The sequence below is a fragment of the Ranitomeya variabilis genome, chromosome 4 (assembly GCF_051348905.1).
Source record: "Ranitomeya variabilis isolate aRanVar5 chromosome 4, aRanVar5.hap1, whole genome shotgun sequence".
Lineage (NCBI taxonomy): Eukaryota > Metazoa > Chordata > Amphibia > Anura > Dendrobatidae > Ranitomeya > Ranitomeya variabilis.
In genome coordinates, this window is record NC_135235.1 from 280183413 (window position 1) to 280471770 (window position 288358).

General features: G+C 44.8%; 1 long non-coding RNA gene across 1 annotated transcript; it reads right to left on the reverse strand.

Moving 5' to 3' along the window:
• Window positions 1-8502: 8502 nt before the first annotated feature.
• Window positions 8503-148405, reverse strand: LOC143768824 (uncharacterized). Its single transcript, XR_013214052.1, has 4 exons — window positions 148359-148405; window positions 73712-73895; window positions 71942-72044; window positions 8503-8723 (listed from the first exon to the last, which is right to left on the reverse strand). It is a non-coding gene; the product is annotated as an uncharacterized LOC143768824 (long non-coding RNA).
• Window positions 148406-288358: the final 139953 nt, after the last annotated feature.

Here is a 288358-nt window from a genome sequence, read left to right on the forward strand (position 1 = left end):
GGGGAGAGATTCAGCTCTATGCTGAGTAAACGGCAGAGCTCTCTCCAAAACCGAGACGCAAACTGGGGACCCCGGTCGCTGACAACTTTTTCAGGCATTCCATGTAAGCGGAAAATATGCTTAATGAACAACGCCGCCAAGGCCCGTGCAGAAGGTAACCGTGGTAGCGGCACCAAATGCACCATTTTCGAGAAATGATCGGTGATGACCCAAATGATGGTACAACCGCGAGACTTGGGCAAACCCACCACAAAGTCCATCCCGACCATCTCCCAGGGCCTGTCTGCCACCGGCATGGGGTAAAGCAACCCAGCAGGCCGTTGCCGTGAAGACCGATTCTGGGCGCAGGAGACACACGCCTGAATATAGTCCCCGACTTCACGGGCCATATGCAGCCACCAGTACGTCCTCACCAAAAGCTCAGATGTCCTCTTGGTTCCAAAATGTCCACCCACTCTGGACAAGTGAGCCCAAGAGAGAACCTCTGGTCGCAAATTCGTTGGTACGAAAGTCTTGCCCGGGGGCACGGACTCTAGCGAAACCGGGGCCACAGTTCTCAGGCTCTCAGAGGGGACAATAAGCCGAGGCTCCTCATCCTCCTCCTCAGATGACACTACGGAGCGGGAGAGAGCGTCGGCACGAATGTTCTTCTCCCCAGAGAGAAAATGGAGAGTAAAATGGAACCGGGAGAAGAACAGGGACCATCTGGCCTGGCGAGAATTCAGCCGCTGGGCCGTCTGTATGTACACGAAGTTTTTGTGGTCGGTGAATACTTGGAAGAAAAAGCGAGCTCCCTCCAAGAGGTGTCTCCACTCAGAAAAAGCTAACTTCATTGCTAGTAACTCCCTGTCCCCGATGGAATAATTCCTCTCCGCTGGTGCGAAGGTCTTGGAGAAGAAGAAGCAAGGATGCTTCCGACCTTGAGCATCCTTTTGGAAAAGGACTGCTCCAGCACCAACGGATGAGGCATCCACCTCCATTATAAATGGCTTATCTACATCGGGGCGATGTAGAATAGGAGCGCTAGCGAAGTGTGACTTAATCAAAAGGAATGCCTGGGAGACATCCTCCGACCACAACATGGGATTTGCTCCCTTCTTGGTGAGGGCAACCAAGGGAGCTACCAAAGTTGAAAAGTGTGGAATGAACTGGCGATAGTAATTGATGAACCCCATAAAGCGCTGCACCGCTTTAAGAGAATGGGGTTCCTGCCAGTCCATCACAGCCTGTAGTTTGGCAGGATCCATAGCCAAACCCTGGGCAGAGATGATATAACCAAGGAATGGCAAGGACTCCTGCTCAAACACACACTTCTCCAACTTGGCGTAGAGGGAGTTTGCCCGTAAGAGGTCGAAGACTTTGCGAACATCTCTCCGGTGGGAGTCAATATCTGGAGAGAAGATGAGAATATCATCCAGATAGACTACGACCGAGGTGGTGAGCATCTCCCGGAAGATGTCATTCACAAAGTCTTGGAAAACTGCTGGGGCATTACAGAGCCCGAAGGGCATCACCAGATATTCATAGTGCCCATCCCTGGTGTTAAAAGCCGTCTTCCACTCGTCCCCCTCACGGATGCGAATCAGTTTATAAGCACCCCGCAAATCTAATTTAGTAAATACCCTTGCTCCCCGTAGCCTATCAAAGAGCTCAGATATCAGGGGTAGTGGGTACTTGTTTTTAACGGTGATGGCGTTAAGACCCCTGTAGTCAATGCATGGACGTAATTCTCCACTCTTCTCCTGCACGAAGAAGAACCCAGCCCCTGCAGGTGACACTGACTTCCTAATAAAACCTCTTGCCAGATTCTCTTGGATATACTGAGACATTGCCTCCATCTCCGGGAGATATAACGGATAGACTCGACCCCGGGGAGGCTCAGCACCAGGCAAGAGATCGATAGGACAGTCATAGGGGCGGTGAGGCGGAAGGGTCTCCGCAGCCCTTTTGGAGAACACATCCGCATAAGGCCAATAGTGCTTGGGGAGAGAGGAAAGATCTGCGGGTACCTCAGTTGTAGCAACCTGAACGCACTCCCTCTGACATCTACCCTCACAGGATTTACTCCATCCCAAAATTTTCCCAGAGGACCACTCTATATGAGGAGAATGAAAACGAAGCCAGGGTATCCCCAACAGGACCTCATCAACTCCCTCAGGAAGGGCCAAAAGAGAAATAATCTCCTGATATGATGGAGATACAGAAAGAGTGAAAGGGATGGTTTGGTGTGTGATCTGTGAAGGTAGTGTCGACCCATTTACCACTCGAATGGTTATTGGCTTGGCGAGCATCACCAGGGGTATTGCGTGTCGCTGAGCGAAAGCGGATGACATAAAATTACCCTCCGCCCCAGAGTCCACGCAAAGGTCTACCATAAGAATGGATGGGCCTATGGTAATTGTCCCCTTGAAGGACAATTTTGAGGTAAACGTCGCTGTGTCTAATGTACCTCCTCCAACTGCCACTAGACGCTGACGTTTCCCCGACCGCTGCGGACACTTGGAGGCAAGATGTCCGGACTGCTGGCAAACATGACAGACATTAAGGGCACGAGCGGCCTGGGACTTAGACCCCGCTCGCGACCCCTCTATGGCCTCATGTGACTCGGGCGCCTGGACCGGAGATTCCAAAGGTCTGGCGAAGGTGGGAGCCAGCCAAAACCTCTGCTTACACTGGGCTCGCTCCAACCCCCGCTCGTGAAAACGAAGGTCTATGCGAGTTGATATAGATATGAGCTCCTCCAGTGTAGCGGGAATCTCCCTAGTGGCCAAAGCGTCCTTCACATGGTCAGCCAGCCCCCTCCAAAATACTGGGATGGGGGTTTTATCTGACCACTCCAACTCAGACGCTAAAGTCTGGAAGAGAATGGCAAATTGGCTGACCATGGTCGAACCCTGAGTCAATGCCAGCAGTTGGAGCGCCGTATCATGGGTGACTTGAGGTCCTACGAAGACCTGCTTCAGAGTGCCCAGAAACCGAGGAACACTCTGCACCACATGATCGTTGCGCTCCCACAGCGGCGTAGCCCACTCCAAAGCTCTGTCCGACAGGAGAGAAATTACAAATCCCACCTTTGCCCGCTCTGTGGGAAAACGTGCAGCCAGGAGCTCGAGATGTATACCGCACTGGCTCACGAATCCCCTACAGGACTTACTGTCCCCAGAGAATTTTTCAGGCAAAGGAAGGTGGGATAAGATCGGAACAGAGGTGGCAGTGGGTAAAGCTGCTGCAGCCACGCTAGCAGCAGTTGCGGTAACATCCACCGCCGAGGTTGCACGCTCGAGAGACACCAACCGGCCCTCCAGCAGCTGGATGTACCCCTGCAATCGCTGTTCATCCGCCATTACTTAGCCAGATCCTGGCGCTAGTATACTGTTAGGGTTTGCGGAACGCAACGAATATATTTATTGATGTGATTGGTGCGTTCGCAACCCGGGATCCACCATGCAGGAAATATCCTGCCGCCAAGTAAATGGTGGCTCTATATGGCGGTATTAACCAGCTCTGTTAGCTTCACAGAGCGGCTGAGAAAGCAAAGCTCTGTGCCCTGTTAACTCTCACAGAGACACAGGCTAACTACCCAGAAGAGAGCAGTCAGTGGTCATGCATGCACACAACACTCCTCGCCGGAGGTGCCAGCATTCTAGGGGCTTATTTCAGCCGGGTCCCTGAATACTCTCATACACAATCTCCTCGCCGGAGGTGCCAGCATTCTAGGGGCTTATTTCAGCCGGGTCCCTGAACACAATCACGCATATGACCACAGTGGCGCAAAGCATGTAACTTTAGAAGATACTAGCGCATGGCCGTGCGGACATGCGAGCCTTAAATAGCTGCAGCACGTACAGGACCTTAAAGAAGAGGACCAATGAGAGATTGCCACTGAGTCTGCGTACCTACAGGACCTTCCTAGAAAGACCAATAGACTTGGCTGCAGAACCTGAACATGTGACCCTTGATCTCCACTGAGAGATCTTACCCTGGGCATGCTCAGTGTGTGCAAAGCAGGACTTAGTCCCAGAAAAGCCTGTTCGCCGTAGATCAGTGCAGGGTACAATAGCAGAGCCTGGAGAGGCAGCAAAAACCCTTTGCACTGAATCAGACTCAGTGAGACGCTGGGACCGGATCGAGATTCCCCCTGTGCAGCAGAGGAAACTCGACTCCTATCAGTCTTATATATTATGATTTTGCTTATATAGCGTCATCATATTCAGCAGCACTTTATAGACATCATCATCACTGTCCCCATTGGGGCTCACAATCTACATTCCCTATCAGTATGTCTTTGGAGTGTGGTAGAAAAGCGGAGAACTGGAGGATCCCACGCAAATATGAGGAGAACAGGGTCTAGTAGCATTAAATGGACTTACAACTTCAGGGCTTTATATTTTTAGTGATTATATCATCTTTTTTCTTTTACTTCTTTTTTTTTTTTCAAACATTTCATCTATCATTAAATTCTTTAGTGGTGTATTAGGGAGTAAAGGGAGTAAGGAAATTCCATAGCATGAACAGTTCTCGAAGTGAGAGGAGGAGGTGATGAGTGAGGTTGAGAGGAAAAAGTGATTAACATTTAGACGTGTTCATAGGATAAGTAGAAAAATTTGACAAACTTCTGTGTCTTTACGAGCCCTTGAAAAAAGAGACACATTTCATTTATTTTCTGTAGTGTGTGATAAGGTTGGAAACTGGTTTGGATTGAGTAACGTTACAAGGCAGCATGCTTGTCAAGGCAAAATGGGAGTAGCAATTTTCAACAATTGAAATGCCAAGTTATAGAACACCGCCAATGAACGCTGTGGCAACTGTACCAACAATTGTGGTTCAACAGTTGGTACTGGTGCTTTCAGAAGGCAAAATAGCACAGGAGAAGGCATGGTAAGAATCTGAAGCCTCAAGTTCAGTGATGTCTATCATTAGGGTCTCAATCGTTACGGTACAAAATTTAATCAATAAATTAGATCCACTACTTTCATCATGATCAGGCATGACTTTATCATAGAGGCAGACCATTAGGATGTAAACTGGACTCTTAAAAAAAGAGGGTGCCAAGCTCTGGTTGGTCCTATACACTATGTTGTAAGGCGGCAAGAACCTGTGTTGGACTCCCACAAAAGTCCTTTATTGTTGTTTTTTTTGCACAGGTTGGAAGAGAATTGGGTCATGAAAAGTTTCTGGAATAGGGTCAGAACAACCAACAAGTGGCCCTTCTATCCTAGTTGTGAAAACTCTTTCCAATAATGAGGGTCACAATTTTGATCTTTGCATTGGTACTACTCATCTGTTGTGTATGCTGGCAAGTAAAGAAAAGGAAGGAAAATGGGATAAAATAAAGTAAAAATTTAGGAAAACATTTGCAATATTTATCATGCAACTGATACTAGTATCAAAATAATTGTGTAGGACCAACACATATACATTTTTCACTATGCAGGTGATGTGCTTGCACTTTTTGATGCAATAACCGTAACATACATGTTCAAAAAAAATTACATTCTACTAGCACATCGGTAACAATGCTACCATCAAACAAGAGAATTGCCCAGTAGATATTTTCTGCAAGGCCATTTCAGCCTACAGGTGATCTGGGGTTTATGATTATTTTATGACGAGTGGAATTCTTGTCATCATATTCATCACACAATATGTAAAAGCCAAGACTGGCCAGAATTTAGGACAATCGCGAGACAATGAATGATTTTCATCAGTTTTTGTGTCCACACTAAGAACACTAATTAAAACACTGGAGAATATTTGCTCTCTATAGAGAAATATCTTGCTGCGGACAGACTGAGGCAGCTACATACTAGATGCTCTGTAGATTGTTCTATTACCGGTCACACTACTTTAATAAAATATTTACGATGAACGTTCGAGCCATGAGCTGGGAATGTATACAGTTCCAACAATGATGGATGACTCTATGGCCTTCTTCCAGATTTACTAGTAAAGATTTAACTTACTTTAAGATGTATGTAGAATTTATGGCATAACCTTTTCAGCCACCCCTTGTCAGTGTAGGGCAGCAGTTTATTCTGTATAGATTTATGGCCGTAGTCTATGGGGCCACAGGGTCAAGGTGAGGCTTCATACACAAAGTACATTTACCATACGGTTTGTAATTCCTTAAGTACCGGAGCTCTTGCAGTCCTGTCACTACTCATCTCAATTATATGAGACTTCTGACATGTATACATTGTGACGGATGATGAAACAGCTCAATCTAGTGGTAGAACTCCCCTGGAAGATGGAAGAAAAGGTTCTACCTGAGGATCAGAATATATTGCTGCAAGCTCTTCATATAGCAGAGGCAACTCTCTAGCTGTTGGGAAACTACAACTCTCACAGGTTGGATGCACTGGTTTATAGTAGTAAAACTACAGAAGATACTTTAAAAGGATGATTTTACTATAGAAATTAGTGGTGTGGCTGTATGGGTGGTAAAACAATAAGAAAAATGATACATGTCTTGCAGTAGTCTGATGTGCCATCATTGAGAAATTAAAGGCTTTGTACTAAGATGTGATAGGAGATAACATACTAGGACTTCCAACGATCTTGAACCCGGAGGTCTGAAGAGCTCTGTCTAAATGGATTGGAGGCTGGGTTCCAACCAATTTCAATGGGCATGCCAGAGATAGACACACGCTGTGCACTCCCACTGAAAATGATTGGAGTGGAGGTGCACATGCAAAGTGTCCGCACCATTCAGTCTGGGCTCTTATGAGCCCCATTCCCAACATTTGGATTGCCAGTGATCAGGGGTGAACGTATTATCAGTGCAAACTATACGGTTGCGCAGGGGCCCAAAAGGTAAAGAGGCCCAAGAGGTAAAAGGGCCCATTTGCATCTCCATAGCAGGTGGAGCTGATGAGCTATTTGGCTGCAAAGGGTCCTTATATTGTTCTTGCATAGAGTCCCTCTTCTGTCTGGTCCACCAGTACTAAGGATAGGTGTTAACTTCATATCGAGGTACCTTTAAGATTTGAAGCCACTCAAAGATCTTCCTCAAAATACATTTGGGGTATCTCAATGTACTCCTGGAGCATTGACATGCCCCAGATGTTCCTCTAGGCTGCTTCAAAGCTTGATTTCTCAGTATTAGCACATAAGATTCCTAAAGATATCATGTTTATGGGGGTCTGGACGGTCGTTCTACTACTAGTTTTATAAGAAAAACGTCCTGACAAGTTCCCTTTGATAGTTAGCTAACCCTATTAAAAGGGATGATCTAAAGAGAATCTTCTCTGTTAACTACTGCTAAGATCTACCCCTATAGTCTCCAAGGTCAGTGTTCAATGGTATTCATGGATGATCATAGATTTCAGTTGCGCTTAGATGGAGCCCGTGGGCAATATCCTAATGAATAGAACGGTTGCATATTACCTGCCGGTCATAGTGCACATACCTGACTGCAGCGCCAATAATTCCCTTTGGAGCTGCCAAGTGCTGTGCATAACTTTTTATGGCAACCCTAAAGAGAATGAATGGAGCAGCGGTCGGGCTTTTGTACAGCTGCTCTACTCTAACGGCAGGTGCAGACTGGAGGATCGGGTCGATTATGCAAATTACACTGTGATCAAAGTCTAATCAAAGATTGATCATAGTATGATCCCATTTTCTTGGATAAAGAGACGATGGAGAACAAGGTTTCTCCATCTTCTAGATTGTGTCACTGTTTGGAAATTGGACTGCACTCAGATGTCATCAAGTACTACAGTCCGATGGTTTCAACGCACTCGGTGACTTGCATGGTTGAGTGCAAATATCAGATCAGACTCTGACATGCTGTGATTTTTTTCCTTGGACCAACTTGGTACGAGGAAAAAAATGGACATGTGCATGGCCCCACAGAATAACATTGGTCCGAGTACAATCCAATGTTTTATTGGCTCATGTGCACTTGGCCTCACAGGGTTAAAGAGCTAATTGTTGATGTTGATTGGTGCAGGTCACAACAGTCAGACTCCCGCAATCTATAAGGTCTTGTGTATATGTGATAACTTTTCCTCACTGGACAACCCTTTTTAGCAGTTGATTCACAAGTATTTCATTTGTATTAGTTATATGTCCTATGTGTACAATTATAAGGAAACTAACAATATGATGTGATATTGTCATACATTGCTTTCATTGAATATAATACTAAATTCCTAAAAATGGCTAAATACAGCTAAAGTAATTACAAAACAAAATGCAATAGTCAAGAAATGAAAGACTCCAATTTTTATTGCATTTGCACAGCCCTGTTCCTGAAGTGGAATCCGCTTCAGATCAAATTGTGGAGAAGCCAAATAAAGCAAACAAAATTCATGAAATATGAAAGCACCTCACACGATCCACCACTGCATCCGTCCTTATGGAGGTCTCTGCTGGGACATCATCTAAAAAAAGCTCGTCAGACAGAAATGCTCTTAGACAGGAAATTGAAGAACATCACAGCTGTTAAAGAAAAAAATGAAGAGCTTTACACACTGCCCATTGTACAATAATTTCACTTCTTGGCCATAAGACAGAAACATCCACAATGAGATGCAGCTGCCTGGGACAAAAAAAAGTATTTTTAAGTTAAATGCACATCCAAATTGTTCCCTAAAGAGGACCCGATACTTTTACTAAATATGGAATGTACTGTATGTACCTGGTATAAATGCTGCTGTTTCTACTGAATCCAACAATGTTTCCCTTTTGTTCCTGTTCCTCTTCATAAGATATGGTCCCATCTTCACCAAGTAAGGCATTTTCACCAAGAAAAAAAAAAAAATTCAACTGAAAGGTAAACTTAATAAGTTCTTTAGAATTGTTATGGGGGTGCAGCGCCCCAGAGTCCTGGTCGTTGCAGTACTGTGGCTCCGCCACTATGGGGAGCTATGGTGCGTCTGATGGCACTGAAGGAGTTCATCTGATCAGGTATCACAGACACCAATACATTTCACAGCTGGGCCTCCGGGGGGAGCTAAGGGTGCTATTCATTAGGCCACTCCCCACCATAGTGGGTAAACTGGGGGTCAGGCAGGAAGTTAGATCAGAAAGCTGACTGGGTTGGAACCAGACAACACCTTGTGGCAGAGGGTGTTGTGGGGGAAGATACAGTAGGGTCTCTGTCAGGGGTGGGATCCTGACAGAGGCTTGGCATTGGAAAGAACGTAACGGGTTCGCGCCTGCTCCGGGAAGCGGCGGTGCCCAAGAAAGGACTAGAAGCGAGATAGATTGTGCTGAGTGAGAAACGAGATCAAGCAATAGGAGAATACCAGTAGGGGTCGTGCTGTAAGACCGGAGCAACACCCTACTGAGGCGCATTACCGGTGGCCGGAACGCCGAGGGAGTATCATAACATTCAGCTTCAAGCAATACTCTAAACAGCGGCAGGACAGTCAGTCTAAGGCGGGCTGTCTCACACAAATCACCTATGAAGTCTTGGGGGGCACCTTGTGGAGAGGGGCGACTCTAGGGTCCCGGAAGAGCTCCGAGCCTACCCGTCAAACGGGTGCCGTCCCAACCAGAACATCAGGGAGGGACGGAGGATTAGAAGAACATCATTTAATCGAGTTGTGAGGGAACTTAAGAAACAGACACAACGGTTGTGGGGACTTTCCGTAAGCACAGCAGGGAAGGACCGCAACACATAGCGCTAGAAGGAAGGCACCGATTTCCACCTGTGAAGAGAACTCTGGAGGTGCCATTGGACCAGCCGGACTTGCGCAGCCTGGTGAACCGTATTCTGGACTGTGGACTCAGAGATCTTCAGTAAAGAGGTAAAGAGACTGCAACCTGGTGTCCTCGTTATTTACTGCACCGCACCACCACTATCATCATCCACACCTATCATTCACTGTGCGCCCCACGGCAGGGTCACGGACCGGGGCCTAGCCGCCGTGACAACCCCAGAGCAGAGACTTCGGAGGCCCGGTACCGGGTACCCCTCGGCCCTGCGGCGGTGGGGGCGCTACAGGGGCACTCTTTGTGGAAGTTGTTAATGAGGCTCCATCTACTAGATCTCCTGGCCTTCAACTTTTAAACTCTGTACAGGGATCTGGACTTACACAGGGTCCCTTGGGTTGGGATCATGGAGTAGGCTGCTGGCCAGTGGAGCAAGGTGGCAGTGAGAACTGAGAATCGTCAGAAAATGGGAAAAGGTCAGAACAAGGTAACTACAGGCAAAGCAAGAATGTTGGCATAGAGAGTAACCACATTTAGTGCTTACAGCAGGGAGAAACAGAAACTAGCCTGGAATTAATGCTCAAGCTTCTATGATGGGCAGAGTCATAAGTCCCAGGAGTAAAACAAGGCGACTGTATTGTCAACTGGAGCAGACACAGAGGGTACAGACATTGGCACAGATATCACAACAATTCTGGACAAGCCCAGCACTGCAAGACTACAGTGGGGAAAATATACACTGCCGATTTTGCAAGTTTTCCCACCTACAAAGAATGGTGAGGTCTGTAATTTGTATCTTCATCTGTGAGAGACAGAATCTGTGGATTCTATAAGATCACATTGTATGATTGTGAAATAATTAAATTGCATTTTATTGCATGAAATAAGTATTTGATCACCTACCAACCAGCAAGGATTCTGGCTCTCACAGACCTGTTAGTTTTTCTTTCATAATAAGTAATCCAAAGTAAATAATATGGATGACTATGCCCTATGGTTCTCCCTAAAATTGTGGTCGCTAATCCAGGATGAAGCCCTGACTTTTTTTCATTTCAAACTGATCATAGATGGAAAATGTCAAGGTTGACAACTTTTAGCGCCCATTTATGTTTGCCTGATTAAATAAACGTAGATTGGCGACTTGGAAGGGAATCACCCTCCATCAGACTCCTGTGACTACGCAAATCACTTGACTATAAAATATAATGATTATCATAAGGACTGCGTCAGAACCTGGTGACACAATCTCACCATCTTTAAATGGAGTGCATGGATGCTGTTGTGTTTTGTCTACTTAAGAAATATTTTTTGTAAACACCCTATTTAAGTATCATGGGCAAAAAACAAAGTCCAACCCATCCTTTCTTCTAGAAACTCATCAAAGGGAAGACAAAACAGAGCAATACAAAAACTTAAAAGAGGGCCATTTAGAGACAAAACTTTAAAGAATGATCAAGATCATGTTTATAGTCATGATGAGCACAATTTTACTATTCATTTTGTTAATTTTCCAAAACGTCAGAGAGTAATATCTGGAGGCAAAAATCTAGCATATTACAGATAGTATGAGCTGATACCCCAAACATTGTTAGAAAGAAGAGTCAAAATTCTGCACCCCATGCTTCTTTATTGTTGGTCTGCATGTTTTATAGTTCAGAACCTTTGACACATCACACAGCTGAGTGGTCATTGACTTCAGATTATCTTCAAGGGTTTGTACGGCCTTTGGCTACAAGTTTGGGGGGGGAATATGAAGCTTTTCATGGTGCCCAATGTAATCATGCACAAAAGTACTGGATTCTCCAGAGCAAGAGACGCCCATGGTAGGTGCCTTCCACTCTTACGAACAGAGGGGATCCTAAAATGAGTATGTAGCGCCCCCACTACCGCAGGGCCGAGGGGTACCCGGTACCGGGCCTCTGAGTCTCTGTTCTGGGGTTGTCACGGTGGCTAGACCCGGTCCGTGACCCTGCTGAGGGGCGTACAATGATAGGTGTGCGTGATGGTAATGATGTTGTGGTGGTGCGGTGCGGGTTGCGGTAAATAACGAGGACACCAGATTGCAGTCTCTTTACCTCTTTACTGAAGGCTTCAGGATCCTCAATCCGGAATACTTTTAACCGGGCTGCGCAAGTCCGGCCGGTCCGATGGCACCTCCAGAGTTCCCTTTGCAGGTGGAAATCTGTGCCTACCTTCTAGCGCTTGTGTGTTGTAGTACTTCCCTGCTAAGCACCACGGGATAGTCCTCACAACTGTTGTGTCTGTTTCTCGTGTTCCCTCACAACTCGATTCTGATGTTCTTCCACGTCCCCCAGATCTTATGGTTAGGACGCACCCGTATGACGGGGAGGCTCGGAGCTCTTCCGGGACTCTAGCGTCGCCCCACTCCTGTTGTTACCCCCCTGTGTCTTCCTAGGTCAATTGGGTGAGACAGCCTGCCTATAACTGACTGTCCTGCCGTAGGTTTGAAGTTTGGCTTGGAGCTCTATACTTCCTCGGCGTTCCGGCCGCCGGTTATGCGCCTCAGTAGGATGTTGCCTCGTCTTACAGCACGACTCCTACTGGTATTCTCCTTGTTGCATTGATCTCGTTTCTCACTCAGCACAATAAACCTCGCTTCTTGTCCTTTCTTGGGGTACCGCCGCTATATCGTGCAGGCGCGGTCCCGTAACGTTCTCTCTGGTTGCTAGGCCTCTGTCAGGATCCCACCCCTGACAGGGACGCCTCTGAATCTTCCCCTACAACACCCTCTGCCACAAGGTGTTGCCTGGTTCCAACCCAGTCAGCTTTCTGAACTAACTTCCTGCCTAACCCCCAATTTTTTCCAGATTGTGAGGAGTGGCCTAATACATAGAACCCTTAGCTCCCCCTGGAGGCCAGGCTGTGAAATGTATTGGTGTCTGTGATACCTGGTCAGATGAACTCCTTTGGTGCCATCAGACGTACCATAGCCCCCCTTAGCGGCGGAGCCACAGTACTGCAACGACCAGGACTCTGGGGCGCTGCAAGTACTCCCCATAATAATTCACAATTAGCTAAAGGAGTATTTTAATGCAACCGTTCAACCTATCTCTAAAAAGTAACTATACATTTTGCATAAATATTCACATTCCCAGCTCATCTCTTATCTTCTCCCACTGCCGCCTCCTCTGCTCCTAACGCTCCGGTACTCTTCAATCTGACATGGCACCAATGTCATCATCACATGTATATCCACCAGTTTACAAAAAGACATGGGAGGCATAGTTTAGATTTACCACTACATTTTCCTTGAATCCCCACTGGAAATATTGGAGAGGACTGCAACACCGGAAGCGGAGGATGTGGCAGTGGGAGAAGAATAGAGGTTAGCAGAGAAATGGCGAAGCAAATGGCCTAGTTTTTTTTTATGAGTAGTGTGGAAAGACTCTTCAATAGTTTCTAAAATTAAAAGATTATAGTAAAGAAGGGCATGGCATAAACAGATGGGGCAGGCGCACAGTATCGACACTACAGTACTTGAGATTTCTCTTGGATTAAGATGCTAAGCCAGACAACTGACGGGATAAAAAATGTTATTCCAAGCTTGGTCTGGTGGGCTTTTTTTCCCATGCATGTTTAGCAGAGATTAACCTTTGTGAAGAAAGGATTGAAAAGGGATTTAGAAGGCCTACCTGAAAGCCAGAGCAACATATTAATTCATATATAGGTGAGAGAGGCCAATATGAGGGGAACTTGTCACAAATATCTAGAGTGTTTACACACAACGTAAAAAAAAAACATATTCCCAAGAACTAGGAAAGCCTGAAACTTTTCTACAATGTGTGAGGGATTTAATACAGCTTCTAGGTCATTCCAAGATGTTGGCTTAATTTCAGGCTGACCATGGATCTTCAGAACAATTCGTTAAAAATTGAGGTAGATGTGATTAAGACTGTTACGTCCGATTCTGAACCCTTTTCTGTAGCCTGTGCCTATGTCACTGGGTGGCGCCTGTTCCTGACCTTACTACCGGACTGTTTCATGTTTCTGTGGATGAATACCATGTTTTGGCATAGGTGGTTTTCCTTTATTGGATGCTGCCCTTCCCGTGGTTGTTCCTTCCCGGAGAAAGACCTGGCTATTCATTGCTTGCAATGAGAAACACGTGATGGTGTCTCCGCGGCTTTTCTACATACATTTGCATATTTCCCTTAAGGGATGGGGGCAGTGTTCTGGATCACTGTGTTGAGGAACACGTGATGGTGTCTCCGCGAGATCATTCATCCTTATGTTTATATGTTTCATGTTTCTGACTCTGACCTCCTGGTATTGATCTTGGCAATCCCTGGACCTCATCTTTGACTGTTGGTTCTGTTCAGCCTCAGCCCTCTCTTGTTTTGACTCGGCTAAGATGACCCTCCTCTGTTAGCTCGCTCTACCGGCCAGCATCCACTACATGGAGGTAACCATAGGGCCTTTCAGATCCATGGATAGGGGTTAAAAGGTAAAGGCCAGGGTTGCCTTGGGACCTATTAAGAGGAGAGGGTTGTGCAAAATCAGTCCCTAGAAGCTCTATAAAGAGCTGCTATGCTTCTATATAGCAGCGTTACAAAGAATTTTTCTTGTCTATTAGTTTACATCGTTAACAATTTTACATTCATGTGCATCACTTAAAAATAAAAATGTTTTCATGCCGTACCAGGCTAAAAGGAGCAAACATGGAGCATGTCCCCTGTGGCACTTACAACCTACTCTCATAGATGGCTAATTAGTGTTGCATGCAGCCAAGAAAAAGTAGAGAGGTAGCCATACATGTGTCTGGTTTACCTGTCTCCATGTTCGCCAACAATTTGAGGGGGGAATGATGCCTTTATATTCCTGCAATGAAAGTCTGGTGGATCTTTGTCACAGACATCAGTGGAAACCCCACCAAGATCCAGAGGCTACACCAAGCCTAATCCAGCCCTGCATGGATTTTAAAGCCCTTATGAGACAAATGCCCATAATTTGTGCAAAAAGATGCGCATAATGGGTAATATACAAATACAGGGATTACATTTTGGGATCTGAACACTGATATAAAAGGGCAATTGGGCGGAGTATAGTCAGTATAGCCCAGCCTCCCAGTTGCATTTAGCCAATTGGCATCCCCAAAAATTAATTGTAGCAATTTTGAGTGGATCAGAGTAGTCGCTGCTCCCAAATATGATTTTCACCTTGGTGCCAATTCTGCTAATATAAAGCCACCTCCAGTTGTAGCGCCCCCACTGCCGCAGGGCCGAGGGGTACCCGGTACCGGGCCTCTGAGTCTCTGCTCTGGGGTTGTCACGGTGGCTAGGCCCGATCCGTGACCCTGCCGAGGGGCGTACAGTGATAGATATGATGGATGATGGTAGTGGTGGTGAGGCTGTGGTGGTGCGGTGCAGTAAATAACAAGGACACCAGGTTGCAGTCTCTTTACCTCTTTACTGAAGATTTCTGGGTCCTCAGTCCGGAATCCGGATAACCAGGCTGCGCAAGTCCGGCCGGCCCAACGGCACTTCCAGAGTTCTCTTAGCAGGTGGAAATCTGTGCCTTCCTGCTAGCGCTAGGTGTTGTGGTCCTTCCCTGCTGTGCTTACAGAAAGTCCCCACAACTGTTGTGTCTGTTTCTTAAGTTCCCTCACAACTCGATTAGATGATGTTCTGCTAATCCTCCGTCCCTCCCTGGTGTTCTGGTTGGGACGGCACCCGTTTGACGGGTAGGCTCGGAGCTCTTCCGGGACCCTGGAGTCGCCCCTCTCCACAAGTTGCCCCCCAAGACTGCATAGGTGATTAAAGTTAGACAGCCCGCCTTAGACTGACTGTCCTGCTGCTGTTTGGAGTATTGCTTGAAGCTAAATGTTATGATACTCCCTCGGCGTTCCGGCCACCGGTAGTGCGCCTCAGTAGGATGTTGCTTCGGTCTTACAGCACGACTCCTACTGGTATTTCTCCTTTTGCTTGATCTCGTTTCTCACTCAGCACAATCTATCTCGCTTCTAATCCTTCCTTGGGCACCGCCGCTATCCTGAGCAGGCACGGTCCCGTTACGTTCGTTCAAGTTGCCAAGCCTCTGTCAGGATCCCACCCCTGACAGAGACCCTACTGTATCTTCCCCCACAACACCCTCTGCCACAAGGTGTTGCCTGGTTCCAACCCAGTCAGCTTTCTCATCTAACTTCCTGCCTGACCCCCAGTTTACCCACTATGGTGGGGAGTGGCCTAGTGAATAGAACCCTTAGCTCCCCCCGGAGGCCCGGCTGTGAAATGTATTGGTGTCTGTGATACCTGATCAGATGAACTCCTTCAGTGCCATCAGACGCACCATAGCTCCCCATAGTGGCGGAGCCACAGTACTGCAACGACCAGGACTCTGGGGCGCTGCACATACTTCAGATCCAAGTCCTATACAGCACCCTTTATTTTAAACCTTTATTGGTATATCTCATATAGATCCTTATACTGTATATTCCTGTAACATGAAGGAGGTGGTGCATTAATATAACTCATCTAAGGGGTAATGTTTCTCCTTATGGAGAGTGTCATGGCTTACATGCAAGTGTAAGGAGACTTATAGGTAATGCAATGCTCTTGAAGGAAATTAAATATGTCTTCAGAGAGGATGAGGTCTAGAACTCTATAGCGCCACCTATTGAAAGCAGCAATCCTAAAAGTCAATATCAACTCTTTAAGGAGCCTTGACACATGACTTAGGATAAAAGCCAAACCAGAATCTCAATATGCAGACATGTGTTTTGAGACATTGCCCCTCCGCAGTACATATTTAAAGAGATTCTATCAGCAACATGCAGGTGGGAAGGTGTATTTAAATGATTTATCCCGTCGTGAAGCACCGAGCTACTCTATTTGGTTTGAAAAGTCATTTTATGATGACCGAGTCCCTTTAATTTACTAGATGAGAATTGCACGGCCTATAATCCTCCTTACTAGTGGCATGTCAGGCATGTCACTCTCCATAAGGAAAAACATTGCCCCTTAGACCCCAGTCAGAGGCTTTTCATACAGCGAAACCAGATCTCATGCTTTGCACTGAGGAGGGGCAACACCCCAAAACACGTGTCTGCATATTGGGTCGATATTGACTTTTAGGTTTGCTACTTCCAATAGTTGGCGCTATCAAGTCCTCTTCTTCTCTGAAGACACGGTTTTCATAATGCCACTCATCTCACAACAGCCGTGTAAGCTTGGTTATCCAGGCTAGAAACCTACAAAAGGTACATCTTCAAAAAAATAAAAAGGTATAACGTCACGTGTGATAAATCCTTATTATAGTTATTTTTCACTCATTGTATTTATGGAGTAAATGGTGAAGCATTTTATCAACCATATATAGATATAAAAACAATGTTATAATAATGGAAGCGTAGATACAAATGCAAAAAAATGGGACCTGCCTTGAAGGGGTTAAGTCCGGGTCACTCTGTATCTTTCCTAGAACATGACAAGGTATTTCAGTCCTCGGCACACTCGCTAAGAGCAGGCTGTGACAGGCTCTCCAAATGCTGCATGGCATCTCGAGTGCTGCCTCTTACTCGCGCTCTCAACCAGATTTGGATTCAAAGGATGAATTGGAAATTTTTCTTTTTGTGTTCCGCCTTGATTGCTCTTTTTTTTTTCATTACAAAGCAAATAGACAAGTCAGAACTATTTCGCTCAAACAACAGAAGGACCGACTTTTCGGTAAAGTTCAGAACCTATGGGAACAAGGAACCTATTCATGACAGTGTCTCCTAGTAAAGTTTTCTTTGCGGCATTGACTTTCCTACTTCCTAGGTTGAGGATTTTTGGGGTGGGTTTTGACACATATTAATCCTGTTAAACAGGATGGTGATCACATAACACAAATATGTTAAGCCCTCGGCATGGACATGTTTTCATGTTCCTTCTACAGTTCTGACCTGATTCTCTACTTTGTGTTTAGATAGCTTCAGAACTGTTATTGTCTGGCTACACAGATGTATTCACCGTTACCTTTTCCATTAATTCCTCTAAGGACTCCTGTTTCTCACAATGTAAAGTAAATACATTATCGCCACAGGCTACAAAAATCCTCAACAGGCTGCAATTCACATCACAACCACTGGGTTGCCACATATAGACACGTAAAATAAACATCTCCTGGCAGAGTAACCTTACAATTCACTTCACAACCACTGGGCAGCCACATATAGACACATATAGAATAAACATTTCATGACAGAATAACCTTGCAATTGACATCACAACCACTGGGTGGCTGTTATGACCTGGTGGTTAAGAGGCCACACTGATATGACCTGGTGGCTAAAACGCAACATGGAACGAGCTCTGAGAAGGTGGTATCTCTACTGACCGCAGTCCCTAATCCTAACAACAACACTAGTAATAGCCGTGGGATGTTCCTGACTCTCCCTAGACACCTCTTCACAGCCTAAGAACTAACTACCCCTAAAGAAGGAAATAGAAAGCTATCTTGCCTCAGAGAAAACCCCAAAAGGAAAGACAGCCCCCCACAAATATTGACTGTGAGTGAAGAGGGAAATGATGTACACAGAAATGAAATCAGATTTCAGCAAAGGAGACCAATACTAAACTTGATAGACAGAGAGAAAAGGATACTGTGCGGTCAGTATTAAAAACTACAAAATCCACGCAGAGTTTACAAAAATGAACTAGACACCGACTCACGGTGTGGAGGGGCAAATCTGCTTTCCCAGAGCTTCCAGCTAGCCAGAATATGACATAGTGACAAGCTGGACAAAAAGAGACATATCTGCAGAGCAATAGAGTCCAGGCAAATGGACAAACAAAAACTTAGCAAAAACTTATCTTTTGCTGACAAGGACAGGCCATATGAGAAATCCAAGGAGAGAACCAAATCCAACCAAGAACATTGACAGCTGGCATGAACTAAAGCCCAGAGCAGGTTTAAATAACAAACCCAAGCAAGGCGATTAGTGAAGGCAGCTGCCACAGCTACCTAAAGGAGCAGCAGTTCCACTCGAAACCACCAGAGGGAGCCCAAGGGCAGAACTCACAAAAATACCATTAGCAACCACAGGAGGGAGCTCCAGAACGGAATTCACAACAGGTGGCCACATATAGACACATACAGAATAAACATCTCCTGGCAGAGTAACCTTGCAATTCACATCACAACCACTGGGTGGCCACATATAGACACATATAGAATAAACATCTCCTGGCAGAGTAACCTTGCAATTCACATCACAACCACTGGGTGGCCACATATAGACACAAATAGAATAAACATCTCCTGACAAAGTATCACAAAATCGTTTTTTTTTTCAAAGCTATTCGGAACCTTCCACTTATCTTGGAATATGTTGAGAAAAGGTAAGGTCATACTGTATCTCTATATGACACCCTATTAAATGGAACGGGTTGGGACTCCAATCTTTCCCCAATTTGATAAAGAGTTCCATGTAACTTAGTAACACTCCAGAATTGGAGAATATACTTTTATCCCAATGAAAAGCTTTTTATTGAATCTGTACTCTACATGTACACTTAGGCCAGAGCCATGAGCTCTTGTCTCTTTAGCTGTGCACTTCTTAGGTATCTAAATAGTGATTGGTGGGGGTCTCAGGACCTTGACCCCACTGATTTGCAGGAAACTGAAGACACAAAAAACATAATAATGTTTAATGACAGTAATAAATCTCTATATTGTAGACATCTGTAATTTGCTTTTGTCAATGCTTTTCTCTCTAAGGGCTTAATCCACCTTTAGTAGGGCCACATTCACACATCTATGTGAGTGTTACCATCCAAGAGAAATGGGCACTTTTTATCAGCTATCCTCCTTGTTGCATACATTTTTCTCCATTGACTCTTAAAAGGAATCTGTCCACAGTTTTTTGCTATGTAATCTGACATCAGCATGATGTAGTGTCAAAGATCCTGATTCCAGCGATGTATCACTTAGCTTAGTGAGTGCAGCAGTTGTGATAGAATCACAGTTTTCTCTGCTGCACTCAGATGAATTCATCTATCAGAATCAGGTGTCAGAGTTAGGTATCAGAATCAGTTATCAGACTCAAGTATTAGAATCAGGTATCAGAGTATTTCTGATGTTTGACTTTGGTTTATGCTCATGTCCAGTATCAGGGTCAGGTATCAGAGTCAGGTATCAGAGTCAGGTATCAGAGTCTGGTATCAGAGTCAGGTATCAGAGTCAGGCATCAGAGTCAGGTATCAGAGTCTGGTATCAGAGTCAGGTATCAGACAGTATTTCTGATGTTTGACTTTGGTTTATGATCATGTCCAGTATCAGAATCTGGTATCAGAGTATTTCTGATGTTTGACTTTTGTTTATGATCATGTCCAGTATCAGAGTCAGGTATCAGAGTCAGGTATCAGAGTCTGGTATCAGAGTCTGGTATCAGAGTTTGGTATCAGAATCAGGTATCAGAATCAGGTATCAGACAGTATTTCTGATGTTTGACTTTGGTTTATGATCATGTCCAGTATCAGAATCGGGTATCAGAGTATTTCTGATGTTAGACTTTTATATATGATCATGTCCTAAAATGAACACTGTACGGGTGTCCTCTTATGTAGCATGGGAGCTCCTCTTAGGTAACAAAGCTCAGTTTCTATTGCTACGTCTGCACCCCCTATAGCTTCACTTGTGCGTCAGATGCCCCAAGGAATTCTTGGTGGCATTTGATTTTCTCCAGAGAGCTGATGACAATTCCTGACTGTGTCACACGGACTAATGGTAAATTGATGGTGCCACACAGCCACGAGCACTGATGGCTAATGAAGGAGCTGAGTGCTGCTCACGGCACTAATAAATCGTATACCCTTATAGCAGCAATTGCTTTCAGGATAAGCATTTTCTTCTTGGATGGTCAGATACACATGTAGACAGCTTCTTTGCATGCTGCTGTCATCACATCTACTCCTCTGCTACCTACAAATCACATTCCATAAATAAAGCCTTTAACAGATCACCCTGCTCACTTTCTATCTGACAGGATGAATGAAAACAGACTACTGATAATGACAGTCTTATGAGATGTATATCAAAGTAGCCAGGCTGGGATTTTACATGGGGTCAAGAAAGCCCAAATCTGTCACTAAAGACAATTTTTCAGACCCAAAATAAAGAAAGTGTTCAGATCCCTGTTTATTTCCAAGATATCAGGTGATTATTTGGGTGCAGTTCCTAATGTGGAAACATTGAACCCAACTAATCTCTTTGAGGCATTTTTTCTGATATCTGCAAATATACTGGACTGTCCAGTTTAGGGAATCCATTTTCATAAACTTCATTAAGGAATTCTAAGTTCATCCTCTGTTCAGGATCCACATCTGTTGGTCAGAGTGGTTGTAAAGAGTGTCTATTGATTTGGAGGACCTGTCATGCAAGGCATGGAAAACATGCACGTATTGATTTGAAAAGGCCCCTAGGTTCCCCAGGTTGCGTCCAAGGAGTAGCTTCTTACTGGTGGAGGGAGCTTAGGGAAAAATATCAGAGTCAGAAACAGTGAGACAATAACTAGGACAGAATTGGATATAAACACTGTAGGGGTTCACACTCTTTGGTAGCCGGTGAGGTCCACAGAGGTATGAGTTTCTGTGTCCAACAGGTTAAAGCAGTGTTTCTCAACTCCAGTCCACAGTACAGGCAACGCTTATCCTCAAGTACACTCTGTTCACCATTAATCTTTTCCTCTCCAACACTACAGAGCACACCTGAGGCAACCAAGCTACTTTATACAGGACCTGCAAGCATTGGACAGGAATATATGAGAGCGACTTTTCCCACTCAAGCTCTTTTGGTCGCTCCTTAATCCCGGACCTGAAATCTGGTCCACTAAAATTCCTCTCAGTAACTTATTGTTACCCGAGCACTCTTTTCCAAGGCCAGGAACCTCGGTGACACATACCTGTCATCCAGGACTATACCTCCTGCTTTTCTACAACACCCAGTTGACAATAGCTTGGTTAGAGTCCAGGAGTAGAAACATATAGGTCGCCAGAAACTATGATTGGCTGCTGAACTCATTCTGCTATTGGGGTATTGACTGGATTACTAAGTTTTCCAGTCAGATGGACACTAAACTTGGCAAGAAGCAAAGGTCTGGCTGGATGACCAGGCAATAGTACTTGCGTTATTCAGCCCTGACAATGCCACCGAGTTAGTGGAGCTCAACAGTGGCGATTGGAGGTGAAACTGGCAAGGTAAGTTTCTAAAATCATTACATAGTTTTGGAATATCTAATAGATATAGAATGATAAACCCCTTCATCTGAGACCCATTTCTGCCAACTTTCTTTTCTGGGTTAGTTTATGACTGAGTGCTTGTTCCATAAGTCTGGGATGTTACTCTGCAATTTCCCTTGACAAAAAATTAGTTTTATACAAAATTTAATTCTGAAAAATGTTAGCTTTCCTTCCGATCCAAAGATTCACTGTAGCGTAGTTTCATTCTTTGAATATTTAATTTAATTTGGCAAAATAAATTCTTGGCTCATAAAACATTAATGCCTGCCGGAATGAGTGCATCTGATATACATGGAAAAGGTCCGATCGCAAAATTGCAAAACCCTGGAAGCAGCGCCCTGTGCATTATTCCGCGTCCCTCATGGTTCCGCAGTGTTTACTGACAACTCTCCTGGAAGCTTTCATGTCTACAGTTCTGTTTCATCTGCTCATCACTTTGTAGCCAAAGCTGTGTCTTTTCTATTGAAGCAGACAAGAAAAACTGCAAGACCCAGCCATCTGGTGAGGACCCACCTGTACTTTCTTTTCCAGATGAAAGCGTAGTAATCACGTACAGCGCAGTAGTGGCAGCATTAAGTAACTTATCAGTAGCTGCCTACTGTTCTAGTAATTATTTGTCTTGTGTGCCTTTATAAACCGTTATATAATGGTAACAAATGATCGATTATAAATATTTCTAGAACAGAAGCCAATATACGTATATTCTGTTAGTGCATCGCCACCTACTGGCCGGTGAGAATGATGAAGTGAAGTGACCTGTTATAATTATGAGTTACTTGTAGAATGGAGCATAGGATTATACAGTGCCAGTGGCATGTAAAAGTTTGTGCACCCCTGGTCAAAATTACTGTTACTGTGAACAGTTAAGCAAGTTGAAGATGAAATGATCTCTAAAACAACTAAAGTTAAATATGACACATTTCCTTTGTATTTTAGGCACATTTGCTTTTATATATTTTCACCTTTTGCTTTTTAAAAATTACAAAAAAGGAAAATGGGCTGATGCAAAACTTTGGGCACCCTGCGCGATTAGTACCTAGCAGCACCGCCTTTTGCAAGTATCATAGCTAGTGTTGAGCATTCCGATACCGCAAGTATCGGGTATCGGCCGATACTTGCGGGTATCGGAATTCCGATACCGAGATCCGATACTTTTGTGGTATCGGGTATCGGTATCGAAACAACATTAATGTGTAAAAGAAAGAATTAAAATAAAAAATATTGCTATACTCACCTCTCCGACGCAGCCTGCACCTTACCGAGGGAACCGGCAGCGTTCTTTGCTTAAAATGCGCGCTTTTCCTTCCTTCCGTGACGTCACGGCTTCTGATTGGTCGCGCGCCGCCCATGTGGCCGCGACGCGACCAATCACAGCAAGCCGTGACGTAATTTTAGGTCCTTCAGTATTTTAAAATTACGTTCCGGCGTTGTGATTGGTCGCGTCGCGGTCACATGGGCGACGCAACCAATCACAAGCCGTGACGTCACGGGAGGCAGGAGACGCGCGCATTTTAAAATGCAGGCTGCGTCGGAGAGGTGAGTATAGGAATATTTTTTATTTTAATTCTTTATTTTACACATTAATATGGTTCCCAGGGCCTGAAGGAGAGTTTCCTCTCCTTCAGACCCTGGGAACCATCAGGAATACCGTCCGATACATGAGTCCCATTGACTTGTATTGGTATCGGGTATCGGTATCGGATTAGATCCGATACTTTGCCGGTATCGGCCGATACTTTCCGATACCGATACTTTCAAGTATCGGACAGTATCGCTCAACACTAATCATAGCTTGTAAATGCTTTTTGTAGCCAGTAAGAGTCTTTGAATTCTTGGAGAAAAATTGGGAAAAATCCAGCATAGTAAAAATAGAAGTCTTTATTGAAAATGATCCATAAAAGTTGCACCAATGTGCATGGGTAAGACAAAGAAATACGCCAATCTGATTGGCATATTTCTTTGTCTTACGCATGCACATTGGTGCCACATTTATGGATCATTTTCAATAAATACTTCTATTTTTAGTACGCTGGATTTTTCTCCATGATTCCTTTGACTGCAGCACTGTAGGTCTCTTGCGTGTTAATCTCTGTGAAGGTGAGCTGACTTTTTCTCTCTTTTTTTGCATCTTTGAATTCTTGTTTGAGAGATTTTCATCCATTCTTCCTTGTAAAATTCTCCCAGTTCTGTGGGATTCCTGGGTCATCTTGAATGCACTGCTATTTTGCGATCTAGCCACAGATTTTCAATGATGTTCTGATCAGGGGACTGTGAGGGCATATTTCTGATGCTGAATTTTTTGGTGAGAATGCAGGAGAGGCTTTCTTCTGATGACTCTTACATGATGACCGTATTTGTGCAGGTGTCTCTAAACAGTAGACCAATGTACTACATTTCCGGAATCTGATGTCTTTTTGGAGTCAAGCCGGGGTTCTGATTTGCCTCTTTTGAAATCTTATGAGCATCTCTCACTGATATTTTGCTTGGTCTTCCAGACATTATCTTGACCTCCACTGTTCCTATTAACTGGCATTTCTTAATTACATTTTAAACTGAGGAAAGGGCAACTTGAAAACGCTTTGCTATCTTCATATATCCTTTTCCTGCTTTGTGGGCCTCCAACATTTTCATTATCAGAGTGCTAGGCTGCTTCTTAGAAGAATAAAGAAAAACAATTTTATACACAAGGGAAATCAAAATGAACATGTGACATAAATTCCCCTTAAAATTCTTAAATATTTTATTAGAGTATATAATAAAAATACCACTTCCCAGTGTAAAACAGAAAAAAGGAAAAATGTTGCAAAAAAAGACTCAAAAAAACTCTACTACTAGGTGCACCTACCCTAGTAATATCCCTTCACTCTCCTGCTATCCCTGCCTGGCAGTGGAGGTTGGCACCCTGATAGAGTATTTGGCGCCCCCACTCCGCGGCGGCTGTGACCTGCTGACCCTATAATATATCTAGCCAGCTGCAGGTAAGAAAACAATAAGCAAATAAAAGTGATGAAGAAAGCAGGAGTGAAACAAATTAGGTGCACACTAGGAGAAAAAAGCTATCCATCCTTCATATCAAACAGCCCCACTCAGGACAAGAACACTAAGGATGTAAGGCCAAACTGGCTAATAAACATTAGGTACTAGTCCTCCGCACCATCCAACAAGCACATATAGGATGGTGTATACGAAGGTAGTGGGTAAATTGAAGGATAATTAAATATAGTTTAAATGACCTGGTTAGGTCCAAATGGAAAACTGTACATGCCCACGCTAGCTGACATATATTATTTAATACTACTCAAAGTAATTGCATGTAGAGATAAATACATAATATTACAGGGGCGCCTGCATTGAAGAACATCAGATAGGTGCCGCAGGCAGTATTAGCAGGTAGTCAGCATCTACGTTTAGACACAGTACAGTGGACCCATACACATAATTGATACACAAGACAACCAAGAAAGATAAAGATGTTGTCCCCAAAACAGGACACTTAGCTGTCAGTGGAACGCCCCGACGCGTTTCCCCGTCATACGGTTCCTCAGGGGGCAAAGAATGGATACAAGACAACCGGAGGTCAATGATGCAGGTGCCCTGATAACGGGACAGACCTGATTGAATCCCTAGAGAGGGGACTTATATAGTGAAAAACAACTCCCACTTACAAATCACCATAGGTGTTAAAAGTCCCTCCTCTCCCCAAGTTTCCGTAAGGCACTAAGTGTGGTACCGCCCACAGATGTGGCCACATGGTGTGTGCCAAATGATAGTCTTTTTTTGCAACATTTTTCCTTTTTTCTGTTTTACACTGGGAAGTGGTATTTTTATTATATACTCTAATAAAATATTTAAGAATTTTAAGGGGAATTTATGTCACATGCTTCTTAGAAGAACCCTTGGCTGCTGTTTTTTGCCACAAGGTTAGAGGAGGCTGGGTTTTTATAAAGCTGGGAAATGTGCATCACCTGTCCTTTCCTAACAATAATAGTGAACAAGTCATAACCCTAATAGGCTAACTAAGGTTTGAAATGTTGGTCAAAGTTATCTGAGTACACAAATTGCAAAGAAGCCCAAACTTTTGCATAGGCCCATTTTCCTTTTTGTAATTTTTAAAATGTAAAATATACATATATACATATATATATATACATATTGCCTAAAATAAAAAGGAAATGTGTCATCTTTAACTTTAGCTCTTTTACAGATCATTTCATCTTCAAGTTGCTTAACTGTTCACAATTACTGTAATTTTGACCAGGGGTTCCCAAAGTTTTACATGCCACTGTAAGATCTCCAGACTGTCTTCTATCATATACATGATTACTCTCAAGGAATAAATTAATGTTAACTCTACATCACTTTGACTTATTAGTTTGTGGAAGAAAGTGGAAACTAATTGGTTGGAACATGTTTATGTGTAGAATTTAAAGGAGTTGTCCATTATTTTATATAAATAGAAAAAAATAAGCCTGTGTTATCCCCTGCTGGTCTACTGGTTTCCTACTCTGGGGTGGAGCTTTAGGTGATTGGAAGCCACATTTTATCTGAGCCAGGAAATATAGAGGTCGAGTCATTTTATGGCAGAAAAGCAGTGTCAGGGTATGTGCACACGTCCGGATTTCTTCAGGAATTTTTGCGTTTTTTTTGCGGAATTCCCCGATATTGCCTTGCGCAGGCATGTACTCCGGAGGACAAAGAATGAACTTCAATCCAATATTGCAGCCAGCATGCAGCCAGCGGGTAAGGAAAGGGTGAATCAAACACCCGAAAACCCCGCCCATATGACCCAAAACTGGTCCCGCCAAATTCAGGTGACAGGTTCCCTTTAATCTTTCTTTTGGCTCAGACAAAACATGAACACTGCAGCCAATCACTGTTTATCTGCAGTGGTCACCTGATGAGCACCACTGCAAGAGGAAGCCAGAATGTCAGCAGTACAAATGAGTCGAGGGGATCAAATAGATGTGTTTTTTCTCTTTTTTTAAAACAACCATTTAACCCCTTCATGACCTTGGGATTTTCCGTTTTTCAGTGTTCGTTTTTCACTCCCCTCCTTCCCAGAGCCATAACTTTTTTATTTTTCCATCAATATGGCCATGTGAGGGCTTATTTTTTGCAGGACTAGTAGTACTTTTGAACTACATCATTGGTTTTACCATGTCGTGTACTAGAAAATGGGAAAAAAATTCCAAGTGCGGTGAAATTGCAAAAAAAGTGCAATTCCACACTTGGTTTTTGATTGGCTTTTTTACTAGGTTCACTAAATGCTAAAACTGACCTGCCATTATGATTCTCCAGGTCATTAAGAGTTCATAGACACCAAACATGCCTAGGTTCTCTTTTATCTAAGTGGTGAAAAAAAAATCCAAACTTTGCTAAAAAAAAAAAAAAATTGCGCCATTTTTCAATACCCGTAGCATCTCCATTTTTCATGATCTGGGGTCGGCTAGGGCTTATTTTTTGCGTGCTGAGCTGGCGTTTTTAATGATAGCATTTTGGTGCAGATACAATCTTTTGATCGCCCGTTATTGCATTTTAATGCAATGTTGTGGCGACCAAAAAAACGTAATTCTGGCGTTTCGAATTTTTTTCTCCCTACGTTCTTTAGCAATCAGGTTTATCCTTTTTTTTATTGATAGATCAGGCGATTCTGAACGCGGTGATACCAAATATGTGTAGGTTTGGGTTTTTTATATTGATTTATTTTGAATGGGGCGAAAGGGGGGTGATTTAAACTTTTATTTTTTTTATTTTTTCACTTTTTTAACTTTTTTTTTAGTTTTGCCATGCTTCAATAGCCTCCATGGGAGGCTAGAAGCTGGCACAACTCGATTGGTTCTGCTACATAGCAGCGATCATCAGATCGCTGCTATGCAGCCGAAATGCAGGTCTCAAGGACCTCTATGGTTACCATTCTGACGCATCGCGGACCCCCGATCATGTGAAGGGGGTCGGTGATGCGCTCATTCCTGGCCGGAAGCGCCGGTTGAATGCCGCTGTCAGCGTTTGACAGCGGCATTTAACTAGTTAATAGCGGCGGGTGAATCGTGATTTCACCCGCTGCTATTGCGGGCACATGTCAGCTGTTCAAAGCAGCTGACATGTCCCGGCTTTGATGCGGGCTCACCGCCGGAGCCCTGAATCAATGCGCGGTATCTAACCTCGGATGTACTATCCCGTCCGAGGTCAGAAAGAGGTTAAAGTAATATAGTGGACATCCCTCTTAAATGTATCTTGATACAAACTGTTCTCTTTAACTACCCATGTTCAGGTTGAGGATTACTCTATGCCTGGACTTCCTAAGCCTTATAATATGATCCTTCTAAAAAATGAATGAACCGTCTGATATTTGTGGTTTTCCCACAGAAACTGAATTGGTTTTTAATCTAGAACACATGTTAAACCACAATATGCTCCAAAGTAGCAGAAGTTGTGGTAGGAAGGACATATTTGTCTCTGAACACTGAAATCTTAGCTATTTTGGAATTCAGAGTTTCAGCCTAATTTAGACAGGTGTATGGTATGTGTGCTGTAAGCTGGCCATACACCTTAGCTATCAGTCAATAGGATGTTGGACAGCAGTTGTGCCTACGTAGGACTCCTCATGCCAACATACTTTTCAATACTAGGTACCTTTCCTTCATAAGAATTGTAAGTGCCTTTTATAGACTAAGTCCTATTTCATGCCTCCATTTCTACACCCAAGTGTATGTCTGGACACGGTGGCTCTTTCTGAAAATGAATCATCCCACTGGCACACACAGGAAAGGCTTCAGGGTGGATTCTGTGACTTCCAGGAGATCTGCCAAGTCTTCCATGAGTCTTGGCCATCTCCTCACCTTCCTTGGACCTACCAGACTTTCCATTGTCAGACAACTCTAGGGTTGACTTATCTCCTTAACAAACAAAAGGATCAGGCTTTGAAATTAAACATTTTTGATCCTTGTCTTTCCTGCCAGTTGAGGAGGCCTTACACATTACATGGTTGTCCGGACGAACCAAAATTGTCGAGTTTGGTTTGGCATAATGTCTAATGTGTATGCCAGCTGAATACTCATTTGGCTGACATTTATTCATCTAAACTCGCTCATAGACATTCACACTCAGCTGAGCATATAGGGACCTTCTCAGGCAGCTGCTTATCTCCAACCAATGGATCAGTATGTCTGATCCGTCTTTTCACTGCGGTCTGATGTCTGGGAAGATTGAAGCCTGTCTATACATATTACACAGATGGACGTTTTTGCTGATACTGGAAGGTTTCACCAATCTACATCTACTGTATATGGACACTTTAGTTCAGATATAAGATCCAAACCTTCATGATTCTACTAACCAAACTCATAGTGCTCTTCTCTTGAATACACTGGACTCAAACTATATTCTGTGATTAGCTCTATTAGCCAAATGTCATAATTATTTTTTCTTTCTTCCATTCTGTCTAGTAGGAGAGCAGACCTTACATAAGGAAGCATAGTCCAATTACAGATCTGCTTTAATGCAAAAGAGGTCAGATAATTGATAGAAAACATGGACCCAAAGTGGAGATAAAATCACCTTGTGCAATTAAAGATTTAGTTATCTTCTCTAAAGTACAGCCAGACCACACAGATTGATGACATGTAAGGGGCAGGTCTATATCTAGCTAGTTTTCAGTCCAGTGACATAAAGGCTGGAGATGGTGTCCTCTAATATGAGAACTTTCATGGTTGTCCTCGCCATTGTCCCTAAACTTTTCCAAAATCAAGACCATGCAGCTCTCCCAAGAAGAGATGAGAGAAAAGATCCAAGTCTGATAAGGATCCTGAAAATATCTTATTTCTTTTGTGCTTTGTGAAGTGTGAGAGATGGCTGTGATTGAAAGCCGAGATTATATACTGTGGACTGATCCATGCTTTGATGTGAGACCTGGAAGGTAGAGCTAATTCCTTCACACCTGACTACATTGCCTGTCATGTCTGCTCACTACTAGCTTCTTTCACATCATCAAAGGGATCTCTGCACTGATTCCTATAGGAAACCAGCAACCATAAAAAAAAATCTTCTTATAGGAAGCAGTGATGGATGAAAATAATGCCAATGAGTGACACAGAATGGCCATGGCCATTGTCGGGGAGTAGATGGGATGAAGGACAAATATTTTGGATAGCTGGGAAAGAGGAAGAACTTAGCTGGCTTAGGAGGACAGGTGAGACATTTGGCAATGAAAGATGTGTTATAGGTCTATGCTAAATGAGTATTTGTATCATTTTTGTGTGGTTTGGGGTTTAAAGGCACAAAACTGAGCTTTCAGAAAAGTTTTTCATGGAGAATAAACTAGCAGTTAAACAACCATGACAGGAAAGCAGACAGGTCTACTTTAAAAAATATCTGAACAAAATTTTTAACTACCCATGTATTTTTTCTTTCATGCTTCAACACCAACTTGTCTACTCCATCATAAACATATTATAAATAATCTCAATTTAAAAAGCACAAATTCAAATGGGTTGACCACAACTTATAAATTGATGACCATCTTCTGGAAAGATCATCTATATCAGATTGGTAGGAGTCCAACTACCAGCAGTGGTTTGCAGCTCTAGTGGAAACCGGATGCACACAAAACATCACAATTTTTGACAAATACATCAAGTTTATTTAAAGACTCAATATATACGGTGTTGACCCTTGTTTTTCAAGACATCTGAAATTCGCCCCAACATCTGGATATTAGGTTCTGGGCCAAATCCTGGTCCATGCCCAGGAAACTCCCGAGATCTCAATCCAATTGGGAACCTGTGGTCAATCCTTAAAAAGCGAGAGGACAAGCAAAAACACAGAAGTTGTTATAAACTGCAAGTAGTGATTAAAAATGGGTTGCCGTCAGTCAGGATTTGGCCCAGAAGCTGATCTTGAAACACTGAAGCAGCAAAGTTTGTGAAAATCAAAATTTGTATAATTCTGAAAACTTTTGTCCATGACTATTTATAGTCACAAGATCTATATACTTGGCAGTCAGTGGGTGGGAAACAAGGTCCTTTGATATTTTTGGATCTGTTGTCACATTTATGTTGTCTGATTGGTTGGCTTTGTTGGGTATAATGTTTTATGCAATTATACTATAATAATAATAATAATAATAATAATAATAATAATAATATTAATTCTACTATTCATTTTTTACCACTTTGAGTGTAAATAACTGGTACCCACCCATTTGATTTTTACATTTGTTATGATAAATGTTGTATTATGCTCATAATAGACCGTGTAGTATGACCACACTGCTGTTTGGGTTTTCAATGGGTGTCTTTAAAGGGCCACTGTCACCCCCCTCCAGCCGTTATAAACTAAAAGAGCCACCTTGTGCAGCAGTAATGCTGCATTCTAACAAGGTGGCTCTTTTAGTTTTTGGTTCAAGTATTCCCAAAATAAAGCATTTTGAAACTTATCCAAAATACCTGTCTTTAGCCAGGGAGGCGGGTCCTCACTCCCCAGCTTGAACCGCTACTCTGCCGTCACTCAAATCTTCAGGGGCTTTCAGCGCCACCCCCTCCGTGCTTTTTTCTCTTCAAAACCGGCGCCTGCACTGTGTTTAAGCTCTGGCCGTGTGACGTCCCAGCCAGGCTTGCAGACTGCGCCTGTGCGGGCATTGTGGCCACCCACCTTGGGAATCCCAGCCTCGCAGTGTGTTATGCATTATGCACAGTGCGGGGCAAGGATTCCTGGGCATGCGCACTGCGAGTGTCAGCCTGTCACCCAGGTCCCCCGCCTTACAGCGTCTGTATACTGTACTGTACTGTATACTGTACTGTATACTGTATGAGGAGGCACGATCAGCTGAATACAGTATACAGACGCTGTAAGGCGGGGGACCTGGGTGACAGGCTGACACTCGCAGTGCGCATGCCCAGGAATCCTAGCCCCGCACTGTGCATAATGCATAACACACTGCGAGGCTGGGATTCCCAAGGTGGGTGGCCGCAATGCCCGTACAGGCGCAGTCTGCAAGCCTGGCTGGGACGTCACACGGCCAGAGCTTAAACACAGCACAGGCGCCGGTTTTGAAGAGAAAAAAGCGCGGAGGGAGTGGCGCCGAAAGCCCCTGAAGATTTGAGTGACGGCAGAGTAGCGGTTCAAGCTGGGGAGTGAGGACCCGCCTCCCTGGCTAAAGACAGGTATTTTGGATAAGTTTCAAAATGCTTTATTTTGGGAATACTTGAACCAAAAACTAAAAGAGCCACCTTGTTAGAATGCAGCATTACTGCTGCACAAGGTGGCTATTTTAGTTTATAACGGCTGGAGGGGGGTGACAGTGGCCCTTTAAAATATATTTTAAAAGTTGTTTATTAGCACAAACATTAGACAAAGCTTTTTTTTATTTTTATGAGTCTTCAGTTCTAGTGCTTGATAAATTAGTAATATCTTGTATGGTCCAAAGAGTAATTTATAGGTTACTACAATTTTACGGAGGTCACTTTTCTTTATACACTTGTCTGTTAGGTCCTTTTTTAGCTGTCTGGCCATTTGGACATAATTAGCAAAGAGAATTTGCGTGTATCCAGTCGAGAGATGAATGTCTCTATTGTGCTAAAAATAATTAGTAATAATAAGCTTACAATTGGGTTTTCGGAAGAAGAATCAGTATTCCTGCCTGCTTCATCCTAGTTTGCTACCAAACACATATTACTTGTCTATGGAAATGCTCCCTTACAATTGTTGAATCCTACGAAGATGAAAGAAAATAGATTGTTTTGTCTGCAGCTCAGATGAGACAATGGAAATGGAGCGCATATTCCCGGTCTAAATATGTCGGGCACTAGAGCCAAACTGTCTACTGCCAAAATATATAGTTATATAATGCTATACACCATATAGTCTGATCACATATGCTGCCATATAGTGTCTTATTGTCTTAAATGAAGATGTTAATTATGTAATTAATTTCACTTTATTGATACGTGCAGTATACTTGTTAATATAGAAGATATGTAATCATCTCACTGCATATTTTTATTCATATAGAAGATTGATTGCTTTTTGATGGTGCAAATTAATAACTATTTGCAAAATTAAAAAAATTACCTGTTTACTTAAAGGCACTTTTATTATTATTATTATTATTATTATTATTCATTTTTATAGCGCCATTTATTCCATGGCGCTTTACATGTGAAGTACGGGGCAAATATAGACAAACACATTAAACATGAGCAAAAACAAGGCACACGGGTACATAAGGAGGGAGGACCCTGCCCGCGAGGGCTCACAGTCTGCAGGGGATGGGTGATGATACACTAGGAGAGGGTAGAGCTGGCTGTGCGGCGGTTCAGTAGGTTCAGGATCACTGCAGGCTGTAGGCTTGTCGGAAGAGGTGAGTCTTCAGGCTCTTTTTGAAAGTTTCTATGGTAGGCGAGAGTCTGATGTGCTGGGGTAGAGAGTTCCAGAGTATGGGGGAAGCATGGGAGAAGTCTTGGATGCGGTTGTGGGAAGAAGAGATGAGGGGGGAGCAGAGAAGGAGGTCTTGAGAGGATCGGAGGTTGCGTGTTGGTAGGTACCGGGAGATCATGTCACAGATGTATGGAGGAGATAGGTTGTGGATGGCTTTGTAGGTCATTGTGAGGGTTTTGAACTGGAGTCTCTGGGCGATAGGAAGCCAGTGAAGGGCTTGGCATAGGGGAGAGGCTGGGGAATAGCGGGGAGACAGGTAGATTAGTCGAGCAGCAGAGTGTAGGATGGATTGGAGTGGTGCCAGAGTGCTAGAGGGGAGTCCAGAGAGTAGGAGGTTGCAGTAGTCGAGGCGGGAGATGATAAGGGCATGCACTAGTGTTTTTGCGGTGTCGCGGTCAAGGAATGCGCGGATCCGGGAAATGTTTTTGAGTTTGAGGCGGCAGGAGGAGGCAAGGGCTTGGATATGTGGCTTGAAAGAGAGGGCAGAGTCGAAGATCACCCCGAGGCACCGGGCGTGTGGGACTGGGGAAAGTGAGCAGCCATTGACATTGATGGATAGGTCGGGTGGAGGGGTAGAGTGAGATGGGGGAAAGATCATGAATTCTGTTTTGTCCATGTTCAGTTGTAGAAAGCGAGCAGAAAAGAAGGCTGAAATAGCAGACAGACAGTGCGGGATTTTGGTAAGTAAGGAGGTGAGGTCAGGTCCGGATAGGTAGATCTGCGTGTCGTCGGCATAGAGATGGTACTGCATACCGTGGGATTCTATGAGCTGTCCCAGACCGAAGGTGTAGATGGAGAAGAGAAGGGGTCCTAGAACAGAGCCTTGAGGAACACCGACTGACAAGGGGCGAGGTGAGGAGGTGGTGTGGCGGAGGGAGACACTGAATGTCCGATCTGTCAGATATGATGAGATCCAGGAAAGGGCCAAGTCTGTGATGCCAAGAGATGAGAGGATTTGTAGCAGAAGGGAGTGGTCCACAGTGTCAAAGGCAGAAGACAGGTCCAGGAGAAGGAGGACAGAGTAGTGTTGCTTGCTCCTGGCAGTTAGTAGGTCATTGGTGACTTTAGTTAGGGCAGTTTCAGTTGAGTGATGGGAACGGAAGCCAGATTGTAATCGATCAAAGAGGGAGCAGGAGGAGAGGTGAGAGGACAATTCAAGATGGACGTGTTGCTCCAGCAATTTAGAGGCATAAGGAAGAAGAGATATCGGGCGATAGCTAGACACAGAGGATGGGTCAAGGGAGGGCTTTTTGAGGATGGGTGTGATCTTGGCATGTTTGAAGGATGAGGGGAAGACACCTGTTGTGAGTGAGAGGTTGAAGAGGTGCGTTAGGGTTGGGATGACGACCGTGGAAAGGTTAGGGATGAGGTGGGATGGGAGCGGGTCTAGCGTGCAGGTGGTGAGGTGTGATCTTGACAGGAGGGTGGAGAGCTGATCTTCTGTCATGGTGGAGAAGCTGGTTTTGGAGGAGCAGGGGTGAGCAGCTAAGAGGGGCAGTGGGCGCTGTGGGCCAAAGCTTTCTCTGATCGTATCGATCTTCTGTTTAAAGAAAGAGGCAAAGTCTTCAGCAGAAATGAGAGGGGAGGGAGGGGGTGCTGGGGGACGGAGTAGAGAATTGAAAGTGTTGAAAAGCTGTTTAGGGTTGTGAGACAGGGAGGATATGTTCTCCGGTGATAAGGCATCATTTATATCAGTGAGATCAAATTTGTGAAAATAGCTATGTGGATTGGATGTATTAACCACAGTCAGAAGCCTCTCACCTAGCCAAATCTGATCTCTTGCTTTGCACTGAGGAGGAGCAGCACCCTGAAACACGTGTCTGCAAATTGAGATTCTGGTTTGACTTTTACCATGTGGCAGGGATCGTTAAAGGGTCAATAGTGACTTGTAGGATTGCTACTTACAATAGGTGGCAATAAAGTTCAAGTCCTCTTCCTGTCTGAAGAGAAAATTTGCATATTTAATTTCCCAAAGGAGTACTGCACGGCCTATAAGCCTACTTAAAGACTGCTAAAGTCGAAATGCGTCAACACCAGAACACTGTCCTCTTTGTGACCTGATTTACTGAAAATGTACTAAAGCTGCCAAGATTTTACCGGACACATCAGTTTTTGTTGTTATATTGGATTTATAAGCCTACTTACCTTGGCATGTCAGATATGACAATCTCCATAAGGAGAAACGTTACCCCTTAATCCCCAGTTAGAGGCCTCTCATACAGCCCAATCTGATCTCTTGCTTTGCACTGAGGAGGGGAAACACCCTAAAACACGTGTCTGGAAACTGAGATTCAGGTTTGGCCTTTATCCAAAGTCATATTGCAAAGCTTAAAGGGTCAATATTGACTTTCAGGATTGCTACTTCCAATAGGTGGCACTAGAGATGTAGTCCTCTCTCTCTCTGAAGAGACAGTTTGCACAGTATATGTCTGGGCTCACTAAAAATCCATTTAGATGAGTTAATAGAACACTTATTAGCTTGTGCAAACATTCCATTAATCATGTAATGCTCATTCGTTGGGTGATTGTATCTCTCATGCCAGTATACAGATCCCTTTATGGCAAATCGAGTTTTCTTTTTGTTTGCCCTCTCATTTTTCTTCTTCCAAGAGTCATAACTGATTTATTTTTCTGTGTCGGCAGACAAATGAGGGCTTGTTTTTTGGGGGGAACATTTGCAGTTTTGAATGACACCATTCATTTTACCAAACAATATACTTAGAAACAGGAAGAAAAAAAAGAAATGAAATGGTGAAAAAAATACAATTCCGCTATTGCTTTTTGAGTCTTGTTTTTATAGCATTTATTGCATAGTAAAACGACCTGTCAGTGTGATTCTCTGGGTACGTCCGATTGCCAAAATTGCACCTATTTTATTTTTATTTAGGTGATGGGAAAAAAATTGTTTGTGATGCCCCGTGTTGTTTTTTTATTTTTCTGTTGATGGAGATGTGTGAGGGCTTGTTTTAGCATGGTGAGCTGAATTTTTCATTAGTACCATTTTGGGGTATATAACACGGTGTCATAGCTGTTTGTTGTATTTTTAGGGAGGTGAGGTGCTAGAAAAACCTCAAATTTTGCATTTTAAATTTTTACATTGCTTACTATACTGTATAATTAAATTTTATTTAAATGTTTTACATTATTGCTTAGTCTTCTTAGGGGATTTGAACCTGCAATTGTTTGATCACTTGTACTATTCATTGCAATGCAACAATATTGCAGTTCAACCATAACTCCCAAGCAGCATGCCCACTGTCTTGGGGTCATATTCGACACCGAACTTTCCTTTACTCCCTATATCCGATCACTCACTCGCTCTTGTCACCTGCATCTTAAAAACATCTCCAGAATCGACCTTTTCTCACCTTTGAAACTGCTAAGACTCTTACTGTCGCTCTTATTCATTCTCGTCTGGACTACTGCAACTCTCTTCTAATCGGTCTCCCTCTTGCCAAACTTTCTCCTCTCCAATCCATCTTGAATACGGCAGCCAGGGTTATATTTCTGCCCAGCCACTTCACCAATGCCTCCATCTTGTGCCAGTCATTACACTGGCTACCCATTCGCTACAGGGTCCAGTATAAACTCATCTCTCTCACCCACAAAGCTCTCCACAATTCTGCACCGCCTTATATCTCCTCTCTCATCTCTGTCTATCGCCCTAGACACGTGCCCTCCGTTCTACAAATGACCTAAGACTAGCATCCCCCGTAATCCGAACCTCATACCTCCGTCTCCAAGACTTCTCTCGCGCTGCGCCAGCTCTCTGGAATGCACTTCCCCAGACGATCAGACTGATACCTAGCCCCAACCTATTCAAGCGCGCTTTAAAAGCCCATCTCTTCAAACAAGCCTACCACATCAACTACTCAGTAAACTAACTTTGCCCTGTTCCCGCCTTCCAAATATTATTCTGAATCTGCACCCTACTATTCATCTGTCTCCACACCCTCCATGCACACGATAACTGCACTTGATACTTGACCATTGCACTTAAACACACGGCTGATGACCGGATCATGCAGCTTTATATGAAAATCCCTATTTATTATAATTGCCAGACCTGAAATAACAAGCACTTTTCACCTATTGTCCCCCCATTTTCTTGTAGATTGTAAGTAGGGTTGAGCGACTTTCATTTTTTTAAGGTCGAGTCAGGTTTTGTGAAACCCGACTTTGTCCAGAGTCGAGTCGAGTGCAGTCGGCCGATTATCGCTAAAAGTCGGGGATCGACCGAAACACGAAACCCAATGCAAGTCAATGGGGAAGCATAGTCGGCAGTGAGTGGAGGCCAGGAAAACACCTACAGTGCCCATTTTAATGCCAAAAACATCCACTCTTGTTTCTGAAGCTTGTCAATCTTAATTAACTTTATAATAATAGTTGGGCATTGGAACTTGGGGGTCATTTTGCAAAAGTTGTGGAGGGTAGGGCTGGTTCAAGCTTTTAGTGGGCCCAGGAAACGTGGACTGCGTCACGGCGGTGGAGCAGTGAGAGGTAAGTATGTCAAGTTTGCAAGTGCTGTGATCCTAAGCAAGCAGGGAGGCCCCCTCGTTGGCATTGGCACTGGCACAGGGCCCCTCAAAGTACAGCGGTGTGTTTGCATGGCGGGGGCGCCTCCCACCAGCAGCGACACTTTTGCGTACTCTGAGGGGCCCTGTGCCAGTGACGTCGCCAACGAGTATGGCCCCCCCACCTGATGAAGGAACCTGCACTTTCATCTGCACCTTCCTCTTTGTCCCTGTGTAAGGTGGTATAACATGCGGGAAGGGGAACCTTACTTTCAGCAGGGTCAGATTCTGGCTGTGTAGAGTGCAAGGGGAATGTAGTGGTCTAGGTCAATGTACCAGCAGACTCATCTAGCAGTGGCTGGGGAATGGGCAGGATGAGGAGGAAACAGATATAGGGCCAAAGAATAAAGTAGGCTAAATGCAGTTCAAAATTGGTAACAAGACTAAACAGGCGGCATTGCTTTGTTGAGTGGAGTAGCAAACCCAGGAGCAGCAGACACTGTTTTAAGGGCCCAAACACACTAATAGGCCAAATGCAGTTTAATATTTGCTACTGTAGGCCAAAAGCCAGAAGGTAGAAGCTCAGCTTTATTCAGTTGAGGACAACACCAGGCAGGGGCAGACACCGTTAGTAGGCCGGAACCACCAATCTTTTAAAACACAGCACTTAAAGAGAGCCAGAAGGTGGAAGCTCAGCTTTGTTCAGTTGAGGACAACACCAGGGAGGGGCAGACACCGTTAGTAGGTCGGAACCACCAATCTTTTAAAAAACAGCACTTAATGAGAGCCAGAAGGTAGAAGCTCAGCTTTATTCAGTTGAGGACAACACCAGGCAGGGGCAGACACCGTTAGTAGGCCGGAACCACCAATCTTTTAAAAAACAGCACTTAATGAGAGCCAGAAGGTAGAAGCTCAGCTTTATTCAGTTGAGGACAAACACCAGGGAACAGCAAACAGAGGTATTAGGCCCCATCCAGCAATTTAAAAAAAAAAAAAAAAAAAAAGCTTAATCAGAGCCAGAAGGTAGAAGCTCAGCTTTGTTCAGTTGAGGACAACACCAGGGAGGGGCAGACACCGTTAGTAGGCCGGAACCACCAATTTTTTTAAAAAACAGCACTTAATGAGAGCCAGAAGGTAGAAGCTCAGCTTTATTCAGTTGAGGACAACACCAGGCAGGGGCAGACACCGTTAGTAGGCCGGAACCAACAATCTTTTAAAAAACAGCACTTAATGAGAGCCAGAAGGTGGAAGCTCAGATTTATTCATTTGAGGACAACTTGAATTAGGGACTGCAGACAGACTTACCAGGCTGTCCCCTGTGTGGACCATGCATCCAATACATTAACCCATTGCGCCACAAAGGACACGTAACCTTCCGTGGCCATGCCTACCGCTCCATGTGTCTGTTGTCAGGTGTACCTTTGGACTCACAGATTGACAGAATGAAAGGACAATGTGGTCTTTAACATGCTGGTGGAGGGGTGGGATGGCTTTTCTCGCAAAAGAATTGTCAACTGGGTAGCTCATAGCGTGGTACAGCGTAGTCCATCATGGCTTTATTAATATTAAATAAAATAAAAAAATAGGCTCTATGCACTGTAAAATAGGTTCCAGGGGTACACGGGCAGCAGTGGTCAGGTCAGTGGAGGCCTAGTGGAAGGAGGGACCGCAGACAGGCTTCCAAGGCCTAACATAATAAAATGGGCTGGCTGTAGGCACTTTATAATTGGTTCCAGGGGTACACGGGCAGCAGTGGTCTGGTCATTGGAGGCCTAGTGGAAGGAGGGACCGCAGACAGGCTTCGAAGGCCTAACATAATAAAATGGGCTGGTTGTAGGCACTTTATAATTGGTTCTAGGGGTACACGGGCAGCAGTGGTCAGGTCAGTGGAGGCCTAGTGGAAGGAGGGACCGCAGACAGGCTTCCAAGGCCTAATGTCGCGCCCCGCTCCACCGCCGCAGGACCGAGGGGTACCCGGTACCGGGCCTCTGAGTCTCTGCTTCTGGGGTTGTCACGGCGGCTAGGCCCCGGTCCGTGACCCTGCCGCGGGGCGCACAGTAGAATGAAGGTGTGGGTGTTGGTAGTGATGATAGCGATGTAGCGGTGCAGTTGTGGGGTGCAGGTCGCAGTAAATAACAAGGACACCAGGTTGCAGTCTCTTTACCTCTTTACTGGAGATCTCTGAGTCCTCAGTCCAGAACACGGTTCACCAGGCTACGCAAGTCCAGCCGGTCCAATGGCACCTCCAGAGTCCTCCTCTCAGGTGGAAATCTGTGCCTTCCTTCTAGCGCTATGTGTTGTAGTCCTTCCCTGCTGTGCTCACGGAAAGTGACCCCACAACGGTTGTGTCTGTTCCTTAAGTTCCCTCACAACTCGATTTGATGTTCCTCTGTAATCCACCCCTCCCTGTATTCAGGTTGGAATGGCACCCGTTTGTCAGGTAGGCCTGGAGTTCTTCCGGGACCCTAGAGACGCCCCTCTCCCGCAATTGCCCCCCAAGACTTCATAGGTGATATGTGGTAGACAGCCCGCCTGAGACCGACTGTCCTGCCGCTGTTTGGAGTATGGCTTGAAGCTGTATTCTAATCCACTCCCTCGGCGTTCCGGCCACCGGTATTGCGCCTCAGCAGGGTGCTGCCTCTTTCAACAAAACCCCTGCTGGTATTCTCCTTCTGCTTGATCTCGTTTCTCACTCAGCACAATCTGCCTCGCTTCTAGTCCTTTCTTGGGCACCGCCGCTAAGCTGAGCAGGCACGGTCCCGTTACGTTCTCTCAATGCCAAGCCTCTGCCAGGATCCCACCCCTGGCAGAGACCCTACAGTCTCTCCCTTCACAACACCCTCTGCCACAGGGTGTTGCTCTGTTCAATCCCGTCAGCGTTCTCCCTAACTTCCTGCCTGACCCCCAGTTTATCCACTATGGTGGGGAGTGGCCTAATGAATAGCACCCTTAGCTCCCCCCGGAGGCCCTGCTGTGAAACATATTGGTGTCTGTGATACCTGATTGGAGGAACTCCTTCAGTGCCATCGAACGTACCATGGCTCCCCTTAGTGGCAGAGCCACAGTACTGCAACGACCAGGACTCTGGGGCGCTGCACTCCCCCCTGGTTAAACACAGTACTCCGGGACTGGGAAGAAAAACAACAATACAGATTAGTAAACAGACATACAATTTTGTTGAGTGCAAAACAATAAGTATACTTGAACAGGCTTCCCTTTATGGGAGGTGAGGACACTTTTAACGTTACAAACATAGTCAACATTATAAATTACAGGCTATACATAACTCCTGTTACCCAACCGGGTATTCTACTTAGTGCAAATTCTGGAACAATAAATTAACATTGCCTTTAAGAAACATACACTCTTAGTTTACCAAAGGCCTTCCTATAATCACATTACAGGGTAGGGTAACTTCACATTCTCCTACTTTGAACCTGCAGGACCGCCTGTCCCTATGGCACCAGACCTACTGCCTCTCCTTTCTTTTACAGGACCGCCCCGTTCAGCCAGGGCCTACTGCCTTTCGCTACTATACATAGTATAGACATAACATTCCTTTCGTTTAAAGAACTCTGAGCCAGCTCTACTCGGCTCCTTTAAGGACTCACTCTCTAACCCCTACGGGTTCGCTTTCTGTCCTTAGTAACAAAGTAACTTTCTATGGGGACGCAGGGTTTACCTTCTATCCTCACCTTCATCATTACTTCTTTACTTTCAACTATGCAGATCTCTACTTCTACCCCTGCGGGCTCTCTGCATCTTTTCCTTTCACAAAACACTATTTTCAGATTTCACAATTCAAACAATTTAAACACATATAACTTTTCATGTAAAACAGTTACATTCTTTCTCAAAGCATCATCATATTACCGTTCTAAAACAGTATCGCTTTCAAGTTCAATTCCACGCATCCCCTTTAAGAGGGGACCAAGCCTTTCTGAGGTAGCTCGTCTTCTCAGCCTACCAGTCCACGCAAAGGCTCCGGAATGGCATCTTCGCAAAGTGTCTTTTAACTAAAACCAGTAGGAAAGGTATCTTCGCAAAGTGTCTTTTAACTAAAACCAGTAGGAGGCACCCTTAAGAAGGTGCAACTATTTACAAGGAAGTTCGAATCATGCACAGTCCATGATTACTGCAGTTTGTGTAAAACTTCTGGAAAACAACAATAGTGACCCCGGGTCAACAAAGGGGTCACCTTTTAAAGTTTACCCTGGACGGGTTTAGCAACAAACAATCAGGAACAGTTAAAGGAAAACTATTTACATTTTTCAGGTTTCCGAGGTTTATTCTTCTTCAGGTGGCTTTGGTTCCGGGACCCCGGCCACTGTAGCGCCAGTGTCCGCGGTTCGAACATGCAGATGAACTCGATTGGCCAACTCTGGGGCTGCCACTAGGCGTACCGTTGCGATGGTGACAAGTTCGGGTACTCCCGGGACCAGGTCTGGGGTAACTAGTGCCGCGGCTCCAGACATACACCGTCGAACATTCCGTGCATACCACCCGAGTGGGTTCAAGTGGCGGCTGTAGGTCACTGGATCCCCCTTTTGTAAGGGTTCTCCGCTTCGGCCACAACAGGGGGCCCTCACGTTACAATGCGCAACGAAAACATCAGTATCCAGTCCCGGCTCGTGTATGAGGCCCCACCCCCTTTTTACATGGTAGGCCAACACAGTGCCCCGCCTTACCGCGTCTCTGTCATCCCCTGTCGAGGGGGGTTGTCGTACTTTCGATGGGCCCATCGACTCAGTCCCTTTCCGTCCTTTCCACTGCAGAATCAAGCACTGTCTATATTGTTCCCATGTAAGCACCGCAAGAGTGGACCCGTTCTCCCGGGATCCATCTGCTCTAAACCAGGGGGTGTCCCACCGAAGAACTACTCCATCTAAGCTCACATCCACGGGCTCCCCCACTCCAGTCGACAGCGGTGGCACCATCCTCCCCAGGTCATCGGGGGATAGCACCATTAGCCCTGCCGAGATAAGTCGCTCCCTACTGAGACGGAGGTGGGTCATGGAATCGGGCTCGTGAAGGGGAGCAGGGACGTCGGCCATACCTGCGCCTAATGTGGTTCCATCGGTGTCGCTCCGGTCCATTAACAAGGGTGCTGGAGTCGGCCGCAGTCCGGACTGCGGCTCCTCCAATAGGATTCTCGGATTCGGCTCCGCTTGCTGTAGTTCCTCCTCCTCTAACTCCGAAGTCAGGATTGGTGGACGTAGCCCCGCTGTCGGGTCCGCAGGCTTCCGGTCCATCTCCGGTGAAGAAGGGCAGGCCGGAACTGCTCCTTCCTCGCTCAGGCACTCGCCGTTCATCGTCGCTGCCCGATAGTCGGTGGCAGTGCATGCACCTAACTCCGCCATTTCTCCGAGGTCGGGCTTCTCCGTCCCCAGCCCCTCGCTGTTGCATATCAAGGGGTGTTTCTCTTCCGTTTTGGGGCCGGTCATTCCTCTGCAACCAGAAGTGCAGGGGGCGGTAGCCATTTCTCGCGCCACACTGGGAGTCTCCGCCCATAACACGCCCTCCTTCCCCTTGGATGTAGCAATGGCGGCGCCTTTTGGCGGGAACTTTTGGCGGCTAATGGCGCAGCACAGTCTTACAATAAAGTACAGTCCAAGCACAGTAAATCACAGTCTCTAGGCACACATGACCTGATTCTTCAGGCTTAAGTAGATCCTGTTCGTGACGCCAAGTTCTGTCGCGCCCCGCTCCACCGCCGCAGGACCGAGGGGTACCCGGTACCGGGCCTCTGAGTCTCTGCTTCTGGGGTTGTCACGGCGGCTAGGCCCCGGTCCGTGACCCTGCCGCGGGGCGCACAGTAGAATGAAGGTGTGGGTGTTGGTAGTGATGATAGCGATGTAGCGGTGCAGTTGTGGGGTGCAGGTCGCAGTAAATAACAAGGACACCAGGTTGCAGTCTCTTTACCTCTTTACTGGAGATCTCTGAGTCCTCAGTCCAGAACACGGTTCACCAGGCTACGCAAGTCCAGCCGGTCCAATGGCACCTCCAGAGTCCTCCTCTCAGGTGGAAATCTGTGCCTTCCTTCTAGCGCTATGTGTTGTAGTCCTTCCCTGCTGTGCTCACGGAAAGTGACCCCACAACGGTTGTGTCTGTTCCTTAAGTTCCCTCACAACTCGATTTGATGTTCCTCTGTAATCCACCCCTCCCTGTATTCAGGTTGGAATGGCACCCGTTTGTCAGGTAGGCCTGGAGTTCTTCCGGGACCCTAGAGACGCCCCTCTCCCGCAATTGCCCCCCAAGACTTCATAGGTGATATGTGGTAGACAGCCCGCCTGAGACCGACTGTCCTGCCGCTGTTTGGAGTATGGCTTGAAGCTGTATTCTAATCCACTCCCTCGGCGTTCCGGCCACCGGTATTGCGCCTCAGCAGGGTGCTGCCTCTTTCAACAAAACCCCTGCTGGTATTCTCCTTCTGCTTGATCTCGTTTCTCACTCAGCACAATCTGCCTCGCTTCTAGTCCTTTCTTGGGCACCGCCGCTAAGCTGAGCAGGCACGGTCCCGTTACGTTCTCTCAATGCCAAGCCTCTGCCAGGATCCCACCCCTGGCAGAGACCCTACAGTCTCTCCCTTCACAACACCCTCTGCCACAGGGTGTTGCTCTGTTCAATCCCGTCAGCGTTCTCCCTAACTTCCTGCCTGACCCCCAGTTTATCCACTATGGTGGGGAGTGGCCTAATGAATAGCACCCTTAGCTCCCCCCGGAGGCCCTGCTGTGAAACATATTGGTGTCTGTGATACCTGATTGGAGGAACTCCTTCAGTGCCATCGAACGTACCATGGCTCCCCTTAGTGGCAGAGCCACAGTACTGCAACGACCAGGACTCTGGGGCGCTGCACTAACATAATAAAATGGGCTGGCTGTAGGCACTTTATAATTGGTTCCAGGGGTACACGGGCAGCAGTGGTCAGGTCAGTGGAGGCCTAGTGGAAGGAGGGACCGCAGACAGGCTTCCAAGGCCTAACATAACAAAATGGGCTGGCTGTAGGCACTTTATAATTGGTTCCAGGGGTACACGGGCAGCAGTGGTCTGGTCATTGGAGGCCTAGTGGAAGGAGGGACCGCAGACAGGCTTCCAAGGCCTAACATAATAAAATGGGCTGGCTGTAGGCACTTTATAATTGGTTCCAGGGGTACACGGGCAGCAGTGGTCTGGTCAACGGAGGCCGATTGTAATTAGTGTCTGCCAGTTAGTAGTCCAAAACAACAAATAAATGTGAATGTCTCGCATTAAAACAAAACAAAAACACTAAAGGGTGCAATCATTAGGTTCAGGGGTGGGATCCTCTGCGTTGTTTCAGACCTACTAATTTAGCGCAAAGTATTTACTGTGGTAAATAGAGGACACTGCCCCTGACTATGTTAAGTACCATCATACATGTCAACACAATGGTATTGTCAGTGGCAGGTATGGAAGGATGTCAGCGCATAGACTAAACATTGGTGGAAGTGTGAGAGATAACTGTGGAAGTGGTAGAGCAATGTTTGACCTGGGGGTGGGTGAACTCTCTTGTGGCCGGCGGTACAGGCCCAGGGCCCCTCATGTTACAACAGTGTGTCTGACGTTGGGTGCGCACCACCACCGCCAGAGACACTTTATTGTACTATGAGGGACCCAGTAGCAATGCCGTCGACCAAAAGCGAGCACACCCACCTCTTCAGACAAACAGCAGTCTCACGGGTGCTTGCGCCAAGTCGCGATACCACGGCCCCGTGTGGGGAGTTTGGCCATTTAGGGAGGTGTAAACATGTCGTATGCTGGACAATCAGCTGCAGCAAATTAGACATTAGAAAAGTAATTCACAGTAGTCCACAGGCAAGAGCTTTTCATAGGAAAGCTAGGTGTCGGCCGGGCAAGGTGGGGCAAAAGATTTCGAAATCCAGTTGTGGTTCATTTTAATGAATGTTAGATCATCAACATTTTGGGTAGCCAGACGAGTCCTTTTTTCGGTTAATATTGAACCTGAAGCACTGAATACTCTTTCTGATAGGACACTAGCTGCCGGGCAAGCAAGCTCCTGCAATGCATATTCTGCCAATTCTGGCCAGGTGTCTAATTTTGATGCCCAGTAATCAAATGGGAATGACGGTTGAGGGAGAACATCGATAAGGGATGAAAAATAGTTAGTAACCATACTGGACAAATGTTGTCTCCTGTCACTTTCAATTGATGCAGCAGTACCTGTCCTGTCTGCGGTCATAGCAAAATCAGTCCACAACCTGGTCAGAAAACCCCTCTGTCCAACGCCACTTCTGATGTGTGCACCCCTAACACTCCTAGTCTGCTGGCCCCTGGAGCTCGTGTGAGAACGATCACGTGCGCTGTGTGCTGGGAATGCCTGAAGCAAACGGTCAACAAGAGTTGATTGTTTGGTTGCTAATATTAGTTCCAAGTTCTCATGTGGCATAATATTTTGCAATTTGCCTTTATAGCGTGGATCAAGGAGGCAGGCCAACCAGTAATCGTCATCGTTCATCATTTTCGTAATGCGTGTGTCCCTTTTAGGATACGTAAGGCATAATCCGCCATGTGGGCCAAAGTTCCAGTTGACAAATCTCCGGTTGTGATTGGTTGAGGGGCAGTTTCAGGCAAATCTACGTCCCTTGTGTCCCTCAAAAAACCAGAACCCGGCCTTGCCACGCAACCAATTTCCAGTGCCCCCGGGAAAGCTTCCTCATTAAAAATAAACTCATCCCCATCATCCTCCTCGTCCTCCACCTCCTCTTCGCCCGCTACCTCGTCCTGTACACTGCCCTGACCAGACAATGGCTGACTGTCATCAAGGCTTTCCTCTTCCTCTGGTGCAGACGCCTGATCCTTTATGTGCGTCAAACTTTGCATCAGCAGACACATTAGGGGGATGCTCATGCTTATTATGGCGTTGTCTGCACTAACCAGCCGTGTGCATTCCTCAAAACACTGAAGGACTTGACACATGTCTTGTATCTTCGACCACTGCACACCAGACAACTCCATGTCTGCCATCCTACTGCCTGCCCGTGTATGTGTATCCTCCCACAAAAACATAACAGCCCGCCTCTGTTGGCACAGTCTCTGAAGCATGTGCAGTGTTGAGTTCCACCTTGTTGCAACGTCTATGATTAGGCGATGCTGGGGAAGGTTCAAAGACCGCTGATAGGTCTGCATACGGCTGGAGTGTACAGGCGAACGTCGGATATGTGAGCAAAGTCCACGCACTTTGAGGAGCAGGTCGGAGAACCCAGGATAAGTTTTCAATAAGCACTGCACCACCAGGTTTAAGGTGTGAGCCAGGCAAGGAATGTGTTTCAGTTGGGAAAGGGAGATGGCAGCCATGAAATTCCTTCCGTTATCACTCACTACCTTGCCTGCCTCAAGATCTACTGTGCCCAGCCACGACTGCGTTTCTTGTTGCAAGAACTCGGACAGAACTTCCGCGGTGTGTCTGTTGTCGCCCAAACACATCATAGCCAATACAGCCTGCTGACGCTTGCCAGTAGCTGGCCCATAATGGGACAACTGGTGTGCAACAGTGTCATCTGCCGATGGAGTGGTTGGCCGACTCCGGTCTGTGGAAGAGCTGTCGCTTCTGCAGGAGGACGAGGAGGAGGAGGGGGTGCGAACGCCTACAGCCAACTGTTTCCTAGACCGTGGGCTAGGCACAACTGTCCCGAAATTGATGTCCCCTGTGGACCCTGCATCCACCACATTCACCCAGTGTGCCGTGATGGACACATAACGTCCTTGGCCATGCCTACTGGTCCATGCATCTGTAGTCAGGTGCACCTTTGTACTCACAGATTGCCTGAGTGCATGGACGATGCGCTGTTTAACATGCTGGTGCAGGGCTGGGATGGCTTTTCTGGAAAAAAAGTGTCGACTGGGTAGCTCATATCGTGGTTCAGCGTACTCCATCAGGGCTTTGAAAGCTTCGCTTTCAACTAAACGGTAGGGCATCATCTCTAACGAGATTAGTCTAGCTATGTGGGCGTTAAAACCCTGTGTACGCGGATGCGAGGATAAGTACTTCCTTTTTCTAACCAGAGTCTCATGTAGGGTGAGCTGGACTGGAGAGCTGGAGATCGTGGAACTTTCGGGTGTGCCGGTGGACATGGCAGACTGAGAGACGGTTGGAGACGGTATTGTTTCCGCCGGTGCCCTAGATGCAATATTTCCTCCTACAAAACTGGTGATTCCCTGACCCTGACTGCTTTTGGCTGGCAAAGAAACCTGCACAGATACTGCCGGTGGTGTGGAAAATGGTGACCTTACAGTGACGGAAGGGATGTTGCGTTGCTGACTAGCTTCATTGGCCGAGGGTGCTACAACCTTAAGGGACGTTTGGTAGTTAGTCCAGGCTTGAAAATGCATGGTGGTTAAGTGTCTATGCATGCAACTAGTATTGAGACTTTTCAGATTCTGACCTCTGCTTAAGCTAGTTGAACATTTTTGACAGATTACTTTGCGCTGATCAATTGGATGTTGTTTAAAAAAATGCCAGACTGCACTCTTCCTAGCATCGGATCCCTTTTCAGGGATTGCAGACTGAGCTTTAACCGGATGGCCACGCTGTCCTCCAACAGGTTTTGGCTTTGACACGCGTTTTGGCCCAGATACGGGACCGGCAGATGGAACCTGTTGCGATGTTGATGCCTGCTGCGGCCCCTCCTCCACCTCCGCTTCTGAACTACTGCCGCCTGCACCCTGTTCCCCCAATGGCTGCCAATCGGGGTCAACAACTGGGTAATCTATTACCTCTTCTTCGAGCTCGTGTGCAACTTCGTCTGTGTCACCGTGTCGGTCGGTGGTATAGCGTTCGTGGCGGGGCAACATAGTCTCATCAGGGTCTGATTGTGGATCAGTACCCTGAGAGGGCAATGTTGTGGTCTGAGTCAAAGGAGCAACATAGTACTCTGGCTGTGGCTGTGCATCAGTGCACTCCATGTCAGAATCTACTTGTAATGGGCATGGCCTGTTAAGTGTTTCACTTTCTAAGCCAGGGACGGTATGTGTAAAGAGCTCCATGGAGTAACCCGTTGTGTCGCCTGCTGCATCCTTCTCTCTTGTTGTTGTTTTTGCTGAAGAGGACAAGGAAGCGACTTGTCCCTGACCGTGAACATCCACAAGCGACGCGCTGTTTTTACATTTACCAGTTTCAGAAGAGGAGGCAAAAGAGCTAGAGGCTGAGTCTGCAAGGTAAGCCAAAACTTGCTGTTGCTGCTCCGGCTTTAAAAGCGGTTTTCCTACTCCCAGAAAAGAGAGCGTTCGAGGCCTTGTGTAGCCAGATAACGAACCTGGCTCCACAGCTCCAGACTTAGGTGGAATATTTTTATCCCCACGACCACCTGATGCTCCACTACCACTACCATCATTACCAGCTGACAATGAACGCCCACGGCCACGACCTCTTGCACAAGACTTCCTCATTGTTTTAAAAACTTAACCAAAGTAACTTTATTTGTTGCTGTCAAACAACTTACACGGTGAGCTATAACTTCAGTATGATTTCAATATCCCTTTACAGGTTGGTGAGGCCACAAGGAAAATCAGGCCCAATGTTACACACTCTGTTTTCTGTGGCACCAAATCACAGAGATGCCACACACGCAGGACTGTCACTCAAGCACAAATGTCAATATTAATCTCCCACCTATTTTATTTTATTTATTTTTTTCAGGGAGACTTTAGAAACCAAATAAGATAAAATGATGTTTTCAGGGACAATTTAGAAACCAAATAATAATAAAAAAAAGGCTTTCTATGGCCCACTGAGTGAGAGATGGCACACACAGGAGTCAGGAGTGGCACACAAGCCCTGAGGCCAATATTTTTCTCCCAATGATTGATGTAGTGATTTTTTTTCAGGTAGATTTTAGAACCCAAATCAAGCAAAAAAATGAATAGGCTTTCTATGGCCCACTGAGTGAGAGATGGCACACACAGGAGTCAGGAGTGGCACACAAGCCCTGAGGCCAATATTTTTCTCCCACTGATTGATGTAGTGATTTTTTTTCAGGTAGATTTTAGAACCCAAATCAAGCAAAAAAATTAATAGGCTTTCTATGGCCCACAATTTGAGAGAGAGAGGTGGCACACCCAGGAGTCAAGACTGGCACACAAGCAGAAAGGGCAATATTAATCTCCCACTGTTTTAATTTTTTTTTTTTTTCAGGGAGACTTTAGAAACCAAATAAGATAAAATGATTTTTTCAGGGACAATTTAGAAACCAAATAATAATAAAAAAAAGGCTTTCTATGGCCCACTGAGTGAGAGATGGCACACACAGGAGTCAGGAGTGGCACACAAGCCCTGAGGCCAATATTTTTCTCCCAATGATTGATGTAGTGATTTTTTTTCAGGTAGATTTTAGAACCCAAATCAAGCAAAAAAATGAATAGGCTTTCTATGGCCCACTGAGTGAGAGATGGCACACACAGGAGTCAGGAGTGGCACACAAGCCCTGAGGCCAATATTTTTCTCCCACTGATTGATGTAGTGATTTTTTTTCAGGTAGATTTTAGAACCCAAATCAAGCAAAAAAATTAATAGGCTTTCTATGGCCCACAATTTGAGAGAGAGAGATGGCACACCCAGGAGTCAAGACTGGCACACAAGCAGAAAGGGCAATATTAATCTCCCACTGTTTTAATTTTTATTTTTTTTTTCAGGGAGACTTTAGAAACCAAATAAGATAAAATGATTTTTTCAGGGACAATTTAGAAACCAAATAATAAAAAAAAAGGCTTTCTATGGCCCACTGAGTGAGAGATGGCACACACAGGAGTCAGGAGTGGCACACAAGCCCTGAGGCCAATATTTTTCTCCCAATGATTGATGTAGTTATTTTTTTTCAGGTAGATTTTAGAACCCAAATCAAGCAAAAAAATTAATAGGCTTTCTATGGCCCACTGAGTGAGAGATGGCACACACAGGAGTCAGGAGTGGCACACAAGCCCTGAGGCCAATATTTTTCTCCGAATGATTGATGTAGTGATTTTTTTTCAGGTAGATTTTAGAACCCAAATCAAGCAAAAAAATTAATAGGCTTTCTATGGCCCACTGAGTGAGAGATGGCACACACAGGAGTCAGGAGTGGCACACAAGCCCTGAGGCCAATATTTTTATCCCACTGATTGATGTAGTGATTTTTTTTCAGGTAGATTTTAGAACCCAAATCAAGCAAAAAAATTAATTAGGCTTTCTATGGCCCACTGAGTGAGAGATGGCACACACAGGAGTCAGGAGTGGCACACAAGCCCTGAGGCCAATATTTTTCTCCCAATGATTGATGTAGTGATTTTTTTTCAGGTAGATTTTAGAACCCAAATCAAGCAAAAAAATTAATAGGCTTTCTATGGCCCACTGAGTGAGAGATGGCACACACAGGGATGGCACTCTAGCAGAAATGCCAATCTTAATCTCCCACAAAAAAAAAAAAAAAAACAGGGACTGTCCTACAATTACTATCTCCCTGCAGTAATCTCAGCCAGGTATGGCAGGCAGCAATAAGGAGTGGACTGATGCACAAATTAAATAAAAAGTGTGGACAAACAAAAAAGATAGCTGTGCAGAAAGGAAGGAACAAGAGGATTTGTGCTTTGAAAAAAGCAGTTGGTTTGCACAGTGGCATACACACAGCAATGCAGCTATCAGGGAGCCTTCTAGGGCAGTCCAATGAGCTACAGCGCTGAGGAAAAAAAAAAAAAAAATGTAGCTTCCACTGTCCCTGCACACCGAAGGTGGTGTTGGACAGTGGAAATCGCTACAGCACAAGCGGTTTGGTGGTTAATGGACCCTGCCTAACGCTATCCCTGCTTCTGACGAAGCGGCAGCAACCTCTCCCTAAGCTCAGATCAGCAGCAGTGAGATGGCGGTCGGCGGGAACGCCCCTTTATAGCCCCTGTGACGCCGCAGACAGCAAGCCAATCACTGCAATGCCCTTCTCTAAGATGGTGGGGACCAGGACCTATGTCATCACGCTGCCCACACTCTGCGTTCACCTTCATTGGCTGAGAAATGGCGCTTTTCGCGTCATTGAAACGCGACTTTGGCGCGAAAGTCGCGTACCGCATGGCCGACCCCGCACAGGGGTCGGATCGGGTTTCATGAAACCCGACTTTGCCAAAAGTCGGCGACTTTTGAAAATGAACGACCCGTTTCGCTCAACCCTAATTGTAAGCTTGCGAGCAGGGACCTCACTCCTAATGTCACTGTTTAAATTGTCTTAACTTGTATTGAATTTGTCTGTACATGTCCCCGCTTAATTGTAAAGTGCTGCGGAATATGTTGGCGCTATATAAATAAAAATTATTATTATTATTATTAGTATACAGAGAAAATCATGGTCTCCTAAGAGGTGCAGTCTATGGTAGGTCTTTATATCATTACATAAACCCTATCAAAACACCCCAAAACACGTGTCTGGAAACTGAGATTCAGGTTTGGCTTTTATCCAAAGTCATATTGCAAAGCTTAAAGGGTCAATATTGACTTTTAGGATTGCTACTTCCAATAGGTGGCACTAGAGCTGTAGTCCTCTCTCTCTCTCTGAAGAGACAGTTTGCACAGTATATGTCCAGGCTCACTAAAAATCTATTTAGATGAGTTAATAGAACACTTATTACCTTGTGCCAACATTCCATTAATCACGTAATGCTCATTCGTTGGGTGATTGTATCTCTCATGCCAGTATACAGATCCCTTTATGGCAAATCGATTTTTCTTTTTGTTTGCCCTCTCAGGAGTACCAAGATGGCAGTGACAGTGGCTTTCAGTAGATCCCAGGCTGTCACGGTAATCCACTGGTACCTCATGATCTCACTGTGGGGAGCAATAGGAGCTGGTGTGCTTTCCATTTAAATGCTGCGTCAAAGATAGCAGCATCTAAATCGTTAATAGCAGCATCTACATCGTTATTAGCAGCAACTAAATCATTCATAGTAGCATCTAAATTAACAGCAGTGATCAGAACTCAGCTATATAATGTAGCTGGCAACTACCAGGTGTAGAGACAGATTAGCTCCTGAGCCCCTTCCACACTTGCAGACCCCAGCACAGGATGTTCAGTTACATAATTTTGCACAAATGGGTTATTCTTGGCAGCACATCGTTGTGAGTAAACCAGATATATGCCGCTGATAAAAATGATATACCGTATGTTAGCAATTGTCCTGTGCGTAAAAAATTCTGGTCTTGGTTTGAATGTTTATTTTCTGCTGACAGACTTCCCTTAATGACCTTAATAGCTTAAAGTATATTAGTAATGGTAAGTGTCCATATATTTTACCTACATTTTAGGAAAACGCCTTCACTGCTTAGAGATGCAATACTTTCTTCCAAACCCTCTAAAATATATGATTACTCTAGGTCTGGCAAAGGGCCAAAATAACCCAACTGAGCTGTTTAAGTAAGAAATTACTGCCCATAAATCTCATTATATTGTAAATGGATTGTTTCCGGAGCTGATGTTAGTAAGGTAAAGGACCATTAACTTTATCCCTTAATATACACACTGAGTCATTCAGCTGGTAATGGAAGTTAATAGAGTAATGTACGTTTTGAGGACTTCTTCTAGACTTAACAAATAAGTCCCAAATATTTTTTTTCTTACACCCCAAATTTTTATTGCTAAATATTCCTCATTCATTGCTGCACACCCTTGTATATGATAACAGGATTTATAGCTATATTTTACATACCGTAAGTTCCTTTTATTTTGCTAGTTAATTGGCTAATAAAGACAATTGAAGAACAAGGTCATGAATGATTTTCTGGAAATGCAGCAAGTTAAAAAGTACCTGTCCTTTCACACAAAACCTGTAGAAAAACATGATCTTGCTGCTTTCAACTCCCACAAGATAAAACTGGTTTTGGTGTACGCGCCAGTCTAATATGTCCTGAAATTCTTGCGAATCTCATGCTATTTAAATTAACACCCATTCATTTTGAATGGGTAGTTTCTATTCATCAATATTCTACCAGCACAATAGCCTGTCCTGAACTAAATGTGAGCCTCTCTGTTAAACCGGCATGCAGACAGGAAATCAAGACAAGCACAGTGACAAAGACCTGACCTGACTTCCTGTAATCCTTCTTGTTGTATCTTCTGTTGGAGACGGATTACACTTGACAACAGGCAGGTGACATCAAGTTACACAGAAAAGGCACATTTAATGGTTACAATAAGAAATCCAAATTTTTAAATAAAGTTGTCATTATTCCTCCTATCTGTGTCTGGAGCAGGGAATTACATTACTGCCATTCAATCTAGGAATGGGGTGTGCTGAGCTGTCAGTATGGTGGTGAACAGCTCAGCAGTTATATCGGATGCTGGGGGTGCTGAGCAGTCAGTGTCTGGAGTGACAGTTTAACCCTCCAATCAGGACCAGCATGTGTCAGGGCTTCATCCATGTTTCTCTTGTCAAGAGTAATTGCCTGACTATTTAAGCAGCTCTCTGCCTTAGATTACTGCCAATTGTAGCTTTGTTCCAGAGGTGTGTGTTTACTCTGTGCTCATTGTCCGGTAATATGATCTTTGCTGCTGGATCTAGAATATGTCTTTACCATTAATTTGTCTAGCCCTTTTGTCATGATCCAATTCCTCTTGGAATACTGACCTTGTACCTTTACCTGACTACGCCTTTGTTTCACCCCTCTATCTATGACATGCTCTCTTGGCTTTTCACCTTGGACCTCAGACTACCCCATCTCACAGCTTGCCCATGAGTAGTGTTTAGCATCACAAAAGTGATCTGCAGATTCCCCTTTTGCCACAAATTTAAGATTAGTTGGACACTGCTTGACAAAAGATAATGGTCACAGCAGCCTCTTTTTTATATAAACCAATACAAAGTTTAATAATAACTGATAATACTTTTACCAACAAATAAAGGTAGCACTCTGTAGCACTATAGCATGCAAACATGAAATATAAGAAATTTGAATTGCATTACTGCTCTACAAAATTAGAATAAATGAGAATAATTATCGCATAAATTGATCAATTCACGTGTACCCGGCAGCCACGATAAGGTGATTCTCGTGGCTGGGAACTGCCTAAAGTGAATCCTCTCTTAGGCAGAATCCTACATTCATATGGGAAGGTAGGATCCTGCTGTAACTAAAAATGAGGCTAAGGGATGGCTTTGTCAGTCAGAGAGCCTATATATACAAATATCAAAAGACTAACTGTCACTTCCAAACATAAATCAGGTTCGATGAAGTGCTTACTAAGAGTATCCATCTCTTGGTTCTTGTAGTAACTTCAACTCCAGCAAATGGTGCTGGCGGCGCATGTGCAGCAGCATCTATCGTTTGCCGATAGATTCTACAAAGCATGCGCCACTGGTGCCATTATGCTAGAGCCAATTTTCTTTCTGCTTAAACAAAATGGCGCTGTCACAGGTTCCTTCTCCGGTATCACACAATCAACAGAGCAAGAGAATAGTGAACAATTCCCGAACCTTTATTTAGGCAAAACACGAAAGGTCCATATATATACGATCCATCACACTGAGGATACAATAGTCCAGAACACTAATGCAGTTCAGTAACAGGATAAAAGTCCAACAATCCAGCAGACAGAGGATAGCATAGTCCATATACTCTTCTTTCTCTCTGATATGCTCTTCACATCATGGTTCCACACAGAATCTGATCTCTGTCTCACCTCCTTGATATTTACAAGTCCCTCTCCTCATTCACAAGTTAGGGGGGTGGGTCACAGGGGCTCATTGTTTCAACAAGCTAGGTCAACATGTCATTAGCATATTAGCAAACAACATTATTCACTGACCCTGTGGAGAGATAACAATACAGAACTGTGGGGAGAATATCAGATGGCAAATAACTCATCCTACAAGAGAATGCAATGAAAAAAAGTAAAATATGAATATACACAAAAATGATACCCACATAGCATATCACACCATCACAACCTCTCCCCCCTCATAATAAGTGAGCATGCCATTAGGTCTACACAGACGTCTGGCCTGCTCACTTTAGTCCACTTTGCTCCACTGTTTATAGTTCCTTGTACAGTGGCAGGGGTTGCAATAATCATGAGCACTTGTCCATAAATTCCCAGGTCCTGGCTTTATGGTCATACCAGGCTTTTTGACTGGACTCGGCCGTTCACTGATGTTCAGTAGCCAAGGTAGCTAGCTGGGTGAGACAGCCTCTGAAGTCTAGAACGTAGGGAATGATGGGCGTTACGGTATCTGCGATATCTCCCTCCAATTGTTCTTTCAGAAGAAGGAGAGGCCCATGGACTTTCTGCTCCCACAAAATGACTTTGCAACTCCCCAATGTCAATTCCAAGGAGGATATCTGCAGGAAGTCCTCCCATAACGCCAATCCAACACAGTTTTTCTCCAAAACCAAAATCCAAACGTACCAAAGCTCGCTGTATATATTTGCGGACACCCCCCACCAGGACAATGGGAATTCCCGGGCCCTGGTGAATTGCCTCGGGTCGAACCACACGGGGGTCAGCGATAGTCAGTAATGCCCCTGTGTCTCTAAATCCTGACACTTTGTATCCATCAATTAAGACGTCCTGCAGGTGGCAATGCCATTGCTCTGTATTTCTGATGGACAAAGGCCGGAGTCCGTACACTCCAGGAGGGGTATCTATGGTGCCGAGGTCAGTGGTCCACTCTGGTGGGGGTGGTGGTAGCCCTTCCTGAGGCAGGATTGAGTGCACAAGATGCACTGACCGAGGTGGGGCTGCGTGGGGCTCCCTCTGAATCCTCGAGGGACAGCCAGACTGCAAATGTCCAGGTTGCCCACACCCGTAACATCTCCTCTCTGTGATACCCCCAGGTCGTGGTCGGAACTGTTGGGGCCCAGGATTGTGAGCTGTGATTGTCATCAGCCTGCGGCTGGGTGGAGGGGCAGATATAATTGGAGGGGGACGTGGCGTGGGAGCAGGCCGTGGTTCATTGTCCAGAAGCCTCCTCCATTGCGGTCGGATAGTAAGGGCTTCATTATCCAGGGCTGCAGCTCTATCCACGGTGCACGGCGTGCGCTCCCGAACCCATTAACGTTCCTCTGCGGGGCACTTGGCAAGAAATTGTTCTATAAGGAACATGTCATGGTTCTCAATGGCAAGAGAACGTAATAAAGCATACAAAAGGACTAGCTCTTGGAAGATGGGAACTCGAGCTGACCATGAGCTAAACCTACCGCACAACTAACAGTGGCCAGGTAGCGTGCCTACGTTTTATCCCTAGACGTCCAGCGCCAGCCGGAGAACTGACTGACCCTAGCAGAGGAAAATACAGACCTGGCTTACCTCTAGAGAAATTTTCCCCAAAAGGCAGACAGTAGCCCCCACATATATTGGCGGTGATTTTAGAGGAAATTGACATACGAAGTATGAAGATAGGTTTAGCAAATTTGAGGTCCGCTTACTAGATAGTAGGAAGACAGAAAAGGGAACTTCACGGTCAGCTGAAAACCCTTTCAAAATACCATCCTGAAATTACTTTAAGACTCTAATATCAACTCATGACACCAGAGTGGCAATTTCAGCTCAAAAGAGCTTCCAGCCTCAGAAATATTCAATCACAGAGAACTGGAACAAAAATGCAAAACAAACTTAGGACAACAAGTCCAACTTAGCTGATAGTTGTCTAGGAGCAGGAACATGCAACAGAAAGGCTTCTGGTAACATTGTTGGCCGGCATAGAAATGACTGAGGAGCAAGGCTAAATAGAAAACTCCCACATCCAGATGGAAAACAGGTGAACAGAGGAGATGAAGCACACAAGTGCAGTACCACCAGAAACCACCGGGGGAGCCCAGAAACCAAATTCACAACAGTACCCCCCCCCTCAAGGAGGGGGCACCGAACCCTCACCAGAACCACCAGGGCGATCAGGATGAGCCCTATGAAAGGCACGGACCAAATCGGAGGCATGAACATCAGAGGCTGTCACCCAAGAGTTATCCTCCTGACCGTAGCCCTTCCACTTGACCAGATACTGAAGTCTCCGTCTGGAAACACGGGAGTCCAAGATCTTCTCGACAACGTACTCCAACTCACCCTCAACCAACACCGGAGCAGGAGGCTCCACGGAAGGCACAACCGGTACCTCATACCTGCGCAACAATGACCGATGGAAGACATTATGAATAGAAAAAGATGCAGGGAGGTCCAAACGAAAGGACACAGGGTTAAGAATCTCCAATATCTTGTACGGGCCGATGAACCGAGGCTTAAACTTAGGAGAAGAAACCTTCATAGGGACAAAACGAGAAGATAACCACACCAAGTCCCCAACACAAAGACGAGGACCAACACGACGACGGCGGTTGGCAAAATGCTGAGTCTTCTCCTGGGACAACTTCAAATTGTCCACCACATGCCCCCAAATCTGATGCAACCTCTCCACCACAGCATCCACTCCAGGACAATCCGAAGACTCCACCTGACCGGAAGAGAAACGAGGATGAAACCCCGAATTACAGAAGAAAGGAGAGACCAAGGTGGCAGAACTAGCCCGATTATTGAGGGCAAACTCCGCCAAGGGCAAAAAGGCAACCCAATCATCCTGATCCGCAGACACAAAACACCTCAAATAAGTCTCCAAGGTCTGATTAGTTCGCTCGGTCTGGCCATTAGTCTGAGGATGGAAAGCAGACGAAAAAGACAAATCAATGCCCATCCTAGCACAGAACGCTCGCCAAAATCTAGACACGAATTGGGTTCCCCTGTCAGAAACAATATTCTCCGGAATACCATGCAAGCGCACCACATTTTGAAAAAACAGAGGAACCAGCTCGGATGAGGAAGGCAATTTGGGCAAGGGAACCAAATGGACCATCTTAGAGAAACGGTCACACACCACCCAGATGACAGACATCTTCTGAGAAACAGGGAGATCAGAAATAAAATCCATGGAGATGTGAGTCCAAGGCCTCTTCGGAATAGGCAAGGATAACAACAATCCACTAGCCCGAGAACAACAAGGCTTGGCCCGAGCACAAACATCACAAGACTGCACAAAACCTCGCACATCTCGCGACAGGGAAGGCCACCAGAAGGACCTAGCCACCAAATCCCTGGTACCAAAGATTCCAGGATGACCTGCTAACGCAGAAGAATGGACCTCCGAGATGACTCTACTGGTCCAATCATCAGGAACAAACATTCTACCAGGCGGGCAACGATCAGGTCTATTCGCCTGAAACTCCTGCAAGACCCGTCGCAAGTCTGGGGAAACAGCAGATAATATCACTCCATCCTTAAGGATACCTGTAGGTTCAGAATTACCAGGGGAATCAGGCTCAAAACTCCTAGAAAGGGCATCCGCCTTCACATTTTTAGAACCTGGTAGGTAAGAAACCACAAAATTAAACCGAGAGAAAAATAACGACCAGCGCGCCTGTCTAGGATTCAGGCGCCTGGCAGACTCAAGATAAATCAAATTCTTGTGGTCGGTCAATACCACCACCTGATGTCTAGCCCCCTCAAGCCAATGACGCCACTCCTCAAAAGCCCACTTCATAGCCAAGAGCTCCCGATTACCAATATCATAATTTCGCTCAGCGGGCGAAAATTTACGAGAAAAGAACGCACAAGGTCTCATCACGGAGCAGTCGGAACTTTTCTGCGACAAAACCGCCCCAGCTCCGATTTCTGAAGCGTCAACCTCAACCTGAAAAGGAAGAGTAACATCAGGCTGACGCAATACAGGGGCGGAAGAAAAGCGGCGCTTAAGCTCCCGAAAGGCCTCCACAGCAGCAGGGGACCAATCAGCAACATCAGCACCCTTCTTAGTCAAATCAGTCAACGGTTTAGCAACATCAGAAAAACCAGTTATAAATCGACGATAAAAATTAGCAAAGCCCAAAAACTTCTGAAGACTCTTAAGAGAAGAGGGTTGCGTCCAATCACAAATAGCCTGAACCTTGACAGGGTCCATCTCAATAGAAGAGGGGGAAAAAATGTACCCCAAAAACGAAATCTTTTGAACCCCAAAAACGCACTTAGAACCCTTTACACACAAGGAATTAGAGCGCAAAACCTGAAAAACCCTCCTGACCTGTTGGACATGAGAGTCCCAGTCATCCGAAAAAATCAAAATATCATCAAGATACACAATCAAAAATTTATCCAAATAATCACGGAAAATGTCATGCATAAAGGACTGAAAGACTGAAGGGGCATTTGAAAGACCAAAAGGCATTACTAAGTACTCAAAATGGCCCTCAGGCGTATTAAATGCGGTTTTCCACTCATCCCCCTGCTTAATTCGCACCAAATTATACGCCCCACGAAGATCAATCTTAGAGAACCACTTGGCCCCCTTTATTCGAGCAAACAAATCAGTAAGCAGTGGCAAAGGATACTGATATTTAACCGTGATTTTATTCAAAAGCCGATAATCAATACACGGCCTCAAAGAGCCATCTTTTTTAGCTACAAAGAAAAAACCGGCTCCTAAGGGAGATGACGAAGGACGAATATGTCCCTTTTCCAAGGACTCCTTAATATATTCCCGCATAGCAGCATGTTCAGGCACAGATAGATTAAATAAACGACCCTTTGGAAACTTACTGCCCGGAATCAGATCTATAGTACAATCGCAATCTCTGTGCAGAGGTAGTGAACCAAGTTTAGGCTCCTCAAAAACGTCACGATAATCAGATAAAAATTCCGGAATCTCAGAGGGAATAGATGACGAAATGGAAACCAAAGGTACGTCCCCATGAGTCCCCTGACATCCCCAGCTTAACACAGACATTGCTTTCCAGTCGAGGACTGGGTTATGAGATTGCAGCCATGGCAATCCAAGCACCAACACATCATGTAGATTATACAACACAAGGAAGCGAATAATCTCCTGGTGATCCGGATTAATACGCATAGTTACTTGTGTCCAGTATTGTGGTTTGTTACTAGCCAATGGCGTGGAGTCAATACCCTTCAGAGGTATAGGAACTTCCAGAGGCTCTAAATCAAACCCACAGCGTTTGGCAAAGGACCAATCCATAAGACTCAAAGCGGCGCCAGAGTCGACATAGGCGTCCGCGGTAATAGACGATAAAGAGCAAATCAGGGTCACAGATAGAATAAACTTAGACTGTAAAGTGCCAATTGAAACAGACTTATCAACCTTCTTAGTACGTTTAGAGCATGCTGATATAACATGAGTTGAATCACCACAATAGAAGCATAACCCATTTTTTCGCCTAAAATTCTGTCGTTCGCTTCTGGACAGAATTCTATCACATTGCATAATCTCTGGCGTCTTCTCAGTAGACACCGCCAAATGGTGCACAGGTTTGCGCTCCCGCAAATGCCGATCAATCTGAATAGCCATTGTCATGGACTCATTCAGACCTGTAGGCACAGGGAACCCCACCATAACATCTTTAATGGCATCAGAGAGACCCTCTCTGAATTCCGCCGCCAGGGCGCACTCATTCCACTGAGTAAGCACAGACCACTTACGAAATTTTTGGCAGTATATTTCAGCCTCATCTTGCCCTTGAGTCAGGGCCATTAAGGCTTTTTCAGCCTGAATTTCTAAATGAGGTTCCTCATAAAGCAACCCCAAAGCCAGGAAAAACGCATCCACATTGAGCAACGCAGGATCCCCTGGTGCCAAAGCAAATGCCCAATCCTGAGGGTCGCCCCGGAGCAAGGAAATTACAATCCTAACCTGCTGTGCAGGATCTCCAGCGGAGCGAGATCTCAGAGACAAAAATAATTTACAATTATGTTTGAAATTCTGGAAGCGAGATCTATCCCCAGAGAAAAATTCAGGTAAAGGAATTCTAGGTTCAGATGTAGGAGCATGAATAACGAAATCTTGTAAGCTTTGAACCTTCATAGCGAGATTATTCAAACCTGTAGCTAAACTCTGAGGATCCATATTAATCAGGTGAAATCAGAACCATTCAAGGATTAGAAGGAGAGAGAGACGAAGGCTGCAGTAAGCAGAGATGCTAGTGAATAAACTAATGAGCAAACTCAGGAAAAAAAAAAAAAAAATCTCTGCAGACTTCTTTTCTCTCCTTTCTTCTGCCAATTATTTTAACTCTTGGCCGGCCAAACTGTCATGGTTCTCAATGGCAAGAGAACGTAATAAAGCATACAAAAGGACTAGCTCTTGGAAGATGGGAACTCGAGCTGACCATGAGCTAAACCTACCGCACAACTAACAGTGGCCGGGTAGCGTGCCTACGTTTTATCCCTAGACGCCCAGCGCCAGCCGGAGAACTGACTGACCCTAGCAGAGGAAAATACAGACCTGGCTTACCTCTAGAGAAATTTTCCCCAAAAGGCAGACAGTAGCCCCCACATATATTGGCGGTGATTTTAGAGGAAATTGACATACGAAGTATGAAGATAGGTTTAGCAAATTTGAGGTCCGCTTACTAGATAGTAGGAAGACAGAAAAGGGAACTTCACGGTCAGCTGAAAACCCTTTCAAAATACCATCCTGAAATTACTTTAAGACTCTAATATCAACTCATGACACCAGAGTGGCAATTTCTGCTCACAAGAGCTTCCAGCCTCAGAAATATTCAATCACAGAGAACTGGAACAAAAATGCAAAACAAACTTAGGACAACAAGTCCAACTTAGCTGATAGTTGTCTAGGAGCAGGAACATGCAACAGAAAGGCTTCTGGTAACATTGTTGGCCGGCATAGAAATGACTGAGGAGCAAGGCTAAATAGAAAACTCCCACATCCAGATGGAAAACAGGTGAACAGAGGAGATGAAGCACACAAGTGCAGTACCACCAGAAACCACCGGGGGAGCCCAGAAACCAAATTCACAACAGGAACACCTGTATAACATCTTCCACAGTAAAGACGTTTTCTGCTTCCAGCCATCTCCGACATGCCTGGGACATCTTATGTGCATACATCCTAAACGATCCCCCCGTAGTGCATGGGAGGTCTCGGAACTTGGCTCTATATGACTCTGGGGTGATAGCATGGTAATCCAGGATAGTCTGTGCTTTACAATGTTATAATCCCGATTACGCTGTGAGTCATGTTGTGAATTAGACTTTTTGGCTCCCTCTTGTGGTCACTAGTGATATGACACTTTGATATTCCTTCCCTTGCTTGGTACCCACCTGGCCTCGTTAGTCCAGGGGTGTAGCTATTTGAACTTCCTGGATTTTCAGTCTGGTGCCTGGCATCGTTGTAATCAGATCCTTCTGTTTGCTCCTATCTGCTGGTCCTGGTTCTTTGCAAAATTAAGCTAAGTCTTGCTTTCTTGTTTTTGGTTATTTACTGTGCTCTTATTTTTGTCCAGCTTGTACTAAATGTGATTCCTTATATTGCTGGAAGCTCTAGGGGGCGGATGTTCTCCCCCCGTGCCGTTAGACGGTTCGGGGGTTCTTGAATATTCCGCGTGGAGTTTTTGTGAGGGTTTTTGCTGACCATATAAGTCATCTTCCTATATTCTGCTATTAGTTAGCGGGCCTCTCTTTGCTAAAACCTAGTTCATTTCTTGCGTTTGTCTTTTCTTCTTACCTCACCGTTATTATTTGTTGGGGGCTTGTATCCAACTTTTTGGGGTATTTCCTCTGGAGGCAAGAAAGGTCTTTCTTTTCCCTGCTAGGGTTAGTTAGTTCTCCGGCTGGCGCAAGACGTCTAGAATCAACGTAGGTACGTTCCCCGGCTGCTGTTATTTGTGTGCTAGGTTCAGGTATATGGTCAGCCCAGTTACCACTGCCCTATGAGCTGGGTTTTATGTTTGCAGACTTCGCTATTGTCTCCGAGACCCCCTGCCATTGGGGTCATAACAGAGTCAATGGTTCGGTAAGCCTCCGCCATTCTACCGTTCAGGAGTCCCACTAACAAACGCATCCAGCCAGAGTGGGGCACCTCCATCACAGCACACTGCTGCTCAAAGTCCTTAAAGAACCCCTCCACATCTCCGGAAGCCTCATCAAATGGCTTAAACTCTGTCCGGGTGATCTGTACAGGCTCCCGGATCGTTGGGTTTACATTCCACATTGCGTTACTCCCTCTTTCAAGCTCCATTGCTTCTTGTGTCCGCTGTGCCCGGCGGGCAGCCTCCTCCTTGTACTCCTGAGAGATGCCTGGGCCCAGAACCGCCATCTCTTCTTCGTACCACACCACCCACTGGCTTTTTGGGGTGGGGGTCTGTTGTGAACTCTATTTTTGGGCTCCCTCTAGTGGTCACAAGCGGTACTGTGTAGTGTTGTCTTTCTGCAGGTTGGCAGCATCAGCTGGTTCGTTATCCTTGGTTGGTTTCCTATTTAGCTCACCTGGATACTCAGTTCCTTGCCTGCTCTCAATGTATTCAGTGCTCTTCAGATTCCTTGTGACTACCTTGCTCCCAGTCTCTCCAAGACAAGCTAAGTTTTTGTTTGTTTATTTTTTGATTATCAGCATTCATCATGTTTCTTGTCCAGCTTGCTAAAATGTGATTTCCTCGCTTGCTGGTTGCTCTAGGGGACTGAGTTTCTCCCCCCACACCGTTAGTTGGTGCGGGGGTTCTTGAAATCTCAGTGTGGATATTTTTAGGGTTTTTTACTGACCGCACAGACCCCTTTTCTATTTTCTGCTATCTAGTATTAGTGGGCCTCATTTGCTGAATCTGCTTTCACCCCTGTGTATGTGCCTTCCTCTTACCTCACCGTTATTATTTGTTGGGGGCTTCTATATCTTTGGGGATTATTTCTCTGGAGGCAAGTGAGGTCTTTCTTTCTCTCTAGGGGTAGTTAGTTCCTCAGGCTGGCTCGAGACGTCTAGGATTTTAGACACGTTCACCGGCTACCTTTAGTGTGTTGGATAGGTTCAGATTTGCGGTCAGTCCAGTTTGCCACCTCTCTAGAGCTTGTCCTATGTTTTGTTACTTAGCTGGAGTATTTTGTGATCCTCAACCACTAAGGATCATAACAGGGGTCCTCGTCTCCAGTGCTCTTCCTTCAGAATATGGGGGAAGGTGGGCGGGCTGGCACCCACCAGTAGGTCAATTAAGGCCTCTTTAGTCAGTCCCTGGTAGTTCAGGCCCAAGTCTCTGGCTCTCTCCTGTAAACTGGATACAGTCCAATTTCTGTACTCACTCTGTGGGTGGTTCTCCATTAGGTTATGCTCTGTTGATCCCGCTGCTTACCACCAGTTGTCACAATTTCCTTCTCCGGTATCACACAATCAACAGAGCTTATGTATTTGACAAGTGGGCTGTTTGCTGCTATAGCTCTAGTGAGAATAGCAATAATCCACTACTTATTTCCCAAAGATAAAGCTGACACTTCTCCCCTTACTCGTAGCTACTACTTCTGTCCCATGACCCACCTTAGTCCACTCACACTTTTTTATACTGAATCCGTCCAAATCCTATTATGCCCAGTAGTGATGAGCGAGTGTGCTCGAGTGCTGATAGAACATTTCGGGGTGCTCAAATACTATGCTAGAGTTGCGGCGGCTGTTGTTCGTCAGCCACAACATATGCAAAGATTGCCTAACAAACAGGATATCCCTGCATGTGTTGTAGCTGTCAAACAGCTGCGAGAGATGCAGCCGTGGCGTCTCAGGCATATTTTTAGATTACGCCAAAAATACTCGATTAGGACACGAATGGGCTCGTATAGCACCTTATCTGAAGATGCTCGCTCATCACTAATGCACAAGTCTTCTGTATATTGCACCTCTTACCTCCTCCTTGAGCTGTTCGTAAGACACATAAGCAATGGAGGAGGAGTTGTCCTATGCTAGGCATGTTCTAAGTGTGAGGCTAGTCCTCCAGGAGCTGTAAAAAAAATAGGACTTTTTTGTTTAAAGGGAATTTGTCAGCAGGATTTCACACCAAACAATATGTATGCTCAGGTAGCTCTTTCAAAAACACATTCAGCAATACACTTACATGACCAGTCCGTTCCTCCATTACTGAGAAATCAGTGCTTGAATTGATATGAAAATGAGGAGGTAGAACTATTGTAGATCTAAAGCCTCTGTCACTTCAGCTCTATTCCCCTCCCAGCTTCGGGCAAAGCAGCTGTCAGTCAAGCAAGAGAGGGTGGTTCTGGGTGCAGAATAGAGCTAGAGTGACAGAGGCTTCAGATCTACTATAGCCATTTTCTTATCAATTCAAACTCTGATTTCTCAGTAACGGAGGATCACACTGGCCATGTAAAGATAAGGCTTTGAAAGCACTACAGGCACATATAAATAGTTTGGGGTGTCAAATCTTGCTGACAGATTTTATTAAAGATACCAGTTAGTTGTAGAATGTTTAAGTGCACATATGTGTCTTCCAATGTACAGACTGACAAGACTTTGTTGGGTAAAACTTTTTTACCTACTTCCTAAGAGTTGCCATTTTAGAAGGTTAGTCTTTAACTCTGTGCAATGCCATGTGGCTGTGATACAATAGTCTCATGGTACCCCTAATACTATATTGGGGTAGGTACACTAGGTGGTCCAGCTGATGCACTGCTAGCCATCCTGCAGCTGCAATGCAGATATCCAATCTACAGCAGTCAGATATCACGTAGCCATAGCATAACAGCATCCTAACCAGGATCCAGATGCACCAGCTGATCACGAATGGTATAATTGTAGTTTTCTATATGTTGTGTCGGGGTTATATTCGAAGATATACATTATATACTGTATACATTGAATAGTTGTTTCTATGTATTGCACAAGTCAAATATTCATTATTAGTTGTAACTTTGATGGACTCGTCTCGTACGGTCCTCGAATCTTATATTGACGTGAACCGTACTTCAGGGTATTGGAAAAGAAAAAAATCACCGCAAGACAGATGCTTCATTTCAATTTGGATCACAGTCGTGCTGCTATGAAATGGAAGAGAGAACACAGCAAATATAAATCACTGAGCTTAACTCAATCAATTATCCAATCTCCCTGATCTTACCAACATTGTGCAGCCGGCAGTAGATATTAAAATGGACTGCGGATTAGATTTCCATGGATGTAATAGCAATAGAAGTATGTTACACAGCGCTCCATATTGGCTTTGACAACAGGCAAATCCCAATATGTCAATTTGTTTCCAACTAGTATAAGCTTTCAAGCCAAGCGTCCATTACGAACGGCTTCCAAAGAAATCACATTTTTTAGAATTGTTTATTTTTGAAGATTTTGGAGGGTGAGGAGAGGGAGGGCCTTAACAACTAACCTCAAATAATGCATCAAAAAAAGACAAAGAAATACTGCCTAGAATTGTGGCGAAGCTTCAAAAAATAGTGAATGCATCAAAAAAAGAAAAGGATGTAGAAGCAGATGGCCATAAAATTACAAAATTTTATTAGAACATTTTAAAAAAATATAATACATGCAGTAAGCAATAAAAAGTGGGGATGAAACTATGCAAAAAACGCAAACCACCACGCAGGTTATAGATTGCACTATATGATTAATGTCAAAACATGAGAAAGGAATATAAATAACCAAAGAGTAATGAATGCATAAAAAATATTTCAGATGTTCACCAAAAAATGCATATGCCCTTAATTAAATTGTGCCCATGATGAGTAAAAAAGTATACACAATAAAGAGGCTTTTTAAATAATGAAATAGGGAAAAAGGGTGATCCTTTGTATTAGATATGTAAGACCCAGTGGTTCAAATTAATATATAATGACCTAAATAATTAAGTGTGCACACTTCCCCGCAAATGAAGCTACACGTGAAACGCGCGTCGGGTTGCCGCTGCCGCCCGCAGGTAATTACATAGTATGTTTCCCTTCTAATGCTATCCAAACTAACTTTTGTATGTACATTGTCCCATGCTTAGGCTGTTAATTAATTATTTAGGTCATTATATATTAACTAGACTGTGGCCCGATTCTAACGCATCGGGTATTCTAGAATATGCATGTCCCCGTAGTATATGGACAATGATGATTCCAGAATTCGCGGCAGACTGTGCCCGTCGCTGATTGGTCGAGGCAACCTTTATGACATCATCGTCGCCATGGCAACCATTATGACATCTACGTCGATACTGTGCCCGTCGCTGATTGGTCGAGGCCTGGCGGCAGACTGTGCCCATCGCTGATTGGTCGAGGCAACCTTTATGACATCATCGTCGCCATGCTGTGCCCGTCTCTGATTGGTCGAGGCCTGGCGGCCTCGACCAATCAGAGACGCGGGATTTCCAGGACAGACAGACAGACAGACAGACAGACAGAAAGACAGACAGACAGACAGACGGAAAAACCCTTAGACAATTATATATATAGATTTGAACCACTGGGTCTTACATATCTAATACAAAGGATCACCCTTTTTCCCTATTTCATTATTTAAAAAGCCTCTTTATTGTGTATACTTTTTTACTCATCATGGGCACAATTTAATTAAGGGCATATGCATTTTTTGGTGAACATCTGAAATATTTTTTATGCATTCATTACTCTTTGGTTATTTATATTCCTTTGTTACGTTTTGACATTAATCATATAGTGCAATCCATAACCTGCGTGGTGGTTTGCGTTTTTTGCATAGTTTCATCCCAACTTTTTATTGCTTACTGCATGTATTATTATGTAATATTTTTTAAAAAATGTTCTAATAAAATTTTGTAATTTTATGGCCATCTGCTTCTACGTCCTTAACCTCGAAATAAGTTGCATTGTGTATTTGGGCTCACAAATAGGAAGCCAACCCAAATGGTAGAATTCAGTTTTCCAGTGCCAAACCGCGAAAACGGACTTCTTACTGTACTGTGTTCCTGTTCAGGATCGGCAGCCTAATAAAGCTTGTTGAAAGGCTGGAGTGCAGCTAAGCAACAAGTTTTAAGGCTGTGGGCACTTCTGGCACCATCACAGCCATGCCAAGTAATAGCATGGTTGTGATTGGCCAGAGCACCATGTGACCCAGCCTGACAGTGTAAAATAAATAAATAATTTAAAAAAAATATTGTGCGGTCCCCCGTATTTTTAATAACCAGCCAAGGGAGAATAGACAGCTGTGAGCTGGTCTTATTATGCTGGGAAGGGGTCAATCTCCACGGACCATCCCAGCCAATTAATATCAACCCCCAGTTGTCTGCTTTACCTTTGCTGGTTACTAAAGTGGACCCTAAAAAAATTACGTGGGGTCCTCTCTAATTTTCATAACCAGGTAAGGCAAAGCAGACAGTTGCAGGCTGATATTAATAGGCTGGGATGGGTTATGGAGATTGGCCCTTTCCCAGCATAATAAGACCAGCTTACAGCTGTCTGGTTTCCCTTGGCTGGTTATCAACCCCTTCCCGCCGCGGCCCTTTTTCGTTTTTGCGTTTTCGTTTTTCGCTCCCCTCCTTCCCAGAGCCGTAACTTTTTTATTTTTCCGTCAATATGGTCATGTGGGGGCTTATTTTTTGCAGGACGAGTTGTACTTTTGAACGACACCAGTGGTTTTACCATGTCTTGTACTAGAAAATGGGGAAAAAATTCCATTTGTGGTGAAATTGCAAAAAAAGTGCAATCCCACACTTGTTTTTTGTTTGGCTTCTTTTTTTCTAGCTTCACTAAATGCTAAAACTGACCTGATTTTATTATTCTCCCGGTCATTACGAGTTCATAGACATCAAACATGTCTAGGTTATTTTTTATTTAAGTGGTGAAAAAAAATTAAAAAGTTTGCTAAAAAAAAAAATGCGCCATTTTCCGATAACCATAGCGTCTCCATTTTTTGTGATCTGGGGTCAGGTGAGGGCTTATTTTTTGTGTGCCAAGCTGACGTTTTTAATCAAACCACTTTTGTGCAGATAAGTTCTTTTGATCGCCCGTTATTGCATTTTAATGCAATGTTGAGGCGACCAAAAAAACGTAATTCTGGCGTTTCAAATTTTTTTCTCGCTACGTTGTTTAGCGATCAGGTTAATGCTTTTTTTTTATTGATAGATCGGGCGATTCTGAATGCGGCGATACCAAATTTGATTTAGATTAGATTTTTTTATTGTTTTATTTAGATGGGGCGAAAGGGGGGTGATTTAAACTTTTATATTTTTTTATTTTTTTCATATTTTTAAAAACATTTTTTTAACTCGTGCCATGCTTCAATAGCCTCCATGGGAGGCTAGAAGCTGGCACCACTGGAGCGGCTCTGCTACATAGCTGCGATCATCAGATCGCTGCTATGTAGCTGAAATGCAGGTGTGCTGTGAGCGCCGACCACAGGATGGCGCTCACAGCAGGCCGGCATCAGTAACCATAGAGGTCTCAAGGTTACTGTCCTGACACATCGCCGACCCCCGATCATGTGATGGGGGTCAGCGATGCGCTCATTTCCGGCTGCACGGCCGGAAGGGGTAGTTAAATGCAGCTGTCAGCGTTTGACAGCGGCATTTAACAGGTTAATAGCGGCGGGTGAATCGCGATTTCACCCGCCGCTATTGCGCGCACATGTCAGCTGTACAAAACAGCTGACATGTCGCGACTTTGATGTGGGCTCACCGCCGGAGCCCACATCAAAGGGGGAGACATGACATGCGCAGTACTAGTACGGCGCATGTCGTAAAGGGGTTAAAAATATGGGGGGGACTGCATGTCGTGTTTTTAAAATTATTTATTTATTTTACACTGTCAGGCTGGGTTACATGGTGCTCTGGCCAATCGCAGCCATGCCATTACTTAGCATGGCTGTGATGGGTCCAGAAGGGCCCACAGCCTTAAAACTTGCTGCTTGGCTGCACTCCAGCCTTTCAACAAGTACAGTAAGAATTCCGTTTTTGGGTTTGGCACTGGACATTGGCCCCTTCCCAACGTAATAAGACCAGCCCTCAAGTGCCCTAGAAATGGAACATCCATTAGATTCGCCAATTTTGGCACTTAGCTTTGGCTCTTCTCGATTGCCCTGGTGCAGTGGCAATTGGGGTAATGGGATTGTGAGGTTGAAGTCAACAGTGTAATGTCACACACAAGGCACTGCTCCACTCCTCCATTTGGACCTCCGCAAACAGGTTCAAGATTATTATTATATTTTTTAATATGTTATTTTAAGCAATTTCCCTATCCACATTGGTTTGCAGGGCAATTGTCCTGCTCTCACCCCCATTTTGCTTTTCTTTCCACCCCCCTAGCCCTTACTACACTCAGTTTACAGCCATTTTGCAGCACTAAAGTTCAGGTCAGCATTGACTTATATGGGATTTGGTCCATGGTCAAGTTCAGGTACCCGAACCAAACTTTGGACTAAAAGTCGGCCGAACCCGAACTTCCATGGGTCCGTTCATCCCTACTCACAATCATGATGCTGGATTTTGCTTTCCAGGGCAGAAGGGTCTGGTATTTGCTTGCTTCCATGTTCCTTTTCAAAACCCTTTGGCATATACCTCCTTACTTGTTTACTATGGGTACTTTTCCTCTGTACAGGAAAGGATTGCACAGGTTCTCCAGAAATGGGATGGACAAGTACTTAGTCCTTCTTTCTCTTCCACAGCCCTATATGGCTACGTTCTGACATTCCACACTGAAAAGCAGATTTTTTTTTTACAGAATTTTATTTGAAGTATGTGGCATAAAAGGGGATATCCTAGATTTTTACAAAGGCATGTAGTTACTAACAGAGGCAATTATCTGTCTGTTGTACCTGGCGCCGGTCATTGACCGCTCCTGCCAGAGATTCAGATGCTCACTGTCAACAGAGCAGCAGTTTCTCTTCCTGTTGACAGGGCGGGACTACTGGTATCATGCTGATTGACAGCTGGCTTCCCCCAATTAGGCAGCAGAGAGCAGGCTGTAAATCAGCGTGACACCAGTAATCCTGCCCTACCAATAGGAAGAGAAACTGCTGCTGTGTTGATGGCGAGTAGCTGAATCTCTGGCAGGAGCGGTCAATGACCGGCAGTGGGAACAACAGGCAGGTAGTTGCTTCTCTTAGCGACTACGTGCCTTTTTTTTTTTAAGGTCCCAGATATCCCCTTGAAATATCCACAGCATGTTGAAGATTGTAAAAGCTGCTTTGCTTTTACACCAAAACTTCCCTGACCTGACAATAACTTTAGATGACATGGACTTTCTTTCACCCAAATGTAACATATTACTAATGGTCGAGCATACCAAAAATAAGCAATCCTTAGAAAAAACTAAACACTTTGTGTCTTTAAAAAGTAATAATTTTAACCTCATAATGACCAAATACCTTAAATTTATGGCTTCAGGGCCTTGACATTACCCCATGCTACTGTGCCAACTTAAAGCTTCGGCTCTCTGGTATGGTCTTCAGTTTTCAGACACAGGAGACCCTGGGAGGAACACAAAAGCAGATTATTACTGCTTCTGACTTCTATTTCATTGCCTAGACAGCTTGAGCACTGGTTAGTGTATAGAAGCTTTGGCCAAGCCTATGATTTTGTAGGACCTGGCAAACACGTGATCGCTGGATCTCTACTAGCATAACAAAACTGTTGAGTCCTATCAGACCCAGATCAGCTCTCTTAGTAACCTATGTCACTGTAATGGGCTGTTTTCCCCTGTAACTGAGGCTAATATAGATGCCCCAGTTACAGTGGGAAAAAATTATCAATGCAGGAAAAATATGTTCCCCATGGTTCTTTTATGATCTATTGGTGTAGAACTTAGGTAAAACAAATATGTACACATATTTTTATTATTTTTAACAAGTCATAAAAAAATCAGATTCCTTGCATATAAATTATATTTTACTACCTACGTGTAACAAAAGGAAAAAGAACACAGTATCCAAACAATCATAATCACCTGGTGAATTCATTTCACAGGTTACTTGTTGTAAAATGTAAACAGTAAAATAATATATACCATAAATGAAAAAAACTAAACCAAATAACAGCAATGTCTGTGAAAAAAAAAAAAATTTAAAGCTGCTGAAAAAAGGGAGTAAAAATGAAAAAAAATAATAATAAACTAGCTGGACATGAAAGAATTAATCCAAAATAAAGTATGAAACTTTGGTGTTCTCTAGGGCTTAATAAAAAGACTTCTACAGCATAGGATTGATCTATGTTTATTGTTAGTGGTACCTCTAGACACTGGGTAGAGGGATCCTCTAGTGGCGGCAGGGTGCACTAGGGTCCCTAGGGTTAGCCATCGTGGAGCAGGGGCGCCATAACGCTCCCCCCTAGGGTGCCAACCCCCGCAGTTAGGTAGGTAGAGCTTAGGCAATATACCAGGGACATCTAGTTTACCCCAATGTTTTAAAAGGACTTTTTGAGCACTTTTTTTGATTTGTGTCTGTTTTTTGTCACTTTGGTGTGAACCAATTGTGGATTCTTTTAATTAATAAAGTGGTACTGGAATAGAGTATTTATATGAGTACTAGACTGTGGCCCGATTCTAAAGCATCGGGTATTCTAGAATATGCATGTCCCCGTAGTATGTGATTCGCGGCAGACTGTGCCCGTCGCTGATTGGTCGAGGCAACCTTTATGACATCATCGTCGCCATGGCAACCATTATGACATCTACGTCGATACTGTGCCCGTCGCTGATTGGTCGAGGCCTGGTGGCCTCGACCAATCAGAGACGCGGGATTTCCATTATGACATCATCGTCGCCATGCTGTGCCTGTCGCTGAATGGTCGAGGCCTGGTGGCCTCAACCAATCAGAGACGCGGGATTTCCAGGACAGACAGACAGACAGACAGAAAGACAGACAGACAGACGGAAAAACCCTTAGACAATTATATATATAGATGTCTTAATAAAAAGACCTCAGTTTGCAAAGTCAGATTTTTTGTTTTCTTTTAATAAGGGCTATATCTAAATACGTAACACAATTTATCAAGACATTTATGAAGATGTTACATTATAAATTCTATTTAAATGCAGCTGTGCAGCAAAGTATGGAACACAGTGTGAGTAATTTACAGATAATTTACTATTTATTGTAAATAATTTTGTTATCCAGCCATGGATGTAATCTGTACATTACCTTAGACATGTCTGCCCCCTGCTGGCCAGGTGCAACTGTTTGCTGTTTGCACCACCTACTGTAATTTGTTTCTGCAGCTGAAGGCTGGATATAAAAAATGGGCTCGGAGCCAGACATAAATTGGAAGCAGGCAGATTGACATATCCCGTGAACGTTTCTCCTGTGTGAGATTTTCAGTGGTTTCCTGTGGGAGATAAGCTGTGACTCATTGAGGTGACAAAACCACAAGCAAAGTAGAAGTGGCTAAATACAATGGTGTTCTAGAAAAATCTGCTAATCTGACTTGTTTCTTTCCCCAACACCAATTATCCCTGGATCTACACTTCCTTGCTCCTGGTAATCTCTGGTTATTTTACAGCAGATTCCTAAAATATCTCAAGTCCTAAAACTAATTTACTCATCTGCTGAGAATTAACAGAAGTGAGGAAATCTCCTTGATTGCTCCTTTTCCAGAATTTATTGCTGTTCTAGATATAAATATTTACACTCTGAGAAATCTCTGGAATTCAGTCTTACTAAGAATCAGTCATTCTGTTTTCACTGTTTGTCACATTCTGTGGTCATTCTTCAACATCTCCTCCTATGAAGGCATTTACACTTTTTTGGCAAGTTCTAAAAAATCTAGTTGGCCATTAGTTTTTTTTTTATACATCTTCAGTGCATTTTTTATCTTAAATGTCTGTATTGTAACATAGTTATTAAGGTTGAAGAAAGTCCATCTAGTTCAACCCATAGCCTAACCTAACATGCCCTAACATGTTGATCCAGAGGAAGGCAAAAAAAACCCATGTGGCAAAGAGTAAGCTCCACATTGGGGAAAAAAATTCCTTCCCAACTCCACATACGGCAGTCAGACTAGTTCCCTGGATCAACGCCCTATCAAGGAATCTAGTATATATACCCTATAACATTAGACTTTTCCAGAAAGGTATCCAGTCCCCTCTTAAATTTAAGAAATGAATCACTCATTACAACATCATACGGCAGAGAGTTCCATAGTCTCACTGCTCTTACAGTAAAGAACCCGCGTCTGGTATTATGCTTAAACCTTTTTTCCTCCAGACGTAGAGGATGCCCCCTTGTCCCTGTCACCGGTCTATGATTAAAAAGATCATCAGAAAGGTCTTTGTACTGTCCCCTCATATATTTATACATTAAAATAAGATCACCCCTTAGTCTTCGTTTTTCCAAACTAAATAGCCCCAAGTGTAATAATCTATCTTGGTATTGCAGACCCCCCAGTCCTCTAATAACCTTGGTCGCTCTTCTCTGCACCCGCTCCAGTTCGGCTACGTCTTTCTTATACACCGGAGACCAGAACTGTGCACAGTATTCTAAGTGTGGTCGAACTAGTGACTTGTATAGAGGTAAAATTATGTTCTCCTCATGTGCATCTATGCCTCTTTTAATGCATCCCATTATTTTATTTGCCTTTGTAGCAGCTGCCTGACACTGGCCACTGAATATGAGTTTGTCATCCACCCATACACCCAGGTCTTTTTCCTTGACGGTTTTGCCCAGAGTTTTAGAATTAAGCACATAGTTATACATCTTATTACTTCTACCCAAGTGCATGACCTTACATTTATCCCCATTAAAGCTCATTTGCCATTTATAAGCCCAAGCTTCTAGTTTACATAAATCATCCTGTAATATAAAATTGTCCTCCTCTGTATTGATTACCCTGCAGAGTTTAGTGTCATCTGCAAATATTGAAATTCTACTCTGAATGCCCCCTACAAGGTCATTAATAAATATGTTAAAAAGAAGAGGGCCCAATACTGACCCCTGTGGTACCCCACTACTAACCGCGACCCAGTCCGAGTGTGCTCCATTAATAACCACTCTTTGTTTCCTATCCCTGAGCCAGCTCTTAACCCACTTACACATATTTTCCCCTATCCCCATTATTCTCATTTTATGTATCAACCTTTTGTGTGGCACCGTATCAAAAGCTTTTGAAAAGTCCATATACACTACGTCCACTGGGTTCCCTTGGTCCAGTCCGAAACTTACCTCTTCATAGAAACTGATGAGATTAGTCTGACTTGAACGGTCCCTAGTAAACCCATGCTGATGTTGGGTCATGAGGTTATTCCTCTTCAGATACTCCAGTATAGCATCCCTTAGAAAGCCCTCCAGGATTTTACCCACAGTAGAGGTTAAGCTTACTGGCCTATAATTTCCGAGTTCAGTTTTTGTCCCCTTTTTGAATATTGGCACCACATTTGATATACGCCAGTCCTGTGGTACAGACCCTGTTATTATGGAGTCTTTAAAGATTAAAAATAATGGTCTATCAATGACTGTACTTAATTCCTGCAGTACTCGGGGGTGTATCCCATCCGGGCCCGGAGATTTGTCAATTTTAGTGATTTTTAGATGCCACCATACTTCCTGCTGGGTTAAGTAGGTGACACTTAATGGGGAGTTTTTGTTATCACTAGTCATATTGTCTGCTATGGAATTTTGTTTTGTAAATACTGATGAAAAAAAGTCATTTAGCATATTGGCTTTTTCCTCATCCTCATCCACCATTTAACCAGACTATTTTTAAGGGGGCCAACACTATCATTTTTTAGTTTCTTACTATTTATGTAGTTAAAGAATATTTTGGGATTATTTTTACTCTCTCTGGCAATGAGTCTCTCTGTCTCAATCTTTGCTGCCTTGATTTGCTTTTTACAGAATTTATTTAATTTTCTGTATTTATTTAATGCCTCCTCGCTACCTACTTCCTTTAATTCTCTAAATGCTTTCTTTTTGTCACTTATTGCGCCGCTTACAGCTCTATTTAGCCATATTGGTTTCCTCCTATTTCTAGTATGTTTATTCCTATACTTTATATACTGTGCACAGGTCCTATCCAGGATGCTAATAAACGTCTCCCATTTTCTTTGTGTATTTTTGTGTCTCAGGATATCGTCCCAGTTAATTGCACCAAGATCCTCTCTCATCCGTTGGAAATTTGCCTTCCTGAAGTTTAGTGTCCTTGTCACCCCTCTACTACCCATCTTTTTAAAGGATACATGAAAACTTATTATTTTGTGATCACTATTCCCCAAGTGACCCCCAACCCTTATATTTGATATGCGGTCTGGCCTGTTGGTTAATATTAGGTCTAGCAGTGCCCCCCTTCTTGTTGGGTCCTGAACCAGTTGTGAAAGGTAATTGTCTCTCATAGTTGTCAAAAACCGATTACCTTTACTGGAACTGCAGGTTTCTGTTCCCCAATCTATTTCAGGGTAGTTGAAGTCCCCCATAATAATGACTTCTCCTTGAGTCGCAGCTTCATCTATTTGCTTTACAAGGATATTCTCCATTGCTTCCATTATTTTTGGAGATTTATAACAAACCCCTATCAGTAATTTATTATTTTTCCCCCTCCCCTTATCTCCACCCACAGGGACTCTACATTTTCATTAGATTCATCTATATTATCACGCCGGATGGGTTTTAAGGACGATTTTACATACAGACACACCCCTCCCCCTCGCTTATCTGTACGGTCATTTCTGAAAAGGCTATAGCCCTGCAAGTTAACAGCCCAGTCATGGCTCTCATCCAGCCACATCTCAGATATCCCCACCATATCATAATTATGCTCCAACAACATTAATTATAATTCATTCATTTTGTTGGCGAGGCTTCTGGCATTAGTATACATGCACTTTATGTATCTCTCTGCACCTCTATTCTTTCTTAAATTATTAATTGTTCTAACCCCACCCCCCATGCCACCGCCACCCCCAACTTCCTTATTTGTGCCCAGGTCTCTAGCTGCACTATCTTCCCCTCCTATAAATTGAATACCCTCGCCCCAATCCTTAGTTTAAACACTCCTCCAACCTTCTAGCCATTTTCTCCCCCAGCAAAGCTGCACCTTCCCCATTGAGGTGCAGCCCGTCCCTAGCGTAGAGCCTGTAGCCAACTGAGAAGTCGGCCCAGTTCTGCAGGAACCCAAACCCCTTCTTTCTACACCAATTCTTGAGCCACTTATTAACCTCCCTAATCTCCCGTTGCCTCTCTGGCGTGGCACGTGGTACAGGCAGTATTTCGGAAAATACCACGTTGGAGGTCCTTGCTTTCAGCTTGCAGCCTGATTCCCTGAAATCATCTTTAAGGACCTTCCACCTACCTCTAACTTTGTCATTTGTGCCAATGTGAACCATGACCGCTGGGTCCTCACCAGCCCCTCCCAGTAATCTGTCCACCCGATCAGCGATGTGTCGGACTGGAGCGCCAGGTAGGCAGCACACCGTTCGACAATCCCTGTATTTGTGACAGATTGCCCTATCTGTTCCCCTAATAATTGAGTCCCTCACTACCAGCACCTGTCTGGCCTGCCCTGCTCTCCTATTTCCCTCCTTACTGGAGCAGTCACTCCTCCGGCTTTCAGAGGACATGCCCGGCTGCGGCAGTGCTACCCCTGTACTGGCACCCCCTCATCTGCCAACTTAGCAAACTTATTGGGGTGTGCCAGATCAGGACTAGCCTCCCTGGCACTCTTCCCTCTACCCGGCCTTCTAACTGTCACCCAGCTTGCTGCTTCACTGTCCTGCAGCTCCATCCTACTATCCCCCCCTCATCTATCCCATTGAGCATCTGCTCAGTGAGTAGAAGACTCCTCTCCATATTGTCTATGGATCTCAGTGTTGCCAGCTGCACATTTAGATCCAGAATCTGGGTTTCCAAATGCACAACGTGCTCACATCTCGCACAGCAGTATGCACCCTCGACCGGCTGATCAAGGACTGCATACATGTAGCAAGATTTGCACTGGATGGCATTAATTCCTAATGGGGATTGCACCAAACAGAAACGTAAAATAAAAATAAATACAAAGTATTAATAAAATACAGACAGCAATTCCTCCCTTGGAAACTCCCTGAATCCAAAGTCACTGAATCACAAGTCACACACTTACGCTCAGGTCACACTTACACTCAGGTCATACTCAGCTCGCTCACACTCGCTATGCTGAAGATTTAAAGATTTTTTTTTCTTCTTGTTAATAATGTGAGTTAATAATTTTTACAATTGGAATTCAGATTTTTTTGTGGCATTCAGCTCCTTCTTAAGAAGTCGAAAGTGGCCAGTTCTTCCTTTATTTTGTTCCTGCTGCTCATTAAACTATTATGCTTTTTTTTCTTTCCAAATCTGCCATATGGTTCCAGAGATATCCAATATTCATTTTTATGGTCTCTACCTAGGGGGCAGTGCTTAAGGGATCCTCTGGGGCGTGTCTTTAGGCTGCTTTGTATTATTACCATGAGAGCACCGCCTCTTTGTAAAGACCATTAAATAAAAAAAAGTCCATATCTCTGGAACTGTATGGCTGATTTAAAGAGCACACACAAAAAAAATATTCAGGAGAGCGGCGGGAATAAAATAAAGGGTAAAAGCTGGTAATTTTAGACCTGGTGGCAGATTCTCTTTAAGATTGCTTGTTTCCCTGCTCACTGCAGCTGCGGAATAATTGTTCTAAGAATTAGTCAATGATCTTGTTCCGATATAGAGTTTGTAACTCTTTATCTGCCTTTTACCGAGTTCCTATCTGCTGATAAAGAAAAAGCAAGCGTTGATGGGACTCAATAGTTGCCTGATTGTCAGATATTTTGGAGTTATTAGACATGGGAAAATATATAAAAATGTTTCCTAGTGAACGGCCAAGTTTGTTTTGCTTTAAAATAATTAGAAAATAATGCATTACATTGCAGCTGTGCTGGAAACTTATACTTTATAGGTTCCCTTTGTGCCGCACTGACTCACAAGGGCATGGACCTCTGAAGGTGCTGGTGGAGGTATTGTTTTGCAATGGTTGAAGAGCCATAAGTTAAGTGGCCATTGGTATTTACCACACATAGACAAAATGTTGGTGATCAGACAGAGGGTGTCTATAAGCTCCTCTCCGTTCACTTTTTAGGGAGAATACTTGCAGTACCATTTACAGCCACTGCACAATGTATGGCACTGTGCTTCTTCTGGAGCGCCATGGTCACTTTAATCATTAGATCCCCAATTATTATTATTACTATTATATATATATATATATATATATATATACACTCACCGGCCACTTTATTAGGTACACCATGCTAGTAACGGGTTGGACCCCCTTTTGCCTTCAGAACTGCCTCAATTCTTCGTGGCATAGATTCAACAAGGTGCTGGAAGCATTCCTCAGAGATTTTGGTCCATATTGACATGATGGCATCACACAGTTGCCGCAGATTTGTCGGCTGCACATCCCAAAGATGCTCCATACAAGGCAGGATGGATCCATGCTTTCATGTTGTTTACGCCAAATTCTGACCCTACCATCCGAATGTCGCAGCAGAAATCGAGACTCATCAGACCAAGCAACGTTTTTCCAATCTTCTACTGTCCAATTTCGATGAGCTTGTACAAATTGTAGCCTCAGTTTCCTGTTCTTAGCTGAAAGGAGTGGTACCCGGTGTGGTCTTCTGCTGCTGTAGCCCATCTGCCTCAAAGTTCGACGCACTGTGCGTTCAGAGATGCTCTTAGGCCTACCTTGGTTGTAACGGGTGGCGATTTGAGTCACTGTTGCCTTTCTATCAGCTCGAACCAGTCTGCCCATTCTCCTCTGACCTCTGGCATCAACAAGGCATTTCCGCCCACAGAACTGCCGCTCACTGGATTTTTTTTCTTTTTCGGACCATTCTCTGTAAACCCTAGAGATGGTTGTGCATGAAAATCCCAGTAGATCAGCAGTTTCTGAAATACTCAGACCAGCCCTTCTGGCACCAACAACCATGCCACGTTCAAAGGCACTCAAATCACCTTTCTTATCCATACTGATGCTCGGTTTGAACTGCAGGAGATTGTCTTGACCATGTCTACATGCCTAAATGCACTGAGTTGCCGCCATGTGATTGGCTGATTAGAAATTAAGTGTTAACAAGAAGTTGGACAGGTGTACCTAATAAAGTGGCCGGTGAGTGTATATATATATATATATATATATATATATATATATATAGCGCCATTAATTCCATAGTGCTGTGCATGAGAAAAGGGGTTACGTACAGGGTTATAGATATCGTTAATAGTAAACAAATTTACACTGACAGACTGGTGCAGAGGGGAGAGGATCCTGTCCTTGCGGACTTACATTCTACCCAATCTGATATTGATAGTTCATCCTAACGATAGCTCATTATTATTACTATTATTTATTATTATTGTAGTGCCATTTATTCCATCGCGCTTTACATGTGAAAAGGAGTATACATAATAAAACCAAGTATGATAATCTTAAACAATACAAGTCAATTGACTGGTACAGGTGGAGAGAAGACCCTGCCCAAGAGTGCTCAAAATCTACAATGGACAGGTGAGGATATCAATAGTAAATGGTCACTGTTGTTTCAATAAACTTATAAACTGAATAACAAAATTATAAATCGCTTTATAGAAAATGTTGTCAATCCCTTGTAAAACTACCCTGAATTTATGGCCACTGTGTATTTCCCTCATCTGTAACTTTTTGTCCACTGACAGTTGTTAGGTCAAATCCTTCTCAGAGGACTATAATCATAACTATCATGCTACTCTGTCTCAGATGGAGCTCTCTTCTCTCACTCCTGGATGCTGTCACTTTGATCTCCTCTCTGACGTTTACTGTGTTGCTGTTACCTTGATCTCTCCTCTCTCACTATGCATTCACCTCAATCACCAGTCTAGCTGTCACTGTGCTGATTTATTTTAGATAGATTTCTCCTAACTCACTATGCTGTCACCTCAATCCCCTAAGTGACTCTCACTATGCTGTTGTTACCTCCATCTTTCCTCTCACTATGCTGTCAACTATCTATCCTCTCTAGCTCTCACTGTGCTGATGTCTCTCAGATGTATTTCTCCTATCTCACTATGCAGTTATCTCATTCTCCGTTTTGGTTGTCACTGCGCTGCTGTTACCTTGATCTCTCCTCTCTCACTATGCCGATACCTCGATCACCTTTCTAGTTCTCACTGCGCTTTTGTCTTTCAGATTGATTTGTACTATCTCTTTGTGCTGTCATCTCAATCTCCACTATGGTTCTCAGGGTATGTGCACACGTCAGGATTTCTTGCAGAAATTTCCTGAAGAAAAACAGAATTTTTTTTTTTTTTTGCGTTTTTTTTCGCGTTTTTTTAGCATTTTGCAAGCGTAATTAGCTTGAAGAATGCTAAAGTTTTCCAAGCGATCTGTAGCATCGCTTGGAAAACTGACTGACAGGTTGGTCACACTTGTCAAACATACTGTTTGACAAGTGTGACCAACTTTTTACTATAGATGCTGCTTCTGCAGCATCAATAGTAAAAAGATATCATGTTAAAAATAATAAAAAAAATAAAAAAAATGGTTATACTCACCCTCTGCAGACAGCCGACCTCATCAGCGGCATCCGTTCCTATAGATGGTGTGGTTCAGGACCTTCGATGACGTCACGGTCACGTGAGCGGTCACGTGAGCGGTCACGCGACCAATCACAAGACAGCGACGTCATCGCAGGTCCTGAACCACACCATCTATAGGAACGGAAGAGAGAGCATGCACCGCTGAGAGGCGGGAACACTCCGGGGCCATCAGAGGGTGAGTATATGACTATTTTTTATTTTAATTCTTTTTTTTTTGACCAATTATATGGTGCCCAGTCCGTGGAGGAGAGTCTCCTCTCCTCCACCCTGGGTACCAACCGCACATGATCTGCTTACTTCCCGCATGGTTTGCACAGCCACATGCGGAAAGTAAGCAAATCAATGCATTCCTAGTTGTGCGGAATCCCCGCAATTCCGTAAATTTAATTAACATGTTGCTTTTTTTTCCGCGATGTGATTCTTTTGCGGAAAAAAATGCAGCATGTGCACAAAAAATGCGGAATACACTGAAAATAATGGGAGGCATATGTAAGCATTTTTTTTTGCGTTTTTATCACGTTTTTATAGCGAAAAAACGCGAAAAAAACGCGAAAAATACTGAACGTGTGCACATGGCCTTACTGTTACCTCGATCTCTATCTCACTTTGCTGTCTCCTCGATCTCTTCTGTGGCTCTCGCTGTGCTGCTTTGTGTTAATTCCAGCTAACAATTGTCACAACTCAATCATGAATACAGGAGTGGGTTTCTGTTTGGGGCTTGTATCCCATTGGTTCAGAGGCAGACACACACATAAGAGGGCCCCTGTGCAAGAACAATATATGGGGCCTTTCCAGTTCAATAATGTGTCTGTGACAGAAGCTGTTTGCTGCTTTTGAGGTGGAAGTGGGTCCCATAGGAGCTCTCTCCATAAAAATAACGCATGTGCTCCAAAACCAGTCAGGACATAAGTAATACAAGTGTTGTGCGCCTATGCATTTATTTCATATTTTGTGGCAATGACTGGTATATCCAGCCTTGGGAAAAAAAACTTTTAACCACTGAGCCACTGTGTTGTCTGTATTATGCTATGGCTTAAAGGGGTTGTTTGGTCTCAGGCTACAAGTCTGCAGATACTCTATGCGGCTGCAGACTTGTGAATCTTCACATCGTGTGCACTACACGCTGTAAGGATTCTCCGGTGCCAGCGCTGGAAGCACGTGACTTGCATATGATTTGCATGCATGCTGTCGAGTGCTGTCTAGATGCAAGTGTAATGAGCAAGGCCAGATACAGTTTAGTCGGAATGTGGCTGCAGATATGCATATCACATACATGCGGCAACATGACCGCTCGCTCCCAGCACTGGCACTGGAGAATCCTCCCAGTGCGCAGTGTGCACGATGTGAGGATTAACAAGTCTGCAGTCACATAGACTCACTGCAGACTTGTAGCCTAAAGCTGGACAATCCCTTCGATGGCCACAAAATGCATCAAGAAGCAGGGGAACTTGCAGTCAGGCTTCACTACCAAGTGAGCCAAGAACAGAGCGCCATTAGTGATCCGCAATACTAATTACATAAACAAGTAATCACATTTCCCATAGCTGTATGCATGTATATACATTTTTTATAATGTGCATGAATACTATGTATTTACAGCGCTATAGTATATGATGGTGCTATTGTGAGCACAGCTAATTCTCCTGTATCTGTAGTAAAGTGTTGGCTACTATGATAGCACTTTCCTGATGAAGATGAGTCGGGAATATTAATTCTTGATGCATCGTTATTATGCACCACTTTGCTAATCGCCGTTTGTGACAGTGACTGAGAGAAGCACTATGAGATCGTGAAGAAAACGAAAACTTGGATTACACAGCAAAATCCATGAAGTTTAATGAGTAGGAGCACGCTGCCAAGTTCTGGTCTGCTGCAGTGGGTCGTACTTGGCTCCGCAGGAGACGCTGCATGAGTTTGCCTTGGCGTGCTCCAGAGCAGCATTCAATTAAATTAAGTGCCTCCGTGAATTTTCCTGCTTCTGCTTGGATCGATCACATTTATTGCGCTGGCATTTTCCTGCTCCCCATCTTCTCCTGCCGTCTGCTTAAAGAACTTCATTTGCAAGATGGGTTGCAGATAAATGTTGATTGAATGGGATATATTAACTAATGCACTTTCTTAGTTGTGTCAAAATGGTTTGGTCTTAATTTATGATAATATGCATAGTATTAGTGGGAAATGGGACGTCAGATCCAGAAGAGATAAAATGCAGATCTCAAAATATGTTAAATATCTAAAGGCGCAGAAGTTACGGTATATAGAACATTTACACAAACTTTTTTTTTCTGTCTGTGTACACAATGGGTCACAAACAGACCAATTTTATCCTATGAACTGGTGCATGAGGGCAACTTTCCACATGGATCTTAGGTATGCATGGAAAAAATTGGTCAGGTAAAACAGTGAGTAAATGATGGCACAAAAAAGTGCACTAGGATGTGGTCAATCATAGCCCTCTCAATCAGAAAAAAGGCCCCAAAAAAACTGTTCCCCATCCCTCCGAGACAGGAGGCCACGGCAAGAGTTAGGGGCTAGTAGCCTCCCCTAGCCAAAGCCAAAACTAAAGGAGACCCAATCTCACTCCTAGCATCTGCCGGGGCTTCCACCCAAGCGAGAACTAGGAACCATTGATGGCTGGTTCCCCTCCCGAGAAAGGAGAGACAGAGGTCAGATGGGAGCAGAACCTGATGGCCACACAGTCTCCCCCACTAGACCTATCAAAAGGAAAATTGTAAGGGGACCAACTGCTCCACTCAAGATATGAAGGAGTCACGTAAAACAGAAGTGTGAGTAACACTGACCCAGTGAAGCATGGGGGTCTGAGGAGTAAAGTCTTTCCTTGTGGAGAGTGACTTGCCTGACTTGCTAGTGTAAGGAGGCTCATAGGATGTGCAATGCTCCTCTTGGAAATTAAATATGCAAATTGCCTCTTCAGAGAGGAAGAGGACTTTATAGATTGTAGCTTTTTGGTATCTCCAGGATGATTGGTTGGAGTTGTTGCCATTAGCCGAATTTTCATATAATAATTCTCAGAGCGCCTCCACTAAATTTACACCTTTCTTTGCCAATCTGGGTTATCATCCGTGTATTTTACCAAGGTCTCCAATTAATTCTCCAGTTCCAGCAGTGAAGGAAAGGCTGACTGCGATGAGACAAAATCTGGAGGTTCTGAAGGAATCCCTGACCACGGCTCAAGAACGTTATAAGAGATCGGCTGATAGATTCCGTAAACCTGCACCCATGTTCAAGGTAGGAGATTCCGTGTGGTTAGCAACTAAGAATCTGAAGTTAAATGTTCCTTCACAAAAACTTGGACAGAAATTCATTGGCCCTTTCAAGATCAACGGTATTGTGAGCTCTGTGGCCTGCCGGCTGAAGCTACCTAGGACAATGAAGGTACACCCAGTTTTTCATGTATCTTTACTAAAGCCTGTATCTCCTAATACCTTCCAGGGACGTGTTGTGCTACCTCCGCAGCCTGTGGTGATTGATGGGCAAGAACAATTCGTGGTGGAGGAAATTATTGATTCCAGGATTTGCAGGAATCGGCTCCAATATCTGATAAGATGGCAGGGATATCCCCCTTAGGAAGACTCTTGGGATCCTGTGGAAAATATCAATGCCCAACAGAAGATTTCTCGTTTTCATCAGAGATTCCCTGAGAAACCAGGTCCAGGATCGTCCTGAGGCCGCTTCTAAGGAGGGAGTAATGTCAGGACTCTGAACATTTTTTACCTTTTGTGCATTACTGCCCTTTTCCAACAGGGCGTCTTTGGTCTCATGTGCACTTGTCTTCCTGCTATAAAACTCCACCCCAGCCTTCAGTCAGTGCTAGATTATTCTGCTTTGCATCCAGCTCTTGATTACTCCCTGGCCTTGCACCTGCTCCTGTGAACCTGTGTTGGAGATCCTGCCACTCTGCTCTGAGTTCCTGCTGCATACACCAGTGTTCAGTAATCCTCCTTCATCTGCTACTCGTGATACTTCCATCTCCATTTGCTGGACATGTAAGCTGTTGCTGCTGCTGCAATAACCTGAGACTATTAACCAGGCCTCCCTGGTTGAGCTAAGATATGATTTGAACTGCCTAATAGCATATCTATCTGTGTCTGGACTAAGTCAAGGATCTATTCGTGTCAAGTTTCCTCAAGAATAACTGTGCTTCATAGACTTTCTGTTTGTTTGCATCTGCCTCTGAAGTTTTCTATTGACTGCTAAGCTGCGTTTATTATTTGCACCAAGTGTTGTGGACTTGAGTTTCTCTCTGCACCTGCTTGAATCACCGTGTGATAATATAAACTTTACCACTTATAAAACTGTGTCCTGTTGTCTTGTTCCATGCAAAGAGTCTCCTGAATTATCCCCTATAATTATTACAGTGGATCTGCAGCAGCCGCTATCTATATGCTCTAATCTCATCCTAACCAGGTGAGCAAATTTGGTGTATATTCTCCTCTGTGTAACGTGGATAAGACCCTATTGCGCTCTTTGTCTCCCCATTGTTTTTCAGTAGTCTCCATGGGAGACTAGAAGCTGCAATACTTTCATCGCTTCTGCTACATACAGAAAATGATCAGATCGCCTGTGTATAGAAGAAATGCTCATTTTCTATGAGCGCCGTCCACCGGGCGGCGCTCATAGCAATCTGGCAATGACAACCATAGAGGTGTGCTGCAGACCTCTGGTTGTCATGCCGTCCCATCGGTGACCAATGATAATGTGATGGGGTCACCAATTAGCAACGTGCTTCCGGTAAGCGCAAGTTAAATGCCACTGTCAGAAATTGACAGCGGCGTTTAACTAGTTAACAGCCGCGAGTGGATAGCGATTACACCCGTGACTTTTGCGGGTACATGTCAGCTGTATAGAGTGGGGGGGAGTCCAGCATGGGCATACTATTATGCCCAATGTCAGAAATATATATTGCATTCATCATATTATATGTGTCCTTACAATTGCTCATTTTGCCCCTTTACCCATTTAATTATTCTCTTTTCCATGAGGTCGATGACATAAATCTCTTTTCCCCATATGAGTAATCATTAGAACTACAAATTTACTCACTGTAAAGTCCCTGGCAGCCCAGCTCCACCCCTCTTCAACTTCTGACCCAACTGCTCCACTTTTTGCCCATTTGCCGTGATATAGAATTGTAGTTCTAATGATGACACATGCAGAAAAAATAGACTTCTTGTTTCTATATAGAGCTTAGAAGGATTCAGCTAGTGGGTTTTTAATTATGTGATAAGAAAAGACCTTGCACTCAACTTAAATGCTCTGGTGAGATTTAATGTAGTACCAAAAACGTTTCGGTCCAACAAACAGGACCTTCATCAGTTACTACAGAAAGTGAAAACAAACCATAATAATACATGAATACAAAATATTAAAGAAAAAACAAAAGTATATACATGAACTTGTCAAAATAGAATGTTTGAGAGCTAGTGTGATTCACAATATGGTCATGGTACAGACATGAGTGACAATACGCAGAGAGATACTGCCAGTATTAGGTACTGTTGTGAATAGTGGATGGGGATAGAGAGAATATGGCAACATACTGTACTGTGAGGAAAATAGAAGAGACAACCGTGTCTCTGGGCACACTAAACGCAGCATCTTAGGTTAATGTAGGACCAGGGACCTAATCCCACTAGGAAGAAATAAAACATCACATAAGTGTATGTGGAATGACCAACCGGTGCCCGTATGGTCCGGAGAAAAAAGACCGTACTAATGCTTTACCTGGTAAAAGGAGAGGAGGTACCTGCCGGGAAGCAGACGCGGAATCCTCCGCTCGTCTGCAGTGTGGGGAATAGTGCGCACTTTCATAAAGGAGGGGCATGCCCAGACGAAGCGTCCTGACGAATGAGAGTGCGTGCACTGTAGGGCGGAAGTGACGTCAGCGGGATAAGTCCGTGCGCGTCACTAGGTAACAGTGTGTGCCGCTGCTAAAACGGCCCGACTGGCGGACGTGACGTCAGTCAATATGCAGTGTCCGGGTAGGACATACAGCGGCAAGTATGTTCCGCTGTTAACAGGGTGCAGTACGGATGCATAACATGGGGATGAGCTGGTGAGAGGCGGGGCCAAATAGGGAGGAGAGTGGAATGCAGTTGTAGCGCCCCCCCTGCCGCAGGGCCGAGGTGTACCCGGTACCGGGCCTCTAAGTCTCTGTTCTGGGGTTGTCACGGTGGCTAGACCCGGTCCGTGACCCTGCTGAGGGGCGTACAATAAAGGTGGAGGGAATGGTGATGATGTTATGGTGGTGCGGTGCAGGTCGCAGTAAATAACGAGGACACCAAGTTGCAGTCTCTTTACCTCTTTACTGAAGACTTCAGGATCCTCAATCCGGAATACGGTTAACCAGGCTGCGCAAGCCTGGCCGGTCCGATGGCACCTCCAGAGTTCCCTTTGCAGGTGGAAATCTGTGCCTAGCGCTTGTGTGTTGTGGTCCTCCCCTGCTGTGCTCACGGGATAGTCCCCACAACTGTTGTGTCTGTTTCTCGTGTTCCCTCACAACTCGATTCTGATGTTCTTCCACGTCCCCCAGATCTTATGGTTAGGACGCACCCGTATGACGGGGAGGCTCGGAGCTCTTCCGGGACTCTAGCGTCGCCCCACTCCTGTTGTTACCCCCCTGTGTCTTCCTGGGTCAATTGGGTGAGACAGCCCGCCTATAACTGACTGTCCTGCCGTAGGTTTGAAGTTTGGCCTGGAGCTCTATACTTCCTCGGCGTTCCGGCCACCGGTTATGCGCCTCAATAGGATGTTGCCTCGTCTTACAGCACGACTCCTACTGGTATTCTCCTTGTTGTGTTGATCTCGTTTCTCACTCAGCACAATGATCCTCGCTTCTTGTCCTTTCTTGGGGTACCGCCGCTATATCGTGCAGGCGCAGTCCCGTAACGTTCTCTCTGTGTGCTAGGCCTCTGTCAGGATCCCACCCCTGACAGGGACCCCTCTGAATCTTCCCCTACAACACCCTCTGCCACAAGGTGTTGCCTGGTTCCAACCCAGTCAGCTTCTCCCTAACTTTCTGCCTAACCCTCAGTTTTACCAGATTATGAGGAGTGGCCTAATACATAGAACCCTTAGCTCCCCCTGGAGGCCAGAATGTGAAGTGTATTGGTGACTGTGATACCTGGTCAGAAGAACTCCTTCAGTGCCATCAGACGTACCATAGCCCCCCTTAGCGGCGGAGCATCAGTACTGCAACGACCAGGACTCTGGGGCGCTGCACAAATGTGTGAAGGAATTAATATATGATGAGCGATTAGTCCTAAGGGAAATCCGGATGTGTAGGACATAGCAGGTGGAGGTAAGCTATGTCCTGTGGAACGAAATTCTGAAGATGGGGTGAGTGGTGCACAGAACTTCAGTAGAGGCGGCTCTATAACAGAAAAAAACATACATTAATCGATGAAACAAGTACATCTGTACACCATAATAAAGGAAAACAAAACTGGAACAGCATTACATTTCTTGTATGGGATATTTGTGGTTAGATCATACCATATATACGCAGATAAGGTTTATTCTGTAATGGAAAAATCACGAAACCGCGGGCATGTTGAGCAATGACACTGATATTGGCTGAAAAGACAATATAAAAACATGACGGTAGTTGTGGAGGGGAAACGGGAAGGACTGAGGGTAAAACACATTAAATAGTGTCTATGCAGGAGGGGGGAAACTACCCTTGAGCCCTCTAGGTGTTCTAGGAATGGCCTATTGACTTGTTTTACAGAAAGGCTGCGAGGTCATAGTCCCTGTTTAGGCCTTTTGGGTGTAGGGTTTCGAGGCTATGGATCCAGAAAGCCTCCCGGCGCTTGAGACGGGCAATTCTGTTTCCACCTCGTCTCAAAGGGGGTATGTGCTCGATAACCTGAAACCTAAGTTGTGAAATGGTATGGCCCTTGGTGGTAAAATGAGAGGGGATGGGGAGCAACAAATTCTGACAGCGTATGGTAGATTTATGCTTTGAGATACGATCACGTATGGGCTGCGTGGTTTCCCCTACATACAATAAGCCGCACGGGCATTTAATCAGATATACTACCCACGATGTGTCGCAGGTGAAGAAATCTGGGATCTGGAATACTTTGCCCGAGTGTGGATGGCTGAAGGATGTGCCTTTAAGAACATTGTGGCATTGAGAACAATGGAGACAGGGGAAGGTGCCCGTACGTGGATTTTGCAGAAACCTTTGTCGTGGTACGGATTTATTAGTGCCAATGTCAGCTCTCACTAAAGAGTCCTTCAGATTGGGGGCCCTCCTAAAGCAGGGAAGAAAGGGTTCTCGAAATTCCGGGACTTCCGGATGAGCACTTGCCAGGAGGTGCCAATGCCTGCGTATAGACCTATGTAGGACATATGCGAAAGGGTGAAATGAGTGGATAAATGGAATACGGTTGGAGGATCTGTTTGGTCTGGGTGGGGAAGGTGCCGAAGCATTTTGGAGAATAGTGGTCGGGTAACCCCGTTGAGAAAATTTAGAGGCCATCTCTTGTAATCTGAGGGGACGAAGATCTGAATCTGACACGATTTTGGAGACCCTATGAAACTGAGATCTGGGTATTGACCATTTGTTAGCCGGGGGGTGGAAGCTGGAAAAGTGTAGCAGACTGTTACGGTCAGTGCTTTTGGTGTACAAATCAGTAGAGATGGATCCATCCAGCTTGAGTATGACCATTGTGTCCAAAAAGTTGATTTTTTGTGGGTCATGTGACATCGTAAATGTAATACCTGGCCAGGCAACATTCAGCCACTCAAAGAAGGATGCGAGAGCTTCCAACGTGCCCCCCCATATGCAGAAGATGTCATCTATGTAACGTCTCCATAGGAGAACGTTAGACTGGAAATATGGACTTTGGTAGATAGAGCTCTCCTCGAAGTCCGCCATGTAGCAGTTTGCATAGGGGGGCGCTACGTTGGAGCCCATCGCGGTGCCACGTATCTGGAGATAGAAGTCATCCTGGAACATAAAATGATTGAAGGTGAGAATGATGGTTAAGAGTTCAACGCATAGATTAACCTGATCGACTTGTAGGCCGGAGTGAGTTAACAGCTTATGAACAGAATTAATTCCCTCTATGTGTGGGATCGAAGTGTATAAGTCCTTGACATCCATCGTGACCAGTACTGCATTAGGTGGAATCTTATCCAGACCTTTCAAGACATTGAGGAAAGCCCCTGTGTCTAAAATATAGGATTTGGATGTCTGTATCAATGGAGTCAAGATCTTCTCCAGATACACTGCTAGGGGGGAAAGGATAGAATCCGTGGAGGCCACTATGGGCCTTCCTAGAGGTTTCTCCAGATTTTTGTGTATCTTCGGGATGGTATAGAAGACAGGGATAACTGGGTGGGAATTAGTGAGGAAATCACATGTTTTGGAATCCAAAACCCCTAATTGTGTATATCTCTGGAGGATGTCTGAGATTTTTTGGCGTATTGAGGCCGTGGGGTCCCTTGGTAACTTTTGGTAGATAGTTGTATCACCTAATTGTCGAGAAATCTCGTTAAGGTAGTCGGATCGATTCATAACTACCAGGGCACCCCCCTTGTCAGCCGGTTTTATTATTATATTGCTGTCTTCCTGTAGGCCCTTTAGAGTCTGACGCTCTGTGATTGAAAGGTTAGGGGGGTAGAACAGTTTCCCTCTGTTAATATCATCCCGTAGTGAGTGGAACGAGTTTTGGACGAACCCGATGAAAGTTTCCATTGCATGTGAGCCATGTGGAGGCCTGAAATGGCTTTTCTTATGTAAACCCAAACTACGGGATGAGAGGATGTTAGGTGAGGTGGCCGTGTGGGATAGACTAGGAGTGGTGTCAGGTATGTTAGAAAAGTATGTTTTCAATCTGAGCGTTCGAAAAAAGCGTTGAAGGTTCATTTCTAAGTCAAAGGTATGGCAGCGATAAGTAGGGCAGAAAGATAGTCCCTTCTGTAAAATGTTATATTCTGCCACCCCCAAGGTCCTGTCAGAAATATTGATTACCAGCGGAGTGGTACCTGAGATCTCGTGATCCTCATTTGGTCTAGAGTTCGTCCTGCGTCGGTACCACGAGATCTCAGGTACCACTCCGCTGGTAATCAATATTTCTGACAGGACCTTGGGGGTGGCAGAATATAACATTTTACAGAAGGGACTATCTTTCTGCCCTACTTATCGCTGCCATACCTTTGACTTAGAAATGGACCTTCAACGCTTTTTTCGAATGCTTAGATTGAAAACATTCTTTTCTAACATACCTGACACCACTCCTAGTCTACCCCACATGGCCACCTCACCTAACATCCTCTCATCCCGTAGTTTGGGTTTACATAAGAAAAGCCATTTCAGGCCTCCACATGGCTCACATGCAATGGAAACTTTCATCGGGTTCGTCCAAAACTCGTTCCACTCACTACGGGATGATATTAACAGAGGGAAACTGTTCTACCCCCTAACCTTTCAATCAGAGAGCGTCAGGCTCTAAAGGACCTACAGGAAGACAGCAATATAATAATAAAACCGGCTGACAAGGGGGGTGCCCTGGTAGTTATGAATCGATCCGACTACCTTAACGAGATTTCTCGACAATTAGGTGATACAACTATCTACCAAAAGTTACCAAGGGACCCCACGGCCTCAATACGCCAAAAAATCTCAGACATCCTCCAGAGATATACACAATTAGGGGTTTTGGATTCCAAAACATGTGATTTCCTCACTAATTCCCACCCAGTTATCCCTGTCTTCTATACCATCCCGAAGATACACAAAAATCTGGAGAAACCTCTAGGAAGGCCCATAGTGGCCTCCACGGATTCTATCCTTTCCCCCCTAGCAGTGTATCTGGAGAAGATCTTGACTCCATTGATACAGACATCCAAATCCTATATTTTAGACACAGGGGCTTTCCTCAATGTCTTGAAAGGTCTGGATAAGATTCCACCTAATGCAGTACTGGTCACGATGGATGTCAAGGACTTATACACTTCGATCCCACACATAGAGGGAATTAATTCTGTTCATAAGCTGTTAACTCACTCCGGCCTACAAGTCGATCAGGTTAATCTATGCGTTGAACTCTTAACCATCATTCTCACCTTCAATCATTTTATGTTCCAGGATGACTTCTATCTCCAGATACGTGGCACCGCGATGGGCTCCAACGTAGCGCCCCCTATGCAAACTGCTACATGGCAGACTTCGAGGAGAGCTCTATCTACCAAAGTCCATATTTCCAGTCTAACGTTCTCCTATGGAGACGTTACATAGATGACATCTTCTGCATATGGGGGGGGCACGTTGGAAGCCCTCGCATCCTTCTTTGAGTGGCTGAATGTTGCCTGGCCAGGTATTACATTTACGATGTCACATGACCCACAAAAAATCAACTTTTTGGACACAATGGTCATACTCAAGCTGGATGGATCCATCTCTACTGATTTGTACACCAAAAGCACTGACCGTAACAGTCTGCTACACTTTTCCAGCTTCCACCCCCCGCTACTAAATGGTCAATACCCAGATCTCAGTTTCATAGGGTCTCCAAAATCGTGTCAGATTCAGATCTTCGTCCCCTCAGATTACAAGAGATGGCCTCTAAATTTTCTCAACGGGGTTACCCGACCACTATTCTCCAAAATGCTTCGGCACCTTCCCCACCCAGACCAAACAGATCCTCCAACCGTATTCCATTTATCCACTCATTTCACCCTTTCGCATATGTCCTACATAGGTCTATACGCAGGCATTGGCACCTCCTGGCAAGTGCTCATCCGGAAGTCCCGGAATTTCGAGAACCCTTTCTTCCCTGCTTTAGGAGGGCCCCCAATCTGAAGGACTCTTTAGTGAGAGCTGACATTGGCACTAATAAATCCGTACCACGACAAAGGTTTCTGCAAAATCCACGTACGGGCACCTTCCCCTGTCTCCATTGTTCTCAATGCCACAATGTTCTTAAAGGCACATCCTTCAGCCATCCACACTCGGGCAAAGTATTCCAGATCCCAGATTTCTTCACCTGCGACACATCGTGGGTAGTATATCTGATTAAATGCCCTTGCTGTTGTGAATTCTGTTGTGGGTTCTGCTCTTGGGCTCCCTCCGGTGGTTATAAGTGGTAGTGCTGCTGTTTGTCCTTCACAGCAGTCATCAGGTGCGTCCACTTCGGATGGGGCTATTTAGTCTGGCTTCACCCTTTAGTGAGTGCCAGTTGTTCATTGTTTCTGGAGGATTCACATCCCTTCCTTGTCGCTCCTGCTTGCAGTTCATTTCTACAAGATAAGTTCTGCTTGTTTTTCTGCCCACATGTTGTGGGCCTCAATGTTCAGTGCTTTGCATGTTTTTTCTTGTCCAGCTTTATCTGTGCAAGGATTTATGCAGCCAAGCTGGAAACTCTGGAGAGGCAGATTTACCCTCCATATCTTTAGTTAGATGTGGAGTTTTTTTGTATTATCTGTGGTGGACATTTCATAGTATTTTAATACTGACCGCATAGTTCTCTGTCCTATCTTTTCTATCTAGCTAGATTGGCCTCCTTTGCTAGATTCTGTTTTCAGCCTGTGTATGTTTTTTCCTCTCCTCTCACGGTCAATATTTGTGGGGGGCTGCCTATCCTTTGGGAATTTTCTCTGAGGCAAGATAGTTTTCCCTTTTCTATCTATAGGGTTAATTAGTCCTCTGGCTGTGTCGAGGTGTCTAGGATCAGTAGGTACATCCCACGGCTACTTCTAGTTGCGGTGTTAAGTCCAGGGTCTGCGGTCAGTGCAGTTACCACATTCTCCAGAGTACGTCTCATGCCGCTCCTAGGCCACCAGATCATAACAGTACAACTGGCCGACAATGAGTTAACCGCATCTCAAAAGAAGGGAAAGAAAGTGCTGAGCCATTTTTTTCTGTACTCTGTTGTGGTTTTTTTTCCCTCTTCACCTCTGGGTGGCTCAGGAGTTAGGCGCTGACATGGATGTTCAGGGACTTGCTTCTCGTGTGGATCAACTTGCTGCTAGAGTACAGGGTATTTCTGATTATATCGTGCAGACTCCTGTTTTAGAGCCTAGAATTCCTACCCCCGATCTGTTTTTTGGGGACAGGTCCAAATTTTTGAGCTTTAAAAATAACTGTAAACTGTTTTTTGCTCTGAAACCCCGTTCCTCTTGTGATCCCATCCAGCAGGTAAAAATTGTCATATCTCTGTTGCGTGGCGACCCTCAGGATTGGGCATTTTCCCTGGAATCTGGGAATCCGGCCTTGCTTAATGTAGACACCTTTTTTCAGGCGCTTGGGTTATTGTATGATGAACCTAATTCTGTGGATCATGCTGAGAAAACCTTGTTGGCCCTGTGTCAGGGTCAAGAAGCGGCAGAATCATACTGCCAGAAATTTAGAAAATGGTCTGTGCTTACTAAGTGGAATGAGGATGCTTTGGCGGCAATTTTCAGAAAGGGTCTTTCTGAATCTGTTAAAGATGTTATGGTGGGGTTCCCCACGCCTGCAGGTCTGAGTGATTCTATGTCTCTGGCCATTCAAATTGATCGGCGCTTGCGTGAGCGCAGAGTTGTGCACACTATGGCGTTGTCTTCCGAGCGGAGTCCTGAGCCTATGCAGTGTGATAGGATTGTGTCTAGAGCAGAACGCCAAGGATTCAGACGTCAGAATAGGTTGTGCTTTTACTGCGGCGATTCTGCTCATGTTATTTCGGATTGCCCTAAGCGTGCCAAGAGAATCGCTAATTCCGTTACCATCAGTACTGTACAACCTAAATTTCTGTTATCTGTGACCCTGATCTGCTCATTATCGTCATTCTCTGTCATGGCATTTGTGGATTCAGGCGCCGCTTTAAATTTGATGGACTTAGAATTTGCCAGACGTTGTGGTTTTCCCTTGCAACCTTTGCGGAGTCCTATCCCTTTGAGGGGTATTGATGCTACACCATTGGCTAAAAATAAACCTCAGTTTTGGACACAGTTAACCATGTGCATGGCACCAGGCCATCAGGAAGATTGTCATTTCCTGGTGTTGCATAATTTGCATGATGCTATTGTGCTGGGGTTTCCATGGTTACAGGTACATAATCCGGTGTTGGATTGGAAATCTATGTCTGTGACTAGTTGGGGTTGTCAGGGGGTTCATGATGACGTTCCTCTGATGTCAATTTCCTCCTCCCCCTCTTCTGAAATTCCTGAGTTTCTGTCAGATTTCCAGGATGTTTTCAATGAGCCCAAGTCCAGTTCCCTTCCACCGCATAGGGACTGTGATTGTGCTAATTGACTTGATTCCAGGCTGAAAGTTCCCTAAGGGCCGACTTTTCAACCTGTCTGTGCCTGAACATGCCGCCATGCGGAGTTATGTTAAGGAATCTTTGGAGAAGCGGCATATTCGGCCATCTTCTTCTCCATTGGGAGCAGGGTTTTTTTTTGTTGCCAAGAAGGATGGCTCCTTGAGACCCTGTATTGATTATCGCCTCTTGAATAAGATCACGGTCAAATTCCAATACCCTTTGCCTTTGCTTTCTGATTTGTTTGCCAGGATTAAGGGGGCTAGTTGGTTTACTAAGATTGACCTTCGAGGGGCATATAATTTTGTTCGTATTAAGCAGGGTGACGAATGGAAAACTGCGTTTAATACGCCCAAGGGCCATTTTGAATATCTTGTGATGCCATTCGGACTCTCTAATGCCCCATCTGTGTTTCAGTCCTTCATGCATGATATTTTTCGGAATTATCTTGATAAATTCATGATTGTATATTTGGATGATATTTTGATTTTTTCAGATGATTGGGAGTCTCATGTGAAACAAGTCAGGATGGTATTTCAGGTCCTTCGTGATAATGCCTTGTTTGTGAAGGGGTCTAAGTGCCTCTTTGGAGTACAGAAGGTTTCTTTTTTGGGCTTCATTTTTTCTCCATCATCTATAGAAATGGATCCGGTTAAGGTTCAGGCCATTCATGATTGGATCCAGCCCACATCCATGAAGAGCCTTCAGAAATTTTTGGGCTTTGCTAATTTTTATCGCCGTTTCATTGCCAACTTCTCCAGTGTGGTTAAACCCCTGACCGATTTGACGAGGAAGGGCGCTGATGTAACGAATTGGTCCTCTGAGGCTGTTTCTGCCTTTCAGGAGCTTAAGCGCCAATTTACTTCTGCCCCTGTGTTGCTTCAGCCGGATGTTTCTCTTCCTTTTCAGGTTGAGGTTGACGCTTCTGAGATTGGGGCAGGGGCCGTTTTGTCTCAGAGGAATTCTGATGGTTCCTTGATGAAACCGTGTGCCTTCTTTTCTCGAAAGTTTTCGCCTGCGGAACGCAATTATGATGTCGGCAATCGTGAGTTGTTGGCTATGAAGTGGGCATTTGAGGAGTGGTGACATTGGCTTGAGGGGGCCAAGCACCGTATTGTGGTCTTGACCGATCATAAGAATCTGATTTACCTCGAGTCTGCCAAGCGGCTGAATCCTAGACAGGCCCGATGGTCCCTGTTTTTCTCCCGTTTTGATTTTGTTGTCTCGTATCTTCCGGGTTCTAAGAATGTTAAGGCTGATGCCCTCTCTAGGAGTTTTTTGCCTGACTCCCCTGGGATTCTTAAGCCGGTTGGTATTCTGAAGGAGGGGGTGATTCTTTCTGCCATCTCCCCTGATTTGCGATGGGTTCTTCAGGAGTTTCAGGCTGATAAACCTGATCGCTGTCCAGCGGGGAAACTGTTTGTTCCTGACAGATGGACTAGTAAAGTGATTTCTGAGGTTCACTGTTCTGTGTTGGCTGGCCATCCTGGGATTTTTGGTACCAGAGATTTGGTTAGTAGGTCCTTTTGGTGGCCTTCTTTGTCACGGGATGTGCGTTCTTTTGTGCAGTCCTGTGGGACTTGTGCGCGGGCCAAACCTTGCTGCTCCCGCGCCAGTGGGTTGCTTTTGCCTTTGCCGGTCCCTGAGAGGCCTTGGACGCATATTTCTATGGATTTTATTTCGGATCTTCCTGTTTCCCAGAGGATGTCTGTTATCTGGGTGGTCTGTGACCGGTTTTCTAAGATGGTTCATTTGGTACCTTTGCCTAAATTGCCTTCCTCTTCTGAGTTGGTTCCATTGTTTTTTCAGCATGTGGTTCATTTGCATGGCATTCCGGAGAATATTGTGTCCGATAGAGGTTCCCAGTTTGTTTCTAAGTTTTGGCGGTCCTTTTGTGCTAAGCTGGGCATTGATTTGTCTTTTTCTTCCGCATTTCATCCTCAGACAAACGGCCAAACCGAGCGAACTAACCAGACTTTGGAAACTTATTTGAGATGCTTTGTGTCTGCCGATCAGGATGATTGGGTGGCTTTCTTGCCATTGGCCGAGTTTGCCCTTAATAATCGGGCTAGTTCTGCTACCTTGGTTTCACCATTCTTTTGTAATTCTGGGTTTCATCCTCGTTTTTCTTCAGGGCAGGTTGAGTCTTCTGTTTGTCCTGGGGTGGACTCTGTGGTTGACAGGTTGCAGCAGATTTGGGCTCATGTTGTGGACAATTTGGTGTTGTCTCAGGAGGAGGCTCAGCGTTTTGCCAACCGTCGTCGGCGTGTGGGTTCCCGGTTTCGGGTTGGGGATTTGGTCTGGTTGTCTTCTCGCCATGTTCCTATGAAGGTTTCTTCCCCGAAGTTCAAGCCTCGGTTTATTGGTCCTTATAGGATTTCTGAGATTATCAATCCAGTGTCTTTTCGTTTGGCCCTTCCAGTCTCTTTTTCCATCCATAATGTTTTTCATAGATCTTTGTTGCGGAAATATGTGGTGCCCGTGGTTCCCTCTGTTGATCCTCCTGCCCCGGAGTTGATTGATGGGGAGTTGGAGTATGTTGTGGAGAAGATCTTGTATTCTTGTTTTTCAAGATGGAGGCTTCAGTATCTTGTCAAGTGGAAGGGTTATGGCCAGGAGGATAATTCTTGGGTTGTTGCCTCCGATGTTCATGCTGACGATTTGGTTCGTGCCTTCCATTTGGCTCGTCTGGATCGGCCTGGGGGCTCTGGTGAGGGTTCGGTGACCCCTCCTCAAGGGGGGGTACTGTTGTGAATTCTGTTGTGGGTTCTGCTCTTGGGCTCCCTCCGGTGGTTATAAGTGGTAGTGCTGCTGTTTGTCCTTCACAGCAGTCATCAGGTGCTTCCACTTCGGACGGGGCTATTTAGTCTGGCTTCACCCTTTAGTGAGTGCCAGTTGTTCATTGTTTCTGGAGGATTCACATCCCTTCCTGGTTGTTCCTGCTTGCAGTTCATTTCTACAAGATAAGTTCTGCTTGTTTTTCTGCCCACATGTTGTGGGCCTCAATGTTCAGTGCTTTGCATGTTTTTTCTTGTCCAGCTTTATCTGTGTAAGGATTTATGCAGCCAAGCTGGAAACTCTGGAGAGGCAGATTTACCCTCCATATCTTTAGTTAGATGTGGAGTTTTTTTGTATTATCTGTGGTGGACATTTCATAGTATTTTAATACTGACCGCATAGTTCTCTGTCCTATCTTTTCTATCTAGCTAGATTGGCCTCCTTTGCTAGATTCTGTTTTCAGCCTGTGTATGTTTTTTCCTCTCCTCTCACGGTCAATATTTGTGGGGGGCTGCCTATCCTTTGGGAATTTTCTCTGAGGCAAGATAGTTTTCCCTTTTCTATCTATAGGGTTAATTAGTCCTCCGGCTATGTCGAGGTGTCTAGGATCAGTAGGTACATCCCACGGCTACTTTTAGTTGCGGTGTTAAGTCCAGGGTCTGCGGTCAGTACAGTTACCACATTCTCCAGAGTACATCTCATGCCGCTCCTAGGCCACCAGATCATAACACCGTGCGGCTTATTGTATGTAGGGGAAACCACGCAGCCTATACGTGATCGTATCTCAAAGCATAAATCTGCCATACGCTGTCAGAATTTGTTGCTCCCCATCCCCTCTCATTTTACCACCAAGGGCCATACCATTTCACAACTTAGGTTTCAGGTTATCGAGCACATACCCCCTTTGAGACGAGGTGGAAACAGAATTGCCCGTCTCAAGCGCCGGGAGGCTTTCTGGATCCATAGCCTCGAAACCCTACACCCAAAAGGCCTAAACAGGGACTATGACCTCGCAGCCTTTCTGTAAAACAAGTCAATAGGCCATTCCTAGAACACCTAGAGGGCTCAAGGGTAGTTTCCCCCTCCTGCATAGACACTATTTAATGTGTTTTACCCTCAGTCCTTCCCGTTTCCCCTCCACAACTACCGTCATGTTTTTACATTGACTTTTCAGCCAATATCAGTGTCATTGCTCAACATGCCCGCGGTTTCATGATTTTTACATTACAGAATAAACCTTATCTGCGTATATATGGTATGATCTAACCACAAATATCCCATACAAGAAATGTAATGCTGTTCCAGTTTTGTTTTCCTTCATTATGGTGTACAGATGTACTTGTTTCATCGATAATGTATGTTTTTTTCTGTTATAGAGCCGCCTCTACTGAAGTTCTGTGCGCCACTCTTGCTGTCACCCCATCTTCAGAATTTCGTTCCACAGGACATAGCTTACCTCCACCTGCTATGTCCTACACATCCGGATTTCCCTTAGGACTAATCGCTCATCATATATTAATTCCTTCACACATTTGCATTCCACTCTCCTCCCTATTTGGCCCCGCCTCTCACCAGCTCATCCCCATGTTATGCATCCGTACTGCACCCTGTTAACAGCGGAACATACTTGCCGCTGTATGTCCTACCCGGACACCGCATATTGACTGACGTCACGTCCGCCAGTCGGGCCGTTTTAGCAGCGGCACACACTGTTACCTAGTGAAGCGCATGGACTTATCCCGCTGACGTCACTTCCGCTCTACAGTGCACGCACTCTCATTCGTCAGGACGCTTCGTCTGGGCACGCCCCTCCTTTATGAAAGTGCGCACTATTCCCCACACTGCAGACGAGCGTAGGATTCCGCGTCTGCTTCCCGGCACGTACCTCCTCTCCTTTTACCAGGTAAAGCATTAGTACGGTCTTTTTTCTCCGGACCATACGGGCACCGGTGGGTCATTCCACATACACTTATGTGATGTTTTATTTCGTCCTAGTGGGATTAGGTCCCTGGTCCTACATTAACCTAAGACGCTGCGTTTAGTGTGCCCAGAGACACGGTTGTCTCTTCTATGTTCCTCACAGTACAGTATGTTGCTATATTCTCTCTATCCCCATCCACTATTCACAACAGTACCTAATACTGGCAGTATCTCTCTGCGTATCGTCACTCATGTCTGTACCATGACCATATTGTGAATCACACTAGCTCTCAAACATTCTATTTTGACAAGTTCATGTATATACTTTTGTTTTTTCTTTATTATTTTGTATTCATGTATTATTATGGTTTGTTTTCACTTTCTGTAGTAACTGATGAAGGTCCTGTTTGTTGGACCGAAAGGTTTTTGGTACTACATAAAATCTCACCAGAGCATTTAAGTTGAGTGCAGGGTCTTTTCTTAATACATTACAAGGTGTGGGAACCTACCTTTGCACCATTAGCAGTTGTGCACACGTGTTTTACCGTTTAATTATGTGATGGCATAGGCCTAATGAAAAAGAGAAGAATTAGCTGGGTAAAAAGGCAAAATGAGCAATAGTAAGTACACAGTGCTGTATAATATGATGACTAAGAGGATAAAAGCTTTGATGGGAGAATGAGGAAGAGGAGTTATTTGTGTTCTGCAAGGTATGTTGGAACTTGTAGTTTCACACATGAACAATCGAGAATCTTTGCATGCTGGATACTAAAGCATTTAATGACATGATGGAGGAGGGAAATTTTTGAATGCAGGAATTTAGGCACTTTTTTCAGATCATTGGAAATCTGCAAGTAAAATACAACATACGGTGTATCAAATACTGTCTGCCTTGTTATATGCCACATCCCACCTGCTGCTGGAATATAAAATTTATCATCCGAGACAAAACAGAGAAAAATCCCTGCTGTTAATTGTTAAGCCGCACATCAAGCAGAAAACATAAACTTCTCCGATTCAAGCAGACGTCTTAAGCAACTGTTCGCACGTTAAATGACATCGCTTAGACGTGATAATGAAAGGATTAATCCTCCAACTTAAATTAAATGATAAGTGATTATTTTCTTTGTAGTATCAGCAAATTAATAGAAAAAAATAGCGCACGGGTTATTCATTGCCACAAAGAGCATAAAGTTGTGGCTACAATGATTGAAGCAGTAGAGTATGCGAGTGTAGGCTGGGTACAATCTACATCTGTGCACCTAGCCTACAGTCTGCATCTGCGCACCTAGCCTACAGTCTGTATCTGCGCACCTAGCTTACAGTCTGCTTCTGCGCACCTAGCTTACAGTCTGCTTCTGCGCACCTAGCTTACAGTCTGCATCTGCGCACCTAGCCTACAGTCTGTATCTGCGCACCTAGCTTACAGTCTGCTTCTGCGCACCTAGGCTAGTCTGCATCTGTGCACCTAGCCTACAGTCTATCTGCGCTCCTAGCCTACAGTCTGCATCTGTGCACGTAGCCTACAGTCTGCATCTGTGCACCTAGCCTACAGTCTGCATCTTCACAGCTAGCCTACAGTCTGCGTCTGTGCACCTAGCCTACAGTCTGCGTCTGTGCACCTAGCCTACAGTCTGCGTCTGTGCACCTAGCCTATAGTCTGCTTCTGCACACCTAGCCTACAGTCTGCATCTGCACACCTAGCCTACAGTCTGCGTCTGCGCACCTAGCCTACAGTCTGCATCTGTGCACCTAGCCTATAGTCTATATCTGTGCACCTATCCCACAGTCTGCCTCTGCGCACCTAGCCTACAGTCTGTGTCTGTGCACCTAGCCTACAGTCTGCATCTGTGCACCTATCTTACAGTCTGTGTCTGTGCGCCTAGCCTACAATCTGCATCTGCGCACTTAGCTTAGTCTGCATCTGCGCACCTAGCCTACTGTCTGCGTTTGCGCACCTAGCCTACAGTCTGTATCTGTGCACCAAGCCTACAGTCTGCATCTGTGCAACTAGCCTACAGTCTGCATCTGCGCACCTAGCCTACAGTCTGTGTCTGTGCATCTAGCCTATAGTCTGTATCTGCGCACCTAGCCTACAGTCTGCGTCTGTGCATCTGGCCTATAGTCTGCACCTGTGCACCTAGCCTACAGTCTGTATCTGCACACCTAGCTTACAGTCTGCATCTGCGCACCTAGCCTACAGTCTGCATCTGTGCACCTAGCCTACAGTCTGCATCTATGCACCTAGCCTACAGTCTGCATCTGCGCACCTAGGCTAGTCTGCATCTGTGCACCTAGCCTACAGTCTATCTGCGCTCCTAGCCTACAGTCTGCATCTGTGCACGTAGCCTACACTCTGCATCTGTGCACCTAGCCTACTGTCTGCATCTGCGCACCTAGCCTACTGTCGGCATCTGCGCACCTAGCCTAGTCTGCATCTGTGCACCTAGCCTACAGTCTGCATCTGCACACCTAGCCTACAGTCTGCATCTGTGCACCTAGCCTACAGTCTGCATCTGTGCACGTAGCCTACAGTCTGCATCTGTGCACCTAGCCTACTGTCTGCATCTGCGCACCTAGTCTACAGTCTGCGTCTGCGCACCTACCCTACAGTCTGCATCTGCGCACCTAGCCTACTGTCTGCATCTGCGCACCTAGCCTACAGTCTGTGTCTGCGCACCTACCCTACAGTCTGTGTCTGCGCACCTAGCCTACAGTCTGCATCTGCGCACCTAACTTGCAGTCTAGATAGAACTCTAGTGCCATCTATAGGAAGTAGCAATCCTAAAAGTCAATATCGACTCTTTAACAAGTCTTGTCACATGACTTAGGATAAAAGTCCAATTCAGAGTCTCAATTTGCAGACACTGTGTTTTGGGATGTTGCCCCTCGTCAGTGCAAAGTGTGAGATCTGGTTTAACTGGGTGAGAGGCATCTGAAAGGGACCTAAGAGGTAACGTTCCTCCTTCCTGAAAGCGACATATCAAGCCTGACATGCCGAAGTGAGTAGACTTGTAAGCCGCAATGCTCTTCTGGAAAATGTGCAAATTGTCTCTTCAGAGAGGAAAAGGACTAGAACTCTAGTGTCGATCATGCACATGATGTAAAAGTGAGTTACACTGAACTGGAGAATCCCTTTAAAAAATTGCAGGAGTTTAGGAATGATAATTGCAGAAATATGGCAGGAACCCAGTGAAACAAGGACGATCTATGAAAACCCAGGCTTAGGGGGCACTTATCAAGAATGAGAACATCTAGGAACAACTGTCAGCTGTCAATCACCTAATGAATGAGCAAAATGCTCGTATGTCGGGTGAAGTGATTTTTAAACTTTCTTAAACATCATCAATGCAAGCAGCGCATCTTTCTGTGTAAACAGGACATGAGCTGCCAAGAGCTTGATGCTCTGTAGGGACCAAAACATTAAATTACTGATGTTTCTGTGTGCATGGAAGTTCTAGAAAACCACCACTGGTTAAGGGGGTGTTGGGAGGTCCAAAAGGCAAACAACATAAGAATACTTTTCTTAGCAGTTACTTCATGCTGAACTTTTATCTTTAATCATCCTGATAAGATATTGAAACAGGATGCAATTATGAGTTCTGGGAAACTGGTGGAGGACACAGGAGTTGTTGTAATCTCTGGAAATTTTCTCACTAAAGGAAAAGCACTGACCTCATCCCTACTACGCGTCAGTGGGTCTGACCAAGGACGAACCTTCATTTAGTCTTCTTGTGATGCTTCTTATTGTCTTCAAAAAATGTAAAGTTTTATCATTGCTTTATGCTTCCATGCAGTTCTACAACAAAAGCAGACGCTAAGACAAGCAAATTCTTCTATATTTCATCCAAAAAAGGGTAAAGAATATCATGGGCGAAAAATCAGGATACGCCAACATGCACAAACATTTGTAGGACCTCAGTCAACACTTTCAAGACAAGATTTCTTACTACAAATTTTGGTTTTAACCGTATATTAAATATAGTTTACATACACATTTATCAATCTTATTGTGCTAAGCATGCTATCAAATTCCATCCGTTACACTGCAACATCCATAAGGGAGTGAACAGAAATGCACAAATTCTAAATTGTAATAAAATTGTATTTTATTAAATTCTTTAAAAATAGAAAAAATAGGGAATAACGAAAACAAAGTAACCTCAAGATGTGAGGGACACATAAGGCTACAAGCCCCTTTAAACACACAGATTCAGTAAGTATCAAAATCACTAAAAACAGCCCACATTGAATAGTTAAGGAGACAAGTCATTGCAACCCGGCAAAAATATCAAAAGGACACACTGCACCTAACTGATATCTACCATCATAGCCTGGTATAATCCTAGTTTCTTATGCTATGATATCTAGGTGTAACTAATCCTCATGTGTCACAGCAATCTCCGGCTCCTCAACATTAGATGTGATAATATTAGATGTGGTAATGTTCTCTGAGAAAGTGATAGATATACTCACAATGTGTGGGGCTGGTGCCGTGTCCCTCAACCCCGACGCGCGTTTCGTCCACTCTTCCTTAGGGTGTGTACATACATACTAATTATCTTTTTTTTTTGAGGAATCACCCTCCATTAAGACCACATTTTAATTCATAGTGTTTTAGTTTTTTTGAGTCAGTGGATATTTGTAAAAACACTCTGAGTAAGTTGTTTTTCCCCAAAAGCTTCTATATATGACTGATAAATCACCAGAACATTAATATATAAAAGGCTGAAATTCATGGTGTTTAAAAAGGCTGAAAAAGGGACCCATGCACCGTGCTGAGAATATTGCATCTGTTATAAGACAGGTTGCTTAATGCTGGCAAAATTGGGCATAAACGTGGACATGGACAAGTGGATAAATGTGGTCTCATGGTTGATAGAAAATGACTAAACTAAGAAACATAAAATTCTGAATTACCTATGGGTCATTACCAGGAGAGCTGCAGTATTAGGATGCATTTGCAGCTCACTGAATTGCACAGAGGTCACTTTAACCCTATGTTGAAGCTTGTAGGGCGATCAGCATTAATTAAATGCTGAGATTTTTTACAGAAGATTGCCACCTAGTGTTAACTTTTGGTACTGAATGGCGTGTCAGGCGCTAATACTTTATATCAGGGATGACTTCATGTTCAGTAGAGAAAGCTGTATTTTGGGAAAATAATAAAGCTGTATACTAGCCAACATTGTGGGAAAAATACAGGGACGATTGATACACATTAGCAAGGCATATGGCACTACAGTAAGTTCCTCTGGATTTGGCTTCATTCTGGACACATTCCCTGAACACATTAAACATGCAACTAGTGCTACCATATTAATAGTGTCATGCACAGATACATATTGCCATATGGTGCAAACTAAATAGAAACAAACCATGACCAGATACAGGATCTAGTGCTATACAGTTCCTAAAAGGGTTAGTTCCAGAATCACATTATTTTTTTTTACTAAACAAAGTATTACCAAAACTGTTGTTAATACACAGACTAAAGTAGCATTTACACTACAAGATAATTGTGAACTGGCATTGTTAAACATTCATTTCACAATTACCTTGCTATGTGACCAGGCTGACGATCACCCTTGTGAAGAGCGTTTTATTTTTGCGTTGGGTGAAATGATCTTTTGCATAGAGCAAAAAAATCATTGTTTTTGGCAGCGCATCTTCCTGTGTAAAAAGGACTGGCGCTGCCAAGAACTAATCTAGTATAGATTGCTCAGTCAGTGCACATTGTTTTCCCTTTATAAACAGCCATTAAAATGACCCCCGATCAGTAAAAGCTTACCGATTAGAGGTCGGTTCATGCAAACGGACCTTTAGGCTCACATTAGGATTCTTTCTTGTACTTTTCTGTCTTTTTACGTTTCTTTTTGCCCTCTGTGCCTCCAACTTCACAGAATGGATGGCCCATCTCTTATCTGCTAAAACTACATTTTCCATCAGCGCCCTGCTTCTCTTGAGTGCTGCAGTGCTCTTCCCTCTGCCTTTCTGTATGCTTACTGACTTTCTTGACCTTTTCAACTATATCTGCTGTACTCTATTAACAGGTCATGGACATAATGGTAATATGTGATGGAAAAATAAATAAATGCTGCATTAAGGAAATAAAAACCTTCCAAATAAATACATCTCATCAGCAGTAGAGACCTAGAAGACAAATTAAAAAATTCAGCACCAGCAATGAAAAAAATCATAAAATACTTTAAGGTGGGAGCAATGATGTCAATAGAAAGTCACTGATGGTGAGAAGAAATCTGTTACTGAAGACCGAAAAGGAGAGCAATGAAGTGGAGCCTACTAGTGGCCAAAAAAAACAAACAGCAGCACCACTTTGATTCTAACACTAGTACACATTATGATTGTTTTAATATCCTACTTTTCTCATATAATGCTTACACATGCTCATGGATGTTTGTAGATACAGAGCATTTTATGTGAAATATGCTATTTAGAGATGGGTGAACCCGAACAGTAAAGTTTGGCATCCGCACCGAACACCTACTGTTCGGGCACAGACCCCAAACACAGACTTCACCAGGAAGTCTGTGTTGCTGTTCGGATTTGGCACCCCGAACACCGTGTGAAACACTGATGGCTCTGATCGGCAGTAATATCATTACCACTGGTCAGAGAGCTGCGGTTCCCACACTGTAAGATGACAGCGTGAGCCCCCAACTGTGACCAGAGGTAAAAAGTTTACTTCCGATCATAGGTGTCAGCTGATAGGACCACTACACCAATCAACTTCTGCCTGCTGTCGCTGATAACAGTGAGAGCAGGCGGCGGCTGATGGGTGTATTCGTCAAACAGTCCCTGTGCTATAAATAAATAATTAAAAATAAAAAATGGCATGGGTTCCCCTGTATTTTTGATAACCAGCCAGGCAAAACTGACAGCTGTGGGCTGCAGCTCTCAGCTGTCAGCTTTAGCAAGGCTGGTTATCAAGAATGCAAGGGTCCCACACTAACTTCTATTAGATGCGCCAATTCTGGTGCTTTACATGGCTTTTCCCACTTGCCCTGTGGTGGTGGCAAGTGCAATTAATTTTTATGGGGTTAATATCACTTTTGTATTGTCAGGGGACATCAAGCCCATGGCTTAGTAACGGAGAGGCATCTATAAGACACCAGAAAAAAAAGACCTTTATTTGAAATAAAAAAAAACACTTTTACTTTCTAATGTAAAAATAACAAACACAGCCAGACTGGTTGTCAACAATGGAGGGATCCCATGTCATTTTTGAAAATAATTTATTTAAATAATTTCAGAGAACCACGTGGGGACCCCTTTATTCTTGATAACCTGCCTTGCTAAAGCTGACAGCTTAGGGTAGCAGCCCGCAGCTGTCAGTTTTGCCTGGCTTGTTATCAAAAATACAGGGGAACCCACGTAATATAAAAAAATATATATTTATTTACAGCACAGGCTAATGAATACTCCCATTAGCCACCACTTGTTCTCGCAGTTATCAGACGATAAACACTGGATGTTCGGGTGCCCCATTCATGTGAATTGGGTCTTTTTTTAACTGTTCAGCTGAACATGCTGGACCTGGACATCCAAAGGTTTGTCCATCAATAATGCTGTCCTCCTTTCCAGGCACTGTAATGACAATTAACAACAGGAGTGAGGCGTTCTCAACCTTGATCAAGAAGAAACACTTTCAGCATTCAGTCTCACCAGATTACACTTATAAATCCTGTTTTGACCCCTATGGTATTTGTTTTATTTTCCCTTTATGATGCTTCCTTCTCACTATTGGGTAGCTTCACATAGGGGAAAAATATAAATGCCCCCAGAGACAAATCCCTGCTAATACCCCCTTGTTTTAAGGGAAAATTAGCATATTAACTTCAAAAGGCGATCTCTCTATAATGCAGTGAAAACAAAAATAAGAAAAAAAAATTTAATCAGCCCCTCTGCTCTTTTTACCGAATGGCAGGGACAAGTGGAAGGTGGTTGAGGGCATCAATCTACATTTTGTTTTTTTGCTCCAAGGTTACAAGGTGGTAGTATGACAGATTAACAGACTAAAGTAGCATTTACACTACAAGATAATTGTGAACTGGCATTGTTAAACATTCATTTCACAATTACCTTGCTATGTAACCAGGCTGACGATCACCCTTGTGAAGAGCATTTTATTTTTGCGTTGGGTGAAATGATCTTTTGCATAGAGCAAAAAAATCATTGTTTTTGGCAGCGCATCTTCCTGTGTAAAAAGGACTGGCGCTGCCAAGAACTAATCTAGTATAGATTGCTCAGTCAGTGCACATTGTTTTCCCTTTATAAACAGCCATTAAAATGACCCCCGATCAGTAAAAGCTTACCGATTAGAGGTCGGTTCATGCAAACGGACCTTTAGGCTCACATTAGGATTCTTTCTTGTACTTTTCTGTCTTTTTACGTTTCTTTTTGCCCTCTGTGCCTCCAACTTCACAGAATGGATGGCCCATCTCTTATCTGCTAAAACTACATTTTCCATCAGCGCCCTGCTTCTCTTGAGTGCTGCAGTGCTCTTCCCTCTGCCTTTCTGTATGCTTACTGACTTTCTTGACCTTTTCAACTATATCTGCTGTACTCTATTAACAGGTCATGGACATAATGGTAATATGTGATGGAAAAATAAATAAATGCTGCATTAAGGAAATAAAAACCTTCCAAATAAATACATCTCATCAGCAGTAGAGACCTAGAAGACAAATTAAAAAATTCAGCACCAGCAATGAAAAAAATCATAAAATACTTTAAGGTGGGAGCAATGATGTCAATAGAAAGTCACTGATGGTGAGAAGAAATCTGTTACTGAAGACCGAAAAGGAGAGCAATGAAGTGGAGCCCACTAGTGGCCAAAAAAAACAAACAGCAGCACCACTTTGATTCTAACACTAGTACACATTATGATTGTTTTAATATCCTACTTTTCTCATATAATGCTTACACATGCTCATGGATGTTTGTAGATACAGAGCATTTTATGTGAAATATGCTATTTAGAGATGGGTGAACCCGAACAGTAAAGTTTGGCATCCGCACCGAACACCTACTGTTCGGGCACAGACCCCAAACACAGACTTCACCAGGAAGTCTGTGTTGCTGTTCGGATTTGGCACCCCGAACACCGTGTGAAACACTGATGGCTCTGATCGGCAGTAATATCATTACCACTGGTCAGAGAGCTGCGGTTCCCACACTGTAAGATGACAGCGTGAGCCCCCAACTGTGACCAGAGGTAAAAAGTTTACTTCCGATCATAGGTGTCAGCTGATAGGACCACTACACCAATCAACTTCTGCCTGCTGTCGCTGATAACAGTGAGAGCAGGCGGCGGCTGATGGGTGTATTCGTCAAACAGTCCCTGTGCTATAAATAAATAATTAAAAATAAAAAATGGCATGGGTTCCCCTGTATTTTTGATAACCAGCCAGGCAAAACTGACAGCTGTGGGCTGCAGCTCTCAGCTGTCAGCTTTAGCAAGGCTGGTTATCAAGAATGCAAGGGTCCCACACTAACTTCTATTAGATGCGCCAATTCTGGTGCTTTACATGGCTTTTCCCACTTGCCCTGTGGTGGTGGCAAGTGCAATTAATTTTTATGGGGTTAATATCACTTTTGTATTGTCAGGGGACATCAAGCCCATGGCTTAGTAACGGAGAGGCATCTATAAGACACCAGAAAAAAAAGACCTTTATTTGAAATAAAAAAAAACACTTTTACTTTCTAATGTAAAAATAACAAACACAGCCAGACTGGTTGTCAACAATGGAGGGATCCCATGTCATTTTTGAAAATAATTTATTTAAATAATTTCAGAGAACCACGTGGGGACCCCTTTATTCTTGATAACCTGCCTTGCTAAAGCTGACAGCTTAGGGTAGCAGCCCGCAGCTGTCAGTTTTGCCTGGCTTGTTATCAAAAATACAGGGGAACCCACGTAATATAAAAAAATATATATTTATTTACAGCACAGGCTAATGAATACTCCCATTAGCCACCACTTGTTCTCGCAGTTATCAGACGATAAACACTGGATGTTCGGGTGCCCCATTCATGTGAATTGGGTCTTTTTTTAACTGTTCAGCTGAACATGCTGGACCTGGACATCCAAAGGTTTGTCCATCAATAATGCTGTCCTCCTTTCCAGGCACTGTAATGACAATTAACAACAGGAGTGAGGCGTTCTCAACCTTGATCAAGAAGAAACACTTTCAGCATTCAGTCTCACCAGATTACACTTATAAATCCTGTTTTGACATTCCCTATGGTATTTGTTTTATTTTCCCTTTATGATGCTTCCTTCTCACTATTGGGTAGCTTCACATAGGGGAAAAATATAAATGCCCCCAGAGACAAATCCCTGCTAATACCCCCTTGTTTTAAGGGAAAATTAGCATATTAACTTCAAAAGGCGATCTCTCTATAATGCAGTGAAAACAAAAATAAGAAAAAAAAATTTAATCAGCCCCTCTGCTCTTTTTACCGAATGGCAGGGACAAGTGGAAGGTGGTTGAGGGCATCAATCTACATTTTGTTTTTTTGCTCCAAGGTTACAAGGTGGTAGTATGACAGATTTGGAAGGGTCTGGAAATAAAAATTGGAGACGCCGTTCCGAAGTTGGGAGAGTTGTCAACTACAATAAGTAGATGTGACATTAAATATAATGAGATGTTCCGTAAAGAATATTTTTATTTCATTGCCTACATATTATGTTTTCCCATGACTCCATTCACTGCCCTAAAATAGGAGAAAACCATAGTATTGCTCATTTTCATCTTGTCAGAAGTGAGCATTAAAAATACATACTAAGTTTGGTTCTGGTACTGTATACATGTAATGTGCTTGGTTTTGAATGTGTATTTATTATGTTTTCAGCATGGTTCTGCTAATGTATTTACGTTATGACGTTAGCTATGGTGAGGTCTTCATGTTATGAGTTCTGTTCTGGTGCTTTATTTATTTAATGAGTTTTTTTCTGGTGCTGTATTTATGTAATGAGCTTTGCATCATTCTATCAGCTTGTTTCTAGTGCACCATTATTGTCATCATGGTTTTGGTGCTGTGTTTATATAATTAGTTTGGTTTAAGTATTTTAAGTAATGAGCTTGGTTCTGGTGATGTGTATAATGAGCATAGTTCTGTTGCTGTATTTATATTACGTCTCTGATTCTGATGCTGTTTTTATGTGTTGAGGTTAGTTCTGATACTTTATTTATATTATGAACTTATTATAACCTATATACATTTCCAGAACCAAGCACATAAAATAAAAGCATGGCTACCTTTGAAGTGCTAATCTATGTAGGCAGAAAATGGGAAGAAAAAGGGACTTTAGTTATCATAGAGATTTCTCCATAAGTGCAATGTGGTGGTGTGAACATTGGCAGACCATGTGGTCGCTGTGGTACTCCTGGATCTAGATACAGTTGAGAAAAATGATGGAACAGGGAACTGTCAGCTTTCTGTTCCAACATTCACTCTGTGCATTTGAGTGCTGAATCTTACTGCAGATGGCTTTAGAACATAAGCTGCAGATTCCGGAGACATGAGTAGTTTTTTTTCATCAAAGAGTACTTGTATGGGGCTGTCATTCAGTGTGCAGATATATATTAATAATAATAATAATAATAATAATAATTTTTATTTTTATATAGTGCTAACATATTCCACAGCGCTTTACAGTTTTTGCACACATTATCATCACTGTCCCCGATGGGGCTCACAATCTAAATTCCCTATCAGTATGTCTTTGGAATATGGTGATGCTGTGTGGATCTGTGGAACCCCAGGAGTCCGGTTGCCACTGTGGCATTGCCTCCCTCACAGGGGGTGATGTCATGCCTGGAAGCAGGAAGGGATTCCTTTAGCAGGTACGCTGGCATACAAAACCTTTCCTGACTCCAGACCAGAAGGGGGAGCTCTAAACCCGGTTTCAGGGTAGCTTCACTTTAAGTTCTGGCCTAGAAGCGGGTTAGGGAGTGCAGTGTGAGACAGTGAAGAGAGAGGAAGTATGTGAGGAGAGCCTGGGAGTGGAGCTGCGACTGAGCTCACCCCAGGATTGAGCACAACAGAGCGGACTCCAGAGTCCATGGTTGTGTGGGAACTGCATGCCCCGCAGCCAAATCCAGAGGACAGGAGATTGCAGGTCTCCTGGCCACAACTGACACCTGAAGGCACAGCCACATATCAGAGCCCAGAGTGACACCTGGAAAAGGCTCAAGCTGCCTGCCATGCAGGTAGCGTTTCACTAAGTGGACAGACTGAGAGAGGGACTTGAAGAAGCACCAGGAACCCAGAGAGCAGTGCAGTAGGGAGGCTTCCAACCCACCTGGCTAGGGGAATTCTGAACTGCTTCCAGGCTGCCCGGATCTCATATAACACCTGTTACTTGTGCTCTGGACTGCACCTACAATTAAAGGTAAAGATACTACAGTCCCTGTGTCCTCCAATTATTCTTGCACCCCAACGTCCACAACCCCCCATAGACTGTTCTGGTAGCCCTGGGGCCCCGCTCCATCTGTGGGGAGTCAAACCATCTCAGCTGCAACAAAACCGGCCCCAGGGGTCCCCTTAAGCAGCGTTGGCCATCTCTAGCCAGACACCACAGGTTGCGTCACTAATAATCCCCTACAAACATTTCCCTCATCCCTTTTATTGCATGCCCAGGGCCACGACCCGGGACACTGCTGTCGTGACCACCCCTTTAAGAGCCGTCCGACCCAGTTCTGAGCACCCCACGGCCCTAGCGTGTGTTGCATTTCATATGTGTAGGGCTATAGGGGTCATTGTACTTTGTAGAGGACTGTGGGGCCATTATACTGTGTGAATGGCTGTGTGGGGGTGACCATACTGTGTGAAGCTATTATACTGTGTGAGGTACATCATTCTGTATGGAGGGCTGTGTGGAGGCTATTATACTGTGTGGAGAGCTGTGTGGAGGCAATTATGCTGTGTGCACCATTATACTGTGTGAAGGTCTATGTAGGGCCTTTATATACTATTTGGAAGGCTGTGTGGAGGCCATTATACCATGTGAAGGGCTGTGTAGGGGCCAATGTACTGTTGGGAGGTCATTGTACTTAGTGGATGGCTAAGTGGGCTATTATATTGTGTGGAGGGCTGTGGGGGGCATTATACTATGTGGAGGGCTGGTGGGAACAATTATACTATGTGGAGCGCTAAGTGTGGGCATTTATAGCGTGTGAAGGGCTTTTTGAGGCATTATTCTGTGTGGGGACTATTATACTGTGTGGCGGACGTGGTGGGGGCCATTATATTGTGTGGAGAGCTGTGTTGGTGTCATTACACTGTAGTTGGGGTCTGTGGGAGCTATCATACTGTGCTGGGGTCACTGTGGGCCTCAATATGTGAATGTGTGTAGGGGAACTGTGGGAACATCTGTCACGCAGGGTGAAGGATAAGTAAATGCACAACAATGGGGAAAGGGAGGAGGGAGCCCAAACGTGGGTAGTGGAGGGACGTGGGTAGTGGAGACCCCTAGGCAGATCTAAAATCACCCTGTCTGCCCTAACCATCCCTGTATAGATTCTGCACCTATCTCCGAGCAGGAACCTAATCCCTGCCTGACCCTAGCGATAGGCCCTGCTTAGGGAGGGGATGGGGTGCCACTAGTCAGTCCCCACTATAACTAAAGACAGAGAGGGTAGCCGAACGAGGGGAACACTTAGCTTGAGAAGACAACCGAGATGTCACACCAGCAATCCTCCCAAGAGTCCTCTGAGAAGGAACTGACTGTTAGCACTTTCAACTAGACAGACACAAGTAAGAGCTAACACCAGCAACATACTGCAGACATGGAATGAATATACCATATAAAATCATGTTGGGAAAATTGTGGTAAATTTCTGTGCTGCTGAATCACTAGAATTCCAGAATTATTAGTACATGTGGCTTTATTATTCTACGCCTTTCAGAGTTCAAAACCTGTGGTGTTTCCTGATGAAGGAGTCTTGAACTCTGAAACGCGTAGAATAATAAAGCCACATGTACTAATAATTCTGGAATTCTATTGATTCAGTAGCGCAGAAATTTACCACAATTTTCCCAATCTGTATCTAATGGCTGGTCCTTCCTGGACTCATGGATCTTCTGCAGCGAATCCTTTCAATGCTTCAACTCAGCTACATCTGGTGAGTGCAATCTTATGGATTAACCTTTTAACCTTCTCAGATAAGACACTATTTGCGCTCTTTCCTTCAACAGTTTTCATAGTATAAAATCATGTATAAGCCGAAATTTTCAGCACATTTTTTGTGCTGAAAACGCACCCTTCGGCTTATACATGAGTCATGGTCCAGAAAGTCAAAGGGGGAGGGGAGTGGCGGAGCAGCGACCGGAGCCGGCGGCTGTGACAGTTGCTGCAGCTCTTCCTGTGCTTAGCGGGCACGTGGTACCGCTCATTAAGGTAATGAATATACATGCGTCTCCACTCCCATAGGCGTGGCATGCACATTCATTACCTTAGTGAGTGGTACCACGTGACCATTCAGCACAGGAGAGGAAAGCTCCCGGCACTGGGACAACGGAGATGCCGGGACTTGCAGTGACCACACAAGGAGGGTGGGGAGGACGGGGGAAGCCCAGCCTTGCATACAAGGACGAGGGAGGACGGGATGAGCCCAGCCGTGCATACAAGGACGGGGGGTAGCCCAGCCATGCATACATGATGGGGGAGGACAGCGGAAGCCCAGCCATGCATACAAGGACCAGGGAGGATGTGGGGGAGCCCAGCCAGGCATACAAGGACAGGGGAGGACGGGGGGAGCCCAGCCATGCATACAAGGATGGGACGGGGAGGAGCCACACAGAGCAGGACAGGGATGAGGGGACAATGCATACCTGGCTTATACTCGAGTCAATATGCTTACCCAGTTATCCCAGGCAAAATTAGGTGCCCCGGCTTATACTCGGGTCGGCTTATACTCGAGTATATATGGTAAACCTTCAGCACAGGTATCTAATTAGCAGCAGAAGGTGGAGATAACAGGTGGGTCCTAAATGGAGAGAAAAATGGCACCGCAACAGAGATACAAAAATCAAGAAGGTGCTTGAGCTAATCGCAAAGACCTTCTACAGCTGGATGCAGGAGGAGTGTCAGTCACCCTTGACACTCCTGTGACAAGATCACGGTGTGGGTATTACTAAGGGGGACATCAGAGTGTGATGGGGATAGATTGGGGTATCATACTTTAAGGGGGGGTACTGTGGGTCATAAAACTGTGAGTATTGTAGACTATTGTGGAAGGTTTTACTGTGGGGGTATCATTCTTTGTTTGAGGGCATTTTTGTTGGCCTCATACTTCATGGGGCAATTAAAGGGGTATCGTAGTAGGTCAGAACAGTAAGGGGCGTCTTCAAGAGGGCAAAATTACTTTGTAAATACTGCAGTTCTTGTCCCCCTCTGTATTTAAAGGTATAATGAATACCAATGCTAGAATCAAAGTGATGCCGCTCTTAGTTTCTTGGCCACCAAGGGGCTCCTCATCTTTGCTCTCATTTTGGATCTCCAGGAACGGTCTTCTTCTCACTGTCATTGACCTCCTATTGGGATCACTGCTCCTGTCTCTAGTGCCTTAGAGTTCTCCATCTTTTGCCAATGTCCAGCCACCCTAGATTTCTTAAAGAACCCTTACCCCCATCTCCCACTGCCTGGGCAATAGGGTTCTGAGGTTGCTGTTGTGTACTAATGCAGCGCCCCAGAGTCCTGGTCGTTGCAGTAATATTGTTCTTCCACCAGGGGGAGCGATATTCCATCTGATGGCAATAAAGGAGATCTTCCTACCAGGTATCACAAACCATACACCACACTTCACACTCCAGACCACCAGGGGGAGCCTTGCTCCTATCTACTAGGGCACTCCTCACAATTAGGTAAAACTGGTGGGCTGGATAGAAAGTTAGGCAGAAGCTGACTGGGCTTTGCCCAGGTAACATCGAGTCAGAAGCTGGCTGAGCTTCGCTCAGTGCAGTCCCTGTCAGGCAGACAGTGGGGAAGGAGGAACATCAAAGCTGCAGACAGAGAGGTCCCTGACAGGCGTGGGATCCTGTCAGAAGCCTAGACAGAAAGCCACGGAGCTGTGCCTGCCCCACGTGCGGCAGCATCCTAAGAAAGGACACGAAGAGAATTGTATTGTAGCGGGTGAGAAACAAAGTCTTAGCACAAGGAGATAAAACCAGAAGGAGTTCTGCCCTGTAAAAGGTTGCCTCCTTCTGAGGTGCAGAAGCCGGTGGCTGGAACACCGAGGGAGCAACAGTCTCTAAGCCTTGCTCCAGAGACCGGCAGGACAGTTAATTCCACGTTGGCTGCCCGACCATATACCCAGGAGGCACGGTGGCAACTTGTGGGGGCCGGGGCGTCTCTAGGGTCACTGTAAAAAGCCTCAGGCCACCAGTCATACGGGTTTGTCCTATCCATACCATCTGGGGGACAGAGAGGAAGACACAACATCTAGAACATCTACAACAGTTGTGAGGATCTTACCGAGAAGCTCAGCAGGGAGGTACTACAACACACAGGCGCTAGAGGAAGGCTACTGATTTCCACCTGGATAAGGGGACTCTGGATTTGCCTTCAGACCGGCCGGCCTCTGCCTGCCCTGTGATCTGGTGCCCTGGACTGTGGAGACTGAAGCCTTCAGTAAAGGTAAAGAGACTGCAACCTTGTGTCCTCGTTATTCACTGCGCCTTACATCAACCACCATCACCATCTGCACTCTGGGAAGCCCTGGGGATAAACTTCACCTGTGGGAAGGTATACCATCTAGCTGCCATCACATCACCCCAGCAGAACCCTAAGCAGCGTCGGTCACCCTGACCGAATACCACAGGTGGGGTCACGAACACTAAACAAACTGTCCCTTTTATTGGACGTCCCTCAAAGGGCCACGGACCGGGTCGGGCCACCGTGACATCCCCTGAATTGAAGGACCCGATACCGAGTACCCCATTGCCCTTACGTGGGGTTGATCCACTAAGGTCTAGCCCTTCTTGGCATTAACCATCTGCCTGTTACCAGTGTTGACTGAGCTAATGCAGCCTTCACCTTTTGCATGTTTGCTACTAAAACAATTGACACGGTACAGTAAAGACAAACATCTGTACATCCTCACATCATTCATTCCTAATGAACTGGTTTTATAATTCCATGTGTTAATATCCAAGCCTCCTTGCGAGGGTTAAAGGTGAAGAACTTAGAATCCCTAATATTAGTTTTCTTTTTATTCAACCCAAAACTCCAGGAATGCCTCGTGTTTGCAAGATTCTAAACTGTAATTAGATTTTCATAAATTTTCTTTGATCGCCTCCATTGCTTACGCAAACTTCTGAGAAACACCAGTGTAAATTCAGTTTTATTATTACGGTATATTGATTCCTTTTCTTCTCCGGCAGTTACTGTATGGCCATAATGCTACTTAGTTTTGGAACTTTATCTTGTGTATTTTAAGGTCTTACCAGCAGCTGAGACTTTTTCATTATATTTTATCACTTATATTATACAAGCCATACAACAAAAATGCCACTTATGATGTCTCTTATGATTCTTCTCATTAATGCTTAAAGATTTCAGATGATGAATATTAATTTCTGCAAAAACTAAACCGATAATTAAATACAATGTAACCTTCCCTGCTAATCATCAACATACAGTATCCTCTACGCTTCTTAGATCATTATTACGGTTAGTAATTATTACAAGTATTTGTGAAGACAGAAATTTGCCAAAATTTTACAATTCTAGAATTTGGTGCATGAACTACAGTGTAAGTTCCTTATGGCACCTTATGCTTTTTAGTGAAAAAAAAACAAAAATTTACATATCAAATATACTTTTCTTTACTTTTTCCCCCCCAAAAAATAGAAATCCAAGTGCATTTTTACAATTCTCCACTTGAGGGGAGTACAACGCCATTCTGTTTGCCAAATGCCGAAAGTATAGCATAGAGCTCAAGTGCATGAATGGGCATCGGGCTATCCAGAAAATACACCCCAACTCTATAGCTGGCACTGGGGTAACTTTCTTAGTGAGCCACCTTACCTACTGTGTCCGTGTGCCGTCGCACAGCTTGTACATATATTGTGTCAATCCCTGAGTCTACTGATGATACAACACTATATGGAAATTACAGGGCATCAATCATCACTCAAGACAATTCTGTAAACTTTTTGCTTTTCATGTACTCTTGCGCAAGATTCTAGTTTGTAGTTGTTATTTTTTAACACCTTTTTGACTTGGAAGACTTTTGAAGATCTTATTAACCAAGCTAAGATAAGTTATGCTCTGTTTGGAGAGATGCATTCTTCTTTATCTATCAAAATTTGGAGCAAAAATCTAAGTGTAGAATAGAAAAATAGAGAAGAAATCTGCAGCAGAATGCAGCATGCTGCTCTGAAGGATACGTCCTCAATGTCTGCGAGCTGTCTGACCAGTGGGGAGAGACCCCTGAGAAGAGCACACGGAGCCGACCAAACACCCGGGGAACCTTTGACACTGGAAGAGCTTGACCCAACCATGTACTCATACTTTTTCTTCAGGGATTAGGGCTTCTGAAAGTCTCCATGGGTTTTACTTTCTTCACATGGCAGTGCAGGCATGACTGGAAAATTCTAACATAACTTGGGATAAATTCACAGCTGTATCAGATGTTCTGCATGGAATCTCAGTATTTATTTATTATGCATTGCTTATATAGCGCCATCATATTCCGCAGCGCTGTTCAGACTTCATCATCCACGTCTACATTGGGGCACACAATTTACTTTTATTTATTTTATTTGTTATTTTACTCACTTATATAGCGCCATTAATTCCACATCGCTTTACAAACATTATCATCACTGTCCCCATTGGGGCTCACAATCTAAATTCTGCATCAGTATGTCTTTGGAGTGTGGGAGGAAACTGAAGAACCCGGCGGAAACCCACTGAGAACATACAAACTCCTTGCAGATGTTGTCCTTGGAGAGATTTGAACCCAAGACCCCAGCGCTGCAAGGCTGCAGTTCTAACCACTGAGCCTCCATAGAGTGCTACCTACCCTTGAGCCAACATACAGTGCTAACCATTCATCCACCATGCTGCCATGTGTTTTCATTTCCTGGTGCCAATTTTTTTGAAATTCAAAATTTTCACCCATTTATCTAGTGCAAAAGCGTGAAGAGTAGTGTTGAGCATTCCGATACCGCAAGTATCGGGTATCGGCCGATATTTGCTGTATCGGAATTCCGATACCGAGATCCGATACTTTTGTGGTATCGGGTATCGGTATCGAAACAACATTAATGTGTAAAATAAAGAATTAAAATAAAAAATATTGCTATACTCACCTCTCCGACGCAGCCTGGACCTCACCGAGGGAACCGGCAGCGTTGTTTGCTTAAAATTCGCGCTTTAACTTCCTTACTTGAAGTCCCGGCTTGTGATTGGTCGTGCGCCGCCCATGTGACCGCGACGCGACCAATCACAGCAAGCCGTGACGTAATTTTAGGTCCTTCAGGATTTTAAAATTACGTTCCGGCGTTGTGATTGGTTGCGTCGCGGTCACATGGGCGACGCGACCAATCACAAGCCGTGACGTCACGGGAGGCAGGAGACGCGCGCATTTTAAAATGCGCGCGTCTCCTGCCTCCCGTGACGTCACGGCTTGTGATTGGTCGCGTCGCCTGCGCGCGTCTCCTGCCTCCCGTGACGTCACGGCTTGTGATTGGTCGCGTCGCCCATGTGACCGCGACGCAACCAATCACAACGCCGGAACGTAATTTTAAAATCCTGAAGGACCTAAAATTACGTCACGGCTTGCTGTGATTGGTCGCGTCGCGGTCACATGGGCGGCGCGCGACCAATCACAAGCCGGGACTTCAAGTAAGGAAGTTAAAGCGCGAATTTTAAGCAAACAACGCTGCCGGTTCCCTCGCTGAAGTCCAGGCTGCGTCGGAGAGGTGAGTATAGCAATATTTTTTATTTTAATTCTTTATTTTACACATTAATATGGTTCCCAGGGCCTGAAGGAGAGTTTCCTCTCCTTCAGACCCTGGGAACCATCAGGAATACCGTCCGATACATGAGTCCCATTGACTTGTATTGGTATCGGGTATCGGTATCGGATTAGATCCGATACTTTGCCGGTATCGGCCGATACTTTCTGATACCGATACTTTCAAGTATCGGACGGTATCGCTCAACACTAGTGAAGAGTCGTTGTTGGGCCACGTTCAGTATTTGGTCAGTATTTTACATCAGTATTTGTAAGCCAAAATCAGGAGTGGAACAATCAGAGGAAACATATAAAAGAAACACCTCACCACTTTTGTATTTTTCACTCACTCCTGATTTTGGCGTTATGAGTGCGCGAACGCGGCGTTGGAATGGTTTTCAGAAAGGGAAGGTTTCAGGATACACGACAGTTGTGCGCTATACCTCATAACAGCCACAAGGGGGCAGACATTTACCTGACTTTGAAAATGGAGAAGAAATCTACCCATAATGCACCATTCTGAAGCCATCATAAATCTCAAGTGATCAAATGATTGTAAAGAATGAGTGCAAGAACAAGTGTTGAAACGCTTATGTCCTCCCCCATACATTGGCCATAAAATCTTGTTGTGCGTTGTCTGGATTAGTCACAGCCCATCATGGAAGGAGTACACACACAGACCAAGGAATTCACAGATAACCAGCTCCTAAAAATACCCCATGGTTCTTATCTTATCAGCATCTCCACTATCTAACCACAAATAATGGTTTTCCTATTCCAGAATCCTGGCTGAAGATAAGGCGACATCTCTGTCTGGAGGTGCAGGCTGGCAGTAAACTGGCTATGCACAACCCATTTCTGGCAAGTAGCCGAAAAATAGCACCCAACCAACTCTCAGCAGAAATCAGATGTTATAATGGTCCTTTGTGCAGTACCTTGTCTGTATATACAGTATGGCTATGTTCACACAGAGTTTCTCATGTGGTTTCAAATCGGATTCCGGGCCAAAATCCACATAAAAAAAGCTTTAAACCTGTTTGCAACAAAGTTTCCATTTGAACTAATAAACGTGCCCATGTTGCTTTTTTCTTGAGTGTTTTAGAATGCCCGTTAAAAAAAAAAATCATGTCAATTCTTCGAAAGCTTTTTTCTGTGTGTACATCATGTCAAAAAATGTGTTTTATGGCATGGTCTTCCATGCTATTTTTTTTAAAGAATTTCGCAGCGAAAATGTGCAAAAACATGGATTTTAGCTTACACTCCAAAAAGGTACATTCACATAGTTTTTCACGTGTATTTTGAAGCGGATCCTCCTCAAAATTCACATCAACGAGTATATGAAGCGGTTTTTGATATGTATTTTAAAGCTGATCTACGTCAAAATACTCTATGTGGACATGCCCATATTATAAACCCTTCCAAAATCTACCTGAGAAAAAGCGTCAAAAACTACATTAACATAAGCATAAAAAATGTGTTCTTATATAGCCTCACCAAAAAACATATATATATATATATATATATATATATATATATATATATATATATATATATATATATATATATATATATATATGTATACACTCACCGGCCACTTTATTAGGTACACCTGTCCAACTTCTTGTTAACACTTAATTTCTAATCAGCCAATCACATGGCGGCAACTCAGTGCATTTAGGCATGTAGACATGGTCAAGACAATCTCCTGCAGTTCAAACCGAGCATCAGTATGGGGAAGAAAGGTGATTTGAGTGCCTTTGAACGTGGCATGGTTGTTGGTGCCAGAAGGGCTGGTCTGAGTATTTCAGAAACTGCTGATCTACTGGGATTTTCACGCACAACCATCTCTAGGGTTTACAGAGAATGGTCCGAAAAAGAAAAAAAATCCAGTGAGCGGCAGTTCTGTGGGCGGAAATGCCTTGTTGATGCCAGAGGTCAGAGGAGAATGGGCAGACTGGTTCGAGCTGATAGAAAGGCAACAGTGACTCAAATCGCCACCCGTTACAACCAAGGTAGGCCTAAGAGCATCTCTGAACGCACAGTGCGTCGAACTTTGAGGCAGATGGGCTACAGCAGCAGAAGACCACACCGGGTACCACTCCTTTCAGCTAAGAACAGGAAACTGAGGCTACAATTTGTACAAGCTCATCGAAATTGGACAGTAGAAGATTGGAAAAACGTTGCTTGGTCTGATGAGTCTCGATTTCTGCTGCGACATTCGGATGGTAGGGTCAGAATTTGGCGTAAACAACATGAAAGCATGGATCCATCCTGCCTTGTATGGAGCATCTTTGGGATGTGCAGCCGACAAATCTGCGGCAACTGTGTGATGCCATCATGTCAATATGGACCAAAATCTCTGAGGAATGCTTCCAGCACCTTGTTGAATCTATGCCACGAAGAATTGAGGCAGTTCTGAAGGCAAAAGGGGGTCCAACCCGTTACTAGCATGGTGTACCTAATAAAGTGGCCGGTGAGTGTATATATATATATATATATATATATATATATATATATATATATATTAGAAGCGGTTTTTAGGTGTAGATTTTAAGCCTGAAAAATACACGCCACGGTTGAGAAAAGTCAAACCATAATCTCTATTTGCAGACATGTACCCATACTGCCAAATAAGATTTTTTGTTTTGCACGGACAAGGGGCAAACACCCCGAAATACGTTTCTGCAAACAGAGATTCTGGTTTGGTTTTTAAACTAAGTCATGTGACAAGGCACCTTAAAGGGTCGATATTAACTGTTAGGATTGCTACTTCCAATAGGTGGTGCTAAAGTTCTAGTCTTCCTCTCTGAAGAGGCAATTTACATATTAGAGTTTGTGAAAAATGCTGCAAAAACTCTGAAAGAATTGTCATGCCGCATATTTAAAAAACTCAAGGAAAAAAAACAAGTGTGTGCATGAGATTTTTATACCACATTCACTTTGATGGAGCAGTAAAACGCAGTGTGTTTGCTGCGGTGAAAAAAAAAAACCTTTAAAAAACTTTGCAAAAATAACTATGTATGAGCATATTCTAAGTGTTCCTGTAGTATCTTCTGATGACTAATTGAAGAAATGCATAGAGACCATACACAATAGATAACTGTTAGCCGAACTATCGCTCATCGACAGTTATCTCCCGTGACTCCTTGATTGCAGAAACAAGTGTGAACTACAGTTGGGGAAGCTGGACTGAGCTTGGAAATAAATGCTGGTAGTTCAATGGACGTCAGCAGTAGCAGGATATAATGAGGTCTAAGGGATAATGTTTTTCCCTGTGGAGAGTAACATGCCTGAGATGCCATGGTAAGGAGACTTATAGGCCGTGCAATGCTCCTCTGGGAAAGTAAATAGTAAAAGTAAGTAAGGGTACCGTCTCACAGTGGCACTTTTGTCGCTACGACGGTACGATCCGTGACGTTCCAGCGATATCCATACGATATCGCTGTGTCTGACACGCATCAGCGATCAGGGACCCTGCTGAGAATCGTACGTCGTAGCAGATCGTATGGAACTTTATTTCGTCGCTGGATCTCCCGCTGTCATCGCTGGATCGGTGTGTGTGACACCGATCCAGCGATGCGTTCGCTTGTAACCAGGGTAAACATCGGGTTACTAAGCGCAGGGCCACGCTTAGTAACCCGATATTTACCCTGGTTACCATCGTAAATGTAAAAAAAACAAACCGTACATACTCACATTCCGTTGTCCGTCAGGTCCCTAGCCGTCTGCTTCCCGCACTGACTGACTGCCGGCCGGAAAGTAAAAGCAGAGCACAGCGGTGACGTCACTGGACACTGGAATGTGAGTATGTACGTTTTTTTTTTTTTTACATTTACGATGGTAACCAGGGTAAACATCGGGTTACTAAGCGCGGCCCTGCGCTTAGTAACCCGATGTTTACCCTGGTTACCCGGGGACTTCGGCATCGTTGGTCGCTGGAGAGCTGTCTGTGTGACAGCTCCCCAGCGACCACACAACGACTTACCAACGATCACGGCCAGGTCGTATCGCTGGTCGTGATCGTTGGTAAATCGTTTTGTGTAACGGTACCCTAAGGCTACTTTCACACTAGCGTTAACTGCAATCCATCACAATGCGTCGTTTTGCAGAAAAAACGCATCCTGCAAAAGTGCTTGCAGGATGCGTTTTTTCTCCATTGACTAACATTAGCGACACATTGCGACGGATTGCCACACGTCACAACCGTCGTGAGACAGTTGTGCCGTGTTGTGGCGGTCCGCCGGGAGCAAAAAACGTTACATGTAACGTTTTTTGATCCCGACGGTCCGCTTTTTCCGACCGCGCATGCGCGGCCGGAACTCCGCCCCCACCTCCCCGCACTTTCCCGCACCTCACAATGGGGCAGCGGATGCGCTGGAAAAATGCATCCGCTGCCCCCGTTGTGCGGCGGAGACAACGCTAGCGTCGGTGACCTCGGCCCGACGCACTGCGACGGGCCGAGCCCGACGCTAGTGTGAAAGTAGCCTAAAAAGTAAGTAAATTAAAGTAAAATCCAAAAACATGCATTTGCAAATTGAGATTCTGGTTTGGCTTTTATCTTAAGTCATGTGGCAAGGCTTCTTAAATGGTAGATATTGACTTTAAGGGGTTATGCTTCTCCCTGTGGAGCATGACATGTCTGAAATGCCAGGATAAGGAGACTTATAAGCTGTGCAATGCTCCTCTGGGAGATTAAGTAAAATCCCGAAACACGCATTTGCAAATTGAGATTCTGGTTTGGCTTTTATCTTAGGCTACTTTCACACTAGCGTCGGACGACGCACGACGAATTGCGTCGTTGCGACGTACCGACGCTAGCAGTGAATGCGCCGCACAATGGGGGCAGCGGATGCTGTTTTTCATGCGGGGAGGCGGGGGCGGAGTTCCGTCCGCGCATGCAGGGTCGGTAAAGACGGGAACGATGCACCAAAAAACGTTACAAGCAACGTTTTTTGGTGGTGACGGTCCGACGCAACACGACGCAACCGTCGCACGACGGTTGCGACGTGTGGCAATGAGTCGCACTGCGTCGCTAATGCAAGTCAATGGAGAAAAAACACATCCTGCAAGCACTTTTGCAGGATGCGTTTTTTCTACAAAACGACGCATAGCGACGTGCAGTGCACGACGCTAGTGTGAAAGTAGCCTTAAGTGACGTGGCAAGACTCGTTTAAAGGGTCGATATTGACTTTTAGGATTGCTACTTCCAGTAGGTGGCGCTAGAGTTCAAGCCCTCTTCCTCTCTGAAGAGACAATCTGGATATAATGAGGCACCTGACTGAAGTTGAGGTAAGCAGATGGGGAAGAAACTCTGGACACACACATGATAACCGAAAGGAATGCTTTCTCAATACTCAGACAGCACCTGGCTGCCTGAGCCGGCCTTTAAAGCCCTTGGGTCCTGATGTCAGAGCAAAATCACCCAGTGAGAACTAGAACATAGAGGGCCAGACAAAAGGAAGGAAGCAAAACCTGATGCCTGAGCCGGGACAGGTGAATCCCATGATTTTGCCAGGACTAGCTGTCCATTCAATGTGTATACTCACTGCTCTACTCTACCTTAATAGGTGTTGTTGGGGAAGAGAAGGATCGGGCAGTTTCAATTCAAATGTTCAGTCCTTTTGTTCTTCTAGAAGAGCAGCTTCGAACAGAGGTGTCTGGCAGCAACTTTCTTCACCTATTGAACAGACTTGAACGTTCAGCTGAGCTGACCCTTCATGCCTAAAAGGAAATTGGAAGGTATGTACGGACATCTTAATCCCACAAACCCATTTTACTAGTAGTCAATTTATTTTAGGCTTTGTTTACTGAATGCGCTTGGTTTTTCGTTCTTGTTTTCCACTTATTTAAATTACAAAAAAGAAAAAAAATTAACAAGCATATACCCTGTAGTAAATAAGAAAATAGTAATAGTACATGTAAATATCATATGGTACTTAGTTATTATTATTATTTATTTATATAGCACCATTAATTCCATGGTGCTGTACATGAGAAGGGGTTACATCAAAATACAAATATCACTTACAGTAACCAAAACTAACAATGACTGACTGGTACAGAGGGGCGAGGACCCTGCCCTTGCGGGCTTACATTCTACAGGATTATGGGGAAGGAGACAGTAGGTCGAGGGTTGCAGTAGCTCCAATGGTGTTGAGGTGGCTGTGTGGTCTTTACAGGCTGTAAGCGTCTTTGAAGAGATGGGTTTTCAGGTTTCTTTTGAAGGATCCAAAAGTAGTGGATAACCGGATGTGTTGGGGCACTGAATTCCAGAGGATGGGTGATATTCGGGAGAAGTCTTGGAGGCGATTGGGTGAGGAGCGAATAAGCGTGGAGGAGAGGAGGAGGTCTTGGGAGGACCGGAGATTACGTGAGGGAAGATATTGAGAAATTAGTGTGGAAATATACGGAGGAGAAAGCTTATGGATGGCTTTGTAGGTCAGTGTTAGTAGTTTAAACTGGATACGCTGAGAAATTGGGAGCCAGTGAAGGGATTTGCAAAGAGGGGAAGCAGGAGTGTAGCGAGGAGAGAGATTAATTAGTCGTGCAGCAGAGTTAAGGATGGACTGGAGGGGTGCGAGAGTGTTAGAAGGTAGGCCACAGAGGAGGATGTTGCAGTAGTCGAGGCGGGAGATGATTAGGGCATGCACGAGCATTTTGGTAGAGTGTGGGTTGAGGAAAGGACGGATTCTGGAAATACTTTTGAGCTGAAGGCGACAGGAGGTGGCGAGAGCTTGGATGTGCGGTTTGAAGGACAGGGCAGAGTCAAGGGTTACTCCGAGGCAGCGGATTTTGGGCACAGGGGAAAGTGTGATTTCATTTATTTTGATAGATAGATCAGGTAGGGAAGATATGCGAGATGGAGGAAAGATAATTAGTTCAGATTTGTCCACATTGAGCTTGAGGAAGCGAGAGGAGAAGAAGGAGGATATGGCTGATAGACACCCTGGGATTCTGGAGATCAGAGAGGTGACATCTGGGCCAGAGAGGTAGATCTGAGTGTCATCGGCATATAGATGGTACTGGAAGCCATAGGACCTTATGAGTTGTCCCAGGCCGAGTGTATAGATTGAGAAGAGTAAGGGTCCTAGGACAGGGCCTTGAGGGACACCAACAGAGAGGGGGCGAGATGAAGAGGTAGTATGGGAGTAGGAAACGCTAAATGTGCGGTTGGCAAGGTATGAGGAGATCCAAGATAGGGCAATGTCTTCAGCAGAAAGTTCAGCATGGACGTGCTGCTCAAGGAGTTTGGATGCAAATGGGAGCAATGATATGGGGCGATAGCTGGACATAGCGCTTGGGTCAAGGGATGGCTTTTTGAGGATAGGTGTGATTGTGGCATGTTTGAAGGCAGAGGGGAAGGTACCAGAAGTTAGTGAAAGGTTGAAGAGATGGGTTAGGGATGGGATTAGTGTGGTGGTGAGGTTGGGGAGGAGGTGGGATGGGATGGGGTCAAGTGCACAAGTGGTGAGGTGTGATTTGGAGAGAAGATGAGCAAGCCCCTCTTCAGAGATTTTGGAGAGTGAAGTTATGGGGTTTGGGCATTGGTCTCTCACAGAAAGGGGTTGTGGTGGTTGGACAACAAAGACTTGCCTTGTTTGGTCTATCTTATTTTTGAAGTGCGTGGCAAAGTCCTCGGCAACGATTAGGGAACTCGGAGGGGGCAGTGGTGGGCGGAGGAGGGAGTTAAAAGTGTTGAACAACTGTTTGGGGTTGTGGGATAAGGAAGATACAAGGGCTGTGAAGTAGGCCTGTTTTGCAGAGGTGAGAGCTGATTTGAATGCCAGTGTTGCTTGTTTGAGTGCACTGAAGTCATCTTGTGAGTGCGTTTTCTTCCAACGCCGTTCTGCAAATCTCGATACTTGCTGAAACTTTTTAGTGATGCTATTGTGCCAGGGTTGTCTATTGGTTCGTCGCGCTCTGCTATGCATGACAGGGGCAACCGTGTCAATAGCTGATGCAAGAGTGGCATTGTAGAAAGCAGTGGCAGTGTCTGTGTCGTGGAGTGAGGATATAGAGGACAGTGGTAGGATAGAGTCAGAGAGTGTGTGGGTGTCTAGGTGTGCGAGGTTCCTGCGTGGGTGTGCATGGTGCTGGACGTGGGTGACAGGTGAAGAGGACAGGGATGAGAAAGTGAGTAGATGGTGGTCAGATAGAGGGAGAGGGGAGGTAGTGAAGTTAGATAGGGAGCATAAACGGGTGAAGACCAGGTCTAATGTATGTCCGTCTGTGTGGGTGGCTGAGGAGGACCACTGAGTAAGTCCAAAGGATGAAGTAAGGGACAGGAGTTAGTTAACGCTATTTTGAAAAACAAAACATAAAATCCATCCCCACGCGACAAGGTGTACCCATTTGGGATGGTCCTATCTTGTCTCTAGTATTAAAACCTCACCTTGTGTCAGCCGACCTAAGTGTGAGTAAGGGCAGAACAGGACTAGGGCCCTGATTGCCCAGACACCTGTCCATGGGAAGCTATGAAGATGAGATGCCTAGCTCAGAAAGGGTGACCACGCTTTTGTTTGTACATAGTACAAGAAACTAAAGCAAAACCAAATAAATGAGCCGGAGCATGAGTTGTTCTACGTGCACCGTGTAAGAGCACAACCACACTATGGCCGTTTCACAGACAAAACCCAAGAAAAAAAAAAGTATATACCCTGTAGTAAGTAAATTAGTATGTAGTAATTATACATTTAACTAACATAGGGTAATTAGTTAATTGCTACTTTGATTTTAAAAAAAGCATAAAAGCCATCCCACCATGACAAGGTGACCCAATCGGGATGGTCCTATCCTGTCTCTGGTATTAAAACCTTATCTTGTGTCAGCCGACCTCAGTATTAATAAGTAAAGTTTTAGTGGCGCCCCAAACTATTTTCTGTAATTTCAATAATTTAGGTGTTACATTTTCCCTGAGGGAAGGGTCTGTTTTCTTTTTGGTCACTAGAACTACAGAAGAGATGTTTGGTTTAGATGTTCTTCTTCATAACTGAAGTTCTGTATTTGTGTTGTGTTTGTATGTTCAATGCTGTATTTATGTTAGAGACCTGATGGAGACTATCAGTGGTGAAGGAAGGAGGATGCACAATGTCTGGGGAGCAGCTGCAGAAGACAAAAAGGCTCCGATAATAAACTGCTGATAAAACAAAAATAGGGATGTTGGCATCTGGAGAGGTTTTCAGGCTACAGAAGGAAGCTGGGTCTTTCCATATGTTGGACAGTGTCCTGAGGAGTGGCTCTTATCACAGCACATGGTGGACATCTGGAGGTAAAGGAAACACCAAGGATTTGCTTTAAGAGGTTGAGGATCCCAGCAGGAGCAAGGAGCTGAGCTGATCAGAGCCAGAGAATCAGGTTCACAGTCCTGGCATGTCATCACTGATTGATAGCCTACTTGGGCACAAAGGATGGTGGCCCATGGAGTGATTCATCAAACAGTGAGATATCTCCTTTGTCTGTGCTCCTTCTTGGTCACAAGGGTGACTGATGGTAACTGAGATCAAATCTCATCGTTGATTGCACTGCTGTACAGGCTAATTATCCCTTCATGAAAATCTCATGTGACATGCAAAATAAAAGCATTTGTGGTATGAATCTGCCTTCGGTACAGAAACCCTGGTGCCGCCACCACAGCGAATGTATAGGAGCGGGTGAGGGATATGTCAATTGGCTATTAATTCAGCATTGCTAATTAGCATGCCTCTCTGCCTCCGTCCACAGTCGTTTAGAATTATAATATTATTAACAAGCTAAAATATACAGTACTGTGCAAAAGTTTTAGGCAGGTGCGGAAAAATTGCTGCCAAGCAAGAATGCTTTAAAAAATAGGTGTTAATAGTTTTGTTTTTATCAATTAACAAAATGCAAAGTGAATGAACAAAAGAGAAAGCGCGGCCCTGCGCTTAGTAACCCGATGTTTACCCTGGTTACAAGCGAACGCATCGCTGGATCGGTGTCACACACACCGATCCAGCGATGACAGCGGGAGATCCAGCGACGAAATAAAGTTCCAAACGATCTGCTACGACGTACGATTCTCAGCAGGGTCCCTGATCGCTGCTGCGTGTCAGACACAGCGATATCGTATGGATATCGCTGGAACGTCACGGATCGTACCGTCGTAGCGACCAAAGTGCCACTGTGAGACGGTACCCTTAGGCTAAATAGCAAAAACCTGGTGACCACGAGTTTGTAATCATATTGACTCTTTTACAGGTTATTCTAAAAAGTAAAAAACTCTAAAAATAAATAAGATAATTTAGGAAGTATGGTGGGGTCCTTTAAATTCTCTCTCTAATTAGGACCATTTTCGCATTTTAGTTTTAAAAATGCATTGAATATGGAGGCAGAACTCAGCCGGAAAAAACTAAATATGTATCATATATCTCTTCTGACGGAGTTTAAACAACAAGGTATGGAGCCATAGTACTAGCACCCAGTCAAGTGATCTAATCATGCCTCTAACTCCATTGTGTTGCACTTCAACAGGTCCTTACACTGTTCATCATGTAGAATAGTTCAAGAGGAGAAGTAGGAATAAAGATGGAAATGTGTAAAGGTATTTGTCCCGACCTTGAGAATATTCAGACAGTAGTCTGGGTAGTCAGAACGACCTCTCATAAAGAGCAAGAAAGAGAAGGAGAGTTGGAGGAAAATCATTTTTATATGGCTTTGAATGTTGTCAACGTGGGTCCTTAATTGGGTCCATTTGTTTAGGTGAGAAGCTCAATACTAAGAAAACCGGTGAACAATCAGCACTGTTACAATGGCATTTTCCACTTTTGGAATATCCCAAGCTTCTTTTGTCATACAAAGAACGAAAAAGTTTTTCTTATGAATGCTCTCTTACCCAGCCCCCTTTTTTGAACAGAAATGTTGAAGAGTTTCTTAGAGAGCTTTTCTTTAGACCACCGTGAGAGAATATCCTGATGGCTGTGAGAGTCCAGACAAATGGCATACTATCCCACACTAACTCTTTTAGAAGTTTACTGAGCAGCAGTAGAAACTTTTGGAAATTGCAATTACTCTAATTGAAATGAATGCCATGGTATATATCACAATGTATACAATATTTATTATATTTGGGTTGGGAATTAAACCAAAATTGATAAAATTGGATTTTTTTTTACCTGGAACATGGTGATGAATTAACTAGTTCTGGTTCATTCAAACTATTGAGCTGATTTAATAGTTGAAATGTTTCCTATTCAATGTTTTGAATGGAAAAAGAATCGTTCGCCTCTCTATTCATGATAACAGAGATAGTAATGTCACAGTCGCTATATTAGTGTGATTGACGTACAAATACCTAGCCAAAGAAAGACAATCCCAAGAATGACTGCAGGAGGATTTTAGCAGACAATTGAAATGGAATATGCATGTTCATTGATAATAAACATATGAAAATTACCCATTACCCCATCTTCTTTTGCTCTTAAAGGGGTTGTTGTGCCTTAGGCTACAAGCCTGCAGTTTACACTGTGTGCTGTGAAGTGTCCAGTGCGAGGACAGGGAATGGTGGACACGTGACCACAAGTATGTATCGATGTGGGCGCTACCTGGCTCATTGCAAGTTTATTGAGTGAGGCCAGATACAGTCTAGTCGGTATGACCACCGGCTCCTGGTGCTGACACCGGAGAATCCTCACAACGCACAGTGTGTGCAAAGTGAGGATTCAGAAGTCTGCAGTTACAGAGAGTCACTTCAAATTTGCAGCTTAAGACTGGATAACCCCTTTAAAGTGGTTGCCTCATAAAGACAACCAATTTTAATGTGCCTTAATAGGGCACATGGCTGCCCAGTGGCGTATCTAGGGGGGGCAGCCGGGGCATGTGCCCCGGGCACAGCCGGCAGGGGGGCGCAGTCGGGCCGCCTAAAGCGGCGGTCCGCAGTGTCTCCCCCGGTGGCTGCATTCTGCCACCCCCCGCACTGGGAGTCAGCTGTTCTCTGTGCCGACTGTCAAGCTGACAGCCGGCACAGAGAAGCTGCGGCGCGCCGGCTCCCAGTGTTCAATTGTACTTCATCTGAGATGCGAATACAATTTAAGCTCTGACTGCCGGGTCAGCGCTACGCCAGCAGCGTGATCAGGTCATGTGATCACGCTGCTGACGTCACTCACCCGCGCGGCAGAGCAGACTCCGAGGCAGAGCAGGAGATGCAGAGCGGTGGTAAGTGCTCCTGTGGAGCTGAAGACACCGAAGATGCAGGGGGGGATTTACTGTGAGTGGGAATGGGGGGGGATATATTGTGGGGGGATTTAATGTGAGTGGGGATGGGGGGGATATATTGTGAGGGGGATTTACTGTGAGTGGGGATGGGGGGGATATATTGTGGGGGGATTTACTGTGAGTGGGAATGGGGGGGATTTAATGTGAGTGGGAATGGGGGGGATATATTGTGGGGGGATTTAATGTGAGTGGGGATGGTGGGATATATTGTGGGGGGGATTTACTGTGAGTGGGAATGGGGGGGATATATTGGGGGGGATTTAATGTGAGTGGGGATGGGGGGATATATTGTGGGGGGGATTTAATGTGAGTGGGGATGGTGGGATATATTATTGGATGGCGGATATTTAATATGAGTGTAGATGGGGGGATTTATTGTGGGGGGGAGATTTAATGTGAGTGGGGATTTATTGTGGGGGGGGATTTATTGTGGGGGGAGATTTAATGTGAGTAGAGATGGGGGATTTATTGTGGGGGGAGATTTAATGTGAGTAGGGAGGGGGGATTTATTGTGTGTGGGGAGAATTGGAGTGGAGATGGGGGATTGAATGTGTGGGGGGAGATTTGTCATGGGGATGGGGGGATTTAATGTGTGGGGGAGATCTGAGGACACAAAATAAAGAGCAAAGGGGGAGATGGGGGGCACGTATGAGGAAACAGTATGGGGGATGGGTGCAGACAGTTTGGGGGCAAACGGGGGAATGTATGCAGACACTGTATGAGTAGCGATGTGAAAAACGTAAGTGGACAGAGTACGGGGAGTGAGGGTGTTGGGATGTGTGCATGCGTAGCATGGAGGGACAATGTAAGGGCACAGCCAGGAGGGGATAGTATACCAAGGAGGGGGAGTGTGATGAGATAGTACAGTATAAATACTGGGCCCTATATGGGGGACACAGTGTGAGAGGACAGTATGAAGAGGGGGCCGGTATGGAAAGGGGAGGTCAGTGTGAAGAGCGTGTAACAGAAGAGGGACAGTGTGGGGGTCATATTTTATGCAGACAATATAGTGAGGGGCAATTTTTCATTCAGGAACATTTTAATGACACTTGTATCTTTAAGGGCGTCATGTGGAGATTTTCTGCAAAAGAGCGGAGAAGATGGAGGTATGCAGAGACGGCTGTGGATGAGAAAACTCATCATGGGGTCTGGCAAGATGAAGAAAAGAAGGAGAACGGCTCCAGAGGCGACGTCATCTATAAGGTACCTGGATGTAAATGTTATTTGTGATACTAACTAACCCTCATGTTTATATTTATGTTAGGAGCATTAAAGGGGATTCCAGGTTTGTGATGAGTCTGCAGTAATTCTTTGTGACTGCAGACTTCTGAGTTCTCACAGTGCGCCCTGCACGCTGTCAGGATTCTCTCGTGCTGGTGATTTACATACATGCGGTCACATGCTGACTAGACATGTGTGGCCTCACTCAATGAAAATGAGCTGATAGAGGCCGGGCACGTCTGGTCGGAATGTGGTCAGAAGTATACAAATCGCATACTTGTGCTGACATGACCGTCCACTGGCAAGGGAGAATCCTAAAAGTGTGCAGTGCATGCGTTGTGTGAATTCAGAAGCTGCGATGTCAGGATTCAGCTCTGCAGGTTCCAGTAGTCGTCACATGGACACTTCACTCATATGCGACTTTCATACTTGTGGTCCTGTGACAACGAGCTTCTCTTCTGCTTCTCTCAATTTTTCACTGAACATTGAGAGCATTAGGGAGAGGAGCTCCTGGGTACATGACTAAGTGTGAAAATCACATACGTTCTGGGAAGGGGGGGGGGGGGGGGGCGCCAAACTGGATTCTTGCCCCGGGTGCCAGAAACCCTAGATACACCTCTGTGGCTGCCATGGTTGTGTTGGGGAAAGCCACAGCTTGGGATCCCACTCTTATTAGCTACAGCTTACAACAAGTGGTTCTTGTTTAGACCTGACACATCAATGTATTGCGTGGGTGACCCTCCACTTAAAATGAATCGGTCACCAGGTTTTTGCTACCCTACATGAGCGCAGCATGCTATAGGGGCTGTGGTAGATCGGCTTATTCTGCTGCTCACAGAGGTAGACTCAGGCACGTTTCTTCTGCTGGTTTGTTTAAAATATGGCATAAACCACTGCAGGCTCAACAAAATAAACACATCCTTTTTGGTATAACGGGAAAACAAAAGATAAAGTATGGCACGGTTCATATACCTGTGGGAACCCGGCTGCGTTGGACCAGGTTCAGTATGGTTTAACACAAAACACTTATCTGGAGCTGCCAGCTCCAGACACACTGAACACCAAACGACTCAGAAGGCTGACTATTTACCTTCTAAACCCCACCCAGGGGAGGAGATATGGTAAACGACCTCCGACCTGCTCTTCAGCTGTTAACTTAAAAGTCTAGCCCTTAAAATGGCTGATTAATCCCTCTCAGTACTTAGTGTGCTGAAGCAAAGTTCTAGGTTTCAAATCACTGAAGCTAACAGCCTCAGAGAAAAAATATCTCCCCTCAAGCACTTTGCCAGTGACTTTGTCACATATCCTCCCCCTCTGCCCAAAGCCGGGGTTTTGGCAACTTAAGTCACCAAACAGGAAAGTCTAGACAGGGCATCTGCTTTACTGCGTAGCTTCCCAATATTCTAGCAAAATATCGCTTACTGGTTGTCTGCTTCAGTTATGATAAAATCTTTGCTTGTTCTGCTGCAGATCTACCAGTTCTCTGAATTCTGAGCACTGTATAACGCCGCTCACACCACTGATTGGCAGCTTTCTGCCTATGCACAGTGTACATAGAAAGCTGTCAATCACTTGTGGGGGTGGGGTTATACAGAGTTCATGAATATGGAGGACTACCTGGTAGCGGGTTTACCAGTCCTCTAGTGATAATGTCCTGAAGGATTTTATTACAGGTACAGCAAGCAGCCCAGTAAGTGACACATCACTGGAATCATAGTCTCTACATTATGCTATTCTTAGGTGACAAAAACTAGTGACAGATTCCCTTTAACTGCCCTGCATATATGAATACTGTCGGTATCACATTTGTGATCTAAAAAAAATTGGTTTTGTCTTTCTAGAGAAATAGAAATTTGTTTCCATCACTTTAATTTTAAAGGGGTTGTCCACAAACTTTAAGTTTGATGGCCTAACCTTAGGATAGGTCATCAATGTCTAATCAGTGGGGCACCCCTGCCAATCAGCTGTGCCCAGTGTCAATGATGTCCGGAACTGCTCAGTTACGGAGCTGCCCCAGCACAGCTCTGTCGACTATATATTGTGCGGTGCAGCTCCGTAATTGAGCAGTTCTGGCTGCCGCCAATACCAGGAACAGCTGATCGGCAGAATCGCCGAGCGTTGCACCCCTACTGATCAGACATAAGACCTAAGGATAGGCCATCAAAGTTAAAGTCCTGGACAACCATTTTAAGGTAGCAATACAAACTAAGATACCGTGGTGTTATTTGTAAGTTGCACTAAATTATGAAAGTTGGATTCTTACGAGCTGGCGAGATCGATGCTTATTGAGTTGGTAAACCAACAGCCACATAAAACTAAAAAAAAAACCCTAACTGCTCAGCGGTTAGTGCTGGACAAAATCTGTAAGGAATTTTTATGTTCTCCCTGTGTTTACGTGGGTTTTCTCCAGGTTCTTCGGTTTCCTCCCACACTCCAAAGACATACTGATAGGGAATCTAGATTGTGAGCCCCAGTGGGGACATTGTCGATAATGTCTCTAAAGCGCTGTGGAATTAATGGCGTTATATAAAAGTGAGTAAAATAAAAATATATAAAATCTCATAGAAGAAAGTTGTGGCAGTGCTATTGTCAGACCGCTGCACGGTTAACACACCAGGTGCTTGAAACACCCACCTGGCAGTGGCAATGGAACTTTTAAAAAGTTTGCAGACATACATCTGTATGCTCTTACCAGGACCATCATGATCGCTGCTAGCTGACATCTGGTCATGCTCGTTTGCCTCTATTTTACATTGTGAATCAGTTTTGTTTATAGTTGAAATTTTATTTTGTAATGGCCGCCCACTTTTTTTGTCTTCCTGGACCTTCTCCACCGCCGGTAATCTCCTAAAATTCATGGAAATCGTTCGGTGTGACAGCTAGACTGTGTATGTTACAGGGAGAATGAATATAAGCAGGTGGTCATTATATCTCCTATAATTCCTCTTATAAATACATGAGAACCCTTCAGCACAGCATTGTGGAGGGGCTCACCCAGCTGCCCCCCTTTTCTCCTTCTCCGCCCCTTTAATGAGCAGCAGAACGACGCCTTGCAGCGGATGTGTTAACGATTTCTGCTTCAATGGAGAGAAAAATCCTTACAAAAGGAGGTGTACAAATATTGTGGGAAATCTATTGGACCCTTCACATTTCATGAAGACCCCGGCCATTCACAGTGACTGAATTCCATGGCACAATTTTCATTCACCGGTTTCAATAGGAAACTTTTAATGGAGAGGCACTTTTTCTTTTTTTTTCGAGAGCGCGGCAGGTCATTCAGTGTGAGAACTTTTTCTTCACAGGCAGAGAAGAACAGAGAGCACCGTGTCCTTTCCAAAGCTAAGAAAGAAAAGATACTGTTTCTAATGCTTTGACGCTTCAATGCGAGAGGAGCTTAAATCCATCAGAGGGGGAAAAGCCATGCTTTTCTCTCCACAAAGCATAAGAGGCAATGGAAAAAAAAAAATTCTGAGTAGCAAATGGAAATGACCAGCACTGATAAGACATAAGTCAATTTAAACTTCACTTATGAGTGTTTGCCCGAAAGCTAGAAAAGCGAACAGGTGCAAATTTTGTTACGATTTTTCTCTACGAAAGGAAGCTATTCGAGTGATAGTAGGGTCCTCGTGAAAATAATAGCTTCCCCATACACATACATGCTCAGTGTGTGATTTCAAAAGGGAGAGGGAAGTAAACTGCCCCCCAAAATCTCTATCTTCCGGTGAAACAAAAGGATCTGCCGTTGTAACTCAACGTACCCAAGCCTTTTTCCCAAACCATCCTTTGTCGGGGGAGTATTAAAAAACCCTCATATGCATGGAATGCATGATATTACGTACCACTGTGGAAATTAACCTTCCTCCAGAAGGAAAAAAATTAGGAAAAAGGCACCCTAGGTAGAAACGTTTGAATAGGTTATGGTTGTGCAAGAGTGACCACCTTGAATCTCCATCCATGACAAGTCCTTTTGCCCGTTGGTCAACCTGCTGGAAGACATATTAGTCCACACAGTCTTTGTTGGCAGGGATTCCTGAAATAGACTCTATCAAGACCTTGGTTCTGATGAGCTTGTGGATGTTTTAGGGTTTACATAAGTCAGAGTTAAGTCAATCTAGTTGGTTCTTCCTCACAAAATAGACAAAGTCATTGCAGAACTATGGAGTCATCCACTTGTTATGTTAGAAGTTGTCCCATATGTCCCAGCTGAGAAGCGAGACATAGACCAGCCCGCAGTGCCTCTCTTCATTTGCAGAGTCCAACGAACAGTCAGACACAAAAAAGGTCCCCAGGTGGGTAAGGATGCCCTTCTCACCTTTGCTTGGCTTCTTGTAGACATCTATTTTATGTTTTATGCAAGGAATAGTACAGATTAGCTACTGTAGATGAGATGTCTTTAACACAGATCTCGAGGGTACTTATTCTCATTGAAAGGTGGAAAACTTACAGGCAGGCATTGGAGAACCTTACTTACAGGCATGGGAAAGATAATGAAAATTACCTCTCTCTAGAAGGAAGAGAACTTTCTCTTAGCAGCCAAACCAGACACTCAACTGTAGACACTCAGTGTTTTTGGCCCAACGAGACTACGGGTAAGCGTACTGGATTAAATGACTTTGGTGTATGGAGACTTCCAGTCATTACTCTATTCAGTACTTGTACGTCTTTATACATCATCTAGATCTCTTTAATTAGAACAAATACCCCCATAACTATAGGACGCCGATACACATACACTAATACACCTACAAAAGGTAACATCGGCATAATATTGTCTGCGCCCATTGATTTTTATCGGGCCTTTCTTCTCTTCATCTCTGTGTAAATATTTTCGGTTCATACAGAAACAATCAACCTTTATTGAATGTACTTGCAGCGCCCCAGAGTCCTGGTCGTTGCAGTACTGTGGCTCCGCCACTATGGGGAGCCATGGTGCGTCCGATGGCACTGAAGGAGTTCATCTGATCAGGTATCACAGACACCAATACATTTCACAGCCGGGCCTCCGGGGGGAGCTAAGGGTTCTATTCATTAGGCCACTCCCCACCATAGTGGGTAAACTGGGGGTCAGGCAGGAAGTTAGATCAGAAAGCTGACTGGATTGGACGAAGCAACACTCAGTGGCAGAGGGTGTTGTGGAGGAAGAGACAGTAGGGTCTCTGTCAGGGGTGGGATCCTGACAGAGGCTTGGCATTGGAAAGAACGTAACGGGTCCGCGCCAGCTCCGGGAAGCGGCGGGATTCAAGAAAGGACTAGAAGCGATATAGATTGTGCTGAGTGAGAAACGAGATCAAGCAATAGGAGAATTCCAGTAGGGGTCGTGCTGTAAGACCGGAGCAACACCCTACTGAGGCGCATTACCGGTGGCCGGAACGCCGAGGGAGTATTATAACATTCAGCTTCAAGCAATACTCTAAACAGCGGCAGGACAGTCAGTTTAAGGCGGGCTGTCTAACACACATCACCTATGAAGTCTTGGGAGGCAATTGCGGGAGAGGGGCGTCTCTAGGGTCCCGGAAGAACTCCAGGCCTATCCGACAAACGGGTGCCGTTCCAACTGTAACATCAGGAAGGGACGGAAGATTAGAAGAACATCATTTAATCGAGTTGTGAGGGAACTTAAGAAACAGACACAATGGTTGTGGGGTACTTTCCGTAAGCACAGCAGGGAAGGACTACAACACATAGCGCTAAGAAGGAAGGCACCGATTTCCACCTGTGAAGTGAACTCTGGAGGTGCCATTGGACCGGCCGGACTTGCGCAGCCTGGTGAACCGTATTCTGGACTGAGGACTCAGAGATCTCCAGTAAAGAGGTAAAGAGACTGCAACCTGGTGTCCTCGTTATTTACCGCGACCTGCACCCCACAACTGCACCGTTACAACACGACTTATTTCACCGGACGTCCCCCACTGACAGACAGGGCCACGGACCGGGTCTAGCCACCGTGACAACCCCAGGACTGAGACCTAGAGGTCCGGCTCCGGGTACCCCTTGGCCCTGCGGCGATGTGGGGGCGCTCCAAACTTGGCGTCACGAACAGGATCTACTTAAGCCTGAAGAATCAGGTCATGTGTGCCTAGAGACTGTGATTTGTTGTGCTTGGACTGTACTTTATTAAGAGGACTGTGTGTTGTGCCATTTGCCGCCAAAATCCGCCGCCATTGTAGCGCTGAGGAGAGCGCAGGAAGAGAAGAGGGGCGTGAAGGGGGCGTAGGCAAGCTGGAGAGCGCGAACAGCAATGGCCGCCCAGTCTAAGTATTTCTGTGTCCTGAGGACGTGCCCGTCAACAGCCGAGGTCCGCCTCCTGATCTTGGTTGGAGGGTGGAGATCATGGGGACGGGGACGCCCACGAAAGAGACCGCGAAAAGAGGACATTGGAGGACAAATAAAGATGGCGACACCAGAAGTACCACGCGGAGCTGACCCGGCCCGGCCTGAGGCTGCACAACCCGGGACAGCCTCAGAAACGCCAACGCTGCAGGGTCTGACCCTCGCAGGGCCACCGATGGGTCGGGCCCCTTTGCCGCTGTCTGCGGAATGTGCGGCTGCAGCCGAGGCTCGACAGCTAGCCCGCCGGCTGAGGGCCGATGCCCGCGTACTTTCACGGCTAGGCCAGCCCACGGAGATCCATCTGGCCCCAGTGTCCCCTGTCGCTACCCACCCGACCGTGGCTGGAGGTACGTCACAGACGCCGGACTTAAAGATTCTACCCGATGCTGAACATCTGCGGCGGTTGATGGCCGCATGGAGGAGCCGACCCCAGCCTGCGGAACAGATTGGTTCGATTAGCGCTCCGGAAATCCCGCCCTCACACTGGGGTGTAGTAGTGGCCTTTAACCCTCAGTGTGGAAGAGGAGTGATCCAAGAGATCGGGGAACCGGTGCAAGTCCGCGTGGACCGGGAGGAGGTAGAACCTTGCCGCGGGAGGTTCGATCGCGACCTAGAACCAGGCGATGCGGTGACGTATACCCGATGGAGGAGGGCTACGGGGGAAGCTGGCTGGATGGCACGAGGCGTGCAGCGGTGCACTGCCTTCCAGGCTGCTGCTGAAGCACCGGAAAGAGGTGACCCCAAGGGGAAGACAGCGGAGCCCGGCCCCGCGGAACCGCAAGAAGCCCAACCTCACCGTGCCCCGGAGGGACGTGTACACCTGCCGACAAGAAGGATCTCCCGGCGAGGGATTTTATCACTGTTGGGACCGGAACGGCGTCCTGGCTCACCAGTGCGATCTGTTGGCCTGGTGAGACCGGACAGGAGACCACCTCCCGCTTCACAACAGTAAAGTATCACTGCTCTTTTATGAAAATGTAAATAGTTTTCCCGTTAACTGTTTGTGAACTGTTTGCTGCTAAACCCGTCCAGGGTTAACAATTTATGGATCCCTTAGTTGACCCGGGATCCTTATTGTTTGTTTTTCTACAGTTTTGCACGAGTTTTACAAACTGAGAAATCATGAACAGTGCATGATCCAAACTTTCTTGTAAATAGTTTGCACCTTATTAAAGGCGCTTCCTACTGGTTTTATTTAAAGACTCTTTGCGAAGATACCGTTCTGGAACCTTTGCTGAACAAAGACTGGTAGGCTGAGAAGACGAGCTACCTCAGAAAGACTTGATCCTCTTTTAAAGGGGATGTCCAACAGCGTACTTACGAGAGATACTGTTTTAAGAACAGTAATGCCATGGTAATGTTGGAATGAGAAAAGTTGTATGTGTTTTAACTGGTTAAATGTGAAGAAATATTGATAATGTTCTCTGAAAGAAAAAGTAGAAGGAAGAAATGAGAAAGGTTAATGTTGTGAAAAGAAGATAGTTGATAATGTTGATAAGAAAAGGGGGGGGGGGATAGAAGGTAAACCCTGCGTTCCCCATCGAAAGTTAGTAATGTGTTACTAAGGACAGAAAGTGAACCTGTAAGGGTTAGTGGGTGAGTCCTTATAGGAGCCAAGTAGAGCCGGCTCAGTGTTCTCGAACTGAAAGAAAAGTTATGTTCTATACTGTGTATAGTAGTTGAAAAGGCAGTAGGCCCTGGCTGAACGGGGCGGTCCTGTAACTGAAAGGAGAGGCAGTAGGTCTGGTGCCGATAGGACAGGCGGTCCTGCAGATTTAAAGAAGGAGAATGAAAAAAGTTGAAGTACCTTATAATGTGACTATAGGAAGGTCTTTAATGGACTAAGAGTGTATATCCTTAAAGGCAAAGTTAAATTATTGTTCAATAATGTTTGCACTTAGTAGAATACCCGGTTGGGTAACAGGAGTTATTTATAGCCTGTAATTTATAATGTTAACCATGTTTGTAACGTTCAAGTGTCCTCACCTCCCATAAAGGGAAGCCTGTTTAAATATGCTTATTGTTATTACACTCAACAAAAATTGTATGTCTTTTTGCTAACTTGTATTGTTGTTTTCTTCCCAGTCCCGGAGTACTGTGTTTAACCAGGGGGGAGTGCAGCGCCCCAGAGTCCTGGTCGTTGCAGTACTGTGGCTCCGCCACTATGGGGAGCCATGGTGCGTCCGATGGCACTGAAGGAGTTCATCTGATCAGGTATCACAGACACCAATACATTTCACAGCCGGGCCTCCGGGGGGAGCTAAGGGTTCTATTCATTAGGCCACTCCCCACCATAGTGGGTAAACTGGGGGTCAGGCAGGAAGTTAGATCAGAAAGCTGACTGGATTGGACGAAGCAACACTCAGTGGCAGAGGGTGTTGTGGAGGAAGAGACAGTAGGGTCTCTGTCAGGGGTGGGATCCTGACAGAGGCTTGGCATTGGAAAGAACGTAACGGGTCCGCGCCAGCTCCGGGAAGCGGTGGGATTCAAGAAAGGACTAGAAGCGAGATAGATTGTGCTGAGTGAGAAACGAGATCAAGCAATAGGAGAATTCCAGTAGGGGTCGTGCTGTAAGACCGGAGCAACACCCTACTGAGGCGCATTACCGGTGGCCGGAACGCCGAGGGAGTATTATAACATTCAGCTTCAAGCAATACTCTAAACAGCGGCAGGACAGTCAGTTTAAGGCGGGCTGTCTAACACACATCACCTATGAAGTCTTGGGAGGCAATTGCGGGAGAGGGGCGTCTCTAGGGTCCCGGAAGAACTCCAGGCCTATCCGACAAACGGGTGCCGTTCCAACTGTAACATCAGGAAGGGACGGAAGATTAGAAGAACATCATTTAATCGAGTTGTGAGGGAACTTAAGAAACAGACACAACGGTTGTGGGGTACTTTCCGTAAGCACAGCAGGGAAGGACTACAACACATAGCGCTAAGAAGGAAGGCACCGATTTCCACCTGTGAAGTGAACTCTGGAGGTGCCATTGGACCGGCCGGACTTGCGCAGCCTGGTGAACCGTATTCTGGACTGAGGACTCAGAGATCTCCAGTAAAGAGGTAAAGAGACTGCAACCTGGTGTCCTCGTTATTTACCGCGACCTGCACCCCACAACTGCACCGTTACAACACGACTTATTTCACCGGACGTCCCCCACTGACAGACAGGGCCACGGACCGGGTCTAGCCACCGTGACAACCCCAGGACTGAGACCTAGAGGCCCGGCTCCGGGTACCCCTTGGCCCTGCGGCGGTGTGGGGGCGCTCCATACTATTTTGGAGGGATTCTTAAAGTGGTTGACTGGGACTTTAAAATTTATGGCCTATCTTTAGGGTAGGTCATCAATGTCTGATCAGTGGGGGGTACGACACCCTGCTGTTCTTGGTGTCGGTGGCAGACGGAACTGCTCAGTTATGGAGCTGCACAGCTCCATTGACAGAACAGTGGCGACGGTCGGGTTATGCACATCCAGCTTTTATTGATTTGAATAGATGGTGGATGTGTAGTACTTGGCCACGGCCACTATACTATCAGTGAGGCTGTGCAGCTCCGCAACTGAGCAGCTTCGGCTGCGGCCGACAGCAGGAACAGCTGATCAGCGGGGGTGCTGGGGGTTACACCCCCACCGATCAGACATTGATGACCTATGCTAAGAATAGGAAATCAATGTTAAAGTCCTGAACAACACCTTTAACTAAAAACATGGCTTACAGATAATACATTATTATCATACTAAGGCAACAAATAAGCTTGAGCAAAGTGTCCATGGCTCCATAACACAGAGTCAGCTACCATACAAAATCCCTGTTTACAGGAGGAAAACAAGTACTGGTACTTTCCAAAATCATGCTTGACATTTGGAGTTTGGCGATAGCCAAGTGAGTGAAATCCAACTAATGGCAAATTTGCCAACTGTTTATGTTCCTGTGGAGCTTTGAAGACCCACAGTTAATATAACTGAGTGCAAGCAGTTCGGACAAGAATCATATTAACCTTCGATGCAGTCTCTACCATGACAAAGTAATTAAAGAAAAAGATCTTAAACCAGGTTCAGTAAAAAGTATGTATGAAGACAGCTACCACAAGGTGACATAGAGCGTAAAAAAAATCTTGATTTTTCCATTAAGTATAATTACGGTAATTTAAAGTACGGTACTCTTCAGTTTAGCAGACCACGACAATGAGACAATTCATTATTGAGGAAAGGAGTCTCAGGAGAGCACGTACCACAAAAGATGTCAACATCTTGAGAAATTTTCTTTTAGAAATAAGGGGTTAAAAACATCAGGAACACATCCGGATAATCCTGTGTAGCTCTTTAATAGAAAATACCTTCCTGGCTCCTGCCAGCACTCTCCCTGCTTTATTTTAATGGTAATCCCAAAAACCATGGCACAACCACAGGCTAAATGCAATAATCCCCGACAGGTATGTCTACTGCTGTCTACATCCAACAAAGTTTATACATAGCATATACCATAGTTTATCTACTGTATTCTCAATGTTGGATAGTGGCAGTAAAAGACTCTGAATTTTCTCTAAATAATTTTATTTTATTTTAGCAATATACTGTATTTTAAGAAACAAATTTATTATTCGGATATAGAAAAAAAACACAATTAAATTACGACCCCCAAAAAAGTATGTAGTAACAAGAAGATCAGATTCAATCAGATGTGACCAGAACATAGTGATTAGATTTACACTTATGGTGACATAATCCTAATTTTCTTGACCAGCTACAATGGTAGCATTTACCAACGCTCTTCCGGGAATTTCTAAATTAGGATATAAGCAAAAGGCGTCTGCAAAAGCTCCCCATAGACTGAACAATGTCAAAATAACATTGCTGTGCACATGTTCCATCTCATGTCAAGTCTTTTCGGAAACTTTTAAGAGAAGTGACATGCTCATTCTTTGGGCGTCTTTCACCAGGAAGCCACCCACTCGTTAAACTTGACAGTACTAAGTAAAAGATACCGCTGCAAGAACGACAGCAAAATTGCCGGCAAAGACTCTTCAGGACAACGATTGCTGTTTCCATGTTATTATTGTTATTATTATTATACATTTTTATAGCGCCATTTATTCCATGGCACTTTACATGTGAAAAGGGGGCAAATATAGACAAATACATTAAACATGAGCAAAAAACAAGGCACACAGGTACATAAGGAGAGAGGACCCTGCCCATGAGGGCTTACAGTCTGTAGCATATGGGTGAGGATACACTAGGAGAGGGTAGAGCTGGTTGTGCGGTGGTTCAGTAGGTTGAGGATCACTGCAGGCTGCAGGCTTGTCGGAAGAGGTGAGTCTTCAGGTTCTTTTTGAAGGTTTCTATGGTAGGCGAGAGTCTGATGTGTTGGGGTAGAGAGTTCCAGAGTATGGGGGAAACACGGGAGAAGTCTTGGATGCGGTTGTGGGAAGAAGAGATGAGAGGGGAGTAGAGAAGGAGATCTTGAGAAGATCGGAGGCTGCGTGTAGGTAAGTACCGGGAGACCATGTCACAGATGTATGGAGGAGACAGGTTGTGGATGGCTTTGTATATCATTGTAAGGGTTTTGAACTGGAGTCTCTGGGCGATAGGAAGCCAGTGAAGGGCTTGGCATAGGGAAGAGGCTGGGGAATAGCGGGGAGACAGGTAGATTAGTTGGGCAGCAGAGTGTAGGATGGATTGGAGTGGTGCCAGAGAGCTAGTGGGGAGGCCAGAGAGTAGGAGGTTGCAGTAGTCAAGGCGGGAGATGATAAGGGCATGCACTATTGTTTTTGTGGTGTCACGGTCAAGGAATGCGCGTATCCGTGAAATATTTTTGAGTTTGAGATGGCAGGAGGAGGCAAGTGGTTGGATATATGGGTTGAAAGAGAGGGCAGAGTCGAGGATCACCCCTAGGCACCGGGTGTGTGGGACTGGGGAAAGTGAGCAGCCATTGACATTGATGGATAGGTCTGGTGGAGGGATAGAGTGAGATGGGGGAAAGATGATGTATTCTGTTTTATCCATGTTCAGTTTTAGAAAGCGAACAGAAAAGAAGGCTAAAATTGCAGACAGACAGTGTGGGATTTTGGTAAGTAAAGAGGTGAGGTCAGGTCCAGATAGGTAGATCTGTGTGTCATCGGCGTAGAGATGGTACTGCATACCATGGGATGCTAGGAGCTGTCCCAGGCGAAGGTGTAGATGGAGAAGAGTAGGGGTCCTAGAACAGAGCCTTGAAGAACACCGACAAAGGGCAAAGTGAGAAGGTGGTGTGGGGGAGGGGACACTGAATGTTCAGTCTGTCAGATATGAAGAGATCCAGGATAGGGCCAAGTTTGTGATGCCAAGAGATGAGAGGATCTGTAGCAGAAGGGATGGTCCACAGTGTCAAAGGTAGAAGACAGGTCCAGGAGAAGGAGGACAGAAGAGTGTCACTTGCTGTTGGCAGTTAGTAGGTCGTTGGTGACTTTAGTTAGGGCAGTTTCAGTTGAGTGATGGGGTCGGAAGCCAGATTGTAACCGGTCAAAGAGGGAGCAGGAGAAGAGGTGGGAGGAAAGTTCAAGATGGACATGTTGTTCCAGTAATTTGGAGGTATAAGGGAGAAGAGATATTGGGCGATAGCTAGACACAGAGGATGGGTCGAGGGAGGGCATTTTGAGGATGGGTGTGATCTTGGCATGCTTGAAGTATAAGGGTAAGACACCTGTTGTGAGTGAGAGGTTGAAGAGGTGTGTTAGGGTTGGGATGAAGACCGTGGCAAGGTTAGGGATGAGGTGGGACGGGAGCGGGTTGAGTGTGCAGGTGGTGAGGTGTGATCTTGACAAGAGGGTGGAGAGCTGATCTTCTGCCATGGTGGAGAAGCTGGTTTTGGAGGAGCAGGGTTGAGCAGCTAAGAGGGGCATTGGGCGCTGTGGGCCAAAGCTTTTTTTGATCGTATCGATCTTCTGTTTAAAGAAAGAGGCAAAGTCTTCAGCAGAAATGAGAGGGGAGGGAGAGGTGCGTGGGGACGGAGTAGAGAATTGAAAGTGTTGAAAAGCTGTTTAGGGTTGTGAGTGGTGGCCAGAATACTGGGATCCCCAACCTTCACTTGAGTAGTTCTGTGTTCCCTATTCGATTGGAGTGGTTGTGCATGCATAAGCTGATGCCCCATTTCATGTCTATGGGAACTGTCTTTTCAGAGAGGATGAGGACTAGAACTCTAGCGCCACCTATTGGAAGTAGAAATCCTAAAAGTCAATATTGACCCTCTAGCCTTGCCTCATGACTTAAGGTACCGTCACACTAAGCGACGCTGCAGCGATAGCGACAGCAATGCCGATCGCTGCAGCGTCGCTGTTTGGTCGCTGGAGAGCTGTCACACAGACCGCTCTCCAGCGACCAGCGATGCCGAGGTCCCCGGGTAACCAGGGTAAACATCGGGTTGCTAAGCGCAGGGCCGCGCTTAGTAACCCGATGTTTACCCTGGTTACCAGCGTAAAAGTTAAAAAAACAAACAGTACATGCTCACCTGCGCGTCCCCCAGCCTCTGCATCCTGACGCTGACTGAGCTCCGGCCCTAACAGCAGAGCGGTGACGTCACCGCTGTTGCTTTCACTTTCAGTTTAGGGCCGGCGCTTTAGTGTCAGGAAGCAGAGGCTGGGGGACGCGCAGGTGAGTATGTACTGTTTGTTTTTTTAACTTTTACGCTGGTAACCAGGGTAAACATCGGGTTACTAAGCGCGGCCCTGCGCTTAGTAACCCGATGTTTACCCTGGTTACCAGTGTAAAATATCGCTGGTATCGTCGCTTTTGCTGTCAAACACGGCGATACACGGCGACCTAGCGACCAAATAATGTGCAGACCTTCTAGCAGCGACCAGCAATTTCACAGCGGGATCCAGATCGCTGCTGCGTGTCAAATTCAGCGATATCGCCATCCAGGTCGCTGCAACGTCACGGATTGCTGGCGATATCGCCTAGTGTGACGGTACCTTTAGGAGAAAAGACAATGTCTAGGGGACTATAGCTAAGTAGTCATCTAGTGCCATCCACCACTTGCAATGCAGTTGGACCATCACTGATCTAGCAGCTTTCACCTATCTCGCCAATAGACAATAGCTTGTCAAAATCAGAATACCCCTTTTAGAGTATCATTTTGTCCAATCCAAACAAAATGTTAACTTTTAAATTAATATGAATATGCTACTAGAAATTTGGAAAGACAGAAATCTTGGGGCTTGGTTCACTAACCTTGAACCATGGAACTCCTTTGGATTAAGAATCAGGGGTGGCTCCAGCTTATGTACCCATAGCCTAATATGAATATGACTTGGTGGTGGAAATCCTCCCTATCAATATAATATTCTGCTAATATAAATACAGGTTTGTAGGGGATTCTAGGGACATGACATGTACATGATGCAAATCTTGTCCGGACTTTCTGATTTCCACATCCATCTAATTTGTATGTGGACTTTCTGAATCTTCGTCATTAGTAGATATTGGGGGGAGAAGGATCGGAACTTGCTTTTCAACATGCCAGATCATTTTATTCTCAGGATCATCTGCCTGGAGTGAAGATATATAAGTGCTGATGATGATCAATAGTCAACAATAAAATTTGTCTACGATATGATCGGTCCATGTAAAAGTTACATCACATTTTCCGAGTATGTCTCAATATTCTCAAGCAAAAAAAAAAAATGCATAAAAGTGAAGGAATCCAATCAATCATGGCACTAACGCTGATCTCTACTTTATTTATAGGTTTGACATTTGGCTCCTAGGTGACTACTAATGGGCTCAGTTGGTTCATCTTGGCAGTAGCTACAATAGGATGAAGCATGTATGTATACTAAGGGGAAGATGTTCCCTTCTTCCTGGGGTCAGGACAGCCATTAGTCCTGCAATAATTTGACAGAAGGACAGCCTTATTCACTCTACAGATATACTTTTCTCTTGCTTTCTAGTTAACCATCTATGGGTGTTACAAAAGCTACGGTCCTGACCCTGCTGTTGAAATTTCTTTCTTTCCATTTTCCTCCTTTTAAAGCAAGGACAGAGCAGATCTTAAAGGAAGGAGTGTGCAGCCTCAGTAGTGGACAATGGAGGGCATGGATGACCCTTGGCCTTTGCTTGCAGCTTTCCTTTGTCAGAGAGAACCAGAGCACCTTATTGATATGTCGAGATGTCAATGATTAGAAGCACAAGAGGCATACTGGATGATTTCACCCCCCTTTGTCCACTATGCTGGTTCTGCTTGTTGCAACTTTACCAGTGTTTTCTATTGCCCTTTGGGATATGGAATAATAGGGCACATCTGTGAGCAGCATGACGAGATGGTCAACAATAAAAGTAAACTTGATAGGACTTACTTGCTGTGCCTTGACTTGTCCGAATCAGTAAAATCAGCAGAAATGGAGGTTGAAAATTAACAACATTTGCAGATGGCAATTATTGCTGATTTTGTATTAACATGCTGGCAGTTTCTTGCACAGACAATTGTACTTTCGATGTTTAGAGCTACTGATTGTCCACCCTGTTCTAAGTGTATCTGAAGAGAAGTGAAATGTTAGCATGCAGATGCCATTGTTGTGGTCTCCAGTAGACATAATGTTCTTGTTGCAGAGTCTTGTATTTGTGTTGCTCAATTTGTACAGCCTTAAAATGGTTTATCAAGATCACAAGTCTATTTTCGTCAGTCTCTTAGACTTTAAATCGAACAGCATGGCCGACACTTTTTTTCTAATGTGGGATTTGCGATCTCCATTAGCATGATTGGTAAAATGACATACACATTACATGAATGTTGGTTAAATCAGCAAATTATGGCCAACCATTTAATGTGTATGGGGTGTTAAGAAATACTCTTGTGACCCCTCTCTTTGAGAGGAAAGAAGAGTTGGACTATTGGATTTCAACATTTCCTTTTGCTCCCAAAGACACCCCCAAAGGAGTGACGAACGTGTTTGTGGCCAGCTTTACAGTAGCTTCAGTGATAGGGAGCACAAATGTCCCTAGGTTGTCCTGCACACGTTGAGCAGGGTTCATGGATTGGCGAGTAACTATAGTAGGTGCAGAGGTTGCAGTTATATTCTGGCCAAACTAGGTGGATGCACAAGGGCCATTTGGCTCATATGAATTCAATATTATTAAAGGCGCATGATAGGTAGAAGATCTGTTGGAGATTTTGTATTGGGGCCAATGAACTTCAAGTTCATGGATTAACTTTTTGTCTCTGTCAGATAAAGCCTGTTAAGCAGACTTACTTTAGACCTTTATGGTAATTGCATGACCAACCTTTCCAGTCTGTTATCCAAATTGATAGGTCAAAATGGAAGATGTGGATCTTTGAGGACCATATCCTAAAACATGTATAAGGAGTTTGGACTGGACTGTCGCGTTCCTACCCCTGAGACACCAATTGCATTGTAATGTTTATTATGTCTTGTGTCTTTATAGGTAGTATAAGATAGTGACTGTAGTTAGATAATGACATTAGGGTAAGATCGTGTTAATGTTCGGGACTAACCCTTAGTGGGAAGGGCTTAGTGTTAGTGAAATAGACCATTTCCTGTAGATAGTTAGATAGGGACAAGTTCAAGTTGAAGTAGGAAGTGTCTCTTAGCAGTGCTGCTGTTGTGGGTGAACTACTACAGAAAGGAGACCAAGTGACAAGTGAGTAGCGTGGTCTGGAACTGACCGAAGATGAGACAGAGTGGCCTTCCACCTTAAAGAGGTCCTTGGATAGGACAACATGTCATGAGAAACCCTAAGCTTGCTAAACACCAAGGTAATGGACCTAAACAGGAAAGAATTTGTGGGACTAGTGGTTGGTCCCGAGCAGTAGATCAAGGGAGCCAATATTGAAAGATATAGGACTCTAAGCAGGTAGAGAGACTTGCTGAACAGGACTGTGGCGACAATCTAGGTTGTGACGAAGTAGGGGGAAACAGTGTGCTTTACAGGCCCTGAAGTAGGCTACAGAGGAAGGATACTGTGTGTGTGTGAAAATGCCTTATACTGTGAAGGAAACATGCATAAGATGCTATCCCTCATACATAACCCTTACCAAGTCACCATTCAGTAAAGACTGTGTTTTAGAAAGGTAGTCTCCTTTATTGAACTCTGAAAACTATGGTCCTGGCCAGCCAACACCATCGGTTACAGGCGGCCTGCACAGCCGCAAGGCCCTCACAGCCCCAACACCCAGCATAAACCCACTCTTTCATGTGGTGTGCCATGGCGTAACAGGAGATGAGTGCCTCGCCTGTGGCTACCACCCCGCAACGTGCTACACATGCTCTAATGGTGCAAGCACAGTGTATGGAGAGCGAGGCCACGCGCACTGGCTGGGAGTATGTATAACTTATCTTGGGTCAGAAACTGGTGACTCCCCGCAGAGAACAGTGCAGGGATTCAAAAGTCTGCAGTTACGCAAAATGACCGCTGACTTATCGATTTGGACCGGACAACCCTATAAGGGGGTTGACTCATCTTGGGTAAATGTGAAAAACTGTGCAATTCACCTCTTATTAAAAATCCTCTCTCTTTTCAAGAACGGAGGGATATTTAAATTTTATAATTTACAGCTCGTAGTCTAGGTTACCAGCCACCTCTGCAATCTATCAGAGGTGGTTTATTTTCTAGGCAAGGATGCATGCCAGCTTCTTGCTTTTTACATAGCATGCATCTGCAGTTCCTCCTCCTAAGCTGCAGAAGCAAAGTTGCTTCTGCTTGTATGAATGTGAAGAATGGGAGATTTCAGAGCTTGGGCACTCCGCTGTCCGGACTGTCTCTCTTGAAGAGAACACTGCCTTCCTCTGGAAAATAAAAAACCAGGCTGCTGGTTGGGTGGGTGTGCACTACTGAAGATAGAAAGTTAAGACCTTTAGATGGGGTTGTCCAGGACTTTCACATTGATGGCCTATCCTTAAGAAAGGTCATCAATATCTGATCGTGGGGGTGTGATACTCTGCACCTCCACTGATCCGCTGTTCCCAGTGTCGGCAGTGGCTGGAACTGCTAAGTTGTGGAGCTGCACAGCTCCGTAGAATGTATAGTGGCTGTGGCCAGGTAATACACATCCAACCCCTACTGATTTGAATAGATGGCGGATGTGCAGTACCCGGCCGCCACCACTACACAGTTGACTGAGCAGTTCTGTCTGCCACTGCCCCTGGGACCAACTAATCAACAGGTGAACTGGTGTTGCTCCCCCACTGATCAGACATTGATGGCCATCAATGTTAAAGTTCCGGACACCCCCTTTTAAGCTTTGCTACAATGGAAAATTACAGATTAAATCTGAACTAGATAGTAAAATGAAACAATATTGTTTATGGAAGAAAACAAAATTAAGTTCAAACTGTATTAGAAAGTTTTTAAACTTTTTACTATACACTGATCAAAGTTTATTATGCTGAACACTAGAAAACCCTTTTATCTTTTTATAGAATTCCTTTAAATATGTTGCATCTTATTTCAGGTGCATGAAATCCCTCTACAAATATCGAGTGAAAATTTTCTCACCGAATAAATAACATAAATAATCTGAAATCGTCGGGCGCCAGGATGACATTCTGGTTTCATGCCTGCCTTTCCTAATCTTCGTATTCAATAGTGAAAATGCAGATGCAACTCCCGAAACGGTTCTCACCTCTTTATCTGATTTATTACATGGTTCTTTCCATGTAAATGGGGAAATGTCTTCAGTCAGGCCACAGATAGATTTTTTATATCAGCCTAATTCTTTGTATCTGCGGTGACCCCTGACTATTTTATGATCATTTTCTGCTGGGACGAAGGAACACCTTGCATCAGGCATAGCCATAAGTCAGTGCACCAGCTGGGCACAATGCCTTTTTTCACTATTGTCGGGGATAATAAACTTACAATGGGCTCAATGAACCACGGCTCTCAGCTCTGTAAAATAAAAAACAAGGCGAGGAGGGTGAGAGCGGCCACTTCAGTTTAGGGACCCCCCTCATTTGTGTTCTTTTTTTCTTCCAGGCTTCTGTTTCCAAGGTGATGGAATTTTGGCCGCCGATCCCTCATCCTCGCTGTGATGCCATGCACATTGCAATACTGAGTGCGGCTGTTCACCTTCTGTCCCCAGATGTCTTCCTTGTTCGAGGCAAGAAGCATGGCGGCTTGAGACCATATGGAGAAATAAAAGGGTCCCTAAGTGGTGGCCTGTGGGGTTTATAGATGCAGGATGCCGTAAGAAGTCAATGCAGGGAAAAGTTTATGACATTACTGAAATATCTTTCTACACTGGAAAGGTGAGTTAATGTAGAAATAATTAAGAGAATCTGACTTATTTTTTTCATCCCCATGATTAATTGTTGTGCATCGGATTAAAGAGAAAAATAGTCCTGATATTAATTTTTAGTGCAACAAATTATTCCTCAATATTCTACTACCATTGAAAACAGACCAACAAATAATATTTAACTAATAAACCTCAGTTAGAGAATTCACGAAGCGAATGACTAGTCACAGCCGAAATGGAGCCCCCAGATATGTGGCCCCTTATCCATCCACAGTTCGCACTTTCCAACTCATAGCCATGCACCGCCCTACATCTCCTCTTCATCTCAGTCTACCACCCTACTGGCCCAGTCTGCAGTGCTGCACTGCCCTACACCTGCTCTTCATCTCAGTATACCACTCTACCTGTCCACTCTGCAGTGGTACACCACCCTACATCTCTTCTTCATCTGTCTACTACCCTATCCATCCTCTCCACAGTTCTTCATACCCCTACATCTCCTCTCTCATCTAACTACCATTCTACCCATCCTCTCCACAGTGCTGCACTGCCCTACATCTCCCCCTGATCTCTGTCTACCACTCTATCTGGCCACTTTGTAATGCTGCCTCACACTACATATCCTCCCTCATCTGTCTACCACTCTACATGTCTTCTCCGCAGTGCTCTGTCTAATGTGTTTACCACTTGGCCCATCCTCTCCACAATACTAAACTGCCCTACATCTCCTTCTCATCTCTGTCTACCACCCTACCTATCATGTCGACAGGATTGCACTGCCCTACATCTGCTCCTCATCTCTGGCTACTACCTACTTGTCCACTCCACAGTGCTGCACCACCATACATCTGCTCCTTATCTTTGTCTACCACTTTATTTGTCCCCTACACAGTGCTGCACCACCATACATTTCTTCCTCCTCAAGAATTCGGACCAGAATGGGGACATTTTTACTGGAATAAGTCCAGGATGGGGAACATTATTATAGGAAGGGGCCAGGATGGGGAACATTATATGAGGGAGGAGCCCAGGATGAGGGATATTATACCAGGATGAGGGACATTATTACAGGAAGGTGCCAGGATGGGGATATCATTATATGGGGGGCAAACACAAATGTCTTAATAGGAGATCTAGAATGCTACAAGGGCCCATACATCTAACCAACATGCAGGTGGGGTCCAGTGTTATGATCTGGTGACCTTGGAGCTGCATGAAACTTTCTCTGGAGATGGTGGAACCTGTACTGACCGCAATCCTGAACTAACACCGCAACTAGAAGTAGCCATGGGGTGTGCCTAACACTCCCTAGACACCTCGACACAGTCAGAGGACTAAATACCCCTATAGATGGAAATGGGAATGCTATCTTGCCTCAGAGCAGACCCCCAAAGGATAGGCAGCCCCCCACAAATAATGACTGTGAGTAGGAGAAGAATAGACACACGCAGGTAGAAAACAGGATTTAGCAGAAGAGGCCACTCTAGCTAAAATAGGAAAGGATAGGACAGATAACTAGGTGGTCAGTATTAAAACCCTTCCAAAAATATCCACAGCAGATAATACAAAAACTTCCACAATCTAACTAAAGACATGGAATGTATATCTGCCACTCCAGAGAATCCAGCAAGACTGAGAAAATACTGACACAATCTAAGCTGGACAAGAAAACACAAAGAATAGTACTGAATTGTGAAGCACACAAAATGTGTGCCACAGGGAAAAAGAACCAGACACTTATCTTTGCTGATTTGGCAGAAAGGCAGGAGGAACCAGGCAGAGGTCCTACACCTCCCAACAACAATTGACAACTGGCAAGGACTAATGAATCCTGCACGCCTAAATACCCCAGTCAGATCTGCAATCAGCAGATACACCTGACCAGGGCTGCAACTCAGGGGCAACTGCATTACCACCTACAACCACCAGAGGGAGCCCAAAAGCAGAATTCACAACAGTACCCCCCCTTGAGGAGGGGTCACCGAACCCTCACCAGAGCCCCCAGGCCGATCAGGACAAGCCAGATGAAAAGCATGAACCAAATCAGCAGCATGGACAGCAGAAGCAAAAACCCAAGAATTATCCTCCTGGCCATAACCCTTCCATTTGACAAGGTACTGAAGCCTCCGCCTCGAAAAACGAGAATCCAAAATCTTCTCAACCACATACTCCAACTCCCCATCAACCAACACGGGGGCCGGAGGATCAACAGAGGGAACAACGGGCACCACATATTTCCGCAATAAAGATCTATGGAAGACATTATGGATAGCAAAAGAGGCCGGAAGCGCCAATCGAAAAGACACCGGATTAATAATCTCAGAAATCCTATAAGGACCAATAAACCGAGGCTTAAACTTAGGGGAAGAGACCTTCATAGGAACATGACGGGAAGACAACCAAACCAAATCCCCAACCCGAAGCCGGGAACCAACACACTGATGACGGTTAGCAAAACGTTGAGCCTCCTCCTGAGACAACACCAAATTGTCCACCACATGAGCCCAAATCTGCTGCAACCTGTCAACCACAGAATCCACACCAGGACAGTCAGAAGGCTCAACCTGCCCAGAAGAAAAACGAGGATGAAAACCAAAATTACAAAAAAAGGCGAAACCAAAGTAGCCGAACTAGCCCGATTATTAAGGGCAAACTCGGCCAATGGCAAAAAGGCCACCCAATCATCCTGATCGGCAGACACAAAGCATCTCAAATAAGTCTCCAAAGTCTGATTAGTTCGCTCGGTCTGGCCATTTGTCTGAGGATGGAATGCAGAAGAAAAAGACAAATCAATGCCCAGCCTAGCACAAAAGGCCCGCCAAAACCTAGAAACAAACTGGGAACCTCTGTCGGACACAATATTCTCTGGAATACCATGCAAACGAACCACATGCTGAAAAAACAACGGAACCAACTCTGAAGAGGAAGGCAATTTAGGCAAAGGCACCAAATGAACCATCTTAGAAAACCGGTCACAAACAACCCAGATAACCGACATCCTCTGGGAAACCGGAAGATCAGAAATAAAATCCATAGAAATATGCGTCCAGGGCCTCTCAGGGACCGGCAATGGCAAAAGTAACCCACTAGCACAGGAACAACAAGGCTTGGCCCGCGCACAAGTCCCACAGGACTGCACAAAAGAACGCACATCACGTGACAACGAAGGCCACCAAAAGGACCTACCAACCAAATCTCTGGTACCAAAAATACCAGGATGACCAGCCAACACAGAACAGTGAACCTCAGAAATCACTCTACTAGTCCATCTGTCAGGAACAAACAATTTCCCCACAGGACAGCGGTCAGGTCTATCAGCCTGAAATTCCTGAAGAACCCGTCGTAAATCAGGGGAAATGGCAGAAAGGACCACCCCTTCTTTCAGAATGCCGACCGGTTCAAGGGCCTCAGGAGAATCAGGCAAAAAACTCCTAGAAAGGGCATCAGCCTTAATATTCTTAGAACCCGGAAGATACGAAACCACAAAATCAAAACGGGAAAAAAACAAGGACCATCGAGCCTGTCTAGGACTCAGCCGTTTGGCAGACTCGAGGTAAATCAAATTCTTATGATCGGTCAGGACCACAATACGGTGCTTAGCTCCCTCAAGCCAATGTCGCCACTCCTCAAACGCCCACTTCATAGTCAACAACTCCCGATTGCCGACATCATAATTGCGTTCAGCAGGCGAAAACTTGCGGGAGAAGAAGGCACACGGTTTCATCAAAGAACCAACAGAATCCCTCTGAGACAAAACGGCCCCTGCCCCAATCTCAGAAGCATCAATCTCAACCTGAAACGGAAGAGAAACATCTGGTTGGCGCAACACCGGAGCAGAAGTAAATCGGCGTTTAAGCTCCTGAAAGGCAGAGACAGCCGCAGAGGACCAATTCGCCACATCAGCGCCTTTTTTCGTCAAATCAGTCAAGGGTTTAACCGCGCTGGAGAAGTTAGCAATGAAACGGCGATAAAAATTTGCAAAACCCAAAAATTTCTGAAGGCTCTTCACGGATGTGGGTTGAATCCAATCATGAATGGCCTGAACCTTAACTGGATCCATCTCCATAGATGAGGGAGAAAAAATAAAGCCCAAAAAAGAAACCTTCTGCACCCCAAAGAGACACTTAGACCCCTTCACAAACAAAGCATTGTCACGAAGGATCTGAAATACCATCCTGACCTGTTCCACATGAGACTTCCAATCATCGGAAAAAATCAAAATATCGTCCAAATATACAATCAAGAATTTATCAATATAAGTCCGGAAGATATCATGCATGAAGGATTGAAAAACAGATGGAGCGTTAGTGAGCCCGAATGGCATCACAAGGTATTCAAAATGGCCTTCGGGCGTATTAAACGCAGTTTTCCATTCATCACCCTGCTTAATACGAACAAGATTATATGCCCCCCGAAGGTCAATCTTAGTAAACCAACTAGCCCCCTTAATCCTAGCAAACAAATCGGAAAGCAAAGGTAAAGGGTATTGAAACTTGACCGTGATCTTATTCAAGAGGCGATAATCAATACAAGGTCTCAAGGAGCCATCCTTCTTAGCAACAAAAAAAAAACCTGCTCCTAACGGTGAAGATGGCCGAATATGCTCTTTCTCCAAAGACTCCTTAACATAACTCCGCATGGCGGTATGTTCAGGCATAGACAGGTTGAAAAGTCGACCCTTAGGAAACTTACTGCCTGGAATCAAGTCAATAGCACAATCACAGTCCCTGTGCGGTGGAAGGGAACTGGACTTGGGCTCATCGAATACATCCTGAAAATCAGACAAAAACTCTGGAATTTCAGAAGAGGAAGGAGAGGAGATTGACATCAAAGGAACATCATTATGAACCCCCTGACAACCCCAACTAGTCACAGACATAGATTTCCAATCCAATACAGGATTATGTACCTGCAACCATGGGAAACCCAGCACGATAACATCATGCAAATTATGCAGCACCAGAAATCGACAATCTTCCTGATGGGCTGGCGTCATGTGCATGGTCACCTGTGTCCAAAACTGAGGCTTATTTTTAGCCAAAGGTATAGCATCAATCCCCCTTAAAGGAATAGGGTTCTGCAAAGGCTGCAAGGGAAAACCACAACGCCTGGCAAACTCAAAATCCATTAAGTTCAAGGCGGCGCCTGAATCCACAAACGCCATGACAGAGAATGATGACAATGAGCAAATCAAGGACACCGATAACAGAAATTTAGGTTGTACAGTACTGATGGTAGCGATCCTCTTTGCTTGCTTAGGGCAGACTGAAATGACATGAGAAGCGTCGCCACAATAATAACACAACCCATTCTGATGTCTGAATCCTTGTCGTTCCGTTCTAGACAAAATTCTATCACACTGCATTGGCTCAGGAATTGGCTCTGAGGACGACGCCACAACGCGCACAGTTCTACGCTCCCTCAAGCGCCGATCAATCTGAATGGCCAGAGACATAGAATCACTCAGACCGGAAGGCGTGGGAAACCCCACCATAACATCTTTAACGGATTCAGAAAGACCCTTTCTGAAAATTGCCGCCAAAGCATCATCATTCCATTTAGTCAACACAGACTGTTGTGAATTAGACTTTTTGGCTCCCTCTTGTGGTCACTAGTGGTATGACTCTGGGGTTGTCTTTTTTCTGTTTGGCACTCACCTGGGTCGTTAGTCCAGGGGTGTCGCTATATTAACTTCCTGGTTCCTTAGTCCAGTGCCTGGCATCGTTGTAATCAGATCCTTCTGTTGCTCCTGTCTGCTGGTCCTGGCTCTTGCAAAATTAAGCTAAGTCTTGCTTCTTTGTTTTTTGAGTTACTTGCTTTGCTACTATTTTTGTCCAGCTTGTACTAAATGTGATTTCTGACCTTGCTGGAATCTCTAGGGGGCTGGTGTTCTCCCCCCGGCCGTTAGACGGTTCGGGGGTTCTTGAATATCCAGCGTGGATATTTTAATAGGGTTTTTGCTGACCATATAAGTCATCTCACTATATTCTGCTATTAGCTAGTGGGCCTCTCTTTGCTAAATACCTAGCTCATTCTTATGTTTGTCTTTTCCTCTTACCTCACCGTTATTATTTGTTGGGGGCTTGTATCCAACTTTTGGGGTCTTTTCTCTGGAGGCAAGAAAGGTCTTTCTTTTCCCTTCTAGGGTTAGTTAGTTCTCCGGCTGGCGCGAGACGTCTAGAACCAACGTAGGCACGTTCCCCGGCTACTTCTATTTGTGGTGCTAGGATTAGATATATGGTCAGCCCAGTTACCACTGCCCTATGAGCTGGTTTTTTGTGTTTGCAGACTTGGTATTTATTCCTGAGACCCTCTGCCATTGGGGTCATAACAACAGACCATTTTCTAAATTTCTGACAAAACAATTCTGCAGCCTCTTGACCCTGAGACAGGGCCAACAAGGTTTTCTCCGCTTGATCCACAGAATTAGGTTCATCATATAATAAACCTAAAGCCTGAAAAAAGGAATCTACATTAAGCAAGGCCGGATTCCCAGATTCCAGGGAAAATGCCCAATCCTGTGGATCACCACGCAGCAGGGAGATGACAATTTTAACCTGCTGAATGGAATCACCGGAGGATCGCGGTCTCAGAACAAAAAACTATTTACAATTATTTTTAAACCCCCAAAATTTGGACCTATCACCAAAAAACAAATCAGGAGTAGGAATCTTCGGTTCTAAAGCTGGAGTCTGAACAATATAATCAGAAATACCCTGTACCCTAGCAGCAAGCTGGTCTACACGAGAAGCTAATTCCTGAACATCCATGCTGGCATAAGACTCCTCAGCCACCCATAAATAAAGAGGGGAAAAAAGACAAAACAGACTGCAGAAAAAAAAATGGCTCAACACTTTTCTTCCCTTCTTCTGAGATGCATTTAACTCATTATGGGCCAGTTGTACTGTTATGATCTGGTGACCTTGGAGCCGCATGAAACTTTCTCTGGAGACGGTGGAACCTGTACTGACCGCAATCCTGAACTAACACCACAACTAGAAGTAGCCGTGGGGTGTGCCTAACACTCCCTAGACACCTCGACACAGCCGGAGGACTAAATACCCCTATAGATGGAAATGGGAATGCTATCTTGCCTCAGAGCAGACCCCCAAAGGATAGGCAGCCCCCCACAAATAATGACTGTGAGTAGGAGAAGAATAGACGCACGCAGGTAGAAAACAGGATTTAGCAGAAGAGGCCACTCTAGCTAAAATAGGAAAGGAAAGGACAGATAACTAGGCGGTCAGTATTAAAACCCTTCCAAAAATATCCACAGCAGATAATACAAAAATTTCCACAATCTAACTAAAGACATGGAATGTATATCTGCCACTCCAGAGAATCCAGCAAGACTGAGAAAATACTGACACAATCTAAGCTGGACAAGAAAACACAAAGAATAGTACTGAATTGTGAAGCACACAAAATGTGTGCCACAGGGAAAAAGAACCAGACACTTATCTTTGCTGATTTGGCAGAAAGGCAGGAGGAACCAGGCAGAGGTCCTACACCTCCCAACAACAATTGACAACTGGCAAGGACTAATGAATCCTGCACGCCTAAATACCCCAGTCAGATCTGCAATCAGCAGATACACCTGACCAGGGCTGCAACTCAGGGGCAACTGCATTACCACCTAAAACAACCGGAGGGAGCCCAAAAGCAGAATTCACAACAGTACAGGTCAAAATTTAGCATCGGGACGGATTGACCTCTACCTACACCACTTGTCCCAAGTGTAGGAATCCCCTTAATTGTTTGATGTTCAAAGCAATTTGAAGATAACCCCAGTATTGGAAATGACAATAGTTTGGCATTTTTTTGTATGTAAAGAAATGAGAAATTAAAATATTGTAGGATCTTTTACTGCCCCAAAATATATGGAACAGCAGCAAGCCTTTGAAGTAAACTTTTCAACCCTGTCCTTGCTGGGAAAACCTGCGGCTGGGACATTTCTAGCTGTTGATACGCATGTTTTTATGTTGTATACTATCCATTAAGGAGATGTAAAGAAAAGGACGATGATAAAATGGCGATGGCAATGAGAACAAGACATTGGACATCGTTTGGGCCCCCTCCTGGCTCCCACATAAAAAGAAGCAATTCTTTCCACATACAAAGCAGCTGTTAAACAGCTTTGTCTGGCTATTGGTACTGCTCAATTTTTCTTTCTTATATCAGCCCCCTTTTAAGTAAACACCTTTTCTTCAGGCCATCCACAGATGTTAGTCACTTTCTCCTCTGCGTCCTACATTTATCATGTATGGTCGGTTTGGCAGCACGTGTGGCTGTATGACAAAGGTCAGACAGACTCCCCCCCACTGGACAAGCATCTACTAAAACACTCAGTGACCAGGTCAGGCAGGATGAAAGCTCGCTCTATTAATGAAGTGAAAAATTATGAAAGTAAAGCCTGAGCTTTTATAAAGAGGCATTATTTGTTCAATATGGAGCCAGGGGCTTGAGAACATGAAGACGATGGTCACAACAGTCTGACCAGCAATGGAGGTTCTTGTATGTAAACTACTGCAAGCGGAAAGCTGTGATATTATGTAATAAGAGGCACCAACCTGATGATTATTACACTATCTATCACAAGTCATAAACTTGCTATACACATTAAATTATTATCTGACTGATTTCGACTAGACTCCCTGATATTCTAGTGTGTACAGAGGACTGTTGTCTTTCTCCGACATTTTTACCATTAGTATGATTGGGCACATTGAGTTTAATTGCCCAATCCTTTTATTCCCAAAGAGGATAATCTGCTGCTAGAGGTGTCTAAGGCTGGTTTCACACTTGCGTTTTTGTCTGCATGCGTTTTTTTAAAAAAACGCATGTGTGAAAAACGCATGTAAACGCGGTAAAACGCATGCGTTTTTTAGACGCATGCGTTTTTATAGAAAAACACAAGAAAACACAAGAAAACACAAGAAAAAACAAGAAAACCCTAACCCTACCCCTACCCCTACCCCTAACCCTAAACGTGACTGAAATACGTGGCACTGAAATACGTGCAACTGAAATACGTGGTACTTAAATACGTGGCACTCAAATACGTGGCACGTGGCACTTAAATACGTGGCATGTAGCACTTAAATATGTGCCACGTGGCACTTTAATACGTGGCACGTGGCACTTTAATACGTGGCACGTGGCACTTAAATATGTGGCACGTGGCACTTAAATACGTGGCACGTGGCACTGAAATACGTGGCACGTGGCACTTAAATACGTGGCACGTGGCACTTAAATATGTGCCACGTGGCACTTAAATACGTGGCACGTGGCACGTGGCACTTTAATACGTGGCACGTGGCACTTAAATATGTGGCACGTGGCACTTAAATACGTGGCACGTGGCATACGTGGCACTGAAATACGTGATACGTGGCACTTAAATACGTGGCAATATGACTGTCAGAAAATGTTCATTAAACGGTTAGGGGTGAGGTTAGGGGTAGAGTTAGGGTTAGGGTTTGGATCCCTTTATCACCTTGATGGTGGTGGGTGGCTTTTCAGTGTGTTTTCTGGTTTTTTTCTATAAAAACGCATGCGTTTTTAACGCAAACAAACGCATGTGCTTAAAAACGCATGCGTTTACATAGACAGCAATGCATTTTTTTGCCACGAATAAACGCATGCGTTTTTTTGCGGCAAAAAAACGCCGCTAGAAATTACTACATGTTGCATTTCTGTAAATGAACGTACGCATCAAAAAACGCATGCGTTGCCGAAAACGCGTCAAAACGCACGCTAAAAAACGCATGCGTTGCCGAAAACGCGTCAAAACGCACGCTAAAAAACGCATGCGTTTTTTACTGTTAAGTATAGAAAAAAAGCATGCGTTTTTTAGCGCTAAAACGCTGCAGATCAAAACGCAAGTGTGAAACCAGCCTTAGAGAGGCGTAAGCCCCCATACACATTAGATTAATATCATCCAACCTCATTAACGACAGGCAGTTTTAGCGTTTTCGTATTTTCTTCTTCTTCCAAGAGTCATAACGTTTTTTCATTTGCCCATCAACAAAGCCGTATGAGGGCTTGTTTTTTTTGTAGGATGACTTGTAATTTTGAAATCGACTCAATTCAATTTACACTTTATAATATACTATAAATGGACCTTCAACGTTATACCCGTTCCTCCTGACACAGAGCGGTCTGTCACTGCTCTTGCCTGTGATTCAGCTGCCTCTGCTGACGTCACGTTGACAGAGTGGCGAATTCTTTTACACTTTGCTCTGTTTACAGGGCAAGACTTTTGACTTTATTTTGATTGACAGAAGTCTCCGCCAGTTAGGCAACTAGAATCCGGCTGTCAATCAGAATAATTTTAGAAGTCCTACCCTGTCGACAGAGCAGGGCTTAAAAGACATGACGTGATGTCAGCAGAGGCAGCTGAATCCCCGGCGATCTGTGCAGGGGAAGAATGGCTCCAGTCACAAACAGGCAGGTAAGTAACAACTACTTGCTTGTTGGTGCTTAGGCACATGTTTTGATTTTCAGAAACTCCCAGATATGACCTTGAAGGTCCATTTGCACAGCAAGATTACCATGAACGAGTGTACCTAGGACACTCATTTCCTGAAAATCGTGCAGTCTAAACAAGCAAACATCACCTGTCTAATAAACCCAAAACATGTTCTAGGTCGGTAGTCATTTTGTGCTGTGAATTGCACAGTTGTAAATTGACTCTTTGGGTGTGTGCACATGTTCAGAATTTACAGCAGAAATTTCTACACCATTTTTACATATCTTAGCAGGAAGAACACTGCTTAAAATACGTGCAAATTTTAATTGTTTTTTGTTGCATTTTCACATGCGTTTTTGTTGCAGATTTTTCCATCATTATGTGTGAAATCTGCAGCAAAACGCTAAAAGAATTGACATGCTGCCGATTGAAATCTGCTCCAAATCTGGAGGAGAAAACAAGCAGCGTGTGCATTAGCTGATGATACTCAGATCTACCTCTCTGGCCCAGACATCACCTCTCTGCTGTCCAGAATCCCAGAGTGTCTATCAGCCATATCCTCCTTCTCCTCTCCCTTCCTCAAACTTAATGTGGACAAATCTGAATTCATCATCCTCCTCCATCTCACAGTTCTTCCTTACCTGACCTATCTATCGCAATTAATGACATCACGCTTTCCCCCGTACGGTACGGAAGTCTGCTGCCTCGGAGTAACCCTTAACTCTGCCCTGTCCTTCAAACCGCACATCCAAGCTCTTTCCACCTCTTGTCACCTCCAGCTCAAAAATATTTCCAGAATCCGTTCTTTCCTCAACCCTCAATCTACTAAAATGCTTGTGCATGCCCTCATCATCTCCTGCCTCGACTACTGCAACATCCTTTTCTGTGGCCTCCCTGCTAACACCCTCGCACCTGTCCAGTCCATCCTTAACTCTGCTGCCCAACTAATTCATCTCTGTCCTCGCTACTCCTCCGCTTCTCCCCTCTGAAAATCTCTTCACTGGCTCCCATTCCCTCAGCGTATCCAGTTCAAATTACTAATACTGACCTACAAAGTCGTCTATAACCTTTCTCTTCCATATGCACTACCGTTCAAAATTTTGGGGTCACCCAGACAATTTTGTGTTTTCCATGAAAACTCATACTTTTATTAATCAATTGAGTTGCCAAATGAATTGAAAATCTAGTCCAGACATTGACAAGGTTCAAAAAAATTTTTTTTATTTGAAATAATCATTTTCTCCTTCAAACTTTGCTTTCATCAAAGAATGCTCCCTTTGCAGCAATTACAGCATTGCGGACCTTTGGCATTCTAGCAGTTAATTTGCTGAGGTAATCTGGAGAAATGTCCCCCCATGCTTCCAGAAACCCCTCCCACAAGTTGGTTTGGCTTGATGGGCACTTCTTGGTACCATACGGTCAAGATGCTCCCACAACAGCTCAATGGGGTTGAGATCTGGTGACTGCGCTGGCGACTCCATTACCGACAGAATACCAGCTGCCTGCTTCTTCCCTAAATAGTTCTTGCATAATTTGGAGGTGTACTTTGGGTCATTGTCCTGTTGCAGGATGAAATGGGCTCCAACCAAGCGCTGTCCACAGGGTATGGCATGGTGTTGCAAAATGGAGTGATAGCCTTCCTCATTCAATATCCCTTTTACCTTGTACAGATCTCACACTTTATCAGCACCAAAGCAACCCCAGACCATCACATGACCTCCCCCATGCTTGACAGATGGCATCAGGCACCCTTCCAGCATCTTTTCAGTTGTTCTGCATCTCACAAATGTTCTGTGTGATCCAAACACCTCAAACTTGGATTTGTCTGTCCATAACACTTTTTTCCAATCTTCCTCTGTCCAATGTCTGTGTTCTTTTGCCCATATTAACCTTTTCCTTTTATTAGCCAGTCTCAGATATGGCTTTTTCTTTGCCTCTCAGCCCTGAAGGCCAGCATCCCGGAGTCGCCTCTTCACTGTAGACGTTGACACTGACGTTTTGCGTGTACTATTTAATTAATCTGCCAGTTGACAACCTGTGAGGTGTCGATTTCTCAAACTACAGACTCTAATGTACTTGTCTTGTTGCTCAGTTGTGCAAAGGGGCCTCCCACTTCTCTTTCTACTCTGGTTAGAGTCTGTTTGTGCTCTCCTCTGAAGGGAGCAGTACACATAGTTGTAGGAAATCTTCAGTTTCTTGGCAATTTCTCGCATGTAATAGCCTTCATTTCTAAGAACAAGAACATGCTGCTGGAGAAAATAGCGCATTAGGGTCTTATCCTAGATACAATTGATTAGATAGATCAGATTCTACTCACCAATTTGAGCCAAAGGAAAGGCTCACAGATATATCCTGCTGCAGCAGATCCACCGGTCCACGCGTGACCAACAGAGGTAAAAAAAAGGGGGTAAAACATGGATTTAAACTGCGCTGCTGAATGATTCAAGGTGCAAATATGTAGCCATTAGATCGTGGATTTATTCAACGCTTTTCAAAGTACAAGACTTCTTCATCAGGACACCACAATATACATATACAGACATTTCAGGACTTTAAATAGATGTAACATTCAAATCCAGGCGCCAAATAACTAGTTATTCAAATAGTTATATACGTCTGTATATGTATATTGTGGTGTCCTGATGAAGAAGTCTTGTACTTTGAAAAGCGTTGAATAAATCCACGATCTAATGGCTACATATTTGGACCTTGAATCATTCAGCAGCACAGTTTAAATCCACGTTTTACCCCCTTTTTTTACCTAAGAACAAGAATAGACTGTCGAGTTTCACATGAAAGTTCTTTTTTTCTGGCCATTTTGAGAGTTTAATGGAACCAACAAATGTAACGCTCCAGATTCTCAACTAGCTCAAAGGAAGGTCAGGTTTATAGCTTCTCTAATTAGCCAAACTGTTTTCAGCTGTGCTAACATATTTGCACAAGTGTTTTCAAGGGTATTCTAACCATCCATTAGCCTTCTAACACAGTTAGCAAACACAAAGTACCATAAGAACACTGGAGTGATGGTTGTTGGAAATGGGCCTCTATACACCTATGAAGATATTGCATTACAAACCAGACGTTTGCAGCTAGAATAGTCATTTACCACATTAACAATGTATAGAGTGTATTTCTGAATCATTTAATGTTAGCTTCATTGGAAAAAAACTGTGATTTTCTTTAAAAAATAAGGAAATTTCTAAGTGACCCTAAACTTATACACGGTAGTGTATCTCTGAACTAATCTCCCGATATCTTCCCTCACGTAATCTCTGGTCCTCCCAAGACCTCCATCTCTCCTCCACACTTATTCGCTTCTCACCCATTCACACCACTTCCAAGACTTTTCCCGAATATCCACCATCCTCTGGAATTCTGTGCTCCAACACGTCCGACTATCAGCCACATTCGGATCCTTCAGACGGAACCTGAAAACCCACCTCTTCAGGAAAGCCTACAGCCTGCACTGACCCCGCTGCCTCCTCACCACCACCGGAGCTACCGCCTCACCAACATCGGAGCTGCTGCAACCCCCGACCTACTGTCTTCTTCCCCACCATCCTGTAGAATGTAAGCCCGCAAGGGCAGGGTCCTCGCCCCTCTGTATCAGTCTGTCATTGTTAGCTTGCTTACTATAAGTGATATCTGTAATTTGTATGTAACCACTTCTCATGTACACCACCATGGAATCAATGGTGCTATATAAATAATAATAATAATAAACATCAGGATTCTCATTCATTTTGCTGGTTCTTGGGAATCTTTTAGGTTTTGTGACAAATCTATGCAGAAACACGACAAACATCTCACAAAACCACAATGTGTGCACAGTCCATTGGGCTTCAAAACAAGTCTGTCAATGCAACCTTTGACTCCTCTACAGCTGCATCTCTCCATTGCTCAGTGAATGCACATAGCTTGTTCTTATATCATGTTCTGCAATGTGTAAATTTGACACCCCATTTTAGACAATTTGTACAATGCGAGATGCGTATTGTTCAAATTTCCCGACTTTAATCAATTCTCAAATATTTGACAAATTCAATTTGCATCTAAACTGGTATGCTCGGCTCTAATGAACGCTCAGCTAAGCCGTTTGATCATGTGTACAAGGTGTTCGGGAGTAGTGATAAACGAACGTGCTTGGTTAAGGTGTTATGTGAGCATGCTTGTGTGCTAACCGAGTGACTTTGGCATGCTCAAAAAATATGTTCGATTCCCCACGGCTTTATGTCTCGTGGCTGTTCAACAGCAGCAATACAGGCAGGGATTGTCTGTTTGTTAGTATAGATGAGCGGTGTTCGAGTCGAACTGTTCGCCAATTTCAAATTTGAGCTGTTTTGAGTGGTGTTCAAGTCGTTCGACGAACCCGAACAATTTGCTTAAAATTCGGCTGTTCGAGTATCTGTTCAATAACTGTTCGTTCACCAAAAACCCAGCTTGATTTGCACATTAAAACTGTTTATCATTGTTAATGGACTGTTTCAGTGTATAGTGGGCGGGGGATAGATCTGTGCTGAAATAACGCCGATCTCCATTTTTTTTTCTTTCCTGCATTTACAGAGGGGCGGTGCAGTTTCTCAGCCTATCAGCAGTGCGCACACACACAGCAATGTGCATGTGATGCACACAAGCAAGGGCATGTGTCATTGGCTGTGTATGTCACATGTCCTTGCCCTATAAGAACCAGCCATTTGCCCCGTCACCACCATTTCCTCACTGCTGCAGCTTAGTGTTAGACGGCACCGCTGCTGCTGTGGGCGCTATACAGTCAAAGAGTCTTTTCTTGCCAGCGAATTTTCTGAGAGATAGGTTTAGGGAGTCGGGAGTTGGGACTAGTTGTAATATCAGCCCTTTTCAGGGTAGGTTACAGCAGTTCATAGCACTTTTTGCCAGGCAGGTCTGTGCCAGTGCTGGGCAAGTGTTAGTCACACCATTTGGTGTAATCTAGCTCAGCCAATCCTTTTGGACTAGTAGCATTGTCTGATAGTCATCTGAGTAGCCCGCCTGTGAAGCTAGCTACACCGCCTGTGTATCTCAATTTTTACTGCATCTAACCCAGTAAATCGTTTTGGGGTTTTGGGCTTAGTAGCAGTGTGTGCACGTCAGCAGAGTAGCCCGCCTGTGAAACTAACTACACCGCCTGTGTATCTCTATTTTTACTGCATCTAATCCAGTTAATAGTTTTGGTCCAAGGAGCAGTGTCTGCACGTCAGCAGAGTAGCCCGCCTGTGAAACAAACTATACCGCCTGTGTATCTCAATTTTTACTGCATCTAATCCAGTTAATAGTTTTGGTCCAAGGAGCAGTGTCTGCACGTCAGCAGAGTAGCCCGCCTGTGAAACAAACTATACCGCCTGTGTATCTCAACTTTTACTGCATCTAATCCAGTTAATAGTTTTGGGGTTTTGGGCTTAGTAGCAGTGTCTGCACATCAGCAGAGTAGCCCGCCTGTGAAACAAACTATACCGCCTGTGTCGCCAAAAATTCCAGATGAGGCACAAAAACAGCAGATGCTTGAACGGATATCAAGTGCTCGTTCAAGTGGGCTCTCCTCCATGTCAACTTCAACATCACAACTACTCCAGTCCTCAGAGTTGTCACCCCAATCGCACTTGCTTCCTCACAGCTCCCAAGTCTCCAGCTGCCCGTCTGAGCATGGGGTAACACACATGGTTGAGTCTAAGGGTACTGTCACACAGTGCAATTTTGATCGCTACGACGGTACGATTCGTGACGTTCTAGCGATATCGTTACGATATCGCAGTGTCTGACACGCAGCAGCGATCAGGGACCCTGCTGAGAATCGTACGTCGTAGCAGATCGTTTGGAACTTTCTTTCGTCGCTTGATCACCCGCTGACATCGCTGGATCGTTGTGTGTGACAGCGATCCAGCGATGCGTTCGCTGGTAACCAGGGTAAACATCGGGTAACTAAGCGCAGGGCCGTGCTTAGTAACCCGATGTTTACCCTGGTTACCAGCGTAAACGTAAAAAAAACATACAGTACATACTCACATTCCGGTGTCTGTCCTCCGGCGTCTCAGCTTCTCTGCACTGTGAGCGCCTGCCGGCCGGAAAGCGAGCACAGCGGTGACGCGGTGACGTCACCGCTCTGCTTTCCGGCTATGGTGCTTACACAGTGGAGAGAAGCAGAACGCCGGGGGACAGACACCGGAATGTAAGTATGTACTGTTTGTTTTTTTTACGTTTACGCTGGTAACCAGGGTAAACATTGGGTTACTAAGCACGGCCCTGCGCTTAGTAACCCGATGTTTACCCTGGTTACCCGGGGACTTCGGCATCGCTCCAGCGCCGTGATTGCAACGTGTGACCGCAGTCTACGACGCTGGAGCGATAATCATATGACGCTGCGACGTCACGGATCGTGCCGTCGTAGCGATCAAAATTGTACTGTGTGACAGTACCCTTAGAGCTGTTTACGCATACTATAGCCTGGGAATCAGAGGTCTGCTCCAGAGCTTCTGTGAATCCAGACGAGGAAATGATCTGCACTGTAGCCCAGAATCTTTGTGAGTCGGATCCAGGCCCAGATGAAGAAGGTTCTGAGCATAATGTAGACCCTCGTCCCCAAACTGTAACTCCTGTTGGTGGAGACAATGAGGAAGATGATGATGAGACTGAGATACCTGATTGGAATGAAAACTTGACTTTTCGGTCGGGGCAGGAAGAGGTTGGCTCTGAGGACGACGGGTGTGAGAACACACAGGATCATGACGAGGTTGTAGACCCCACTTACTGTCAACCCCCAGTCCGCCAGTCCATGAGGTCAGCAGAGGAGGTGGAGGAGGATGCTAGTGACGAGTCTGATGACGAGGTAACGGTGCGCCTTCCTGGACAGAGACGGAGCACTGGAAGCACGTCATCAACTGCATCCTCAACCCCAACTGTGCCTCAGACCAGAAGTCGTGGTGGCTCTTCAGGTCGCACGGGCTCTAAGCCTTGCATAGCCTGGGCATTTTTTGACATCGCAAAGGATGACCCAACTCATGTTGTCTGTAAGATTTGTCAACAAATTCTCAGTAGAGGCCAAAAAATCACTAGCTTGAGTACTTCATGCAAGAACCGTCACATGGATATGAGGCATAAGTTGCAGTGGGAAGCTCACTGTGCTACAATGCGGCCTAGTGGGCCGGGTCAACCACCGTCTGCCCCATCAAGTGCATCCGCATCCTCTTCATCCTCTGTGACTGTGGGGACAGCAGTCGCACTTGGTTTTGGATGCAGACTTTCCACCTCTTTACCCGCAACAGCCAGTGTGATTGGCAGGTCGTCAGGGCATTTGCAAATGGAAACACCTGCTAGTGTTGAGCGATCTCCGACATCGACACCACATTTTGATCAAGGCAACATAACATCTCCGCCTGCACTTTCCTCACAGACCAGCAGTTTGCCGGGGACACCCTACTCAACTCTGTCTAAGCACGGCAGCCAGCCCTCAGTCCCTCAGATGTGGACAAGTAAAAGACCATTTCCTCCTAGCCATGACAAAGCTAAGAGGTTGAATTTCTCCATCTGCAAGCTGTTGGCTACAGAAATGCTGCCTTTCCACCCGGTGGACACAGATGATTTTCAAGACCTTATGTCCGTCGCAGTGCCTCAGTACCAGATGCCCAGTCGCCACTACTTCTCAAAGAAAGCTGTGCCTGCGCTACACCAGCATGTCGCACACAACATCACCGCTTCCTTGAGAAACTCTGTGTGTGACAGGGTGCATTTCACCACAGACACTTGGACGAGTAGACATGGACAGGGGCGTTATAGGTCGGTGACTGGGCACTGGGTAACTACAGCGACATCAGGAGAAGGGGCTGCTGTCCAAGTCTTGCCATCCCCACGAGTTGCTCGTCGATCCTCTGCATCTAGAAGTTCCTCCACTGCTTCTGCCTCCTCAACCTCCTCCACCTGCACCCAAAGCCTGTCTGGTAATGCCACCCGTGTTGTAACTGCGCAGAAGGAATCCTGCACACCTCCTCACTATGCTGTCACCAGGGCTCAACGGCATCAGGCAGTGTTTACATTGAAATGTCTGGGAAATGTGAGTCACATAGCTGAGGAGTTGTGGTCAGCTTTGGAGACCGAGTTCCATCAATGGTTGTCTCCACTCAACCTGCAGCCAGGGAAGGCTGTGTGCGACAATGCTGCAAACCTGGGTGCGGCCCTTCGCCGGGGCAATGTCACACACGTGCCTTGTATGGCTCACGTTTTGAACCTGGTTGTCCAGCAATTTTTATCCCACTATCCCGGACTAGATGGGCTTCTGCAGAGGGCACGGTTGCTGTGTGCTCACTTCTGCCGTTCGCATCCCGCAGCTCGATGACTTGCATCTCTACAGAAGTCGTTGGGCCTGCCAGTTCACCGGCTGAAATGTGATGTGCCCACACGGTGGAATTCAACTCTGCACATGTTGCAGCGACTGTGGCAGCACCGACGAGCCCTGGTGCAATACGTTATGACGTGTAGCCTGGGCCAACGAGATCAAGAGGTGGGGCAAATCACGCTGCAGGAGTGGTCTCAGATCAGGGACCTATGCACCCTTCTGCACAGTTTTGAAATAGCAACGAAGATGTTTAGTGCTGACGATGCCATTATCAGCATGACCATTCCGGTGATTCACATGCTGGAGCACACCTTACACAGTGTCCGGAGTCAGGTGGTGGAACAAGAGGAGGAGGAGGAACAGGAGGAGTCGTATGCGGAAGGGATCATATCTCCAAGGTCAAGAAGGTTGGCAGCACCAAGGCGGCTGGCATTGGAGGCTGGGGGAGAGAGATTACCGAGGGCGCATGGTAGCAGCCAAACTGTTGAGGAAGGGGCAGGAGGCAAGGAAGAAGTGGAGGATGAACTGGCGCTGGGCATGGAAGACTCATCAGATGAGGGAGACCTTGATCAAATTTCTGTTGTGCGAGGTTGGGGGGAGAGGGCAGATGAAGGAAGCATGATTCTCACCTCACCACCACCAAGACAACAAGGACTTGGTCCTCCTGGATGCGCAAGACACATGATTGCCTTCTTGCTGCACTACCTGCAACATGACCCTCGGATTGTCAGAATCCGAAGTAATGCCGACTAGGGTTGAGCGAAACGGGTCGACCATTTTCAGAAGTCGCCGACTTTTGGCAAAGTCGGGTTTCATGAAACCCGACCCGACCCCTGTGTGGGGTCGGCCATGAGGTCGGCGATCTTCTGAATCTGGTATCGGGATTCCGATACTGAGTTCCGATATGTTTGCGATATCGGAAATCGGTATCAGAATCCACATTTAAGTGTAAAATAAAGAATTAAAATAAAAAATATTGATATGCTCACCTCTCCGACGCAGCCTGGACATCGCCGCTGGTAACCGGCATCTTCCGTTCCTAAAAATGGCGCTTGAAAGACCTTTCGAATGCTTCACGGCTTGTGATTGGTCGCGGCGGCCCACGTGACCGCTGAGCGACCAATCACAAGCCGGTGACGTTATTCTCAGGTCCTGTTCTGGTTCTCAGGTACATGAGAATTACGTCACGGCTTGTGATTGGTCGCTGAGCGGTCACGTGGGCCGCCGCGACCAATCACAAAGCCGTGACGTCATCGGAAGGTCCTTCACGCGTTCATTCTTAAGAAGGAAGGCTGCCGGAAAGAAGCCGAGGGTGAGTATATTCCTATTAGGTATATACTCACCCTCGTACGTGCCCTGCTTCTTTCCGGCAGCCTTCCTTCTTAAGAATGAACGCGTGAAGGACCTTCCGATGACGTCACTGCTTTGTGATTGGTCGCGGCGGCCCACGTGACCGCTCAGCGACCAATCACAAGCCGTGACGTAATTCTCATGTACCTGAGAACCAGAACAGGACCTGAGAATAACGTCACCGGCTTGTGATTGGTCGCTCAGCGGTCACGTGGGCCGCCGCGACCAATCACAAGCCGTGAAGCATTCGAAAGGTCTTTCAAGCACCATTTTTAGGAACGGAAGATGCCGGTTACTACCAGGGCGCGTCAGAGTGTGAGTATATCAATTTTTTTTATTTTAATTCTTTATTTTACACGTAAATATGGATCCCAGGGCCTGAAGGAGAGTTTCCTCTCCTTCAGACCCTGGGAACCATAGTATCCCATTGCACTGCATTGGGTTTCGCGTTTCGGCCGACCCCAACCCCGACTTTTTTATAGGATCGGCCGATTTCACTCGACCCGACTTTTGAGAAAGTCGGGTTTCGTGAAACCCGACCCGATCCTATAAAAATAAAAGTCGCTCAACCCTAATGCCGACTACTGGGTTGCCACCCTCTTAGATCCCCGGTACAAAAGCGAATATGGCGAAATAATTCCTGCCATAGAAAGGGAATTATGCATGCAGGAGTATCAGCAGAGACTGTTACAGAATCTAACATCTGCTTTTCCACAAAACACCAGTGGTGCACGTAGTCAATCTCTGAGTTCTAACTTGCCAACCATGGGACTATAGAGTCATCACTCTAACTGTAACAGTAACATCGTATCTGGTGGTAACAGCAATTTTTTCCAATCGTTTCAAGATTTTTTTAGACCATCCTTTGCAAGGCCACAGGAGACAAGAAGTCTGACGTGCAGCCAAGGCCTAGAGAGGATGGTACAAGAGTATCTCCAAGTTAACATCGATGCCATGACTGTGGATCTGGACCCTTGCTCATTTTGGGCTTCCAATCTTGAAAAATGGCCTGAGCTCGCCACTCATGCCTTGGAGATCTCGTCATGCCCCGCAGCCAGCGTTCTCTCTGAACATGTGTTCAGCGCTGCTGGTGGTGTGCTGACAGATAAGCGCACGCGGCTGTCCAGTGACAATGTAGACAGACTAACGTTCATCAAGATGAACAAATCCTGGATCCGCAAGGACTTTTCTACCCCTGTGTCATCTTGGGGAGACTAAAAGCTTGATGATTTTTGAAAATCACCTCACCAACCGTTTAAAAAAAAACTCTAGCGAAATTGATGCCACTTAAGTGGTGTCTATGGCCGAATTTTTTGAAAAAATGGGGACTCTTTTATTTAGTCCCCTTGCTGAGTTTTACATGACGTTGCCATAGTCAATTCCAGGTGGGTGGGGTCGTCTGCAGAGTTGTTTACTCATACTATGGCCTGGGATTCAGAGGTCTGCTCCAAAGCTTCAGTATCTGCTAGTCAGCAGAGTAGTCCAGCCGCCCACCGCCTGTTTACATAAGTACTATTTTTAACGGCATCTGGCCCAGGAAATCGTTTTGGGCCTAGTAGAATTTGGTGCTACTCAGCAGCGTACCCCACCCATGAAGCAAGCTACACCGCCTGTTTACCTAACTACTATTTTGTAACGGCATCTAGCCCGGGAAATCCTTTTGGGCCTAGTAGAATTTAATGCTACTCAGCAGCGTACCCCACCCATGAAGCAAGCTACACCGCCTGTTTACCTAACTACTATTTTGTAACGGCATCTAGCCCGGGAAATCCTTTTGGGCCTAGTAGAATTTAATGCTACTCAGCAGCGTACCCCACCCATGAAGCAAGCTACACCGCCTGTTTACCTAAGTACTATTTTTTAACGGCATCTAGCCCAGGAAATCCTTTTGGGCCTAGTAGAATTTTGTGCTACTCAGCAGCGTACCCCACCCATGAAGCAAGCTACACCGCCTGTTTACCTAACTACTATCTTTTAACGGCATCTAGCCCAGGAAATCCTTTTGGGCCTACTAGAAATTTCTGCTACTCAGCAGAGTACACCACCCATGAAGCAAGCTACACCGTCTTCTTTCTTTCTCAATCTAACCCCACGGCCCTGGGGTGTCCACTCTCCCTCCAGCTCTCTCCTTCTCACAGGTGGACTACAGCATGTTTTCACACTGTGGCAAATCTTTTGGGCCCAGGCATAAGAAGTCGTCGAGGTAATGGATAATATGTGCCGCCTTACAAACGTCCATGACTACACATTCGAGGAAGCAACTAAACGCCTCAAATAGTGAGCAGGATATGGAGCACCCCATGGGCAAACAGCGATCTATGCAGTATGCTCCTTCACAGAAGCAGCCCACCGGGAGGACACTATTCGGAGGTACAGGTAGTAACCGGAACGCCCCCTCAATGTCTGTTTTGGCCATTAGGGTGCTCCTTACCAACTTCTTGACCCGCCTGATTGCCTCGTCAAAGGAGGTACAGTACATAGTACTATACTTGGTTCTGCGTCGATGTTGTCATTTAGTGACCTGCCCCTTGGATATGACAAATGGTGGATTAGTCTGAATGTATTGGGTTCATTTTTTGGCACAACTCCCAATGGGGGTACCACTACGTCTTCTAAGGAAAGTGTTCTGAATGGACCCGCCGCCATTCTACCTAAAGATATTTCTTTTTTCATTTTTTTTGTCAAGACGTCTGGGTGTTGGTAGAGTGAGTTTAGATTTTTACTCCAGCCTTTCTTGATTTTAGAAGGGCATGACATACCTATATCTGTGTCTCCTCCTCCTTTTACTCCTCCACCTCTTTTCTTTTCCCATGAATATATGTAGTTGTGACTTTTCCATGTGTTTGTTGTGTCTTCTGAGCAGTTTGTCAGCTTTTGGACACCTTTTAGGCTATGTGCACACGTCAGGATTTCTGACAGAAATTTTCCTGACAAAAACCGGATATTTCTGCCAGAAATCCGCATGCGTTTTTACCGCGATTTTACCACGATTTTACCTCGTTTTTTATGTGTTTTTTATGCGTTTTTTTATGTTTTTTCCCAATGCATAGAATAGCGGGAAAAACACGAAAAAAACGCAAAATTAATGAACATGCTGCTTTTTTACCGCGATGCGTTTTTTCGCGGAAAAAAACGCATCATGTGCACAAAAATTGCAGAATTCATTCTAAATGATAGGATGCATAATGCATGCGTTTTTAATGAGTTTTTATAGTGTTTTTATCGCGAAAAAACACCTTAAGGTGTTTTCTATGTGTTTTCCATGTGTTTGTATGTGTTTGTGTTTGCCTGCCATTGGTGTCAATGGGGTTCGACGGTGTTCGTCGAACGTTCGACGAACAGTTTGTCGAACATCTCCCTGTTCGACGAACCGAACCGAACCGAACCGAACCCAAACACTAGGGAGGTGGCTCATCTCTATTTGTTAGTCAATCCCTGCATGTGTTGTGGCTGTCTAACAGCCGCATGATATGCAGGTGCGAGGACTCGAACATATTTTTCGAGCACGCCAAAGTCATTCGGTTAGCACCAGAACATGCCAGGATAACACCTTATCCCAGCATGTTCACTCATCACTAGTCAACAGCAATAGCTGTCGGCCAACAGCGATCGAAGGCGAAGGCTTATGGGCACCTTTATGACGCATTTACAGGTTTACGCCATATGTTTGGCAACACATCATCAATTAAACAGAAGGAAAAAGGACAGTAAGAGAGTAAATATTAGAAGCCGTGCCCTGTCATCGACAATTCTCCATGAGCGGGAGGGATGATAACCTATCAGATGCCATGATAATAAGCAGGACTTGTTGTCAATCACAAGAGACAGGTCTTCTGCTTGGTTTGTCTCATCCCTTATCAGGTGACACATATCCACTAATGGATCACAGGCTTCCTGTTGACTTTGGCATTAGTTTGAATCCTTCAGGAACAGTACAAGATAGTGCCTGTGTGATCATTTAGAAGTGACAGCCCAGGCTGTTCCACACGCTGGAGCATCAGTCTACTTTGACATTTGGTACATATGAAAGGGATCATGGGAGGAGGCATGTAAATCACAGGATGACATTGATTAACGAAAGGTTCCAAATTCTCTATTACACATTTCTCAAATCAAATTTAGAAGCATTTTCTGATTCCGTGGACAAAATATTTAACATATAACATATATTAAACATCACAAAATTCTAATGACAAATATAGAAATTTACCATTTGTTTCCATCTTCTTTTAATTTTAATATGACATTTGCTGACATTAAATGACAATCTCTACTGCGCAGCACAAATCTCTGACAGGTACAGTATTATTGCTGCTCCTCGCAACTTCACCGTGCAAATATAAATTCTAATAATCATTTATTAAGGCACATTTCATGCTCGGCTGTGAGACTGTCCAAAATCACGCTGACACCAGTCTGCAACTCAGGCCAAGTCTGTGACCTCATTGTGATTTCATAATGAATTCTTTGATATACAGTACAGACCAAAAGTTTGGACACACCTTCTCATTTAAAGATTTTTCTGTATTTTCATGACTATAAAAATTGTACATTCACACTGAAGACATCAAAACTATGAATTAACACATGTGGAATTATATACTTAACAAAAAAGTGTGAAACAACTGAAAATATGTCTTATATTCTAGGTTCTTCAAAGTAGCCACCTTTTGCTTTGATGACTGCTTTGCACACTCTTGGCATTCTCTTGATTAGCTTCAAGAGGTAGTCACCGGAAATGGTCTTCCAACAATCTTGAAGGAGTTCCCAGAGATGCTTAGCACTTGTTGGCCCTTTTGCCATCACTCTGCGGTCCAGCTCACCCCAAACCATCTCGATTGGGTTCAGGTCTGGTGACTGTGGAGGCCAGGTCATCTGGCGTAGCACCCCATCACTCTCCTTCTTGGTCAAATAGCCCTTACACAGCCTGGAGGTGTGTTTGGGGTCATTGTCCTGTTGAAAAATAAATGATGGTCCAACTAAACACAAACTGGATGGAATAGCATGCCGCTGCAAGATGCTGTGGTAGCCATGCTGGTTCAGTATGCCTTCAATTTTGAATAAATCCCCAACAGTGTCACCAGCAAAGCACCCCCACACCATCACACCTCCTCCTCCATGCTTCACGGTGGGAACCAGGCATGTAGAGTCCATCCGTTCACCTTTTTTTGCGTCCCACAAAGACACAGTGGTTGGAACCAAAGATCTCAAATTTGGACTCATCAGACCAATGCACAGATTTCCACTGGTCTATTGTCCATTCCTTGTGTTCTTTGGCCCAAACAAGTCTCTTCTGCTTGTTGCCTGTCCTTAGCAGTTGTTTCCTAGCAGCTATTTTACCATGAAGGCCTGCTGCACAAAGTATCCTCTTAACAGTTGTTGTAGAGATGTGTCTGCTGCTAGAACTCTGTGTGGCATTGACCTGGTCTCTAATCTGAGCTGCTGTCAACCTGCAATTTCTTATCCTCAGAAGCAGAGGTGACTCTTGGTCTTCCTTTCCTGGGGCGTTCCTCATGTGAGCCAGTTTCTTTGTAGCGCTTGATGGTTTTTGCAACTGCACTTGGGGACACTTTCAAAGTTTTTCCAATTTTTCAGACTGACTGACCATTTCTTAAAGTAATGATGGCCACTCGTTTTTTTTTACTTAGCTGCTTTTTTCTTGCCATAATACAAATTCTAACAGTCTATTCATTAGGAGTATCAGCTGTGTATCCACCAGACTTCTGCTTAACACAACTGATGGTCTAAACCCCATTTATAAGACAAGAAATCCCACTTATTAAACCTGACAGGGCACACCTGTGAAGTGAAAACCATTTCCGGTGACTACCTCTTGAAGCTCATCAAGAGAATGCCAAGAGTGTGCAAAGCAGTCTTCAAAGCAAAAGGTGGCTACTTTGAAGAAACTAGAATATAAGACATATTTTTAGTTGTTTCACACTTTTTTGTTAAGTATATAATTCCATGGGTGTTAATTCATAGTTTTGATGCCTTCAGTGTGAATTTACAATTTTCATACTCATGAAAATACAGAAAAATCTTTAGATGAGAAGGTGTGTCCAAACTTTTGGTCTGTACTGTATGTACAGTGGCATGTAAAAGTTTGGGCACCCCTGGTCAAAATTATTGTTATTGTAAACAGGCAAGTTGAAGATTAACCCCTTAACGACCGCCGATACGCCTTTTAACGGCGGCCGCTAAGGGTACTTAAACCACAGCGCCGTTAATTAATGGCGCTGTGGAAAAAGTGAATAGCGCCCCAGAGAGTCGGATTTTCTCTGGGGTCTCGGTTGCCGAGGGTAGCCGAGACCCCAGAGAACATGATTCGGGGGGTTTTTACCGACCCCCGAGTTGCAATCGCCGGTAATTAACCGTTTACCGGCGGTCGCAACAAAAAAAAACAAAACGCGATTTGCCGTTTAATTTCTCTGTCCTCCGATGTGATCGCACATCGGAGGACAGAGAAATGTGGTCCCCGATGGCCCCCAATAGCCCCCCGATACTTACCTACCTCCCCCGGTGCTCCTCGTGGCTCCCCATGGGCGCCGCCATCTTTTTTCCGGGAAAAAATGGCGGGCGCACGCGCAGTACGCCCGCCGCCCGGCACCCGGAAGATCTTTGGGGTCTCGGCTGCCGGGGGTAGCCGAGACCCCAAAGAACATGATCGGGGTTGGTTTGCACCGACCCCTGCTTTGCGATCGCCGGTAATTAACAGTTTACCGGCGACCGCAAAAAAAAAAAAAAAGCGATCAGTTATTTCTCTGTCCTCTGATGTGATCGCACATCAGAGGACAGAGAAATAGGGGGATTCGGGGACCCTAACATACTCACCCAGTGTCCCTGGGTCCTCCTGTGTCTCCTCTTGCCGGCCGGCTTCTTCGTCGGGAAAGAAAATGGCGGGCGCATGCGCAGTGCGCCCGCCATCTGCTGCCATCTGCCGGCCGGCAGGAGAAGACGAGTTGGGGCTAAAATTAGGGTTAGAGTTAGGGTTAGGGTTAGGGTTAGGGTTAGAGTTAGGGTTAGAGTTAGGGTTAGGGTTAGGGTTAGGGTTAGAGTTAGAGTTAGGGTTAGGGTTGGGGCTAAATTTAGGGTTAGGGTTAGGGCTAGGGTTAGGCTACTTTCACACTAGCGTTTTTTGGCTTCCGTCGCAATGCGTCGTTGGAGAAAAAACGCATCCTGCAAAAGTGCTTGCAGGATGCGTTTTTTCTCCATTGGCTTGCATTAGCGACGCATTGCGACGGATTGCCACATGTCGCATCCGTCGTGCGACGGATGCGTCGTGCTTTGGCGGACCGTCGACACAAAAAAAAATACATGTAACTTTTTTGTGCGACGTGTCTGCCATTTCCGACCGCGCATGCGTGGCTGGAACTCCGCCCCCGCCTCCCCGCACCTCACAATGGGGCAGCGGATGCGTTGAAAAAACAGCATCCGCTGCACCCGTTGTGCGGCGCTTACAACGCTAGCGTCGGTACGTCGGCCCGACACACTGCAATGGGCCGAGTACGACGCTAGTGTGAAAGTAGCCTTAGGCTTCTTTCACACTTGCGTCAGTACGGGGCGGTCGCAATGCGTCGGCCCGACGTACCGACGCACGTTGTGAAAATTGTGCACAACGTGGGCAGCAGATGCAGTTTTTCAACGCATCCGCTGCCCAGTCTATGTCCTGGGGAGGAGGGGGCAGAGTTACGGCCACGCAAGCGCGGAAATGGCGGATGCGACGTACAAAAAAAAGGTTACATTGAACTTTTTTTGTGACGACGGGGGCTAAAGTTATGGTTGGGGTTGGGGCTAAAGTTAGGGTTGGGGCTAAAGTTAGGGTTAGAGTTGGGATTAGGGTTTGGATTAGGGTTGGGATTAGTGTTACGTTTGGGATTAGGGTTGGGATTAGGGTTAGGGTTGGGATTAGGGTTAGGGGTGTGTTGGATTTAGGGTTTTGATTAGGGTTATGGTTAGGGTTGAGATTAGGGCTGTTTTGGGGTTAGGGTTGTGATTATCGTTAGGGTTGTGATTAGGATTATGGATCGGGTTGAGATTAGGGTTAGGGGTGTGTTGGAGTTAGGGTTGGAGTTATAATTTGGGGGTTTCCACTGTTTAGGTACATCAGGGGGTCTCCAAACACGACAGCCAATTTTGCGCTAAAAAAGTCAAATGGTACTCCCTCCCTTCTGAGCTCTGCCGTGCGCCCAAACAGTGGTTTACCCCCACATATGGGGCATCAGCGTACTCGGGATAAATTGGACAACAACTTTTGGGGTCCAATTTCTCCTGTTACCCTTGTGAAAATAAAAACTTGGGGGCTAAAAATCTTTTTTGTTGGAAAAAAAAATATTTTTTTATTTTCACTACTCTGCATTATAAACTTCTGTGAAGCACTTGAGCATTCAAAGTTCTCACCACATATCTAGATAAGTTCCTTAGGGGGTCTAGTTTCCAAAATTTGGTCACTTGTGGGGGTTTCTACTGTTTAGGTACATCAGGGGCTCTGCAAACGCAACATAACACCCACAGACAATTCTATCAAAGTCTGAATTCCAAAATGGCGCTCCTTCTCTTCCGAGCTCTGCCGTGTGCCAAAACAGTGGTTTACCCCCACATATGGGGTACCAGAATACTCAGGACAAATTGGAGAACAAATATTGGCATCCAATTTCTCTTGTTACCTTTGTGAAAATAAAAATTTGGAGGCTAAAAAAATCTTTTTTGTGGGAAAAAAAATATTTTTTATTTTCACTACTCTGCATTATAAACTTCTGTGAAGCACTTGGGCATTCAAAGTTCTCACCACATATCTAGATAAATTCCTTGGGGGGTCTATTTTCCAAAATTGGGTCACTTGTTGGGGGTTTCTACTGTTTAGGTACATTAGGGGTCTGCAAACGCAAAATAACGCCCGCAGACAATTCTATCAAAGTCTGCATTCCAAAATGGCGCTCCTTCCCTTCCGAGCTCTGCCGTGCGCCCAAACAGTGGTTTACCCCCACATATGGGGTACCAGCATACTCAGGACAAATTGGACAACAACTTTTGGGGTCCAATTTCTCTTGTTACCCTTGTGAAAATAAAAATTTGGGGGCTAAAAAAATCTTTTTTATGGGAAAAAAAATATTTTTTATTTTCACTACTCTGCATTATAAACTTCTGTGAAGCACTTGGGCATTCAAAGTTCTCACCACATATCTAGATAAGTTCCTTCGGGGGTCTATTTTCCAAAATGGGGTCACTTGTTGGGGGTTTCTACTGTTTAGGTACATTAGGGGTCTGCAAACGCAACATAACGCCCGCAGACAATTCTATCAAAGTCTGCATTCCAAAATGGCGCTCCTTCCCTTCCGAGCTCTGCCGTGCACCCAAACAGTGGTTTACCCCCACACATGGGGTACCAGCATACTCAGGACAAATTGGACAACAACTTTTGGGGTCCAATTTCTCTTGTTACCCTTGTGAAAATAAAAACTTGGGGGCTAAAAAATCTTTATTGTTAAAAAATATATATTTTTTATTTTCACGACTCTGCATTATAAACTTCTGTGATGCACTTGGGCATTGAAAGTTCTCACTACACATCTAGATAAGTTCCATGGGGGGTCTAGTTTCCAAAATGGGGTCACTTTTGGGGGGTTTCTACTGTTTAGGCACATCAGGGGCTCTCCAAACGCGACATGGCGTCCGATCTCAATTACAGTCAATTTTGCATTGAAAAGTCAAATGGCGCTCCTTTGCTTCCGAGCTCAGCCATGCGCCCAAACAGTGGTTTACCCCCACATATGGGGTGTCAGCGTACTCAAGACAAATTGTACAACAACTTCTGGGGTCCATTTTCTCCTGTTACCCTTGGTAAAATAAAAATTTGGAGGCAAAAAGATCATTTTTGTAGAAAAAATGCGATTTTTTTATTTTCACGGCTCTACGTTATAAACTTCTGTGAAGCACCTGGGGGTTTAAAGTGCTCACCACACATCTAGATAAGTTCCTTAAGGGGTCTAGTTTCCAAAATGGTGTCATATGTGGGGGGTCTCTACTGCTTAGGCACATCAGCGGCTCTCCAAACGTGACATGGCGTCCGATCTCAATTCCAGCCAATTCTACATTGAAAAAGTAAAAAACACTCCTTCTCTTCCAAGCTCTGCGGTGCGCCCAAACAGTGGTTTACCCCCATATATGGGGTATCGACGTACTCAGGAGAAATTGCACAACAACTTTTGTGGTCTAATTTCTCCTGTTACCCTTGTGAAAATAAAAATTTGGGGGCAAAAAGATCATTTTTGTAGAAAAAATGAGATTTTTTATTTTCACGGCTCTACGTTATAAACTTCTGTGAAGCACTTGGGGGTTCAAAGTGCTCACCACACATCTAGATAAGTTCCTTAAGGGGTCTAGTTTCCAAATTGGTATCACTTGTGGGGGGTTTCCACTGTTTAGGCACATCAGGGACTCTCCAAACGCGACATGGCATCCGATCTCAATTCCAGCCAATTCTGCATTGAAAAAGTCAAACGGTGCTCCTTCACTTCCAAGCTCTGCGGTGCGCCCAAACAGTGGTTTACCTCCACATATGGGGTATCGACGTACTCAGGAGAAATTGCACAACAACTTTTGTGGTCTAATTTCTCCTGTTACCCTTGTGAAAATAAGAATTTGTGGGCGAAAAAATCATTTTTGTGAAAACAAATGCGATTTTTTATTTTCACGGCTCTACGTTATAAACTTCTGTGAAGCACTTGGGGGTTCAAAGTGCTCACCACACATCTAGATAAGTTCCTTGGGGGGTCTAGTTTCCAAAATGCTGTCACTTGTGGGGGGTTTCCACTGTTTAGGCACATTAGGGGCTCTCCAAACGCGACATGGCGTCCGATCTCAATTCCAGCCAATTCTGCATTGAAACAGTCAAACGGTGCTCCTTCACTTCCAAGCTCTGCGGTGCGCCCAAACAGTGGTTTACCTCCACATATGGGGTATCGGCGTACTCAGGAAAAATTGCACAACAAAATTTGTGGTTAAATTTCTGTTTTTACACTTGTGAAAGTTAAAAAAAATGGTTCTGAAGTAAAATGTTTGCAAAAAAAAGTTAAATGTTCATTTTTTTCTTCCACATTGTTTTAGTTCCTGTGAAGTACGTAAAGGGTTAATAAACTTCTTGAATGTGGTTTTGAGCAGCTTGAGGGGTGCAGTTTTTAGAATGGTGTCACACTTGGTTATTTTCTATCATATAGACCCCTCAAAATCACTTCAAAGGTGATGTGGTCCCTAAAAAAAACATGGTGTTGTAAAAATGAGAAATTGCTGGTCAACTTTTAACCCTTATAACTCCCTAACAAAAAAAAAATTTGTTTCCAAAATTGTGCTGATGTAAAGTAGACATGTGAGAAATGTTATTTATTAACTATTTTTTGTGACATATCTCTCTGATTTAAGGGCATAAAAATACAAAGTTTGAAAATTGCAAAATTTTAAAAATTTTCGCCATATTTCCATTTTTTTCATAAATAATTGCAAGTAATATCGAAGAAATGTTACCACTAACTTGAAGTACAACATGTCACGAAAAAACAATCTCAGAATCAGCGGGATCCGATAAAGCGTTCCAGAGTTATAACATCTTAAAGTGACACTGGTCAGAATTGTAAAAATTGGCTCGGTCATTAAGCACCAAATTGGCTCTGTCACTAAGGGGTTAAATGATCTCTAAAAAAAAACTAAAATGATGTATTTTAGACAACAAAATATATATTTTAGACAAAAAATATATATATTTTCACCTTTTACATTTTAAAAATTACAAAAAGGAAAATGGGCGGATGCAAATGTTTGGGTACCCTGCATGGTTATTATCTAGTAGCACCCTCTTTTACAAGTATCACAGCTTGTAAACACTTTTTGTAGCCAGCCAAGAGTCTTTTAATTCTTGTTTGATAGATTTTCATCCATTCTTCCTTGAAAAAATCTCCCAGTTCTGTGAGATTCCTGGGGCATCTTGCATGACCTTCTATTTTGAGGTCTAAATATAAATTTTCAATGATGTTCAGATTAGAGGACTGTGAGGGCCATTAAAAAACCTTCAGCTTGCGCCTTTTGAGGTAGTCTATTGTGGATTTTGACTTGTGTTTAGGATCATTATCCATTTGTAGAAGCCATCCTCTTTTCAACTTCAGCTTTTTTACAGATGGTGTAATGTTTGCATCAACAATTTGTTGAAATTTAATTAAATCCATTCTTCCCTCTTCCCGTGAAATGTTTCCTTTGCCATTGGTTGCAACACAACCCCAAAGTATGATTGATTCACCACCATACTTAATGGTTGCCGAGATATTCTTTGCCTGAAATTCTATGCCATTTTTTCTACATACATACCTTTGATCATTGTGGCCACACAGTTCTATCCTAACCTCATCGGTCCACAGGACTTGTTTCCAAAATGCATCAGGCTTATTTAGCTGTTCTTTTGCATACTTCTGATGTTGAATTCTATGGTGAGGACGCAGGAGAGGTATTCTTCTGATGACTCTTCCATGAAGGCCATATTTGTGTAGTTGTCTCTGAACAGTAAACCAATGTACCAAAGCTCCAGAGTCTGCAACATTTTTCTGAAGGTCTTTTGCAGTCAAGCAGGGGTTCTGATTTGCCTCTCTAACAATACTATGAACACTGAAATTTTGCTTCATCTTCCAGACCTTATCTTGATCTCCAAGTCTCTTGTTAAATGCCATTTCTTAATTACATTTCGTATTGAGGAAAGGGGAACTGGAAAACGCTTTTCTATCTTCTTTGCTGAAAAAACATCCTTGTGTGGCCTTACAGTTTGTGAGTGCCAGAGCGCCACTCTTAGAAGTTATCACACAAGGGACGTTAGGGCGTCGCTCCTATTGGGAATTAGTCGGATAGGATAGAGAATCCATTCTGCAACTGTTAAATAAATAGTTAAACAAAAAGTTTAGTTGGTTACTTCCGCCTTGCCCTTGTCTGCCTGTTGCATCCTAGTAACCTGTTTACGCTGCTGCCTTTTTTGTATTTTTTCTTGCAGTCGGTCAGCTTTACACCTGTTCACATTTACCTAATAGATTAATAGATAGATTTTATTTTAACAGAATACTACAATTCTCATTTGGAGACATGCTCAGGAGGATGCTAACAGGATGAATGCTCTTGGCATATATTTTAATTACTGTTGCTAATTATATGACGACTTATTTATTTTCAGGATGAGTCTCTCACCGGAATGCGTTATTTGCTGTGCAGAATTGCAGACACTTCGGAAGGCAAAAGAGACTTCTTACCCTCCATGGTGATATGCAAATGAGTAAGGAGAGTAATTCGTTAAATCCCATTACCTAATTAAACAGACATTGTACTTACATAACGACTACCCCCTCTTCACCTCCTCTGTGTGGTTTACACATGCAGAAATAATCCATTGTTCTTGCAAATGGAAATGAATGGGCATCTATTCAGTTCTTTACACTGGATGGATAAGCATCCCTTGTCTATCACAAATCATTCACATGGCAATGTGCAGAGAGGGACAGATCTCCGCTTATTGATTTTACTGGTGTGAATGGGCTCCCATATGCAGGAATTCCTGCAGGCCCAATATGAGAACCTGGGCCTGGACTTATAGACTGGGCCAAAAGTTTTGAGGCTGGCAGAAATTTTGGCTTTCACAAAGTTTACTGCATCAGTGTTTTTAGATCTTTTACTCAATGTTTCTATGGTATATTAATGTGGTATTTTCTCTGATAAAGCCCCCTTCAGACTGTGTGGGACATATGGAAGTATGATTGTCCAGAGAAGAAAAGGTGAACATTATCATTAGTCCTGAGTCATGACATCAGTAAAACATCCAGAGGACATTGATCCATCATTTTCCGATGAACACTGCCATGAATAAAGAATGGAATCTAGACCTCCTACAAGAGAAACTTCTCCTAACTAACCAGAAGCAATTTGGTGATGTACAATGCTTTTTCCAGCATGATGGAGACCATGTCACACAGAAAAATGATAACCAAGTGGCTTGATGAACAAAACATTGACATTTTGGAGCCATAAATGGAAACTCCCCAGATCTCAATCCCACTGAGATCCTATGATCAATTCTCAAAAAGCGAGTCAACAAACAAAAACAAAAAAAATTGTAATAACTCCAAGCAGTGAGAATGGGCGGCCATCAGTCAGGACTTGGCCCAGAATCTGATATTCAGCTGCCAGAGCGAAGGGCAGAAGTCTTCAAAAATAAGAGACTTGATGTATTTGTCAATAAAAGTGTAAAATCTTATGAAATAGCTATAATTGTACTTACAGTATATCACAAAAGTGAGTACACCTCTGTCATTTTTGTAAATATTTTTAGACGTATGAGTGCTACCAGCATTGCTGCAGAGGTTACAGAGGCAGGGGGTCAGCCTTTCAGGGTACAGCATAGTGGATGGGATTTTAAGAACTCCCAAGTCCACTAAGGGTGCACCGATGCCTGCGGATCACTCACGGAGACGGGCATGCGGTGCGTCTTGCCAGACTGCAGCATGTGAATTTATCTTGCGGACACGATCAGTCTCTGCAAGATAAATTTCACCCGTACAATGTTTTGGACACAGTGAATCCGTACGGCTCAATGAACACATATGGAATCACCTGCGCTCAAAAGCCGGCAGCGCTTTGGACGCAGCGGGCATGTGCTGCATCGAAAGCGCTGCCGATTACTGACCGTGGGCACATACCCTCAGTGCTCAGACCATGTGCCACACACCGCATGAAATTGGTCTGCATGGCTGTTGGTTGCCCCAGAAGGAAGCCTCTTCTAAAGATGATAAGATGATTCACATGAAAGCCTGCAAACAGTTTGCTGAAGACAAGCAGACTAAATACAGCGATTACTGGAACTATGTCCTGTGCTCTGATGAGACCAAGATAAACTTATTTGGTTCAGATGGTGTCAAGCCTGTGTGACAACAACCAGGTGAGGAGTACAAAGACAAGCGTGTCTTACCTACAGTCAAGCATGGTGGTGGGAGTGTCAAGGTTTGGGGCTGCATGAGTGCTGCCGGCTGTGGGGAGCTACAGTTCATTGAGGGAACCATGAATGCCAACATGTACTGTGACATACTGAAGCAGAGCATGATCCCCTCCCTTCAAAAACTGGGCCGCAGGGCAGTATTCCCACATGATAACCACCCTAAATACACCGCCAAGACCGCTACTGCCTTGTTAAAGAAACTGAAGGTAAAGGTGCTGGACTGGCCAAGCATGTATCCAGACCAAAACCCTACTGAGCATCGTCAAATGGAAGGTCAGGGAGAGCAATGACTCCAACATCCATGAGCTCCGTCATGTCGTCATGGAGGAGTGGAAGAGGATTCCAGTGGAAACTTGTGAAGCTCTAGTAAACTTCATGTACAAGATAAGGCAGTGCTGGAAAATAATGGTGGCTGTTATGACCCCAATGGCAGAGGGTCTCAGAAATAAATACCAAGTCTGCAAACACAAAAAACCAGCTCATAGGGCAGTGGTAACTGGGCTGACCGTATATCTAATCCTAGCACCACAAATAGCAGCAGCCGGGGAACGTGCCTACGTTGGTTCTAGATGTCTCGCGCCAGCCGGAGAACTAACTAACCCTAGAAGGGAAAAGATAGACCTTTCTTGCCTCCAGAGAAAAGACCCCAAAAGTTGGATACAAGCCCCCAACAAATAATAACGGTGAGGTAAGAAGAAAAGACAAACGTAAGAATGAACTAGGTATTTAGCAAAGAGAGGCCCACTGACTAATAGCAGAATATAGTAAGATGACTTATACGGTCAGCAAAAACCCTATCAAAATTTCCACGCTGGATATTCAAGAACCCCCGAACCGTCTAACGGCCCGGGGGGAGAATACCAGCCCCCTAGAGCTTCCAGCAAAATCAGGAATCACATTTAGTACAAGCTGGACAAAAAATAAGAGCAATACAAATAACCAAAAAACAAGGAAGCAGGACTTAGCTTAATTTTGCAAGAACCAGGACCAGCAGACAGGAGCAAACAGAAAGGACTGATTACAACGATGCCAGGCACCAGACTGAGAATTCAGGAAGTTCATATAGCAACACCCCTGGACTAACGACCCAGGTGGGTGCCAAACTAAGGAAAGACAATCCCAGAGTCATATCACTAGTGACCACAAGAGGGAGCCAAAAAAGTCTAATTCACAACAGTACCCCCCCTTTAAGGAGGGGTCACCGAACCCTCACCAAGACCACCAGGGTGATCAGGATGAGCAGCGTGAAAGGCACGAACTAAATCGGCCGCATGCACATCAGAGGCAACCACCCAGGAATTATCCTCCTGACCATAGCCCTTCCACTTGACCAGATACTGAAGCCTCCGCCTGGAGAGACGAGAATCCAAGATCTTCTCCACCACGTACTCCAACTCGCCCTCAACCAACACCGGAGCAGGAGGCTCAACAGAAGGAACCACAGGTACAACGTACCGCCGCAACAAAGACCTATGGAACACGTTGTGAATGGCAAACGACACCAGAAGATCCAAGCGAAAGGACACAGGATTAAGGATTTCCAATATCTTGTAAGGACCGATGAAGCGAGGCTTAAATTTAGGAGAGGAGACATTCATAGGAACAAATCGAGAAGACAGCCATACCAAATCCCCAACACGAAGTCGGGGACCCACACCGCGGCGGCGGTTGGCAAAACGCTGAGCCTTCTCCTGTGACAACTTTAAGTTGTCCACCACATGATTCCAAATCTGCTGCAACCTATCCACCACAGAATCTACCCCAGGACAGTCAGAAGGCTCCACATGTCCCGAGGAAAAACGAGGATGGAAACCAGAGTTGCAGAAAAATGGCGAAACCAAAGTAGCGGAACTAGCCCGATTATTAAGGGCAAACTCAGCCAACGGCAAGAAGGTCACCCAATCATCCTGATCTGCAGAAACAAAACACCTCAAATAAGCCTCCAGAGTCTGATTAGTTCGCTCCGTTTGTCCATTAGTCTGAGGATGAAAGGCAGATGAAAACGACAAATCAATGCCCATCTTAGCACAAAAGGATCGCCAGAACCTGGAAACAAACTGGGATCCTCTGTCAGACACGATATTCTCAGGAATGCCATGCAAACGAACCACATTCTGAAAGAACAAAGGAACCAGATCGGAAGAGGAAGGCAGCTTAGGCAAAGATACCAAATGGACCATCTTGGAAAAGCGATCACATACCACCCAGATGACAGACATGCCCTGAGACACCGGAAGATCTGAAATGAAATCTGTTGTGAATTTGGATTCTGGGCTCCCCCGGTGGCCGCTTGTGGAATTGGACTTGTCATCCTCTTTCCTGTTTCACCTGGTTCCATCAGTAGTGGGTGTCGCTATTTAAGCTCATTTCTCTGGTGGTTTCTTGCCGGTCAACAATGTTATCTGATGCCTCTCAGTGCTTGTTCCTGCTTCTAGACAACTACTAGATAAGTTGGACTTTTGTCCATGTTTTGTTTTGCCTATTTGTTCCAGTTCACAGCTGAAGTTTTGTTACTGTGTCTGGAAAGCTCTCGTTGATCAGGGATTGCTACTCTGGCGTTATGAGTTAATGCCAGAGTTTAAGGTAATCTCTGGATGGTGTTTTGTTAGTGTTTTTCTGCTGACCATGAAAGTATACTATCTGTCTTCTGCTATCTAGTAAGCGGACCTCAAATTTGCTAAGACTATTTTCCTGCTGCGTTTGTTGTTTCATCTGAACTCACCGTCATTATATGTGGGGGGCTACTGTCTTCTTTGGAATATTTCTCTAGAGGTGAGCCAGGTCTTATATTTCCCTCTGCTAGCTATTTAGGTCTTAGGCCAGAGCTGGGCATCTAGCGATAAATAGGAAATGCTACCTGGCTATTTCTAGTTGCGCGACAGGCTTAGTTCATGGTCAGTATAGTTCCATCTTCCGAGAGCTTGTCCCTCTATAGGCTTGCTATGATCTCTGCCTGCAGAGATTATGACAGTTTGACCGGCCAATAAAGTGTTAAAGACCCAGGTTGAGAAAGGAGAGTTATAAGAAGTCTGCTGGAATTTTTTTTTTTTTTTTTTTTTTCCTCCAGTCTGCCTTGCTGCAGTCTTTTTTCTCTCTCTCCTCCTAATCTCTGTATGCTCTGTGTGCACCTGACAATAATGGATCTCCAGAGTGTAACTGCGGGTTTGAATAATCTCATCACGAAAGTACAAAATTTACAAGATTTTGTGGTACATGCTCCGGTATCTGAGCCGAGAATTCCTTTGCCGGAGTTCTTCACAGGGAATAGAGCTAGCTTCCAGAATTTCCAAAATAATTGTAAGCTTTATTTGTCCCTGAAGTCTCGTTCAGCTGGAGACCCTGCTCAGCAGGTTAGGATTGTGATTTCCTTGCTCAGGGGTGACCCTCAAGATTGGGCCTTCTCATTGCCAGCAGGGGATCCTGCGTTACGCGATGTGGATGCGTTTTTTCTGGCCTTGGGCTTGCTTTATGAGGAACCTCATTTGGAACTTCAGGCAGAAAAAACTTTGATGGCACTATCTCAGGGGCAAGACGAAGCTGAAGTTTTCTGCCAAAAATTCCGTAAATGGTCTGTGCTTACTCAGTGGAATGAGTGCGCCTTGGCGGCAACTTTCAGAGAAGGTCTCTCTGATGCCGTTAAGGATGTTATGGTGGGGTTCCCTTTGCCTGCAGGTCTGAATGAGTCCATGACAATGGCTATTCAGATTGATAGGCGTCTGCGGGAGCGCAAACCGGTGCACCATCTGGCGGTGTCTATGGAAAAGACGCCAGAAAGTATGCAGTGTGATAGAATTCTGTCCAGGAGCGAGCGACAGAATTTTAGACGGAAGAATGGATTGTGTTTCTATTGTGGGGATTCTACTCATGTTATATCAGCATGCTCTAGGCGTACAAAGAAGCTTGATAAGTCTGTTTCCATTGGCACCATTCAGTCTAAGTTTATTTTGTCTGTAACCCTGATTTGTTCTTTGTCATCCATTGCCACGGACGCCTATGTTGACTCTGGCGCCGCTCTGAGTCTTATGGATTGGTCCTTTGCCAATCGTTGTGGTTTTGATTTAGAGCCTTTGGAGACTCTTATTCCTCTGAAGGGGATTGACTCCACCCCATTGGCTAATAATAAACCACAATACTGGACACAAGTAACCATGCGTATCAATCCGGATCACCAGGAGATTATTCGTTTCCTGGTGCTGTATAATTTACATGACGATTTGGTACTGGGATTGCCATGGTTGCAGTCTCACAACCCAGTCTTGGACTGGAGAGCAATGTCTGTGTTGAGCTGGGGATGTAAGGGTATTCATGGGGACGTACCTTTGGTTTCTATTTCGTCGTCCATTCCCTCTGAAGTCCCTGAGTTCCTCTCTGATTATCAAGACGTCTTTGACGAACCCAAGCTTGGGTCGTTACCTCCGCACCGTGAGTGCGATTGTGCCATAGATTTGATACCGGGTTGTAAATATCCAAAGGGTCGTTTGTTTAATTTGTCTGTGCCGGAACATGCTGCTATGCGGGAATATATAAAGGAGTCTTTGGAAAAGGGACATATTCGTCCATCTTCTTCTCCCTTGGGAGCTGGGTTTTTCTTTGTCTCAAAAAAAGACGGCTCTTTGAGACCATGTATTGATTATCGGCTTCTGAATAAGATCACTGTTAAGTATCAATACCCATTGCCATTGCTTACTGATTTGTTTGCTCGTATAGAGGGTGCTAAGTGGTTCTCTAAAATTGATCTTCGTGGGGCGTATAATTTGGTGCGGATCAGGCAGGGGGATGAGTGGAAGACCGCATTTAATACGCCCGAGGGCCACTTTGAGTATTTGGTCATGCCTTTTGGTCTTTCTAATGCCCCTTCAGTTTTCCAGTCTTTTATGCATGATATTTTCCGCGATTTTCTGGATAAATTTATGATAATATATCTGGATGATATTCTGATTTTTTCTGATGACTGGGACTCTCATGTCCAGCAGGTCAGGAGAGTTTTTCAGGTTCTGCGGTCTAATTCTTTATGTGTGAAGGGGTCTAAGTGCGTTTTTGGGGTCCAGAAAATTTCCTTTTTGGGGTATATTTTTTCTCCCTCTTCCATTGAGATGGATCCCGTCAAGGTGCAAGCTATTTGTGACTGGACTCAGCCCTCCTCTCTTAAGGGTCTTCAGAGATTTTTGGGCTTTGCCAACTTTTACCGCCGATTTATTGCTGGTTTTTCGGATGTCGTTAAACCACTGACTGATTTGACCAGACAAGGCGCTGATGTTGCTAATTGGTCCCCTCATGCTGTAGAGGCCTTTCAGGAGCTTAAGCGCCGTTTTGCCTCTGCCCCTGTGTTGCGTCAGCCTGATGTGAATCTGCCTTTTCAGGTTGAGGTTGACGCTTCGGAGATCGGAGCTGGGGCAGTGTTGTCGCAGAAAGGTTCCGACTGCTCCGTCATTAGGCCTTGTGCCTTCTTTTCTCGCAAATTTTCGCCCGCAGAGCGGAATTATGATGTTGGGAATCGGGAGCTTTTGGCCATGAAGTGGGCGTTTGAGGAGTGGCGCCATTGGCTCGAGGGGGCTAGGCATCAGGTGGTGGTATTGACTGACCACAAAAATTTGATTCATCTTGAGACTGCCAGACGCCTGAATCCTAGACAGGCGCGCTGGTCTTTATTTTTTTCTCGCTTTAATTTTGTGGTGTCATACCTACCGGGTTCTAAGAATGTTAAGGCAGATGCCCTTTCTAGGAGTTTTGACCCGGACTCTCCTGGTAATTCTGAACCCACAGGTATCCTTAGGGAGGGAGTAATTTTGTCGGCCGTTTCTCCTGATCTGCGGCGGTCCTTGCAAGAGTTTCAGGCGGATAGACCGGATCGTTGTCCGCCTGATAGACTGTTTGTTCCGGATGATTGGACCAGCAGAGTCATCTCTGAGGTACATTCTTCTGCATTGGCAGGTCATCCCGGAATTTTTGGTACCAGGGATTTGGTGGCAAGATCCTTCTGGTGGCCTTCCCTGTCACGAGATGTGCGAGTCTTTGTGCAGTCATGTGACGTTTGTACTCGGGCCAAGTCTTGTAGTTCTCGGGCTAGCGGACTGCTGTTGCCCTTGCCTATTCCTAAGAGGCCTTGGACACACATCTCGATGGATTTTATTTCAGATCTGCCTGTTTCCCAGAAGATGTCTGTCATCTGGGTGGTCTGTGACCGTTTCTCTAAAATGGTCCATTTGGTTCCTCTGCCCAAGTTGCCTTCTTCTTCTGAGTTGGTTCCTCTGTTTTTTCAGAATGTTGTCCGATTGCACGGTATTCCTGAGAATATTGTTTCTGACAGAGGTACCCAATTTGTGTCTAGATTTTGGCGGGCATTCTGTGCTAGGATGGGCATAGATTTGTCTTTTTCATCTGCTTTTCACCCTCAGACTAATGGCCAGACCGAGCGGACTAATCAGACCCTTGAGACATATCTGAGGTGTTTTGTCTCTGCTGACCAGGATGATTGGGTTGCTTTTTTGCCATTGGCAGAGTTCGCCCTCAATAATCGGGCCAGTTCTTCCACCTTGGTGTCCCCGTTTTTCTGTAATTCGGGGTTTCACCCTCGATTTTCCTCCGGTCAGGTGGAACCCTCGGATTGTCCTGGAGTGGATGCGGTGGTGGAGAGATTGCATCACATCTGGGGGCAGGTTATGGACAATTTGAAGTTGTCCCAGGAGAAGACTCAGCGTTTTGCCAACCGTCATCGTCGTGTTGGTTCTCGGCTTTGTGTTGGAGATTTAGTGTGGTTGTCTTCTCGTTTTGTCCCTATGAGGGTCTCTTCTCCTAAGTTTAAACCTCGGTTCATCGGCCCTTATAGAATATTGGAGATTCTTAATCCTGTTTCTTTCCGTTTGGACCTCCCTGCGTCCTTTTCCATTCATAACGTTTTTCATCGGTCGTTATTGCGCAGGTATGAGGTACCTGTTGTACCTTCAGTTGAGCCTCCTGCTCCGGTGTTGGTTGAGGGTGAGTTGGAGTACGTTGTGGAGAAAATTTTGGACTCTCGTGTTTCCAGACGGAAACTCCAGTATCTGGTCAACTGGAAGGGTTACGGCCAGGAGGATAATTCTTGGGTCAATGCATCTGATGTTCATGCTTCTGATCTTGTTCGTGCCTTCCATAGGGCTCATCCTGGTCGCCCTGGTGGATCTGGTGAGGGTTCGGTGCCCCCTCCTTGAGGGGGGGGTACTGTTGTGAATTTGGATTCTGGGCTCCCCCGGTGGCCGCTTGTGGAATTGGACTTGTCATCCTCTTTCCTGTTTCACCTGGTTCCATCAGTAGTGGGTGTCGCTATTTAAGCTCATTTCTCTGGTGGTTTCTTGCCGGTCAACAATGTTATCTGATGCCTCTCAGTGCTTGTTCCTGCTTCTAGACAACTACTAGATAAGTTGGACTTTTGTCCATGTTTTGTTTTGCCTATTTGTTCCAGTTCACAGCTGAAGTTTTGTTACTGTGTCTGGAAAGCTCTCGTTGATCAGGGATTGCTACTCTGGCGTTATGAGTTAATGCCAGAGTTTAAGGTAATCTCTGGATGGTGTTTTGTTAGTGTTTTTCTGCTGACCATGAAAGTATACTATCTGTCTTCTGCTATCTAGTAAGCGGACCTCAAATTTGCTAAGACTATTTTCCTGCTGCGTTTGTTGTTTCATCTGAACTCACCGTCATTATATGTGGGGGGCTACTGTCTTCTTTGGAATATTTCTCTAGAGGTGAGCCAGGTCTTATATTTCCCTCTGCTAGCTATTTAGGTCTTAGGCCAGAGCTGGGCATCTAGCGATAAATAGGAAATGCTACCTGGCTATTTCTAGTTGCGCGACAGGCTTAGTTCATGGTCAGTATAGTTCCATCTTCCGAGAGCTTGTCCCTCTATAGGCTTGCTATGATCTCTGCCTGCAGAGATTATGACAGAAATCCATGGAAATGTGTGTCCAAGGCCTCTTCGGGACAGGCAAGGGCAAGAGCAACCCGCTGGCACGAGAACAGCAAGGCTTAGCTCGAGCACAAGTCCCACAGGACTGCACAAATGACCGCACATCCCGTGACAAGGAAGGCCACCAAAAGGACCTAGCCACCAAATCTCTGGTGCCAAAAATTCCCGGATGCCCTGCCAACACCGAGGAATGAACCTCGGAAATGACTCTGCTGGTCCACTTATCAGGAACAAACAGTCTGTCAGGTGGACAAGAGTCAGGTCTACCAGCCTGAAATCTCTGCAACACACGTTGCAAATCCGGAGAAATGGCTGACAAGATTACTCCCTCTTTAAGAATACCAACTGGTTCTGCGACTCCAGGAGAGTCAGGCACAAAGCTCCTTGAAAGAGCATCAGCCTTCACATTCTTTGAACCTGGTAAATACGAGACCACAAAGTCAAAACGGGAGAAAAACAATGACCAACGGGCCTGTCTAGGATTCAGGCGTTTAGCAGACTCGAGATACATCAGATTTTTGTGATCAGTCAAGACCACCACACGATGCTTAGCACCCTCGAGCCAATGACGCCACTCCTCAAATGCCCACTTCATGGCCAGCAACTCCCGATTGCCAACATCATAATTCCGCTCAGCAGGCGAAAACTTCCTAGAGAAAAAAGCACATGGTCTCATTACAGAGCAACCAGGGCCTCTCTGCGACAAAACGGCCCCTGCCCCAATCTCAGAAGCATCCACTTCAACCTGAAAGGGAAATGAGACATCAGGCTGGCACAAAACAGGCGCTGAAGTAAACCGGCGCTTCAACTCTTGGAAAGCTTCCACGGCTGCAGGAGCCCAGTTAGCAACATCAGAACCTTTCTTGGTCATATCCGTCAAAGGTTTAACAACGCTAGAAAAATTAGCGATAAAACGATGGTAGAAGTTAGCAAAACCCAAGAACTTCTGAAGACTCTTAACTGACGTGGGTTGAGTCCAATCATGAATAGCTCGGACCTTGACTGGGTCCATCTCCACCGCAGAAGGGGAAAAAATAAAACCCAAAAAGGGAACCTTCTGTACTCCAAAGAGACACTTTGAGCCCTTAACAAACAAAGCATTCTCACGCAAAACCTGAAACACCATCCTGACCTGCTCTACATGCGAGTCCCAATCATCAGAAAAAAACAGAATATCATCCAGATAAACAATCATAAATTTATCCAGATACTTCCGGAAAATATCATGCATAAAAGACTGAAACACTGAAGGAGCATTAGAGAGCCCAAAAGGCATCACCAAGTACTCAAAATGACCTTCGGGCGTATTAAATGCAGTTTTCCATTCATCTCCTTGTTTAATGCGCACAAGGTTGTACGCACCACGAAGATCTATCTTGGTGAACCACTTGGCACCTTTAATCCGGGCAAACAAGTCCGACAACAGAGGCAAAGGATACTGAAATTTAACAGTGATTTTATTCAGAAGCCGATAGTCAATACAAGGTCTCAAAGATCCGTCCTTCTTGGCCACAAAAAAGAATCCCGCACCAAGAGGGGAAGAGGATGGACGGATATGCCCCTTCTCCAGAGATTCCTTGATATACGAACGCATTGCGGTATGCTCAGGTACAGACAGATTAAATAGTCTTCCCTTAGGAAATTTACTACCTGGAATCAAATCTATAGCGCAGTCACAGTCCCTATGAGGAGGCAGAGCACTGGACCTGGACTCGCTAAATACATCCTGAAAATCAGACAAATACTCAGGAACTTCCGAAGGAGTAGAGGAAGCAATAGACACCGGCGGGGAATCACCATGAATTCCCTGACAGCCCCAACTTGACACAGACATTGCCTTCCAATCCAAGACTGGATTATGGGTCTGTAACCATGGCAGACCCAAAACGACCAAATCATGCATTTTATGCAGAACAAGAAAACGAATCACCTCCCGATGTTCAGGAGTCATGCACATGGTTACCTGTGTCCAAAACTGCGGTTTATTTTCCGCCAATGGCGTAGCATCAATACCTCTAAGAGGGATAGGATTTACCAACGGCTCAAGAACAAAACCACAGCGCTTGGCAAATGACAGATCCATAAGACTCAGGGCAGCACCTGAATCCACAAACGCCATAACAGGGTAGGAAGACAATGAGCAAATTAAAGTCACAGACAAAATAAATTTAGGTTGCAAATTACCAATGGCGACAGGACTAACAACCCTTGTTAGGCGTTTAGAGCATGCTGATATAACATGTGTAGAATCACCACAGTAAAAACACAACCCATTCTGACGTCTATGATTTTTCCGTTCATTTCTAGTCTGAATTTTACCACATTGCATTAAATCAGGTGTTTGTTCAGACAACACCACAAGAGAATTAGCGGCTCTGCGCTCCCGCAAACGCCGGTCAATTTGAATAGCCAGCGTCATGGAATCATTCAGACTTGTAGGAATGGAGAAACCCACCATCACATTCTTAATGGCTTCAGAAAGGCCATTTCTGAAATTTGCGGCCAGAGCACACTCATTCCACTGAGTAAGCACGGACCATTTCCGAAATTTTTGGCAATACACTTCAGCTTCATCCTGGCCCTGAGAAATAGCCAGCAAGGCTTTTTCTGCCTGAATTTCAAGATTGGGTTCCTCGTAAAGTAATCCGAGCGCCAGAAAAAACGCATCAATATTCGCCAATGCCGGATCTCCTGGCGCTAGCGAGAAAGCCCAATCCTGAGGGTCGCCCCGCAAGAAAGAGATAACAATTTTAACTTGCTGAGCTGAGTCTCCAGACGAACGGGGTCTCAGAGATAGAAACAATTTACAATTATTCCTGAAATTCCTAAACTTAAATCGGTCTCCAGAGAACAGTTCAGGAATAGGTATTTTAGGTTCAGACATTGGACTACTGGTAACAAAATCTTGTATGCCCTGCACACGAGCAGCAAGCCGATCCACACTTGTAATCAAAGTCTGGACATCCATGTCTGCAGCAAGCTTAAGCCACTCAGAGGTAAAGGGGAGGAAGAAAGAGAGGAAAAAAAAAAAAAAAAAACCTCAGAATTTCCTTTCTTATTATCCCACTTCTGCAATGCATTAAACATTCAATGTTGGCCTGGCATACTGTTATGACCCCAATGGCAGAGGGTCTCAGAAATAAATACCAAGTCTGCAAACACAAAAAACCAGCTCATAGGGCAGTGGTAACTGGGCTGACCGTATATCTAATCCTAGCACCACAAATAGCAGCAGCTGGGGAACGTGCCTACGTTGGTTCTAGACGTCTCGCGCCAGCCGGAGAACTAACTAACCCTAGAAGGGAAAAGATAGACCTTTCTTGCCTCCAGAGAAAAGACCCCAAAAGTTGGATACAAGCCCCCAACAAATAATAACGGTGAGGTAAGAAGAAAAGACAAACGTAAGAATGAACTAGGTATTTAGCAAAGAGAGGCCCACTGACTAATAGCAGAATATAGTAAGATGACTTATACGGTCAGCAAAAACCCTATCAAAATTTCCACGCTGGATATTCAAGAACCCCCGAACCGTCTAACGGCCCGGGGGGAGAATACCAGCCCCCTAGAGCTTCCAGCAAAATCAGGAATCACATTTAGTACAAGCTGGACAAAAAATAAGAGCAATACAAATAACCAAAAAACAAGGAAGCAGGACTTAGCTTAATTTTGCAAGAACCAGGACCAGCAGACAGGAGCAAACAGAAAGGACTGATTACAACGATGCCAGGCACCAGACTGAGAATTCAGGAAGTTCATATAGCAACACCCCTGGACTAACGACCCAGGTGGGTGCCAAACTAAGGAAAGACAATCCCAGAGTCATATCACTAGTGACCACAAGAGGGAGCCAAAAAAGTCTAATTCACAACAGTACCCCCCCTTTAAGGAGGGGTCACCGAACCCTCACCAAGACCACCAGGGCGATCAGGATGAGCAGCGTGAAAGGCACGAACTAAATCGGCCGCATGCACATCAGAGGCAACCACCCAGGAATTATCCTCCTGACCATAGCCCTTCCACTTGACCAGATACTGAAGCCTCCGCCTGGAGAGACGAGAATCCAAGATCTTCTCCACCACGTACTCCAACTCGCCCTCAACCAACACCGGAGCAGGAGGCTCAACAGAAGGAACCACAGGTACAACGTACCGCCGCAACAAAGACCTATGGAACACGTTGTGAATGGCAAACGACACCGGAAGATCCAAGCGAAAGGACACAGGATTAAGGATTTCCAATATCTTGTAAGGACCGATGAAGCGAGGCTTAAATTTAGGAGAGGAGACCTTCATAGGAACAAATCGAGAAGACAGCCATACCAAATCCCCAACACGAAGTCGGGGACCCACACCGCGGCCGTGGTTGGCAAAACGCTGAGCCTTCTCCTGTGACAACTTTAAGTTGTCCACCACATGATTCCAAATCTGCTGCAACCTATCCACCACAGAATCTACCCCAGGACAGTCAGAAGGCTCCACATGTCCCGAGGAAAAACGAGGATGGAAACCAGAGTTGCAGAAAAATGGCGAAACCAAAGTAGCGGAACTAGCCCGATTATTAAGGGCAAACTCAGCCAACGGCAAGAAGGTCACCCAATCATCCTGATCTGCAGAAACAAAACACCTCAAATAAGCCTCCAGAGTCTGATTAGTTCGCTCCGTTTGTCCATTAGTCTGAGGATGAAAGGCAGACGAAAACGACAAATCAATGCCCATCTTAGCACAAAAGGATCGCCAGAACCTGGAAACAAACTGGGATCCTCTGTCAGACACGATATTCTCAGGAATGCCGTGCAAACGAACCACATTCTGAAAGAACAAAGGAACCAGATCGGAAGAGGAAGGCAGCTTAGGCAAAGATACCAAATGGACCATCTTGGAAAAGCGATCACATACCACCCAGATGACAGACATGCCCTGAGACACCGGAAGATCTGAAATGAAATCCATGGAAATGTGTGTCCAAGGCCTCTTCGGGACAGGCAAGGGCAAGAGCAACCCGCTGGCACGAGAACAGCAAGGCTTAGCTCGAGCACAAGTCCCACAGGACTGCACAAATGACCGCACATCCCGTGACAAGGAAGGCCACCAAAAGGACCTAGCCACCAAATCTCTGGTGCCAAAAATTCCCGGATGCCCTGCCAACACCGAGGAATGAACCTCGGAAATGACTCTGCTGGTCCACTTATCAGGAACAAACAGTCTGTCAGGTGGACAAGAGTCAGGTCTACCAGCCTGAAATCTCTGCAACACACGTCGCAAATCCGGAGAAATGGCTGACAAGATTACTCCCTCTTTAAGAATACCAACTGGTTCTGCGACTCCAGGAGAGTCAGGCACAAAGCTCCTTGAAAGAGCATCAGCCTTCACATTCTTTGAACCTGGTAAATACGAGACCACAAAGTCAAAACGGGAGAAAAACAATGACCAACGGGCCTGTCTAGGATTCAGGCGTTTAGCAGACTCGAGATACATCAGATTTTTGTGATCAGTCAAGACCACCACACGATGCTTAGCACCCTCGAGCCAATGACGCCACTCCTCAAATGCCCACTTCATGGCCAGCAACTCCCGATTGCCAACATCATAATTCCGCTCAGCAGGCGAAAACTTCCTAGAGAAAAAAGCACATGGTCTCATTACAGAGCAACCAGGGCCTCTCTGCGACAAAACGGCCCCTGCCCCAATCTCAGAAGCATCCACTTCAACCTGAAAGGGAAATGAGACATCAGGCTGGCACAAAACAGGCGCTGAAGTAAACCGGCGCTTCAACTCTTGGAAAGCTTCCACGGCTGCAGGAGCCCAGTTAGCAACATCAGAACCTTTCTTGGTCATATCCGTCAAAGGTTTAACAACGCTAGAAAAATTAGCGATAAAACGACGGTAGAAGTTAGCAAAACCCAAGAACTTCTGAAGACTCTTAACTGACGTGGGTTGAGTCCAATCATGAATAGCTCGGACCTTGACTGGGTCCATCTCCACCGCAGAAGGGGAAAAAATAAAACCCAAAAAGGGAACCTTCTGTACTCCAAAGAGACACTTTGAGCCCTTAACAAACAAAGCATTCTCACGCAAAACCTGAAACACCATCCTGACCTGCTCTACATGCGAGTCCCAATCATCAGAAAAAAACAGAATATCATCCAGATAAACAATCATAAATTTATCCAGATACTTCCGGAAAATATCATGCATAAAAGACTGAAACACTGAAGGAGCATTAGAGAGCCCAAAAGGCATCACCAAGTACTCAAAATGACCTTCGGGCGTATTAAATGCAGTTTTCCATTCATCTCCTTGTTTAATGCGCACAAGGTTGTACGCACCACGAAGATCTATCTTGGTGAACCACTTGGCACCTTTAATCCGGGCAAACAAGTCCGACAACAGAGGCAAAGGATACTGAAATTTAACAGTGATTTTATTCAGAAGCCGATAGTCAATACAAGGTCTCAAAGATCCGTCCTTCTTGGCCACAAAAAAGAATCCCGCACCAAGAGGGGAAGAGGATGGACGGATATGCCCCTTCTCCAGAGATTCCTTGATATACGAACGCATTGCGGTATGCTCAGGTACAGACAGATTAAATAGTCTTCCCTTAGGAAATTTACTACCTGGAATCAAATCTATAGCGCAGTCACAGACCCTATGAGGAGGCAGAGCACTGGACCTGGACTCGCTAAATACATCCTGAAAATCAGACAAATACTCAGGAACTTCCGAAGGAGTAGAGGAAGCAATAGACACCGGCGGGGAATCACCATGAATTCCCTGACAGCCCCAACTTGACACAGACATTGCCTTCCAATCCAAGACTGGATTATGAGTCTGCAACCATGGCAGACCCAAAACGACCAAATCATGCATTTTATGCAGAACAAGAAAACGAATCACCTCCCGATGTTCAGGAGTCATGCACATGGTTACCTGTGTCCAAAACTGCGGTTTATTTTCCACCAATGGTGTAGCATCAATACCTCTAAGAGGGATAGGATTTACCAACGGCTCAAGAACAAAACCACAGCGCTTGGCAAATGACAGATCCATAAGACTCAGGGCAGCACCTGAATCCACAAATGCCATAACAGGGTAGGAAGACAATGAGCAAATTAAAGTCACAGACAAAATAAATTTAGGTTGCAAATTACCAATGGCGACAGGACTAACAACCCTTGTTAGGCGTTTAGAGCATGCTGATATAACGTGTAGAATCACCACAGTAAAAACACAACCCATTCTGACGTCTATGATTTTTCCGTTCATTTCTAGTCTGAATTTTACCACATTGCATTAAATCAGGTGTTTGTTCAGACAACACCACAAGAGAATTAGCGGCTCTGCGCTCCCGCAAACGCCGGTCAATTTGAATAGCCAGCGCCATGGAATCATTCAGACTTGTAGGAATGGAGAAACCCACCATCACATTCTTAATGGCTTCAGAAAGGCCATTTCTGAAATTTGCGGCCAGAGCACACTCATTCCACTGAGTAAGCACGGACCATTTCCGAAATTTTTGGCAATACACTTCAGCTTCATCCTGGCCCTGAGAAATAGCCAGCAAGGCTTTTTCTGCCTGAATTTCAAGATTGGGTTCCTCGTAAAGTAATCCGAGCGCCAGAAAAAACGCATCAATATTCGCCAATGCCGGATCTCCTGGCGCTAGCGAGAAAGCCCAATCCTGAGGGTCGCCCCGCAAGAAAGAGATAACAATTTTAACTTGCTGAGCTGAGTCTCCAGACGAACGGGGTCTCAGAGATAGAAACAATTTACAATTATTCCTGAAATTCCTAAACTTAAATCGGTCTCCAGAGAACAGTTCAGGAATAGGTATTTTAGGTTCAGACATTGGACTACTGGTAACAAAATCTTGTATGCCCTGCACACGAGCAGCAAGCCGATCCACACTTGTAATCAAAGTCTGGACATTCATGTCTGCAGCAAGCTTAAGCCACTCAGAGGTAAAGGGGAGGAAGAAAGAGAGGAAAAAAAAAAAAAACTCAGAATTTCCTTTCTTATTATCCCACTTCTGCAATGCATTAAACATTCAATGTTGGCCTGGCATACTGTTATGACCCCAATGGCAGAGGGTCTCAGAAATAAATACCAAGTCTGCAAACACAAAAAACCAGCTCATAGGGCAGTGGTAACTGGGCTGACCGTATATCTAATCCTAGCACCACAAATAGCAGCAGCCGGGGAACGTGCCTACGTTGGTTCTAGACGTCTCGCGCCAGCCGGAGAACTAACTAACCCTAGAAGGGAAAAGATAGACCTTTCTTGCCTCCAGAGAAAAGACCCCAAAAGTTGGATACAAGCCCCCAACAAATAATAACGGTGAGGTAAGAAGAAAAGACAAACGTAAGAATGAACTAGGTATTTAGCAAAGAGAGGCCCACTGACTAATAGCAGAATATAGTAAGATGACTTATACGGTCAGCAAAAACCCTATCAAAATTTCCACGCTGGATATTCAAGAACCCCCGAACCGTCTAACGGCCCGGGGGGAGAATACCAGCCCCCTAGAGCTTCCAGCAAAATCAGGAATCACATTTAGTACAAGCTGGACAAAAAATAAGAGCAATACAAATAACCAAAAAACAAGGAAGCAGGACTTAGCTTAATTTTGCAAGAACCAGGACCAGCAGACAGGAGCAAACAGAAAGGACTGATTACAACGATGCCCGGCACCAGACTGAGAATTCAGGAAGTTCATATAGCAACACCCCTGGACTAACGACCCAGGTGGGTGCCAAACTAAGGAAAGACAATCCCAGAGTCATATCACTAGTGACCACAAGAGGGAGCCAAAAAAGTCTAATTCACAACAGGTGGCCTGTCATGAATCCCCAATGGCTAGGGATAGCACAGGACAAGCAAAGTATAACAAATATCGGACGAGCTCTAGGGTGATGGAAACTGGGCTGACCGCTGCCCTACGCCTGACAAACGCAACTAGAGATAGCCAGGGAGCGTGCCTACGTTGGTTCTAGACGCCACGCACCAGCCTAAGAGCTAACTAGTTCTGCAGAGAAAACAAAGACCTCACTTGCCTCCAGAGGAATTAACCCCAAAAGGTATAGTTGCCCCCCACATGTATTGACGGTGAAATGAGAGGAAGGCACACACATAGAGATGATGTATATAGCTTTAGCAAATTGAGGCCCGCTGAAAACTAGAAAGCAGAGTGATACAAAAGGGGACTGAGCGGTCAGCAAAAAACCCTAATCGAAAAAACCATCCTGAGATTACAAGAACCCATGTGCCAACTCATGGCACATGGGGAGAACCTCAGTCCACTAGAGCAACCAGCTAGCATAGAGACATTCTAAGCAAGCTGGACCAAAAACCAAACAACTGAAAATCAGCACTTAGCTTATCCTGAAAGATCTGGGAGCAGGTAGACAGGAACCAAACAGAGCACATCTGAACACATTGATAGCCGGCAAGGGAAATGACAGAAAGGCCAGGTAAAATAGGAAACACCCAGCTTCTGATGGACAGGTGGAAACCAAAGGCCGCAACCCACCAAAGTCACCCAGTACCAGCAGTAACCACCAGAGGGAGCCCGCAAACAGAATCCACAACAGTACCCCCCCCTTGAGGAGGGGTCACCGAACCCTCACGAGAACCCCCAGGGCGATCAGGGTGAGCTCTATGGAAGGCGCGGACCAAATCAGTCGCATGAACATCGGAGGCGACCACCCAGGAATTATCCTCCTGACCATAACCCTTCCACTTAACCAAATACTGGAGTTTGCGTCTGGAAACACGAGAATCCAAGATCTTTTCAACAACATACTCCAATTCTCCCTCCACCAGCACCGGAGCAGGAGGCTCGACCGAAGGAACAACAGGCACCTCATACCTCCGCAACAACGACCGATGGAACACATTATGAATAGCGAACGATGCTGGGAGATCCAAACGGAAAGATACAGGGTTAAGAATCTCCGAGATCCTATAAGGACCGATGAACCGAGGCTTGAACTTAGGAGAAGAGACCTTCATAGGGACAAAACGAGAAGACAACCACACCAAGTCCCCAACAAGAAGTCGGGGACCCACGCGGCGACGGCGATTAGCAAACTGCTGAGTCTTCTCCTGAGATAACTTCAAATTGTCCACCACCTGATTCCAAATGTGATGTAGCCTGTCCACCACCACGTCCACTCCAGGACAATCCGAAGACTCCACCTGACCAGAGGAAAAACGAGGATGAAACCCCGAATTACAAAAAAAAGGAGAGACCAACGTGGCCGAACTAGCCCGATTATTAAGAGCAAATTCGGCCAGTGGCAAAAAAGCAACCCAGTCATCCTGATCAGCAGAAACAAAACACCTCAAATAAGTCTCCAAGGTCTGATTAGTTCGCTCCGTCTGGCCATTCGTCTGAGGATGGAATGCAGACGAGAAAGACAACTCAATGCCCATCTTGGCACAAAACGTCCGCCAAAATCTAGACACAAACTGGGATCCCCTGTCAGAAACGATATTCTCCGGAATCCCATGCAAACGAACCACGTTCTGAAAAAACAAAGGAACCAACTCAGAGGAGGAGGGCAACTTAGGCAAGGGTACCAAATGAACCATCTTAGAAAAGCGGTCACACACAACCCAGATAACGGACATTTTCTGTGAAACCGGGAGATCAGAAATAAAATCCATGGAAATGTGCGTCCAAGGCCTCTTCGGGATGGGCAAAGATAACAACAACCCACTAGCCCGTGAACAGCAAGGCTTAGCTCGAGCACACACTTCACAAGACTGCACAAAGGCACGCACATCCCTAGACAAGGAAGGCCACCAAAAAGACCTGGCCACCAAGTCTCTTGTACCAAATATTCCAGGATGACCAGCCAACACAGAAGAATGGACCTCGGAGATGACTCTACTGGTCCAATCATCCGGAACAAACAGTCTTTCTGGTGGACATCGATCCGGTTTATCCACCTGAAACTCCTGCAATGCGCGTCGCAAGTCTGGGGATACGGCGGACAATATTACCCCATCCCTAAGGATACCAGCAGGCCCAGTGTCTCCAGGAGAGTCAGGCACAAAACTCCTGGAAAGAGCATCTGCCTTCACATTCTTTGAACCTGGCAGGTATGAAACCACGAAATTGAAACGAGAAAAAAATAACGACCAACGAGCCTGTCTAGGATTCAAACGCCTGGCAGACTCAAGGTAAATGAGATTCTTGTGATCAGTCAAGACCACCACGCGATGTTTAGCACCCTCAAGCCAATGACGCCACTCCTCAAATGCCCACTTCATGGCCAAAAGCTCCCGATTACCCACATCATAATTGCGCTCGGCGGGCGAGAATTTTCTAGAGAAGAAAGCACATGGCTTCATCACCGAGCCATTAGAACTTCTCTGTGACAAAACCGCCCCCGCTCCAATCTCGGAAGCATCAACCTCCACCTGAAAAGGAAGTGAAACATCTGGTTGACACAACACAGGAGCAGAAGAAAACCGGCGCTTAAGTTCCCGAAAGGCCTCCACGGCCGCAGGAGACCAATCAGCAACATCAGCACCCTTTTTAGTCAAATCAGTCAAAGGTTTAACAATACTGGAAAAATTAGCAATGAACCGACGATAAAAATTAGCAAACCCCAAGAACTTCTGAAGGCTCTTAACAGATGTAGGTTGTGTCCAGTCACAAATAGCCTGAACCTTAACGGGATCCATCTCAATAGTAGAAGGAGAAAAAATGTACCCCAAAAAAGAAATCTTCTGGACTCCGAAGAGACACTTTGAGCCCTTCACAAACAGAGAATTGGCCCGCAAAACCTGAAACACCTTCCTGACCTGTAGATCATGAGACTCCCAGTCATCAGAAAACACCAAAATATCATCCAAATACACAATCATAAACTTATCCAGATATTCACGGAAAATATTGTGCATAAAGGACTGAAAGACTGACGGAGCATTGGAGAGTCCAAAAGGCATTACCAAATACTCAAAATGGCCCTCAGGCGTATTAAATGCGGTTTTCCACTCATCACCCTGTTTTATCCGCACCAGATTATACGCACCACGAAGATCTATTTTAGTGAACCACCTAGCCCCCTTAATGCAAGCAAACAAATCAGTAAATAATGGCAATGGATACTGGTATTTGACTGTAATCTTATTCAGAAGGCGATAATCTATACAAGGCCTCAGGGAACCATCTTTTTTTGCCACGAAAAAAAAACCTGCTCCCAGAGGGGACGAAGATGGACGAATATGTCCCTTCTCCAAGGACTCCTTAATATAATTCCGCATAGCAGTATGCTCTGGCAGTGACAGATTAAATAAACGACCCTTAGGGAACTTACTGCCAGGAATCAATTCTATAGCACAGTCACACTCTCTATGAGGAGGGAGCGAATTGAGCTTAGGCTCCTCAAAAACATCTCTATAATCCGACAAAAACGCAGGGATCTCCGAAGGAGTAGATGAAGCGATAGAAATCGGAGGTGCATCATCATGAACCCCCTGACATCCCCAGCTTAGCACAGACATTGTTTTCCAGTCCAGGACAGGATTATGAGTTTGTAACCATGGCAGACCAAGCACTAGTACATCATGTAAATTATACAGTACAAGGAAGCGAATCACCTCCTGATGAACGGGAGTCATGCGCATGGTCACTTGTGTCCAATACTGCGGTTTATTCATAGCCAATGGTGTAGAATCAATTCCCTTCAGAGGAATAGGAACTTTCAGAGGCTCTAGACTAAAACCGCAGCGTTTAGCAAATGACCAATCCATAAGACTCAGGGCAGCGCCTGAATCCACATAGGCATCGACGGAAATGGAAGACAGTGAAAAAATCAGAGTCACAGACAAAATGAACTTAGACTGCAGAGTATCAATGGCAAAAGAATTATCAACCCTTTTTGTGCGTTTAGAGCATGCTGATATAACATGAGCTGAATCACCACAATAAAAACACAAACCATTTTTCCGCCTATAATTTTGCCGTTCACTTCTGGACTGAATTCTATCACATTGCATAGTCTCAGGTGCCTGTTCAGAAGACACCGCCAACTGGTGCACGGGTTTGCGCTCCCGTAAACGCCGATCAATCTGAATGGCCATAGCCATAGACTCATTCAGACCTGTAGGCGCAGGGAACCCCACCATAATATCCTTAATGGCCTCAGAAAGACCATTTCTGAAGTTTGCAGCCAGGGCGCACTCATTCCACTGAGTAAGCACCGACCATTTCCGAAATTTCTGACAATATATTTCCGCTTCATCATGCCCCTGAGAGAGGGCTAATAAAGCCTTTTCAGCCTGAATCTCTAGGTTAGGTTCCTCATAGAGCAATCCCAATGCCAGAAAAAACGCATCCACACTGAGCAATGCAGGATCCCCTGGTGCCAATGCAAATGCCCAATTCTGAGGGTCGCCCCGTAGGAACGATATAACAATCTTGACCTGTTGAGCAGGGTCTCCAGAGGAGCGAGATTTCAAAGAGAGAAACAATTTACAATTGTTCCTGAAATTCAGGAAGGTAGATCTATCTCCAGAAAAAAACTCTGGAAGAGGAATTCTAGGTTCAGACATGGGAGTGTGAACAACGAAATCCTGTATGTTTTGAACCTTCGCCGCGAGATTACTCAGGCTGGAAGCCAAACTCTGGACATCCATGATAAACAGCTAAGATCAGAGCCATTCAAGGGTTAAGAGGAGGTAAGAAGCAGCTAGACAGCAATTAAGGGCTAGGCAGCAAAACTCTGAAGGAAAAAATAAATAAAAATTTCCCTTGAACACTTCTTTTTTCTCCTGCTTCAGCCCAAACAATTAACACTTTGTGGGCCGGCTATACTGTCATGAATCCCCAATGGCTAGGGATAGCACAGGACAAGCAAAGTATAACAAATATCGGACGAGCTCTAGGGTGATGGAAACTGGGCTGACCGCTGCCCTACGCCTGACAAACGCAACTAGAGATAGCCAGGGAGCGTGCCTACGTTGGTTCTAGACGCCACGCACCAGCCTAAGAGCTAACTAGTTCTGCAGAGAAAACAAAGACCTCACTTGCCTCCAGAGGAATTAACCCCAAAAGGTATAGTTGCCCCCCACATGTATTGACGGTGAAATGAGAGGAAGGCACACACATAGAGATGATGTATATAGCTTTAGCAAATTGAGGCCCGCTGAAAACTAGAAAGCAGAGTGATACAAAAGGGGACTGAGCGGTCAGCAAAAAACCCTAATCGAAAAAACCATCCTGAGATTACAAGAACCCATGTGCCAACTCATGGCACATGGGGAGAACCTCAGTCCACTAGAGCAACCAGCTAGCATAGAGACATTCTAAGCAAGCTGGACCAAAAACCAAACAACTGAAAATCAGCACTTAGCTTATCCTGAAAGATCTGGGAGCAGGTAGGCAGGAACCAAACAGAGCACATCTGAACACATTGATAGCCGGCAAGGGAAATGACAGAAAGGCCAGGTAAAATAGGAAACACCCAGCTTCTGATGGACAGGTGGAAACCCAAGGCCGCAACCCACCAAAGTCACCCAGTACCAGCAGTAACCACCAGAGGGAGCCCGCAAACAGAATCCACAACAGTGGCCACACAAAATAGTGACACTTTGGGCCCAATTTGGCCATTTTCACTTAGAGGTGTACTCACTTTTGTTGCCAACAGTTTAGACATTAATGGCTGTGCGTTGAGTTATTTAGAGGGCACATTAAATTTACACTGTTATACAAGCAGTACACTGAATACTTTACATTGTATCAAAGTGTCAGATCTTTAGTGTTGTCCCATGAAAAGATATAAAATATTTACAAAACTGTGAGGGGTGTACTCACTTCTGTGATATACTGTAAATAATCAAATAAATTTCCAACTAAAAGACTTAAAAACACTGAAGCAGCAAACTGGAAACCAAAGTTTGTATTAGTCTCAAAACTTTTGGCCGCAACTGTATATTATATATTGTAAAAAGTTCTCAAATGATGAACCTGTGCTTTACATTTGTTGTATTCAGTACTCCCTCAGTATGTAGTTTGCCTTTTCTTATGTTTCTATGTAATTCTCTCTTTATAACATGTAGCATAGAGGATAAAGTAGGTAGAGACACTATTAGTGACTAATTAGCTCCCGGACACTTAGCACTATTACTACTGCCACCTAAACTCCTAACAGGATGATAGCTGCTCATTATAATCCCATCTAATAAACCTGGAGATAATGCCAGTGAACACTTACTTGGCTAATCACCATTCATTTGCATGCTGGCTGCCTAGGCGCCTGCTTTTACGTGAAGATTTCCGATGAGTTAATTGAAAGATTTTTATTTGGCCAATACAAGGATTAATGACCTGAGACGTCATCACAGGGTGGTTGGTTGTTTGCTGATAATACCCATTTTAGGCAGTGTACTTAGGATGTTCTTGACTCCAGCTAATAGTCTGGGTGGGAGAAAAGTCCGTCCCGAGGCAAAGAAAAATCTCCAGTGCCTATAGGATTAACAACCTTGGTTACAAATGCTCCAGTTATAATGATATTCACGTGGGATTAAGCATCATTAAGGGCTCATTCACATGTGGCAGTCAACGTGCACTGTGAGATCATTACTCCACCATTTGGATCACCCAGGCCAATATCTGAAGCCGCTGCCATTGAGATGAATGGAGGAAGCGAACCCAGGATTAGCATCCAATGGCTCAGTATCAGACATACAAAACATCCAGGTCCAGGAAGTTAATATGATGTTAAAATATTGAGATTAATAATCCACGATAATCCATTAGCAGCTCCTGGTAATGTTGGAGTGTAAACAGGCTGCCGATCGCCCGATAAATCAGCAAAACGCTCGTTTGTTGGGTGAAACGATCTTTGTGTATTCGGCGGCGCATTATCCTGTGTAAACAGCACTTGCGCTGCCAACAACAACCGCATCCTATGTATTGCATTTTGCAATTATCCGGGTGGGTGACTGATCCAAGACTTGCTTATGTAGGGGGAGATGGAGCGCTGCGTTTGGCCATTCTTGCTGGTGACTTTCATCCCCCATACACGTTACACTATAACAATGGAATCTTCAGACAGTCTAATTTATTTTGGGGTCTCCCCACTCTCCCACCAAAAATGATGTTGGAAGAATTAAGATTGAGGCAGTTTGACTGTTAGCAGGGTTGTCCAGAAGTCTTCTTAAAGCCTTAAATGGGGTTGTCCAGGCTTGGGGCTCAAGTCTGCACTCACTCTGTGTCTGAAGATTTGTGAATCCTTGTGAGCGGGAGGGCGAGTGACCGCAAGTATATGAATTGCATACATGTGGTCACGTGCCGACTAGACGCGTGCAACTTCTCTCAATACAAATAAATTGAGCAAGGCCAGACAAGTCTAGTCAGAATGTGGCTGAAAGTATGCAAATTACATACTTGCAGTCACATGACCACCCGCTCCTGGCACAGGCAAATGTTGACAGCGCACGCTGTGCACACTGTGAGGATTTTCACGAGTCTGCCATTAGTCCAGACATTAGAAAAATTCACTCCATTCTGGTTGGTTGCCTTTACCTAACTTAGTGCACCAAATGCAGGATCCAGGATGGCATTCCTTGGGGCCCAGGTCATCTGGATTATTGTTGCCCCCTTCATTAGTGACTACTATGCGTTCATTGCAACCATACACCCCTAAGTCCAGCCATGTGATATGCTGTATGTTTGAATACCGAATATAGCACTGCTGCATGTCCCAGTTTCTCATTGGTTGCAGCACATCCACAAAATGCTAGTTCATTGGGTGAAATGTTTTTTAAGCTTGCTTGAAAATCTTGGCAGCACATTGTCCCGTGTAAACAGGACATGTGCTACCAAGAACAATGATATTTTATGGGCCCAGAACAATTGTGTTAGTGATCGTCCCGTGTGCATGGAATTGTTGTTGGCAGGTCTAAACCACCATTGGCAGAACAAATAATCATCGAACAGCTATCTTAAGCTGTCGGTTGGCCAATTCTTTTGTTCTCGTTGAGATAAGCTGTGGACAGATGAGTCTGGCAGTGGCTTTTCATAGAGAACAAGGGAAAACTTGGGAAGTCAGTGCTCCTGTGAATGGGGGGGGGGGAGTCGGGAGAGATAGCAGTTGGCCGAGCCAGCTGTCTATTGTGTATGGGGAAGGCTTCAGTTTACTTCTCAGATTCGCCATTCTTGAAGTTTCCTTCCTCTAATTTGGTCTTTCCCCAGTGACATTCGCTAGTAAAATTTGTTCAAGCTGAAGTGCTAGAGGGCTACACACCTACGACCCCACATATATGAAGAAAAACAGTAGGGACAAACAGAAAAAATAACATTTTTCCAGTTTTTTCATGAGTAGACCACCATAAGAAGCCAGACTACCACACAGAATATGGACATGTTCCTCTATGTTCATATGGAATGCTTCACCTATAGCCATCAGTTTTCATCTACATCCCTCTAAGACAATCCACACCAAAATTCCAGGCCATTGCCTTGCTCGTGTGTGGTTTACCACCATTGTCCCCCCTCTATGGTCAGAACTTGTCTTCCAGTCTTCAGTAACACCGACGTAGTTAATAACTAATATAACAAAGCATTGTTTTACTGGACGGTTTGTCCAAGCTTGAAGGAACCTAATTCCACCGAGAACCTCGACTCAATAGGTTTTTGTCTCCTGTGGCCCATCACTAGTGCCGGTATCTTTTGTACACCCAATAGTGGGTTGTAAGCAGGTATTTACAAGGGAGACCCCCAGACATGCAGCGCTTGTTCCCAGACCCTTGTCACAAGTGAACAGAGATTCACAAAAAAACGAGGAGAAGAAGACGCACAATGGGTGGCAGGATCAATAAACCCCTGGACATGCCACATTGAAACCGGCTGGTATTTCTGTATCAGCTCTCCACTCCATCTGTCAGGGGTCTTGTGAAAAGAGGGAGGACGAGAGGGAGGAGAAGGGAATTGGGGGGAGGTTTAAGGAAACTAATCAAACAGAATGGAAGAAAGGACTGAGAGGCAGATCATTCTGTTTTTTTCCCCACTTTCGGGTCCTATTAGAAGGGCAGGGGATCTGTTCCCCGGCTTCCTCTGATAGATGACCGTTCTATTTAGCCCCTAATTAATGCAGATGTGACATGTGCTGATTGATATGGGATTCAGTCTTGGGCATGTGCACACGGGTCGGCTACGCAGCGTATTTGCTGTTTGGATTTTTTAAGAAAATATATTATACAAATTAGAATGTTGTGGATGAGATTGGGCCATAAAAAATCCTCAAAAGATCAATTTATACATCCATAACCCATAACTAAAAAGAGTTCTTAGGACTGATGAGGCAGGTGTATTTACTTTGAACCTACCCTTGTATAGCTATTCCAATGCGAATTTTCAGATATTGCGCCAGTGTTGTAGGTTTCTTTCATGCGCTTTTCAGAAAACGCTACAAAATCAAGCGTCTCAGATGAAAAATGTGAGACCATCCAAATTCTGATCTCCACACAAGCATTTTATGAGCCTACTGAAATCTGGACTTATAACATGGTTATTTCAATATTAGGCATTATATGGCTATTTTCTGGATTTTTGTAGTAAGTACACCTGCTTCATCAGGTCTTGGATATCAGTTTAATGTATGCAGTTTTGCACGGTAGAATCGGGTGCTCACCAAACAATGCTGTGGGTGGAGGCAGAGGATTGCAAAATTTTAAAGGTCGGTTTCATGGTTTGTGTTCGGACCACAAATTCTGGACCAGAACCAACGGACTGATAGGCACATAGGAGGCTTTTGTGTTTGGGGACTGACTGCTGGTCCTGAAATACTGTGTCATGTACTGAATTACGGGAAAAAGATTCCAAGTGGGGTGAAATGGTGAAAAATATGCAACTCTGACATTATTTTTGGGGTTTCGTCAGAGGCGTGGCTAGGGTTTTGGCTCAGGGGGGGCGAAGCTTCTGAATGGGCCCCTAACCAGGCAACCTTGATTACAACTCGGTGATGCGCCGTAATAGTGGAGGAGAACCTCAGCAGATGACCGCGCTGTTACTGAAGATAATCTCTATATAAAGACCAACATAGATATTACCGCCATATGGTCAGTGGTAGAGACCAGTAATACAGAACATAGATCACAGCACAGTTACAGATATTGTCTTACCGCTGACGTTCTTTATGATGGAATCGACACTTTTCCTGTCTTTTTTCATCTGGCCCAGACCGACATGACAACTTCTTCCAACCAGGACTCGTCTGCAAAGAATACAACAAAGACACATTTCACTTTTCACATTCCAGCCCCATCACCATCTATTCCCAACCTGCACAAACTCCTCATCCTGCTGATACCCCAAAACTGAGCCGCTGCTGCCGTATGTGCCCCTATTATTGCACCTGATACCTCAATACTGAGCCGCTGCTGCCGTATGTGTCCCTATTACTGCACCTGATACCCCAATACTGAGCCGCTGCTGCCATATGTGTCCCTATTACTGCATCTGATACCCCAATACTGAGCCGCTGCTGCCCTATGTGTCCCTATTACTGCCACTACTGTGTGGTTGACTGTGCCCTCTAAATTCTAAGGCACCCCTCTATAATATAGCAATGCCGGGTGCAAGTGCCCTAGAAAACAGTGCCCATATTTTGCCCCCTAGAAAGTAATATTGTCCTGTGTGCCCCTTTGATAGTCACAGTAACCTGAGTTCCCCTATAACAATACGTGCCCACTTTACATTTAATAATGTCCCGAGTCTCCCTCCTGTACAGCTCCCCTATACACAGCATGATGCTCTCTTATACACAGTATACTGACCCCTTAGTAGCCTCCAAACTGATGGCTCCAGCACTGTAATCCCCACACTGTATGATGCCCCTCTAGATAGCCTCCATATAGTATAAAGCACCAGATTGTCCTCAATATAGTATAATGCACCAGATAGTCCTCAATATAGTATAATGCACTCCCCATAGGCCTACTCTATATTGTATAATGCACCCCCCATAGGCAGACTCTATAGCACAAGGCAGCGCCCATAGGCAGACTCTATAGTATAAGGCAGCACCCCATAGGCATACCCTGTAGTATAAGGTAGCACCCGCAGGAAGACCCTGTAGTATAAAGCAGCACCTCTATAGGCAGACCCTGTAGTGTAAGACATAACCCCTATAGGCAGACCCTGTACTATAAGGCAGCACCCCTATAGGCAGACCCTGTAGCATAAGACAGCACCCCCATAGGCAGACTCTGTACTATAAGGCAGCACCCCTATAGGTAGACCCTGTAGTATAAGGCAGCATCCCCATAGGCAGACCCTGTACTATAAGGCAGACCCCCCATAGGCAGACCCTGTAGCATAATGCAGACACCCCAAAGGCAGACCTTGTAATATAAGGCAGGCCCCCCATAGGCAGACCCCCCATAGGCAGACCCTGTAGTATTAGGCAGACCCCCATAGGCAGATCCTGTAGTATAAGGCAGACCCTTCCATAGGCAGACCCTGTAGCATTAGGCAGACCCCCCATAGGCAGACCCTGTAGTATAAAGGTACCGTCACACTCAGCGACGCTGCAGCGATATAGACAATGAGCCGATCGCTGCAGCGTCACTGTTTAGATCGCTGTAGAGTTGTCAAACACAGCAGCTCCACAACGATACAGGAGCGATCATGTGACGTAGCGGTGACTCACTTATCGTTCTCACAGGTCGTTAGCTCCATGTTTAACATTGCTAACATCGTTGCTTTTGCAGTCAAACACGACGATAAACGCCGATCTGACGACCAAATAAAGTTCTGGACTTCTAGCTCCGACCAGCGATATCACAGCGGGATCCAGATCGCTGCTGCGTGTCAAACACAACAAGATCGCTATCCAGGACGCTGCAACATCACAGATCGTTGTCGTTCTCGTTGTAAAGTTGTTTAGTGTGAAGGTACCTTTAGGCAGACCCCTCCAAAGGCAGACCCTGTAGTATAAGGCAGACCCCCCATAGGCAGACCCTGTAGTATTAGGCAGACCCCCCATAAGCAGACCCTGTAGTATAAGGCAGACCTGTTGTGAATTTGGATTCTGGGCTCCCCCGGTGGCCGCTTGTGGAATTGGACTTGTCATCCTCTTTCCTGTTTCACCTGATTCCATCAGTAGTGGGTGTCGCTATTTAAGCTCATTTCTCTGGTGGTTTCTTGCCGGTCAACAATGTTATCTGATGCCTCTCAGTGCTTGTTCCTGCTTCTAGACTACTACTAGATAAGTTGGACTTTTGTCCATGTTTTGTTTTGCCTATTTGTTCCAGTTCACAGCTGAAGTTTTGTTACTGTGTCTGGAAAGCTCTCGTTGATCAGGGATTGCTACTCTGGCGTTATGAGTTAATGCCAGAGTTTAAGGTAATCTCTGGATGGTGTTTTGTTAGTGTTTTTCTGCTGACCATGAAAGTATACTATCTGTCTTCTGCTATCTAGTAAGCGGACCTCAAATTTGCTAAGACTATTTTCCTGCTGCGTTTGTTGTTTCATCTGAACTCACCGTCATTATATGTGAGGGGCTACTGTCTTCTTTGGAATATTTCTCTAGAGGTGAGCCAGGTCTTATATTTCCCTCTGCTAGCTATTTAGGTCTTAGGCCAGAGCTGGGCATCTAGCGATAAATAGGAAATGCTACCTGGCTATTTCTAGTTGCGCGGCAGGCTTAGTTCATGGTCAGTATAGTTCCATCTTCCGAGAGCTTGTCCCTCTATAGGCTTGCTATGATCTCTGCCTGCAGAGATCATGACAGTTTGACCGGCCAATAAAGTGTTAAAGACCCAGGTTGAGAAAGGAGAGTTATAAGAAGTCTGCTGAAATTTTTTTTTTTTTTTTTTCCTCCAGTCTGCCTTGCTGCAGTCTTTTCTCTCTCTCTCCTCCTAATCTCTGTATGCTCTGTGTGCACCTGACAATAATGGATCTCCAGAGTGTAACTGCGGGTTTGAATAATCTCATCACGAAAGTACAAAATTTACAAGATTTTGTGGTACATGCTCCGGTATCTGAGCCGAGAATTCCTTTGCCGGAGTTCTTCACAGGGAATAGAGCTAGCTTCCAGAATTTCCGAAATAATTGTAAGCTTTATTTGTCCCTGAAGTCTCGTTCAGCTGGAGACCCTGCTCAGCAGGTTAGGATTGTGATTTCCTTGCTCAGGGGTGACCCTCAAGATTGGGCCTTCTCATTGCCAGCAGGGGATCCTGCGTTACGCGATGTGGATGCGTTTTTTCTGGCCTTGGGCTTGCTTTATGAGGAACCTCATTTGGAACTTCAGGCAGAAAAAACTTTGATGGCACTATCTCAGGGGCAAGACGAAGCTGAAGTTTTCTGCCAAAAATTCCGTAAATGGTCTGTGCTTACTCAGTGGAATGAGTGCGCCTTGGCGGCAACTTTCAGAGAAGGTCTCTCTGATGCCGTTAAGGATGTTATGGTGGGGTTCCCTTTGCCTGCAGGTCTGAATGAGTCCATGACAATGGCTATTCAGATTGATAGGCGTCTGCGGGAGCGCAAACCGGTGCACCATCTGGCGGTGTCTATGGAAAAGACGCCAGAAAGTATGCAGTGTGATAGAATTCTGTCCAGGAGCGAGCGACAGAATTTTAGACGGAAGAATGGATTGTGTTTCTATTGTGGGGATTCTACTCATGTTATATCGGCATGCTCTAGGCGTACAAAGAAGCTTGATAAGTCTGTTTCCATTAGCACCATTCAGTCTAAGTTTATTTTGTCTGTAACCCTGATTTGCTCTTTGTCATCCATTGCCACGGACGCCTATGTTGACTCTGGCGCCGCTCTGAGTCTTATGGATTGGTCCTTTGCCAATCGTTGTGGTTTTGATTTAGAGCCTTTGGAGACTCTTATTCCTCTGAAGGGGATTGACTCCACCCCATTGGCTAATAATAAACCACAATACTGGACACAAGTAACCATGCGTATCAATCCGGATCACCAGGAGATTATTCGTTTCCTGGTGCTGTATAATTTACATGACGATTTGGTACTGGGATTGCCATGGTTGCAGTCTCACAACCCAGTCTTGGACTGGAGAGCAATGTCTGTGTTGAGCTGGGGATGTAAGGGTATTCATGGGGACGTACCTTTGGTTTCTATTTCGTCGTCCATTCCCTCTGAAGTCCCTGAGTTCCTCTCTGATTATCAAGACGTCTTTGACGAACCCAAGCTTGGGTCGTTACCTCCGCACCGTGAGTGCGATTGTGCCATAGATTTGATACCGGGTTGTAAATATCCAAAGGGTCGTTTGTTTAATTTGTCTGTGCCGGAACATGCTGCTATGCGGGAATATATAAAGGAGTCTTTGGAAAAGGGACATATTCGTCCATCTTCTTCTCCCTTGGGAGCTGGGTTTTTCTTTGTCTCAAAAAAAGACGGCTCTTTGAGACCATGTATTGATTATCGGCTTCTGAATAAGATCACTGTTAAGTATCAATACCCATTGCCATTGCTTACTGATTTGTTTGCTCGTATAGAGGGTGCTAAGTGGTTCTCTAAAATTGATCTTCGTGGGGCGTATAATTTGGTGCGGATCAGGCAGGGGGATGAGTGGAAGACCGCATTTAATACGCCCGAGGGCCACTTTGAGTATTTGATCATGCCTTTTGGTCTTTCTAATGCCCCTTCAGTTTTCCAGTCTTTTATGCATGATATTTTCCGCGATTTTCTGGATAAATTTATGATAATATATCTGGATGATATTCTGATTTTTTCTGATGACTGGGACTCTCATGTCCAGCAGGTCAGGAGAGTTTTTCAGGTTCTGCGGTCTAATTCTTTATGTGTGAAGGGGTCTAAGTGCGTTTTTGGGGTCCAGAAAATTTCCTTTTTGGGGTATATTTTTTCTCCCTCTTCCATTGAGATGGATCCCGTCAAGGTGCAAGCTATTTGTGACTGGACTCAGCCCTCCTCTCTTAAGGGTCTTCAGAGATTTTTGGGCTTTGCCAACTTTTACCGCCGATTTATTGCTGGTTTTTCGGATGTCGTTAAACCACTGACTGATTTGACCAGACAAGGCGCTGATGTTGCTAATTGGTCCCCTCATGCTGTAGAGGCCTTTCAGGAGCTTAAGCGCCGTTTTGCCTCTGCCCCTGTGTTGCGTCAGCCTGATGTGAATCTGCCTTTTCAGGTTGAGGTTGACGCTTCGGAGATCGGAGCTGGGGCAGTGTTGTCGCAGAAAGGTTCCGACTGCTCCGTCATTAGGCCTTGTGCCTTCTTTTCTCGCAAATTTTCGCCCGCAGAGCGGAATTATGATGTTGGGAATCGGGAGCTTTTGGCCATGAAGTGGGCGTTTGAGGAGTGGCGCCATTGGCTCGAGGGGGCTAGACATCAGGTGGTGGTATTGACTGACCACAAAAATTTGATTTATCTTGAGACTGCCAGACGCCTGAATCCTAGACAGGCGCGCTGGTCTTTATTTTTTTCTCGCTTTAATTTTGTGGTGTCATACCTACCGGGTTCTAAGAATGTTAAGGCAGATGCCCTTTCTAGGAGTTTTGACCCGGACTCTCCTGGTAATTCTGAACCCACAGGTATCCTTAGGGAGGGAGTAATTTTGTCGGCCGTTTCTCCTGATCTGCGGCGGTCCTTGCAAGAGTTTCAGGCGGATAGACCGGATCGTTGTCCGCCTGATAGACTGTTTGTTCCGGATGATTGGACCAGCAGAGTCATCTCTGAGGTACATTCTTCTGCATTGGCAGGTCATCCCGGAATTTTTGGTACCAGGGATTTGGTGGCAAGATCCTTCTGGTGGCCTTCTCTGTCACGAGATGTGCGAGTCTTTGTGCAGTCATGTGACGTTTGTGCTCGGGCCAAGTCTTGTAGTTCTCGGGCTAGCGGACTGCTGTTGCCCTTGCCTATTCCTAAGAGGCCTTGGACACACATCTCGATGGATTTTATTTCAGATCTGCCTGTTTCCCAGAAGATGTCTGTCATCTGGGTGGTCTGTGACCGTTTCTCTAAAATGGTCCATTTGGTTCCTCTGCCCAAGTTGCCTTCTTCTTCTGAGTTGGTTCCTCTGTTTTTTCAGAATGTTGTCCGATTGCACGGTATTCCTGAGAATATTGTTTCTGACAGAGGTACCCAATTTGTGTCTAGATTTTGGCGGGCATTCTGTGCTAGGATGGGCATAGATTTGTCTTTTTCGTCTGCTTTTCACCCTCAGACTAATGGCCAGACCGAGCGGACTAATCAGACCCTTGAGACATATCTGAGGTGTTTTGTCTCTGCTGACCAGGATGATTGGGTTGCTTTTTTGCCATTGGCAGAGTTCGCCCTCAATAATCGGGCCAGTTCTTCCACCTTGGTGTCCCCGTTTTTCTGTAATTCGGGGTTTCACCCTCGATTTTCCTCCGGTCAGGTGGAATCCTCGGATTGTCCTGGAGTGGATGCGGTGGTAGAGAGATTGCATCACATTTGGGGGCAGGTTATGGACAATTTGAAGTTGTCCCAGGAGAAGACTCAGCGTTTTGCCAACCGTCATCGTCGTGTTGGTTCTCGGCTTTGTGTTGGAGATTTAGTGTGGTTGTCTTCTCGTTTTGTCCCTATGAGGGTCTCTTCTCCTAAGTTTAAACCTCGGTTCATCGGCCCTTATAGAATATTGGAGATTCTTAATCCTGTTTCTTTCCGTTTGGACCTCCCTGCGTCCTTTTCCATTCATAACGTTTTTCATCGGTCGTTATTGCGCAGGTATGAGGTACCTGTTGTACCTTCAGTTGAGCCTCCTGCTCCGGTGTTGGTTGAGGGTGAGTTGGAGTACGTTGTGGAGAAAATTTTGGACTCTCGTGTTTCCAGACGGAAACTCCAGTATCTGGTCAACTGGAAGGGTTACGGCCAGGAGGATAATTCTTGGGTCAATGCATCTGATGTTCATGCTTCTGATCTTGTTCGTGCCTTCCATAGGGCTCATCCTGGTCGCCCTGGTGGATCTGGTGAGGGTTCGGTGCCCCCTCCTTGAGGGGGGGGTACTGTTGTGAATTTGGATTCTGGGCTCCCCCGGTGGCCGCTTGTGGAATTGGACTTGTCATCCTCTTTCCTGTTTCACCTGATTCCATCAGTAGTGGGTGTCGCTATTTAAGCTCATTTCTCTGGTGGTTTCTTGCCGGTCAACAATGTTATCTGATGCCTCTCAGTGCTTGTTCCTGCTTCTAGACTACTACTAGATAAGTTGGACTTTTGTCCATGTTTTGTTTTGCCTATTTGTTCCAGTTCACAGCTGAAGTTTTGTTACTGTGTCTGGAAAGCTCTCGTTGATCAGGGATTGCTACTCTGGCGTTATGAGTTAATGCCAGAGTTTAAGGTAATCTCTGGATGGTGTTTTGTTAGTGTTTTTCTGCTGACCATGAAAGTATACTATCTGTCTTCTGCTATCTAGTAAGCGGACCTCAAATTTGCTAAGACTATTTTCCTGCTGCGTTTGTTGTTTCATCTGAACTCACCGTCATTATATGTGAGGGGCTACTGTCTTCTTTGGAATATTTCTCTAGAGGTGAGCCAGGTCTTATATTTCCCTCTGCTAGCTATTTAGGTCTTAGGCCAGAGCTGGGCATCTAGCGATAAATAGGAAATGCTACCTGGCTATTTCTAGTTGCGCGGCAGGCTTAGTTCATGGTCAGTATAGTTCCATCTTCCGAGAGCTTGTCCCTCTATAGGCTTGCTATGATCTCTGCCTGCAGAGATCATGACACAGACCCCCACAGGCAGACCCTGTAGTATTAAGCAGACCCCCATAGGCAGACCCTGTAGTATTAGGCAGACCCCCCATATGCAGACCCTGTAGTATTAGGTAGACCCCCTATAGGCACACCCTGTAGTATTAGGCAGAACCCCCTCATAGTCAGACCGTGTAGTATTAGGCAGACCTTCCTCATAGGCAGACCCTGTAGTATTAGGCAGACACCCCATAGGCAGACCATGTAGTATTAGGCAGAACCCCCCTCATAGGCAGACCCTGTAGTATTAGGCAGACCCCCCATAGGCAGACCCTGTAGTATTAGGCAGACCCCCCATAGGCAGACCATGTAGTATTAGGCAGAACCCCCCTCATAGGCAGACCCTGTAGTATTAGGCAGACCCCCCATAGGCAGACCCTGTAGTATTAGGCAGAACCCACCTCATAGGCAGACCCTGTAGTATTAGGCAGACCCTGTAGTATTAGGTAGACCCCCCTATAGGCAGACCCTGTAGTATTAGGCAGACCCCCCATAAGCAGACCCTGTGGTATTAGGCAGACCCCTCCATAGGCAGACCCTGTAGTATAAGGCAGACCCCCATAGGCAGACCCTGTAGTATTAGGCAGACCCCTCCATAGGCAGACCCTGTAGTATAAGGCAGACCCCCCCACAGGCAGACCCTGTAGTTTTAGGCAGACCCCCATAGGCAGATCCTGTAGTATTAGGCAGACCCCCCATAGGCAGACCCTGTAACATCAGGCAGACCCCTTCCCATATGCAGACCCTGTAGTATTAGGCAGACCCCCCAAAGGCAGATCCTGTAGTATTAGGCAGAACCCCCTCATAGGCAGACCCTGTAGTATTAGGCAGAACCCCCCATAGGCAGACCCTGTAGTATTAGGTAGACCCCCCTATAGGCAGACCCTGTAGTATTAGGCAGAACCCCCCATAGGCAGACCCTGTAGTATTAGTCAGACCCCCCATAGGCAGATTCTGTAGTCTAAGGCAGCACCCCTTAAAAAAATAAATAAATACTCACCTCTCTTCTTCCTGGTTCCTGCGCTACTCCTGCACGTCTCGGCGCCGGCCAGTGATTCATCGCATCCCCTGTCAGCGTCGCCGACGTCAGACGCTGACAGGGATGATGGGGGAAGGAGCGCAGTGCAGCGCTCCTTCCCTCATCATTGCGGTCAGCTGTACTGGCTTAATGCCGGTACAGCTAACCCGGCAATGACAGGCGGGGGGCCCACTGCTGGCAACGGGCCCCCCCCCACCTGCTCAGGGGCCCCATGGCGGTCGGGCGGCAGAGCAGGGAGATCGATTCTCCCTGCTCTGCCGCAGAAGGTAACTGTATCGGTGCGCTACAGTTACAGTAGCGTAGCTCCGGGTGGGCCTCCTCAGAGCACCAGGCCTGGGGAGCCCGCACCCTCTGCCCCCTGGTAGCTACGCTACTGGGTTTCGTAGAAAACTTTCATTTTTCTTTTTATTTACCGTAAGTGTTAAAAAAAAAATAATATTTTCTTTTTTGTGTCTCCTTTTACCGAGATCCGTAAAGTTTTTAATTTTCCATCAATGGAGCAGCATGAAGGTTTGTTTTTGTGGGGCAAACTGACATTTTAATTTATACAATTTTGGGGTACATACAGCATTTTGATTATTTTTTATTACATTTTTTTAAGGGGTGTGGTGGGTGGACTGAAAAAACATAATTCTGGAGTTTTGATTTTTTTTCTATAACAGTTTACCGATTTGGTTAATTACTTTTATATTTTGAATTGGACCTTTATGAACATGACAGAACCACAAATGTGCATTTTTTTTATTACTTTATTTTTAACGAGGGAAAAGGAGGTGATTTGAAATTTTATATATTTTCCTTTTTTTTTAAATCTTTTTATTTGGTTAGTCCCCTGTGGAGACTTGAAGCTGCAAATGTCCAATTGATTGTATTATATACTGAAATGCTATGTTATTGCTGTATATAGTGTAAATCTCAGTCAGGATATAGATTAGCTGCAGAAGAAGACAAAAATGAAGACAGAAGCCTCCAGCAGACCTCCTGCTTTCATAGTAACCCATTGTTGCCCTTTAGTAGGGCTCGTAAAATGCTTGTCTTAATATCAGAATTACACTGCCGTTCGGACATTGATTTTTCAAAGTAAGTACCCCAGCCTCATCAGGTCTAAGAGCTTTATTAATAATCTTTTAACCCCTTCCCGACAATGTCTGTTCCCTTTGTATGATTCAAAATCATACCCGTCAGATGATTGCTCTGTTGCACAGCCATCATCTGCCTCTGACAGCAGCGAACAGAGCGGCGCTCCACCTGTAACTGTTAACCCCTTAAATGCAACTGTCAGTCTCTAACAGCGGCACTTAAAGCATGCAATCTTGGAGGGACAGGGGTTTCCTATTGCTGGGCTTAATAGGAAATAGTTATTTTTTATACTGCAGCACTGCATTAGATTTCTTGCAATGTGATATCGTAGACGTTTTGTGTCTATACTGCAGGATATTTTGCATGCAAGATTATATCATAGCATATTACGTGACAATTTGTCAGAGATATCCAGATTTAGCAGGGAATCTATTAACGGTCCTTTTAGCGATCAAAAACATTGTCTGCTACTCTCCTCTTCACCACTAGATGGCAAACGTGTATCACTTTAGAAAGTTTGATAAAAGTGAACTATCAGCTGTGAATGGTATACAAAAAAGCTATAAAAAAAGGATATATAGGCTCATAATAAGACGATGGAGACTATGCAGACAAACTAATAGAAAGCATTGAAATATTCCTAGATGGCATGAGTTACTTTATATATACACAAAAATTATGGGTAATTTCTCTTCCCTACCAGAACTAAAGTAAATAGTCACAAATTTTTTATTATGGAAAACAGATTAATTTACGAGAAAAACATTTGCAAAACTCTGCGAAAATTCCTATCAGTCAGTGACTTCTAATTGGTTCAGTAAAATATGGCTCTAATGGTTTCTAAGAGTTGTATGCACAACTCCCAATAGGTGGCGCTAGAGTTCTAGTCCTCATCCTCTCTGAAGAAGCAATTTGCATATTTAATTTCCCAGACGAGCATGCATGGCTTATATAAGTCTCCTCATTCTGACATTGCAGGCCTGGCTTGTCACTCTTCACAAGGAGAAACTTTACCCCTTAGATCCCATGCACAATGAGATATGAGCTTGCATTTTTGCGAACATTTAATAATAACATTAATATTCCTGCTATAGGATGTATAACACATATAGTTCATCTTGACTTTCATTATTCTTTTCATAACTTGAAAAAAAGTACAATTATGAAGCAGTCTGATCTCATGGTGGGAGAAAAAGTAGTTTAAGGCTATGTTCACACGTTGTGTTTTTGCTGCGTCTTCTTGCTGTGTTTTTTTAAGCAAATTAAAAGCTGTTTTACAGTATCAGCAAAAGATATGAGGTTTCAGAAATCCAATGCACACACATTGTTTTTTTTTTCCTGACTGAATTGGAAAACAGCTGCGTTTTTGAAAACTGTAACAGTCACTTTCAGCATTATTTCAGTGTTTTTGCAGCGTTTTTTCCCCCATAGAAAGCAATGAGTAAAGGCAAAAATGCAGGTATCAGGGTTTGCTGCGTTTTTAATGAAAAAAGCTACTTTAAACCATAATGTTTTGGTCTCTTCACCTGAGAATGGCAGTCAGGAATAGTACAGTTTAATTAAATGAGCGATATGTATAAAGTAAAAATTGGCCGACCAAGGTGTGAGATTGAACAATACCTGATCAAGTTAAGGGACGACCAAAGTGTGAAAGTAAACACAGTGTCCTACAATTTCAATGCTCTGCCAATGTCTTAGGTAAACTGTACCTGACAAATTCACCTCTCCCCGCTGTTACATTTGTAATTGTGTATGTTTTCATGAACTCATGTGAACTTTTTTGTTCAGAATACTCATTATTTTTTCACACATAATCTTTTTCCATTAAATAATTTGATCAAATTGCCATTTTTCCAAAAATGGTTTTATGGTTTCATATATGTCTTGCATTGGTGACCTGTGTTCATGCTTCTATAGTGAAAGCAAAGGTGAACTTTGGGATCCTGAATAACACAACAAAAACGCAGCAATTTGTAAGCAGCTTCTTAACTGCCAAGAGAGCAGGTTTTGCCTGCAGAAAAAAAAGGAGCAAACTTGCAACTTATGAACATAGCCTTATTTTAGTTTTTAAAGGTGTTGATACAGCAGGTTACCAGCAGGTGGCAGCCTTACAATAGGTTTTGTACTCTGAACCAACACATTTGTAAAGTTTTTTCAGGCTCTATAAAACTTGTATAAGGCTATGTGCACACGTTGCGGATTTCCTGCAGATCCGCAGCGTTTTTTACCGTGCAGAAACGCTGCAGATCCACAAGTGATTTACAGTACAATGTAAATCAATGAGAAATAAAAATGCTGTGCTAATGGTGCAGAAAATTCCGTGCAGAAACGCTGCAGATTAAAAGAAGTAGCATGTCACATTCTTTTTTGCGAATCTGCAGCGTTTTTGTACCCATTCCATTATAGAAATCCGCAGGGGTAAAAAATCCGCACAAAATCCGCCGCAAATCCGCACAAAATCAGCTCAAAATCTGCACAAAAAACACATCAAATCCGCACCTCCGTTTTCTGCCAAGAGATGCAGAATCCGCATCAAAAATTCCTGAGGCAAATCCTCAATGTGTGCACATAGCCTTAAGGAGTTCTACTTCTCTTTGGCTAAAAAAAAATAATGCTGTGAGCAAATGTTATAATTTTTGTGGTCCTTTTCAAATTTTACGTGCGATATTTGGGTCCTAGGTATTTGTTTTTCAAAATGCAGCAGGTTTATGATGTGGGTAAGTTCACACTAGGCATTTTTTTTCAGCAGCAAAACCTGATCACGTGGCAGGAAATAAGCTGCAGAAAAAAGCATGTTTTCCTTGGTTTTTCTTGTGTTTTTTGCTGCGGTTTTGGCTTACTAGATTTGTCTCTTGTGCATACAGATAAAGTTTAAAATCCCATTCCACAAAATCAGTTTTTGGCACAAAAAACGTAGCAAAACCTGATACCTGCATTTTTGCTGCGGATTTTCAGCCTTTTTTTCAACACCCATTTATGTCAATAGGTGGAAAATGCTGAAGGAAGTGACATGCTCCATTGTGCAAAAAAACACAAAACACTGATGACTAGTGTTGAGCATTCCGATACCGCAAGTATCGGGTATCGGCCGATATTTGCGGTATCGGAATTCTGATACCGAGTTCCGATATTTTTGCGATATCGGGAATCGGGATGCATATTCATGTGTAAAATTAAGAATAAAAATAAAAAATAGGGATATACTCACCCTCGGACGCGCCCTAGTTGTAACCGCTGCAACCGGCAGCCTCCGTTCCTAAGAATGAGCGAGTGAAGGACCTGCAATGACGTCGCGGTCTTGTGATTGGTCGCGTAACCGCTCACGTGACCGCTCACGTGACCGCGACGTCATCGAAGGTCCTTCACTCGCTCATTCTTAGGAACGGAGGCTGCCGGTTGCAGCGGTTACAACCAGGGCGCGTCCGAGTGTGAGTATATCCCTATTTTTTATTTTTATTCTTTATTTTACACATGAATATGGATCCCAGGGCCTGAAGGAGACTTTCCTCTCCTTCAGACCCTGGGAACCATCCAGGATCACTTCCGATATTTGTGTCCCATTGACTTGTATTGGTATCGGGTATCGGTATCGGCGATATCCGATATTTTTCGGATATCGGCCGATACAATCCGATACCGATACTTTCAAATATCGGAAGGTATCGCTCAACACTACTGATGACAGAAAACAAACTGTGTGCATGAGATCTCATAGACTTTGCTGGTACTGCAAAACGCAGCTGAAAATTTGCATTAAAAAACACATAAAAAATGTTGCAAAAACACCTAGTGTGAACTTACCCTAAAGAATGCAGTGGCACCAATTAATCAAGACTGATGTCTTGATGAGGGATGTGTGTGCTGGAGCAAGATGTGTCCAAGTCATTAACAAAAGTGTGCCTACTAATGAATCAGGGAGATGGTGAAACCGCGCCGCCCCCGACGTGCGTTTCCCTTCTTCTGGTACCTACTGAGCCATGTAGGTATACAATGTGATATTTTTTACCATATAGTCTCCTATTGCCTTGTATTACTATGTGGGTGGCTTATACTTAATACTAATGTCGGGGTCACACTTGCGAGAAACGAGTCTCGCACCTCAATATCCGGCACTCGGGACTGGAGTGTGCGGCTGCATGTATTTCTATGCAGCTGAATGCTCCGGTACGAGTGCCGGCGGCAGTGCCGGGTATTGAGGTGCGAGTTTCTCTCAAGTGTGACCCCAGCCTTAGTATTATACTCACTTATGCTGCTACCTTACTTTTATTATATTTATTATCTAAGTGCAATAGATACCCCCTCATGGTCTCATTTACTGTCATTACAGCAAGGTCTCCAATATGGTTTCTATTTTTGCTATGATGATATCCGCCGTTTTTCATTAACTGTAGTACTCAATTTTTTCTGCTTGCATTTTGTAATTATTGTGTTTATTTAATATATATAAAGATCAGAATAGAATATAATGGCAGATCTGAGCTGCCCCATAGAATAACACTGGGCCGAGTGCCATGTGATGTTTTATTGCATACAGGGCCGTATTTAGGGTTTCTGCTGCCCTAGGCACTTTTAGTGCTGCCTCCCCTTTTGTGAGTATGACACTATCGGCAGTGACTTTAGCAAGAATCGCTGATGTGAAAGTCGCCTTTTGCAGCAGATCCGTCAGTTTTTCTGCATGTGCCGCGTAACGGATCACTAACAGCAACACTGCGTTCAGCCTCATTCATTCCCTATGGGATTTGCGGCACTTGCCATGATCTGGCAAATGCAGTACCATACCTCCCAACTTTTGAAGAAGGGAAGGAGGTATAAAGTGTGCGGCGCGCGTAGCGCGTCGCGGCAAATTTTAGGCCACGCCTCTGACCACACCCATTTCACAACTAGTCACACCCATATCCACGTCCCAACCACACCCATTTAGCACTGCTGATCACACTGTTTTATATAATTATAAACGAAAAAATATGGCCACAGTGCTCCATACTGTATAATGGCCACACATGATGTTCCATACTGTATAATGGCCACAAATGATGCTCAATACTGTATAATGGCCACACATGATGCTCCATACTGTATAATGGCCACACATGATGCTCCATACTGTATAACGGCCACACATGATGCTCCATACTGTATAACGGCCACACATGATGCTCAATACTGTATAATGGCCACACACAGTTCTCCATACTGTATAATGACCCCCCCTCCTGTATGCATGGCTCATATTCCCCCCCTGTATGCATGGCTCATACTCCCCCCCCCCTGTATGCATGGCTCATACTCCCCCCCGTATGCATGGCTCATATTCACCCCCCCTGCATGCATGGCTCATATTCACCCCCCCTGTATGCATGGCTCATATTCACCCCCCCTGTATGCATGGCTCATATTTCACCTCCCCCCTGTATGCATGGCTCATCTCTCCACCCCCCCCCCTGTATGCATGGCTCATCTCTCTACCCTCCCTGTATGCATGGCTCATATTCCACCCCCCTGTATGCATGGCTCATCTCTCCACCCCCCCTGTATGCATGGCTCACCTCTCCACCCCCCCACCTGTATGCATGGCTCATATTCCACACCCCCGTATGCATGGCCCATCTCTCCACCCCCCCTGTATGCATGGCTCATCTCTCCACCCCCCCATCTTGAATGGCGCGGCTTACCGTCCTCCTTCATCCCCTGTCCCCCCCCCCTGTCCCTCATACTTACCTGTTCCTCACCGCGCGGCCGCGACGTCCCTCTGGCTGTCCCGACTCCCGGCGCTGCACCTTCTTCCTGCGTGAGCGGTCAGGTGATACCGCTCATTAAGGTCATGAATATGCGCATATTCATGACCTTAATGAGCGGTACCACGTGACCGCTCATTCAGGAGCGCTGCAGAAGCCAGGTATGCTGGGAACACACCATATGTTAGGACGCACTATTCTAATACCTACCTCCGGTGACATTTAGCCTCTATTTTATGTTTCATCTAGCCACAGGATTCCTCATCTGGCTACCTTTGTACAGATTACCATATACCCGGGGCCAGCCCATCTGAGGTAAATACACAGGGAGTCTTGCCCGTACAACATATATTACTTGTAGATTGTGAGCCCTCGCGGGCAGGGTCCTCACTCCTCCTGTACCAGTTATGACTTGTATTGTTTAAGATTATTGTACTTGTTTTTATTATGTATACCCCTCCTCACTTGTAAAGCGCCATGGAATAAATGGCGCTATAACAATAAATAATAATAATAATAATACTATATACTACCGACTTATACCTTTACCTGCTCCTTCCTTGTTTTTCACTATTAGTGACCTATATCTACTCAGTACCCGATCTCTATTACCTTTGTACGTGTCCACAAGGTGACCACCTAGTGTAAGTACCACTATCTTACTAAGCACAGTGCTATCCATATTCTGTCCGTTCACACGGTCATATATCAATGCCCTCTTTCATCACGCCATTTGTAGGCATCACACATGACTTGTGTCCTGACCATCACTAATGCCCATGCAGCGTTAAAGACACAGCACGGTATGTGTGCTTTTTCCAGAATACTCTTTCCAGAATATATTTTGTTTATTTCCGATCATTATATTGAGCGATGATATTATGTACAGTACTACTCTGATATAAAATTTATACTGTCTTACAAATATGGCTCTTTTGATAAACTGTATATACTTTGTTTTTTATTGTTTTTTTATTGCTGTTCATCTGCACACTGTATTATATTTTGTTTTCATCTTGAATGTTGTAGTGACTGATGAAAGCCTAATTGAGGCTGAAACGTTTCTCCAGTGCTACCTCAGCACCAAATAAATCTGCAAATATATTTAAGTTGAGTGCGAGACTTCTTTTTCTGTCTGCAGAAGCCGAGACAGGCATCGCTGAAGCAGGGTGAGTATCATCTTCAAGGAGGGCGGGTGGGAGGCAGGCGGGCGGCCAGGGAAGGGGGGGCGGGGGGGCGTGTGGCGTTGGGGCGGAGTCGGTCGGGAGGTGACCCAGCTTTAAAAAAAAACAAAAAAAACGAACCTTGCTCAGGTGCCGCCTCCTGCATTGTCCCCGCCCTAGGCACGTGTCCTCACGTGCCTAGTGGCAAATACGGCCCTGATCGCATACCACTCGGCCATGTTATACGGTAGTGCGGTATAGTGTGACTCCGGCCTAATTTTGCTACTTGTGGGAACAAACACATAAGATTACATACAAAGAATATGTTTTTGAAAATTGCAGCATGTCACTTCATTCCGTTTTTTTTAGCCGCGTTTTTTCACCCATAGGAAACAATGGGTAAGTACAAAAATGCAGCTGCAAAAACCTAAGGAAGTTGCATCATGATTTTTCGGGGGGAACTAACCTTTAGCAGCATGCACCAGATGCAGCAAAACCTGCTTTTTTGTAGCAGCTTTGAGGAGGTTTTTCCTGCAGAAAAAAAAAAACAGCAAAAACGCAACATGTGAACATAGCCTTACAGCAGTTCCAGATACAATGTAACAGTATGAGGCCACATTCACACCTCCAGTATTTTACATCAGTATTTGTGAGCCAAAATCAGGAGAGTAACAATCTGAGGAAAAATAGAATAGAAACACGTCACCACTTCCACATTTTTCACCCACTCCTGATTTTGGCTTACAAATACTGATGTAAAATACTGACCAAATACTGCTAGTGTGAACGTAGCCTCAGGGTATGAAAAATGCCAGGTGGGAGAAAAAGTTCCTTATCGCCTGTATTTCTATGACTATCTGATTTTTTGCCATTTTTGGCTGGTTTTGTAAATCCTGAACGCTGACGTTGGCGGTCAATGGATTTTCCTGAGACCTTGTAGTTGGCGCAGCGCTCCTAGGTGAGATCCCCCTGGATGTCACATAATATAACTAGTGATTAGTCTTTACAGGATTTCCACAAAGCTTTTCAGGGCAGGAATCGTCAGGAAACACGCACTGTAGGGATCAGGAAGGACTTATTGGGATGGAACTAAGCATGGAAATGTTTGTATAATTGCCTTGTCCCTTGTTCGTCCATATTTTACACATTCTGCTCATATCAGGTAGTTAAAGCAGCGTGACATGAGACTTGATGTCTGATGAAGGGACCCTACATGCTGGGGGATAATCTCTTGTTCATATTTAACTCACAGCTTGTAACTTAAATCTCTTCCCAATTAATCTTATTTTCCAGTTCCAGTTGGACTCCGGCCTCCTGCCCTGCACAGGTGAGGCTGTTGTATCGCAGACGTGCTGTGTCTCCTTTAAGGATCTGGAAATGATGTGTAAATTCCTTGGCGGAATTCCATAGATTATTGTTCCGAGCTCAGACAGCGGAAATGCAATTTATAAAGGACTGATGAGTTCTCCTTAACCCTGGATCATGAAACTAAGCTCCACCATGTCTTCACCTCAAGTACCCAGCGTACAGGAGGGTGACTGGGATTTACTAGGGGCTTCCTGGTGCTCCACCATGTCTTCACCTCAAGGACCAGGCGTACAGGAGGATGTCTGGGATTTACTAGGGGCTTCCTGGTGCTCCACCATGTCTTCACCTCAAGGACCAGGCATGCAGGAGGATGACTGGGATTTACTAGGGGCTTCCTGGTGCTCCACCATGTCTTCACCTCAAGGACCAGGCGTGCAGGAGGATGACTGGGATTTACTAGGGGTTTGCTGGTGAATCAAGTTTCTCATAGTATTATTTTTTTTGTTATTTTATATCCAAGAATTGCAAACTGCTCGCTTATTAAAAACATATACACCATATTAACTTAATTGCTGGTCCATGCCATTGCGGCCATTTTTCATTTTTGTACTTTTGTTGTTTCCTTGTTTTCTTCCATGAGACATAACTTATGAACTGTTTAACTTTCTGTCAACATAGCCAGGTTCATTTTTGTGGGATAAGTTGTAGTTTTGAAAAACACCATTCACTTTACTGGAAAAAAAAATGTAAAATAAAATGTAAAAAAATGTTTTTGGGATTTCGTTTTTACGACATGCATTGTGCAGTAAAAATGATCCAGCAACGCGATTCTTCAGCTCGGTACGATTGTGGCGATGTCAAACTTGTATAGTTAATCTTTACATTTTATCGGTTTGAAAACATTCTGAAATTCACATAAAAATTGGTTTGTGTCCGAGACCCGTAACTTTCATTTTTCCATCATTGGATCGATATGAAGGGTAATAAGTATAATTTTTCACCATTTTGATTGCTTTTTATTACATATTTTTGAGGGTAGCATAGTTGCCCAAAAATGTTTTTTTAAGATTTAGATTCTTTTTTTATTGCATTTACTATGTTGGATAATTAATTTTATGTTTTGATACATTGGACTTTTATGGATTCTGCAATACCAAATATGCGTTTTGTTTTATTTTATTTTTTTTATTATGCGCACGCTGTAAGGATTCACTTAGAGCGACTGCAGACTGTTTATCCCAAATCTGGAAAAACCCTTTAGTGAGCCTGTCAGCAGGATTGTGCTGAGTAATCTACAGACACTGTCAGGTTGGCACCATTATATTGATTAAAATGTTACCTGGATAATGAAATCTGTCTTTTGGTTGTTGTTTAATCTTTATTTGTAGTTGTCAGTTAATGAGATTCTCATGATCCGGGGGTGGGCTGTGGGTGGTCTGTGGGCGGGGCTGTGGGTGGTCTGTGGGCGGGGCTTTATGTGGTGGTCTGCTTACATATGCTTCCTTATGGACTTATGACAGGACACTGATCCTTCACTGACCTGCCTACTGTTTTACATAATGCATATAATATTGTGGGGTTAGAAAAAATAAAATGTACATGCAGAAAAATGTCACCGGCAGTGGCGCCTGCGCATTAGCATCCACCTTTTACAGATAGACTCTACTGCGCAAACACTGCCCCGCCTGCAGTCATGTGTGGATTACATGCGTTTTTTACTTGCAGATTTTCTGCATCCAATGCAATTCTGTGTGGGAAATCTGCATGTAAAACTCTGTGTACTCACAAAAGAAACTGACTGAAAAAAACACACCGCAGGTCAGTTTAGGCAGCGTTAAAAAAAAAAAAAAAGTACAGTGGGCAGGAGATTTCTATAAATCCCTTCCACTCTGTAAAATGCTGTTTTTTGCTCAGTGTCAAAAACTCACCAAAAACTCATAATGGGAGCTTAACCTAACTTTTATCCAGAGGCAAACATAGCATAGGTGCAACCTGTGCTGGAGCACAAGGGCCCAAAAGGTAAGGGGGCCACATCCACTTCCAAAACGGGAGAAATTATGCGTTATGATGAGCTATTGGACTGTAGAGGGGTCACTTACTGCTCTTGCACAGGGGCCCTTTTCTGTCTGTGTCCGCCAGTGCTCTTATCTGTCTTTCTCTGAGCTCCTATCAGCTTATCACAGACCCCTACAAAGTTGAATGTGCAGGAAAGCAAACAGTCTGCAATAGCTAAACGGTGCAAAATTATAAATAAAAAATATATATCGCCCTATTTCTACACCTTTTGTGAAGACTTCTGTAAGCGTGGCTGTGTTTCTATTGGCCAACATCAAAGGAGAATAAGTAAACGCCCACAGAGAAGTCCTGTAGTAGACGCCCAGTTGATTGAAGGGAAAATTTGGGCCTTTATCACTGGGGCGTATAACTTTGGAATGGAGAATAAATACAGAATACAGAATAAAAAGAAAAATATTCCAGAATCAATCAAGAAACCTCAATTGGAGAATGCAGTCCGTCCCCTTCAGGTCTCCTTTAGGTGGTTGACCACAAAGTAATACCTTGCATCTCATCCGATTGATCATCAATCATTGGGGCTCCAGGACACATAGGCACCCTTACAGCGTTCTCCATGGATACAGTGATTGGTGTGTAAATGCTTTCCCAACATTAGTTTAGGTTTTGTTTCTCTAGTCTGTGACCTCCAGACCTTCTTGTACTCCTTCCAGCATTACATCTAACCTTTGCCTACCTCGTAAAGCACCAGCTGGTACCAGAAATATTTGTCCACTTTTTTTTTCAATGACCCTTCCAGTAGCTCATCCCCAAGCAGTGGGATGGCGTCTGCAGGTCACAATGCTTGGAGATGTTATGCCACCTCTTCAATAGGACTAAGTCTACCAGGCTGGAGCCAAAGTTAAATTGCTGAGTGTGCTTGAAAATATTGCTAATTCCTTAAGAAGAATGAGTATGAGAAGCTCAGGGAGGAGGTCTAATCCCACCTCAGTCTAAGCGAGGTGCAGTTCCTACTGCGTTCCTCATCTGTAATAAATAATGTATATCAATTTGACTTCTTACGTCAACTGTAAACCTGTGACCAAATGGATTCTATACCAACCCCTTTATTATTTATTTTTGCAATAAGCCAGTTCCATCAGATAACTTGCATAAAAAGCAAAAAAAAAGTGCATAATGAAGTGTGACATTATGATGCCATTGTTTGATGCTCCCACACAGATTAGACAAAAGTCAGCCAAACCTGCCGATGTTGAATAACAGTCTAATGTCAAAACCTGATTTAAAAAAAAACCCAAATGAGCATATACCCTCAGTGGTCACAGTGTGAAAATGCTCAACACTTTGCACGCATACCATCTTATAGTCCGGCTCATTTCTTTGGTTTTCCTTTAATCTTGTGCATTTTGTACAAACAGAGGCATGACCCAATTTTCTGAGCTATGTATGTCATCTATATAGCTTCCCGTGGACGGTTGTCTCAGTCTGGACCTGGTCCTGCTCGGCCCTTATTCATATTGAGGTCGGCTGACACATGATGAGGTTTTAATACTAGAGACAGGTTAGGACCGCCTTGTCGCGGTGGTATGGATTTTATGCTTTTTTGATAAAAATAGTTACCTAAGTGCCCAATGTTATTTACATGTACTATTACTATTATTTTTTTATTTGCTCTAGGGTATGGGCTCATTTTGTTTTGTTTTTTTTGTCTCTGAAATGGCCACAGTGTGAATGTGCTCATACACTTTGCACGTATACCAGCTTATAGTCCGGCCCATTTCTTTGGTTTAACAGTCTAATGTGTATGGGGGGCCTCACAACTCTGTAAAAGATTTTGGAGGAAGAGATTATTATTTGATATGGGCCTTTTTATTTAGTGTTAATTTTTCTGGTCTTTCCCAAGGGGGTGTGGATAACAAGGTAATCATGCAGAACAACCTAAAGACATGCCCCATAAATTCCTGTGATTACCCAATATATGATTTGGGGGATGAGAATGACCTCTATATTTGATATGGGCTTTTTTTATTTAGTGTTAATTCTTCTGGTATTTACTAAGTGGATGCGGCTCACTGGGTAATAATGTAGAGCAGCCTATAGACACGCCCCAGAGGATCCTATAAATCACACCCTCTTGATAAAGACCATGCAAAGAAACACCAAATAAAAAGGCTGTGGTGGCCTACCGTGCCGGCGCTGTTCCTGTGGTGTCAGAACTCACTCTCCCTGATGCTCCAGTGCGGTTGTTGTGACACCTGAGCCCGGCACCCAATCAGCGCTGGCATCACTGTCTGTGCCTTTTGTCGAATTGAATATGAAGAGAAAGTCCAAGCTGTGGCTGATCTCTGATTTCCTCTTCATGTTCAATTCAACAGGAGACGGAGACAGTGACGCTGACGCTGATTGGTTGCTGGGCTCACATGTCATAACAATAGCACGGGAAGAGCGAGTGCCAACACCGCGGCACGGTAAAGTGAGTAAAAGCTTTATAATTTTATCGGGACCAAGTGTGGGTTATGAAAAATTCTGGCTGGACAGGAAGTTGGAGAGCAGTCTGTCATAGGACAGAGAAGCAGACAGTTCGTCCCAGACAGCAGAGAGTGCAGACTGTCAGGGGACCTGAAGAGCACAGATGGCAGTGAGTGCCAGGAAGTCGGAAGGAGCATGTAGTCCGAGGAACTACAGCTCCTGGAGCAAGGAAACAGAAAGCACGAACAGCTTGTAGAAAGAGAGCAGGAGGGAGAAAGCACAGGAGAGAAACGCCAGTGGAGCAGAGCTGAGAAGAGGCTACCTCCCTGGCTAGTGCAGATTCCAGTAGCTGGAAAACCGTGGCCATGCTGAACTCTATAGTGGCATAGCAGAAACCGGCAGGACAGCTGGATTGTACATCACCTGTCTGCATTTATACCCAGGAGATACAGAGATAATTATTGGGCCCGGGTCATCCTAGAGACCGTGTAAAAAGGCCCAGTTCACCTGTCATACGGGTTGTGTCCTAACCTTCATGGGGGACAGAGAGAATTGTGAGGACTTTATGTGAAGCCTTAGGCCGGCGTCACACTCAGCGTATGAAAATATGGTCCGTTTTTTACGGCCGTAATACGCAGAAATGATCCCAAAATAGTGATCCGTATGTCATCCGCAGGCAGGGTGTGGCAGCGTATTTTGCGCAAGGCATCCTCCGTATGTAATCCGTATGGCATCCGTACTGCGATATTTTCTCGCAGGCTTGCAAAACCGACATCTAATGGATTTATGGGCTCAAATGTTTGTTAAAACATATATACAGTCTATATATATATATATATATATATATATATATATATATATATATATATATATATATACTGTATTTATATTTAATTCAGTGTGAGATAGCACAAAAGCCGGTAATTCAATTGCCGGCTTTTGCTATCTCCTTCACAAACCCGACAGGATATGAGACATGGTTTACATACAGTAAACCATCTCATATCCCTTTTTTTTTGCATATTCCATGCTACTAATGTTAGTAGTGTGTATGTGCAAAATTTGGGCGCTCTAGCTTGTAAAATAAAGGGTTAAATCGCGGAAAAAATTGGCATGGGCTCCCGCGCAATTTTCTCCGCCAGAGTGGTAAAGCCAGTGACTGAGGGCAGATTTTAATAGCCTAGAGAGGGTCCATGGTTATTGGCACCCCCTGGCTAAAAACATCTGCCCCCAGCCACCCCAGAAAAGTCACATCTGGAAGATGTGCCTATTCTGGCACTTGGCCACTCTCTTCCCACTCCCGTGTAGTGGTGGGTTATGGGGTAATGAAGGGTTAATGTCACCTTGCTATTGTAAGGTGACATTAAGCCAGGTTAATAATGGAGAGGCATCAATTATGACACCTATCCATTATTAATCCAATAGTATAAAATGGTTAATAAAACACACACACATTATTAAAAAGTATTTTAATGAAATAAAGACACAGGGTGTTTTAATATTTTATTATACTCTTAATCCACCTGAAGACCCTCGTTCTGTAAAAAAGGAAAAATAAAAAATCAACAATATCCCATACCTTCCGTTGTTCAGTCATGTCCCACAATGTAAATCCGTATGAAGGGGTTAAATCATTTTACACCCAGGAGCCTGCTAATGCAGCTGTGCTCCTGTCTGTAAAATTTTGTGAATGAATGGAGTGCAGGGGAATGTCCTGTAGTTACCTTGAGTCACGGTGATGCGTCCCCTGCTGGATGAACTCATATGAACTCGAGCGTGGGAACTTTTAGGTCAGGGAGGGATGGTTAGGGATGAGCTAGCAAGGTGCAGGGACAGGTAGTGATGGCTACTTGCGGACATGTGCGGCACTTGCAGTGAGACAAAAAAACACTGCTAGCAGCGTTTTTTTTTTCCATTGCTGCAAGTACGGCATTTACCTGATCGCAGCAAAACGGCAAGTGCCGCACATGTCCGCAAGTCCCTTAGTGAATGATTGAGGCCGAACGCAGTGTTGCCGTAAGTGATCCGTTATGCGGCAGATGCGGAAAAACTGCCGATAGTGTCATACTCACCAATGGGGGAGGCAAAACTAAAAGTGCCTAGGGCAGCAGAAACTCTAAATACGGCCCTGGGTATATAGTACTAGAAAGTCATAGCAGTCCTAAAGAAGGCACATTGTAGGTGGATAACTGGCACTCGGGGGGCATCATGGCCAATTGAAGTGCCATATGTAAACTGAGGGAGACTTTAACCCCTTTACCCCCAAGGGTGGTTTGCACGTTAATGACCTGGCCAATTTTTACAATTCTGACCACTGACCCTATATGATGTTATAACTCTGGAACGCTTCAACGGATCCCAGTGATTCTGACATTGTTTTCTCGTGACATATTGTACTTCAAGATAGTGGTAAAATTTCTTTGATATTACCTGTGTTTATTTGTGAAAAAAATGGAAATTTGACGAAAATGTCTCAATTTTCCGACTTTGAATTTTTCTGCCCTTGAATCACAGAGTTATGTCACACAAAATACTTAACAAGTAACATTTCCCACATGTCTACTTGACATCAGCAAAATTTTGGAACCAAAATTTTTTTTTGTTAGGGAGTTATGAGGGTTAAAAGTTGACCAGCAATTTCTCATTTTTACACCACCATTTTTTTAGGGACTACATGACATTTGAAGTCACTTTGAGGGGTCTATATGATAGAAAATACCCAAGTGTGACACGATTCTAAAAACTGCACCCCTCAAGGTGCTCAAAACCACATTCAAGAAGTTTATTAACCCTTCAGGTATTTCACAGGAATTTTTGGAATGTTTAAAAAAAAATGAACATTTAACTTTTTTTTCACAAAAAATTTACTTTAGCTCCAATTTGTTTTATTTTACCTAGGGTAACAGAAGAAATTGAACCCCAATAGTTGTTGTACAATTTGTCCTTAGTACGCCGATACCCCATATGTGGGGGTAAAACACCGTTTGGGCGCATGGCAGAGCTCAGAAGGGAAGGAGCGCCATTTGACTTTTCAATGCAAAATTAACTGGAATTGAGATAGGACGCCATGTTGCGTTTGGAGAGCCCCTGATGTGCCTAAACATTGAAACCCCCCACAAGTGACACCAATTTGGAAAGTAGACCCCCTAAGGAACTTATCTAGAAGTGTGATGAGCACTTTGATCCACCAACTGCTTCACAGAAGTTTGTAATGTAGAGCTGTAAAAATAAAAAATCATATTTTTTCACAAAAATGATATTTTCGCACCCAATTTTTTATTTTTCCAAGGGTAAAAGAAGAAATTGGACTCCAAATGTTGTGGGGCAATTTGTCCTGAGTACGCTGATATCCCGTATGTGGGGGTAAACCACTGTTTGAGTGCATGGCAGAGCTCGGAAGGGAAGGAGCGCCGTTTGACTTTTCAATGCAAAATTGACTGGAATTGAGATGGGACGCCATGTCACGTTTGGAGAGCCCCTGATGTGCCAAAACAATGAAACCCTGCACAAGTGACACCATTTTGGAAAGTAGACCCCCTAAGGAACTTATCTAGATGTGTGGTGAGCACTTTGAACCCCCAAGTGTTTCACTACAGTTTAAAAACGCAGAGCTGTGAAAATATTCTTTTTTTTTCCACAAAAATTATTTTTTAGCCCACAGTTTTGCATTTTCCCAAGGGTAACAGGAGAAATTGGACCCCAAAAGTTGTTGTCCAATTTGTCCTGAGTACACTGATACCCCATATGTTAGCGTAAACCCCTGTTTTGGCGCACGGGAGAGTTCGAAAGGGAAGGAGCACTGTTTGGAATGCAGACTAATATGGAATGGTCTTCAGGCGTCACATTGCGTTTGCAGAGCCCCGGCCCCCTGATGTACCTAAACAGTAGAAACCACCCACAAGGGACCCCATATTGGAATTCAGACCCCCAAGGAACTCATCTAGATGTGTTGTGAGAACTTTGAACCCCCAAGTGTTTCACTACAGTTTATAACGCAGAGGCGTGAAAATAAAAAATAATTTTTTCCCACAAAAATGATTTTTTAGCCCCGCAAATTTTTTTTTTCCCAAGGGTAACCAGAGAAATTGGACAAAAGTTGTTGTCCAATTTGTCCTGAGTACGCTGATACCCCATATGTTGGGGTAAACCCCTGTTTTGGCACACAGGAGAGCTCGGAAGGGAAGTAGCACTGTTTTACTTTTTCAACGCAGATTTGGCTTGAATTGAGATCAGACGCCATGTCGGGTTTGGAGAACCCCTGATGTGCCTAAACAGTGGAAACCCCCAATTCTAACTGAAACCCTAACCCAAAAACACCCCTAACCCTAATCCCAAACCTAACCATAACCCTAACCACACCCCTAACCTGAACATGCCTCTAACCCTAATCACAACCACACCCCTAACACCAACACACCGCTAACCCTAATCCCAACCCTAACCACACCCCTAACTCCAACACACTCCTAACCATAATCCCAACCATAACCCTAACCACACCCCTAACTCTGACACACCCCTAACCCTAATCCCAACTGTAAATGTAATCCAAACTGTAACCCTAACTTTAGCCCCAACCCTAACTTTATCCCCAACCCTAACCCTAACTTTAGCCCCAACTCTAACCCTAACTTTAGCCCCAACCCTATCTGTAGCCCCAACTGTAACTGTAGCCCCAACCCTAACTCTAGCCCTAACACTAACTTTAGCCCCAACCCTAATCCTAACTTTAGCCTCAACCCTAACCCTAACTTTAGCCTCAACCCTAACCCTAACTTTAGCCCCAACCCTAACCCTAACTGTAGCCCCAACCCTAACCCTAACTGTAGCCCCAACCCTAACTGTAGCCCAACCCTAACTGTAGCCCTAACCCTAACTTTAGCCCCAACCCTAACCCTAAGGGTACGTGTCCACGGTCAGGATGGCCGGCGGTATCGTCAGAGCGGCAAACCCACTCGGCGCTAAGCCCCGCCCCCTTCTGGGACGCGATGATGCCGGATGTGTTCATTGCACACATCCGGCATCATCGCACTCCTCGCATAGGGCCCTAGGGCGTCGCCGCAAGGAACAAGCAAGCATTTTCGGGCACGTGACATTTTTTGATCGCTTTTTATTCCAATTTTTGTGAGGCAGAATGACCAAAAACCAGCTATTCATGAATTTCTTTGGGGGGCGTTTATACCGTTCCACGTTTTATAAAATTGATAAAGCAGTTTTATTCTTTGGGTCAGTATGACTACAGCGATACCTCATTTATATCTTTTTTTATGTTTTGGCGCTTTTATACGATAAAAACTATTTTATATAAAAAATAGTTATTTTTACATCGCTTTATTCTGAGAACTATAACTTTTTTATTTTTTTGCTGATGATGATGTGTGGTGGCTCGTTATTTGCGGGACAAGATGACATTTTCAGCGGTACCATGTTTATTTATATCTGTCTTTTTGATCCCGTGTTATTCCACTTTTTGTTCGGCGGTATGAAAATAAAGCGTTGTTTTTTGCCTCGGTTGTTTTTTTTTTTTTTTAACGGTGATCACTGAAGGGGTTAACTAGTTGGACAGTTTTATAGGTCGGGTCGTTACTAAATATGTGTACTTTTTATTGTTTTTTTATTATTATTTAGATAAAGAAATTAATTTATTATTATTATTATTATTATTATTTATTATTATAGCGCCATTTATTCCATGGAGCTTTACAAGTGAGGAGGGGTATAAATAATAAAAACAAGTACAATAATCTTAAACAATACAAGTCATAACTGGTACAGGAGGAGAGAGGACCCTGCCTGCGAAGGCTCACAATCTACAAGGGATGGGTGAGAATACAGTAGGCGAGGATAGAGCTGGTCATGCAGCGGTTTGGTCGATCAGTGGTTACTGCAGGTTGTAGGCTTGTCGGAAGAGGTGGGTCTTCAGGCTCTTTTTGAAGGTTTCGATGGTAAGCGAGAGTCTGATGTGTTGTGGTAGAGGGTTCCAGAGTAGGGGTGATACGCAAGAGAAATCTTGTATACGATTGTGGGAAGAGGAGATAAGAGGGGAGTAGAGAAGGAGATCTTGTGAGGATCGGAGGTTGCGTGTAGGTAAGTACCGGGAGACGAGGTCACAGATGTATGGAGGAGACAGGTTGTGGATGGCTTTGTACGTCATGGTTAGGGTTTTGTACTGGAGTCTCTGGGCAATGGGGAGCCAGTGAAGGGATTGACAGAGGGGAGAGGCCGGGGAATAGCGGGGGGACAGGTGGATTAGTCGGGCAGCAGAGTTTCGAATAGATTGGAGGGGTGAGAGAGTGTTAGAGGGGAGGCCACAGAGCAGGAGGTTGCAGTAGTCAAGGCAAGAGATGATGAGGGCATGGACTAGGGGTTTTTGCAGATTCTTGGTTGAGGAATGAACGGATTCATGAAATATTTTTGAGTTGAAGTTGGCAGGAAGTGGAAAGGGCTTGGATATGTGGTTCAAAGGAGAGATCAGTGTCAAGGATTACCCCGAGGCAGCGAGCTTGTGGGACTGGGGAGAGTGGGCAGCCATTTACTGTAATGGATAGGTTCGTTGGGGGGGGTTGCGTGAGATGGGGAAAAGATGATGAATTCTGTTTTGTCCATGTTAAGTTTCAGAAATCTAGCGGAGAAGAAGGATGAAATAGTGGACAGACTGTTATGACCTGGTGGAAACGGAGCAGCACTGATATGACCTGGTGGGAAAGAAGCAGCACTGATATGACCTGGTGGATACGGAGCAGCACTGAAATGACCTGGTGGGTACGGAGCAGCACTGAAATGACCTGGTGGGTACGGAGCAGCACTGATATGACCTGGTGGGTACGGAGCAGCACTAATATGACCTGGTGGGTAAAATAGATCATGAGCAAGCTCTGAGGAGGTGGTAGCTTTACTGACCGCAATCCCTAATCCTAACAAAAACACTAGAAATAGCCGTGGGACGTTCCTGTCACTCCCTAGACGCCTCTTCACAGCCTAAGAACTAACTACCCCTAAAGATGGAAATAGAAAACTATCTCGCCTCAGAGAAATTCCCCAAAGGAAAGATAGCCCCCCACATATATTAACTGTGAGTGGAGAGGGAAATGACAAACGCAGGGATGAAAACAGATTTTAGCAAAGGAGGCCAACTCTGACTAGATAGACAGAAATAGGAAAGGGAACTGTGCGGTCAGTATTAAGAACCTAAAAATCCACGCAGAGATTACAAAAATAACCTCCACACCGACTCACGGTGTGGAGGGGCAACTCTGCTTCCCCAGAGCTTCCAGCTAGCCTGAATGTTTCACAATGACAAGCTGGACAAAAAGAGACATAACTTTAAACTGAACAGTAAGTACAAGAACTAGCAAGAACTTATCTTATGCTGACATGGACAGGCCATCAGAGAAATCCAAGGAGAAGACTGAGTCTAACCTAGAAGAACATTGACAGCTGGCATGAATTACAGGCCAGAGCCCTGTTAAATACCAAGGCCAAGGGAGCCGATTAGTGAAGTCAGCTGCCAGGCCAAACTCCAGGGGCAGCAGTTCCACTCAAACCCACCAGAGGGAGCCCTAGGGCAGAACTCCCAAAAATATCATTCACAACCACAGGAGGGAGCCCAAGAACGGAATTCACAACAACAGACATTGAGGGATTCTGGATAGTAGGGAGGTGATATCTGGTCCAGAGATGTAGATCTGTGTGCATAGAGGTGATACTGAAAGTCATGAGATTCTATGAGCTGTCCCAGGCCAAAGGTGTAAATGGAGAAGAGCAGGGGTCCTAGGACTGAACCTTGTGGGACTCTGACAGATAGGGGCGAGGTGAGGAGGTGGTGTGTGAGTGGGAGACGCTGAATGTCCGGTCTGTTAGGTATGACGAGATCCAGGATAGGGCCAAGTCTGTGATGCCAAGGGATGAGAGGGTCTGTAATAATAGGGAATGGTCCACTGTGTCAAAGGAAGCCGACAGGTCGAGGAGGAGGAGGACAGAGTAGTGTCACTTGCTCTTGGCGGTTAGGAGGTCATTGGTGACCTTAGGGCAGTTTCAGTGGAATGGTGTGACCGGAAGCCAGATTGTAAGCGGTCAAAGAGGGAGCAAGAAGAGAGATGGGAGGATAGTTCAAGGTAGACGTGTTGTTCCAGTAGTTTGGAGGCGTAGGGGAGAAGTGATATAGGGCAATAGCTAGATACAGAGGATGGGTCAAGAGAGGGCTTTTTGAGGATAGGTGTGATGGAGGCATGTTTAAAGCTTGAGGGGAAAACACCAGTTGTTAGTGATAGGTTGAAGAGATGGGTTAGGGTTGGGATGAAGACTGTGGTGAGGTTTGGGATGAAGTGGGATGGGAGCGGGTCAAGTGCACAGGTGGTGAGATGCGATCTTGAGAGTAGAGTGGAGAGTTGATCTTCTGTAATGGTGGAGAAGTTGGTTTTGGAGGTGGAGGGCTGGGAAGTCGGGAGGAAGGGCTCTGGGGGTTGTTGACCAAAACTGTCTCTGATGTTATCAATCTTCTGCTTGAAAAATTAGGCAAAGTCTTCAGCTGAGATAAGTGGGGAGGGAGGAGGTGCCGGGGGCGGAGGAGAGAATTGAAGGTGTTGAATAACTGTTTAGGGTTGTGAGACAGGGAAGATATGAGAGATGAGAAGTAGGTTTGTTTTGCTGTGGCGAGTGTGTTCTTGAAAGTAGTGAGGGACTGTTTGAATGCGATGTTTTGGAACAATATCTTTTTTTTTCATTATTAAGGAATTTTTTTTTCTTTTACATTTGTAAATATTTTTTTTAAATGGTCCTAGGGTGGGACATGGTTGTATAGTGTCAGATCGCTGATCTGACACTTTGCACAACACCGTGCCAGATCAGCGAGTGCTCCAGTGCTCCAGGCTTGCCGACGCCTGCTCTCAGCAGGTGCTTGCAAGCCACCTCCCTCCAGGACGCGGAAGGAGCCCTGCGGCCATTTTGGATCCGGGGCCTGCAGGGAGGAGGACGTAGGAGACCCTCTGAACAACGCGATCACATCGCGTTGTTCCAAGGGTCTCAGGGAACCACGCAGAGAGCCCCCTCCCTGCGCGATGCTTCCCTATGCCGCCGGAATGCTGCGATCAGCCAATCAGAGGGCACTGACTGCAGCAGTAACCTACCACTCCCTGCTGGAAAAGGAATCCAGGAAACTGCCAAAAGACCCTGGCTGCGGTGTAGAGGAGCTGAAGGGGGTCTGGTTGGTGAGAGTTTTTTATTTTATTTTGACCTCCATGGGCCCATTATTAAACTATATAAAATTAGTGAAAAGCTCTATAGAGTCTCATCTGTGATCAGAAATGAATGCCAAAATAGAAATGAGAGTAGCAACAGTTTTTGCCGTGAATATACTGCGTGAGATCAGACGGGCGAACCTGATGGATGTCGGTACATTTTCAACCTGTTATATGAAAAGACGACTGATGGAGAAATCAGATGGAAAATAATATATGAATTTGGCTATAAAGTGAAATATTAAAATCTGAGAGTCCTCAGTGGTTGATACTATCTTTTCAGTTAGCCATTAAATGTTAAAAAAATGCGAGCTTTCGAGACTACTCAGGTCTCTTCTTCAGGCATTCATCTCTGCCTGATAAAAGGACCTGAGTAGTCTTGAAAGCTCGCAATTTGTTATCATCTTTTCAGTTATCCATTAAAAGGTATCAACCACTGAGGACTCTCAAATTTTAATTTTTTTCTATCTATTGGCTAACACTGTGCAAACATATATATTCCGCTATAAAGTGAGCAAGTATATACAGTACATACAGTATACATAGAGTTTTTGGGAGTGTAAGGGCAGTTTCAAACTACTTGGGTCCAACTTTGGAACACAAAAGAAGCCCGAGGTTCAATTGTCCAGATACAAGTAAAGAAGCCTTGTGAAAAGTCAGAAGCTACCCTCCCTGCGGCAGTGACCTCAAACCCGACCTTGAAACCTCTCTAGGGGGCTACAGACTTCATTCTGTGTGAGCCTCTGCAGGAAGATCTAACCGTGCCCATTGATCTGCACAATCCTCCCAAAAGGGTGAAGAGATGAAACCCATAAAACTAGATTACTTTACAACCATAAACTGGATTGAGTAGTGGTTCGAGAGGTGAAAGGTGAACGCTTCATCCGCTTAGTCTGTGGATTCCAGGGGGTTGTAGATTAAACTTCATTGTTAACCTTCATGTAGGACAGAAGAAGACAAACTTTTTTAGATTATGTGTGAGATGTCAACTTTTTCGTAGAGGTTTTTCCAAGATAAGATTATGCTTCATGCAGAATTAAAGGTGTGATCCCACAATTATCATTTATCATATTATCCACAGGACAATGTTCTGACCGCAGACACCCCTAACAATTCCAAGAACAGAGGTCCTGTGTCCGTGTGACCACCGCTCACGACCTTTAATAAAGTGCTGTGCAAATCACTAATCTCTAAAAAAATAAACATTTACAGTACAGACCAAAAGTTTGGACACGCCATCTCGTTTAAAGATTTTTCTGTATTTTCATGACTATGAAAATTGTACATTCACACTGAAGGCATCAAAACTATGAATTAACACATGTGGAAATATATACTTAACAAAAAAGTGTGAAACAACTGAAATTATGTCTTAAATTTTTTTTGTTCTTCAAAGTAGCCACCTTTTGCTTTGTTGACTGCTTTGCACACTCTTGGCATTCTCTTGATGAGCTTCAAGAGGTAGTCACCGGGAATGGTTTTCAATTCACAGGTGTGCCCTGTCAGGTTTAATAAGTGGGATTTCTTGCCTTATAAATGGGGTTGGGACCATCAGTTGTGTTGTGCAGACGTCTGGTGGATACACAGCTGATAGTCCTACTGAATGGACTGTTAGAATTTGTATTATGGCAAGAAAAAAGCAGCTAAGTAAAGAAAGACTAGTGGCCATCATTACTTTAAGAAATGAAGGTCAGTCAGTCCGAAAAATTGGGCAAACTTTGAAAGTGTCCCCAAGTGCAGTGGCAAAAACCATCAAGCACTACAAAGAAACTGGCTCACATGAGGACCGCTCCAGGAAAGGAAGACCAAGAGTCACCTCTGCTTCTGAGGATAAGTTTATTCAAGTCACCAGCCTCAGAAATCGCAGGTTAACAGCAGCTCAGATTAGAGACCAGGTCAATGCCACACAGAGTTCTATCAGCAGACACATCTCTACAACAACTGTTAAGAGGAGACTTTGTGCAGCAGGCCTTCATGGTAAAATAGCTGCTAGGAAACCACTGCTAAGGACAGGCAACAAGCAGAAGAGACTTGTTTGGGCTGAAGAACACAAGGAACGGACATTAGACCAGTGGAAATCTGTGCTTTGGTCTGATGAGTCCAAATTTGAGATCTTTGGTTCCAACCGCCGTGTCTTTGAGCGATGCAGAAAAGGTGAACGGATGAACTCTACATGCCTGGTTCCCACCGTGAAGCATGGAGGAGGAGGTGTGATGGTGTGGGGGTGCTTTGCTGGTGACACTGTTGGGGATTTATTCAAAATTTAAGGTATACTGAACTAGCATGGCTACCACAGCATCTTGCAGCGGCAAGTTGGACCATCATTTATGTTTCAACAGGACAATGACCCCAAACACACCTCCAGGCTGTGTAAGGGCTATTTGACCAAGAAGGAGAGTGATGAGGTGCTACGCCAGATGACCTGGCCTCCACAGTCACCAGACCTGAACCCAATCAAGATGGTTTGGGGTGAGCTGGACCGCAGAGTGAAGGCAAAAGGGCCAACAAGTGCTAAGCATCTCTGGGAACTCCTTCAAGACTGTTGGGAGACCATTCCCGGTGACTACCTCTTGAAGCTCATCAACAGAATGCCAAGACTGTGCAAAGCAGTCATCAAAGCAAAAGGTGGCTTCTTTGAAGAACCTAGAATATAAGAGATATTTTCTGTTGTTTCACACTTTTTTGTTAAGTATATAATTCCACATGTGTTAATTCATAGTTTTGATGCCTTCAGTGTGAATGTACAATTTTCAGTCATGAAAATACAGAAAAATCTTTAAATGAGAAGGTGTGTCCAAACTTTTGGTCTGTACTGTATATATTTGGTATTGCCATAGTCATACTGACCCATAGAAGAATGGTAAGTTAAGGTAAGAATCTTACATGTTTTTTATATGCTTAAAAAAAATAGAATTATTTACCCCCCCCACCAAAAAAAAGTTAATAAAATGTTTGATACCTACAAGAAGCCCTCATATATATAGATTGTGAGCCTTCGCGGGCAGGGTCCTCACTCCTCCTGTACCAGTTATGACTTGTATTGTTTAAGATTATTGTACTTGTTTTTATTATGTATACCCCTCCTCACTTGTAAAGCGCCATGGAATAAATGGCGCTATAACAATAAATAATAATAATAATAATATAGTTAGATGAATATTATTATTATTATTATCATTATTATTATTATATCTCTCTGAAATCAATAAAAGAAAGAAAAAGACAAATAAAACTAGTCTGAATTTATGGCCCAAATATCTGGGTACGCGAGGGGTTTAAAGGGAACCTGTTACTTGATTCTTGCTCTCCAAACAACGGGCTTGATAAATCAGTCTGGTTGGAGCCAAGTAGATTTTTCTCTGAAACTCTGATGTTTCAGAGAAAATATCTTTTATGTGTCTTCTCCCCACCCCTGCTCCACGTGACTGACAGATCTCTCCACTGTGTGCACATACCTGGTCAATTGGAGTGGTGCTGGGAGAAGCCCGCCGGGGTTGGCACTGGACTAGTCTTGTCTCTGCCATTGGTCCCCGGTAGCGGCGTTACTATAATAAGTGCAGGAGTTGCACTCGTATCTGGGCTCTGGAGCCCAAAAGGGCCCAACTGATATCTTTGCCATATTAAAAGACTACTATTATTACAGACCCATGATAGTTAGGGCCCCTGGTGAAGATTTTGCATTGGGGACCACAAGCTTTAAGTCTATGTTTATTCCACTGGTCTCAAGCTGGCTCTTCAAGTTATCCCTTCTCGGGTATGCTGGAGTGTTTCTGAGAAAAATGTACTTGGCTGCAGTCTTTCAGCCCGGCCCTAATTCCTATTGCACGCAGTTTAAGCCGCATGAATCAGATGACGGGTTACCTTGACGCTACGCTCCCACAATGAGTTTTTGGTGAGTTTTTACGCTGCATATTAAAAAAAACTCATGTAACCTATTCTACTTAATGGGAGTGGAAATGGTGCTGAAAATCTGCAACATCAGAAACTACCTAAGCTACTGCAATGCCCTGCACATGAGGAAAAATACATAGTGAATCAGAAGAACTATGCTACATTTATAATTGGAGGAGTTTGCTAATATTATTATTATTGCACCTATTGTACTAGATCTTGAGATAGGATCTTAGAAATGGGAATACCCCTTTTACTGTGGGCCTTTGAGGCTATGTGCACACGTTGCGGATTTTGCTGCGGATCCGCAGCGGATTTGACCGCTGCGGATCCGCAGCAGTTTCCCATGAGTTTACAGTACAATGTAAACCTATGGGAAACAAAAAACGCTGTGCACATGCTGTGGAAAAATCTGCGCGGAAACGCAGCGGATTACATTCCGCAGCATGTCACTTCTTTTCTGCGGATTTTCACCTGCTCCAATAGGAAACTGCAGATGAGAAACCGCAGTAAAAACCGCGATAAATCCGCAGTAAAAACTGCAACGTGTTTTCACTGCGGATTTTGGAATTCCGCTGCGGAAAATTCCGCACTGGAATCCGCAAAGTGTGCACATAGCCTAAAGATCCTATCCCAATATGTAGTAGGTGTAATAATAATAATATTAGCAAATACTTCGAATTAGAAATGTAGTATAGTTCTTCTGATTCGCTATGTCGCTTACTCTATGTGCAGGGCATTGCAGTAGCTAAAGTATCCGTGGTCATGGCCACTCACAAAGTGATAGTTAATTAGTTGTTAGTGGTCGTAAGTTACATAACAATGTATATCTAAGCTACTTCAATGCCCTCTACATGAGGTAAGCGACATTGCGAATCAGAAAAACTATACTACATTTATAATTGGAATTATTTGCTAATATTATGATTATTATTACACCTACTACATATTGGGATAGGATCTTGGAGATGGGAATACCCCGTTAAGGCAATTTCAGATTTTGCGATCTCACAGGAGATAAAATAGACGACATGAGTCTTATGTACAAATCACATTTTGTGCCAGGTAACGCAGCTCTGCTACATCTAACAAACTCATCTCTGCCACTTCACTGCAAATCATTTTTTTTAAAAACACCTCTAAGAAGAATATGGGGTTACAAACCAATTTAGGCACCACAAAAAGAAAATAACCCTCTAAAATAAAACTTTTATTAATATAATCCTAAAATGTCAGACTCAGGGTGACAATAATACTCACAAATATCCAAAAAACGTCACATGACTTTTTATACTTAAAGTAATAGGAGGAGGGGGACTACTTTCACCCTAATGGGCCCCAAGGAGTCAGGAGGTTGCCAACCTCCGCAGACAGGTAGGGACTCCTTAGGGCCCATTAGGGTGAAAGTAGTCCCCCTCCTCCTATTACTTTAAGTAGACAAAGTCATGTGACTTTTTTTGATATTTGTGAGTATTATTGTCACCCTGAGTCTGACATTTTAGGATTATATTAATAAAAGTTATATTTTAGAGGGTTATTTTCTTTTTGTGGTGCCTAAAATCATTTTTTCAACCATTGAACACCCATGTGATAAATACACTCACATGTAACGCTGAGATAATGCAGAGTATTGGGGGGAAATAGCCTCATCATATGGCATCTCATTAGCTCAACGACTCGTTAGGAAGCCAAAACCTTCATTCACGTGACAGCACAACAGTAATTATTTCACCTCTCGCTCTTCCTCCTGACCCTGTCTGGTCTCATTTTCTTCACTCCTCTTCCATCACAAGAAGCCCATCATTAAATTAGCGGTGCCGGGTTACGTTAGAACCACATCTGTCCAGTAAGGAGAACATCGGATTTTCCCTATTTGTTTCCTTTTTTGTCTTAAAAAAGTGATTTCTAGGAAAATACATTTATAGCCTTTCCTTCCAATAGAGAAGGACATGTTTGTATCTATGGCTGTGCCTGGTTCTGTTGCTGTGTACCCACGTTGGGCTTTTGGTGAGTTTCTCTTGCCGGTACGTCGTTTTTTTGTGCAGATCTTTCTCATTGACTTACACTAGGTGCGGATAATTCACAGGTAAAAAAACCCACACATGCATCTTTATGGCATTTCCGTGTCGGAAACACAAAAAAATGCATGTCATCAGCACAATACTGTTTCAATAAAGTTTTGTCAAAGCCAAATACCAGGAAGTATCAAAAACAAGACAGCTTTATTTAGCTTTTACCATTTCTGCCCCTATTTTTCATTGTGTTTTTAATGTGTTTTTTTACATGAAGTTTTATTGCACTTTTGACACAGAGATTTTTGTCTCTTTTTTTGTGTCATGTTTTAAATAAAGCTGTTTTTTTAACACCTTTTTATACTTCTTGGTATTTGGCTTTGACAAAACTTTATTGATACAGTCATGTGCTGATTACATGAGTTTTTATGCATTTCCTCCACGGAAACGCACTAAAAGTGCATAAAACAAGTCTAGGAGAGAAATCTGCACAAAAAACTGAGTTTACCCACAAGAGAAATTGACATGTTGCGGATTTGAAACAAGCACTGCAGGTCAGTTATCGTTGCGTAAAAAAAAAAGCACTCATTGTGGGCGCACAGCTAAGGGTTTTTCTGTGCATAAGTTGTCAAATCGTGACACTGAGTAATGCGCATACTATCATGATTCCCCTGTTTTTCCAGCTTGAGCGGGCGGTCACATGCTGACTCGCTTCTCATCCGCTTGTCTCAATCTTATAAATAACCCAACACAGTCCTGGATGTAACTGGTCTGGCGTTATCTGATCTTCCCATCTCCAAGATCCAGTCCCAATATACAGTAGGTGTAAGTTAACAATAATAAGATTAGCAAATGGCTCCAATTAGAAATGTTGCATAGTTCTTCTGATTCGCTATGTTGCTTACCCCGTATGCAAGCATTGCAGTAGATAATATATCCATGGCTATGACCACTAACAACTAACTGTCACTTTGAGAGTGGCCGTAATCATGGATATCTTAGCTACTGCAATGCCCTGTACATTGAGTAAGTTACATAGCGAATCAGAAGATCTGTACTACATTTCTAATTGGAGGTATTGGCTTATTATTATTATTATTACTACACCTACTACATTTTGGTATAGGATCTTTTAAGGCCCCCAGACATTGGATAAAAGTTGGCTGAATTTGCTAATTGAAGCGAATCCTCTGATGTTTCTAGGGGCCTCCTAACTTCCCCTCCAACAGATGATGTCACATGTCACGACAACAAGGGTCGGTCCAGCAGATAGCAAAACAAGCACCAACAACGGGATGAGAAAAGGGAGAGGAAGACCCTAATAGTAGGGAATGAGGGATGGGGCACCTCCTAACTCAGCCTGTGCCTATCCCTAAGCTCCCCTAATGCCCTATGCGGGTCCTTCCCCCCACTGCTGTCACATACCTGGTCCCTATCTGTCACATCACTAAACCCTGGCTAGTGCACTGGCCGGCAAGGATGCTAGCCTCACCACTGCAGATAGTACAAACACAGGGGATAGTGACAAGCGCGAGACAGACAAGGTAAATAATCAAGCAACTTAGCCCCAGGCTGCGCTGCCAAGCTGCACACCACAGAGGACATGGAAACAGGCCCCTGAACTCCACAGAAGTAGCAGATTCAGCGCTGACACCAGAGAGCTGCAACCCCAAGGCTGGCATACATTGAAAACTCTATTACCAACAGTCAGCTGATGCATCATATGACTATTTAAAGGATGGTGGGAGTGGTCACCACCCACATCAGCTGACCTAGCAACTCAGCAGCTTGCAGCAAGGAAAGCTGACATTAACCCTTGCTGGCACTAAAGCAAAAAATAACGTTTAAATTAAAGCAGAGCCAGAGCTGTCACAAATTCAAAAATGGATCGTGACATCATGTGAGAGAAGGATCTGGCTTACCAGGCTCCAGGGTATAATAATGTAGTCTGTGCTGGCTCCCCACCAAGAGCGGCACATATCTTGGAGCAAGTAGGCTTCCCAGACGTCCTCGGAACAGCTATGTAGTTCCAAGGGAGTACCCCCACCTTTTATGTAATGCAATGGTGACATCATGTATGCGATGATGTCATCGCGTACTTGCTGGCATGTATGCACGCTACGTGCCAAGAAGATGCCAGATGTGGAGCTGCAGGGGATCGTAGGAGAGGTAAGTTTGAATACTTTTTTTTTATAAAATGAATTAAAATGGTGTGGGACAGCAAATAATGATGAATTGAGGGTGGTGGACGAGGGACAGTTATTTATGATGTATTGATGTTGGAGAGCACAAATAATGATGAATTGGGGTGGAGGACAGTTAATGATGAATTGAGGGTGGGGACAGGGACAGCAAATGATTATGGATTTAGTGTGGGGGACAGGGACAGCAAATAATGATAGATTGAGGGTGGAGGATGGCAAATAATGATGGCTTGGGGGTAGAGGACAGGAAAGCAAATAATGAATTGAGGGTGGAGGATGGGGACATCAAATATTGATGGATTGGGGGTCGGGGATGGGGGACAGCAAATAATGATGGATTGGTGGTGGGAGATGGGGACAGCAAATAATGATAGATTGAGGATGGGGAACAGAAAATAATGAAGGATTGAAGTTGGAATGTGGACAGCAAATGACAACTTGCGGGTGTTGGGGTGGGGCTCGTTTCCTAGGAGACCGACCACTGCTGCTGTCTAGCGTGTAAGCACTGTACTGAAGCTGCAGGTAATTAGGAGATAACAGTGCTCCAGCGACCCTGACTAGCTGTAAAAAGTGCTTCCAAGCTCATCAGAAGAGAGCTTGTAAGCACTGCATATTTTCTGCTGTCTAGCAGCAATGGTTGTTCTTCAAGACAAAGAGCTGTAAAAAAAAGAAAAGTGTTAATATCTCAAGACTGGCTGAGAATGTTGATAAGCAGTAAATGGCAAAATTGCTTGTATTTACAAGCACTATCCGATAATACCCATTTATGAAAATGGAAATAACCTGTTCAGTATCCATGACATCCTAAAGCAAAGTTGGAAACGTGGCCCCATTCCACCCACCTTAGCCCACATTAGGATGCTCTCCACAACACTTCCAATATCGGCTGCCATTGCCTTTGTTTTTGGTTGGTAGACTGTCGCAAGAATTTCCTTTACAGGAATTGCACAGTTTACAAGCAAGTGGGTGATGCTTTTCCCCATAGCCAAGACAATGAACTGACCTCTTGGCTAAAAATTACTGCAATTAAACAGAACAGTTCTTTTTTTAAATGCCTTTGCAACCAATAATCTTTTTTATTTATTTATTTATTTTTTTGCTCCATTGCATCCAGAATTTTAAAAAAATGAAACCATTTTGCAATTTGAGTTCACAATTTTTTTTTTGCACTTGCAGTCCTAACACAAACCCGTTTTGCACATGCTGTCCTAATGGAGACCTATTTCGCACTTGCAGTCCTAATGCACTTGCAGTTCTAATGCAGACTGGTTTTGCACTTATGGTCCTAATGCAGACCTGTTTTGCACTTACAGTCTTAATGGAAACCTGTTTTGCACTTATGGTCTTAATGCAGACCCATTTTGCACCTACGGTCCTAATGGCAACCTGTTTTTCACTTACAGTCCTAATGCAGACTTGTTTTGCATTTACAATCTTAATGCACACCCGTTTTGCACTTACAGTTCTAAGGCAGACCTATTTTTGCATATGGAGTCCTAATGCAGACCTGTTTTGCACTTGCAGTCCTAATGCACTGGCAGTCCTAATGCAGACCTGTTTTGCACTTACAGTCCTAACGTAGACCCGTTTTGCACTTGCTGTCCTAATGCAGACCTGTTTCGCACTTGCAGTCCTAATGCACTTGCAGTACTAATGTAGACCCATTTTGCACTTGCAGTCCTAATGCACTTGCAGTACTAATGCAGACCCGTTTTGCACTTTCAGTCTTAATGCAGACCCAGTTTGCACTTAATCTTAATGTAGACTCCTTTTGCACTTGCAGTCCTAATGCAGACCTGTTTCGCACTTGCAGTCCTAATGCAGAATGGTTTTGCACTTACAGTCTTAATGCAAACCCGTTTTGCACTCACGGTCCTCATGGAGACCTGTTTCTCACTTACAGTCTTAACGCAGACCCATTTTGCACTTACCGTGTTAATGCAGACTTGTTTTGCACTTAAGAAAGAGAAACCAACCTAAAAGGTAACTAGGGTATATTGGAAATAAACCACAGAAAAACAAAACCCTAAAAGCATTTTTTATTCATAAATATTTAAAAAGACCAAATGATCAACACTAGACAAATACATAAATTACCATCACCAAACTGAAATTGGGTATTGGTACAAGGGTACTAATCTGGAAAGTGCCAGATTGCACATACAATCTTAATGCAGACCCGTTTTGCACTTACAGTCCTAATGTAGACCTGTTTTGTACTTTCAGGCTTAATGCAGACCCATTTCGCACTTGCAGTCTTTGTGCAGACCCGTTTTGCACTCAGTCTTAATGCTAACCCGGTTTGCACTTACAGTACTAATGCAGAACCCTTTTGCACTTGCAGCCTTAATGCAGACCCCTTTTGCGCTTGCAGTCTTTGTGCAGACCCTGTTTGCACTTACAGTCCTAATGCAGACCTGTTTTGCACTTGCAGTCTTTGTGCAGAATTATGTGTGTCCTATTATCTAATTCTGGCCATCTGATATGGTCGCTCCCAATTTGCAGCTGGTAATCGAGGTTTACCCACAGAGCAGGGTGAGTTGTGGAGAGGAATCACCACTGGTTTACTTGCAAAGTAGAAGAAACATTTGTAAGACTGGCTATAAAAATGTTGATTCTTCAAGCTCCCTTATAAACCCCGGTGTCTGGCCAATGACTGTGGGGAACTCTGAGCGCTGGGTATCCAACACTAATGAATTGCGCTGATGTAGCAGGGGTTAATGCTGTAAAGAAATTGCCTAGTCGAAAAGAATGCCAGCCATTAGCTGCGATCCCAATGCCTGCAGTATTGTACCAGCAGAATAAATTCTTTCCCCGCTGCCCCGCTGATTCCCTGAGTTCAGTTAAATGTCAACTCAGCTTTGACAAACTGCAAATTACCAGAGGGCATGTAGTTCTTTCAATCCCACTGAACCCTATCAACAGGGATTTAATACCATATCACTCTAGGTGTATCCCCCATCGGGAATAACCAACTCCCACTATGCGGAGGTGAAGAAACAAGTTTATTGGACAGATTGAAGGAGGGGGGACTGACACTAAAAGGCACCAAAGTCCAAAATTACAAATGCTTTTCCTTTCTCCAAGGAAACCTGGACCTAATTACTGTCTGACATGCACAATTCACAGGCAAATATATAATGGAAACAGATGATACATGTAGCTGCCGGTGCAAGTAGTACAAATAGCAGTGTATGAAAGGCAAATGGGGGGCTATTTACTAAACAAATTACTTTCTTAATCCCACTGTCTTAAAGCATCACTTGTGAATTAGACTGACATAAAGGGCTTTAGGCAGTGGGTGCATAGGGTGCCAAATGTACAACCGCCCCAATATGGAGCCTAAAGACATCTCGGAGGCTTACATCTGAAAATGCTGTGAATGAACCTGTTGCAGAGGACACAGAATGAGATGGTTCCCAATAAAAGTTTGGTTGACGACAGTGGGAGAGGGTGAGACAGCAGGATTATGATTATTATTTACTGTAGCGCCATTTATTCCATGGCACGTTACATGTGACGAGGGGTATGCAGCGCCCCAGAGTCCTGGTCGTTGCAGTAATGTCGCTCTTCCACCAGGGGGAGTGATATTGCGTCTGATGGTACTAAAGGAGTTCACCTTGCCAGGTATCACAAGTCACACACTACACTTCACACTCCAGTCCACCAGGGGGAGCCTTGCTCCTATCTATTAGGGCACTCCTCACATTAAGGTAAAATTGGTGGGTTGGATAGAAAGTTAGTCAGACGCTGCCTGGGTCTTGACCCAGAGAGTTCCTGTCAGGCAGACAGGGGGAAAAGGAGGAACATCTGAGCTGCAGACAGAGGATCCCTGTCAGGGGTGGGATCCTGACAGAGGTCTAGCACGAGACAGAAAGACACGGAGCTGCGCCTGCCCCACGAGCGGCAGCATCCTAAGAAAGGACAAGAAAGGAATTGTATTGTGGAGAGTGAGAAACGAAGTCACAGCACAAGGAGATAATACCGGGAGGAGTTCTGTCCTGTAAGAGGCTGCCTCCTTCTGAGGTGCGTAGCCGGTGGCCGGAACACCGAGGGAGTAATAGACTCTACGCTTTACTTCAGAAACCGTCAGGACAGTCAATTCCAAGTTGGCTGCCCGACCTTAATACCTAAGAAGACACGGTGGCAAATTGTGGGGGTCGGGGTGTCTCTAGGGTCCCTACAAACAAGCCCCAGGCTATCCCAGTCATACGGGTTGTCCTATCCATACCATCTGGGGGACAGAGAGGAAGAAATAACATCAAGAACAATTACAAGAGTTGTGAGGACTATCCCGTGGTGCTCAGCAGGGAGGGACTACAACACACAGGCGCTAGTAGGAAGGCTACTGATTTCCACCTAGATAAGGGAACTCTGGATGTGCCTTCGGACTGGCCGGACTCTGCCTGCCCTGTGATCAGTGCTCTGGACTGTGGATGCTGAAGCCTTCAGTAAAGATTAACACAACCACAGATACGCCAATCACTGTATATCAAATAGTTAATGGCAGAATAAATAAAATATATATATTGCACCAGTGACAGGTGTTCTGTGGAGAAAGGTGTGGAAACCCACTAACCAGAGACAGCAACCACAGCTAGTATAGAGTAACCCAGAAAAAACTACCAGGCAGAGGTAAGATATAAAATGCTTTATTATGCAATTTTGGCAGAAATATAATATGTATAAAAAAATATATATAATATAACAGTCGTGCGCACAACAGGACCACTAAAAAATAGTGTCACAATATTAAAACCAAGTAGGGAAGATAATATAGGCTGACTGTCATGATTCCCAATGGCAGGGAAACATCAAAACACAAAGATAACGGACGAGCTCTGGGTGATGGAATCTCGAGCTGACCGTGAGCTAAATCTACCACACAACTAATAGTAGCCAGGGAGCATACCTGATTAACCCTAGATGCCACGCGCCAGCCGGAGGACTAACTACCCCTGGTAGAGGAAGGAACAGACCTGGCTTACCTCTAGGGAAATACCCCAAAAGATGATAGCAGCCCCCCACATGTAATGACGGTGAGTTTAGAGGAAAAGACATACACAGTATGAAGGTAGATTTAGCAAAGAGAGGTCCACTTACTAGATAGCAGAAGGATACAAAAGAGGACTTCACGGTCAACTGAAAACCCTATCAAAAAACCATCCTGAAATTACTTTAAGACTCCTGTGTCAACTCATGACACAGGAGTGGTAATTTCAGCCCACAAGAGCTTCCAGCTACAGAGAATAACAAAACTGCAAACTGGACAAAAGATACAAAACAAAAGGACAAAGTCCACTTAGCTGATCAGCAGACTAGTAGCAGGAACATGCAACCGAAGGCTCTGGTTACAATGATGACCGGCAAGGAAATGACGAGAGCAAGGCTAAATAGGAAACTCCCAAACACTGATGGGAGCAGGTGAACTGAGACAGCAAAGACACACAAGTCACCAGTACCACCAGCAACCACCAGGGGAGCCCAAAAGCGGATTCACAACAGTACCCCCCCCTTAAGGAGGGGGCACCGAACCCTCACGAGAACCACCAGGACGATCTGGATGAGCCCTATGAAAGGCACGAACCAAATCCGAGGCATGAACATCAGAGGCAGTTACCCAAGAATTATCTTCTTGACCATAGCCCTTCCATTTAACCAGATACTGAAGTCTCCGTCTGGAAATACGGGAGTCCAGGATCTTCTCCACAACGTACTCCAATTCACCCCCTACCAGCACAGGAGCAGGAGGTTCAGTAGAAGGAACCACCGGTACCTCATACGTCCGCAACAACGACCGATGGAATACATTATGGATAGCGAAAGATGCCGGGAGGTCCAAACGAAAGGACACAGGGTTAAGAATCTCCAAAATCCTATAAGGACCGATGAACCGGGGCTTAAACTTAGGAGAAGAAACCCTCATAGGGACAAAACGGGAAGACAACCACACCAAGTCCCCAACACGAAGGTGAGGACCAACACGACGCCGGCGGTTAGCAAACTGCTGAGTCCTCTCCTGGGACAACTTCAAATTGTCCACCACTTGTCCCCAAATCCGATGCAACCGATCCACCACCGCATCAACTCCCGGACAATCCGAAGATTCCACCTGACCAGATGAAAAACGAGGGTGAAACCCTGAATTGCAAAAGAAAGGGGAAACCAAAGTGGCAGAACTAGCCCGATTATTAAGAGCAAACTCTGCCAACGGCAAAAAGGCAACCCAGTCATCCTGATCCGCAGACATAAAACACCTCAAATAAGTCTCCAAAGTTTGATTAGCTCGCTCCGTCTGGCCATTAGTCTGAGGATGGAATGCAGACGAAAAAGACAAATCAATTCCCAACCTGGAACAGAATGTCCGCCAAAATCTAGACACGAACTGGGTTCCCCTGTCAGAAACGATGTTTTCCGGAATCCCATGCAGGCGAACCACATTTTGAAAAAACAGAGGGACCAATTCAGATGAGGAAGGCAACTTAGGCAATGGCACCAAATGGACCATTTTAGAAAAACGGTCACACACCACCCAGATGACAGACATCTTCTGAGAAACAGGGAGATCAGAAATAAAGTCCATAGAGATGTGCGTCCAAGGCCTCTTCGGAATAGGCAAGGGCAACAATAACCCACTAGCCCTAGAACAACAAGGCTTGGCCCGAGCACAAACATCACAAGACTGCACAAAAACACGCACATCTCGAGACAGGGAAGGCCACCAGAAGGACCTAGCCACCAAATCTCTAGTACCAAAAATTCCAGGATGACCTGCCAGAGTAGAAGAATGAACTTCCGAGATGACTCTACTGGTCCAATCATCAGGAACAAACAGTCTACCAGGTGGACAACGATCAGGTCTATCTGCCTGAAATTCTTGCAAAGCACGTTGCAAGTCTGGGGAGACAGCAGACAAAACCACCCCATCCTTAAGGACACCAGCAGGTTCAGAATCCCCAGGAGAGTCAGGCTCAAAACTCCTAGAAAGAGCATCTGCCTTCACATTTTTAGAACCCGGTAAGTATGAGACCACAAAATTAAACCGAGAAAAAAAACAACGACCAGCGTGCCTGTCTAGGATTCAGGCGCCTGGCAGACTCCAGATAAATCAGATTCTTGTGATCAGTCAAAACCACCACCTGATGTCTGGCACCCTCAAGCCAATGACGCCACTCCTCAAACGCCCACTTCATGGCCAAAAGCTCCCGATTACCAACATCATAGTTTCGCTCGGTGGCCGAAAATTTACGAGAAAAGAACGCACAAGGTCTCATCACTGAGCAATCGGAACTTTTCTGCGACAAAACCGCCCCTGCTCCGATCTCGGAAGCATCGACCTCAACCTGAAAGGGAAGAGAAACATCAGGCTGGCGCAACACAGGAGCAGACGAAAAGCGGCGCTTAAGCTCCCGAAAGGCCTCCACAGCAGCAGGGGACCAATCGGCAACATCAGCACCCTTTCTAGTCAAATCAGTCAAAGGTTTAGCAACGCCAGAAAACCCAGTTATAAATCGACGATAGAACTTAGCAAAGCCCAAGAATTTCTGAAGACTCTTAAGAGAAGTAGGCTGCGTCCAGTCACAAATAGCCCGAACCTTAACAGGGTCCATCTCAACAGAAGAAGGGGAAAAAATGTACCCCAAAAAAGAAATCTTTTGAACCCCAAAAACACACTTTGAACCCTTTACACACAAAGAACTAGTCCGCAAAACCTGAAAAACCCTCCTGACCTGTTGAACATGAGACTCCCAGTCATCAGAAAAAATCAAAATATCGTCCAAATACACAATCATAAATTTATCCAAATATTCACGGAAAATATCATGCATAAAGGACTGAAAGACCGAAGGTGCATTTGAAAGGCCGAAAGGCATTACTAAATACTGAAAATGGCCCTCAGGCGTATTAAATGCGGTTTTCCACTCATCCCCCTGCTTAATTCGCACCAAATTATACGCCCCACGAAGATCAATCTTAGAGAACCACTTAGCCCCTCTTATGCGAGCAAACAAATCAGTCAACAAAGGCAACGGATACTGATATTTGACTGTAATTTTATTCAGGAGTCGATAATCAATACAAGGCCTCAGAGAGCCATCCTTCTTAGACACAAAGAAAAAACCAGCTCCTAAAGGAGATGAAGAAGGACGAATATGTCCCTTTTCCAGGGACTCCTTAATATACTCTCGCATAGCAGCATGTTCAGGCACAGATAAATTAAACAAACGACCCTTTGGAAATTTACTGCCAGGAATCAGATCTATGGCGCAATCACAATCTCTGTGGGGAGGGAGAGAACCAATCTTAGGCTCTTCAAAAACATCACGATAATCAGACAAAAATGCTGGAATCTCAGAGGGAGTAGATGACGAAATGGAAACCAAAGGTACATCCCCATGAGCCCCCCGACATCCCCAGCTTATCACAGACATTGTTTTCCAGTCAAGGACTGGGTTATGAGATTGTAACCATGGTAATCCAAGCACTAAAACATCATGTAAATTGTACAACACAAGGAAGCGAATCACCTCCTGATGGTCTGGAGTCATACGCATAGTCACTTGCGTCCAGAATTGTGGTTTATTACTAGCCAAAGGGGTAGAATCAATACCCTTCAGAGGTATAGGGACTTCCAGTGGCTCTAAATCAAACCCACAGCGCCTGGCAAAGGACCAATCCATAAGACTCAGGGCGGCGCCAGAGTCCACATAGGCATCCACAGTAATAACTGATAATGAACAAATCAAGGTTACAGACAGAATAAATTTAGACTGTAAAGTGCAAATAGACTTGTCAGCCTTCTTTGTGCGTTTAGAGCATGCTGATATAACATGAGCAGAATCACCACAATAGAAACATAACCCATTTTTACGCCTGTAATTCTGCCGCTCGCTTCTGGACAGAGTTCTGTCACATTGCATATTCTCTGGCGACTTTTCAGAAGATACCGCCAAATGGTGCACAGGCTTGCGCTCCCGCAAACGCCGATCAATCTGAATAGCCATTGTCATGGACTCATTCAGACCTGTAGGCGCAGGGAACCCGACCATAACATCCTTAACGGCATCAGAGAGGCCCTCTCTGAAATTTGCCGCTAGGGCGCACTCATTCCACTGAGTAAGCACAGACCATTTACGAAATTTTTGGCAGTATATCTCAGCTTCATCTTGCCCTTGAGATAGGGCTATCAAAGCTTTTTCAGCTTGAATCTCCAAATTAGGTTCCTCATAAAGCAAGCCTAAAGCCAGAAAAAAGGCATCCACATTGAGCAACGCAGGATCCCCTGGTGTCAATGAAAATGCCCAGTTTTGAGGGTCACCTCGCAGCAAAGAAATCACAATCTTAACCTGCTGGACAGGATCTCCAGAGGAGTGAGGTCTGAGAGAAAGGAATAATTTACAATTATATTTGAAATTCAGAAACCGAGATCTATCTCCGGAAAACACCTCTGGTGTAGGAATCTTAGGTTCAGACATCGGAGTATGTATAACAAATTCTTGTAAATTTTGAACCTTAGTAGCAAGATTATTTAAACCTGCAGCCAAGCTCTGAGGATCCATCTTTAAACAGGTGAGATCAGAGCCATTCAAGGATTAGAAGGAGAGAAAGGCAAAGGCTGTAATTAGAGCTGAAATACAACTGATCCAACTATGGAGCAAACATAGGGAAAAAAAAAAAAAAAAAACTCTACAGACTTCTTTTTCTCTCCTTTCTTCTGCCAGTAACTTTAACACGGGCCGGTCATACTGTCATGATTCCCAATGGCAGGGAAACATCAAAACACAAAGATAACGGACGAGCTCTGGGTGATGGAATCTCGAGCTGACCGTGAGCTAAATCTACCACACAACTAATAGTAGCCAGGGAGCATACCTGATTAACCCTAGATGCCACGCGCCAGCCGGAGGACTAACTACCCCTGGTAGAGGAAGGAACAGACCTGGCTTACCTCTAGGGAAATACCCCAAAAGATGATAGCAGCCCCCCACATGTAATGACGGTGAGTTTAGAGGAAAAGACATACACAGTATGAAGGTAGATTTAGCAAAGAGAGGTCCACTTACTAGATAGCAGAAGGATACAAAAGAGGACTTCACGGTCAACTGAAAACCCTATCAAAAAACCATCCTGAAATTACTTTAAGACTCCTGTGTCAACTCATGACACAGGAGTGGCAATTTCAGCCCACAAGAGCTTCCAGCTACAGAGAATAACAAAACTGCAAACTGGACAAAAGATACAAAACAAAAGGACAAAGTCCACTTAGCTGATCAGCAGACTAGTAGCAGGAACATGCAACCGAAGGCTCTGGTTACAATGATGACCGGCAAGGAAATGACTGGAGAGCAAGGCTAAATAGGAAACTCCCAAACACTGATGGGAGCAGGTGAACTGAGACAGCAAAGACACACAAGTCACCAGTACCACCAGCAACCACCAGGGGAGCCCAAAAGCGGATTCACAACAGCTGACCCAATATGTTTAAACAATAGGTTAATATAGCCCCCGAAAAAATAAATAAGTACATGCACCAGAAAAAATATCTTTATATATCAAATAGAATGAGAACACTATGTGGGATATAGTATAATTACTAGATGTAGATATATATAAAAAATATATGTAAAAGACAATAATATAAATAAATATGTGAGGAAATTTAATATATACCAATATGTGCAAAAAATATCCAATATATGTAAAAAAGCACAATATTGCCAAAAATGTGTGTGCCAAAAATATATATATATAAAAAAATTGTGCCAAATTGAAAATGTGTGAAAAAAACAAATATAAAGAAATGTGATATGATACTAAAATATATTTGAAATATATATATTTATATATTGCCCATCATAGCACCATATCATAATATTTTAGTGCAATTAAAGTGCAACGTGCAGTGCTGTGCAAAAAAATCTATGCTATGAATACAATAACTGCACCCAAGCACAGGTGCGGGTATTAGGTGAGTGCACAACAGTGATCACACAGTAGTGTGCACTCTATAATCCAGGAATTGCCAAAGTCCCACAAGGTATCAAAATACTGTGTGCAACGGAGGGGTAAAGTAACCGCAATATACCTGTATAGAAAAGGGGTCAGCCAGGTCCCGTGTGACGCACCCCGACGCGCGTTTCGGATCTAAGTCCTTCGTCAGGGGGTGGCCATTAGACAATAGAGGGGCCTTTTATATATTTCCCATATCGAGCTCTGCGGCCCGGGTAATGCCGGCGCATGCGCAACTGCAAAACCAGGAGCTTCCGCCGCCCGCGTCATGCAGCCGGACGTACGGGGGCTGAGTACCCGACGTCACCAGGCAACAAGGACGCGACGCAGCGGAGCTCCATCGCAACAGCCGGGCATGCGCACACCAGGTACCGAGTCTCAAATGGTGTGGGAATATCTAAAACACCATTTAAGGGAGCCTATAAAGATTATGTGTCCAATAAAGTCACATTAATTATACACTAGAAAAAGACGAGGAAGGGAATGGAAAGGGGAAGAAATAATGGGGAACATACAGAAATATGAAACTATTAATCACCGCGCTATTGCACATGGATTATATTAGCCTTGGTATGAACGTGCAAGTATGCAATGTAAGCATATATATATATATATATATATATATATATATATATATATATATATACATACATACATATGCATTACTGCACTAAATATATACATGTACCGGAGAGGGAAATCCCTTATATATACATACACATATACAATATATCCTACCAGTAAAGGTCATATTTATTTAACAAAAACAAAAACCAAAATCCCCCTCAGAAATTATAGCCACTAAGTTAGCATAATATTTTAGTAGACAATATACAAATTTACACAGCATATCCCATTATATTCAAATACATTATATTCATTGCAGTTGAATACTATCCATCCGAAGAAGTCCTCATCCCCACAATCACGCCGGCCAGATCCAACATCCGTCACAGAAGTGCCAATAGAAGAATCAAGTCAGTTAACATAGCAAGGTAAGTGGACACTAAAAAATATTTGTGAATATAAAATTATTAAAATACAGCTCAAGATATTAATGTAAAAAGGCATAAAACTTACAAGCCAAATAATAAAAATGTAATATATACATAAAAATTATATTAAAATTTATACACACGCTATGTGTATACATACACACACCCATATATATACACACACACGCGACCACATACAAATACTGGTGGTTACAATAAAAGTATTTAAATAAATTAAAAGAGTTTTATATATTTTCATATTTTATAAGAAAGGGACAAAGCTCAAATTTTCATTTAGTCCCTTAGGTGACACCGTGTCTAGGGTCCAAATCCACTTGGTCTCCATTTTCGCAAGAGGTATACCAGTTTCACCACCACGTTCGTTCAATATAATGGTATCAATTCCTATAAATTTTAGGCCAGATGGATCACAGTTGTGATGGATTCTAAAATGTTTCGGTAGTGTTTTTAACTCCGATATGTCCTCCGCACTCTTTGCAGCCTCTATCCCACGCACATGTTCTCTAATCCGTACCTTAAACTGTCTGGTTGTCATACCCACATAGATTAAAGAACAGGGGCAGACCGCGTAATAAATTACTGCCCTTGATGCGCATGTTATATGATGTTTAATCTTAAACGTACTTGTCCCGCTAGAGTTTACAAATGCATCTGTTCTCATTACGTTGGGGCAGGCCACACATTTGCCACATGCTCTGCACCCAGGCCGATTTTTACCATTGTCCAGAAAAGAGGGGATCATTGGTTCAAATTTATAATGGCTTTTAATTAAATAGTCACTCAGATTTTTGGACCTACGATACGTTATATTAGGTCCATCACCCACATATTGGGACAGAATTGGATCCGCTTTTAGAATGCCCCATGATTTCAATAATTTGGATCTCATCATTTCAGTCTGTCCATTATATTGTGTGATGAATCTCACCCTCTGGTTTGTTTTCTGTGGTTTGTTACCATAAAGTGCATGGTGCCGGGTAGTATTCCTCGCCCTGTTGTACCCCCTTTTTATTGATCTACGGCTGTAACCCCTCTCAATAAATCTTTCTTTCAGTATTGCTGTCTGCTCCTCAAAATCCCCATCATCGGAACATATTCTGCGCAGCCGTAAAAATTGTCCAATCGGAATTGCATTAATCATAGCATGAGGGTGTGAGGATGTCGCGTGCAACAGAGAATTGACAGCTGTAGTTTTCCGAAAAATATCGGTGGACAAGCAATCATCCTCATTTCTGTACACGCGTACATCCAAAAATTCCATCTCGTTGGGGTTGTATTTAAATGTTAAATGCAAATTCCGAGAATTGTTGTTCAGCTGCTCCATAAACTCCCGTAGTGAGTCAACTGGGCCCTGCCAAATAAAAAATATGTCATCTATGAACCGCACCCATAATGGGATGCGGTCCACAGATGGCATGAGCCCAGACATAAAGAGGTCCCTCTCCCACAGCCCCAGGAATAAATTTGCGTAGGATGGCGCAAAGGAAGCACCCATGGCGGTGCCCTGGAGCTGCAGGTAGAGGGACCCCTTAAAAAGAAAAAAATTTTTGGATAAAGAAAATTCAAGCAGCTGGACAACAAAATCTCTCATGGTTTCAGGCAGAATAGAGGATTCCAAAAAGTATTTAGCCGCAAAAATCCCATCATGATGGCGGATGTTGGTGTATAAGCTCTCCACATCACATGACACCAGAAGAGTGTCCACACCAACATGCAAGCCATCAATCCTCCTCAGGAAATCATTCGTATCCTTTATATATGAAGGGAGTTCAGAGACCATAGGCTGAAGTCTGGAATCTATAAATTTATTAATCTTTTCCAGATAATTTCCACAGCCTGAAATAATTGGTCTCCCAGGCGGGTTAGTTTGGTTTTTGTGAACCTTCGGTAACAGATATAGGGTTGGTATGACAGGTTCGGGTACGTGTAGGGCCGTAAATAGATATTTAGTGATTACATCACAATCGAGAATTTTTCCAATTTCCTCTTGAAATTTAGTTAACGGATTAAAAGTCATTTTCTTATAACATATTTTGTCCCCTAGCTGACGAAAGACCTCATTCTCATATAGCTGTTTAGGCCATATCACAACATTTCCCCCCTTGTCGGCGGGTTTAATTATCACATCCTTTAAATTCTGTAAATTTCTCAAAATTTCTGTGCTTGGGTGTAGTTTTTGTATTCATAGCATAGATTTTTTTGCACAGCACTGCACGTTGCACTTTAATTGCACTAAAATATTATGATATGGTGCTATGATGGGCAATATATAAATATATATATTTCAAATATATTTTAGTATCATATCACATTTCTTTATATTTGTTTTTTTCACACATTTTCAATTTGGCACAATTTTTATATATATATATATTTTTGGCACACACATTTTTGGCAATATTGTGCTTTTTTACATATATTGGATATTTTTGCACATATTGGTATATATTAAATTTCCTCACATATTTATTTATATTATTGTCTTTTACATATATTTTTTATATATATCTACATCTAGTAATTATACTATATCCCACATAGTGTTCTCATTCTATTTGATATATAAAGATATTTTTTCTGGTGCATGTACTTATTTATTTTTTCGGGGGCTATATTAACCTATTGTTTAAACATATTGGGTCAGCCTATATTATCTTCCCTACTTGGTTTTAATATTGTGACACTATTTTTTAGTGGTCCTGTTGTGCGCACGACTGTTATATTATATATATTTTTTTATACATATTATATTTCTGCCAAAATTGCATAATAAAGCATTTTATATCTTACCTCTGCCTGGTAGTTTTTTCTGGGTTACTCTATACTAGCTGTGGTTGCTGTCTCAGCCTTCAGTAAAGGTAAAGAGACTGCACCCTTTGCGTCCTCGTTATTCACTGCGCCTTACATCGTCCACCATCACCACCTACACACCTGGAAAGCCCTAGGGACATACTTCACCTGTGGGAAGGTATACCATCTAGCTGCCATTCCATCACCCCAGCGGACCCCTAAGCAGCGTCGGTCACCCTGACCGAGTACCACAGGTGGCGTCACGAACACTATACAAACTTCACCTTTAATTGGACGCCCCTCAAAGGGCCACGGACTGGGTCTGGCCACTGTGACATCCCCCGAACCGAAGGACCCGGTACCGAGTACCCCATTGCCCTACTCTGGGGGCGATCCATCTTTGGCGTCACGAACAGGATCTACTTAAGCCTGAAAATCGGGTCATGTGTGCCTAAGAACTGTATCAGAACTATATTGGAACTGTGATTTATTGCAAGGACTGTGTATTGCCATTTGCCGCCAAAATTTCCACCAAAACCGCCACCATTACCGCACCACGAGGAGCGCAGGAGAAGAAGAAGGGTGTGGAGTTGTGGGCGTGAACGAACTGAGAAGCGCAAAAAATAATGGCCGCCCAGTCTAAATATTTCTGTATCTTGAGGACGTGTCCGTCAGCAGCCGAGGTCCGCCTCCTGATTCTCCATGGCGGGCGGAGACCGAAAAAACGAAACCATTCTCCAGAAGGGGAAAGAATGGAGCTGGAGATCAGAGGGGACCCTCGAAAAAGAATGGCCCCACATAGACCCTCTTCACCGGAGGACTACTCCAATATGCCACCGCTGGAGAGCCTGGACTCCTGGGAGCTGTCTATGGAGACCTCACTGCCTGCACCACCACCAACCCCGGCGCCTTCCCAGGAGGAGTGGAGTGGCGCTGAGAGAGTCATCCCCAGTGCAGGTACTCGGTGCCATGGCGTTCTGGGAGTCCGCCTTCCTTCCGCACCTGCTCTGTTCACCACCGCGACGGCTGGAGCCCCAGCGTCCCCGTCACCAGACCCCAGACCACCGGGAGGGCATGATCTTGGGCCCTTTCCCTGGGGAGAATACCGGAGGCATCTAATTGCAGAGTACCAGCGGGAAGTGGAGCGGGAGGCCCGAGGCGAAATGCTGGACGACTCTCCACCAAAGTGGGGTGTCGTGGTGACGTACCAACCGGAAGAGGGGAAAGGTTTCATCCAAGAAATCGGATCCCCAGTGAAAGTCCATGTTACCCGGGATGAGGTGAAGTCCTGCCTGTGCGGAGACAGCGCGGATCTGGCTTTGAATCCTGGGGAGGCTGTGACTTACCGCCGGCACCGGAAAGGAAATGGCTGGTGGGCCCAGGACTTACAGAGGTGCAGAGCCCTCTTAGCGGTATCCAGGACCCTGGAGAAAGAACTTACCGCTGACGCGGCTGCAGCAGCCCCTGCTGTCACTTGCATCATCCACCGGACCACTCAGACTTTTATTGCCGCGCACGACCTGACCGTGCAGGAAAAACAAACTCATGGAGTGTACCTAGCGCCGGGAGTGAACTTGGATTCGGGCCATCCTAAGCCACAGAGGGCTACATGTCAGGTAAAGCCCTGGTGGAGACCGCCAGAATAAACCTCAGAAACCTGAAATTGTAAATAGTTAACTGTTCATTCCTTCCTTGCTGCTCTAAAACCCGTCTTGGGTTAACTCTTAAGGGGATCCCTTTGTTTACCCGGGATCCCTGTTGTTTCAAGTTTGCACAAGTTTTCCTGCTTTTATACTAAAGAACATTGGAATCATGGATGGTGAATGATTCACAAACTGCTCTTGTAAATAGTTTGCACCTTCTTAAAGGTGCTCTCTACTGGTTTTACATAGGAGGCTTTTACAGAGACTGCCTCTTAACAGAAACTGCTGTTAAATTATGCTGTAAAAATAACTGCTTTGCTTCACAGACCTGAAGAAAAACCCGTTGGTGCGGAAGAATTCCGGGTCAGGATTACATGTCTTGTAGCCCACCCAAACCAACGTTTGGGGGTTCGTAATGGGTCCCTCAGATCACGTCATACCGCTTTAAACAAAACTTGGAAAATTAGTGATGTGATTATTTGCCTTACCTCAGAAAGGACTTGGATTCCCTCTTAAAGTGAATGTTCACTTGTTGCACTTAGTCAAAACATGATAGTGTTGCCTTAAGAAGTTAGATAGTAATAATGTTTATACATAGTAATAGTATGTAGTTAGAAAACTAGTGATAAGAAATGTTTGAAAATGTTGAGAGTAAAATGTTTAATGATGTACTGTAAATAAAATTGAGGACAAGAGGAAGTAGGAAGAAAGATACGGTCTAGCCTGTAGTGGGGGTGAAGCCTGTTCTGCATTTCAATAAAGTGAACCCGTAGGGGTTAGTGAGTCCTCTAGAGAGCCATAGATAGATGGTTAATAGACTTTGCACTTAAGGAAAATGTTAAATTATTGTTATAAGATAGCACTTAGTAGGTAGAATACCTGTATGGGTAATTGGTTCTATAGATAGATAATAACTGTTTTCAATCTGCCCTTTGCACAATGTAAATATGTTCTTGTTTGTAATGTTCAAGTGTCCTCACCTCTCATAAAGGGAAGCATTGTTAAATTAATTTGTTTTATAGCATTTCAAAAATTTTGTATGTCTTTTGATAACCTGCAATTGTTGTTTTCTTTTCCCAGTCCCGGAGTACTGGATTTAACAGGGGGGGGGGGAGTGCAGTGCCCCAGAGTCCTGGTCGTTGCAGTAATGTCGCGCTCTTCCACCAGGGGGAGTGATATTACGTCTGATGGTACTAAAGGAGTTCACTTTGCCAGGTATCACAAGTCACACACTACACTTCACACTCCAGTCCACCAGGGGGAGCCTTGCTCCTATCTATTAGGGCACTCCTCACATTAAGGTAAAACTGGTGGGTTGGATAGAAAGTTAGTCAGACGCTGCCTGGGTCTTGACCCAGAGAGATCCTGTCAGGCAGACAGGGGAAAAGGAGGAACATCTGAGCTGCAGACAGAGGATCCCTGTCAGGGGTGGGATCCTGACAGAGGTCTAGCACGAGACAGAAAGACACGGAGCTGCGCCTGCCCCACGAGCGGCAGCATCCTAAGAAAGGACAAGAAAGGAATTGTATTGTGGAGAGTGAGAAATGAAGTCACAGCACAAGGAGATAATACCGGGAGGAGTTCTGCCCCGAGATCGGCAGCCTCCTTCTGAGGCGCGTAGCCGGTGGCCGGAACACCGAGGGAGTAATAGACTCTACGCTTTACTTCAGAGACCAGCAGGACAGTCAATTCCAAGTTGGCTGCCCGACCTTAATACCTAAGAAGACACGGTGGCAAATTGTGGGGGTTGGGGCGTCTCTAGGGTCCCTACAAACAAGCCCCAGGCTATCCCAGTCATAAGGGTTGTCCTATCCATACCATCTGGGGGACAGAGAGGAAGAAATAATATCAAGAACAAAAATAAAAACGTATATACACTGGCGCTTATTCACCTGGAAGGATGAGGTAGGAAGCCACGGAAGCTGCAGGTGGTTAAAACAGGTTCTGTGCAAAACTCTGTTAAAAATTAAACCAGTTGATTAATGATACTATTAACCACCGCGCTAAACCGAAACTGGAATATCAATGTACTTACTTTTGATATGGCTATTACTATGTTGTCTGGGGTCCCTTGTGAGTGAAGGGTTACACCTGGTTACAGTGGTTTGCTGAAAGGTAAAGTGTGCAGCAGAGTGATATATTATTTGATTTGGACCTTACAAAAAAAAAAAAAAAAAGGTGTTGGTTACAAACACTTACTCTTTTTATGAGGCTGTATAGGTTGCACCTGTGGTGTTTCAATGTGGGGTTAATAGTTTCTCTTTCCACAGTGTAGTGAACAGATACTGGAAGCCAAAGTGTGTAAAACCTCGGTATATTGTTTATATTGTACACACAAAGTATCAAGGGTATTAGCTGGGTGCACTTACTCCTTATATAAGGTTGTACAGTTTACACTTGGGATGTTCTTATGTGAGGTTTTGGTATTTGTCTTTCCACAGTGTGCTAAACTGATGCTGGTGAGTAAACAAAGTAGAGAATAAAGTGATTTGCAAGCAATACACTAGAATAGTAGGAAGTTACTGGCCACAATAATTGCAGTGGTATAAATAGGAATTAGTTGGCACTCACCACATGTTTGCTTATGAAGGTACCCGCGGTGAGGTAGGCAAGGTAGTCCACTGGATACGGTGCCGATAAAGTAACCCGCTGAGCTGGGAGGGTTAGAGTCCGGTGTGCGTGCCAGAGGCCGCGGTTCCTGGACGAGAACGTACCGGCGAGTGGTGAGGAGGTACCAGCGCCTCGCGTGCCCCGGCCGGAAGCAACGCTGAGGATGTGGTGCCGAGATGGGGCAGAGCTAGTGTGACGTCACAGAAAGCAGGGACGGGTGCGCGAGAGAGACAAGCTGCCAACTAGTTTTGAGAGGTAACTCCCCTCTTCATCAGGGCTAACCGTCCCTGCTTTCTGTGACGTCACACTAGCTCTGCCCCATCTCGGCACCACATCCTCAGCGTTGCTTCCGGCCGGGGCACGCGAGGCGCTGGTACCTCCTCACCACTCGCCGGTACGTTCTCGTCCAGGAACCGCGGCCTCTGGCACACACACCGGACTCTAACCCTCCCAGCTCAGCGGGTTACTTTATCGGCACCGTATCCAGTGGACTACCTTGCCTACCTCACCGCGGGTACCTTCATAAGCAAACATGTGGTGAGTGCCAACTAATTCCTATTTATACCACTGCAATTATTGTGGCCAGTAACTTCCTACTATTCTAGTGTATTGCTTGCAAATCACTTTATTCTCTACTTTGTTTACTCACCAGCATCAGTTTAGCACACTGTGGAAAGACAAATACCAAAACCTCACATAAGAACATCCCAAGTGTAAACTGTACAACCTTATATAAGGAGTAAGTGCACCCAGCTAATACCCTTGATACTTTGTGTGTACAATATAAACAATATACCGAGGTTTTACACACTTTGGCTTCCAGTATCTGTTCACTACACTGTGGAAAGAGAAACTATTAACCCCACATTGAAACACCACAGGTGCAACCTATACAGCCTCATAAAAAGAGTAAGTGTTTGTAACCAACACCTTTTTTTTTTTTTTTTTGTAAGGTCCAAATCAAATAATATATCACTCTGCTGCACACTTTACCTTTCAGCAAACCACTGTAACCAGGTGTAACCCTTCACTCACAAGGGACCCCAGACAACATAGTAATAGCCATATCAAAAGTAAGTACATTGATATTCCAGTTTCGGTTTAGCGCGGTGGTTAATAGTATTATTAATATCAAGAACAATTACAAGAGTTGTGAGGACTATCCCGTGGTGCTCAGCAGGGAGGTACTACAACACACAGGTGCTAGTAGGAAGGCTACTGATTTCCACCTAGATAAGGGAACTCTGGATGTGCCTTCGGACCGGCCGGACTCTGCCTGCCCTGTGATCAGTGCTCTGGACTGTGGATGCTGAAGCCTTCAGTAAAGGTAAAGAGACTGCACCCTTTGCGTCCTCGTTATTCACTGCGCCTTACATCGTCTACCATCATCACCTACACACCTGGGAAGCCCTGGGGACATACTTCACCTGTGGGAAGGTATACCATCTAGCTACCATTCCATAACCCCAGCGGACCCCTAAGCAGCGTCGGTCACCCTGACCGAGTACCACAGGTGGCGTCACGAACACTATACAAACTTCACCTTTAATTGGACGCCCCTCAAAGGGCCACGGACCGGGTCAGGCCACCGTGACATCCCCCGAACCGAAGGACCCGGTACCGAGTACCCCATTGCCCTACTCTGGCAGGTATACATAATAAAAACAAGTACAGTAATCTTAAACAATGAAAGTCATGACTGGTACAGGAGGAGAGAGGAACCTGCCCGCGAGGGCTCACAATCTACAAAGGATGTGCGAGGATACAGTAGGTGAGGGTAGAGCTGGTCGTGCAGTGTTTTGGTGGTTACTGCAGGTTGTAGGCTTGTCAGAAGAGGTAGGTCTTCAGGTTCCTTTTGAAGGCTTCTATGTTAGGCGAGAGTCTGATATGTTGGGGTAGAGAGTTCCAGAGTAGGGGGGATGCCTGGAAAAAATCATGTATGCAATTGAGGGGAGTAAAGAAGGAGATCTGGTGAGGGTCAGAGATCACAGATGTATGGAGGACACAGATTGTGGATGGCTTTGTATGTCATGGTTAGGATTTTGAACTGGAGTCGTTGGGTAATTGGGAGCCAGTGAAGGGATTGAGACGGGAGAAGCTGGGGAATAGTGGGGGGACATGTGGATTAGTCAGGCAGCAGAGTTTAGAATTGTTTGGAGGTATGCGAGAGTGTTCGAGGGGAGGCCACAGAGCAGGAGGTTGTAGTAGTCAATGCGGGAGATGATGAGGGCATGGATTAGGGTTTTTGCAAATTCTTGATTGAGGAATGTATGGATCCGGAAAATATTATTGAGCTAAAGTCAGCAGGAAGTGGGAAGGGCTTGGATATGTGGTTTGAAGGAGAGATCAGTGTCGAGGATTACCCCAAAGCAGCAATCTTGTGACACTGGGGAGAGTGAGCAGCCATTTACTTTAATGCATAGGTCCGTTGTGGGGGTCGAGTGAGATGGGGAAAGATGATGAATTATGTTTTGTCCATATTAAAGTTTAGAAATCTAGTGGAGAAGAAGGATGAAATAGCAGACAGACATTGTGGGATTCTGGTTAGTAGGGAGGTGATATTTGGTCCAGAGAGGTAGATCTGTGTAGAAATTATACTGAAAGCCGTGAGATTCTATGAGCAGGATTATCTTCAAGTGGGTTCTTTGGAGCTTTCGACTTTGCGTCAGTTAATAGAGTGCTGGTAGTTGTTTTCTTCATTCCTGTACATGCGGCGCCCCCACCGCCGCAGGGCCGAGGGGTACCCGGTACCGGGCCTCTGAGTCTCTGCTCTGGGGTTGTCACGGCGGCTAGGCCCCGGTCCGTGACCCTGCCGTGGGGCGCACAGTGAATAACAGGTGTGGATGATGGTGGTGATGCTGTGGTGGTGCGGTGCAGTAAATAACGAGGACACCAGGTTGCAGTCTCTTTACCTCTTTACTGAAGATCTCTGGGTCCTCAGTCCGGAACACGGTTCACCAGGCTGCGCAAGTCCGGCCGGTCCAATGGCACCTCCAGAGTTCTCTTCACAGGTGGAAATCGGTGCCTTCCTTCTAGCGCTATGTGTTGTGGTCCTTCCCTGCTGTGCTTACGGAAAGTCCCCCACAACTGTTGTGTCTGTTTCTTAAGTTCCCTCACAACTCGATTAGATGATGTTCTGCTAATCCTCCGTCCCTCCCTGGTGTTCTGGTTGGGACGGCACCCGTTTGACGGGTAGGCTCGGAGCTCTTCCGGGACCCTAGAGTCGCTCCTCTCCACAAGTTGCCCCCCAAGACTGCATAGGTGATATGTGTTAGACAGCCCGCCTTAAACTGACTGTCCTGCCGCTGTTTGGAGTATTGCTTGAAGCTGAATGTTATTCTACTCCCTCGGCGTTCCGGCCACCGGTAGTGCGCCTCAGTAGGATGTTGCTTCGGTCTTACAGCACGACTCCTACTGGTATTTCTCCTTTGCGTGATCTCGTTTCTCACTCAGCACAATCTATCTCTCTTCTAATCCTTTCTTGGGCACCGCCGCTACCCGGAGCAGGCACGGTCCCGTTACGTTCGTTCTTGTTGCCAAGCCTCTGTCAGGATCCCACCCCTGACAGAGACCCTACTGTATCTTCCCCTACAACACCCTCTGACACAAGGTGTTGCCTGGTTCCAACCCAGTCAGCTTTCTGATCTAACTTCCTGCCTGACCCCCAGTTTACCCACTATGGTGGGGAGTGGCCTAGTGAATAGAACCCTTAGCTCCCCCCGGAGGCCCGGCTGTGAAATGTATTGGTGTCTGTGATACCTGATCAGATGAACTCCTTCAGTGCCATCAGACTCACCATAGCTCCCCATAGTGGCGGAGCCACGGTACTGCAACGACCAGGACTCTGGGGCGCTGCACTCCCCCCTGGTTAAACACAGTACTCCGGGACTGAGAAGAAAACAACAATACAAGTTAGCAAAAAGACATACAGTTTTGTTGAGTGCAAGAACATTAAGCATACTTAAACAGAGCTTCCCTTTATGGGAGGTGAGGACACTTGAACGTTACAAACATGGTTAAATATCATAGCAACATGCTATAAATAACTTTTCTTACCCAACCGGGTATTCTACTAAGTGCAAAATTGTTGAACAATAATTTAACATTGCCTTTAAGGACATACACTCTGAATCCACTAAAGACCTTCTTATAATCACATTATAAGGTAATTTAACTTTTTTCATTCTCCTTCTTTAAATCTGCAGGACCGCCTGTCCTAACGGCACCAGACCTACTGCCTCTCCCTTCTATGCAGGACCGCCCCGTTCAGCCCGGGCCTACTGCCTTTTCAACTACTATACACAGTATAGAACATAACATTACTTTCAGTTTAAGAGCACCGAGCCATTTTTACATGACTCCTCTGAGGACTCAGGGTTCACCTTCTATCCCCACTATCTGTCAACATTATCAAAACAGTTTCTTTTACCGAACATTAAACCTTCTCATTATCTTTCTCACTAACATGCATGCTGGACACCACGTCTACCCCTACGGGCCCACTGCATCCTTCTTCTATCTTTCACTTTTTCTTTTCAGAGAACATCATCAGCATTTCTTTACAATTTAACCAGTTGGATACATATAACTTTCTCATATAAACATTATCATCACTTTCTTTCATCAAACATTATTGCTATCTGTCTTAAAGCAATATCACCATTTACGTGCAACAAATGAACATCCCCTTTAAGAGGGGAACAAGTCTCTATGAGGTAGCATATCTTCTCAAGCTACCAGTCCGTACTCAGCAAAGGCTCCGGTGCGGTATCTTCGCAAAGAGTCCTTCTTTAAGTAAAACCAGTAGGGAGCACCTTTAAGAAGGTGCAAACTATTTACAAGCAGTTCGTATCATGCACTGTTCATGATTCCAGCAGTTCTTTTCAACAATGAGAAAACAGGAAACAAAAGCAAAAGCAGAGGAAGGGATCCCGGGTAAACAAAGGGATCCCTTTAAGAGTTAACCCTAATCGGGTTTAAAGCAGCAAAAAGCAGGGAAACAAACAGTGAACTATGTACAGTTTCCGGTTTCCGAGGTTTAGTTGGACGGCTTCCAGGGCTGCACCTGGCACTTAACCCTTCTTGGCCTGGGAAAAGTGAGGTCCAGGGTTATACCCAGTGCTGGACAAACGCCGTTAATCCGTCTTGCATGTACAGTTAAATCAGGCGCAGCGATGGAGGTCTGCGCAGCTTGAGTATGGGCATTTGCTGCAGCAGAGGTAGCGGCTGCTGCAAGATCAGTCACTGGAATGGAGTCAGCAGTTGTGGTACTAGCAGTCACTGGGGTGGTGTCGGTTGTCAGGGCAGGGTCGTCCTTCATACCTGCTTCAGATGCGGTCCCTCCGGCGCCGTTCTGCTCCGTCTCCGCTGAGGTCTGAAACGCTGGTTGCGGGGCCTTGTGCTGCCGCGTTGTCATCTCTGCTTGCAGCACCTCGCTTTCCGGCAGGGCCTTGCTTTCCAGCTTCGGAGCGCTGGAACTTCTTTCCTGCTCCGGACCAGACGAGGTTGCCGACAAGCGTCCGGCGAGGCTCCCGATGAAGATCTTCTTCCACCCGGCCTCAGTGCTCAGCTGCGTCCGCCGGGGTCAGTCGCTGAGCTCGTCCACTCCGGCCTGCAGGAATTCAGCATCGGCGGGGGAGGCCTGGTTGCGGAGCCCCTCCGGGTGGCTGGGGGAGTCCTCTGCTCCTACCCCACGCTCCGACTCCGGGTGGCTCGCCATGGCGTCCTCCATGTCGCTGACTTCTTCTTCCTGGTCCTTTTCCCGCTCTCTCCTTCATGGGCGGTTTCGTTTTCTCTGTCTCTGCCCACCATTGAGGATCAGGAGGCGGATCTCGGCTGCTGACGAACACGTCCTCAAGGGGCCGAGATATTTAGACTGGGCGGCCATTGTCTTTCGCGCTCTTCAGCTTGTTCACGCCCACTTCCACGCCCTTCTTCTCCTGCGCTCTCCTTAGCGCTGTAATGGCGGCGGTTTTGGCGCGAACTTTTGGCGGCAAGTGACAATCCACAGTCTTTGCAATAAAGTACAGTCCAAGCACAGTAAATCACAGTTCCAAGGCACACATGACCTGATTCTTCAGGCTTAAGTAGATCCTGTTCGTGACGCCAAGTTTGCGGCGCCCCCACCGCCGCAGGGCCGAGGGGTACCCGGTACCGGGCCTCTGAGTCTCTGCTCTGGGGTTGTCACGGCGGCTAGGCCCCGGTCCGTGACCCTGCCGTGGGGCGCACAGTGAATAACAGGTGTGGATGATGGTGGTGATGCTGTGGTGGTGCGGTGCAGTAAATAACGAGGACACCAGGTTGCAGTCTCTTTACCTCTTTACTGAAGATCTCTGGGTCCTCAGTCCGGAACACGGTTCACCAGGCTGCGCAAGTCCGGCCGGTCCAATGGCACCTCCAGAGTTCTCTTCACAGGTGGAAATCGGTGCCTTCCTTCTAGCGCTATGTGTTGTGGTCCTTCCCTGCTGTGCTTACGGAAAGTCCCCCACAACTGTTGTGTCTGTTTCTTAAGTTCCCTCACAACTCGATTAGATGATGTTCTGCTAATCCTCCGTCCCTCCCTGGTGTTCTGGTTGGGACGGCACCCGTTTGACGGGTAGGCTCGGAGCTCTTCCGGGACCCTAGAGTCGCCCCTCTCCACAAGTTGCCCCCCAAGACTGCATAGGTGATATGTGTTAGACAGCCCACCTTAAACTGACTGTCCTGCCGCTGTTTGGAGTATTGCTTGAAGCTGAATGTTATTCTACTCCCTCGGCGTTCCGGCCACCGGTAGTGCGCCTCAGTAGGATGTTGCTTCGGTCTTACAGCACGACTCCTACTGGTATTTCTCCTTTGCGTGATCTCGTTTCTCACTCAGCACAATCTATCTCTCTTCTAATCCTTTCTTGGGCACCGCCGCTACCCGGAGCAGGCACGGTCCCGTTACGTTCGTTCTTGTTGCCAAGCCTCTGTCAGGATCCCACCCCTGACAGAGACCCTACTGTATCTTCCCCTACAACACCCTCTGCCACAAGGTGTTGCCTGGTTCCAACCCAGTCAGCTTTCTGATCTAACTTCCTGCTTGACCCCCAGTTTACCCACTATGGTGGGGAGTGGCCTAGTGAATAGAACCCTTAGCTCCCCCCGGAGGCCCGGCTGTGAAATGTATTGGTGTCTGTGATACCTGATCAGATGAACTCCTTCAGTGCCATCAGACTCACCATAGCTCCCCATAGTGGCGGAGCCACGGTACTGCAACGACCAGGACTCTGGAGCGCTGCATACACTGAGATGTCATACAAGTGCAGTCTGATGGTTTCTACGCACTCATTGACTTGCATGGTCGAGTGCAACCCAAATATCAGATTCAACTCGGGCATGCTGTGATTTTTTCCTTGGACCGGCTCAGTTCGAGGAAAAAGTCAGACTTCTACATGGCTTCATAGACATTGGTCCAAGTGCGATCTGATGTTATGTCAGGTCGCACTCAGACCCAAAATACGGTCATGTGCACAAGCCCTTATTGGAATCAGTGGTTGTCACGGTAGTCCAACTTACGGCAATCCTATCCAGTGGATAGCGGATAACTTTTAAACATGAGAACACGACTTTAAGCAAATTGATAAAATGACAGTAAATTAAAATTGACTTAAACGAAAAAAAAGGAAACCGTAGTAAATCTGCTGCTCTGCCTTCCCCGATGCAGATCACATCAGGTCTATTTGCCAGGCAGTTAAGTTCCTATTAGACTTTGCGTTCTTGTAAATGGTAATGGTCCTAATTGAAAAGAGTTTAATTTTTATTTTCCCAAATTAAAGGAAATGTAATTGGTTTAAAAATATCAGCAGGGAATTCATGATGAGCTCCACGGTGGAAATGACTAAGTGTATTCCATGAGATTTTCACTTTCATGGGTAGGGGGCATTGCCTGAAGAGTCTTTTTTTATAACAGTGATAGACCTCAGGCTGGTATTAAATATGTGCACTTTTATTAGCAAGCACTGAGTAGTTCTCAGCAGGACGTGGCCCCTGCTCGAGAGGAGAAATGCTCCACGCTCAAAGGTGCAAGACAAAAGCCCAGCGCTCGGCGCTGCCACTCTCGGCCCCGAGGCACCTGCACACCAGGTAACTACTCCTACAATGCCCTTTCATGTTGGCTAACAAAAATGAAATTACTACTTTTTAAAGCGATTGATTTTCTGAAAATGGTAATGTCCCGGCGTTTGCACATTATACGCTTCATTTGAAGACTCACAAGCACTTTATCATCAGTTTTCTACTACTGCTCGATAATTGATTTCTCTACTGACTAATTACCATGCACTGGAAAAGTAAAGCTTAGATGTAATACATGTAACTTCTTTTTAGTTCTTTTTAGTTCACTTATTTGGGCTTTATAAATGCATGAAAAATTGTTTCTGCAGGCATTTTTTTATTATATTTATTTAAAATAATAGGGGAGACTTTATCAAGGAATTTCATACCCCGAGTCTTAAAGGGAATCCGTCACCAGGTTTGACCAATATGAGATACGGCCACCACATTTCAGCCCTGATATATAGCTTTCTATAATGCTGTATATCTGCCTCCGATCCGACCTACAAGACAAGAAAAAAAGCTTTTATTATACTCACCTGCGGGGCGGTCCGGACCGAGGGGTGTCACTGGTCTTGATCCGGTGCCTCCCTGCGATGTCGTCCTCCTTCTTGCTTTGTGTAGATGTAGATGCATCCCTACATCATTCACAGTCTCCTCGGCACAGCACTCCTGCGCAGCCATACTTCTCTGCCCTGACTAGGGCAGAGTAAACTATTGCACTGCGCAGGCGCAGGGGCTCTTTGACCTTTCGTGGCGCATGCGCACAGCAGTACTTTGTTCTTCCCCTGTCAGGGTAGAGAAGTAAGCCTGCACTTCTAAATTAGAATTTTCATGGACTGTCAAGATGGAGAATGCATTTTTTTAAACAAAAAACGTCCCTGAAAATGCATGTTTCCCTGAAATATGCTGTGTGAAGTTGGACACAGTGGTTTATGTGTTACAATCCATCTGTAAAAGAAAGCAATGCAACATATAGAAGCCAAAAAATACATTTGTGGTACAAGTAACTAAAGTATGCTCCTGGCAGACGGCAATATTATGGGTCTGTTGTGTATGGAACAATTATAGGGCTTCAGTTAAGGTGCTCAGGCCTCTATTTTACCACCATTTTCCCCAAACTCATACAGATTACTGTAGCTCCTGACCTCAGGCTTTGTGCCCGAACCCTTTCAGAAAAATAAGAGCTCACTTAGTTTGTGCATTATTCTGTTTGATGCCACATGGATCACTACATGCCATTTATTCACATCTGGGAGGCTCTCAGAAAAAGGTAAGACTCCTAAAATAGTTGGCAGATTTCCCTGGTGGTGCACAAGTCTCCAGGGAAACAGCGGTACCTGGGTAATTTCTGAGAAGCTGCAATATCAGACTGAGCATCATGTCCACATCCCTTTCCCTTCTGGTGTGAAAAATTTGCAATTAATGCTTTATAAAACTTGGTTGTATGCTAAATGTGGCATATTCCCGATGGTTTCTGCCAAGAATTTCTAAGAGTTGTCCAGTATGCCCAATAAGTAAGAGTCCCGACAATTAATGGAGTCATGAGCCCTGGCGTCATGCCCACATCTCTTTCCCTTCTGGTGTGAAAAATGTGCATTTTGTATTAAATTTGGTGATATATTTCATGTGTCACATTCCCGGTGGTCTCTGCCAAGAATTTCTAAGCGTTGGCTAGTATGCCCACTAGGTTTGAGTCCCGAAACTTAAAGGAGTCATGAGCCCCGGCGTCATGTCCACATCTCTTTCCCTTCTGTTGTGAAAAATGGGCATTTAATTCTTTATTAAATTTTGTGGTATACTTCATGTGCCACATTCACCATTATCTGTGCCAAGAATTTCTGAGAGTTGGCTAGTATGCTCAATAGGTAAGAGTCCTGACATATAAAGGGACCATCCACTTCCATATCAGAAGTGAATGTCACTGATGATGTTTCTACGTGACACCTGCTGAGACGTGTGTATGAATAGATGGTATTGTGCACATGTCCTATTCTAACGAACAAGACACATGCACACTGGCGGACACAGAGAGAAAATGGCCCCTGTACAAGAACAATATATGGGCCTTTTAGTGTCCAATAGTTCATCATCAGGCACAATTCCACCTGCTTTGGAGGTGGCACTTGCACATACTTGTTGACCGTGAACGCATTTCGAAATGTCATCAGAACCTCTTACTTCTGATTAGCAAGTGAGTGTCGCCAGATAACCCCTTTAACACAACCTACGGATATGGGGTATACTAAGATATTATGTTTAGAGATCCCAGAGAATAAGCTACAAAAGTCTTGAAACTTAGCTGCGTAACTAGGATTTATCACTTGGAAGATAATTTTCGCCTCTGTATGGGATTTGCAGACCTTATCTCGTGCTACAAACCCCACATTTCTGTCAGGTTACTGGCCTATCCAGTAGTTATCTGGTTAAGAAGGATCCAGCACAACATAATTAGCTGTAAAAGTAATTGTTGAATCCGTGGAAACCTGAGGGAACAGCAAAAAATTCTGTTAAAAAAAAAAAGAACTGTTCAGTGCGCTATCAACTTCAATTACTGTGCGAGTCAGGAGGAGGTATGCCGACTAATTAGATGCCTCTCATTTTGGCAGGAGCGCAGGAGAGCCAGTGTCTGTCTGCAGCACAGCAGTACCACCATAAAACAGAACTTATGTCGACCCTGTCAATCTCAGCTTTATTGTAAAGCACAGTGGTCACCACAGGCTCTGTCAGAATCAGCCATGAACAGAAAACACTGCCCCCCGGCCGGACCGTCATCGTGAAATCTCCACGACCCTCTCATTTCACTCGTAGAATAAACTGATCCATACATCAGATCTTGTCCAGAGATCATGCATCTGGATAACTTTTTACTTTTTTGTCTTGTGGTCTTCATTGACTTTTTTGTGCTGAGTTTTAAAAAAACTATACGTGTGGTTGGATTTTGCACAAAATAAAAATGCATTTTTGTTTTTAACCTGTTTTGTGCCTTTTTAGTGAATAAAGTCATATGTTCTGACTTTGTAAAATTCATAGAAAACTGTATGACGTACATAAAATTACTCCAGTGTGAAACTTAGAGGGGTTGTCCACTACTAGGACAACCCCTTCTTAAACTAAATGTTCTGCCCCGATAAAATAATAAAGTCTATACTCACCTCCTGTGCCATTCCAGCTCTCCCTGGGGCTGTGATGTGGTGTTGTGAACGTGACGCCAGCACCCAATCAGCGGTGGCGTCACTGTCTCTGCCTTTGGACAAACTGAACATGAAGAAGAAGTCATGGCTGCAGCTGATCCCGGACTTCCTCATCATGTTCAGTTTGTCCGAAGGCAGAGATAGTGATGACCACGCTGATTGGGCGCCGGACAACACTGGTTATTCCACCATAGCACAGCCCTGAGACCACGAGTGTCGACACGGCGGAAACGAAGACGGCACAGGAGGTGAGTATAGGCTTTATTATTTTATTGGGGCCGAACATTTAGTTTAAGAAGGGGTTGTTCTAGTAGGGAAAAACCTTTTAATGAAATACATTATGCACAAAATGTTTGCAACTTTTCAAAAGTTGCAAGTGAGCAATCAGCCACAAACACTTGGAAAACAAAACAATGTTGGCAATGGTGAATGTAAACTAAAGAACAAGTGAACATATAAAATAGACTTAAAGGCGGGCATCATAATGGGCTAAAAACTATACAAAAAAAGGCCCAAATGCAATAGTGAATTGGGCCAATAGTCTCCTCTAGAAGAAATTCTTCCAATGTAACAATATGTAAGTAAAACATACCACAATCTTTTCTCTTTGATGAACCATATAGAGCTGTACAAAGACTCCCTAAGATTGGTTATTAATTGGAGGAACAGTATGCGTCCATATCAGGTTCAGGGTGCAGTAATATGAGCATTTCAACCGTATTTGAAAAACTGAAATTCGCATAACGCAGCTAAAATAAAATCCAGTGCTCGAGTTATTTTGCAGGTCGATTGTCATTTGCTGGAGACCACGAGAATTGGCAGGTCTGACATTGGGGTCCATTTCCCTTCACAGATGAGCACGTGTGACAGACATGAAAGTCTGGAGACACCATGGTGAACGTTATGCTGCCTGCAACATAATCAAGCATGGTCAGTTTGGTGGTAGTTCAGTGATTGCCTAAGGAGGCCAATCTTTGAAGGGTTGGACAAACCTCAATGTGATGACCAACAGTACACTGATGGCTGCTATGTACCATGTTGATATCCTTAGAGTCATTGGCTGACCTTACAGTGGTGCAGTGGACTCTAGGTTCCTCCTGGACAATACCTGGACTCACGTGGCCAGAGTGTGTAGACATCTCCTGGATGACAAAAGCATTGATGCCATTGACTGGCCCTCACATTCCTCAGACCTGAATCCAACTGAGAACCTCTGCAACATTATGTGTCAGTGCAACTGACACCACCAAGTAGAGCTATAGACTGTCTTAGAGACGCTGATCCTGGCTTTGGAAGAGATCATCCATCTCCTCAATAATCATAAAGGAAAACGAAAGGCCTCCTGGTTCAATACCTTCTAATGTGATAGATATAAAGGATATGTAATGACTCTCACCTGGTTGTGCTGAGAGCATTACACCTGCATAGACTTCAAATTAGGAAAAGTCCTTGCATTCCTGTTGCTTCCACCCAATGAGTAGAACGCTCTTTGTGGTTCTCCTGATGAAGAAGTGAGAGGACTTTGAAATCTGTAGTGTTTAAACCACACTGTTCCTCATATACCATGTATTGGATTTTCTTGATTCTACAACCAGCAGCGCAGGATACCCGCATCTCCTATTACCTCAATATTATATTGGATCCTCCAACCCTGGGAGCTGCAGCAGCAGGATATCATATCCTCAAACTCTGCTCTCACATAACCGCATTAGGTGAGCAGTATCGCTTTACTCGCCACATTGATGTCTGGCTATCACCCTACTGCGCTGATTAGTCCCTACAGCCTTTTCTAACGATAAAGACCTGATGAAAAATAAATTTAAAATGGCCGATTAAAAAATGACAGCATCATGTTTCAACCACCCTCCGATGAAGCCTGATGAAGACCATGGAGAGTGTTTGCAACACGTTGCTGTCATTTTTTAATGTCATTAATTTATTTTT